This window comes from Hylobates moloch, unplaced genomic scaffold (genome assembly GCF_009828535.3).
Source record: "Hylobates moloch isolate HMO894 unplaced genomic scaffold, HMol_V3 SCAFFOLD_5, whole genome shotgun sequence".
Taxonomy (NCBI): Eukaryota; Metazoa; Chordata; class Mammalia; order Primates; family Hylobatidae; genus Hylobates; species Hylobates moloch.
In genome coordinates, this window is record NW_026652280.1 from 95,779,202 (window position 1) to 96,063,049 (window position 283,848).

The 283,848-nt window shown below is 37.6% G+C and overlaps 5 protein-coding genes and 1 pseudogene across 5 annotated transcripts; 2 read left to right on the top strand and 4 right to left on the bottom strand.

Annotated features, from left to right (window-relative positions):
• Nucleotides 1-28,666: 28,666 nt before the first annotated feature.
• On the bottom strand, nt 28,667-175,178 carry LOC116469229 (putative olfactory receptor 10J6). Its single transcript, XM_032154038.1, has 3 exons — nt 174,685-175,178; nt 107,641-107,646; nt 28,667-29,498 (listed from the first exon to the last, which is right to left on the bottom strand). The coding sequence occupies exons 1-3, from the start codon at nt 175,176-175,178 to the stop codon at nt 28,667-28,669; spliced, it is 1,332 nt and encodes a 443-aa protein (XP_032009929.1).
• Nucleotides 38,882-39,921, bottom strand: APCS (amyloid P component, serum). The gene is made up of 2 exons (XM_032154042.2): nt 39,762-39,921; nt 38,882-39,646 (listed from the first exon to the last, which is right to left on the bottom strand). The coding sequence occupies exons 1-2, from the start codon at nt 39,823-39,825 to the stop codon at nt 39,039-39,041; spliced, it is 672 nt and encodes a 223-aa protein (XP_032009933.1). The 5' UTR covers nt 39,826-39,921; the 3' UTR covers nt 38,882-39,038.
• Nucleotides 85,689-86,618, top strand: LOC116469231 (olfactory receptor 10J5). The gene has a single exon (XM_032154040.2). It carries the CDS (start codon nt 85,689-85,691, stop codon nt 86,616-86,618), a length of 930 nt encoding a protein of 309 aa, XP_032009931.1.
• Nucleotides 175,179-181,818: 6,640 nt separating the features above from the next.
• On the bottom strand, nt 181,819-182,745 carry LOC116469233 (olfactory receptor 10J4). The gene is given in 3 exon segments (XM_032154041.1): nt 181,819-181,857; nt 181,859-182,082; nt 182,085-182,745. Coding segments are annotated over 3 exon segments (924 nt in total).
• Nucleotides 182,746-201,878: 19,133 nt separating this feature from the next.
• Nucleotides 201,879-205,417, top strand: LOC116467909 (olfactory receptor 10J3-like; annotated as a pseudogene).
• Nucleotides 205,418-241,997: 36,580 nt separating this feature from the next.
• On the bottom strand, nt 241,998-242,927 carry LOC116469230 (olfactory receptor 10J1). The gene has a single exon (XM_032154039.1). The coding sequence runs from the start codon at nt 242,925-242,927 to the stop codon at nt 241,998-242,000; it is 930 nt and encodes a 309-aa protein (XP_032009930.1).
• Nucleotides 242,928-283,848: the final 40,921 nt, after the last annotated feature.

Sequence of the window (283,848 nt, forward strand, 5' to 3'; positions counted from 1 at the left end):
TGCCAAAGTGCTAAACAGCTGTGCATTATTAGGGGACAAGAAGAATAATTACTGCTGAACTGTTCTATAGGAAGCCTTTTAGTTAATTCATCTGGAGGCTTCTATGTATTTTCATTGCCTGATTACACTATTTAGGGCCAGAGATCCTTTCCTAATTCTTGACCTTAAGATAGTGAAAACTGTAGGAGCCTGGGTTTAATATCCCTATAGGTGAAGGAAAAGATGCTTTGGGAAATGAAGAGGTAGGGCTGAGGCTCCTGCGAAAGCAAGGACTTAGGATCTTCAGGGAAAGGAGAACTAGGAAAAAAATTAATGACCCAAATAAGGAAACTACAAGGACATGGGTATATAATTAAGGTCTAAGTGAAAAAAATGCATCCCTAAAAATGGAAACCCCAGACCTGAACATTATAGTAGTTTGCAGTCTGAATTTATGTCATCCACATGATCTAATAAGTCTTGAGCAAAGACACTAACATAAGCAAAAAATTGCCTTCTTGTGATGCTTTGGCGTTTTGAAAATGCTTTTGCTATTTTAATTCTTTTTTGACTGGATGCTGAGCCAGTCCTTCACAATATATTTGGAATCCTTAAAGAGATTCTCAGTTTGAAGATGGTAGCATGATGTTGATATTTTCCTTCTCTTCTTGGAAATGATGTAAAAGCAAGGAGAGGAATAAGAATTAAAATATAAATTCTGCATATGAAAAAATTAGAAAACAGCTGAACTGTTGATTGCAAAATGGGTGAAATGGCTTCTAAAAGCAGGGAAAGTTGAGCAGGGGTAGTTATGTCCAGAAGGAACCAGGGAGTTTGCCAGCAAAATGTACTTCTTAAAGTTCAGAGTACACACCGAAGTACAAAGTAAATTATTCATTTTCAATAATGGTAAATATAGAACACAGACTGTCAGAAAGAATTTTCCTGGACTCAGTTTGTTTCCAGAACCAGAGAAAGTGGGACTAAGTGAGAAATCATGCAGCAAGCCATATGTGTCAGTCTTGTAGCATGTGAATCAGGGAAGGGGGGTATTTCTCACTGTGAAGTATTCTACAGATGCTTATCTTAATAGGTTGAGAGAAGCAATGGGTAAACAGTATGAAACAAAACCAAGAATTGTAAAGAAAACTCCAGGTAACCTGGAACACAGTCCAGAAAAAAAGCCTGAGTCAAGCTGAGTAGCCAGAAAAGAAACCATCACAAGGTCTTTACTATACAACAGTATTATGAGAAAATGGGAGTAGGAATAGGTAAGACAGTTGGATTCTGAAGAACAAACCCTCAGCAAAACATGTATATCGAGGGTATTTTGAAAGACACCCAAAAAATGTCAAATCATTTATGACAGAAAAAAAGCCAACCTCAGATTTCTCTAGAGCCTTACTATACCATGATGAGAGATGGTAGAGTAGTCCCTACAAAATTCTTAATAAAAAATGTGCTCCAAAAATTACCTTCATTGAATTTTTTTTAATATAAAGGCAAAAGAAAAATATTTTGTCTTTTGCTTTTATATTTTTAATGGGCAAAAATTCAAAAAATATTATTTCCATGAACCCTTCTTCAAGGATCTCTTGGTGAATGAACTTTAGCCAACTAAAAATGACAAGAAAATGTACAAGCAAGAAAATGGCAAGAATAATTTACTGAACTGTATAGTTAGAATTTAACAATTGTGGTAGCTGAGGGATGAGGAGAGACCACAAATGTTATGTGCTCTGACAATATAAAAGTGATATGATTACGTATACATATACATATTATAATAGGAGAAAAAGCTAGAAAGAAGGTAGGAGGTAGGATAGGTATACTGGTTTCCTCACTTTTTGTAGCTGGAGATCAAAACGTAATATAAAACAAAACAGAAGTATTAAGTATTGCAGCTGTAACTATACTTAAGAATACAAATATCTTGCCTAAGTAAACATAATAAATACATAATGCAACAAAAATCGGATGGTTTTAGGGAGAGGAAAGTAAACAGATGGAGAAGAAAAACACTATTTTCATAATTGCTCATGATAGATAACTAGTAGGTGCTCTCTAAGAAAATGGAGTTTTAAGGGTATTATGTAAAGGAGTTATTATACAAAAAACTACTAGAACAAAAATGACACTTCAAATTATCACAGGAAAGATACACCCAAAACAAAGAAATGGAAACAAAAATTCTATATGGGAGAAAACCCCAGATTTTAATATATAATATAATGTCAGAATCAAAACTCAAATTATTATATTAATAAATGTCAATAGGCCAAACATTCATGTAAAGGAAAAGAGTCAGATTAAATTACTAGGCAACACTCAATTCTAAAGCAAAGTGATTCAGAAAGGTTAAAAATGAAAATAAAGGCAGTTATGCTAGGCAAATTCAAGTAGAAAGAATATCAGACATGGTTGAATTTAGGGCTAAAGGTATTTTAAGGATGAAAAAAGTACACTTTGTAATATTTAATGGTGAAATTCACAATGAAGGAAAATGCAAATATATTTTCATTAACTACATAGCATTAATAGCCACAAATAAAAAGTTATAGAACATATGAGAAGAAATAGATATTAATATCTATGGAGCTTTCATTAATACATATTAATATCTATATGAACATTTCTCAGTTCACACTCAAGTGGACAAAAGATAGCTAGCTAAGTATATAGAAGCCCTCAATCTCAAAAATAAGATCAAATTGATATATAACAAACTGTAGCCTGAAAACAGAGTCCATTTTTCATTCAAGTCCTCATGGAATATTCACAAAATTTGACCATACATTTCCCTACACACAAAATAACACATTTCAGAAAAATGGAAATAAAACAAAAAACATTTTCTTAGAAGATATAAAGTAATAAAAACTGAAGGAAATAAGAATCCTAAAATTTCAGGGGAACAACCGAAACAATATTCCCCACTCTACTGAATAACTCAGAGAAAAAATCCAAACTACATTGCAGAATATGTAGAAATTTAATAACAACACTAGAACAGCATTAGAACTTATAGAATACTTTGCAGTGTTCAGAGAAATATTTATAATCTCAAAATACATATTAATAAAAAGAATAAATGTGTTACTTCTATGTCTCAAGAAGTTATTAAAAATTCAATAAAATAATGTTATGGATAACAACGAAGGAATTAGGAAGGATGAAAGCAAAACTTAATGATTTAGAGAAAAGGGAAATGATAGATAAAGCTAATAAATAAATGAAAGATGTCCTTTTGAAAAACTAGTAAAACAGAAAAACTAATAGCAAATTTGCATCAGTCAGGGTTCTACTAGAGAAACATAATGGCTTATGTGATTATAAGGCTCCTTAGGTAATTCTGAAATCCACAGGGCAGACTATTAGGAAGGGCAGGCTGGAACGCTAGCATTAGTTAAAGCTGCAGTTAATAGAAGAATTTCTTCTTCTGAGAAGTCTCTGTTTCTCTTAAGGCCTTTTGGTTGATTGAGTCACACTCACTCTACATTATCTAGGAAAATCTTCTTTACTTCAAGTACACTGATGATAGACTTTATTCACATCCACAAGATATCTTCATGACAATACCTAGATTAGTGTTTGGTTGAACAACTGGGTACTCTAGGTGACTGCCACATAATCTAATCAAGACAACAGAAAGGTGGCACAAATTTCTCAAACAATAAAAAGATTATTGAGGAAGTAACTACAGATGAAAAAAACTAAATAGAATTAAAAGAAACATAATAGACATTTTTTCAACTCTATTTAAATAAAGGTAAAAACATTAAAGATATGGATAATTTTCTAGGAATATATAAACCTTCAAAACAAATTCCAGAAAAAGTGGAAAAATCTGAACATCAATTTCCATCAAGGACCTAAACATTTTTCTAGACACTGTTCTTTCAAAGCGTCATATTAAAGAACAGACGATTTATTCCCTTTTAAGTTCTCCTATAGCATTGCTGTAAATTAGAACATTCTGTGATGATAGACATGTTCTTATTTACTGACCAGTGTGGTAGTCAGGGACATGTGGCTATTGAGCATTTGAATGCAGCTAGTTCTATTGAGAAACCGAATGTTTATTTTATTAATTTGTATTAATTTAAACAGCCGCATGTTGCTGTTTGGTACTATATTGGACAGTGCAGTTCTAGAGCATATAAAAGAAGGAGAGTTTTCAAATTCTTTCATCAAGAATGAATAAAGTTGTAAGTCTAATAAAAATTGAACACGAAACAACCACAGACCAATGTCATTTATAAAAATGGATGCAAACACCCTAAATAAAATTAGCTGAAAGAAGCTAGTACCATAATGTATAAAGATATAAAAGCATAATATATAAAGATCAAGTGTGGTTTATTATAGGTATTAAAAAGGCTCAGAAAGGATACATATGTAACAAACCTGCACATTGTGCACATGTACCCTAAAACCTAAAGTATAATAATAATAAAAAAAAGACATTCAACTAGAGCCCAATTTTTCTGATGAGCTCCCAGGTAAAAAAAAAAAAAAAAGGCTCAGAAAGGTAAGAATTGTTGATATAATTTATCATATTAAGAGATTGTCTTAGTTAGTTTGAGCTGCTATCACAGAAAACCATAAATTGGATGACTTAAATAACAAACATTAATTTCTCCCAGTTCTGGAAACTGGAAGTTCAAGATCAGGGTGCCAGCATGGCTAGGTTCCAGTGAAGGCTCTATTTGCAGATGGCCATCTTCTCATTGTGTTCTCAGGTCTCAGAAATAGAGAGGGCTAGCTCTCTTTCTTTTCTTATAAGGACACTAATCTCACAGAGGGGACTCCATCCTCTTGAACCTCAAAGACGCCACATCCTAATACCATCCTATTGGGGGTTAGGGTTTCAGGATATGAATTTTGGGAGGATATATATATGAAATTTATAAAAGAGATCAACAACAAAAATATGACTAGAGGATTTCTACCATCATAAAAATGTTTAAACATTGTTGTAGAGATACTAGCCAAAATTAGGAGAGCAAAGAGAGGGGGAGGGAAAGAGAGGGAGAGTGAAAGAGAGAGGAAAAGAGGGAGGGAAAGAGAGAAGGAGGGAGAATTGAAATTGCTTTTTGGGAAAATCCAAAGAATCAAGTGAAAGTTTATTCCCATGATAAGAAAATTTGGAAGAGTGACTGTGTATAAAATTAATGTAAAGAAAGCAATAACCTTCACTTATACAAACAACCATTAGAGGATTTGATGAGAAGGAATCCAATTATTATGGCAACAGCAACAACAGGTAAAATTTCTGAGAAAAATCTAAAGAAATGTGCAAGATCTAGTTGAAGGAAACTCTATAACCTCCTGGAAAACATAGAGGGAAACGTGAAGGAATTAGGAAGGATGTATTTTTCCTGGACAGGATTATATAAGTCAATCCATAAATTTAGTGTCATCTTATTAAATCACCAACAGGACTTTCTTTTTGCAGTAAAGCAAACTGTTTCTAAAATTCATAGAGAAAAGTTAAAAAGCAAGAATTGCCAAGGAAATTTCTACTATTAAACATAAAGTCAGACAAATTAAAATAGTATTATGATAGCACATAAACAGACCAATGGATCAGAATAGAGTCCAGATATGGACCTAAATGCATATGGGAATTTAGGGTCTGATGAATGCATCATTTTAAAACAGTAGTGGAAAGGAAGAATAGTCAGACATCTGGGTAGCCATCTGGAATCAAAAAGGTTGCATCATATACACTGAACATCATAGACCAAAATGGTTTCCAAGTGGATTAAAAATGTAAATGTAAAAATCTTGTTATCAATGATTAGGAAGATTAAAGAAGTGTTTAAGAGTAATTCTGGTTAGAAGAAGGCCTATCTAAACATGCCACAAAATGCAACAGTCATAGTCATGAAAATATTGATAAATTCAACCATATTAAACATTGTTTATTATAAAACCAAAGTCAAAAGACAAATGAGGTAGGAAAAAGTATTTACAGGTCATGTTAAAAAGGACTGAGTTTTGTACAATATGAGTGATTTTTACAGATTCTTTGGAAAGAGACCAATAGCCCAATAGAAATATAGGCAAAAGGCATAAATAAGTAGTTCAGAGGAAAAGACATATCAGCAGCTCATTAAACTCATTAAAAGATGGGCAACTTTCTTTATAATTAGGAAAATGCAAATAAAAACTTCACTGCAATGCTAATTTTCATCAATCAGACTGACAAAGATCAAAAAGTTCGAAAACACAGTGGGTTGGCAAGCAGGGGGGAAAGAGACACTCATTTATTGCTGTAGGAGAGCAAACTGCTACACTCTCTGTGGCCACTGGGTTTGCATTTAGCCAGATTTTAAGACTGCAATTTCAGGAGAATGTTTGGAGAGGAATCCTGATTTCAGGATATAAAGGAGATAGATTTTTGCGACCAGACTTCATAGCACAATATGACCTTTATGCTAACATTGTACTATAATGGTAACATTGTGCTACATGGTATAATAGTCTGTATCACATAATAGTGATCTACAGTTACCTACTCTAAATTGGGTCCTTGGCTTTTAATTTCCTTAGTTCCCATGAAGGCCCTATTTTAATTAATTAATTAATCTATTCATTCACGTGATCAATATTTACTCTGTGCTAAGCCCTAGGAACTCTTCAGCTCTGCACCGGTATTGTTAATTCTCTCCTGAGGCATAGCTAGCTTTGACCTGTCTATTGTAGGCACAAGTGGCTTGGTCTCACACTGTTCAATATTGATTTGCGATGCCACTTCTGGCCTTATGAAGCAGAGTACTAGGTTAATTTCCATCTTTCCTCTTGTTCTATCCCTGTGGGACTTACCAGCTGGGCTTATTGTCCAGTGTGTTTCCAGTGAAGTGAAACAGTGCAATGACATTATGCCTAAGACAGTATGAGACATCTGTTGTTTCAACCACAGGGTGTTAATTCAAAAACAAATATGAATTGATTGCCTACTAAGGCACAGAGATAGAGATATAGCAGTTAACAAAAGAGGGAACTTTCCTATTCTGATGGAATGAGAGTGTAAATATTTAAGTCCAGACCTACTGCCCAGAGAGTATAGAGGCTGCTGTCTGTCAGGAGTCTTTCATTTAGGACTGAAAGGGACGGACCAGTTAGAAATGGGACTCAAGTGCATTGGTGAAGTGAAGCAGGCACACAGGGCTGGATTGTAGAATCTCACTAGGTAAGGCAGGAAGGAAGCATAACTAGGGAGGCAAACCTGTGCTCATTGTCCAAGAAGCTGTAATGAAATAGGAATAGATTAAGCTGACTATAGATGATGGCCCAGTTGAGAGAAAAGAACTCTGTAACAGAGAGAAATTCTTCCCAGAAGTCTGCAGAGTAACTTCAGATAACCCCAAAGCTGAAATCAGGTGAGAGTTGTAACTTCAGATTTCTGAAATTGGGAGGGCCAAAACTTAATGAAAGCAGGATATAGAGGGATAGTGTGTGAAAATAATTTTATTTGTCAAAAAGTAATAGAGGCATGTTCATGGGAGCAAAGTTCCTTTTGACATTTATAATTGACTAGGTTTCCATTATGCATAGGATCATAAGTGTTAATTGATATGAATTGGAAAAAAGAAAAAAGTGTCTTTGCAAGGATATGTGTGTCCCCAAAGACTAAAAATTAAACAACAACATGAGAGTACAATTTTCTTTCTACACGCAATGAGGGAGTGGCAGAAGGGTTGCTTCAGCTTCAGGAAAGGAGATTATGCGAATAGGTAAATCCCCCACTATTCTAAATGGCAAGGTCACTGTAAGAGTCTTTACCCTGCGTCCCTGTCACTACACATTTTTGCAACTTTAGCCTTAGCTACACGGTATTGATAAAGGCATCAAAGATCTAAACTACTACAGCTTCACATTGTAAAGCTTCCAGAATTTAATTCACTATGGCTAATGTTTACTAAATACTAAGTGCTTAACATGTGTCAATCACTGTAACTAGCGCTTTACATACATTATCTTATTCTAAATAAGATTTTAAAATGGAAGTATTATATATATTGTCAATCTAACAAACAGAAAAAGACTTTCTTAAAAAAATCGTGTTTATTTGGAAATAGGCATTGCAAGAGGAACACACACACCATAGTAAACTATGCTCATATTCAGGGAGGTAAAGGAAGACAATGTCTAGACCAAAATGGTTTCTAAAAGGATTAAAAATGTAAATGTAAAAAACTTGCTATAAATGATTAGGAAAACCAAGGAAGTCTTTAAGAATAATTCTGGTTAGGAGAAGACTTATATAACATGCACAAAGTACACCAGTCATGAAAATATTGATAAATTCAACTATGCTAAACATCATTTATTATAAAAGCAAAGTCAAAAGACAAAAGATATAGAAAAAATGTATTTTTTAAAGAAAGAATGAGAAGGGTTACATATTGTTTTGAGATAATTCGCCTTGTCTACAAGGTTCAGTAACAAGGGTGGCACTAATCTGAGGGCGGACAGGCAGTTGCTGAGTGATGTTCTCACAGAAGTGTGTGTGTGTGTGTGTGTGCGATGAAAGCCTTTGTGCAAGGTTGTGGTTTTGCAGTCTTTTGTGATAGTTCTTGTCATCAGGCATTTGTGCATAAGAACTCTCTCTTTATGACCTTCCATAGCTCTGTTTGGGCAGGGTTTTTAACACAAGTAATTCCTTTTTGATTCTTGCAACTTTCACAACATACAGCAGTGTACACAAACTAGAAACGCATAGCTGGACGCATTATCATAAAGTGAAACACCCATAAGCCTACCACCAGGTCAAGAAATAGAACATTCTCAGGACTCCTGAAGTATTCCTCATGCCTCCTCCCAATGACTACTTTCTCCCTTCTCTCTAAAAATTATAATTATCCTGACTTCTAACATCATAGCTTGACCATGTCTGTTTTTGAACTTTGTATAAAATAGAATAAAATAGTTTGCATTGTTTTGTGTTTGGCTTCTTTTCCTCAAAATTATGTTTGTGAGATTTATTCATATTGTTCAATTTAGCAGTAATTTATTTATTCTTATTGCAACATTCTAATGTATGAATACAGCACAATTTATCCATTGTACTATTAATGAACATGTGGAAAGTTTCCACTATTTTGTTATAATTATTTTTAATGAACATTGTTGCATACATCTCTTGGTGAAAATATGTATGTACTTTAAGTTATAATTAGAAATGAAATTGCTAGCTCATAGGGTATATACATATTTAGGGTTGGTAAAATTTACCGCATAATTTCCCAAGTGGGTATATACCATTTTACTCTTTCAGTTATCATTGCATGAGAGTTCAAGGTGCTCCTCATCTCTCCAACACAGCATTGTCAGCTTTTAAAGTTTGAACTCTTTTGGCAAGTGTGTGGTGATATTTCATTGTGGCTTTAAATTTGATTTCCCTATCACTATGAAGGTTGAACACTTTTCACATGTTTATTTGCCATTTGGATATCCTCTTCTCTAAAATGCCTATTTAGGTCTACTGTGTTTCTTCTTTCAGATTCTTTAAAGTTTTCTTATATACTTTTAGAAGTTTTTACATATACTACGTGTAAAATTTAAGAAAAATCTCTTCCCAAGTTAATTTACAGGTTTAATGGAATATCAATAAAAATCCAAATAGTTTATTTTGTGGAAATTAAAAAGTCAATTCTAAAATTTACATGGGAATGCAAAAGAACAAGAATAGCTAAGAAAATTTTGAAGAAGAATTAAGTTGGAGGATTACTCTACCAAATTTTAAGACTTGTTTTAAATGGAAAGTAATATATTATGGTTTTGACTCATAGATAGAAGATCAATAAAACAGAGTAGAGACCAGAAAGAGACCCCCAATGTATAGGCACATGACTTATGACAATGTGACATTGAAAAGCAGTGGGAAAATATTTTCCCTCATAAATTATCCTGAATCAACTAAGTATCTAAATGGAAAAAAAGGAAACCTATCCTGGCCTCACGTCATACTTAAAAATAAAGTCCAGGTGGATTGTAGATGTAAACATATAAGACAAAATAATAAAGCTTCTAGAAGATCACATAGAGGAATGTCTTCATGACCTTGGGGAAAGTGAAAGATTTCTTAGACAGGACATCCAAAGCACTAACCATGAAGGAAAAGATTGATAAATTGGATGACATTAAAATAAAGAATGTTCATCAAAAGACACCATTGGGAGAGTGAAAAGGCCAGCCACAGGAGTGGAAAATATATTTGCTGGTTGTTTGATAGGGTCCTGTGTCAGCTGGCTTCTGGCTGGCTTTGGACAGTGGGGGACGGGAGGACAGAAGTTAATGGAAAAATGAGAGTGTTTATTGCTCATTCTGCCTTGGGTAGCATCTCCAGCAGCAGCAACATCTCTTCCATGGCTCCCACTCTAATCCCAACATTTACTGCGTGATCCTGATACTGGGTTCTGAGAACATTTCTTCTATCAGGCCCCATTAGTGCCCTAATTCACACCCTTTCAGCTTCATTTCAGCACAACTGCAGTAAACGACTGGACAGTTTCAAGTCGTCTCAAGCTTACAGGTCTCACATCAATGCTAGCCATCTTTCACTTTCTCTCATGCGATTTCTACTACACTGTAGAAGTTTCTGAAAGTCTGTATGGCAAGCAACCATGCACAAACAGAAACTGTAGGATATCAATACCCTGAAGGTGACTGATATGGTTTGGCTCTGTGTCCCTACCCAAATCTCATGTCCAATTGTAATCCCTGCATGTTGAAGGAGGGGTCACATGGGAAGTGATTTAATCTAGGGGCGGACTTCTCCCATGCTGTTCTTGTGAGAGGATTCTCATGAGATCTGGTTGTTAAAAAGTGTGTAGCACCTCCCGCTTTGCTCTCTCTTCCCTGCCACCATGTGAAGATGTGCTTGCTTCCCCTTTGCCCTTCCGCCATTATTGTAAGTTTCCTGAAGCCTCCCCAACCGTGATGCCTGTACAGCCTGTGGAACTGTGAGTCAATTAAACCTTTCTTATCATAAATTATCCAGTCTCACATAGTTCTTTATAGCAGTGTGAGAACAAATACAGTGACTCTCCACCAAAGAGAGATGGAAGCTGATGAACAAATACTTCTCCCACGCAATCCTTATGTGGAAAAAAATCTGAGTCTTCTACATGATCCTCAAAAGACCCTATGTGGGAATGAGCTTCAGTTGCCCAAAGCAGTTATCTAAACAATGCATCCTTATCTTGAATTTTTCTCCTCTTCTCATTCTGGTACCTCACTCCAGCTTCTTGAAATCACCTCCTAAATAAACTACTTACACATAAGCTCTGATTTCAGGCTCTGATTTGCAGTGGGAGGCATGGAAAAGAGCAAAGAACCCAAGCTAAGATGCTGCTTTCTTTGTCCTTCTTATTTAGGGTGGTACCAGATTCTTGATGTTGCTAATCCTTGGGTTACCTCATTGTATCCCGTTGGTATTCTCAGCTCTTTTATTGCCTGTGTAACCAATTTCCTGTATTAATTTTTTTCTGTTTTACACATGTAGAGTGGACTCAGTTGGTACTGGAAAGTTTTCTAATGGCATCTTCCTTGTAAAGAATTACCTCTAGACCTAGAGAAAAAAGGGGCTCAACATTTAGAGTGTGAATTTCTCACCTTTTCTCTGGGTGAGAAAAATGATGTGACATAGTTAACTGATGCTATAATAAGGCTGAAAATCATAAGACACACACAAATAAATTACCTCTCAAGCCACCCCAACCCAAATATTGCAGCTACCACTAAGTACAAAATGGCAAGAGAGGCTTGCCTAGTTGGAATCTGACTGATAAACCATTCTAGTTTTTATCCCTCCACTCTATCACCTTGTAATATTTCTCTATCCTGGCCCTAGTCCCTCCATATAGCCATGAATATGCATGGGCTTCTGCATTTTTCTCCACATTTTTTCGCTCTAAGAAGTCATCCGATCTTAGTCATTTATTATTTCTTTGTTTCAGGAACAGGAAAGCACAACATAGTATAGTAGTTAAGCTCTTGAACTTAGGATTAAATGTGTTTATTTATGTAAAGCACTTAGAACAATCTTGATAGGTAAAAAGCACTAAATAAATGTAACTTTTCACTGTGGCTCCCAAATCTACATTTTTAATTCTGTTTTCTTCCTCAAGCTGCAGCTCTGCATATCCTGATTCATCATGAATATTTTCCTAAACAATTTGATACATTATTTTTTATTCATTCACATAAAATATACTTGCTGTCATTATGTTCCATATTTTCAGTTGTAGTTCTCTGTCACTTCTAGCTTAACATTTTGGAAACCAAATTTTTCATCTATTCTTTCTACTGGCAACTCTCCCCTATTCCTCAAGGTAAGTTTTTTATTCCTACCATTTTTGATAGTGTCAATTGCTTCACCATTTTCTTAGCAATAATTGTAATGATAATAATTATAATAATTTGTATGGTGGCTTAGATTTGATAAATTAACACACTATTTAAATGACTGAGGCAGGACTTCCACTAGTTTGGAAAATTTGGAGTCACTTTTAATTCATTTCTGGGCTTATCCTTGCTTATGAATTATTCCTTTGAACTGTGTCTCTACCCTGAATTTTGACACACCACTTTTACCCTAGACTCTTCATTCCATGCTGGAGACTTTTAATGCTCTAAATTACTGTTCATGAGGAGTTCGGTTCAACCTGAAGAGTGTGGTGGAGTAGACAGTAGTCAGACACTGGCATGCCAGTCTGGACCTTGCTACTAATGGCAAGCTTTCTGACATGGACCAAGTCACTTAACTGCTCTGGTCTCAGTTTCCTTATATACGGGGTAAAATTAAGGTAGAGTTATAGGATCTGTATGATCATTTGATGTGGAAACATTCTGATTGTGTGACATCCCTCAGCTTCTGTCCCTGTCTTTCTGCCTCATCTTAATGCTCCTCATAGCCTAGCTTTACCTGTGAGACCAACTTCATATTGTCTTGATTCTTTCTTTTCCCATCAGACAAGTCTCTACCCAGGTGTATGAGCATAACAGGATCATTACCTACTCCTGTGTCTTTGTAGCATTTCTGTATAAGAAAGTAGATGCAAGGACTAAGTGAGATTACCAAGCTCTCCTCTGAACAATCAGAACCATACTTCTCAGCCACTTAATTCTGACTAACACTTAGTACTTGGTACTACCTTGTATGCACTTCTTTGTTTCGTGGGTCAGGGCATGTATTAGTCAATTTTCATGCTGCTGATAAAGACACACCCAAGAGTGGGCAATTTACAAAAGAAAGAGATTCATCGGACTATGGTTTCATGTAGCTGGGGAGGCCTCACAATCATGGAAGAAGGTGAAAGGCACCTCTCACATGGCGGCAGACAAAGAGAATGAGGAAGATGCAAAAGCAGAAACCCCTGATAAAACCATCAGATCTTGTGAGACTTATTCACTACCATGGAAACAGCATGGGGGAAACCACCCCCATGATTCAGTTATCTCCCACCAGGTCCCTCCCACAACACACAGGAATTATGGGAGTACAATTTAAGATGAGATTTGGGTGGGAACACAGAGCCAAACCATATCAGAGCACTACGCGCCTGTATTTTTATTCACATAAAGTTACAACATGGTCAATATTAAGGTTAGCCTTCAAATGAAAAATGGCAAATCTCATCAAAGCCTAAAGTGTTTACAATAGCAAAAAGCCTCTCTTGCCATTTTGTACGTAGTGGTAGCTGCAATATTTGGGTTGGGGTGGCTTGAGAGGTAATTTATTTGTGTGTGTCTTATGACTTTCAGCCTTATTATAGCATCAGTTAACTATGTCACATCATTTTTCTCACCCAGAGAAAAGGTGAGAAATTCACACTATAAATGTTGGGCCCCTTTTTTCTCTGAGGTCTAGAAGTAATTCTTTACAAGGAAGATGCCATTAGAAAACTTTCCAATACCATATTGAGAAAGAATCTCAAACAGTTAAGCAGAAACAATATGATGGTACTCACTGAAAGTACCACAGGGAAGAAAACTCAGTAGGAGTGAAAGATGACGGAAATACTCCTGTTTGTCAAATAATTAAGATAGCAAATGATGTGTATGCAAAGGCAATGAACTTACAGAAATAAAGGACACTAAAAGGTGGTGGTGGGGGGGAATACTGACAGTCTGAGGCTGCAAAGGAACAAGATATTTATACATAAGCTCCATGCCTGGAGGGAATCTTGTTTTGTGTAGAAACAAATTCAAATAGGTGATACAGGATAACTCTCTGTAAATATGATTCATCTGTAAATGACTCTGTGGTAAAAAATAACCTGTGGCCACTTCTCCTGAGGCCTTTAAAAACAAATAAGTTCTAAGGTATCAGTAATGGATTAAGTAATATTTTAAGCAATATATGATAATCAGACGTAAAAATGTATGTGATGGGAAAAAAAACCAACTCTAGAACAAAGCCACCTGCTACTCCAACCCAACTTGCCTACAGGACAGAGTTTTCAAGGGAGGAATATGGACGTCTGTGCTTCTGTGTTTTTATCTGGTGAGGTACATCTGCGCTGTTTCAGGCACCAGAGCTCTGTCTCAGATGCAGGCTGGGTTCAAAGGTATAACCCTGCTTGACCTGTTGCATGACATGCTCACATGACTGTCAGTCTACACTGACCCTTTAACATGTGTTAAACACCTGAAGTGTTAATATGTGTTAGCACTTTAACATGTGTTAAAACAAAGTAAGCAGAAGGTGATTGGTCTGAGGTTGTTTCTCTACCTGGAAGCCTTACACAAGTTTTACAAGCCTTACACAAGTTTTAGAGGCATTCCTTGTACCTGATTAATTCTGAATTGAGTTTCAGCCAATCACAGACAACTAACTAGCTGATTGTTTATATATCTAGGGACCGCCCATCAAACCATACCCAATTAAGGCAAATGCCTAGCTGTAGCCAATCAAGTAATGTCTTTCCTTTGCTTCCATGCTCAGCCTATAAAAGCCAACTGCTTACATTGCTGAAGTGGAGCTCTCTGAACCTCTTCCAGTTTTAAGTGTTGCCTGATTCATGAATTCTTCTTTGCTCAAATAAACCCAGTTAAATTTATTTTGTCTAAAGTTTTTTTTTTTTTTAACACATGTGAGGAGGAAAATCTAAAAAAGTTGAAAGAAAACAATTTCAGCCTTCCCTCCCTGTTCAGATTTACTTCTCTATGGAAGTCTTACTTTGCTTTCCTGAGGTGGGCTTTCTGCTTTCCCACCTAGAATTTTGGCCCCATATTGGTTCCCAAGCCCATCTGAGCTTGAGGCAAGAAGGATTGATTCTGCTTAGCAACAGGATTTCTTTGACTATCTTTCTCCACATTCAGGTTCCATGGGGCTGCTGGCCTGTATAATATCCCTTATTTGGTGACCTATTTTTATGGTGCCCCTGCTCTGGCCTTCTGTCTGTGATATCCCACCTTAGAGACCATCCAGAGTACTGAGCTTTTCCTTGCTCTCCTAATTCAACATCCTCTTTCATTTTTATGCTTTTTATTTAGCTGCAATTTTTCATTCTACCCTTTTCTGCTCTCTAACTCCTACTCTTTCATTGAGAGACCCCTTCTTTTCTGTCTTCCCCATCCTATTTTCTTTTGCTGTACTCTTGCTCTGCTTCTAGGGTGTATCATAGGTATGACTTTATTATAACATTTACCAATATGAATTTATTTAAGTCACTCATTGTATTGTTAACTCCTTGGAGAAGGACTGTCTATCAAAAACCTCAGGAAATAGTAGTTGAGTTAATTAATGCATATTCCCTGTTCTGACTTTCTGTTCTAGTTACCTGTTTTGTCCTGTTCTAAACATAAGAATTGGGATCCTTTCTTACCCTTGACAGCAAGTTTCCCTCTTTAACAACCAAAGCTGATGTAACAAACCTCAGTCCAGGACTGAGTGGAGGCTGCAGAACAGCAAAGATTACTACCTGTTCCTTCCTCTGGAAGCTTTGTCCCAGAGTGACACCTGCCAGATGCCAGCCAGAGCTCTCCTGCATGAGGTGTCTGTCAACCTCTGCTGGGAGGTGTTTCCCAGTCAGGAGGCATCCGGGTCAGGGACCCACTTGAGTAGGTTGTCTGTCCCTTAGCAGAGCTTGATCGCCCTGCTGTGAGATCTGCTGCTCTTTTCCAAGCCAGCAGGCAGGGACGTTTAAGTCTGATGGAGGTGTGCCCACAGTTGCCCCTTCCTTCAGGTGCTCTGTCCCAGGGAGATGGGGGTTTTATCTATAAGCCCCTGACTGGGGCTGTTGTCTTTATTTCATAGATGCCCTGCCTAGAGAGGAGGAATCTAGAGAGGCAGTCTGGCTACAGCGGCTTTGCCAGGCTGCAATAGGCTCTGCCCAGTCTGAGCTTGCCGTCTATCTCAACACTGTGAGGGGAAAACTGCTTACTCAAGTCTCAGTAATGGTAGATGCCCCTCCCCCCACCAAGCTCAAGCTTTCCAGGTTGACTTCAGACTGCCCTGCTGGCAGCGAGAATTTCCAACCAGTTTTTCTCAGCTTGCTGGGCTCCATGGGGGTAGGATATGCTGAGCAAGACCTCTTGGCCCCCTGGCTTCAGCCCCCTTTCCAGGAGAGTGAACGGTTCTCTCTCTCTGGGGTTCCAGGCACCATGGGGATATGAAAAAAACGTCCTGCATCTAGATTGCTGTCTGCTTAAACGTCCACCCAGTTTTGTGCTTGAAACCCAGGGCCTTGGTGGTGTAGGCACCCAAGGGAATCTCCTGGTCTGCAGGTTGCCAAAACCATAAGAAAAGCATAGTATCTGGGCCAGATAGCACTGTCCCTCACGGCACAGTCCCTCATGGCTTCCCTCGGCTAGGGGAGGGAGTTCCCCTACCCCTTGCACTTCACGTATGAGGCGATGCCCCACCCTACTTCTGCTCGCTGTTCGTGGGCTGCACCCACTGTCTAACCAGTCCCAATGAGATGAACTGGATACCTCAGTTGGAAATGCAGAAATCTCTTGCCTTCTGCATTGGTCTCGCTGGGAGCTGCAGACCAGGCCTGTTCCTATTCGGCCATCTTGCCTGGAACCATGTTTTCAGTTCTTATAGGTCAGTCCTTCCATTACAGAAAATAATAAATAAGACTAAATATATGTATGTGTAGATAAGTAATTGTATATTGTCATATTTTATGTATCTTTACGTTCTTCTTTTCTTTACTATACTCCTCTTCTCCTAGGGGAAGGAGGCTTGAAAAGGAATGATTAAAGAACCAGGCCCACGGAACATTAACCCACCCATAAATCAGTAATAACATGGATCTTCAAGTAAAGACTGGTCAGATAGTAATTTGACATGAATCAGAAGTTAATACCTTCCCTGGGTTTGAGGCCTGTAGATCTCACTACTTCAGCTACATAAGGACTATCCTGTGATGCCTATGAATTAAATTTAGAAATCCGAGTTTTTGCTTCTTACTGTGAATGTTAATTAAACCTCAAAGAAAGCTGTCAAACCACTCTCTCACTGCCTTTTTTTTTTTTGAGACGGAGTCTCGCTCTGTCACCCAGGCTGGAGTGCAGACTGCCTTTATTATTATTATTATTATTTTTTTAATGTTATGTATATATGATGTAATTCTTTTTTATTATTATACTTTAAGTTCTGAGATAATGTGCAGAACGTACAGGTTTGTTACATAGGTATACATGTGCCATAAAAGCCCCATGGGGCAGCCTCTAAACTGGGGGCCGGGAAGGTGTGGGCTTCAGTGAAGACAGAGGAAAGCTGTGTCTTGCTCCTGGTGTGACAGGCCCAATGCTTACATCAGGCCCTCTGCCTTGGTGGGTGCTTCATTCTTTGCCTGCTGGCTTTTGGCATTAGGTTCTCAAAGGTTTTTCAGAGGTACGAGGGTTGTGGTTGTTACTAGATATCTCAAGGTACCTGAGAGGGCTTGGGGATGGATGAAGGGCACAATTAAGAGAATGGGAAGGGTATGCCAGAAAATAAACGTTTGTAAGTGATTTATTTCTCTCCTAGGCACATAGATATCTGAAAAGAAACACGACTAAATAATCAGAGGAATCTAATGTTTCCTCCTTGCACCCTTTTTCCTATAAACGTGGTTGAGGAAGTTTTTTCTGCCTAAATTAGAGCAAAGTCTTCTTGCATACATAGCAAAGCTTTGTTTTAGGCCAGTTGAAACCCAGGCCTCATTCATAGCATGCCCCTATTCTTTGTAGCCAAGGCCTAACCTCATCCTTACAGTTCTGCTAATTCCACAAACGTTTATCAAATGCCTGTTAAATGGCAAGTATACTTCCCTGCATACACGCCTAATACAATTTTTAAAATGTGTACAGAGGTCTTACTTCTGAAGGTTTAATAAAATTCTTACATGTTAGTAGATGGGCTCCATTGAGATCTAAACAATTTTACAAAATCCTATTTATATGTAAGCAGTTTATTGATCACTTACACAGTTGGATTAATATAAACGGTTTGATTTTTTTTTTGTTCAGCTTCTGTTTCCAACCATGCTCTGTAAAATTTCTATTTTCTGCCTCTTACTGCCATTTTGGGCAGATCCCATAATGTTTCCTTCCCTTTCAATTATTACAAGTTGACATTTCCCTCTCCTCTCTCTGCTGGCCTTGTCAATGGCTAGATTCATAGCTTGCAGGAGAGGAAAACCAGTGGGAATAATGGCTTGTTCTTTTGATTTTCTTCCTATGCCAGCTATTTGTACTACGGGCAGGGATGAGAAAGGTGGGGTCTACTATTTATCTATCTTCCTCTCCTACTTAAGCAGCTTTTGAAAGTGTGATTGAGGGAAGTGCTAGACTGGCTTTGAAATTTCTCCGCTGCATCGTGACGTACTTCCTGGAGGTGTTGAGGTGAGTAAGGAGATGGACAGAGAAAACTGTTGATTCAATTAACGACCTTGTTTGCAGTCTCCTGGGAGTGGTTATCATGGCTTCTCTGGCTGTCATTGACAGGTTTCTGTGTGGGGCAGACCTAAATGTCAGCTCTGGCACATGCATGGGTTTTGTGGAGGGCCCCACAAAGGCCTCCCAGAGAGCCCCTTGACATGGGCATGAAGAGTTGCCTGCCCCTGTCCCCTTCTACTACCCCACCTCCAGAAGACACATACAATCTCTTGCTGCTAGACCCCCTTGCAGGCTGCCCTTGGGTGGACAACCTGCAATTTATCTCAAGCCAACACACTTAGCAGAGTTCATTTGATCCCAAGAAACTCCTATGTTCTTGTGATAACCTCTACCCTTTATTCTGATCACCACCTCTTCACCTTGTTGGTGAAAGAAAGATCCTAACCCTTGATAGTACAAGATGGCCAAACACAACATTTGGCACTGGGCAGATTGTAGTTTATTAGTCATACAGATTCACAGCCTGGGGAAGAAGAAGATCACATGCCCTGCAGGACCACATGGAATTGTACCCAGGAACAGAGTGAACCAGAAGGGGCTATGGGAGGAATGCTTTGTATTTGCAAGGGGGTGAGGTGAACGTTGGTTCCCGTAGGAAGATAGACTGCCCTGTTTGAGTAATTTTAAACCTGGCAGAAGATTTAAGTTGGGGACTGTGGGGGGTGCAGCCAGTCCAGCTAATAGAGGAATAAACTGGATGGGGAACCTTTCCTGTTGGATGGGAGATGTACCTGGCAAGAGCCAGGGGACTCAGGGTTGAGCCTTTGGAGCTTGTGAGGCTCAAAGACATCAAGACATCACGTGGAATTTCAGGCCCTAAAGTACACCCGGATGTCTTTTCCTGACTCCCTTTCTACTTGCCTTTTGGGTCCAGGATAAGATCATTGAGTTTGCTGCCCTGGAAGACATCTAACAAGGGAGATGCCAGTAAGCTTTTTGCAGCATTGCCCCCTTTTTGTAAATAATGTTTCTTTTTAGGGAAATGAAAGGATAGGGTGGGTAGAAATCTCCTATGACCACAAAATTGTACTCCAAGGCTGCTTCCAGCATCCTCTAATTTCACCTCTTATTTCACTGGGGGGAGGGACTAGAAGGAAGATGATATGGTTTGGTTGTGTCACCACCCAAATCTCACCTTGAATTATAGCTCCCATAATTCCCATGTATTGTGGGAGGGACTGGTGGGAGGTAATTGAATCAAAGTGGCAGTTTCCCTCATACTGTTCTCGTGGTAGTGAATAAGTCTCACGAGATCTGATGGTTTTATAAGGGGTTTCCCCTTTTGCTTGGCTCTCATTCTCTCCTACCTGCTGCCATGTGTACGACGTGCCTTTTGCCTTCCACCATGATTGTGAGGTCTCCCCAGCCATGTGGAACTGTGAGTCCATTAAATCTCTTTTTCTTTATAAATTACCCAGTCTCAGGTATGTCTTTATCAGCAGTGTGAAAATGGACTAATACAGAAAACAAGGCTGTGGTTTTGATTGAGAGTAGTAATAAAGCTGGCTCTGGTGTCCTTTAACAAAGTCTGAAGGTGGTGTCAGGCTCTAAATGTTAGCGACCATCTTTAAAGTGTGTCTTCTTTTCAGATAGGGCTTTAATTCTAAGACAACAAGAAGAACCCAACTGAGCATTCTGTCACACGTGTTCCTTGAAGGTCTGGCCTCCTTCTGGCAAGACACCTCCAAAGGCAACTGGGCCCAGGATGGGAGGGTCCCCTGGTCCTGAGGAGCCTCCAAGCTTCCTTTGTCATCTTAAGGATTAAGGTATCACTGCTTTTTCATACCCTCTTAACCACATTTCAGCCTATTCACAGGGATGGGAATAGAAGTTTAGAAAGATTCATGTTTAAATTTCTGTGCTGAAACATCCAAGGTACTTTGACAGGACTGCGAGGATAGTATTTTAATTTCCTGGCCACAGCATAATGGAATGAATAGGGTCTGCCATCTGCTCCTGCCCCACGAATGTTGACATGAGGCTTTCTGCCTGGCAGCTTACCTAGAACATCCTGCTGTTCTTCTGTTCCCTTTCATTTGTATCTTCCACTTTGGAGGGAACAAGCACCGTGAGGATAGTGGTGGTGGTGGTGGTGGTGTGAGATGAGGCTGGACTCCCACTTATGCACTTGGACAGTACAAGTGTGATGGACAGAGACCTCTAGCTACATTGACCTGACTTCTGTGTGGCCCCATGGTATGAAAAAGATGGAGGAAGAGGGTTGGAAGAAGAGTGGACTATTTTTGTCTTCTGCACAATAGTTGCTGGATCTCAGATCCAACTCAAGGTAAATCTGAGTGTCTTAATTGTCCCCTGCCCCCACTCCTATATTCCAATGGACATTAGAGATTATCAGTCATTGAAGACCTTGGAACCTGGTGCAGAGAATTCTCCTTCTCCCCACACTTTGCTTTCCTGACAGTTTTTTTCATTGTCAGGGCTACCCTCACATTCCTGTGCAGTATTCCATCCCATCAGCCGCTCCTCAGCGTTAACCCTAGGTGGACTTCTCTCCTTCTCCACATCCTCCCTGGGGGAACCCATTCATTCTCATTTCAAAAATGACCATCTGTATACTTCTGATTCCTACAGCTACGTCTCTAGCTCAGACCACTCTCCTAAATTCTAGGTCCATGTATCTAGCTGCTTCCTGGATATCTCCACTTGAATTCCTCACAGATATGTCAGCTTCAAAAGTCCAAAAATTAAATTCATTGTCTTTTTTTTACACTCTGACTTGCTTCTCTTCCAGTGTTCCTTGTATTAGTTGAGGACACTGCCGTTCACCCCATTGCCTAAGCCAGAAATAATCAGGATCATCTTTGGCTCCATTACCTCTCACACTGAATCCATCACCAGGAAATGTCAGTCTTGCTGCCCACAGATTTCTTAAATCTGTCAATTTCTCTTCATCAGCACAGCTTCCACCTGGCCCAGCCTACCAACACCTATCTTTGTATTCCTACTGTAGATTCCCAATCAATCTTCCTGCCGGTCTTGCCCCTTTATAATCCATTTCTCCCCTCTGTGAGCAGGGTGAGATTTCTGAATTACACATTAAATCATACCATTGCTTTACTTAAAGTCACATAAATGTTCTTCATTATCTTTAGGGTACACACTCTGTAGTGTGGGTTTGAAGTTCTTTATCATGCGACTACTACTGTCTTTCTTTGCTCTTCTGTCAATACCCCATGAATGTTATACCCCAGCTCTATTAAACTTTTTGTAATTGGCCAGGCACGGTGGCTCACACTTGTAATCCCAGCACTTTGGGAGGCCGAGGCGGGCGGATCACGAGGTCAGGATATCGAGACCACGGTGAAACCCCGTCTCTACTAAAAATACAAAAAATTAGCCGAGCGTGGTGGCGGGTGCCTGTAGTCCCAGCTACTCGGAGAGGCTGAGGCAGGAGAATGGCGTGAACCCGGGAGGCGGAGCTTGCAGTGAGCCGAGACTGCGCCACTGCACTCCAGCCTGGGCGACAGAGCGAGACTCCGTCTCCAAAAAAAAAAACTTTTTGTAATTAATTTGTTTACATGTCTTTGCATTGCTAATTCTTCTGACTGGAATATACTTTTGATCTTTCTTTCCCAGACCCTTCTGCCAAGACTTCATCCAGCTGATTCCTACTGAATCTTCAGATTTTAAGCTTAAACTCTTACTTCTTCTGGTAGCTCTTCCTTGACCTCTTTATTTGGTTAGAACCCACCAATGTGTGTTCCCATAGCATTTCATATTTTTCCTGTCATAGGATTTATCATACTTTATCATAACTACTTGCTTAATTTTTGGCCTCCCCTGTTTCTCTATTAGCACATGAAGGCATGGGTTGTGGTATCTTAAGCATTACTCTAGCCCCAGTGTCTAGCACGGTGTCTGCATGCAGTATAACTTTGATAAATGGGCTTATGATAGTATGTAGATTTTTGTATAGACCCAAATATTCATGTGGAGATTTATTATCTGTTTTCGACGAATCCTGTGAAATAGTGGGAGGGTGGAGTACAGAATTTGACATCAGGCAGACAGCTTTGCTACTTCAAACTACCTGGCAGTTTACTTAACCCTGCCAAACTCAATGTATAAGAATGGGAATAATGATACCTACCTTTCTAGGTGCTATCACTACCCCATTAAAAAATCTGGAAATAGATGCATAAAGAGGTTAGAACATCTAGTGAGTGGCAGAGGCAAAATTAGAAAATCTGATGGGAAATCCTTCATCTCTAGGCAGTGCTATTCCCAAGGGTGCTACTTTACAGGTAATTGTATATACTATTCATCTGCTTTTCTCCTCTCCCACAATTTGGAAATAGCAGATAAGAAAGGATACCGTGAGCTCTTCAAAGCAAGGGAAAGCCCCATCATCCTGAGAACCTGGATGCTTCACAGCACTGGAGAACAATGGATGGTCATTTTTGGTACACTCAACCATCAAGAAGAAGCTACAGATGTGTACATTTCAATTTTGTGCTTAAGTAACTTATGGAGGTGTATCTTATGCCAAGAACTGTCCTAGCACTGAGGATACAGAAAGTAGTTCTGCTGAGGGGTTGACTGTGTGGTAAGGGAGGCAGACTAGGAAATGAGCAATTTTGATACATGGCCAGGGAAGAGACAATCTTAGAATGGTGTGGGTGCTTATGAAAGGAACATCTAATAAATTATTTAGGGAAGACTTTTTGGTGGAAGTGATGTCCATGATGAGACCAGAGTGACTAAAAGTTGGGAAGCATATTCTATCTTTCAAAAAGATTAAAGATGAGAGATGGCGGTAACGTAGTGGAAAACACATACCTTTTGAAGTTGGTTGGTGAATGTTGGTATCAATTCTATTTCTGTCAATTACCAACTGTGTGACTTGAAGCAAGTCAGGTAATGTTTCTACCATGAACCTAAAAAGTTAATGGTAGAAACAATGCATATTTTATAACAATGAAACAATAAAACAATGAAACAATGCATATTTCATAAGGTTACTATAAGGATCAAATAGGACATTATATTTGAAGACTCTTGTGAAGTGCCAAGTACTAAAAAATTGAAGTTTTAAGTGAAATAACTTACACAACTACCATTTCACATGATATCTGCTTTGCAGTAAACCCTCAATAAGTGGTAATTGTCTTCTGCTTTACGTCACATTGCTTTGCTGCTTTGGAATTCCTGTTTCCTTCAGAAATGAGTTTCTGAAAAATGATATTCATCTGGTGTCTACCCTCAGAGTCATCTCCTTGTTTCCTTCTCTCTTCTGTCATTTTCCAGAGCTAGTTGCTTCCCTCAATAAAGCTTTTTATTGCGGGTGGTTGGTATTTTCAGGTCTATTATCTCATCTAGTCACTGTCTTCATTGCAGAAGAAATAGGAGTTGAGAAATTAGGAGGTGAGAAACTTGAGGATTTGGTCTCCAGCAACAAAGGAAGCTAAGCTTTTGTTCCATTATAATTCAAAATGTAAAATTGTGGGATGATATTCTAGCATCATAATAAATTTGTTTGTCGTGTGCCAAAAGTATAATTAGAAGATGTCCTGATTCTTAATTGTATGTGGCACATCACTCTCTATTTAGAAACTTGTTTCTCTTTAAATACATTTCAAAGGTTACATCCTCATATGAGTAAGAATGATTTTCTTGGTAACTCTATGCCCTTTTGTGAAAATCTTGACTGTTTCTGCTTCTGTGTTGCTAAGCGATTAATCAGTGCAAATAACTAAGTTAACACTGGGGCTGAGAGAGGTCTTAAAGCAACTGAGAATTGGCTCATAGAAAGGCCAGGGAAAGAGAAAGAACAGGCAGACCCAAGTGACTCTGCCACAGTGGAGGAGCTTATGACTCTATGTTTGTATTTAGGGGAGGGCCCACTGCAAAGGACACAGAAAAAGGATAGCGGGTGCTTTGGTTTGAATGTTTGTGTCCCCTCGAAAATTCATGTTGAAACTTAAACCCCAACGTGATATCATTAAGAAGTAGGACACTTAGGAGGTGATTAAGTCATGAAGGCAGAGCCCTTATGTATTAGTCTGTTCTTGAATTGCTATAAAGAAACACCGGAGACTGAGTAATTTATAAAGAAAAGACGTTTAATTAGCTCATGGTTCTGCACACTGTACAGGAAGCATAACATGGGCATCTATTTCTGGGTAGGCCTCAGGAAGCTTACAATCATGGTGGGAGGTCACGGGGGAGCAGGTGTCTCACATGATGGGAGCAGGAGCAAGACAGTGAGGTGGGAGGTGCCATACGCTTTTAAAGGACCAGATCTTGTGAGAACTCACTATCTCAAGGACAGTACCAAGAGGATGGTACTAAACCATTTATGAGAAACCCATCCCCATTATCCAGTCACCATCCACCAGGCCCCACCTCCAACACTGGGGATTACATTTCAATATGAGATTTGGGTGGGACTTCCAAACCATATAACCTTATAAATTGGTTAGTGACCTTATAAAAGGGCTGGGAGTAACTAGATAGGTCCATTTTTGCCCTTCCATCTCTTCCCATGTGAGAGGCAGTGTTCATCCCCTCTGGAAAACGCAGCAACAAGGTGCCATCTTGGAAGTAGAGACTAGGCCCTCACCAAACACTGAACCTGTTAGTGCCTTGGTCATTAACCTCCCAGACCCCAGGACTGTGAGCTCGAAATTTCTGTTGTTTATAAATTACCCACTCTTTTGTCTTTTGTTAAAGCAGCTTGAACAAACAAAGACAGCAGATGTGTCTAGTTCAGCAAGACATGCCAAAAAGTCCAAGCATGGTGCTTGTACATAGTAGGTACTCAACCTCTAAGTGAGGATTTGTTGAACACCTACTCTCCAGGTGCTGTCCCATGCAGGGGTATCATAATGAGGAAAGCAGTTCCTGATCCCAATATGCCTGTGATCCAGTGATAGAAACAAGCAAGCAAAGCACAATGAAAAAAATGTTAGACTAATGTAATTTCCCACAAATAACTTTAGGAACACTCAAGAGAGAACAACTAACTGCTGGGTGGGAGTGAGGTAAATGATACTGCAGAAAACAATGTGAAGTAGTTTGTCACTGGATACCAGCCTGTGCAAAACAAATGGGTAAGGGTATTAAAAAATGCTTTTGATGACAAGTGAGGCAGAATTAAAAACATATTCATAAAAAGGTTCTGATGGGAGCTGAGTAAGGAAGTGAACTCAGCACCCATCTGACTCTGGGACCTCTATTCTATCCACCATGTAAGACAACATCTTATTATCAAGAAGAAATTAGAAGCACACGTGTTTATTTAAAAAAATTGGACATATGGTTGAACCACTGTGGGTAACAGAGTTAGAGACAAAGATATTTTGCCTTCAAGGTTTATGACTCATATTTTCTGCCAGCTCTTTGTGGGCCCCGCTGTGACATTTAACTTTTGATTGTACGAGTGGTCTGTGGTATGTCTGCTGTTGCAGCATTTAGATGTAGAGAGAATACTGGAGAAACCTTTGTCTTTGATTCCTGAACTAATGAAGGAGAGTGGCTGTGTGCAAAAGTAGAAAGGAGAGTAATGGGCAGTGTGAGGTGGCCACTGCCACTGGAACAGGATAGAGCAGGTTTGATCACCACCCACCTTCCATCATTGTACTTTCCTGCTCAGAACAGCCCTCTCTGTCTCATCTCTTCCCTTCTACACACAAAAAGACAGGTCTGAGGATGTACAAGTAGTTGCTAGTCCAGAGGGAATTGAGAAGAGCCGGTTATAATTAAGAGTTGGTAGTATAGGTGGCCTTGATCGCAGTGGGAGGGGTTCTTTCATACTGTCAGGAGAGACACTCTCATTCTGGAGGGAAGCTGCCTCACTCTTGTTGGGTGTAGAGGTTTAGATCTATAGTGGGCTGACCCTGAGAGCACTGTCAAGAAAGACCTCACAGCATGTCCAAGACTCCTGGACCCAACTTTTGAGCCCCCAACAGCTTCTGTGGGAAGCCTTGTTTCTATGATGTAGAAATTGCAAAGATACAGGACAGGAATTAGAAAGAACTGGTCAGACCTTGAAAGAACTATGGTCTCCCCAGTCTAGAATTCAGAAATCTGTAAAGATATTCTTTACCCGAGATGAGCACCTTAGGATGTTATCGATTCTTTCTCAGTGGAGGGAAAAGAAAAAAATGACTCTCTTGAAAAAAAGAAAAATGGCATTAGGGGATGAGCAGAGAAGTATTCTTGACAAAAAATATTTTAGTAGAAGGACGCACTCAACGAAAGTCTTAAACCCTCCCTACCATCACCCATCACCCAAGATAACCATATAGAAGGTATGTATAGGCATGAAACCAAACAAGTTCCCACAAAGCCCTGGGAAAAAGGATATTTTTCTCAAAGGAGTCTATTAAGGAAAAAGATTTTTTTTTCTTGTTAGCCTTGTTTGGTGAATTGAGTGATTTAACAATTATACTTCCGAACTACTCCTGACTGCCGGGACTGTTTGTTTTGTTCTATTTTTGTTTCTTTATGCTACCAGGAGGTGCCATGGTATGTGCAAATGAGGAATGCTTTTATGGTTCTCATTCTAACAGGGCACAGATCTTCTTGACCAACTCTATTTTTCTTCATAATGATTAGAGAGAAGTTGATCCCATGGAGAGAACCAGCAGCCAGAGAGAATTGAATTAGGGAATTTAGATTAGAAAGGTGAGAGTTAAGTATGATCTGTGGCCATGGCCAGCATCTGACGACTACAGTGGATAAAAGCAAAGGCTTTAGCATAAATTGAATAATAAAGACTAAATTTTCAAGGACTAAACCAGTGTTTTCCAACTTTCCTATTTTTTTTAAAATTTAATACACTCATCTCACTTTTCCCTGACAATTCTGATACTATTTTCTTTCAGGGGAATCCATCATTATTGACTATCCTTACCTTGCTGAGATGATTTTGTAGTTTTATTTTCTGTAGATTGCATTACAAAAATGATACACATTGCTTTTTATTTTTTAAACACAATATAATCACATTTAATATACTTTTAAGAAGTCCCTTTCTTCATCCTAGAAATTTGGATATTCTTTCCTAAAAATCATGCCCATTCTCCTTGACCTCTCACATCGCTAGTTGAAAATGCCTGGACAATCACACTCCAGGGACTGTTGTGGGGTGGGGGAAGGGGTGAGGGACAGCATTAGGAGATATACCTAATGCTAAATGACGAGTTAATGGGTGCAGCACACCAACATGGCACATGGATACATATGTAACAAACCTGCACATTGTGCATGTGTACCCTAAAACTTAAAGTATAATAATAATTAAAAAAGTGAAAATTATCTGGGCATGGTGGTGTGCACCTTGTGGTCCCAGCTACTCAGGAGGCTGAGGTGGGAGGATTGCTTGAGCCCAGGAGGTTGAGGCTGCAGTGAGCCGTGATTGTGCCCTGCACTCCAGCCTGGACAACAGAATGAGACCCTGTCTCAGAAAAAATAAATAAATGAATAAATAAATAAATGTTTGTTGTTTTAAGATGCTAAAAAAAAAAAGAAAATGCCTGGACAAAACTTTGAAATATATGGAAACAAAGACTAAGATTTTGTAATAAATATACCAAAGCAAGACATGCACATCCCATTGCAGCATAGACTGCATGGGACAGAGTCGTAAGGTTGTTTAATGTAAGTAAGGACACACATTTCTATGAATAAATGTCTATTTATATAGAGGAATAGTGCATTAAGAAATGTTTCTGCCCATGGCCCTGCATAGGATATCCTTGACTTCCTTGTTCCTTGGGCTGTAAACAACAGGGTTCAGCAGGGGAGTGATGATGGTTTAGGTCACTGAGAGAAGGAGGTCTTGTTCTATAGAGTTTTCTGACTTGGGCTTGAGGTAGGCAATGGAGGCACAGCCATAATGGACAATGACCACAGTGAGGTGGGAGGCACAAGTGGCAAAGGTCTTCTTCCGACCCTCAGCTGAGGCAATCTTGAGGACAGTGGGGATGATGAGGACATAGGAGATGAAGACCAGACCCATGGGGACCAGGATGACAAATAAACTGACAACAAAATTGATTACCTCATTGATAGTGGTATTAATACAAGAGAGTTTCATGACAAGGAGGATGTCACAGAAGAAATGACCAACCACCCTGTGACAAAAAGGTAAGGTAAATATGGATGTTACCTGGACAGCTGCCATGGCCAGGCCAATGCTAAAGGCTCCACACACCAGCTGGACACACACCCTCTTGCTCATAATGAGCATGTATCTCAAGGGATTACAGATGGCCACATAGCGGTCATAGCCCATCACTGTGAGCAAGAAGCAATTGTTGATGGCCAAGATAACAAAGAAGAACATTTGGGTAGTACAACCTGCTAGGGAGATTGGCTGGGTCTGGGCTATGAGGCTGGAGAGCATCTGTGGAATGATGACCAGTGTGTACACTGTCTCTGAGCTAGCCAGCATGCTCAGGAAGAAGTACATGGGGGTGTGGAGGTGATGGTCAATGCGGATGATGGTCATGATGATGGCATTGCCAGCCACAGTTAATATGTACAGGATGAGAAAAACCACAAAGAGAGTGATCTGATGTTTGTGGAATCTGGAGAATCCCAGGAAAACAAACTCTGTTACCTCTGTGAGGTTCTTTCTTTGCATTCTTTAATTGCAATGTCTGAAAGCAATGCAATAAGTCATTGTGAAGAAATTCTTATCATGACATGAATTCTAGAACAGGGATAGAGCAATGACTATAGAAAACACTAAGAAAAAAAGTCAATTTCTCTGCTTTGTGATCAGGAGCATTCTCGCTCATGTTATATAGCTACCTCACCATCTTCTCCCTTTTCTGTTTTTGCTGTCTTCTTAATGTTCTGGCACTGCTGGCACTGTTAAGCCTCTGGCCAAGGAATTGTCAATACGTGACACCACAGCCCATATCTTTTCAAAGTGCCATCATAAATATGCTGTTTTGTAGTGCATGGAGGGAGGCATTTTCCTTTACAATGTGCATGGCACAGGAGTCCCATCCCATGCCATCCTGGGAAAGCCCACACAGCTGAGACAACAAAATGGGGGTGAGAGAGTTGGACTTACTGAATTAGAACCATTGGTGGATAGCTTCTGGTGACAGTGTAGGGGAGCAGAATCAAGGTCAGTGAGAGATGACCTTCAGGAGCACTTCAGTGGGAGTGAAGATGAGGTGTTCTGGGCCCAGCCTAGATGGTCTAGGGGAGGCAAACTGTTGGCAAAATTGATTTATTGTGAAAGTATTAACAGAGGCTTAAGGTTTGAAGACACGTAAACTAGAGAGAGAAGTGGAAGTCGTTGGAAAAAGAGAGAAGAGAATCAGCAACACAACAGAAAGTTGGACCTTGAATTTTAAAAAAAATAGCTGATTTCTTTTTTGGCAGAAGGAATTCTAAGAATAAAGAGGTGTACTATTTGATTTAAAATTGTTTGCTGAACTATACTGTAATGTAAACTCCCTTGAGAGCCTCAAGAGCCTTTGTTTAAAGCTTTTATATGTATAATTTTCAGTTAGTGGTAGTTAGGAAGTAAAGAGAAGTGGATGATGGCACAGTGCAGAAAAAGGTATTATGTGCAAGGAGTAAAATCCAGACTGAGGAAGAAAAACCAGTAGCTTGTAATGACTAGAAGAAATACAAGGCCCTCTCCTGCCCTCCCATCCCCCTTACAAACACACACAATATTTGCTAGAAATTTGGTGAGTGAGTCTGGGATTCCCATCATATACCAAATGATGATTTGAATCATTTTGCTTAAATAACAAGTAACACTAACAGGCTGGGGGATTTTGGCACACTTAGGGAACTTTCACTAGGAATCTAGGAAACATTGTGGGTGTTTTAGAAAATAGTCCATCATGGAAAATGAGGCAAATGTTTCGAGTAGAAATGAGTGTGTCACTAAAATTAAAGGAATTTGCCTTAAAAGACCACTGAGATACCAGTTGGATAGGCAAAGATTAAAGAGAGTCACAGTGGAACTCCAAGCAGCTTTTTAGAAAGGATAGGATGGAGCTATGGCTATGTACATTTAAATTAACTAAAATAAAAGAGAATTAAAAATTCAGTTAGTCAGTCATACTAGCCACATTTCAAGTGACAAAAAGCTACATGTGACTAGTGGCTATCATATTGGATAGCTCAGCTATCAAACATTTTCTTTTGTTGGTAAAAGTTATGCTGGACTGTGCTGTTATGGTGTCCTACCATGAACAGATGTGTGGAATACATTAAATAACAACCACAAAACGAGCTATTTAGAGAACAATACTATGATATGCTGCCATATGGTTAGGAATATTTGTGTGTGTGTGTGTGCGTGTGTGTGTGTGTTTGTGGATGTTCATAAATATTTGCATATGTGGGGGAAAAAAACCTGAAAGAATATAAACTAGATATTATCATGAATTAACTGTTATATTGTGCTGGGGGTGCTATAGGGAACTTTGACTTTTATCATTTTTACAGTGATGATAATGGCTCATTTTAAAATATTTTAAGCATAAAATTATAACTCATAAATAACTTGGAGAAGTCAAGGAGGATTACAACTGAAAACATATATTCAATTGATTAAGAAGGAGGCTACCAATGACCTTATTGCCACAGCTCTAGTAGAGGCTTGGGCTAGAAAGCCTGATTATGTGGAGTAAATAAAGAAGAATTTTGTTATGTTAGATGAGAACAACAGATCTCATGTGCCTTTTCCCTTTCCTGATGAGCCTATTGCAATGAGTGACAAAATATAGTTAAGGCTATGTTGAGCCAGAAAAACTATAAACATATTTGGAGTAGGGAAGGAGGGAAAGTACAAAACTGAATTAAATCTGGAGGAGGAAAAATCTTCTGGTATCTTTAATTTAGGAGCTGAAAAGTGCTGCTTTCACCCCAAATCAGCCACCAATTTGTTGTAAATATGTTTCATGTAAATATAAATTTACTTTCTTGGAATAAATTGTGAAGCTATAGACAAGATGGCTAAGGACCCACTAGATGCAGGGAAACTGGGTCAGGTACGTAAGCCAGGAAAAGAAGTTTATTACCTATGGTATACATTTGAATTGGATTGAATGGGCAACAAAATAATATCTTAAGACAAGATATTCATAAAACTTGGGGAAACAAATGCAAAAATGAAAGGTCAGAGTAAGATGTGGGAGCAAGAGTAGCCCCTTCAAACCAATGTTCTTTCCATATTGTTTAGTATTTATTTGGAGGAAAGGTGTGTGATGTGTGAGGGAAAGGTAAAGCCCTGCCATAGGGGAAGCTATCAATTCTCCTGCATGTGGAGCTCAACTGCAAGGGAGCCTACAACACTAGGCTTAGCCCAAACAAACAAACGAACAAACAAGCCCTACAGTGACTGGGCTTTGTGCTGCACAGAGTGCATTTAGTGGCCATCCATACCTCCTAGAGCAGGTGCCATTGCTTGCCCTGATTTTTCCAAGTGTTCTTCCCAGCCACATCACTCTCCCTGAAAGGAGTTCTGTGTTTCACTTCATTTTGCTACCCATCCAGCGATGTTTTAGAGTCCCTTCGAGATTAAGGGCAATTGCCTGGTTGTCTCATTTTTTAACCTGTCACTTTCTGAGGTGCAGAAGCAATCTAAAATTATTACTGTGAGAAATTAAGGCTCAAATGTCAAATACACAGCTATTACTGTCCCTGGAAGTAAGGAAGGCCCTGGTGAGAGAGATAAGGAAGTCTGGGACACAGGAGGAAATCACATTGTTAGTTCTCCTTGGTCTTCTTAGAGCCTTACACACACAAAATCAGGCAGCAATGAGCACCAACGTTTAGCTTGGGAAGGGAGAAGAGGTCCCAGAGGGTACCATGGAGCCAAAGAAATGTATGGAATGGGTGGGTTGGTCTCACCTGCGGAGGTTTGCCAGGGTGAGTTCTCAGTGGTTAGAATGTGTCTCAGTGAACTTAAGGGCTATGTTAGCACCAGATGGCTATCTCTGTCTCTCTCTCTCTCTTTTTCTACTGGTTTCTTTTTTTGAGTCTCCACCCAGCCAGAAGCAAGTGCAGCTGAGCATAGTAGCAGCAGTCCTTCTACCACCCAAATCTGGACCTTCTCTGGCTGAACCCTAAGGGTGTTTCTGTAGAGGGAACACGCCGGTGGATAATCTCAAAAGCACAGTATAGAACAGAAAGAAGCTTTCAAAATGATTTATACATTCCAGAAGGATAAAAACCCTGTGGGAGAGTAAAAATACTGAAATGTGCTCATGCATCAAAATGTTAGTCATGAAGTCAATATTCCTACCAGAGGAAAAAGAAAAATAAAGTGGAGGGGAAAACACAATTTGAAAGTGTAAAGGAAATGCCATTTGCAAGGGGAAGAAATTATTACAACAGCCATGGATGCCCCCAAATATTTTGATCTTTATAAGCAAAATTTGTTGCTGGAAACAGAATCTGTGTTAAAAAAAATTAAAATATGCAGGTAGGCCAACACTTCTATAAATATATTTTGTGTGTAATGGAATTGCACAGTTAAAAAAAATAGTGACCTGCCTTTTTGGTAGAGTTTCCATCCCCTCCCTTCCTTTCCCTTATTTTCCTTCCCTTTCCTTTCTTTTTTAAACAAAATAGATCTAAGGAGCCAGGGAAGGAGGAGTCAACAACTTAAGAAACTGATGATTACGAGAACTATTTGAATAAATTAGAGAATAATAACTTTTCTTTTGTACAGAAGCCTTCTCAGACCCAAAAGTGTCCATACACCTTCTGCAGTTTGTGGAATCTGTCTGTGTTCAGTTTTAGAATAATTGTGACTAATTTACAAAAGATCATGACAATTCTAGGAAATCTGATTATCATTTGTCTGGAAAAATAATTGACAGACTCTTGATGTCTTTAAAAGTTTAGCCTTATTTGATTCTCAGCCTTATTAGATTATTGGGTGACTTACATTTCACTGGACTCTGGCTAAAGCACAGGGTGACATTCACAGAGTCCCTTTGGCCCTTTTTGCTTTGGCTCTAGAAGAGCTGCCCCCTGAAACTCTATGATTAGGAAGAGATTCTCAGAGGAGAAGTTCTTCTGTCTAGCTCTGGTCTCCTGCGTCGATTTGTCAAGAGACTTACCATGTCTCCCATGGGTCTGCACAGTCAGAATCCAGAAATGAGCTGAGGGATCTCATTACACACAGATCACACTAGGAATATTGAGCAACCTTTGGTCTCACATGGCCTGCTACTTATTTTTCTTCAGGGAAAAAATTAGCTCAACTCAGTTGAAGACATGTTGTCACATGGCACTATCTTTTCTTCTTTTGAATCCCTGTTAGTGTTTGGTCCTTGGTTAGTTACTGTCAGTGAGAATACACTCATGTAAAAGTCAGATATGGTGTCTCTCTTTGCATATAGAAAGTGCTTACATCATTTCTCCTGCTGGCAGAGGCCATGCATTGGTTTGGTTAGGTAAGAATTAGTTTTGGGGGTAGGAACTGAAAATGGAGCACGAGTGCTCATTTTGACTTGTCAGAATATAAAAAGAAGTTAGGGCAGTTGATTAAATTTTAGATCATCATCCTCCTCATCATTACAGCTAACAATCACTGAGCACTTGCACTGTGTCAGAACAGGGACTGAGTAGGTGTTTTTGTATGCATTGTCATACCGAATCCTCATAGGATCCCCATAAGGATACTGAGAGAAGCTGTTGCAACAGCTGGAGCTCTAGATGAAGTATTTGTCTTTGACATCTCACCCCAGGCACAGCTGTGTGAACCCCTCATAGATTATGGGCTTCGGTGAAATATGTCAATAACATTAGATTAGCTTTGCTTCTGCATCCGTGGTTGAATGTGACATGATGCAGATGCCTTTACGAGTGCCTGAACTCAATGGTGGTCTCTCGAGGTATCTGCCATGTTAAACTCAGAAAAGTGGCCACAGCCAGACAAAAACGAGATAGAAAATTCTGGAATACAAATGGAGTTTAGTTTATATGATAATCAGCTATTTAGTCTTGACGAGATAAGGATTAAAGACAATTCAGGTCATGTTTCACTTTTTCTTCTGTCATTCGAATGGTCTTGGACACCTATTCTTTCTAAACAATGCAAAGTCTCATGAATACCTAAAAAGTCTCCACATTGCATTCCAAATGTGACTATACATTGATCCTATCCAGTGCAGATAAAATATTTTTTTAAAAATTTCCACTGCAACTCAAGTCTTAGCTAAGGCATATCCCAAACTAAGAGGCCTCATTGCTTTAATCTCGGAGCTCCACCCAGAGTCTCCCACACAAAACTCACAGAAAACTACCTGCAAGCCTTCTCAGCCAGCAAAATTACTTATGGACTTCTGTTAAAACCAGTCCTGAAGCTATGTGGCTAAATGCTCTTACCTGTTTTTCTGTAGTCAAAAATAAGAATCAGATCATTACTTGTATAAGATAGAGACTCAAAAATTGCTTTTCTTATTAGAGATGCCTCTTGGTTTTAGCAACTCATTGTACATCTTGTGTACTACTTGTTCCCTAGTATCTAACAGCCTTAGTGGCAAGTATGGGAAAGGGGGTGATTATTTTGGTAATTATTAAATCACTACAGAACTATGTTCCTGGGTTATTGCACCTCCAAATCCTTCCATTTTCTTTATAGATTCTGAATTATTCAAGTAGTTTCCTCTGTGACTTTTGCTGCTTTCTTTGTTGTGACAACAATTGTATCTGAGAAAAATGCTGAGATGACGTTACCAGAAATTCCATCCTTATTAGTCTGTTCTCATGCTGCTATAAAGAACTGCCCAAGACAGCGTAATGTATAAAGGAAAGAAATTTAATTGACTCACAGTTCCACAGTGCTGGGGAGCCTTCAGGAAACTTACAATTATGGCAGAAAGGGAAGCAAATATGTCCTTCTTCACATGGTGGCAGGAAGGAGGATCGTGGACCAAGGGAGGAGAAGTCCCATATAAAACCATCAGATCTTGTGAGAACTCACTCACTATCATGAGAACGGCATGAGGGTAACTGCCCCCATGATTCAATCACCTCCCACTGGGTCCCTCCCATGACACATGGGGAATATGGGAACTGTAATTTAAGATGAGCTTTGGGTCAAGACACAGCCAAACCATATCACCATCTCTATTATAAATGATGTTAAAATGGACTCTCTTCAGTTCTGAATGAGCCATCAATATGATAGATATTGATGATAAAAATAATATACACAGATTCACTCAAATAAAGAATTCATGAAGGAAATGATTAAGAACCATCTCTATAACTCTTCTATCTTTTGGCTAGAACAAGGTGCCCTGAGAAGACAGAATGTGGGGATAGGCAGGAACTTCTCCAAAGAACTTCTTTGCAGAGAGCTGCTGTTTTGCTGTTGTTGCTGCTTTGAGGGAGTATTAGGTTATGTTATTTGCATCTTGAGAAGATTATTATTTTTTACTTCTTTACACAACCTCAAGCCTAGTGTGGGGGCTTCTGTGGAATCACTGAGGAAGCTTGAAATATCCCTCTTGCTATTGGGAGACTCAAAGGACTTGAGAAAGCTGCAACCACTGTGTAAATAGGAAAGTGTTGTCTATATTAAGACCATCTGAGACTTCTAGAATTTATAGGGATAAGAGATGTATAAGTGTTTCTTTTGGCCGAATTACAGACAACATAGAAGAAAGCGCTTACACATAGTGATTTTGTATTCTGTTCAAAAGAGCCATTTTAAGAGGCAGAGGGTTCACAAGAACAAGAAACCTGTCACAAACACTCTATCCTGAGATCTATGCAAGTAGTTGCAAATGATCACCAAGAATAAATAATACCTTTAACTTAGGGGATAAGTGAGAGGAGGACTATGGTATCAACCTGAGATAGAAGAAAGCGTAAACATGTGAGAGATGGATTACAACACAGGCTGATTATTGTTAGGAGAAACCCACATGTAGTTAACACAGACTTATTATAATGTAAATTCTAAAATAGCAAGCACCATGATTGTTTTATTCAATATTATATTTTCAGTACCTGGCATTGCCTGGCGTATTTTTGAGAAGTTGCTCAATAAATAGTTGAATGAATTGATTATATCACTTGGAAGTACACTGGTTTCATTTCTAAAACTTGTTTTGGGTTCCTAGGCAAAGGGGTTGTTAAACCAAAACACAACGATAGAAATATCTGTTATGCAAGAATATATAGACCTTTCTAGTACTCACAGTACAAGTTTATGGAAAGGTGGTTAATATGAAGAAAGCATAAAGCAAGCCTTAACTCATGAGCTGTCAATCAGAAATTAATAATTTCTCATATTGCTAAAATCCCTACCTAACCAACTCAATGTTCTAAGTAAGTTCTACTTGTCTTAGTTCATTTTGTGTTGCTATAAAAGAATACCTGAGACTCAGTGATTTATAAAGAAAAGAGGTTTATCTAGCTCATCGTTCTGCAGGCTGAGAAGTTAAAGATCAAGCCTCTGCCTTCTGGTGAGGGCTTTTGTGTTGTGTCAAAACATGGTGGAGAAAGTCAAAGGGAAAGTGAACATGTGCGAAGAGAACAAAATCTAAGGGACATCCTGGCTTTATAACAGCTACATCTGGCAAGAACTAATCTGATCCCACATGAGTTAATGCACTCTCATAAGAATGAGAACTCACTAATTACCGTGAGAACAGCACCAAAACATTCATGACAGACCCACCCCCATAGCCCAAACGACTTTCACTAGGACTCACCTTCCAACAACACCATATTGGGAATAAAATTTCAAGATGAGGTTTGGTGGCGGCAAACAAACCATATCCGAACCATCATACCACCTCACCAGAAATGAGGTTGAAATGTTCTTATGAAGCCCCTGCTACTCCATTTAAGTACTTCCGCAAATCTTCCCAGGTTTCTGTCTGCTCCTCTCTGCTTCCACCCCATTGCCCCATTACGGAGTTTCCAGATTCTATCCCACTTCTTCATATCTGGTGACTGCCTCTGTTCATTCTGGCCAAATGGCCTCATGAGTTTGAAATCATGACATTGGTTACCATCCTGAAGCTTCTGGATGCTATCTTTCTGATTCCATTGACTTCATGCTGTACTTATTATCAGTGAGAAAAGCCTGTCTTATTTCCCATATATGTAGCTCAAACTCCCTCTGGGATCCTTTCTTCTCTGGGAATGCAACTCATATCTGTTGACGATGGGCCAGGCACTATGTTCCATGCTTTTCATAACCATAAAAATAACTACTAGTAATAGCATCTGAAAATTATTTTGCAGTGTGATAGTTAGGATGTCACTTGCTCTGCTAAGAGTTGTGTCTGAAATGTACATGGAAAGTCCATTTCGGAGAGTATTCTGTGTGTACTCCCTGTGTACACTTCAGAGAGAGTAAGTGGGACCAGGTTATGGAGGGCAATGTCATATTTAGAGGTTTAAATCATGTCCTGTAAGAAGTGGGAATCCATGGAAGAATTTTAGACGGCATATTCATGTGAGCAATATTCAGAGTATAATATTTTTTGGTGACATCAAGAGAACATTATGAAAATCAAGCATTGTACAGTCCTACTGAGGTTTTTGGGACATAAATTTATGTTTGTCTTCATACAAAATGATCTTAGTCTCATACTTTTTTGGTTTTCATTCTGACTTCTTCTAGTTTTGTTATTCGTGTCTTATTACTTGCTGTCAGGTTCTCAACTATTGCTTACTTATATCATTATAGTTGTCTCCCTGATGCAACCTCAGACCTCTTTTTGATCGATTTGTAGCTGGAAAAACAAATAGGAGAATTGTGATTGCAATTCCACACGTATTTTGAATCGTTATTAAAATGATTGTTAGTAGCTTTTAAGTATTGCCACTGTCCTGCTCATTGAGTGCTCTGGCTTTGTGATATATCTTTCTAGTTACTTATATGTTTTCCTCCCCATACTTGGCAATTTGATTTTTTGGGATAATGAAACACCAATTACCAAATAAGTAGTAGATAGATAAGTAGTAGATATAAGATAAAGATATGGGACTGTGACAAACACTAAACAAATGCAGGTAGCATAATACAATATATATATTTTTAATTAGGCAGACATACAGACAGGAAATTCAAAGAAGAAAGAGCTGCAGGTGTAAAATCTAGTATCCAGTTGCTTTGAGCAGACCTCTTAGACGGTCCTTTCATTTTCAAGTGCTCTTGTTGAGTCAAGACCTCAGACCCACACCAAGGGTTTGATGATGACATATCCTCTGATTTCATAGTTCAGAGCCCGCCAGTCCAGGATATTGGCAGGGAGAGGGGTACCCTGATAGGCAGCCAGGATCTCTTCTGGGGGCAGCACAGAGTCCCACATGTACAAATCCCCAATCTCTCCCACAAAGGACTGGCTCTTATCAAACCTGCCCCCATAGGAATCCTGCTCCTGCCCCAGGACAATCTTGGGCTGAGCTTCCACAGAGTAACCCTGTCGCAGACCCTTTTTCACCAAAGGTGTCCCATTGATCCAAAATTCAGCAATACCTGATGAGGACTCCCAGCTAGCACAGATGTGCAGTGGAGCCGGGAACTTTTCAATAGCTTTGAATGTAACTTTTTGTCTTCCAATGTATAGACTATACTCTCCAACTCTTTCTTTATAAACTAGTAGCTCATTATCCTTGCCCTGGGTATTGTAGGAGAAGAGGCTGTAGGCACGAGAGAGATCACTATAGGCTCGAAAACACAAGGTAAAGTTCTGTAGAGGCTTCTCCAGCGGTGCGATCAAGTTTACATGATCAGTAACAGATTCTCTAGGAAATACAAACACCTTCCCACTGAGGTCTGCGGGATAAAGAAAGAAAGATAATGACCTTCAGCATAAATGCAGGGAAAAGATATCTCAGCTTCAACCTATTTTCTCACTTTATGATTCTTGACCATTCCTTGACCTCCTTACCTGTGTGAGCAAAGGCTTCCAGGAGGCTGGTGAGGACAGAGACCCAAAGCAGCAGCTTGTTCATATTCCTGGCCTAGGGCTGTTATAGCAGCAGCAGTGACCAGGATGAGGGTAGCAGACAACACAGTGGTTGTCCCCCTAGCGTCTGATATTCATGCCCTTAGACTTCAGGCTATTCAGGGTTTATATGCACCTTGGTGAGGATGGGGGAGGAAGAGCACCAATAATGTGTGAGTGATTTTCCAGGTCTGCCCCCTGGCGCTTACGGTGAAGGAGTGGTGAGGCCCTGAGCTGTAAAATCAATGGGAGTTATTTATTAGAGACAAGTGATGGCTAGAGCTCCAGCTCCTGTGACCCAGATTTTATTGCTGGGAAGAGAGTCATTGAAGGGCAGCAGGGTTATGGATGGGATGAGGAGCTGGGCTGGCCATGTCAACAGAGCCTCTCTCTGCTCTCTGGGCCCCTCTCTCTGATGGCTCTGTGCTCTGCCAGAAGCTCCTGAGCCACATGGAGTGTATCGCTGAGCTCAGCCCTCTTGTGGGCTATGGGAACAAGGCCTTTTCTTTCTTTTATAGTTCTCAAGTTGTCTCGTATTTGTAGGATATTCTAGGATTCTGCTTTCTGCTGAAGACCCTAAAAAGTGCCTTCAACTTTTACTAATTCAACGTCGAGTAATACATCCAGGCAAAGCTAAGGGGAAAGAGGGACTTGGAGAATAAACTTTCTGTCCCCATGAAGCTTAGTATTTTTCTGCTATTTCTACTCAGCGCTTTTTTTCTTTTGCATATCATGGTGCTTCCTTATCCTAGATCTTTCCATTTTTTCATCACAACTTGTTTTCTGGTTACTTCATACTACCTGCAGAGATGTCAGCATCTCCCCAAGTTTTTCTCTCCTCTTCTTTGATTCCTTGGTCATTGAGTGTATATCTAATCCATCTTTGGTGATGACCCCACTAATACATTTATTCACTAGTTCTCAGGTACTACACTAGGTGCTGGGGATTCAGTGGTCACTGACTCTCACACAGCCCCAGAGATCTCCACCTTCATTCTTTCTATGTCTCCTTCATTCTCTCTCTGTACAGTTTATTAACCACCACTCAAACCTTCTCTTCCTCTGAGATATCAAACTGATGTTCTTCTTTCTAGCCACATTATTTCTTTCTCTCTCATTCCTAAATTATATGGCATCTTGTTTCTCATCCTATTTAGCCTCTTGTTCACTCCGTCTTCTGTTAGCTCACCCCAGACCTAATCAGCCTTTTCAATGACACAATCACTGCCACCAAGAATACACTTTCTTTATCATTGTTCAAAGTATCCTTCCTATTCTCATCCCTGGGGAGTTTCCATTCTCTACTTTTTTTCTCTAAATGGAATCCCAGGTTGTGAAGCCTCATCTGGCTTGTTGCACAGTATGGGTTAGTGATAAAGTTGGGATTATACATCTGTTGACTCCTGAATTAAATACAGATCATTTGCTTGAAAGCCAATGCCATTTGCAATCTGGCTCTAACCTGGCTATTATCTCAGAATCTAATCCTATTCTCCAGTCGAACACCTCTAATTGTTGTTCTCTATACATTCCTGGCTTACTTGATTTCATTACTTCTGTTCATTGCCTTCATACTGTCTTGAATTTCTCTCATTTCTTTTTCCTGTTTCTTGGAATTCCAGCCATTCTTCAACATTAATCTCAAGCTTATTAGGTGATAGTTATACTAAAAGCCCAGACTTCACCACTATGTTATTGCTGTCTATGTAATAAAACTAAACTTGGTTGCCTTGAATGTATACAAAAATATAAAAAATAAAAAACCATCTGCTTCATGAAGACTTTTCTAATGTCCCAACTACACATTATTTCCCCTCTTTCGTACTTCCCATAAGGTTAAGATCAAAGACTTTGGGATAGAATTCCAATGTTGCCATTTACTAGTGGCTGACTATTCTGCAAGTCACTAAACCCCTCTGAACCTTAGTTTCCTGTTCTGCGAAACAAAGATAAAACTATCTACCTCACAGTGTTTCTCTAAAGATAAATGAGATACTATGATATACATAAAGTACACGGAACAGTATCTGGATGGTTATTATTACCATCACTTTAGAGCCTTTATGGCTGTTACCACCATCTGTCTCATATTATAGATATTATTGTATTTGTCTTGGATCCCTTCTAGACTGAATCTGCATATTAGGACTTATTTATATTTAGATTATTGATTTTATCTAACAATTTTTCTTACACATGAAAAGAAACTGTTATATATTGTGGAATCAAAAGACTCAACTTTGAGTGAGGATTTTTTTTTACAAGAAACAGTTTATTAGCAACAAAAAGTAGAATACAATTGAATGATATGATCAGGTAATGCTGGAAGTAGGAGCAGGAAGGTTACCTTTCTTGAGAACCCAGGGACTATGCAATTCCCTAACATTTCCAGATGTTAATTAATAAGTGCCATAAAACTCAGAAAACACAGGGCTCACCAGATGCTTCTAGTTTTCTTCATAAATAAATAATCATTCTCTTAACAAAAAATGTTTTGCAAATTAATGTAGAAGAGACTCTTCTCTAATGGGAGATGAGCCTAGGGAACAGGTCTTGGGGATAAGTGACACAGCCCTAGACTCATGGTGGGAGAGCTTGAAGATAACAGCTTTAGATAGCTGTTGGGGCCAAGTGCAAGGGTTTGTAGTTGAATATGAAAATGCTGCATTATGCACTGTGAAGAGGAAAGTTTGGTTGGAAGGTAGGGTCTATAGTATAATTGGAAAAGGGAGAAAAAGTGGAGTCTGATTCTGTCGTCTAGTTTCCTTCGCTGGAATATGCTTCTCAGGCCTTGGAAGAGAACAGCCTGCACTTCAAGGGTTGTCAAAGAGGAAACTGAGAAATTATTTCTATTGCAGAAAGGAAAAGCTCTGATGTCAGGATGTAGGAAAATGAATCCTGGGTCTTAAAAACTGGGTGCAATCCTCACAGTGAGCCAATCCTCACTGTTGCTGGATCCTCCTGGGTGCTTTCCTGCCAGTGAAAGTTCAGGTCAAGGTGGTGGCTCCTGTCTGGATGGCTATGGAAGAGTTGAGGGTGGGGAAGAAAAGATACAGTATGTCGAAGAGAAGCAGGTCCACCTGTGTGCCCCAAACGAGTTGTCTTGGCTACATTAATTGGCATGCAACAAAGTTTACCCTCAGAGAGCATAGTGGAAGAAGGCATCAGCAGTAGCAGAAAGAGGATCTGACTCGGAGCTTCAAAAAGGCAGAAATATGAGATACAAATGAAGATCACCTGAGGGATTAAAGAATACCGTAAAGATGCTTTCTGAGACCTCAGGTGTTTGTAGAAGACATTAAGTCACAGTAACCAATGGGAAAGACTGGATAGGAAGAGACTGAGTAGAACACAGGGTAGAACAAGATTCGTGTTCAGTAAAGAATTATTTGCTGTGTGTTCTGTTAGCTGTAAGGGAATTTGAGAGCATTTAGATGGAAAGAGGCAATGGAGGCATGCATCAAGAGTAACTGATTATCACTCTGATATGTGGTTGGATAAAACCGAAGATACACAACTTAGACTGATGGCAGGGTCTTATTGTAAAGGCAAAAAAGGACAAAGATAAGAATTAAAAAATATATATAGAATATGGAACCATATTTCTTACTGCAAATCATGTGGAAAAATATGGTGCTGCCAGTACAGATAGGAAAATTGAGAGGATGTTCACTTGGAGGAGGCGGAGGGTAGGTGGTAAACTTGGTTCCTCAAATGCTAAATTTGAAATGATAGTTTGACTTACGTATAGGAAAGGTCTTGGAGAATTTGAAATATGTGACTGCCACTTGGAATTAGAAATACAGGTTTCAGAGGAATCAACATATAAATGATAATGAAACAAAAATGAATTTTGTCTTTCAGTGGAAGAGAGAAGAGAGGAAAGGTCAGGGAGCCAAGCACTGACTTGAGGAAACTTTCACATTCATGGTGTTAGAGGCAAGATAAGAATGGCAGGTGGGGAGGGAGGTGGGAGACAAAAAATTATGTTTGGCAGAGAGGATAGCATGTGGTGTCATGGAAACCAAGTCAGTGTAAGTGTCCAGGAAGCAGTATCCAGTGGTATTAAATGCATCAGAGAGATCTAAGTTGAATGCATGCTGGATTTAGCAATAAAAACTTCATTGGTAACCTTTGAAAGAGCAATTTTCATAAAGTGAGCATGTCAGAAGCCAAGTTTCAGGGAATGATGGAGGGAGAAAGAGGAAGGGAGTTTGTTTCCTAAGGTTCAGTAATTCTGACAAAGAATAAAAGGAGAGAAACAAGATTCTCCACAGGAGACTTGAGATTCAATGTACATTTCCCACACAGTTTATAGATTGTCTCTTCTTGACAGAGTGGCTATCATGTCTTTGTTGCCCACCTCATAACATTTCAGCCAACAACAGAGAAAAATCAGTGTCCACCTGAGATTATGACTGACCTTTCTACCAAAGTAGCTCTTTCAGACTCTAAATGCCAGGCTCAGGTTGCTGTGAACTCCTACCTCCCCTTCGCAATTCTGGCAGCTTCACAAATTGGTCAGTCACTTTCCAGGTCATGCTGATACACCAGAGTCTTTTCTTGATCTCATTTCTCTGTTCCTAATTTCAGGGTTCGTTTATAAAAGAAAATCTCTGCTAAGTTTTTTTTATCTTCTACTTTTAGGTTTAGTGAGACACCTCGACCATATTACCTCACTGAAATCTCACTTTTAAGTTCAGAATTCACCTGAAACTGCTCTCTGGAATGTCACCATATCTCTATCTTAGTCTTTATCTTTCTTGACATCCCTTCACTCTTACACTTTTTTTTGAACAACCCATCTTTATAGTTTTATAAAATATAGATTTCATTGCTGAGATTAGTGTTTATTCATTTTTTAAATATAAATTTTTAAATAAAATTTAACATTCACTGGCTCCCACTGGCCACAACCGTCTTCATGCTGCTCACAATCCCTTCATAATACCTGGGTCTTCTGGGAGGAGATGTGCAAAGAAGAAAAATATAACAGCAGGGACTCAGTGTAACTCTATATCTTGAGTACGTTTAAAAGTTCCCTTCTCTATGTCTAGGAATATATTTTCCAATCCACAATGATAGACAATACATGCACTGAAGATGCAGAAGCAGATTCCTTGCTTGTGCAGCTACAAGAGGTCTTGGCTAGAGCTGTCTTGCTCTACTCTTGTCATCTTGTCAACTATGCCATGTTTCTGCTCATGACAGAAACATGGCAGCACAAGAGTTTTCTTATGCTGATCTATTTTATTGTTATCCCTAAAACTTCAAAATACAAAGAAAGAACCTCACAGAAGCTGACAAAGTTCGCCTTGCTGGTTGTCTCCAGCTTCTGTGAGTGATGTCATCCACATCTTAACTTCAGCAGGGAATGCCATCATCTTGACTCTCACCCACATTGGTCATGTATGTTTTCCTGAGAGTGTTGGTTAGTTCAGTGACTTTATACACTAGTTCCTATTCTACAATACTTTCTAGTATCATAGCTCAGAACCAGGAGGTTTTCTTGGTCTTTGTCATCTTTTTTTAATTTCTGGATTCTTTCTTTCTTTTTTAAAAAATTTTATTTAAGATTTAAAACAATTTTTATGAGTACGTAGTAGGTGTATATATTTATGGGCATGCACTGTGAAATAAGCATATAATAGAGAATGGGGTATTTATCCCCTCAAGCATTTATCTTTTGAATTACAAATAATGATCTTTGCCATCTTGACCACCATTGACTACTGTGTATTTGTCTGGGAATTCCTGGAGTGCACAGTCTTTGTGAATAAGAGGGCATGTGCCCAGCTCGTGTGTGGTGCCTTTTGCATTGGCCTGATCATGACAGTGGTCTAAATAACCACAGTGTCACAGAGGTACAAAAGGAGCACATATGCTATTTAGACCGCTTCTTGTTTGACACCCTTCTTGTCATGAAACTCTCCTGCATTGACAGTACTATCTATGAAATAAACAGTATTTTATTCACCACACATGTGTGCAGGTGTCCATGGGTTTGGTTTGCATTTCCTATATTGACATCCTTGTTACCTCCATCATGCTTAGAATTTCCTAATCTGAGGTCTTTGCCACCTGTGTCCCCCAACCCCCACCTCATCAGGGTCATTGTCTATATGTCTGTGCTTGTACTGCCTACCTCAAGCACAAGCTAATGAACTCAATAGAAAACAGATCTTCTATAAGAGACCTACATTATCATCATTCATTCTGCCTCTGGACACTGTTGTTTACACTCTGAGGTACGTGGAGGCCAAGGATACCATGTACAGAGCTGTGGACAGAAATATTTCTTAACAGATTGATTAATTTTATCAGGAGAACTTTAGTCCAGGGCAATGTTTTTCCTGCTCATAAACATTTTACATCTCACAAGAGGACCAAATAGAAACTTCTGTTGTGAATTGGTTCAAACACTTAGACTGCTTTTCTACTTCTAGAAAGAAGGCAGAATCTAGGATTTTTGCTCAGGGTGGACATTACTGCATCGGCGAGTGGCACTCCAGGAGCATTTTGATGACTTAATCTTATGTGTGAGCGAGTTGATTGAAAATCCTCCTACCTCCCACTTCACCTGGCCATTTGGTGCTTGACTTTTGTCTTTGAGTGGAGCAGAACTACTGATGATAATGGCAGCAGTGACTTCAGTTAAAGAATCCCAGGGACCACCTGAGACTTTCTGCAGCTCCATGATTTCAGCTTTATGACCCTTAATTGACATTTCAAAAAGGCTTTCCTTACCATGTGCTGATTGAAAAATAAATAGTTGAGCAAAGAGAGGTCCTTCTTTCCATGAATTTGTCCCCACTTATATAGTGTGTGTTTAGGTGAAGTACTCTTTACTTCTGTAGGAGGAAACAAAGACTTTTTAAAACCACATTATTGCTGCAGCCCCAGAAGCTGAGAAGAAAGAGAACAGATGGGTGGCTCTTCTCAAAGAATGGTGCCTTCATCTGGATTTCCTCTTCTTAAACACTTATCTTCTTGTTCCTTGAAAGCTTTTGGGAATTGTTAATTCCACAGTGGCTGCATGGTAACTGTTGATTGGTGGTGGCTTATTTTGGGTAAGTGGATTTGGTTGCTCTTCTCTAAACATGGACCACAATTTTCAATCGCTTAAAACCCCAAGTACTAATTTTCCCTTCTTTTGGGTGGGTGAGAGGTAGTGGGATAAGGGGCTTAAAGTTTATTTTTGTGTTTCCCAGTAGAATTTTTCTTCTGAATCGCTCTTCTCTGCTCATATCTTACGCTTTTTCCTTGGTGAGTAGTTACGTGTGTAATTAAGAAAATTATCATGTATATCCACTGTGAGACAGAGCTACAAGGTACGTTCCCAAAGCCCAGGTATAGTGATATCTATTTCATACACTACTATATTTTGGGAATAAATGACTCATTGTTACTTCAGCCCAAGGTAAGCGCTTTCCATTTTCTGTCTTATACTTTTGCTGTATATATTTTTGTAATCACAGAAGCAGGCCTGAGGCACATTTTTGGTCACTTGTGATCTTCTTTCCCTCCAACAGACTGCTGGAGGTCGAGGGTCCCAGGTATAGTGGGTGCCCTCTTCTCTCATTTGGCGGAACTGTGTATGTTAATAGGTGAAATCAATGCCTCAGTGATAATCAGCACATTTTGTGCCTTCAGGGGTGATTCTGAAGCTGAAGTTCCTAGGTCCCTAGGGGGTTCTTGAATGAGTTTCAGTGGGTTTGTAAACTCTCTGAAATTGTGTGCAAAATATTGCAAATGTATTTTTTCACCAGATTTTCAAAGAAGTCTCTGATCTACCAAAGACAAGAATCTATTGTTCTAGAATAGAGTTTTGCAAAACTGTTTTGACAAAAAATTACAGTGAGAGGTTTTGTATTGCAACAGTATATGTCTACATGAATACACATGTAAATATATCTTAATCAAAATTATCATAAAACACACAAAAGCTTATGTCAAATTCTGAACAGTTTGAGAAATGATAAGCTTATGTCAAATCCTGAACTGTTTGAGAAATGATAAGGAGTGCTGTGAGATAGAGAGGTTGGACTAGAGGAGAGAATGAGAGAAAATGTATTTGAAGAGGCTGGGCTCCATCAGTGGTGATAATGGTAGGGGCCACCACCATCATCATAATCATCATCATTGGCTACTCTACTCTCTTCTCTTCTACTCCATCCAAACAAGATTGATTGCTTTTTCATCTCTTCTTTCATAGAACTTTGCAAATACTTTCAACATTTTAGTTTGTATTATGGTGTTATTTCCTGTTTTAAAAACGCATCTTTTTCAACAGAAAATGTTGTCATATTTTCACTCAAAATATAAATGCTGAGTATTGATAATGTACCAGTCACTTGCCTAAGCCAGATAAGGCCTTTACCTTTAAGAAGCTCAGCGTCTCAGCAGAGCAAATAACATGTAAAAAAAAAATGCAGATATTGGGGTAGGTGCACAACTAGGTAGGTGATGGTGGTAGAGTGGTAGGTGTTACAAGCTTTTCAGTCAATCTCCAGAAACTTTAAATGATTGCTTTGATAATTCCGACGAGTTGAAAAGATGTCTATTCAAAAGAAGGTTTTTGCTGAGCTCCTCATGTTACTATTCCCTGAGTTTTTGTGTTTTCATTTTGTGATTTCGCTAATATCCTTTTTACCATTATAATTTCTTTCAATAAATACATCTAGCCACTCTTGAAGTATCAAGTACAGGATCCAGCACTCAGGATGCAGAGATAAATCCTACGTAGTCGGTTTTGGGACGGTAACATTGTAATTACTCTCCCTCACATGGCAGCAAAATAGGATCAGTAAAGGTTACATTACAGGGAGCTGCAAACACAGTTAATGAAGGATCCTAACTGTCACTATGGAGGTGGAGAGCTGGCTACAGGTGGGCTTTGTGCAGGAGGCAATATTTGATTGGGATCTGAAAAGATGAGTAAAAGTCTGCTTTGCAACAAGGAAAAAAGGAGCATTGCAGACAGTTGGAGAGTTCAGGAAGCCAATGTGCAAGCCAGTTGTGTTCAGGGCTGTTTAGAAAATGTGCAGAAATTATAGAATATTTTAAAGTATATGAATGCTTTGGATTTTATTCTTGTTGCTGTGAGCGTATTTTTGAAGGGTTTTAGACAGAGGAGATAAGTGATGAGAAGTACCCATAAAATAAGCAACTGTGACAGGAATAAGACAAGTCAAATGCACTAAATAAGAGGCTGTATTACAACTTACAAGATTTCAATCCACCCCAAATTATCTCATACATTCTTTGCTCAAGTGCTTGTTTCTAGGACATACCATGACCACTTACACCTTTGTACCCTTCACATTCCACTTTCTTTGTCAAAACCTGTAAGTGAAGGACAGGGATGGTAAATCTCAGGTTTCTGTTTTGGGCAACCAGGTGATGAATGGGTGGTAAGAAACAGCCTCTCTGAAAAAGTGAAACTTAAGTTGAAATGTTTGTTAATAAAAATAGCAAGACATTTTAGATGATTTAAGAAGCAGAAGTTTCCTTAGGAGATAACCACCATGACTTTCTCAAAGGCAGAGTCTCATGGCAGAAGCTTAAGGAGATCTGGTAGTATGGGAAGAGGAAGAAAGGAAGAAGAGCAGTGCTTTTCAAAGTACATGGCTTTTTTTTTTTTGTAATGAGCACTTGTCATAGGTTTGTCCTACATTTCCATATGTTTCAGTTGAATATATCTTTAAATTAAAACAAAGGTTTTAAAGAAGCAATAGGATTCAGAACTCCAAAAAAATCAATGTTATCTTAACACATTTATTGATCACCCACTTTGGGCAAAAAGTCTCTGTTTTAGGCCTTTTTTTTTTTTTTTTTTGAGATGGGTCTTGCTCTGTTGCCCAGGCTGGAGTGCAGTGGTGCAATCTCCGCTCACTGCAAGCTCTGCCTCCCGGGTTCACGCCATTCTCCTGTCTCAGCCTCCCGAGTAGCTGGGACTATAGGTGCCTGCCACCATGCCCAGCTAATTTTTTGTATTTTTAGTAGAGATGGGGTTTCACCGTGTTAGCCAGGATGGTCTCAACCTCCTGACCTCGTGATCCACCCGCCTCAGCCTCCCAAAGTGCTGGGATTACAGGTGTGAGCCACCGCACCCGGCCTGTTTAAGATATCTTTGAGTTTTGCTTTGCAAGAAGTAAAGAAAGAAGCAAGACTTAAAAAGTTGAGAACAGACAACACCCATATTAGGTAAGGGTAATACTTGCTGTGGTAACAGACTTACTACAAAATCTTATGGCTTAATATTAATTCTTAATATTAAGAATTAATTAAGAAATAATATTTAATAATTAAGAAATAATATTTAAATAATTAAATATTAATTCTGGCTCATGTAAAATATAACTACACGCTCCTGATTGGCAAGCAGTTCTCCTCTAATTCTCAATTCAAGGACACTATATCATATGGCTCTGCTTTTCTTAGGGCTTCTAAGAAAAGAAGTCCTGTGATGGATGTTCTACCTCCAGGGGACAACAGAAGTACAATGAAAAAGCCTCACCTGCTTCTTTACCATGATGGTCTGGAAGTGGTACATGCCACTTCTGCATGCATTCCTTGGCAAGAACTTCTGCCATAGAATCCTATCGTTTTTAGGGTACAGCTAAGTGAGTTTTCTGTACTGAGTTTTAAGTAGGTCCATAATGATTTGATTCTTAAAATTAATGTTTAGAGAAATTTTATTAAATACATCTACCATATGAAGTAAAATTTTCTTCCTTAGTTTTATTTTTTAAAACTTCTGTGGTTGTTACTGTCTCATTTGGAAGCACTTCTGGAAGCTAAAAATCATCTTGTTCCTAAATGTTTCTGCTGGCCCTATGGGCAGATTAGTGTTTTTGTCAGGAGGAGGGACAGTTGTTCTTAGAAACTAGTGAGGTAGAGAGGGAGAGACAGAGATTTTTCAGCAGAAGGAGAGAAGAGACATTGGAAACCCAACTTAGACAAATTGACCTTCTGGAAACTCAAAAGTAGATTGTCTGCCAAGATTGCTGAGTGAGATGGAAGCTTGAAGATAAAGGAAATAGAACGATTGAAGCAGATCTTTGGGTAATGTGATGGAGGCTGGAGATGGGATAAATAGATAAAGGGATTGCTGCACAACCACACTTAAAATTAAACTGGCGTTTGGCACTGCTGTGGTCCACCCAGCTTGTGCCTCCCTCCTTTGGACATCCATTTGCATGGGCCCAGAATTGTAGGAGTAAACATCCTAAGAATGTTGTTCCATGTTTACAGTTTGAGGATCCCATGTACTCTGTGTCCTCAGGACCATGTCTTACATGTGTTTCAGTGAGTGCGTCCAACAGAGGTATACATAAGGAAGATTCTAACCCCAAGATGATGTAGCTCTTGAAGAAAGCAGGAGAGACTTCTGGGACTTATGATGATAAAGGTGGGTGTTGGGGGGAGGAAAAAATGGCATGGAACGAGTTTCAAGAGAGAAGAGTTTGTTTAGTAATGAGGCAAAAAAATTGTTTCTGGACACAAGAGATTAAGTTTCATATTTGCAGTCTAGGAAGTGTAGTGTAGAGAGAAAGATCATGGGCTCCTACCCCAGACGCTGGCTCCCTCCCAATCCTGTGTCTGCCTCTTTCTGAGAGAACTCTACAAGTTACCTCCCAGTGTCTTAGGTGCCCATCTGTGATAACAGGAATAATGACAGTACCTACCTCACTGGGTTTCTGTGGTGTTTAAATATATTAATTTTGCATGAAGGATCTAGTACAGTGGCTAGCACATAGTAAATACTTTTATAATGTTAGTTATCTTTATTATTTATATTCCTCTCCTTTACCTATCAGTTTTGTTAAAAAAAAAAAAAGGCTGCTAAAAAAAGTATAGAGAACAAATTTAAAAATTAATGGAAGGAAGAACTCTTCTCTTAGTCTGTGAGTTTTAAAACATGAATGAATGCTATTATTAAATGCCTTTAAAATCAATTATATGATCATACATATTTTTTAAATGAATAGAATTTACTTCTTAGAACAGTTTTAGGTTTGCAGATAAATTGAGTAGATAGTACAGAGTTCTCCTGTACAGTTTCTTTTTCTTTTTTTTTTTTTTTGAGATGGAGTCTCACTCTGTCACTAGGTTGGAGTGCAGTGGCCCGATCTCAGCTTACTGCAACCTCTGCCTCCCAAGTTCAAGTGATTCTCCTGCGTCAGCCTCCCGAGTAGCTGGGACTACAGGTGCGCACCACCACGACCAGCTAATTTTTGTATTTTTAGTAGAGACAGGGTTTCACCATGTTGGCCAGGATGGTCTCAGTCTCTTGACTTTGTGACCTGCCCACCTAGGCCTCCAAAAATGCTGGGATTACAGGTGTGAGCCACCACACCCGGCCACAGTTTCCCTTATTAATATCTTGCATTCATGTGGTGCATTTATTACAACTGATAAACCAATACTGATACATCATTATTCACTAACGTGCATAACATTAGAGTTCACCCTTTGTGTTGTACATTTCTTTGGGTTTTGACAAATGCGTTTTATGTGTCTACCATTACAATGGCATACAAAATAGCTTCCCTACTTAAAAATCCCCTCTGCTTTACCTATTTATACTGCCTTCCCCTAGCAACCACTGATCTTTCTGTCTCTATAGTTTTGCCTTATCTACAATGTCATGTAGCTGGAATTATACAGTATGTAGTCTTCTAAGACTGGTTTCTTTTACATAGAAATATGGATTTGAGGTTTCTTTATGTCTCTTTATGGCTTGATAGCTTATTTTCTTTTTATTACTGAGTAATATTCCATTCTATAGACGTACCACAGTTTGTTTATCCATTTACCTATTGAGATATCTTGGCTGCTTCTAGTTTTTGGAATTATAGATAGAGCTGCTGTAAACATTTGTGTGCAGATATTTGTATAGATATAAATTTTCAATTCATTTGGGTAAACACCTGGTGTGATTGCTGGGTCCTATGGTAAGACTATGTTGTATTTTTTAATAAGCTATAAAAACGTATCCTAAAGTGGCTATACCACTTTGCATTTCCACTTGCAATGACTGATCATTCCTGTTGCTTCTTCAACCCTGCCAGCATTTGGTATTGTCAGGTTTTTTTATTTTAGCAATTTTAATAGGTGTGTAGTAGTATCTCATTGTTTTAATTTTCAATTCTCTAAGGAGACACATTGTTGAGTATCTTTTTTATATGCTTATTTGCCATGTGAATACTTCTTTGGTGAAGTGTTTATTCAGATTTTCTGCCCATTTTTAATTGGGTTGTTTATTTTTTATTGTTGAATTTTAAGAGTTCTTTGTATATGTTTAATAGAAGTCCTTTATGAGATATGTGTTTTGTAAATATTCTCTACCAGTCTGTGGCTTGTCTTTTCACTTTCTCAACAAAGTATTTTACAGAGCAAATGTTTATAATTTTAATAAAGTCTAACATCAATTTTTTCTTGCATTATACTTTTGGTGTTTTATCTAAAAAGTCATTCTCAAACCTAAAGTCACCTAAACTTCTCCTTTATTATCGTCTATAAATTTTATGGTTTTGTGTTTTACATTTAGGTTTATAACTCATTTTAGTTAATTTTTTTGTGAAAGGTATGTGTTTTGTGTCTAGATCCTTGTAGTCTTATGTAGTTAACAAGTTGTTTTAGCTCCATATTTTGATGATCCTTTCTCCATTGACTTACCTGTGTCCCTTGTTAAAGATCAGTTTATTTGTGTAGGTCTATTTCTGGACTCTTATTCCATTCCATTGATCCACTTGTCTGTTCTTTTTCTAGTACCACGTCATTTTTTGTTAAAGTCTTGAATAGTGTTAACTCTAGGATTTTCTTGTTCCCCTTCAGGATTGGGTTGGCTATTCAGGGTCTTCTTCTTTCTATATAAACTTCAAAATCAGCTTGTTAATATACACAAATAATTTGCTAAAAATTTGATTGTGATTGCCTTAAATCTATAGATCAAGTTGGGAAAATCAATACATCTCCATTTATTAAGATCTTTGATTTTTAAAATCAATTTTATAGTTTTCCTCATATAAATCTTGCATATATTTTGTTAATTTATACCTAAGTATTTCATTTTTTTTGGTGCTAATGTAAATGATGTGTTTCTAATTTCAAATTCCAATTGTTCGTTGCTGGTTTGCAGGAAAGCAACTGACTTTTGTAGACTAACCAACAGCACACTTTTGTTTATTATCTTGCAGACTTGCTATAATCGCTTATTAGTTCCAGGAGGGCTTTTTATTTTTTCCCAGTCAACAATAGATAATCATGTCATCTGCTAACAAGTACAGTTTTGGTTCTTCTTTTACAATGTATATACCTTTAACTTCCTTGTTTTATTGCATTAAGACTTTTTCGATACAATGTTAAATAGGAATGATGAGAGGGGACATCTTCTCAATCTTAGGAGAAAAGCATCTAGTTCCTTATCAAGTATGGTCATATCTGTGGATTTGGCAAAAGATGCTGTTTTTCAAGTTGGGTGTTCCCACCCGTATTTTCTGAAAGAGATCATGGATAATTAATATACTTTCTTCTTAAATATTTGTTTCTTAAATTCACCAGTGAAACCATCTGGCCCTGGTGTTTTTATTTTTGGAGGATTATTAATTATCAATTTAGTTTCTTTAATAGATATTGAGCTATTCAGATGACATATTTCTCCATGTGTGATTTTTGGTAAATTATGTCTTTCAAATAATTTTTCCATTTCTTCTAAATAAGTAAGCAAATTTGAGAGCATAGAGACATTTATATTATATTCATTTATTATCCTTTTAATATCCATAGGATTGATAGTAATTTCTGATATTAGCAGTTTGTGACTTCTTTCTTTTTTTTTTTTTCTTGGTTAGCCTGGCTAAAGGCTTATCAATTTTATTAATTTTTTTCAAAGAACTGGCTTTTAATTTCAATGATTTTCTCTTTCAATTTTTTCCTGCTTTTAATTTCATTGATATCTGTTTTAATTTTTATTAGTTCTTTTCTTCTGTTTGCTTTAGGTGTGTACAGCTGTTTTTTCTCTAGCTTACAGAGGTGAAATTTTAGGGTATTGATTTTAAATGTTTCTTCTTTGCTAATATATGCATTCAATACTACAAATTTCCCTCTGAACACTGCTTTTTCTGCATTTCACAAATTTTGATAAGTTGTATTTCATTTAGTTCAAACATTTTAAAATGTCTTTTGAAATGTCTTCTATGACCTACATTTTATTTAGAAATGTGTTGTTTAATCTGCATATTTTGGAACATTCCAGCTATTTTCTGTTTTTTTTTTTTTCTAGTTTAATAGTATTTATTGGGGTCTGACAGCATGCTTTGGGTGATGTTTATTATTTTGTTAAGTTGTGTTTCATGGCCCAGAATGTGATCTATCTTGGTAAAAGTTCCATGTGAGCATGAGAAGAATGTGTATTCCACTGTTGTTGAACAATGGATTCCATAACTGTCAATTAAATTCTGTTGCTATTCAGTTCAACTACATCTTCTCTAATTTTCTGCTGGCTGGATCTGTCAATTACTGATAGTGTGGCGTGGTGTTGAAGACTGTGATTATAACAGTGAGTTCGTCAATTTCTCCTATTTCTATCGGTTTTTGCCTCATGTATTTTGGCCCTCTCTTGTTAGGCAATTCCCTCAAAACCAACTACAAAATATGCTAGATGTTGTCATGGGAAAAATGGACAATATGCAGGAACAGATGAATAATGTAAGCAGAGCAAAGGAAACTAGAAAAGAACCAAAAGTAAATGTTAGAAATAAAAAAATTTGTAACAGAAATTAAGAATACCTTTTGATGGATTTGTCGGTAGACTGGATATGGTCAAGGAAAGAATCCACATGCTTTTTTCATTAGAACTCTTAGCATATTAATCATAGTTATTTTAAATTCCCAGGCTTCTAATCATTCCAAGATCTATGCACTATCTCTATGTGGTTCTGATGCTTACTTATCTCTTCCGACTTTTCCTCCTGCTTTTCGGGATGTCTTGTAATTTTTAATAATTTATACCTGATGTATTAGGCAATAAGAACTGAAGTAAACAGGCTTTAGTGTGAGGTTTTAGATACATTTATCTGGCTAAGAAGAGTGAGGCTGTGTTTACTGTTTACTGTGGCTGTAATTGTCAGGTTCCTCTAGTGTGCTCATTTTTGTCTGCCTGTTTTCCTTGGGTGTTTCTAGAGACTCCTTCTTAAGTAGAATCCGTGTCTTGCTACTCTATCACTTGTAATCCACTGTTATGCTAGAGCTCTGTAGATGCAGTGGTAAGGTATTGGAGAGGATAAGTGTCCAATCATCTTATGATTAAATCTCTGTTTTGCTTTTTTTTCTTCTTTGAGATGATGTCTCGCTCTGCTGCCCAGGCTGGAGTGCAGTGGTGCATTCACAGCTCACTGCAACCTCTGCCTCCTGGGTTCAAGCAATTCTCCTGCTTTAGCCTCCTGAGCAGCTGGGATTACAGGTACACACCAAAATGCCCAGTTTACTTTTAGTGGAGACAGGGTTTTGCCATGTTGGCCAGGCTGGAGCTTTTATTTTTTATTTTTGGTCATTTCAAGTGGGCCAGAGTCCTTGGGCTGTGACCTTCAGAAGAGTTTCTTAGTTTTTTTTTTCTCCTCCCCTTATATAAGGCAGGAAGGCCAGAGGGGGCTTAAACTGTCAAATTGCCGTATCCTTCATTCTTTATATGCATTCTTTCACAATCTGGGAAGTATTCTTTAAATAGGTGCCAAATATTTATTTAGAAGAAAACTTAGGTACTGTTGGGGAGGACAGAAGAGGGAACACCTTTCAATACTCTGAGTATTTCATCCTAAAATTGCATAGTGAATTTAGCAAACACCATGTACTTAACCAGATCCACCTTCCTTCAGAGACCACAGTGGTTTTAAATGTCCACAAATTCTTTGATACTCTTCCCTTCAGGACATGGAGCTTCCCCTTCTATTGGAGTGTGAACTGGACTTAGTGAGTCACTTCTGATAAGTAGAAAGAAAAATGAAAATGTGATTTCAGAAATGGGGTCATAAAAAGCACTGCAGCTTCTTGCTTGCAATCTCACCTGCTCTTGGATTACTCAGATGAGGACACCCAGAAACTAGTGAGAAACTGAAGCTTTCTGCCAAGACCCAGTAGGAAATGTAGCTGTCTGTCATTAGCTGTCAGTGGGCTATCTTCAAGTGGATCCACTAGTGCTGGCCTTGAGATGACTGCGTGCTGGCTGACATGTTTGCAACCTCATGAGATACCCTGGGCAGAACCACATAGCTATGCTGCTCCTGGATTCCTGACTCTCAGACTCTCAGACACTATGTGAGATAATAAATGTTTGTGTTTTAAACTACTATCTAATCCAGCTATTTAAAATATATCCATGATGGCTTAAATATATTCCTTGGCAGTCTTACTGTACTAGACATCACACCATCACATCACACACACAAACACACACACACACACACGCACACACACACACACACACGCACACACACACACACACATCGCTCTGTTGATTTCCAAATTATTTACTCAAATTTAATTTCTTAAATATTATAATTTTGCCCATCTCATTACATCTTAGTACTACTTACCTGGTAGAGTTGGCAATCAGATCTATTTGACTGGGTAATCCATCCCTTAATGTGCCTCTCTTTGGGATAGAAGAGTGATACAATACTATTTTAGCAGTGGGATTTAAGGCTTTTTCACCAAGGCTAGTGACTAGCCTTGGGAGTAGTGAACACTAGAGCCAGCAAATGAGTCCCTAAGAGCCCTGGGGTAGGCCTCATGTTTTCTTTCTTCATTCCTTGTATTATTATTCAGAGAGAACCCAGGGAATCTAGTACTTGATATACATTAAGTAAGAGGATGAAGAAAGGCAGCATAGAGACAGGGAAGTGAGGATAGCATCCTGTCCAATGACTTTGCCTTGGTGACTAAATGATGTTGGAGGCTTAGTGAAGTGTGGACTCTGAGGTACCACTATATATCCTTTCATTCAACAGATATTTATTGAGTACCCACTATGTGTCAGGCACTGTTCTAGGTGCTGAGCACATAGTCGTAAGTACACACATTCCCTCATTCTGGACAAGTTATATTCTGGTGGTTTTGAGGTTCATTCAGGTCAGGTCCTTGTCATGTCCCAGCCACAAATGATCCCAGTCAACTCACAGTTGCAGCAAAGATCTTTGTACAACTCTCCATCTCCACAAGCTGTATTTGCTAAAGGTGACTCTGTGAGAGAAGAAATTCATTAATAAATTTCAAACAAGTTGTTCTTTAGAGAAAGAGCTTCCAAAAATGATTATACATTCTGGAGGGTGAATATCCCATGATGTATTCGTGTATCAGTATGTTAGTCCTAAGGTCATTTTTTACAATAGAAAAAAAAAGAAAACTAAAGGGAACCGGAAACCAAAATCTGAGGATGCAAACGAAGTGTCATTTGTTCAAGAAATAATGTCAGAACCATGGACATTTACAAAGATTCAGGTCTTTATGATTAAGACTGTGCCTGAAAGGTAAATATGTGTTCTCTTAGGGAGACTCTGGGAGGCTGAGGAAATTAGTTCTTGTTAGTTTCTTCTTGACAGGCCTGGGCAGAGGCTGAGGCCCTGCGGAGCCTGCTTTTCACTTCACTACCTTTGGCAAAACAGTAAGTAGGCTGGTGCATCAGAGTCCTGTTGCAGGAAGCAGAAACCATGCAAGCTATTATAAACAGAAAGATGGTGAAACGACGTAATTGTTTACAAAATCACGAAGGACTGTAGAAGCAGGATCTAGGCTGTGTCTTTAGGAATGACTCTCAGAACAAGATTATTGAGCTAGCCCACCAGGGGTGCTTCAGTCTTTGCAAAAGTCAGGAAGGTGAGGGATCAGGAGGTCACTCCCAGGCCTGCAGCATTCACAAACTCCCCACTGCAATAGTGATCCAGGGTTCAGAAAGCCACTGATGCTGAGGCCGATGCATGTCGGCAGCAAGGTAGCTAGTGGCCAGACACTGGATCACAGATTTGCTTTGTTTTGTTTTTCCCACCACTACTACCACAACTGCCTCTTGAAAGCCATGAAGCTAGTCTGTAGATGCTGGAATGCTGCTTCAGAAAAACAATATTGCCACAACCTTGCTGGCACTAAATACCCAGTAATTCAGCATCTTGTATGTAACATAGTTTCAGCCAATTAGACATAGCAGATTTCTGCATGGAGTGGGATGGGGCAGAGGGCTTCCAGAAAACTTTGGCTTTTCTAAAAAATAGGATGGATATTTCTGGTTCTTGCCTCTTTCTCTTTCTTCTTACCTTGAATGCGAATGTGATATCTGGAACTGCTGAAGCCATTTTGTGACCTACATTGCTAGAATCAACATTATCTGGAAGGAGACATTAAAAATGCACCACTCTGGACCACTTGCTTTGAACCTCTTGGTATGAGACACAGAAAAAGTATGTATCTTTGTTCGTTTAAGCCACTGTTAGTCCAGAAGGAGTTGGAGTATTGGCAGTTGAAAGCATTCCAAATGGCTCCAATATCTCTTCTCTATCTAATCCTTCCTTTTCTTTCTTTTCTTTCTTCTGTTCCTTCTCCCTCTCTTTCTCTAACAACTCTTTCATCTGTCTGTCCATGCTTGTGAGGTGGGGAGATGGTACCCAAGAGGTTGCACGGAAGGAATACATCACTGCAGCACATTTTTGTTTCCATTGGCGATCATTTATCTCCTAGAGACATAGCTGAGTGGGCCCTTTGGAGCCACCAGGCCTCATGCAATATATCAGCTGCAATACTCCAGTCAACCCTGACTCCTACAGTTGTATTATTCCAGATGTAAACACCATACTATCTCAACTCTGAGGTTGTTTCTCTGGGTATCTATTAGGTTGAAATACAGCAATGAAATTGCTGATATTTGACCATTTTGACTGCTAAAATAGTATTAAATTTATGTGGTGCAACTTAAGATGATGCTTAGTCATGGAGGATAATGGAAAACTCTGAAGCCCAAATGAAGTTAATTTATAACCCAAAGAGGTATTATCTATATCAGGTCAAAGTGATCCATGTCTGGTTCCTCTTTTCTTGTCAGCATTGGGACATCTCTTTGGGTCATCTGAAAAGTTCAGTCTCACATTTCAAAAGGAACTAGCAATGAACACTTCTAGGTCAAATCTTTCACTTTTTGTCATCTCAACTCAATCTGAAGCTAAATTTTATTATAGTCTTAAGTAGACTATTATTTACTGTAATCTCAAGGATCTACACTGAATTGCCCTAAGTAAATTGTGGGGTTTAATGGTATGGAGCAGAGTATTACCACATGTGCTGTATTAGCCAAACCATATCATGCGCTTTTTTTCCTGGAAAATTCCTTAGTAAATTGCATGGGAAGAGCTTACTGTAGACTCCTTGCCTCATCCCCACCATAGGTAATAGACTCACCCATGAATATGGTAGAGGATCAAAAAGGGGACATTGATGTTAGTGACTGCTCTGCCCACTGGTCATTTATCCTAGGACACCAATATATCCATTGTTCTCCAGGGCTTCATTGGCTCTATGACAACTGGAATGATCATGATCTCTGACTCTGGTTTCTTTCTTCAGTTATGTTTCTGGGCTTCCGTGCTGTGCAGATAATTTTTTTCCCTGTTGGGTTATGAATGGCACAAGTGCTTCCTAAGGTGGGATTTTTTTTCTCCTTTGCTACCACTGCCAATGTATCTGACAGTTACAAAAGGTACCAAGGGAGTGTTACCAGAGTTCCAATTCAATTAACACAACTAACTGACTGTTGTAACTTGTAGACATTACCAATGGGAATTAACACTTCGAAAAAGGTTTATTTCTTCTCTTGAAGAAGAGATTGGGAGGAAAGGTATAGCATTAACTAGAGGTTGGAGAAATGTCAATATTCAGGAGCCAATGTTTACAACATTAGTTAATTGTTGATTTGGAGAAATTTGTTCCAGTAACAAAACTCCTTGGGCAGAGATTCCATCTGTTTTGCTCTGTCCTGTATCTCCTGTGCTTAGCACAGGGCCTGGCACATAGTAGATGTGAAATAAATATTAGCTTATTAGACAAGTGAATGAAGGAATAAAGTGGTTATGTGATATCAAAGTTCCATAAGCCAGTCCTCAGAACGTCGCCATGTTTCACAGAAGAGCAGTCTCATTTCCACAAGTTCCCAGTGGGTCTATCTATGTAGTGGGGCTGAGTATTTTATTCATATGGTAACTCTCTGGTCTTCTTCATGAACCACTACTCAGTAGACAATGTGGTGGTGGTGGGGTGCCTGGACTGATAATTTAAGTCATCCCTTTAGATGGTAGTCTTCTGGAGTAATTGATCAATGTCTCCCATTTCCATGGTCTTCCCTGCACTTCCCAAAGATGGTGACTGGCTATAGAAAAGGGAATGTTCTTTCTCCCATGTGGGTCTCATAGAAGCCCTACTGACTTTCATACCACCTGCTTTCTGAACTTCTCTCAGGGTCTGAGGAAACATATTCCCCATTTGGAAACAGAGATCACAAGTTAAGCTAGATTTCTAGGCCCCTCTCCCAAACTGAGCTGAACCACCACATTCACTTTGATGGGATGATTCCTGGATTAGCATAGGCATCCCAGAGAGGAGGGATGAGGACACACAAATCTAATTGACTCCCTTTCTCTTCAGTCTGCCTTTTCCTTCACACAACCCTTAAGGGACAGAAGGAGCACATTTTCCTAATTTATTTCCTTCTTTTTCCGTTATCTATCATTCAGTAGGTATCTTAGATTGGACAAGGCTATGTTTCAGCAACAAATAGAAGCCGGACTGTCAGTGGCTTGATATAATGTAGTACGTATCCACTGTACACTGTGCACTGTGAGATGCTCTGCTATATACTATCACTCAGGGATCTTGGCTGACAGAGGCACCACCAGCTTGCAGCTGCACCAGAATGGGTTTTGTGGACTTTCCCACGTGTGGACTTTTACACACTTCCCCACATGTGGAGATCTTACACTCACACTTAAATACTTTTTTGTCTTACTAAATTATGCCTACTTGGGAACAATGTATCACATACCTTAGTCCTAGGGATGAAAGGCTGCCTGGGAGAGATATTGCAAAGGAAAAACTAAAATGCATTAAATTAATGCTGACAAAAGATTATTGCCATTATATTCATCAAATAGAAAAGGTAGGATTTTGTTTGTTCTTTCTAGTATGAAAAATACAAAATTATGAAAAAATGTATTGATATGATTTGGCTCTGTGTCCCCACCCAAATGTCACCTCAAATTGTAATTCCCAATTGAGGGAGGGTCCTTGTGGGAAGTGATTGGATCAGGGGGCCATTTCCACCATGCTGTTTTGTGACAGCGAGTGAGTTCTTATGAGAGCTGATGGTTTTACAGTGTAGCACTTCCCCTTTGCTCGCTTACTCTTTCTCACCACCATGTAAGATGTGCCTTGCTTCCCCTTCACCTTCTGCCGTGATTGTAAGTTTCCTGAGGCCTCCCTAGCCATGTGGAGCTGTGAACCAATTAAACCTCTTTTCTTTATAAATTACCCAGTCTCAGGTAGTATCTTTATAGCAGTGTGAAAACAGATTAATACATGTATTATAAACAGAAAATATGTGGTTAAGTCAGGAGACGGCAGAGGAAAGTAAAACATTTCTCATATCAACAAAACACCTGCCTATCCTGGTCTACTTACCATTCTCTTACCAGTTAATGGGACTTGTAAGAAATACATGTAGCAGCTCTTCCTTAGCGTTTAGGAAACCTTTGCAGGCTCAAATGACAATTGTATTATGTAAGCGTCTGGGAATCTTATAGGGGATTTTAAGCAAAGGTGACATGAGTACTGTTCAGAACATATTTTCTTGATGACTGTGGGACACTGTATGATCTTTAATTATATACAGTGCTTCTGGGGCTATTGGCTATGAGGAAGATTCACCTTGGCCCATATGGTCCCAATAGTCCTGCTGCCCTGGTTTACATGCAGTGTTTTACTGGAACGGGTCTAGGGATGTGCCATAAAGAAAGGAGCAAGAGCTCTTCATGGGTAGAGCAACCCCAGAACTGTTCTAACTTTCTATTTCTATTAGCTGTGACCTGGAAATCCAATCTGGCATCCTTCAATTGAATTCCACATAAACAATTGTGATTAATTAAGTAATTGTCAGTTGCGAGTAAAATAAGAATAAACTTCATTAAATGAAAAGTCTAAAAATTTCTAGTACTAATGAAGTGTTAAACCTTTTACTTTTTCCTTCTTATTCCAAGTTTTTTTTTTTCGTTGTATCCTGGTTGTTCCCCATTTTTGGAATAATGGCAACAGTTAAAAACGTGACTTCCAAATGAGAGATGTTTTGGGCTATGAAAAAATCCTGAACAAATGCTAGGAGACATTGTACTTCTATTGTAAATTAAGCAGTTCAATAGATAGGAAATTCAGAGAAAACAGAGAAATAGCCACAAGGCATGAAGTAGAATTGTCTTCAGAGCTGGTGTTTCATGTTGGGGATTTCCTTCCCAGTAACTTTGTCCTGTTGAAGCAGAACTTCAACTCTATTTACGGGGCTGGGTGACCACATAACCTTGCACTGTATAGTTCAATGCCCGCCAGTCCAGAGTATTTGGTTTGATGTAGATACCTTGATACACAAACCAGATTTCTTCTGGGGACAGCACAGAGTCCCACATGTACACATCTCCAATCTCTCCCACAACGGACTGGCTCTTACCAAACTTACCTCCATAGGAATACTGCTGCTACCCAGGGCAATCTTGGGGTAAGCTCCCACAGAGAAACCCTGCCTTAGCCCCATCCTCACCTAAGGCTTCTCACTGACCCAGAACTCAGCAATGCCTGAGGAGGACTCCCAGCTGGGATAAATGTGCACCAGGGTGGGGAAATTGTCACAGACCTTGAAGAAAACCTTGTCACCCCCAATGATAAGATTGTACTCTCCAATTTGAGACTTAAAAATGACCATCTCATTGCTCTTGGTCTGGATGCTGTAGGAGAAGAGGCTATAGTCACGGAAGAGGTCAGTATAAGCATGAAGACATGCAGCGAAGTTCTGTAGAGGTTTCTCCAGCTGTGTGATCAAGCTCACGTGAGCACTATTAGATTCTTTAGGAAAAATAAACACCTTCCCAATCATGTCTGTGAGAGAAAAAAAAAGATATCATAATCTTCACCTGAAATATGAACAGGAAAAAAATCACAAATTCAATTTTATATTCGGTAACCTCTTGTCTTTTCTTCCTACCATCTCTCCCTGACATCCCCACCTACCCGACTCCACATAGTCATATACCTTTGACCTCCCTACTTGTCTGAGCAATGGCTTCCAGGAGGCTGGTGAGGACAGAAACCCAAACAGTAGCTTGTCTATGTTCTTAGCTTGGGCTCTTAACAGCAGCAGCAGTGACTGGGATGAGGGTATCAGATAGCACAATTGTTGTGCCCACCCAGCTTCTAAATTAATTATGTAGAGATTCACATTCTTAGGCCGCAGGCTAGTCAGGGTTTATATCACCTTGGGTGACGATGGGGGAAGAAGAGCACCAATAATGTGTAAGTAATTTTCCAGCCCTGCCCCCTGGGTGTCAGCAATCAGAGCTGCTGATGGGGAAGGAAGGGTGAGACTCTGGGCTGGAAAATCAATGGGAGTTATTTATTAGACACAAGTGACTGCTAGAGTTCCGAGTCCTGTGACCCAGATTTTGCTGCTAGAAAGACGGTGGTTACAGAGCTGCAGTGTTATGGATGAGATGAGGGGCTGGGCTGGCCATGTCAAGAGGGCATCATGCTACTCTCCACTTTGTCTGAGGACACTGTGTTCTTCCATGAGCTCCTGAGCCACGTGGAGGGTCTCTTTGAGCTTGGGCCTCTCACGGGCTGTGGAAACAAGGCCTCTTCTTTCTTTTTTGTTCTGTGAAGTAGTCGTCTGTTTGTAGAACATTCTGGGATTCTGCTTTCTGATATAAACACTGAAAATCTATCCCCTCCACCCATTAATTTAGTATAATATGCCAGCATTTTGTTAACGAGATTCAGAAAATTGGAGGCTATCCCCTCCAGTTTCTGAGGAATTGTTCTGACCATCTCTTACCTGCCTCTCTCCCTTTCCCTTTTCATGTTATGACTTGCCTTCCCAGATACTTAGTAACCATTCTCCGAGAGGTCAGCGGTTGACTAACAGTTTTGTTATCTTCTGATCCCGGCCATGAAATAACATTTTATTAAATTCAGTATGTTGCTCCCGGTGCTTAAGTTTTTTTTGAGATTGATTTTTGCCACCCACCATACTTATTATTACTTCCAGCTTCATTGCATTAGGTAATATGAAAACCTGTCCTCTATATCTTCTTATTTATTTATTTATTTATTTATTTATTTATTTTTATTATACTTTAAGTTCTGGGGTACATGTGCAGAACGTGTAGTTTTGTTACATAGTTGTATATGTGTCACGGTGGTTTGCTGCACCCATCAACCCATCATCTACATTAGGTATGTCTCCTAATGCTGTCCCTCCCCCAGCCCCCCAGCCCCTGACAGGCCCCAGTTTGTGAAGTTCCCCTCCCTGTGTCCATGTGTTCTCATTGTTCAACTTCCATTTATGGGTGAGAACATGTGGTGTTTGATTTTCTGTTCTTGTGTTAGTTTGCTGATAATGATGGTTTCCAGCTTCATCCGTGTTCCTGAAAAGGACATGAACTCATCCTTTTCTATGGCTGCATAGTATTCCATGGTTTATATGTGCTACACTTTCTTTATCCAGTCTATAACTGATGGGCATTTGGGTTGGTTCCAAGTCTTTGCTATTGTGAATAGTGCTGTAATAAACATACGTGTGTATGTGTCTTTGTAGTAGAATGATTTATAATCCTTGATACTCTCTTAACATGCATGCATGCATTCATTAAACACACTTTTGGTGAATGTCTATTGTGTGCCATGCATTATGTAGATTTTATTTTCTTGACTTTCTTGCTGGGCTTTAACAGTGACCCCCATGTCTCTTGCGGTTAAATGGTCATGAATGGAGTTATAATAACTCAACCTTGCTTTTTTTCCCCAAATATCAAACTGAAATTTCTTAACCCCAGATATTTATTATTCCATTTAGTCTACATTTTAAATTCTATTAATCGGCTCTACACCTTATTGTGATTACTCCTGAACACTCCTCTTTTTCTTTTCCTCTTTTTTTTTTTCCCAGCAGTTCATCCACTCTGCTTCATCTTTCCTCCCAACATTCTTGGATGGATTTTCCTGATTCAGTAACTCCCATCCATAACCTTTTTTTCTCCTGTTCTAATCTTCGGAGTGGGTCACAGCTTGTCACTTTCTCAAAGCAGTTCCCCATTTTGTCATTTCCCCAAAAGTCTGAGTGAGGTTTACAGTTGGCTTTTGCTTAAGCTGTCACTTGTGTCTTGAATGAAATGCAGAATCATTATCCTGGGATCTGGAGTGATTCACAATTCTTTCCCAATCTATTAGTCTGACCTTGCTTCCTCCACAAGTCCTGTTGTGTGGTCAAACTCATCTACTTATAATCCTATTACATGCCCTGGGTCTCTCCTTTTAAATACTTTGATCCATTCTCTTCTTTGTAACTGAAGTAGCTTTCAGACATATCTCTCTGCTTCTAAAACTCCAGTGCTTCTTAAAATTCTATTTCATATGCCATCTCCATGAAGTCTCTCCTGATTGAATAAATTAGGATGTTTTCATCTTCTGAATACCATAGTGATGAAGTGCAAAGGTTTTGGAATTAGACAAACCTGGATTTCAAATCTAGCTTTCTCATTTTATAAATGTGGACACTTAGGGAAGCATTCAAACGTTTTGAACCTATAGTTCCTCATGTGTGAAACAGGAATACCCCCACATTCATGGGGTTTGAGTGGCTAGTAATGCACACTAAGTACTCAGTGCAGTGCTTTGAAGCATAGGAAGTGCTTCAACATCATTGTTGTTATAATGAAATTTCTCTGGTAATTACAATATTCTGCTTCATATTATAGGATTTATATATGTAACGGTGCCATCTAAACACCCTTAGAGATGGGAAGATCCTTAAAGTAGTTTGTCCTCTTCATTCCATCCACCAGCTAGCCCTTTGTTTTATACTTAGTAGGGACTTAGTAAATATTTTGTTGAATTAAATAAGCAGTAATACAAATCTGTATAGATTTTTTTAAGTGACAAGATAATTAAGGGAAAAGAAAGGAAAATACTCCCTCTGAGTCAAGACCTTTACAATACACATTCCCATGGATTAAAGATTTTTTTTTTAAATAATTTTGGTGAGAACACAACGTAATATCTACTCTTCTGACAAAATTTTAAGTGCACAATATGGTATTGTTAACTATAGGCACATCGATATACAGCAGATATCTAGAACTTGCTCATATCATATAACTGGAACTATGCACCTGTGAAAGAGCATCTCTCCATTTCTCTCTCTCCCCAGTCACTGGCAACCACCATTTTACTCTGTTTCTATGACTTTAACTATTTTGGATTCCTCATGTAGGTGAGATCATGACAGCCTTACTTTATTTAGCATAATGTCCTACAGGTTTTAAATTGTTTCCATGTCTTGGTTATTGTGAATAATGCTGCAATGAACATTGAGTGCAGATATCTCTTCGAGATGCTGATCTAGATTCTTTGGATATATACCCAGAAGTGGGATTGCTGGATCATGTGGTAGTTCCATTTTAATTTTCTGAAAATCTTCCATTTAACAAAGCACATATACACCATGGAATACTATGCAGCCATAAAAAATGATGAGTTCATGTCTTTGTAGGGACATGGATGAAGCTGGAAACCATCATTCTCAGCAAACTATTGCAAGGACGAAAAACCAAACACCACATGTTCTCACTCATAGGTGGGAATTGAACAATGAGAACTCATGGACACAGGAAGGGGAACATCACACTCCGGGGACTGTTGTGAAGTGGGGGGAGGGGGGAGGGATAGCATTAGGAGATATACCTAATGTTAAATGACGAGTTAATGGGTGCAGCACACCAACATGGCACATGTATACATATGTAACAAACCTGCACATTGTGCACATGTACCCTAAAACTTAAAGTATAATAATAATAAAATAAAATAATTAAACAATAAAAAAACCTATATTTTTCAAAACAACTGCACCATTTTACATTTCCACCAACAGCGTGTAAGGGTTTTAACTTTCTCACATCCTTGATAATACTTTTTATCTTTTTTATTTTAAATAGTCATTCTAACAGATGTGAGGTGATAGCTGATTTTGGTTTTGATTTGCACCTTCCTGATGATTAATGATAATGGAGACCAGTCGAAAGGACAGCAAAGCTAGCTTAAAGGAGATCCCACTGACCACACTGGCAATAATTTGAACACTAATATAAGTAATTAAGGTAATTATAAATCATTAAATAAAATAGTAAGCCATGAATCCAAAATGATATAGATAAAAAATTATTTAAAAGTTTGACGAACAAGATATTTAGTTTCAAACTACCTCCCTGAAAAATATTTACTAATTTAAAAGAGAAAGAAAGTGACTTCAAAAGAAATAATCTTGATTTATATAACCTTAATCAAGTTATTAAGCAAATATCATTAGAAATAGGATAATTCAGAATCACATGCCTCTTGATAGCATGCAATGAAAAAAAAAACAGCATTCCTTCTGTCATGCCAAAAACTCATAACATAAATCTAGTCATAAGAAAATATCTGAACAATAAAAATTTAGGAACATATAACACAGTAACCAGCCTATAATCTTTGGAAGTGTCCAGATAACGGAAGGTAGAGAAACACTGAAGAACTTTTCTAGTTTTAAGGAAGCTAATAACAATAAATGAAAGCTTTGAATTTTGAGCTTGACATTTTTATTATAAAGAAAGTGTTTGACACACCTGGAAAAACATTGACTGGGAATCTGAGGATTACATAGTAATAATTCATGAATGTTAATTTTCTGATTTGATGATTGCTTTGTGGTTACAAAGGAGAATGTCCTTGTTTGTTGGAAATACTGAAATATTTGAATGATGACCTTTGTGTCAGCAACTTACTCTCTAATGTTTAAAAACGGAGTTACTGTATTTCAGGTTGTCTTTAAGTTTGAGAAAAATAAAAAAGGAAAATCTGAAGAGAAAAAATAGCACTCAATCTTGCCTGGGAAGATACATGAGCCATGGTCAAGGAGAAAGTAAGAGAAACTATTTAGGTCATGGAAAATAATGAGGATGAGCATTTTCACAGTTTCTAAATGAACACTCCTGTTGGGTGATCAGTCACTCTGAGGAGACTACCCTTCTCAGAAACAATGTTCTTGATCAGGTAGGAGAAGGAGAGGTAATAAGAGGTAAGAAAAGGTGAGGTGACGGGACTTTAACTGTTCTACTCTTTCTTTTCTGGAATAAGTCATTGTTTCCCTCAATGCCTTGGGGGAAAGCAATAAAGGGTAAGCAGAAATCAGAAGGGGATGTATTGGAATTGTGAGGTGGAAAACTGAACTTTATGTCTTAATTTATGTTTTTTGACACTAAATGTTTAGGCATGACAGTGGTTCTTGATTTAGTGTCTTTGTAATTTGATCACCTTCTATAAGAGAATTTCCTTTTTCCTAGGAAACACTCACTAATGTATTTAAGAGTAAAGGGGCATGATGTCTCCAATTTACTCTCATATAATTTAGAGATAGAAAGGATGAAGCAAATGAGGCAAAAAGTGAACAATTGGTGTATCTAGGAACAGGGTATGCAGGAGTTACTTGTATTATACTTGCAACTTTTTCATAAGTTTGAAATTAAAAAAATACACATGTAAAAACAATGTTGGGGGAGGAAGAATTAGTGATGACATTGCTTCTGTCAGAAGAGCTGAAACAAACATAGGACAGGTGAAAGGCAGAGATCATGGAGATAACTGAAGATTAACTAAGGGATTTATGAATGTGCTTCAGATAACTTCTAAGGTCCTAAGGGTTATGCAAATATCAAGGTCACTATAAACTTGAGGAAAGACTGAGTTAAGGGGTTACTGGATTGAAAACATGAGGTAGAACAGGATTTGGGGACAACTCAAGAATTCATTATTCTGACTTTTGTTGAAATGCTGTAGAGCTTTAAGGACATTTAACTGTACTGGATGGAAGCAGGTGCCACAGTTGATATGACTACTTGATTGCGACCCTGGTGTGTACGTGCACTAAATCAAAAATGCACAATTCTAAGCTGAGGGAATGGTCTTATGGAATAAAAAGCAATTACAAGTCTTCACACCATTCCATAACTTCCGTGTAGTAAAGAGAAAAATAAACAGAAGTCAAATGAAAAAATTAAAACATCACTTGCAACTGTCTCAGAAGAACTTTGAGTGACATGCAGGAGACAGGAACTTGCATCAGGCAAGAGGAGTTGGCATTGTGCAAATATAGGGAACCTTGGATGCCAGGAACTTGACATGCCCAATGAAAAGTCCCCCAGAAAGAGTCCAACTGCCAATACTCAGGCTATGAGTTTCTCAGAAAATCTATACTGCTGAAATGGAATTAGTTAACAAATTGATGTCTTTGGAAAATACCAAACTTTACCTACTCTCATAGAGCCCTCTGCCTTGGAAACACTACAGAGGCTAATCCACAATCTTCTAAAACATTTAATTAAATTTTAATTTCCAGGATACATGTGCAGGATGTCCAGGTTTGTTATATAGGTAAATGTGTGCCATGGTGGTTTGCAGCACCTATCAACCCATCACCTAGGTATTAAACCCACATGCATTAGCTATTTATCCCGATGCTCTTCCTCCCCTCCATCCCCCAACAGGCCCTAGTGTGTGATGTTCCCCTCCCTGTGTGCATGTGTTCCCATTGTTCAGCTCCCACTTATAAGTGAGAACATGGAGTGTTTGGTTTTCTGTTCCTGTGTTACTTTGCTGAACATAATGGTTTCCAGCTCCATCCATGCCCCTGCAAAGGACATGATCTTATTCCTTTTTATGGCTGCCTAGTATTCCATGGTGTATATGTACCACATTTTCTTTATCCAGTCTATCATTAATGGGCATTTGGGCTGATTTAATGTCTTTACTATTGTGAATAGTGCTGCAATGGACATACCTGCAATGAACATCTCTTTCATTTGACTTATATTCCTTCAGTATGAGGTATATTCCTTTGGGTATATACCCAGTAATGGGATTGCTGGGTCAAATGGTATTTCTGGTTCTAGGTCTTTGAGGAATCACTACATCGTTTTCCATAATGGTTGAACTAATTCACATTCCCACCATCAGTGTAAAAGCATTTCTAATTCTCCACAGCCTCACCAGCTTCTGTTGTTTCTTGGCTTTGTAATAATCACCATTCTGACTGGCATGAGAGGGTAGGTCATTGTGGTTTTGATTTGCATTTCTCTAGTGATCAGTGATGTTGAGCTTTTTTTCGTATGTTTGCTGGCTGCATAAATGTCTTCTTTTGAGAAGTGTCTGTTCATATCCTTTGTCCCCTTTTTAATGGGGTTGTTTGTTTTTCTTTTTTTTTCTTGTAAATTTGTTTAAGTTCCCGGTAGATTCTGGATATTAGACCTTTGTCATATGGATAGATTTCAAAATTTTTCTCCCATTCTGTAGGTTGTCTGTTCACTCTGATGATAGTTTCTTTTGCTGTGCAGAAGCTCTTTAGTTTAATTAGATCCCATTTGTCAATTTTTGCTTTTGTTGCAATTGCTTTTGGCGTTTTTGTCATAAAATCTTCGCCTGTGCCTATGTCTTGAATGGTATCACCTAACTTTTCTTCTAGGGTTTTTATAGTTTTGGGTTTTACATTTAAGTCTTTAATCTATCTTGAGTTAATTTTTGTATAAGGTGTAAGGAAGGAGTCATTTCAATTTTCTGCATATGGCTAGCCAGTTTTCCCAGCACCATTTATTAAATAGGGAACTCTTTCCCCATTGCTTGTTTTTGTCAGGTTTGTCAAAGATCAGATGGTTGTAGATGTTCAGTCTCATTTCTGAAATCCCTGTTCTGTTCCATTGGTCTATGTGTCTGTTTTTGTACCAGTACCATGCTGTTTTTGTTACTGTAGCCTTGTAGTGTAGTTTGAAGCCAAGTAGTGTGATGCCTCCAGCTTTGTTCTTTTGCTTAGGATTGTCTTGGCTATACAAGCTCTTTTTTTGGTTCCATATGAATTTTTGTTTGTTTGAGATGGAGTCTCACTCTGTTTCCCAGGCTGCAGTGAAGTGGCGTGATCTCAGCTCACTGCAAGCTCCGCCTCCCGGGTTCACGCCATTCTTCTGCCTCAGTCTCCCGAGTAGCTGAGACTACAGGTGCCCACCACATGCCTGGCTAATTTATTTTTTTTTTTGTATTTTTAGTAGAGGTGGGGTTTCACTGTGTTAGCTAGGATAGTCTTGATCTCCTGACCTTGTGATCCGCCCGCCTTGGCCTCTCAAAGTGCTGAGATTACAGGTGTGAGCCACCGCTCCCAGCCTCCATGTGAATTTTAAAGTAGTTTTTTCTAGTTCTGTGAAGAACGTCAATGGTAGTTTAATGGGGATAGTATTGAATCTATAAATTACTTTGGGCAGTATGGCCATTTTTACGATATTTATTCTTCCTATTCAGGAGCATGGAATGTTTTTCCATTTGTTTGTGTCCTCTCTGATTTCATTGAACAGTGGTTTGTAGTTCTCCTTGAAGAGGTCCTTCACTTCCCTTGTTAGCTGTATTCCTAGGTATTTTGTTCTCTTTCTAGTAATTGTGAATGGGAGTTCATTCATTATTTGGCTTTATGCTTGTCTATTTTTGGTGTATAGGAATGCTTGTGATTTTTGCACATTGATTTTGTATCCTGAAACTTCGTTGAAGTTGCTTATCAGCTTAAGTAGCTTTTGGGCTGAGATAAAGGGTTTTCTAGATACAGGATCATGTCATCTGCAAACAGAGGCAGTTTGACTTCCTCTTTTCCTATTTGAATACCTTTATTTCTTGCTTTTGCCTGATTGCTCTGGCCAGAACTTCCAATGCTCTGTCGAATAGGAGTCCATCATTTTTTAAAGACAAAAATTCTTGCACCATATATATAAAATCTCCCCCAATGTAGTCAAAAATAGGGGAAGATAAACCGTCTAAGAGAATTGCTCCAGAAATCTCAAAGTACCAACTACTGGGAAAATTAAAAATTCCCATTTTTAATAAGTCTCCTTGGTATCTGTCTGGAGTCTTATTCTATTGCTTCCCTTGAGATACTCAGAAAGTATTGAGAAAAAGAGACCCAGGAGAGGAGGTGTAGAAAACATGGCTTTTCCTCTGAGATTTTCCTCCTGATCTCTGAGTTTATAGGAACTTCTTTTTCTCCTCCTATAGACATAGCTTTCAGAGCCTGGGAGATCCATGAAATGTCACATGCCATTCTTTCTCTAAGCTACAATCTATTTGGAGCAGTAAGTAATTGTAAGAGTATATATCTCTGAAGAGGAACCAGGTTTTTGCTTTATTGTTTGTTTAGTTTTTATAGACACTGTCAGACCAGATTTGAGAGGTGATGGGGATACCTTTGTGTCCTTCTTAGCTCGAGCAGGTTCCAGTCATACTTTTTCCTGTACTTATCCTGGGCTAGGATCTAGAATTCTGGGTGGAAAACATCACATATATGCCAACTGGACTCAAGTTCTAAAAGCAGAGCCTTACAGAGTCTTTCTCACATTCATCTTATAAACAAGGATTTTTATTCCTTTGGATTCTTCAAATAGCTATTATAATCACAGATGTTTAAAGAGTTCACTTTATCCATGCCTGGCATCTTATAATTTGCTTGTGTTTCAAGGTGTCTGGAGAAGAAACCATAGGGTTTTGTTTATTTGTTTGTTTTCTTTAGTAGTTATTTACATGAAACATCAATTTTCAGGAAATAAATTGAAGATTTTATATTCTTTTCTCTCATGGGTTCATTCAGATTTAAATAAAAGACACATACCTTTTTATAGGTACCAATAAATTCTATAACAGCTTCTTTCTATCTTATCACATCTTCAGAATTTTCTAGTCCCTCTTTTCTTTTTTATTTGGCATATAATCTTCATGACTAAAACATTTGCTGTGCTATTTTATCAGTCTGTTGCGGTGCTCTTATTTTCCCAAGAGGATCATCTACACATCAATCTCTCTCTCTCTTTCTTGTGCTCTCATCTTTTATTGTCTCATACTGTTTTGTTCTCTTTGTTTTTGTTGATTTTAAAAAAATTCTTGAATACGTTCTTCCTATTACAGAGCAATACCAAGGATAATTTTAAGAGATATCAACTGTTGAGCATCTACTTTGTGCTAAGGGCTTTGAATGAATTATATAATTTAATCTTCACAATATTATTCTGAGGTCAGTACTTTTGTTACCCTGTTTACAGATGAGAATGAGGGTTGGTGAGGCTAACAAGTTGCTCTAGTCTTCGTAGTTAGGTGGTAGAGCTGAGGATTGATTCAAGAATTAATGAACTTTAAATTTACACAATAATAAGAAAAAGAAAGGATCCAGGAATGGTGGTAATGTTGGTGCCTAGGGATACTTTGTTAACACTATTCCTTACTCTAATCTCTCAATGTGGATGGTGGACACATTCACCAACTAGCAGAGATAAGGAGGTGGCAAGGTCAACTAATAAAGACCTGACACCTATTGATAACTCAGAAACTCATCCCTCCTAGGCTCTAACATCACTTGCCACTAAGTCAAAACTGACCCTTCTGTTTCCCATGCAACATTTTTTTGTCTCTTCCCATGATTGCTCTAGTTTTTCATTATCATCTGATTCCATGTGGGAAAATGTGAAGAAGGATTAGAAGAAAAACACTGAGATTTATGCCAGGATTCTACACAAAAGCATCCCTTATTGTTTGAGTCCCACTGTTTTCATGGGTAGCTAATGCTGTCTCCTTGGCAAATTGAGCTCCAATTATAATGCAATAATAATTCTAGATTCTTCATACTCTTCAATCACCTAGTACGTATTGAAGGATTCTCTGAGTGAATTGTGTGAAGGACTGAGAAGGTTTAACAGCCCTGGCACATTCTTTCAAAGTGTTTACAATCTAATTTGGGAAATAAGACTGACACATGGGAGAAAACAGACAATAATGCAAGATAACATGGACTGGGCCACAGCATATGGTGCAAGGATGAAGGCAGTGGTGTGTTGGTAGATGTTTAACAATCAGCTCTCCAGGAAAGAAAATAGTCCTGATACTGATTGTCCATTTCTGAGTTAACACTATTTCTCCATAGCAGATCTTAATCTAACCAGATGATACTACAGAATATGGAGCTGGGAAAGAATGTTAGCAATCTTCTCTGGTGAGCTGGTGCAAGCTGCCTCCAGCACACCATTGGGTACAGGCTTTATGAAAGAAAGAGAAGTGAGAAACAGGGTTGTTGTGAGATGATTTCAAGAAGATGCTAGGCAATGAGCTGAGTCTTGAAATACTCCTAAGAAACAATTTTTAAACATGAAAAACAGATCTAATTTGGTGGTTTAAACATTCTGTATTTAACCGAAGAATAAGAATATAATTTCATTTGGGGGTTTTATGTTAAGAATGTACTGGGAGTGATGAGGATGTGCTTCCAAGCACAGAGGACTTGGAATCTGGGTGGGCAACAGGGATTGGAGGTCAGCCCAGGCAAGAAGAAAAATATGAACACAGGCACAGCTTTGACAATGGGTATTGGAATGTTCCTAGACCCTGGGAAGGTTGGCTTTTTTTGCAGTGGAGGAGATAGTGAAGATGGCAGATTGGCTGTGTAAGAATAGTCTGATAGTGCAGGGCCTTATCAGCCCAGCAGAGGTGTACTTACCAGACCAGAGAAGTGACATATGATTAGTATATTAGAACTTAGAGACAATCTTGTTTAAGCTCCTTATTTTGCATTTGAGGCCATGGAGACATATTTGCCCCAGACCACATGTTTTGATAATGACAGACTCCAGATCAGGTTCCAGATTTCCCAAGTCCCAGTCAATTCCAATGTTTCTTCCATCATAATAAGCCCACCTAAAGGATGGTAAGTCTAGTAGCAACAGATTCCTAGGGATAAAATCTTACTCATGCCCAGATGAATTAACTATGATGAAGTATAATGCAGTATGATACAATATAATATTACATGGCATAATATAATACAATACAATACAATTAAAACATAACATAACAAAGTTTATCAATTTTTTTGGTATACATTTTTGTGAGTTTTGACAAATTTATGCACCTGTATTACCACCTTCACAATCAATAACATTTCTTTTACCCCAATAAGTTCCCTTGTGTTCTTTTTTAGTCAATTCCCCAGCAATTCTGGCAACCACTTTTTTTGTCAGTATAAATTAGATTTGTATTTCTAGAGTATCATATAAATAGAATCATACAGTATTAACTCTTTTGTTTCTGACTTGATTCAGCATACTGTTTTAAAGATTCAGCCATGTTGCTGTTAGTATTAGAAATTTGTTCCTCTTATTGCTGAGCAGTGTTTCATTATATGGATGCCTTATTTCTTGGACATTTAGGTTATTTGCAGCTTTTTGACATTTAGGAAGAAAGCTGATAGGGCCATTTACACATACCTGTCTCTGTGTGGACACATGTTTTTATTCCTATTGTGTCAACATGCAGAAAAAATTACTGAGTCATGGAGTAAGTACATATTTAACTTTATAAAAAACTGCCAAATTGTTCTCCAACTTGTGATTCTATTTTACATTTCCACCAGCAATGTTTAAGCTTCAATTTCTTTACTTACTTGCCAAAATTCTTTGTTGTTAGGCTTTTAAATGTCAGCCATTCAAATGGGCATGCAGTGGTATCTCACTGTAGTTTTATTTTACAAGTTTTTAATGGTTAATGATGTTGAGAATTCTTTCCTGTGCTTACTGAACATTTCTATATCTTATTTTTGTGAAATGTCTCTTCAAATATTTTGTCCATGAAAAATGTGTCTTACTATTGAATTATAAGAATTCTTTATATATGCTGGTTACAATTTTAGACATATGTATTGTAAATATTTACTCCTACTTGTGGTTTTCCTTTTCATTTATCTTTTATTTCTTTCTTTTCTTTTTTTCTTTTTGATATGGTCTCACTCTGTCACCCAGGCTGGAGTGCAGTGGCACAATCTTGGCTCACTGCAACCTCCACCTCCCAGGTTCAAGTGATTCTCATGCCTCAGCCTCCTGAGCAGCTGGGATTACCAGTGTGTGCCACAAAATGAGCTAATTTTTGTATTTTTAGTAGAGATGAGGTTTTGCCATGTTGCCCAGGCTGGTGTCGAACTCATGGCCTCAAGTGATTAGCTTGTCTCAGCCTCCCAAAGTGCTGGGATTACAGGTATGAGCCACCGCACCTGCCCAAGCCTTTTAATTTTTCTAAATATGTCTTTTGAAGGTTAGAAGCTTTTGATTTGTGATTTTGTTCTTTTATGGATTATGCTTCTTTTTATTATATTTTAAGTTTTAGGGTACATGTGCACAACATGCAGGTTTGTTACATATGTATACATGTGCCATGTTGGTGTGCTGCACCCATTAACTCGTCATTTAACATTAGGTATATCTCCTAATGCTATCCCTCAACCCTCCCTGCACCCCACAACAGGCCCCGGTGTGTGATGTTCTCCTTCCTGTGTCCATGTGTTCTCAATGTTCAATTCCCATCTATGAGTGAGAACATGCGGTGTTTGGTTTTTTGTCCTTGTGATAGTTTGCTGAGAATGATGGTTTCCAGTTTCATCCATGTCCCTACAAAGGACATGAACTCATCATTTTTTATGGCTGCATAGTATTCCATGGTGTATATGTGCCACATTTTCTTAAACCAGTCTATGATTGTTGGACATTTGGCTTGGTTCCAAGTCTTTGCTATTGTGAATAGTGCCGCAATAAACATACGTGTGCATGTGTCTTTATAGCAGCATGATTTATAATCCTTTGGGTATATACCTAGTAATGGGATGGCTGGGTCAAATGATATTTCTAGTTCTAGATCCCTGAGGAATTGCCACACTGACTTCCACAATGGTTGAACTAGTTTACAGTCCCACCAATGGTATAAAAGTGTTCCTATTTCTCCACATCCTCTCCAGCACCTGTTGTTTCCTGACTTTTTAATGATGGTCATTCTAACTGGTGTGAGATGGTATCTCGCTGTGGTTTTGATTTGCATTTCTCTGATGGCCAGTGATGATGAGCATTTATTTTTTCATGTGTTTTTTGGCTGCATAAATGTCTTCTTTTGAGAAGTGTCTGTTCATATCTTTTGTCCACTTTTTGATGGGGTTGTTTGTTTTTTTCTTGTAAATTTGTTGGAGTTCATTGTAGATTCTGGATATTAGCACTTTGTCAGATGTGTAGGTTGCGAAAATTTTCTCCCATTCTGTGGGTTGCCTGTTCACTCTGATGGTAGTTTCTTTTGCTGTGCAGAAGCTCTTTAGTTTAATTAGATCTCATTTGTCAATTTTGGCTTTTGTTGCCATTGCTTTTGGTGTTTTAGACATGAAGTCCTTGCCCATGCCTATGTCCTGAATGGTATTGCCTAGGTTTTCTTCTAGGGTTTTTATGGTTTTAGGTCTAACGTGTAAGTCTTTAATGAATCTTGAATTAATTTTTGTATAAGGTGTAAGGAAGGGATCCAGTTTCAGCTTTCTACATATGGCTAGCCAGTTTTCCCAGCACCATGTATTAAATAGGGAATCCTTTCCCCATTGCTTTTGTCAGGTTTGTCAAAGATCAGATAGTTGTAGATATGTGGCATTATTTCTGAGGGCTCTGTTCTGTTCCATTGGTCTATATCTCTGTTTTGGTGCCAGTACCATGCTGTTTTGGTTACTGTAGCCTTGTAGTATAGTTTGAAGTCAGGGAGAGTGATGCCTCCAGCTTTGTTCTTTTGGCTTAGGATTGATTTGGTGATGTGGGCTCTTTTTTGGTTGCATATGAACTTTAAAGTAGTTTTTTCCAATTATGTGAAGAAAGTCATTGGTAGCTTGATGGGGATGGCATTGAATCTATAAATTACCTTGGGCAGTATGGCCATTTTCACGATATTGATTCTTCCTACCCATGAGCATGGAATGTTCTTCCATTTGTTTGTATTCTCTTTTATTTCATTGAGCAGTGGTTTGTAGTTCTTCTTGAAGAGGTCCTTCACATCCCTTGTAAGTTGGATTTCTAGGTATTTTTCTCTTTGAAGCAATTGTGAATGGGAGTTCACTCATGATTTGGCTCTCTATTTGTCTGTTATTGGTGTATAAGAATGCTTGTGATTTTTGTACATTGATTTTGTATCCTGAGACTTTGCTGAAGTTGCTTATCAGCTTGAGGAGATTTTGGGCTGAGACAATGGGGTTTTCTAGATATACAATCATGTCATCTGCAAACAGGGACAATTTGACTTTCTCTTTTCCTAATTGAATACCCTTTATTTCCTTCTCCTGCCTGATTGCCCTGGCCAGAACTTCCAACACTATGTTGAATAGGAGTGGTGAGAGAGGGCATCCCTGTCTTGTGCCAGTTTTCAAAGGGAATGCTTCCAGTTTTTGCCCATTCAGTATGATATTGGCTGTGGGTTTGTCATAGATAGCTCTTATTATTTTGAGATTCGTCCCATCAATACCTAATTTATTGAGAGTTTTTAGCATGAAGGGTTGTTGAATTTTGTCCAAAGCCTTTTCTGCATCTATTGAGATAATCATGTGGGTTTTGTCTTTGGTTCTGTTTATATGCTGGATTAAGTTTATTGATTTGCATATGTTGAAACAGCCTTGCATCCCAGGGATGAAGCCCACTTGATCATGGTGGATAAGCTTTTTGATGTGCTGCTGGATCCAGTTTCCCAGTATTTTATTGAGGATTTTTGCATCGATGTTCATCAGGGATATTGGTCTAAAATTCTCTTTTTTTTGTTGTGTCTCTGCCAGGCTTCGGTATCAGGATGATGCTGGCCTCATAAAATGAGTTAGGGAGGATTCCCTCTTTTTCTATTGGTTGGAATAGTTTCAGATGAATGGTACCAGCTCCTCCTTGTGCCTCTGGTAGAAGTCAGCTGTGAATCCATCTGGTCCTTGACTTTTTTTGGTTGGTAAGCTACTGCTTATTGCCTCAATTTCAGAGCCTGTTATTGGTCTATTCAGAGATTCAACTTCTTCTTGGTTTAGTCTTGGGAGGATATATGTGTCGAGGAATTTATCCATTTCTTCCAGATTTTCTAGTGTATTTGCGTAGAGGTGTTTATAGTATTCTCTGATGGTAGTTTGTATTTCTGTGGGATCAGTGGTGATATCCCCTTTATCATTTTTTATTGCATCTATTTGATTCTTCTCTCTTTTCTTCTTTATTAGTCTTGCTAGCAGTCTATCAATTTCGTTGATTTTTTCAAAAAACCAGATCCTGGATTTGTTGATTTTTTTGAAGGTTTTTTGTGTCTGTATTTCCTTCAGTTCTGCTCTGATCTTAGTTATTTCTTGCCCTCTGCTAGCTTTTGAATGTGTTTGCTCTTGCTTCTCTAGTTCTTTTAATTGTGATGTTAGGGTGTCAATTTTAGATCTTTCCTTCTTTCTCTTATGGGCATTTAGTGCTGTAAATTTCCCTCTACACACTGCTTTAAATGTGTCCCAGAGATTCTGGTACGTCGTGTCTTTGTTCTCGTTGGTTTCAAAGAACATCTTTATTTCTGCCTTCATTTCATTATGTACCCAGTAATCATTCAGGAGCAGGTTGTTCAGTTTCCATGTCGTTGAGCGGTTTTGAGTGAGCTTCTTAATCCTGAATTCTAGTCTGATTGCACTGTGGTCTGAGAGAGAGTTTGTTAGAATTTCTGTTCTTTTACATTTGCTGAGGAGTGCTTTACTTCCAACTATGTGGTCAGTTTTGGAATAGGTGTGGTGTGGTGCTGAGAAGAATGTACATTCTGTTGATTTGGGGTGGAGAGTTCTGTAGATGTCTATTAGGTCCGCTTGGTGCAGAGCTGAGTTCAATTCCTGGATATCCCTCTTAACTTTCTGTCTCATTGTTCTGTCTAATGTTGACAGTGGGGTGTTAAATTCTCCCATTATTATTGTGTGGGAGTCTTAAGTCTCTTTGTAGGTCTCTAAGGACTTGCTTTATGAATCTGGGTGCTCCTGTATTGGGTGCATATATATTTAGGAGAGTTAGCTCTTCTTGTTGAATTGATCCCTTTACCATTATGTAATGGCCTTCTTTGTCTCTTTTGATCTTTGTTGGTTTAATGTCTGTTTTATCAGAGACTAGGATTGCAACTTCTGCCTTTTTTTGTTTTCCATTTGCTTGGTAGATCTTCCTCCATCCCTTTATTTTGAGCCTATGTGTGTCTCTGCACGTGAGATGGGTTTCCTGAATACAGCACACTGATGGGTCTTGACTCTTTATCCAATTTGCCAGTCTGTGTCTTTTAATTGGAGCATTTAGCCCATTTACATTTAAGGTTACTATTGTTATGTGTGAATTTGATCCTGTCATTATGATGTTAGCTGGTTATTTTGCTCATTAGTTGATGCAGTTTCTTCCTAGCCTTGATGGTCTTTACAATTTGGCATGTTTTTGCAGTGACTTGTACCGGTTTTTCCTTTCCATGTTGAGTGCTTCCTTCAGGAGCTCTTTTAGGACAGGCCTGGTGGTGACAAAATCTCTCAGTATTTGCTTGTCTTGTAAAGTATTTTATTTCTCCTTCACTTATGAAGCTTAGTTTGGCTGGATATGAAATTCTGGGTTCAAAATTATTTTCTTTATGAATGTTGAATATTGGCCCCCACTCTTTTCTGGCTTGCAGAGTTTCTGCCAAGAGATCAGCTGTTATTCTGATGGGCTTCTCTTTGTGGGTAACCCAACCTTTCTCTCTGGCTGCCCTTAATATTTTTTCCTTCATTTCAACTTTGGTGAATCTGACAATTATGTGTCTTGGAGTTGCTCTTCTCGAGGAGTATCTTTGTGGCATTCTCTGTATTTCCTGAATTTGAATATTGGCCTGCCTTGCTAGATTGGGGAAGTTCTCCTGGATAGTATCCTGCAGAGTGTTTTCCACCTTGGTTCCATTCTCCCCGTCACTTTCAGATACACCAATCAGACATAGATTTGGTCTTTTCACATAGTCCCATATTTCTTGGAGGCTTTGTTCATTTCTTTTTATTCTTTTTTCTCTAAACTTCTCTTCTTGCTTCATTTCATTCCTTTGATCTTCTATCACTGATACCCTTTCTTCCAGTTGATTGAATCGGCTACTGAGGCTTGTGCATTCATCACGTAGTTCTCAAGCCATGATTTTCAGCTCCATCAGGTCCTTTAAGGACTTCTCTCCATTGGTTATTCTAGTTACCCATTCATCTAATCTTTTTTCAACCTTTTTAACTTCTTTGCCATTGGTTCGAACTTCTTCCTTTAGCTCAGAGAAGTTTGATCATCTGAGGCCTTCTTCTCTCAACTCGTCAAAGTCATTCTCTGTCCAGCTTTGTTCCATTGCTGGTGAGGAGCTGCATTCCTTTGGAGGAGAAGAGGTGCTCTGATTTTTAGAATTTTCAGTTTTTCTTCTCTGTTTTTTCCCCATCTTTGTGGTTTTATCTACCTTTGGTCTTTGATGATGGTGATGTACAGGTGGGGTTTTGGTGTGGATGTCTTTTCTGTTTGTTAGTTTTTCTTCTAACATTCAGGACCCTCAGCTGCAGGTCTGTTGGAGTTTGCCAGAGGTCCACTCCAGACGCTGTTTTCCTGGGTATCAGCAGTGGAGGCTGCAGAACAGCGAAAACTGGTGAACAGCAAAAGTTGCTGCCTGATTGTTCCTCTGGAAGTTTTGTCTCAGAGGGGTACCCGGCCCTGTGAGGTGTCAGTTTGTCCCTACTGGGGGGTGCCTCCCAGTTAGGCTACTCAAGGGTCAGGGACCCACTTGAGGAGGCAGTCTGTCCATTCTCAGATGTCCAGCTGTGTGCTGGGAGAACCACTACTCTCTTCAAAGCTGTCAGACAGGGACATTTAAGTCTGTAGAGGTTTCTGCTGCCTTTTGTTTGGCTATGCCCTGCCCCCAGAGGTGGAGTCTACAGGGGAAGGCAGGCCTCCTTGAGCTGTGGTGGGCTCCACCCAGTTCCAGGCCACTTTGTTTACCTACTCAAGCCTCAGCAATGGCAGGCGACCCTCCCCCAGCCTCGCTGCCACCTTGCAGTTTGATCTCAGACTGCTGTGCTAGCAATGAGCAAGGCTCCATGGGCGTAGGACCCTCTGAGCCAGGCGCAGGATATAATCTCCTGGTGTGCCATTTGCTAAGACAGTCAGAAAAGCACGGTGTTAGGGTGGGAGACACCCGATTTTCCCGGTGCCATCTGTCACCCATTTCCTTGGCTAGGAAAAGGAATTCCCTGACCCCTTGCACTTCTTGGGTGAGATGATGCCTCACCCTGCTTTGGCTCATGCTCGGTGCACTGCACCCACTGTCCTGCACCCACTGTCCGACAATCCCCAGTGAGATGAACCCGGTACCTCAGTCAGAAATGCAGAAATCATTTGTCTTCTGCATCGCTCATGCTTGGAGCTGTAGACTGGAGCTGTTCCTATTTGGCCATCTTGGCTCCGACCACCGCTTTTTGTTTTGTATCTAGGAAATCTTTGCTCATTTCAAGGTATTGAAGATTTTATTTCTTATTTTTGTCTGGAATTTGTATAGCTTTATCTTCTATATACATATCTGTGATTCATTCTGAATTTGTGTGTGTGTGTGTGTGTGTGTGACATGAGATAAGGTTTGAGGTTTATTTTTCCCATATGGACATTCATTTTTTCTAGCAACATTTGTTGAAAATACTGTCACTGAGATACCTTAGCACTTTATCAAAAATCAGTGGCTATATATTTGTGGGTCTACTTTTGGACTCTCTGTTTTTTTCTATTGCCTGCACTTGCATCAATACCATACTATGTTGATTACTATAGTCTTCAAATGAAGTAGTGTAAGTTGTTTAACTTTGCACTTGTTTCCTAAAATTGTTTTAGCATTCTTGGTCTTCCACGTATTCATATAAATTTTAGAATGGGAATATGTTTTATTATTCTGGCTAGAAGATTTGGTACCCTAGTCTTAAGTAGGTCATTGTGAATTCAGAAATTGTACAGACAGGAGACATAACTTTAAAGAAAAAGCCTACTGAATGTGATGTCAAAATAGATATGGCTCCAAAATGTTGACCCATTAATGTACAGGTATAATGACAAGGTCATTAAAGAAGACAGAAAAATTGAAATAGAGAGCTTTTTATCAGTATAAGAAAGGTTAATGTTTAGTTTACTTTCAAAAATATGAAATTTATTATGATTGCAAGAAACACTAATAGAGAAGCCAAGAGGGAGGTAAGTTGGAGACTTGGGAAAAAGATTGGTGATGAAAATAGAGGTTTGAGAACAATCATCATAAAAATCGCACACACAAGGGCCAAGATTGACCAGAGAAGAGCATACATAATTATGGTAGAGGGAGAATGAGCAGATTCATGGAAGGTAACGAAATGAGTGCTGGGAAGAGAGAAAAACAGTGTGGCTTCATGGAAACCAAGGTCAAAGAATGTTTCCATGAGGCACGAGTTCGAAGTGTTAAAACAGAGAAAGATGAGAAAAAGGAGATAAAGCAAAGTCCAGTGGCCTTAGCAATGGAGAATTCTTTGGTGACATTTGAGCAAACAATCTCATGGGCATGAACATGCCAAAGCCAACTTGCAGGGAATTATGGAGAGTGGGAAAGAAAGTCTGTTTTAATACTTCTGAAAATAAAGGGAGAACAATAAGATGGTCACTAGAGAGAACCATAGGATCAGATGTATGCTCTCCGTAGAGTTTATATGTGCTTGCTTTTTGACAAAGGGGATTAGTGTCTCTGCTTCTCAAAATTGTATGTTCACCATATTTTTAAAAATAGTTAAGCCAGTTGGGCTACAGGTAGCTGCAGATTCCTCTCTCAACCCCGGAGTCTCTTCTACACCTCAAGTTGTCCCAATCCTTTATAATGACAGTGGCAACTACACAATGTTTTCTGTCACAGCTCTCTCTTCCTGACTTCACTCAAAATGCCTACTGGAATCAGCAAAAAAAAAAAAAAAAGATTTCTTTGATGGGACTTGAGTGATCAATTTTAGTAGAGAGATAATGGCAGAATTTGTGTTGTAGTTGTTCTGTTTTGAGAGTACAATAACATATTTGGACCACATTACCTCTCCAAAATCAAGTTCCTACATTCATAATTCAACTGAAACACTGTGTAAAAGCTCCTTGGTGACCCTGTTATGAAATCCAGCGACCGTGTCTCAAAGTTTTCCGTCTTCAAATATTTCAAACTGCTATATCTTTTTTTTTTTTTTTTGCAAAACTTTCGTCTTTATGGTTTTTTTGACATGTCACTTCGCTGCACTGGAGTCCTCCTTGTTAAGAGGGTTTAAAGAGTGGATATTATTATTGGTTGAAATATAGAGCATGGCTTTCTCCTTGCTGTCTTTTTCCCTTCCTAACATCACTATAATGTCTGTGAGGTGAGCAGGCATGCAGAAACCCTCTCCATGCACAGAAAGTAGTTTGCTCTACAGTGACAATGTTCATATGTATAAAGCCCCAAAGAGGCACAAGTAGGCTTCTCTCTTCATGTGCAAGGACCCTGCATGAGCATCATGATCAAAAAGAAGGAAATTGGATTCAGTCTCGGTACAGTTATCATTTTTCTTTGTTTTAAAGTCCAATTGCTGTTGAGAATTTACTCCTTGTTGACTCCATTTATTGCTTTCAGACACTGAATAGCAGAATGCAGAGAAAGAACTTCACAGAAGTGACAGAATTCATCTTCTTGGGATTTTCTAGCTTTGGAAATCATCAGATAACCCTCTTTGTGGTTTTCCTAACTGTCTACATTTTAACTCTGGTTGCTAACATCATCATTGTGACTATCATCTGCATTGACCATCATCTCCACACTCCCATGTATTTCTTTCTAAGCATGCTGGCTAGTTCAGAGACAGTGTACACACTGGTCATTGTGCCACAAATGCTTTCCAGCCTCATTTTTCATGACCAACCTATCTCCTTGGCAGGCTGTGCTACCCAAATGTTCTTTTTTGTTATCTTGGCCACTAATAATTGCTTCCTGCTTACTGCAATGGGCTATGACCGCTATGTGGCCATCTGCAGGCCCCTGAGGTACACTGTCATCATGAGCAAGGGACTATGTGCCCAGCTAGTGTGTGGGTCCTTTGGCATTGGTCTGACTATGGCAGTTCTCCATGTGACGGCCATGTTCAATTTGCCCTTCTGTGGCACAGTGGTTGACCACTTCTTTTGTGACATTTACCCAGTCATGAAACTTTCTTGCATTGATACCACTATCAATGAGATAATAAATTATGGTGTAAGTTCATTTGTGATTTTTGTGCCCATAGGCCTGATATTTATCTCCTATGTCCTTGTCATCTCTTCCATCCTTCAAATTGCCTCAGCTGAGGGCCGGAAGAAGACCTTTGCCACCTGTGCCTCCCACCTCACTGTGGTCATTGTCCACTATGGCTGTGCCTCCATTGCTTACCTCAAGCCGAAGTCAGAAAGTTCAATAAAAAAAGACCTTCTTCTCTCAGTGACGTACACCATCATCACTCCCCTGCTGAACCCTGTTGTTTACAGTCTGAGAAACAAGGACGTCAAGGATGCCCTATGCAGAGTTGTGGGCAGAAATAGTTCTTAATGGATTGGATTATTTCATTAAGAGACCATTAGCCCAGTGTAGTGTGTCTACTCACAAACATGCCACAATACACAAGCTCATCAAATATAATATTTGTTGAGAATACCGTCAGAGAATAGAAATGCTTGTCTGTTTAGCGTTCTAGGCATGGCAGAAAGCAGGATTTCTGCTCTGGTGAATTTTGTTACCAGATACAAGAATCACTCCAAGCTGGATTAAGACTACTTGTTTCTGTGCTTGAAGATTTCAGTTTTGAAAGCTTTTTGGCTCTCATTTTACCTGAACTCTCTGACAGTCAAATCTTTGAGCTTGTCTGGTTAGGGGATGTGGAGTAGAGGTAGTGGGAACATAGGTGGCAGCAGTGTTAGGGAAATAAGCCACAGAGACACCAACCTTTATTTCTCTCTGCTTACATAAAAAAGAAAGATTTCATTCTCAGGAGTCAAATAATATTCCATGTGACAGTTATTTTGTAATTATATCTTAATTCTTGCTGATTGAAAAATGAACAGCTTTGAAAAAAAGTCTCTTCTTTTATTATCCAGCTGTATTCACTCCTCAAATAGTGTTCATTTCTATGTGTATTCCTTCCTTCTGTGCAATCAAGGCAGAAATCTCTGCTGTTCCCTAGGGGATAAGCAGAAAGAACACATACTGGTGGCTTTTCTCTGAAACTACATTTTTATCCAGATGCACTTTTCATAAAGACTCGTCTCTTTTCAACTTATGGTAGCTTTTTAGATTTTTAATTTATATGTAGTAGCTTCGGTGACATTGAAGTTGTTGTCTCAGATATTGGTTGTACTAATTCTAGGGTTCAAGGTAAATGCCATTAACGTCCATTCTCTCAGCAAACTGTGCAAACTTCATGTTTCTCCAGATATTTATTTGTAAAATAAGCAAAACTATGCTACATTATTGTATACCCTCAATGGGAAACATTGTGGGAATATTTTGTTTTATGAATCTTCCCACCAGAGTTTATCTCTACTCTGAAACAGAGCTGGAAGGTACTTTCTAAGAGACACAGGTATGGAAACATCTGTTTTCACACACTCCTGACATCTACTGTTGTTCCATCCTCCAGTCAGTTCCTGTCTCTTACTCTCCAGTTTTATTTTTCTGTTCCTAACCACAGAAATAGGGTTAAGTGTCTTCTAGGTGACCTGTGATCTTCTCTATCTTCTATGGATCCCTTTGTGAGGAGGTCACAAACTGGAGGTGAAGGGTCTCTGCACAGAGTCCCCTTGATCCCCAACTGGCTGTCCCAGTTGGATAACATCACAGCTGAAAGCAGGGTCTCCCTACTGACCAGCCTGATATCCTTTCCAAAAGATGTCTTAACCTGAGGTTCATAGTTTTCTAGGGGGTGCCTGGGCAGGTGTCAGAGGATTTTTAAACTTTTTAAAAATTATTCACTACATTTCTAATGTAAGTGTTAATGTGACCTTTTCATCGTATTCTTAGAGAATTAACTCTGGCATAAGTATTTCTTCCCTCAAATCCAAACAGAAATATGAGACAAGATCCAACTTTCTTCCTTCAGAGACTATTGACTTCCACAATATCCTTACACCCTCTTAAATAAGGATCCCTTGACCTGGTCCAGTTTTGCCTATATAGGCATTGCTGTTCTCACACTAGTTAGAGAATATGGAAGGTATGGGTGGTTCTCAGCTTTGAGGTTGAGGAATAATGGGTTATGGGGGAATATCAGAGGCCAAGTGTTGTCTTACTGAAAATTTTTCTGTCTTCTTCCATCCCTTCCTGTATTCCCTCCTGTATTCCTTAAGTGTTTCAATACCATTCCTGCTCCTCTAACACTTTGTGGATGAGTGAATACCCCACTAGTGTTAGTTGTTTTACATACTTTGCATGGATTTAGACTCACTAGAGAAAGCAGCATCTACAGGCAAAGTGCAATAGCATAAGAGTGGGTAGGTCTATGCGGTCACAGGTCCCTCCTGGAGGATGAATTAAGAAAAGTGAGTCATTTTGTTGCTGCTTCCTATTGTCTATGCAAAATGCTTACATTGATAGTTAATGTGGTGGTTATTTTCACTATCTCAATTGTTTTTGTTGTCTTTATCATCATCATGTTTATTCCCCAATGTCTCACTCTATCCATGCTCCTTTATTTTTCTTCTTTTGTACATTTCAAATACTTTTATTATTTAATATGTTTTTTGTTAAGCTCTTTTATTCACCAGAAACAGTCATAATATCACGTATTTATTAAATCTATGTACCTTTTTCAAGCACTATGTGTCAAGCAGTTAACTATCTCTGGGGTTACAATAATGACTAATGCAGAGATTCTGTTTCATGTTATTCACAGTCCAGTGGGAAGGCAGACAAAATAACAAGAAGTACAAAAACTTGCTAAAGGCACATGCACAGGATTGTTGTTTGGGGTCAGAGGCGTTGTTCAGAAAAGGAATCTATTTAGAAGGTCAGAGAACATTCATAGAGAGGTGATATTTAATTAACTTTTTGTGGCATTGGGTCAACTGGTGTCTGCAAAGGATGAGGGAAGATGATAAGGGAAAGAGAAGAGTCTGACAGAGACACACAAACCTGAAAAAGGCAAAAGTGTTAGTTGGGCAGGTGTTTTATTCACCTGTATGCCCATTGCCCTGTTGAATACTAGTCTGGCAAAAAGTAAGTGCTTAATAGACCTTTGCATAAATGAACGTGTGAACATCTATTGAGTAAAAAGTCTTGTCCAAGGGTTTCCTCAGGTGTATTTTTTGATAGATACATCTTGTTATATTCTTTCTGTTTGTCTGATAGACTCCTTTTACCTAAAATCAAGTAACAGAGAAAATAACAGAGTACAGGTGACAATCCTGAGTGCATACTTGAAATTATTTTCCTTCATTGCAAGATTGCCTAACAAACTCAGCTATTTATCATATATTTACATTAGTTAGTCATTTAAAATTGCACACTGGATTAATATGTTTTAGCTATAAGCAGGACCATTATTTTGACAATCTTTAAAATAATTGCTTGATAGCTTGACATATAAAATCAAGGGTTAAGACATTTAAACATTTATCTTTAGGAAAATTATGAAAAGACTATTATGGATCTTATAACTTCTGTAAATGATTTTTACGGTGTTGATTTTGTAACTTCTTTAGAGAAAACTAGTTTTACCTGGTATCCTTTTACATTCATCAGTTGTAACCTATAATGGATTAGAGGAGATGATGGCTCCATCACTCCCAGCAACGAGTGAAATAAAACATTTTATTGATGGGTGCAAATGTTTCTGGGAGAAGAGAAAGGATGGAAGTGGGCAGGATAGATAAACTTAAGCCAAAGATAAGCAGTTAGTATGTGTCACAGAGAGCTTAACTTTTAAAAAGACATATTTAAAGGGTACAAGAACCTAAGTTAGTTCTGTTGTGCCGCTAAGGTGTAAACACAAGTGTGAGTGTATGTGGTGTGTGTGTATATGTATACATGCATGCACATGTATATTTTTGTGGGAGGGTGCTAACATTTAAAAGCTTTAGGTATAATGGGCATTGCGATAAAATGCTTTATTTGCATTTTTTCATTTAATAACCATCTTTAATGTTTATATAGCTCTTTAGAGTTTACAAAGGTCTTTTGTGTTCATCATCCCATTTGATTCTTATAGCACTCCTATAAGGTATTAGTCCCACAGTTTTCAGATATATCCATTGCAAATGGTAGTTTAAATTACTTTTCCAAGGTCATATTCATTGTTAGAACTAGCAGTAGGACTAAAATAGAAGTGAGCCTTAACTACAAATCTAGTAATTCTGAATTCCATGCTTTTTATTCTTTGTCCATTTTTATTACTTCATCCATTCATTCAAACACACGTGTGCACGCACGCACACACACACACTGTATTAATTCTCATCAGAGAATAAAGTACAATGAATAAACTTTATTTTTGAGATCCTAAAACTTCATTTCACTTAGAATTGATGAACTTTTTCTAAAATGTTCTAATTCCTTCCCTGACTCTGTAAATAAAATATATATTGATGATCATGAATATATTTTTAAAAACGTTTACCATGGGCACTTAACTGTATCTCGTGTTGTGGTTCAGTGATATTGTCAGTTAGAACTGAGCTTATATCATCTTTGCTTCTGAATTAAAAGACTCTCATATTCCAGTATTTTATAAACTTTGTGTTAGAATTGTATAGTTTCGATTCTTTAATTATTTAGTTTGTTACTTCAACAAATATGAAATGCCTGTTCACTCTGAGTGTCAGACACTGGGTTAGGCACTAGGAATGTAGAGATAAATAAGACCCGAGTCTTGCATTGAGTAGCTAACAATCTACTTGCAACCCATTTCAGTGTAGTGTGATTAATGCAATACACAGAGTACTGTGAAGACCCAGAGAAAAAAATTCCTAAATCAATTGGTGAATTTCATCCTTGCATGTATTCATAGCAGGTCAAGGTGAATGAGTTTGACAAGTTCAAGAACTTTGTTCTAGTAAAACTTCATGAGATTAAGCCCACTCAGAGATAGCAAGTGCCTCCAGGTTAATGAATCCAGAACCTCTATAATTTATCATCCACAATTTTCAGAATGTAATTACAAAATACTCAACACTGGGAAAAAAACAACATTGTGACCCCTATCAAGAGAAAATGAGTCAACACATCAACCCTAAGATGACTCCATTCAGTAGTCAGGGACTTTGAAGTAGCTAGTTCAAGAACTTACAGAAAAATATTCTTATAATAAATAAAGATATGTAGAATCTCAGTCAAGAAATCTAGAACTGAAAATTAAAATATGTGAAATAAAAATTTACTGTTTAACAGTAGACTGGTGTTGGTAGAAATAAAGGGTCAATGAACTTGAGAGTGATTAATAAAAATTATTGAATCTGAAAAACAGAGAAAAAATGAATAACAATTAACAGAGTCTCAATGACGTGTGCTACAATACATCTAATGTACATGTGCTTGAAGTCTCAGAAAGAGAGAATAGTATGTGTCACAAAAATATTTGAAAAAACATTGGTTAAAATGTTCATATTATTAAAAAATATAAGATACAGATCCAAGAATCTGAGTGAATTCCAGATAGGGTTAATAGAAAAACGTCAAATATATGTAAGCAGAGTCAAGTATTTAAAACCAGAAATGAAAAAAAATCTTGAAATTCACCAGGTTAAAATAACATACTTTTTTCCAAGATGGCAGATTAGAAGCTTGTTAGCACATCTCACCCACTTGGAAATAACAAAATACTGTGTATAAATTTACACTGCGAAATTTTATCAAAAAAAAACCAACAACACCAGGAGTGCCCAAGAAACTGCCAGCCAGCACAGGAGGCAGTTATTGGTTTGGAGAATTTTGGTAGGGAAATTTGTGATCTGGCCTTGAGTAGGAGAGGAGTCTTCATGGCTAGAACAGAGGTGAATGTGATGTGGGCTTTAGCCACAGGCATGGGAGTTGATCACCCTGTCTTTGCAAGACTGGACCTGAAGAGATTTGGCCTGGAAGCCATGGTTTTCACACAGGCAGTGAGTTTATGGCCTGCAGCAGTTTTGCCATCTGAAGACAAACTACCTGTGACTTGGCTGGTTGTCTCAGCTCTCTGCCAGCCGCAAGCTGTGGCAAGGACCCTTGTCAGGTTGAAAGCATTAAAGCAAGGTGGGTTCCACTACTGCCTGCTCGGCTGTGGTCCATGAGTTGCCTCTCCACCCATGCCGGCTCTATGGCATGTTAACAGGTGCTTTGCTCCTCCTTGAAGTATTGCTCCATGGGCCTAAGAACTGCCTTCTGACTCCTGTCAGGGCAAGCACATATGCCCGCTATTGAGGGCCCAAGTGCAGGCTTCACCATCCCAGCCCTCCCCAGCTTGTCTACTCACCCCTGCCTCAGAGGCAGAGCATGAGATTAGAACCACTGAGAGCTCCACAGTCCAACCCATCACCTGGGACATCTGAGCATTTCTCCTGGTTAACAAAGGTCAAGCATAAACTTACTGCTACCACCATAGCTGGCTCTCACCTGCAAGCACCACTTAATGGCCAGGAGGTGAACCCACACAGTCCAATACAAAATTTGCTAACATAATTGCAGCCTAGAAGCAAATAGCAATGTCTAACCTAACTGAACATCCCGAATGCCCAGACAGAGATGTGAAGGAGAAACTGATCCCATTTTTACCTGTTGAGGTTGTGGTACTGGGATTACCATAAAGAGACCTCAGCAACTTCCTCCAGGGGCCCGAGGACTCCCCCACCACCCTGTCAGGGCTGGTGCTTGCACTTGCTATTGGAGGGCCTGTGTGTAGGCTTCCCCTACCTAGCTCCACCATCCCCTCCTAGAGGGACAGTGGGACTGAAGCTCTTGAGTGCTCCAGAGCCCAACCCACCACATGAAACTCTAGAGCACTTCTCCAGCTGTTAACACAGTTCAAGCATAAACCCTATAGGTACCACCTCCGCTGGCTTTTACCTGAAAATGTCACCTACTGGCTAGGAAGTTGACTGGCACAACTCAATACAAAATCTGATACAAGAGTGCAGCACTTGGGAAGGAGACAAAATTCTCCCAACTTCTACTAACACCATTGCCCATGCCACCTTAGCTTGTCAGAGGGCAGTGAGCCTGCTCACCCACCTGGTACACCACTACAACAACCAGCATTTTAGAAAGCTGGCACACTATGGCTATTTATAACCAAGAAAGTAATAGAGTCTTTACTACTGAATGCACCCAGAGGCACAGTCAAATGACACTACCCAACATAAATCATAGTGACACCCCCAAGAAAAGAAGGTCCTGCCTGCATTAATGAAAGTGAATTCAAAATTAAGAAGTGACTGTTTGCCCAGATGTAAAGAAATCAGCATAATTATTCTGGAAGTATTAAAAAACAAGGGTTTATGATGCCCCAAAGGAAAACAGTAATTTTCTAGCAATGGATCCTAACCAAAAGAAAATATTTCAAAAGCCAGAAAAATTCAAAATATTGATTTTAAATAAGCTCAATGAAATACAAGATAAATCTAAAAATGAATACAAAGAAATCCAAAAATCAATTCAGGATATAAAATAGAAATTTACTAAGGAGATATCTTAATTTTTTTTTTTTTTTTGAGACGGAGTCTCGCTCTGTCACCCAGGCTGGAATGCAGTGGCACAATCTCGGCTCACTGCAAGCTCTGCCTCCCGGGTTCACGCCATTCTCCTGCCTCAGCCTCTCCGAGTAGCTGGGACTACAGGTGCCCGCCACCACGCCCAGCTAATTTTTTGTATTTTTAGTAGAGACAGAGTTTCACCGTGGTCTCAATCTCCTGACCTCGTGATCCGCCCGCCTCGGCCTCCCAAAGTGCTGGGATTACAAGCGTGAGCCACTGCACCCGGCCAGGAGATATCTTAATTTTTTTTCTGGAAATGAAAAAAATATTTGAAGGAGTTACAAAATACAGTTGAAACCTTCAACAATAGATTATACCATGCAGAATAGAGATGCTCAGACTCTGAAGACAGGTGTTTTGAATTAATCCAGTCAGACAAGAATAAAGTAAAAAGAATAAAAAGAAGGAACAAAGCCTTCAAGAAGTATGAGACTACAGAAAATGACCAAGCTTATGAATCACTGTTGTTCTTGAGGGAGAAGAAAAACCAAGAAGTTTAGGAGATCTGTTTAAAAAAAAATTGATGAAACCATCCCTTATCTTACAACACATTTAGACATCCAGATACAAAAGGCCTGGCAAACACCTGGAAAATACATAGCAAGATGGACTTCACCACAATGAAGTAGTAATGAAATGTAGTAGTAATGAATTATCTCAGCATTTGTTTCTCTGGGAAATATATTTTTTTCTCTTTCATATAAAAAGCTTATTCTTGCAGCATATAAAACTCATGGTTAATAGTTTTTTCTTTAACAACTCTAAAAATAGGATCCTAATCCCTTCTGGCTTGCAAGGTTTCTGCTGAGAAATCCACTGCTAATATGATGAGGTTTCCTTTATGGGTGGCTAGACAATTTTATCTTGATAATTTTAGAATTTTTTATTTTCACATTGACTTTAGACAGTAGGTGCTGGACAGTGGGTGCCGCACACCGTGCATGAGCCGAAGCATGGCGAGGCATCACCTCACCCACGAAGCACAAGGGGTCAAGGAACTCCCTTTCCTAGTCAAAGAAAGTGGTGACAGACGGCACCTGGAAAATCAGGTCACTCCCACCCTAATACTGTGCTTTTCCAACGGGGTTAAAAAATGGCACACCAGGAGATTATATCCTGCACCTGGCTCAGAGGGTCCTAGGCCCACAGAGTCTCGCTCATTGCTAGCACAGCAGTCTGAGATCAAACTGCAAGGTGGCAGAGAGGGTGGGGGAGGGGTGCCTGCCATTGCTGAGTTAGTTGTTTGATTAGGTAAACAAAGCAGCTGGGAAGCTCGAACTGGGTGGAGCCCACCACAGCTCAAGGAGGCCTGCCTGCCTCTGTAGGCTCCAACTCTGGGGGCAGGGCACAGACAAACAAAAAGACAGCAGTAACCTCTGCAGATTTAAATGTCCCTCTCTGACAGCTTTGAAGAGAGTAGTGGTTCTCCCAGCATGCAGCTTGAGATCTGAGAATGGGCAGACTGCCTCCTCAAGTGGGTCCCTGACCCCCGAGTAGCTTAACTGGGAGGCAACCCCAAGTAGGGGCAGACTGACACCTCACATGGCTGGGTACTCCTCTGAGACAAAACTTCCAGAGGAACAATCAGGCAGCAGCATCTGCAGTACACCAATATCCACTGTTCTGCAGCCACCGCTGCTGATACCCAGGAAAAGAGGGTCTGGAGTGGACCTCTAGCAAACTCCAACAGACCTGCAGCTGAGGGTCCTGTCTGTTAGAAGGAAAACCAACAAACAGAAAGGACATCCACACCAAAAACCCATCTGTACATCACCATCATCAAAGACCAAAAGTAGATAAAAACACAAAGATGGGAAAAAAATAGAGCAGAAAAACTGGAAACTCTAAAAAATCAGAGTGCCTCTCCTGCTCCAAAGGAAGGCAGCTCCTCACCAGCAACGAAACAAAGCTGGATGGAGAATGACTTTGACGAGTTGAGAGAAGAAGGCTTCAGATGACCAAACTACTCCGAGCTACAGGAGGAAATTTGAACCAATGGCAAAGAAGTTAAAAGCTTTGAAAAAAAATTAGACGAATGGATAACCAGAATAACCAATGCAGAGAAGTCCTTAAAGGACCTGATGGAGCTGAAAACCAAGGCACGAGAGCTATTTGATGAAGGCAGAAGCCTCAGTAGCAGATGCGATCAACAGGAAGAAAGGGTATCAGTGATGGAAGATGAAATAAATGAAATGAAGCAAGAAGAGAAGTTTAGAGAAAAAAGAATAAAAAGAAATGAACAAATCCTCCAAGAAATATGGGACTATGTGAAAAGACCAAATCTATGTCTGATTTGTGTACCTGAAAGTGATGGGGAGAATGGAACCAAGGTGGAAAACACTCTGCAGGATATTATCCAGGAGAACTTCCCCAATCTAGCAAGGCAGGCCAACATTCAAATTCAGGAAATATAGAGAATGCCACAAAGATACTCCTCGAGAAGAGCAACTCCAAGATACATAATTGTCAGATTCACCAAAGTTGAAATGAAGGAAAAAATGTTAAGGGCAGCCAGAGAGAAAGGTCGGGTTACCCACAAAGGGAAGCCCATCAGACTAACAGCTGATCTCTCGGCAGAAACTCTACAAGCCAGAAGAGAGTGGGGACCAATATTCAACATTCTTAAAGAAAAGAATTTTCAACCCAGAATCTCATATCCAGCCAAACCAAGCTTCATAAGTGAAGGAGAAATAAAATACAGACAAGCAAATACTGAGAGATTTTGTCACCACCAGGTCTGCCCTAAAAGAGCTCCTGAAGGACGCACTAAACATGGAAAGGAACAACCGGTACCAGCCACTGCAAAAACATGCCAAATTGTAAAGACCATCAAGGCTAGGAAGAAACTGCATCAACTAATGAGCAAAATAACCAGTTAACATCATAATGACAGGATCAAATTCACACATAACAATATTAACTTTAAATGTAAATGGGGTAAATGCTCCAATTAAAAGACACAGACTGGCAAATTGGATAAAGAGTCAAGACCCATCAGTGTGCTGTATTCAGGAAACCCATCTCATGTGCAGAGACACACACAGGCTCAAAATGAAGGGATGGAGGAAGATCTACCAAGCAAATGGCAAACAAAAAAAGGCAGGGGTTGCAATCCTAGTCTCTGAGAAAACAGACTTTAAACCAACAAAGAACAAAAGAGACAAGGCCATTACATAATGGTAAAAGGATCAATTCAATAAGAAGAACCAACTATCCTAAATATATATGCACCCAATACAGGAGCACCCAGATTCATAAAGCAAGTCCTTAGTGACTTACAAAGAGACTTAGACTCCCACACAATAATAGTGGGAGACTTTAACACCCCACTGTCAACATTAGATCAACGAGACAGAAAGTTAACAAGGATACCCAGGAATTGAATCTCTGAATAGACCAATAACCGGCTCTGAAATTGAGGCAATAAGCAGTAGCTTGCCAACCAAAAAAAGTCCAGGACCAGATGGATTCACAGCTGAATTCTACCAGAGGTACAAAGAGGAGCTGGTACCATTCCTTCTGAAATTATTCCAATCAATAGAAAAAGAGGGAATCCTCCCTAACTCATTTTATGAGGCCAGCATCATCCTGATACCAAAGCCGGGCAGAGACACTACCAAAAAAGAGAATTTTAGACCAATATCCTTGATGAACATTGATGCAAAAATCCTCAATAAAATACTGGCAAACCGAATCCAGCAGCACATCAAAAAGCTTATCCACCATGATCAAGTGGGCTTCATCCCTGGGATGCAAGGCTGGTTCAACATACACAAATCAATAAATGTAATCCAGCATATAAACAGAACCAAAGACAAAAACCACATGATTATCTCAATAGATGCAGAAAAGGCCTTTGACAAAATTCAACAACCTTCATGCTAAAAACTCTCAATAAACTAAGTATTGATGGGATGTATCTTAAAACAATAAGAGCTATCTATGACAAACCCACAGCCAATATCATACTGAATGGGCAAAAACTGGAAGCATTCCCTCTGAAAACTGGCACAAGACAGGGATGCCCTCTCTCACCACTCCTATTCAACATAGTGTTGGAAGTTCTGGCCAGGGCAATCAGGCAGGAGAAGGAAATAAAGGGTATTCAATTAGGAAAAGAGAAAGCCAAATTGTCCCTGTTTGCAGATGACATGATTGTATATCTAGAAAACCTCGTTGTCTCAGCCCAAAATCTCCTCAAGCTGATAAGCAACTTCAGCAAAGTCTCAGGATACAAAATCAATGTACAAAAATGACAAGCATTCCTATACACCAATAAAAGACAAACAGAGAGCCAAATCATGAGTGAACTCCCATTCACAATTGCTTCAAAGAGAAAAATACCTAGGAATCCAACTTACAAGGGATGTGAAGGACCTCTTCAAGGAGAACTACAAACCACTGCTCAATGAAATCAAAGAGGATACAAACAAATGGAAGAACATTCCATGCTCATGGGTTGGAAGAATCAATATCGTGAAAATGGCCATACTGCCCAAGGTCATTTATAGATTCAATGCCATCCCCATCAAGCTACCAATGACTTTCTTCACAGAATTGGAAAAAACTACTTTAAAGTTCACACGGAACCAAAAAAGAGCCCACATCACCAAGTAAATCTTAAGCCAAAAGAACAAAGCTGGAGGCATCACGCTACCTGACTTCAAACTATACTACAAGGCTACAGTAACCAAAACAGCGTAGTACTGGTACCAAAACAGAGATATAGATCAATGGAACAGAACAGAGCCCTCAGAAATAATGCCACATATCTACAACTATCTGATCTTTGACAAACCTGACAAAAATAAGCAATGGGGAAAGGATTCCCTATTTAATAAATGGTGCTGGGAAACCTGGCTAGCCATATGTAGAAAGCTGAAACTGGATCCCTTCCTTACACCTTATATAAAAATTAATTCAAGATTCATTAAAGACTTACACGTTAGACCTAAAACCATAAAAGCCCTAGAAGGAAACCTAGGCAATACCATTCAGGACATAGGCATGGGCAAGGACTTCATGTCTAAAACACCAAAAGCAATGGCAACAAAAGCCAAAATTGACAAATGGGATCTAATTAAACTAAAGAGCTTCTGCACAGCAAAAGAAACTACCGTCAGAGTGAACAGGCAACCCACAGAATGGGAGAAAATTTTCGCAACCTACACATCTGACAAAGGGCTAATATCCACAATCTACAATGAACTCCAACAAATTTACAAGAAAAAAAACAAACAACCCCATCAAAAAGTGGGCAAAAGATATGAACAGACACTTCTCAAAAGAAGACATTTATGCAGCCAAAAAACACATGAAAAAATGCTCATCATCACTGGCCATCAGAGAAATGCAAATCAAAACCACAGTGAGATACCATCTCACACCAGTTAGAATAACCGTCATTAAAAAGTCAGGAAACAACAGGTGCTGGAGAGGATGTGGAGAAATAGGAACACTTTTATACCATTGGTGGGACTGTAAACTAGTTCAACCATTGTGGAAGTCAGTGTGGCGATTCCTCAGGGATCTAGAACTAGAAATACCATTTGACCCAGCCATCCCATTACTAGGTATATACCCAAAGGATTATAAATCATGCTGCTATAAAGACACATGCACACGTATGTTTATTGCGGCACTATTCACAATAGCAAAGACTTGGAACCAAGCCAAATGTCCAACAATGATAGACTGGATTAAGAAAATGTGGCACATATACACCATGGAATAATATGCAGCCATAAAAAATGATGAGTTCATGTCCTTTGTAGGGACATGGATGAAGCTGGAAACCATCATTCTCAGCAAACTATCGCAAGGACAGAAAACCAAACACCGCATGTTCTCACTCATAGGTGGGAACTGAGCAATGAGAACAGATGGACACAGGAAGTGGAAGATCAGACACCAGGGACTGTTGTGGGGTGGGGGGAGGGGGAAGAATAGCATTAGGAGATATACCTAATGCTAAATGACGAGTTAATGGGTGCAGCACACCAACATGGCACATGTATACATATGTAACAAATGTGCACGTTGTGCACATGTACCCTAAAACTTAAAGTATAATAATAATAAAATTAAAAAAAAAGAAAATGGCAAATATGTGGGTAAATATAGAGGAATATCTTTTTTTCTCAATTGTTTTAAATAATGTATTATTTAAAGAAAAATATTATGAAATATTATTGTAAGATTTATAATGTTTATAATGTGTGCTGACATCATACTTATGAGAACTATAACACAAAGGAAAAGACAAATGTAAATATACTTTTATGAAATGCTTTTGTTTAATAAAAGTGGTACAATTTAGCTCTAAGAAAAATTGTTATGATTCATGAACACATGTTATTCCTCAGAGCAGCAATTAGAATAATGCAAAGAAGTATGGCTAAGAAGACAATAGAGAAATAAAATAGAATACTAAAAAATTTGTTTGATCCAAAAGAGGAAAGCAGTGAGAAATAGAGGAACAAGTGAAGGATAGGACAAATAGAAAAATTAGCAAAAGCTGGGTGTGGAGACTGGTGCCTGTAATCCCAACTACTCAGGAGGCCGAGACAGGAGGATCACTTGAGGCCAGGAGTTTATGATCAGCCTGGGCAATATAGTGAGACCCCTATCTCTAAGAACATTTTTTAAAAAAATGTCAGGGCATGGTGGTGTGTGCTTGTAGTTCCAGCTTATTGGGAGGCTGAAGTGGGAGGATTGCTTGAGTTTGGGAATTTAGGGCTGCAGTGAGCTGTGATGATGCCATTGATCTCCAGCCTGGGCAACAGAGTGAGATCTCATCTCCTAAATATTAGAAAAATGGTAGACTTAAATCCAACAATATATGTAATTATGTTTAACCTAAGTATATTGAACATGTCTGTGAAAAGGCAGTCATTGTATTTTACCAGAATAGATAAAAACAAGCAAACCCCAAGTATACTCTATTTTAGAAGACAAACATAAAAATATATAGATATATTGAAAAAAGTATGGAGAAAGATATAGTATGCAAACTCTATACTAGAGTGGTTATACATTCCAGAACTTTCTATAGCATTTTTGGTAGTGTAGAAATTATTTGAATTTCCACCTACCTAAAAATGTTTTTCAGCTTCATTTCTAAACCATTAGCAGACAAAGTAGACATAAAGACAATAAATATAATCATAGATGAGAAAATGATTTCATTATGATAAAGGTCTAATTCATCAGTAAGACATACCAAACTTAAATGCTCCTGCTCCTAATAACAGAACTTCAAAATAAATAAAGCAAAAGCTAGAAGAAATCAAAAGAGAAACAGACAAACTCACAATTCTAATTGGGATTTTAGCCCTCTTATCAATTGATTTAACAAGTAGACATAAAATAAGAATATACAACATCTGTTTCACAGTTGCTATCAATTTGACCTATTGATATCTAAGGACATTCTAACCAAAAACAGAACATACTGTCATTTGAAGTGCTTATGGAATCAAGAGAGAACATGTGATGAATCATACAATGACTCAATAAACTTACAAAAATTAAAATAATACAGACTTTCTCTGATCATAATGAAATTCAATTAGCAATAAAACAAAAAATATAAAAAATTCTTAAACATTTAGAAGTTAAACAACACACAGCTAAATAACTGACGGATTAAAGAAGAAATCATAAGGGACATCAGACAATGTTATAAGTTGAATAGAAATGAAGACAAAAGTATTAAATCTTGTGAAATTCAGCTAAACCAGTACATAGAAATTATAGTTTGAATGCTTATAGTTAAGAAAACCAGTATATCAGCCATAGTCCATTCTTGAGACAGAAATCACATAGTAATTTGAACAATGAAAATTTAATATAATGAATTAATTGTAACAGGAGATTGCCTGTAGGTTCAGTGACATATGGAGCCACTAATGGCCAGATGGCAGTCTCATCTTCCAATTAAATGGACTATTGTATATGTTTTCTGGTAGAAGTATTTTCCCCGGGGGTGCTAAAACCAGCAGAGTTCAAGGTTGCTAAGACAGGATAAAAAACTCTGTAAGTGAATTATTAGGCGTAGTAATAGGAATAAAAGAAATCCTTCCCACTTCCACCGTTTAACTCCTGACCCCTTTAATTTTAGCTGTGATGGGGGAACAGTACTATATAACAGTATGATTCAAAACATACACTACATTCTATAAAACAGAACTCTATAATTTCAAGATATTTCCCAACTAGTGTTCTAACTAAGTCTTTAGTATGTCATTCATTTTTCAAGTACATAAGCTATTTTTGGACAATAAAGCACGTGGTAAGACAAGTTTATTCCATGGACATGAACCCATTGCTGTACCTCCTTTATTGTTGAATTAGTTCCTTGAGCAGATGCAATGCTGTGGGGAATGCCATGAAGGTGTTTAAGGCATTCTGTGCACCCACAGATAGTGGTGCTGCCAGAAGCATTACAGGCAGGGAAAGCAAATCCATGTCTAGTATACAAGACTATTCCAGCGAAGGCAAATTTCTTCCCCCTCCATTATAAAAGATGTTCAAATAATCAACCTGCTATGAGGCCATTTTTCACAGGCATGGTGTTATAGTTAGGGTTTACTCTTTGCCTCTGTTCTCAACAAATTATGTGCTCAACAGCAGTGTTAGCTGGGTCAGCCTTGGTAAGGGGAAGCCCATATTGTTAAATCCATGTGTAGTCTCTGTCCCTGCTAACATGGCCACTTTGTTCATCAGACCTTTGTATAAGCACTGAAGTATCTGGGGAAAGAAGCTAACTGGCATCTACAGAACATGCCATTTTGCTCATGTGACCATTGTAAGCCTTCATTTTGCTTGGTGGGCCACAGTAACATTTTGGGTTTTGAGATATTAGCATTAATTCAGGGACAAGGTCAAGTTATTCTGAAATGTCTGAGTATTTTCTACTTCTCAATGGAGTATATGTATATACCTCTAGTATACGGCCACAGATCCTTTTGGGGGAAGTTTTGGTGGAAGATTTACAGTGTGTGCTTGCATCAGTGATACTTCCCCAAGAAGACTTGAACTCCCTTTCAATTGAGGGCCATGGTTCTGTGAATTATGATAGGTCTAGAAACTGGTTGAGAGACCATGATGCTCTGTTGTATTAACTTAAGTCACATGATAGAAGTAGTGTTAGCTCTGGTCTGACATACTTTCTGGTAAGTTGGTTCAAGGACCTACCCTGTGGCTACTTCTTCAATTCCTGGATGTATAATTAGAATAGACATACATAGCAACTGGCAGAATACTCAAAGTGGTTGCCTGACCCATGGCATGAGGGCCATTATAATAGGAAGTATTAAGTAGAAGCCCCTAGAACTTCCTTGTCCTACTAACATAGTACATATGAAGCAATTCTGCATTACTATGGGAATTGTAGAGATTAATGGCATCTTAAAAGACCTAAAAGAAGCAGGGGTGGTTATACCCATCATGTCCCTCTTTAATCCTCACAGTTTGGTCTGTGAAAAAGTTAGATGTAAATTAGAGAAAGACTCTGGACTACTGTACACTTAATCAGCTTGTCACACTAATTGCAGTTGCTCCTCCAGATATAGTATCTCTATTGCAGCAAACGAACATAGCACCTGGCACTTGGTATGTAGCTATTGAAATAGTGACTATTTCTCCACGTTAACTTTAAGGAGAACCAGAAGCAGTTGCTTTTACCTGGCAGGACCAATAGTATACTTTCACAGTTTTGCCTTAGGGCTATGATAATTCTGCTGCCCTCCATCATAATATAGATCACAAAAATGTTGTTTGTCATAAAATTTCATAGAACATCACACTTATTAACTTATATTGATAAAGTTAAACACATTGGATCAGTCAAAGGGAAGGTAACACATACTTTAGAGGCCTTAGTAATAAAGATGCATGAATAAGAGGGCAAGTTCTCACACTGTATAAGTCAGGGTCCAATTAGGAGAAAAAACACACAGTGATTTGAATAGGGAGTTTAATGAATTATTAACTACAAGAGGGAACTTGAGTAATGGGTTATTTGATAGTAATTAGCAAAAATAATTCTAAAGAATATAGGAATAGCAGATATAAGTAACAGTCACTACCCCTAGGGTTAAGATAGAGTATAACAGTCACTACCCCTAGGGTTAAGATAGAGTAGTGTGAGAAAACAAATTTTCCATGGATTTTTTAGCATTCTTACAAAAACCTCAGTCTTCAGAGACACGGGAATATATACATTATAAGAATAGAGAATGTTTGCTTTCATTTCCTCTAGAAACATTTTGTTTTTTAGATACACTGAGTATTAAATCTGTAAACATTGGTTTCCCTAATGGTGGAGCTAATTGCTTCCATACTGTAAACCTTATCATCTCAAGAGGCAAACAGTAATTTTGGGCTAGGCACAAAAATTAAAGCATTATCTCCCTAGTTGTTTACATCCCAAACGGGGAGAACCCCAGCGCCACGAAGAAACATCTAGGTTGTAAAAGACATAGACACTGGGTTTATCTTCCTCTTGGAGAAATTGATATACAAACCAAAGAGTTAGAGTAAGGACTTTTCCTATTCAGTTCCAAGGAGATTCAGAAAGGGGGGATAAAAATGATTTTTCCCCTTTATAAATGGAGGACACTCATGTTTCTTCATCTCTTACATAGAGAGTAATTCTGTCACTTGTGTATCAATTTTTTTTCTATTTGGGTCTTATTATGCAGGATTTTGGGTGTGGAGAGGCTAATACTGAAATGTCATTTTGGCTATTGATTGTACATTGAACATGGTAAGAAATCAACTTTTATCGAGAAATCATCTTTTATCCAGAAACTTCATGTGTGCATTAAGGAAAATTTAATAAAGATAAACATTAAAAAGCTGACATGCACCCAGAGGCAACCCTTTCTGCATCAGGGCTTACACCCAGACTTTATTAGAGAGGGCACAGTCTGGCATAGTGGTTCATGTCTGTAATCCCAGCACTTTGGGAAGCCCAAGTGGGTGGATCTCTTGAGCCCAGGAGTTTGAGACCAGCCTGGGCAACATGGTGAAACCCTACCTTTACAAAGAATACAAAAACTAGCTAGGCATGGTGGCATGTGCCTGTCAGCTACTCAGGAGGCTGATATGGGAGGATCACTTGAAACCCAGGATGTTGAGGCTGCACTGAGTCTGTAATTGTGCCACTGCACTCCAGCCTGGGTGACAGAGTGAGACCCTGTCTCAGCATTGATCCACTGTATGGCTGCAATGTTGCAATTAAGATGCTGCAATGTGCCATTCAGAGAGAACTCGATGGGATCTATACTTTTGAAATTTTGCAAAAAAAAAAAAAATGCTCTCTAATGTACTGGGGAAAGTTATTCAGAAGAATATGTCTTACTAGAGGCACTCCACCATGCAAAGAGGGATGTTGAGGGAAACTTGGTGCTATTAATTACTGTGTACTTCAAAAGCTGGATATTGGTGAAGCTGACCATGTTGCAGGAATTTGGTGTTGGTGAAGTCAGCCTATACTAAAGAAACCTGCCAGGTGGATCACACTGGCATTATAAGTGGAAATTATGAGGCAGAGCATGAGAAAATAGGAAGCTGCACAAAATAAGAGTTACAGAAATTTGCATAAGCATCCCTCGTGTCTGTAACAGAATACTAAACTATGTGTACACTGGGCCAGATACCATAAGGCTGGCAGAGAAGAATTATGGGAAGACATGGGCTAAACAGAGATTATTAAGTTTACACTGGGCTGGGGGATGTTGTAAACAGCTAGAGTAGAGATGCTTAACTGAATACTGTGGGGCCTCAACTGAGATCTCAATAAGGCCACACCTTAGCAGTAGGGCTACTGTAACACTGAAGTAATCGGTAATGCGAAATGCCATATCAAACTTAGGAAGAAAGTTCAATAAGGTCAAGCTTATTTACAAGTAACTCAAATACCTAACAGAACACAGTTCAATACTCTTTTAAAATACACAAGAAAAAAATGCAGCTGTCCACACATAAAATTAAAAATCTCCAACATTCACTAAAAAACTACTAGATATATGACGAAGCAGAAGTACATCACCTATAATCAGAAGAAAAGTCAGTTAAAAAAAAGAGAAAGAAAAATGAAAAAGATGATGGGGTTAGCAGACAGGGATGCTAAAACAATTACAAATATTACAAATTTGTTTAAGGTTAAGAGGAAATATGGGTGTAATAAGGAGAGGAATGAGTGATATAAAAGAACCAAATGTAACTTCTAGAAATCAAAGAAAATATCTGCAATAAAAATTTCACTGGATAAGATTAGTAGCAGACTAGAACCTGCAGAAGAAAACGTCATTTAAATTGAAGACAAAGCAATAGAAATTATCAAAACAAGGAGCACACAGAGAGAAAAGATTGGAAAACAATAAACTGTGCTTTAGTGATTTGTAGAAAAAACATCAAGCAGTTCTTAGACAGAAATTTGTAGTTTCTAAGGCTTATATTGGTAAATAAGAAATGTCCAAATTCAATGATTAAGCATTTTAAGAGGCTAAAAGAAAGAGAAAATTGAAGCCAAATTGGATAGAATAAGATAACAGAGAGGAGAACTGAAATCAATGAAATGAAAAGCAAACAAAAATAAAAAAACCCAAAAGTTTAAAAAAAAGTACCCTGAAACTTAAAGTATAACAAAAATAAATAAAATAAATAAATAAATAAATGTGATAAATTTATAGTTAGATGAGCCAAGACAGAGAGGAAGACATAATTAATGAGGGACTCTAACTATAAATTCTGTACATATAAGAAGATTAAAACAGGAATATTATGAAGAACTTGTGCCAATAAATTCCACCACTTTTAAGAAGTGGATGATTCTTCAAAAGTCACAGGTGATCAAATTTTACTCAAGAAAATATAAGAAATGGAAAATCTGAATGGCCATATATCTATTAAATTAATTAAATTAAATTAAATTTTCCCACAAAGAATGTGCCAGGCTCAATGACATCACTAGTAAATTCTATAAAAGATTTAAGGAAGAACATGTACTAAGTCATCACAACTTTCTGACTAGAGAGGAAGTGAAAATCCTTTCCATTTAGTGTTATAAGGCCAGCTTTATTCTGATATCAAAATCAGACAAAGTCTTCATGCACAACATAAAAAAAGAAAAACTAAAGAAAAACCTCCCTCATAAATACAGATGCAAAGCTCTTTAACAAAATGCCAGTAAATAAAACCCAACAATAATTAAAATGGGTCATATAAACAAGTAAAATTTACCCCAGGAATAAAAGGTTGGTTTAACATTTAAAAATCAGTTAATACAATTTGCTGTATATAGGAAAAGTCATGTGAATAACTGAAAATTGATTCAGGAAAAAAAATTGGCAAAATTTAGCCTTCATTCACAAAAAACTTCTGGCAACCTAGAAATAGGAAAGAATCTTCTCAACTGCTAGCTATTATCATAAGCACAATGAGTGAGTTGTTTTAGATTTGTGCAATTTGTTGTCCTTTAAAATAAGCCATAATTATACTTAACGGTGAACTCCAGGGTTTATGACATATGTAGAAATAAAATGAATTACAAACAGCACAAAGAAAAGGAATGAGTAAGTGGCATCAAACTGTTTAATTTTCTTGTATTATGTTTAAATGATATAATGTGAATTAAGGATAGACTTTGGAAACTTAAATGCCCATAATATAAATCATAGATCAATGATGAAGAAAAATAGGGAGGAGGAAGAGGGGATGGAGGAGCTGAAAAAGCCAATCTAACAGGTACAATGTAACACTAAAAATACATGATTAATGCAAAACAAAGCAGGAAAGGAGGACTACAGGAAAAACAAATAAATAAAATAGAAAATAAATAGCCACACGGGAGACTTAAACCCAACCATATTAGCAATTCAACCTAGTAGACTAAACATCTCAATTAGAAGTCAAAGTTTGCCAAACTGAATTAGAAAAGCAGTACCTCTTGTATGATGTTAAGTGTACTTTAAATATAAATACCAAATAGATAAAAGTAAATGGATGGAAAATGTATGCCATGCAAAACAGTAAGCATCATAAGTTTCATATGATATATCAGACAAAGTAGACTCCAGAATAAAGAACATTATCATGGATAAATAGGAGTAGTATGACAAGAATATTATCATAGATATTATCAGTCCAAAATGATAAAAGACATCAAGAATGAAGAAGACATAACAATATAACATATCTATGCACTTAATATCAGAGTTTCAAAATAAATAAAACAGAAACTGATAAAATTGAAAGGAAAAATTGACAAGCTCACAATTATATTGTGCTATATTGATAGTTTAATACTTCTCCCTCAATAATTGTTGTAACAAGTAGACATAAAATCAATAAAATTAAAGAAAAAAATAAAAAGAATTGAAAAGGAAGGAAAATGTTGAAGAATAAAAAAAGGAGACCTACAGTTTTAGCTAACTTGAGCTCTTTGTTGTTTATAAAGCACTTCATTTTAAAGTGGCAGAATATACATTCCTTTCAAGTGTTCATGGGACAATCGTCAAGAGAAACCATTTGCTGGAATTTAAAATAAGTCTAAAAACCTTTAAAATACATTAAAAAGGAGTATAATAATACAGAGTATCTTCTACTATAACATAAATATATGTATAAAATACCTGAGTGTTTAAAAATTAAACACCACACTTTTAAATAACCCATGAATCAGAGAAGAAATCAAAAGAAAGTTTAGAGAGTATTTTAAATTAAATGAAAATTTAAAAAATTGTCATGATGCTGTTAAAGTAGAGCTTAGGGAGAAATCATAGCATTGCATTTTTATATAAGATTAGAGGAATGGGATAAAATCAGTGATGTATCTTTCTATCTTAAAAAGCTAGATGAAGAAAAACAAATTCAATGTAAGTGCCATCCAAGTTTTGCATATATCTATAGTTCATTCATTTATATTGCTGATCAGTATTCCATAGTATTAATGTATTTTTTGCCTATTTTCAATTAGATTGTTTGCTTTCTTGCTGTTGAATTTTGAGAGTTATAAAATATTTTTCTAGGAATCTACTGCGATTGACCTCCAAATTTTTACTACAATTCCAAATTCTCATGACAATAGTGGAAGGAATTCTGATGTATTGAGAAGAGGAGGAAACAATAATCTCTAACTAAGAACCACTGTGACTTTAGTCACAGGATTACAGCAATAATGATAGATATATATTTTTTATTTTTAAATGTAAAAAATTTTTATTAGAAAATAAAATATGGTTGCACTGAGGAGATATCTGTTTCTCTAAGAAATATGCTGCATACCTATCAAATGTAAATTGTGCTAGGTAGACATTGATAAACCTTTATTGGTTTAGGTAGACACTGATAAACCTTTATTAGTTTATAATAGCAAGGTTTTAAACTTGAGAATAGAAAGGAACCAGGTTAAACTTAAATGATTAAAGTTAAGATTATAGAGAATAATATTTCCAAAATCAGCAGTTGAGTGATTGTTTTTCCCTAAATGACACGGACACCATGGCATTAACTATCAGCACTTTCCACATCCTCTTCAGACTGTATCATGTGAAACAGGAATTATTTGTGATGGTGTTTGTCCTTAGCTCCAGAATTTGTGCAGCAATAGGGACACATTTTTTTCCAGAGGATATTAGGCCAGAGAGAGAGGGTTACACTATGGGGTTTTGGGTTCTGAGTGGAAAGACTCCTTAGATCTCTATAAAAGAGAAGGTGATGCAATCTGCTGAAAGTGAGGGTGCTGAATAAGGTTGGGCCTGTGCAATGCTCATAGTGAGTATTCAAAAAGCACAAGGAAGGAAGGAAGGAAGGAAGGAAGGAAGGAAGGAAGGAAGGAAGGAAGGAAGGAAGAAAGGAAGGAAGGAAGGGGGAAAGAAGGAAGGAAGGAAGGAAGAAAGGAAGGAAGGAAGGGGGAAAGAAGGAAGGAAGGAAGGGAAGGAAGGGAAGGGAGGAAGGGAGGCAGGGAGGGAGGCAGGGAGAGAGGGAGGAAGATGGAGCACATTGTCATTGTTCTGGGAACTACTATTCTAATCAATATGAGAAAAGTGAACATACATACTCTAAGGATTTGTCCTTCAGACCACAAGGCCAGAGTTAATGGAGACCTTACCATGGCTAAAGAGAACTTGGCAGTGATCATTGGAAGGATAAGTAGAGCTGTCCTTTGAGAATGAAACAAAGATCTCCAAACTTGGGCTCCTGGGGCATGAAGATGTTGGCTGTATACATCTTTTCTCTACTTTGGCTGTTCATTGACATGAATACTTTCAGATGCTTCTGGATCTTCTCATTACTGGAATCTGGGCCACAAAGGTTGGGAGGCAAACAGTAACTGGTAGTTTTAATAATTAACTATCACTGATTTCTCAGCCAAAGGTCATTCTCTTTCTACCTTTCTGAAGCTCAGACTCAGACACATAGATATGTGAAGAAGTGAAAAATCATTCACAAATTATTGATTCTCTTCAACACCCTCCACCTCCTACCCTATATAGGTAAACTGTAAATGGTCTGAGCTGTGTGGCAGAAGCTCCCCTAACTAGTGAGACACTTAGCACTTTGTGAGGGTGTTGTGTAGCCTGCTCACACTTGCTGCTGGCATTGGACTTTGCTCGGACATATAGGAGAGGTAGTGGGGTGGGCTGGAGGGCATGTGGGAAAAGTGGGAAAATAAAACTGCTAATAAAAGGGTTCAATCTGCTTTTTTCTTACCTAACATTTTGTTGGGTAAATATTTTTCTTCTTTTCTCTTTCTTGGGCATACATAAGAATGAGTTCTTGTTTCTTAGAGAATATATTACTTACTATGTGAGCTTCGTTCTACAGCTAGAGAAACTTCTGCAGACATTTACTTTGTTCTTGAGCCTTCTTTAGCTTCATGCTTACCTGCAGGCTCCATTTCTGTAAAACCTAGTACAAACAGTGAATTAGTTCTAGTTAAGTTGAGAATTAAAGAATACAGTTTGTACAGTGGGGTTAAAATGTTGCTCTCCAAATCACTGAAGATTTAACCACCCTAGCGCTCACTGTTACTAGCTTTAGGAGTCCTCCTGAGGCATTGCTGGACTGTGGGTCAATAGAAAGACATGGTGAGGCAAGGTCTATAGCAGGGATATTTTGTGGGCTCATTCCAAGACAGTCCTGGGACACGAGTAGGATTTCTATGGAAATGGGTTCCACAAGGACCAGTTCTCTGTGGAAGTAATCTGGCTATTGGAGATTCTTTTGTGTGTGTGTGTATATGTGATATACATCTGCCATCCTAATATTCTAAGCAGTGGAAAAGAGTTCACTTCTGAACTCCAGAGTAAAATGTTTTTTATCACCAAGCCCCATCCAAGAACTCAGAAATAAATATGACTGGCATTTGAATTGGATCATTATTAGCTTACTTTCCTTATGTTTCTGCTACTTCTTTTGCATTGCTTATGTTTCAAGTTGCCTGCAAAATTTAATTTTTAAATGCTTTGTTGAGCTTGTAAAATGATTTTTTTTCCTAAACAGAGGGCTTTGTGTATAGTTATTAAGATCTTCATTGATCAGTTCTTTATTACCCTGAGGAGCAGAGAATTAAAGAGTAACCGAAAATATATTTTGAATAGCCAGAATGATGTGACTAAACAAATCTATGCTCTAAAATGTATTGGCAGCATTTTTTCTGGGATTAGTTTGCTAAGAGTTTCACTATGAATGGATGCTGAATTTCATGAAAGTCTTTTTCCACATTGATTGAGATGATGACATGCCTTTCTTATTTTTGTAGTTGTGGTGAAATAAACGTATTGATTTTAAAATGTTAACCCCAGCTTTAATCCTTGGAGTAAATCCAACACAATTGTGATGAATAACCAGGTTTAAATACTACTATGGTCCTTGTCAGATTTTGCTATCAGGCTATGCTTTTACTAAATAAATTGGGGAAAGTTCCCTCATTTTTATTCTCTGGAGCAATTTTTGTAAGATTGGTGCTTAACAGCGATCATCTGATCTGATCTAGGTGTTGTCTTTATACAAAGATTTAAAAGTATAAATTCAATTCCTTTAATATGTTTATTTAGATTCTCAGTTTTTTTGTGTTTGATTTTATGAGTTATATTTTTAGGTTTATTTTATCTAAAACTTTTCAAATATTTGATATAAAGTTATCTGTAATATCTTCTTATGATTTCACATGCCCATGGGTTAATGATATTTGTTTTTTGTGTTTGCTTTCTTTATCTCTTGATCTGTCTAGGTAGGGGAATATTAACTTCATTGGTTTCTCCAAATTACAAACTTTTTGCTTTATTGATCTTCTCTAGTTTATTCTTCTTTTCTATTTGACAAATTCTTGCCTTAATTTACTGAATTATAGATCCTTAGTTTGATTTAAGTTACAAATGCTATATTGATTGATGTTTATATTCTTTTCTAAGATGTGCATTTAAAGCTGTATACTTCTCTATAATCACTGCTGTAGCAATATTTGACAAGTTTTTACATGGCTTATCTTTATTATCATTCAGATAAATTATTTTTTAATTTCCACTGAGATTTATTTCTCACCTGCTAGTTGTTAAAAATATATTTTAAATTTCAAAAATAATTTTTTAACAGATTTGGGTTTGTGGCTTAATTATAAGTCAGAAAATACACACTACATGATTTTAATTCTTTGAAATTTTTTGAGAATTGCTTTATGACCTAGCACATAGTCAAGTTTAAGAAATGTTTTGTATGCACTTGAAAAGAGTGTGTATTCTGCAGTTGGTGAGTAGCGACATCTATATCTATATACCTGTATATATAAATTCAATCGTTCGTTAATGAGTTGTTTAAACTTTTTGTCTCCATACAAGTTTGGATTTGCCTATTCTATCAGCTTCTAATAATTGTGTCAAATACTTCCACTATAATTTCATGTCCCAGGTGTGGCATGAAAGCAGCAGAGAGAACTACTGGATCTGAAAAGGAAGCTGATAGAGATAATGGACATCTTTTAGTTGATTACCTGTGTGGACAGATGACCCAGTTCCTATAGGGCCACTCCTATAGGAGTGTTGTGCTGTTGAATATTCACGAGACTGAAAAACTGGTACAACTTAGGGAACAGAAGGGGAATCCCTAGTAAAGTGAGGCTATATTTTTTCAAAGCTCAATGGGATAGAGGCTCAAAAAAAACAGATCAGGTTTGGAGAAGGGGGTTGGAGAAGATGGTTGAGTAGAATCCTTGAGCAGTTGTCCTCCCTTAGTGAAATCATCTGAACAACTATTCACACAAGAAAGCACCTTTGTAAGAACTAGAACAATAGGCACTGATGAATGTTCACCTGCATCAAGAACATTCAGGGAAATATAACCTCAACAAATGTTCTAAGGAAGTCACCAGTGACATCCTGGAGTGAAGACAATGTGATAATGTGTGATCTCTCAGAAAGTGAATTCAAAATCGTGGTTTTGAGGAAGCTCAATAAACTTTAAGAAAACAGGAAAACAATTTAGAAATTTATGAGATAAATTTAAAAATCTCTTGATTGAAATAATAATTTAAAAAAACACCCAGATATCCTGGAGCTGAAAAATACAGTTGGCAAACTAAAAAATGCATCAGAGTATCCCAACAACGGAATTGATCAAGGAGAAAAAAGAGTTCAAAGACAGGCTATTTGAAAGCATACAATCAGAGGAGAAGAAAGAAAAAAATAAAAAATGCTTGTGAGATCTAAAAAATAGCCTCAAAAATAATCTAAGTGTCATTGGCCTTAAAAAGGGAGTGGAGAAAGAGATAGTGGTAGAATGTTCAATCAAAGAAATAATAATGGAGAAACTCCAAGCCTAGAGAAACATATAGAGATCCAAGCACAAGGATGTCAAAGATCACCAGGCAGCTTAAACTCAAAAATGATACTCCAAGGCATATAACACTCGAACTCTCAAAGGTCAAGGACAAAGAGAGGGTCCTAAAAGCAGCAAGAGAAAAGAAACAAGAGACTCAAACACCTCAATTGCAAAAATAATCCCAAATAATCTGATTTAAAAGGGGGAGGAAGACCTGAATATACATTTATCAAAAGAAAACATGCAAATGACTAAAATATATATTTTAAATGCTCAATATCACTAATCATCAGGAAAATGCAATCAAAACCACAATGAAATGACCAGTTAAAATGATATAACCAGTTAAAATGGCTATTATAAAAAAGACCGAAAATAATGATACCAGTGAGGATGTGTAGAAAGCGGAATGTTCATACGCTGTTGGTAGAAAAGTAAATTAGTACTGCAAGTATGAAAAGCAATATAGAAGTTCCTCATAAAACTAAAAATAGAAACTACCATATGATCTAGCAATTTTGCTGCTGAGTATATACTCAGCTGAGTATTAAAAAAAGGAAATCAGTATATTGAAGAAATATCTGCACTTCCATGTTAATTGCAGCACTATTCACAATACTCAAGATGTGGAATTAACCTACATGTTCATCTATGGATGAATGGATAAAGAAAATGTAGGATATATACATAATGGACTACAGTTTAGCCATAAAAATGAAATACTGTCATTTGTGACAACATAGATGAATCTGGAAGATATTATGTTAGAGGAAGTAAGCCAGGCACAGAAAGACAAATATCACATGTTCTCACTCATACGTGGGAACTAAAAATATATGATATCATGGAGATAGTAAGTAGAATGGTGATTATCAGCGGCTGGAAAGGCTTGGAGAGAGGGGAGAATGAAGAGAGATTGGTGAATGGATACAAAAATACCATTAGAAGGAATAAATTCTAGTGTTTGTTAACTCATCAGGGTGACAAGAATTTATTGTATATTTTTAAATAGCTAGCAAAGAAACTTCGAATGTTCCCAACACAAAGAAATGATAAATGTTTGAGGTGATAAATATCCCAATTACCCTAATTTGATCATTACACATAGTAGTTATCAAAATATCCCATGTACTCCCATAAATATGTATTACTATGTGTATCGATAAAAAAGGAAAAATATAGGCCAAAATACAGAAAAAGTACATTTTAGGCTGGGCGTGGTGGCTCACGCCTGTAATCTCAGCACTTTGGGAGGCTGAGACGGGTGGATCACGAGGTCAGGGGTTCGAGACCAGCCTGACCAACATGGTGAAATCCCATCTCTACTAAAGATACAAAAATTAGCTGGGTGTGGTGGCAGACGCCTGTAATCCCAGCTACTCAGGAGGCTGAGGCAGGAGAATTCCTTGAATCCGGGAGGTGGAGGTTGCAGTGAGCCGAGTTCGAGCCACTACACTACAGCCTGGGTGACAGAGCGAGACTCTGTCTCAAAAAAAAAAAAAAAGAAAGAAAGAAAAAGTAAATTTTATTATACCCGTATATTCATAGACTGAGGTTTATATCTGCTACCCAACTATATAAAAAATAAAGTTATCGATTTTTAGGGGCTTAATTTTTAGTTAAAGTACACAAGATTGCACAACAGAAGAAAAATAAGTGTGCAAATAAATGTATGTTAAGTATTGAATAAGTGAGACAAATTGTAAAAATCAATTAAAGCAAGCAATACCTAATAAAATAAAAACATTATTACGTTTGTACTGCCCACACTTTCTTTGACACCATGGGAATCTGAAGAATTGCAAGACATAGTCTCATCTTCAAAATGGCACATGTATACCTATGTATCAAACCTGCACGTTGTGCACATGTACCCTAGAACTAAAGTATAATAAAAAAAAGTTTACATCTTATGGGTTAAAAGCCTGTAAAAATGTGTCCTTGGAGCCCAGAATGATCATGTCAGCTTCTTTTCCCTGTCTTTCACCTTCAACACGTAACAGAATAAACTTCTCCTGGAAGCTGCTTGCTCTCTGCTACTCTCCTCTAGCCCAGTGGTTAGCACAAAGACTTGTATTTGTCAAATTTCCACTATTTTTCCCTAGCTTGAGGGAAAAAAACAAAACAAAACAAAAAAGGGCAATATGGTAAATTTTTGAAAAATAATGATAAACCTATTTAAATAAAACACTAAATTAAAGAAATGTCCCTACAATTATGCCTTGGCAGTTTGGTGATATAAAATATTGTTAATTTAATAAGGCAGTAATAATGACAGATTTTTAAAAAATTACTTGGCGAAATTTTAAAAATGGGAAATTTTACCGATCAATGAAATTTTAAAGTTACTTTTCACTGCTCTAGAATCTCTTTTAGGGGTAGAGCATTTGGCCCTTATAAGGCTTAATTCTGTATGTGGATGTGGTTGATTTGCTCAAATGCTTGTTCTGAGGGTCTCTAACAAGGAAGAATTAACTTTCTATCCCAGAAAGGGAGGTTTCCCCTGGGGGTTGAAGTAGAACTGTCCTTGGAGAAGTGTGGGCAGGAGATAGAAATAGAGAATTTCTATAAAAAGACATTCCTCTTAACTGCACGAAGTTGACTGCATTATTGGAGAAATAATTCTATCCATCAGTGATATTTTGGAAAGAATAATGTCAGCCCGGACATTCCAGCTCCTATTTCATTTTTTAATACTAGGTTTTATTTGATAAAAGCCCCTTCAGAGCCTAAAATGACTGAACAGAGGAGTCAGGTAGCTTGAATTTGTAAAATGTAAGAAAGAACTTAAAGGGTGAAACTGCATGTGGTGAGCAATGGAATTTTTAAGATACAGGATGAGATTATCTTTGAATACGTGGCTGCATGCAAGGGAGGGGAAGAGGCCAGAGAATAGGATAGTGGTCTTAGATTTCATTCTCTTTTTTCTAATTCACTGCAATTCTTTTCTAACATTTGTCTGATTTGGGGAGAAGGAACATTATGCCTCATATGTCAGTGCATGGTGTTTGTCTTGCTGAAGGCTGAGAATATGGAGTGGACTGAGAAGAAACTGTTCTTATTGACATCATTTTATCATAGAAATGATGTAAGAGAAGCATTGGTCTTTTAGATGAACTAGGACCTGACTTTGCATTGTCTTTGTTTTTCAGCAGCACAGAGAGTTCAGAAACTAGGAGGTATGGAGAAAGCCCCAGCTACTAACATCATTAGGAATAAAGTTTTTGCTTTCTTTCATAGCTGGAAATCTCGCTCCTCTGGCTCAGAAAAACAAAGGGCTCTACCTCTCTTGAGAACCCTCAGCACCTAAGACAAGGAGAAACTTAGTGCTTCCAGCGGAGGGGGCTGGTGACATGAAGTCTACAAAGTTCCCAAGAGAGGACAAAACCTGAGAGCATCAGTATGTCTCATGCAAACTTCCCCTGCCCCTGGAAAAAACTCTGGAGGATCCAGGCAGGAGAAGAGATAAGCTGTGGCCCACGTGGCTCCCTGGAGAGAAAGACAGCTCTCTGGTTTACTGGGCTAACTGGAAGACAGCATTCCCAGAAAGGATAATATGGAGCAGGATTGTAGCAAAGGTGTTCTTTCCCCCAGCTAGTGGAGCTGAGCTTATAATGCAGCTCAGCCTTCAGCACATGCAGGGATCCATCAACAGGAAAAGAAGGGCCCTTCTAATGTTTGTACAGTCCGTAAGTCAGTTCTCTGGTGCAGACAGCCTCACCCTTGTTCTTTTGGTGGTCTTTTCTTTTTCACCCAGTATATTAACCAGGAACTGACTTGTCTTTGCTCATTTACCTTAACTTGAAATATAATCTTATATGTTCTTCCTGTGGTGAAAGATTGATTTTTTTTCCATCACTCTCTTCTCTAATACCTCTTCTTCTTTATTTTCTATTGAATGCCAGCTCCTTTCCCTCTTCTCAAGAAGAGGGAAAAGACACATGTCATAACCATTTTCCCTATTGAAGGAAGCTGGCAATTTGATAACATAACTCTCATTACATTCCTAAGACAGAGGCTGGGGTGGGTGTAGTGCAGTGGTCTTCAAACTTTTTTTAACATTCACAATTCTTTACAATTTTTTGAATTCATCTCTTAGTTACAAATTCATTTATTTGTAAGTTATACATAGTTTATTATACTAATCTGTGCATTTAAAAATACAAAAATAGAGCTTTAAATAGTTGAGTTAAATTTTGAATATATAATATTAATTTTTTATCAATTTTGGCTAGTCTCTTACATTGCTATATATCATCAAGGCAAAGTTCATCATTAATAATAACGGAAGTAAATGTGTAATTGTTTCAGCTCATAGTGTAGCCAATAAAGAGATTGTTCCAGCAGGAAAAGTAATAGGACTTCCACTTTTTGGTTGTTTGCTTGTGCTTGCTTTATGAAGATTCTCTTCAATTTGCAATTTCTCACAGGAATCTTTTTAAGCCCCTCATTCCTTTTATGATAGTTAATGTAATAAAAACTAGATAAGATCATCTGTAAACTTATGTAGACAGATACATGTACATTATTTTTGTTTTAATATTCAATATGCTGAAAGTGCATAATGTGTGAGTGTCCCTACTGTTAATGGTCCTGGGCCATAGATTGACACTCAAGAAAGCTTGTGTACTGTATGTGAAATGAATCCATCTCAAATAGGCACTGAGTGTATCATTGCCAATATGCACATTACGTATCTGTAAACCTTATTTTTATTATAGGTACAAATAAATAAAATGTTAAGTATTTTCTTCCCAGTCCAATGAATCATTTTGCACATTCATCAATGTGTGGACAGCCTACATTAAGAACCATCACTGGTTTAGTGAATGTGTAAGAGACTTTTAGTGATCCACCAATATCTCACTTGGAAACCCTAAAAACAACAGTTCCCGTAATTAGATATAGCCATATGATCACATTTTGTCCAATAGGTCAGTGTAAATGGAAGAGATGTGGATCTACTAGGTTGTACAGTTAAAGGGAAGAGGCTTGTTTTTTGTTTTTGCCCTTTGTGTTGATTGAGAAATTCTTAAGCTGGATAGAGGTAAAGTCTTCACAAAAGGCCTTGTAATGAAATCCTCACAATGAGAATTTCTAGGGAAGGAATATAGAAGGGAGTGACATCAGCAGGATGGCTGGTTAGTGCTGCCTAATGCTTGTCTCTGCACAAAAAAGGACTAAAACAATAAACAATCACATTTCAACTAGAGTATCTGAAGGAGAGTGCTTGAGTAAAACAGGAGAGTAACAGAGACCCTGTGGAGCATGGAGATTTGGTATGGCTACATTAAAAAGGCAATAAAATACCCTGTCTTTGCCACCCCATCTACCCAATTAGGATCAGCTTAGAATCAGGATGGACTCTTCCTACTGGGAAAAAGTGAATGGGAGACCCCCAGCTGCTCCAATTAAAGCCATGGACACTTGCTGCAGTCTTTGCTGCTGGAGAACTCTGCAGTCTGCAAAGACCCCCAGACCAGTCAAGGAAACTGCCTGGAGTTCACATGGCTGTATTACCTCAAAGAAGAAGACAACAGTATGCTCCCTCCTCCATGATCTCAGCTGCTACCCTAAAGTGCCATCCTAAGACTGAAGTCACTTCTCTAGTACATCATGTTCCAGGACCAGTAGCCACTGCATCTCCCCATCCCCAAGGTTCCACCAGCACTACACCATGCCCATACATGGTAGTGCACTATTCCTAGTCAGGTAGCCATAGCTCCCTACCCCTTAAGAATAAAGTGCCTAGGAGGCACTTCATCTTTTCCATCCTAGTGACTGTAGCATGCCAACCTCAGCTACTTGGAGTGTAGGTCCAGCAGTACAGCTGTAACTGTGGAACCCAGGCCCAGATGATGCCCCACTGTCCAAAAAACAGATAGTCATGCCTAGGAAAGAGACATTGACTGACCCTGGTGAAGCAGCCTCATATCCCTTTCCCCAGTAAATAGGACATGCCCAACCCTGGTCCAGCTGACCTCAAGCACTGATAAAACAGACTGCTGTTTTTGCCTCCAGTGGGGAGGCTGGGCGTGACCCCAGCAGAGCCGCCTCTATGCACCCATGCAGAATGGCCTGGTACCCCCCCCACCCTCTAGTGGGGTGGCTATACCCAATCTAGTGGAACAGCTGCACAAACTCCTGCAGCCTAGGCTACTAAGATATTTGAAGGCATGATGACATTGACTACAGCTAAAGGAACTGCATGGAGACTATACTACTGAGCCCACATGGAGCCAAAGCCAATGCACCCTATTCAAACAATACCCTAGGACACATCTGCAGGCAAAAATCTTTCCCTATGATAGCCACTGTATAAAATTGAAAGAAGTGACCATTCCACAAGATGCACAGATATCAACACAGGGACACAAAAAATATAAAAAGGCAAAGAAACATGACATCACCAAGGGAACAGAAATCTCCAGTAACTGACCTCAAGCAATGGAAATTTACAAATTACCTGAAAAAAATGCAAAATAATGATCTTAAGAAAACTCAGGAAGATGTAAGAGAATACAGATAGAACATACAATAAAATCAAGAAAATAAATCATGATTTGAAGGAGAAACTCAACAAAGAGATAGATATCATTAAAAAAAAATCTTAGAAATCTTGGAGTTGAGGTCTTCAGTAAATGAAATAAAAATACCCTTAAAAGCTTCAACAGCAGTCTAAGATCAAGCAGAAGAAAGAATTTTTGAACTTGAAGACCAGTCTCTTGAATAACCCAGTCAGGGGAAAAAAAGAAAAAAGAATGAAAAATAGCAAAAAAATCCAATGAGGCCTTTTGGACACCAACCATTAAATGAACAAATGTTTGCATTATGTGATTTTCATAGGAAGAAGAGATGGAGAGAGGCATAGAAAGCTTATCAAATGAAATAATAGCTGAAAATGTCTCATGTCTTGGGAGAGATATGAATATGCAGATCCATGTAGCTTAAAGGATCCTAATTAGATTCAACTCAAAGAGATCCTCTCCAAGGTACATTATAATTAAACTATCAAAAGTCAAAGACAAAAAGAATTCTAAATGCATCAAGTCAATATGTAAGTGAACCACCATTAGACTATAAGCAGATTTTTCAGAAGAAACCTTGCAGGCCAGGAGAGAATAGGATGATGAATAGGATGACCTACTCAAAGTGCTAAAAGAAAAAAAATCATCAGCTAAAAATACTATACTCAGCAAAGCTATCTTTCAAAAATGAAGACACAAAATTCCAGACAAGTAAAAACTATGGAAATGTATCACTGCTTGTATTAGTCAGTTCTCATGCTGCTGATAAAGACATTACCTGAGACTGGGCAATTTCCAGAAGAAAGATGTTCAATGGACTTACAGTTCCACGTGTCTGAAGAGGCCTCACAATCATGGTGGAAGGCAAGGAGGAGCAAGTCACATCTTACATGGATGGTATCAGGCAAAGAGAGAGATCTTGTGCAGGGAAACTCCCGCTTATAGTACCATCAGATCTTGTGAGACATATTCACTATCATGAATAAGTGATACTGCTGAAAAACCTGCCCCCATGATTCAATTACATCCCACTGTGTCCCTCCCATGACACATGGGAATTTAAGATGATAGTTGGGTGGGGACACAGGCAAACCATATCACTGCTATACTGACCTTACAACAAATGATTAAGGGAATGCTTTAACTGGAAGTGAAAGGACTTTAATTATTACCATTAAATCACAGAAAATAAAACTCACTGAGAGAAAAGCTCATAATCAAATTCAGAATACTGCATTACTGTGATAGTGGTATATAAATCTTTCAAATGTCTAGTATGAAGGTTAAAAATCATCTATGATCACCAAAACTAAATACACTGTTAAGAAATACACAACATAAAAAGATTTAAATTAAGGCAACAAAACGAAAAATTGTGGCAAAGAGGGTAAAAGTCTAGAATATTTGTATGTGACCAAAGCTAAGTTGTTATCAACTTATAATGGTATTTTATAGCTGTGATGTTTTATGTAAACCCAGAGTAATTTAAAAAATTACAGCAGATACACATATGAAAAAGAGAAAGGAAACAAAACTTATCACTAAAGAAACTACTAAACCACAAAGGTAAACAACAAGAGAGGGAGAAGAACAAAAGATCTATAAAATAACCAGAAAATAACTAGCAGAATGACAGTAGTAAGTTCTTACCTATCAGTAATAACCTTGAATGTAAATTGATTGTTATCCAATTAAATGCTATAGAGTGAGTGAATTGATAAAAAAGAAAAAAAGACCCATTTAGATGCTGTGTACAAATGAGTCATTTTACCTGTAGGACACACATACACTGAAAGTAAAGGGATGAAAAAGGATATTCTATGGAAATGGGATGAGAAGTGATATTTCATGCAAATGAAAGCCAAAAGAGAGAAAAAGTAGCTATACTTAGATAAACTAGACATTAAGTCAAAAAAGTAAAAAGATGCAAAGATGGTTATAAAGGTGTCAATTCAACTAGAGGACATAACAACTATAAATACATATGCATCTGACACTTTGATACTCAAATATATAATGCACATGTTGTAAATCTAATTAGAGAGATAAACTGTAACATTTAATAATAGTAGGGGATTTAAGCACCCCATGCTTAGCAATGGACAGATCATTTAGAAAGAAAATCAATAAGGAAACACTGGATTTCAAATGGACTGTATATAAAATGAATCTAAGAAACTTTTACAGAATATTCCACCCAACAGCTATAAAATCCATTCTTCATCAACACATGGAATGTCCTCCAGGACAGATTACATGTTAGGCCACAAAACAAGTCTCAAAAAAATGTAAAAATATCATAATCATATCAAGTATCTTTTCTGACCACAGTGGGATAAAATCTGAAATTAATAACAGGAGGAATCTTGAAAACAATAAATGTACATAAAAATTAAGCAATATAGTCCTGAATACAAATGGGTCAATTAAGAAATCAAAAAGAAAATTAAAACTTTCTTCAAACAGTGAAAATGAAAATACAACATACCAAAATCTATTAGATACAGCAAAGGCAGTTATTCGAGGAAAACTTATAGCAATAAATGCATATGCCAAAAATTTGAATGATATCAAATAAACCATGTAATGTTGCACCTGAGGAATTAGAAAAACAAGAACAAACTAAACCCAAAAATATTAAAAGAAATAATAAATTACACTATAAAATTACAAAAGATCAATAAAACAAACAGTTTTTAAATGATAAACAAAACAGACATACCTTTAGCTAGACCAAGTAAGAAAAAGAGAGATTACAATAAATAAAGTTAAAGATGAAAAAGCAGACATCACAACTGATATCAAAGAAATACAAAGGATTGCTAGCGATTATTATAAACAACTATATGCCTATAAATTGGAAAACCATTAACAGAAATTGATAAATTCCTAGACACATACAACCTACTAAAATTGAATCATGAAGAAATAAAAATTCTGAACAGACAATAATGAGTAAGAAGATTGATTCAGAAATAAAAGGTTTCCCACCAAAGAAAAGTCCAGGACCTGATGATTTCAGTGCTAAATTCTACCAAACAGTTAAAGAAGAACCAATACAAACAGTTTTCAAACTATTCTAAAATATTAAAGAAAATACAAAATTTATTGTATAAGACCAGCATCCCTTGGTACCAAAACCAGACAAAGACACAACAGCAACAAAAAAGGAAAACTACAGGCAAATGTCTCTGATGAACATACATACAAAAATTCTCCACAAAATACTAGCAGATTGAATTCAACAACACATTAAAAAGATCATTCACTATACTCAAGTGGAACCCATTTCAGGCATGCAAGGATGGTTCAACACACGCAAATCAATAAACATGATGCATGATATTAACAGAATCAAGGACAAAAACTGTCACTTTAGTGGATACAGAAAAAGCATTTGATAAAATTCAACATCTTTTCATGATAAAAACTCTCAGAAACTTAGATATAAAAGGAACATATCTCAACACAATAAAGGCTATATATGACAAATCCACATTAACACCATACTAAATTAGGAAAAGTTGAGAGCTTTCCCCCTAAAATCTAGAATAGGAAATAATACCAGCTTTTGCTACTCCTATTCACCTTAGTACTGGAAGTCTTAGCCAGAGCAATTAGGGAAAAGAAAGGAAAAAAAAAGGCATACAAATTGGAAAGGAGGAAGTCAAATTATTCCTGTTTCCAGTGGACGATTTTACATGTAGAAAACACTAGAGACTCTACCAAAAAACTGCTAGAACTAATACACAAATTCAATACAGTTTCAGAATAAAAAATCAGTATACAAAAGTCAGTAGCATTTCTGTACACCAATAATGAATAATCTAAAAAAGAAATCAAGAAAGCAATCCCATTTACAATAGCTGCAAAAAATAAAATACCTTGGAATAAATTTAATCAAGATGGTGAAAGAATGCCACAATGAAAACTATAAAATAGAGATGAAAGAAATTGAAGAGATAACAACTAAGTGGAAAGATATTGTGTGTTTATGGATTGGAAAAATTAATATTGTTAAAACGTCCATAGTATTCCAAGTGATTTACAGAGTCAATGCAATTCTTATCAAAATACCAATGACATTCTTTGCAGCCATGAAAAAGAAACTTATTTAAAATTTGTATGGGGGGACAGGCCAAGATGGCTGAATAGAAACAGCTCCTGTCTGCAGCTTCCAGCAAGACCAACCCAGAAGACAGGTGATTTCTGCATTTCCAACTGAGGTACCCAGTTCATCTCACTGGGACTGGTTAGGCAGTGGGTGCAACCCACAGAGAGCAAGCAGAAACAGGATGGGGTGTTGCTTCACCTGGGAAGTGCAAGGAGCCAGGGGACCTCCCTCCCTCCAGCCAAGGGAAGCAGTAAGGGACTGTGCTACACACTCCAGGTACTGCTATGCTTTTCCCACAGATTTTTGCAATTTACAGAGTAGGAGAGTCTCTCCTGAGCCTACACTACCAGGGTCCTGGGTTTTAAGCACAAAACTGGGTGGGTGTTTGGGCAGGCACCAAGCTAGCTGCAGGAGTTTCTCCTCCTCCAGCAGTGCCTGGAACTCCAGTGAGATGGGAGAACCGTCCATTCCCCTGGAAAGGGGGCTGAAGCCAGGGAGCCAAACGGTCTCGTTTAGCTGGTCCCACTCCCAGAGAGCCCAGCAAGCTAAGAACCACTGGCTTGAAATTCTCACTGCCAGCACAGTAGTCTGGAGTCGACTTGGGACAGTCGAGCTTGGTTGGGGGAGGGACATCCACCATTGCTGTCCGCCATTACTAAGGCTTTAGTAGACCGTTTTCCCCTGACAGTGCTGAGGAGACTGGGAAGTTGGGACTGCGCAGAATTCACCACAGTGCGGCAAAGTGCTGTGGCAAGAGTGCTTCTCTGGATCCCTCCTCACTGAGCAGGGCATCTCTATAGGAAATGCAGCAGCTTCAATCAGGGGCTTACAGATAAAACTCTCATCTCCCTAGGACAGAGCACCTAGGTAGAGGGGTAGCTGCGGTAGCAGCTTCAGTGGACTTAATCTTTCCTGTCTGCCGGCTCTGAAGAGAGGGGCAGATCCTGTAACCTCAAAATTAAAACCTAAGGTGTGGTTATCTTTACTCATATAATAGTGCAATTTTTGGTGGTATAACAAAATTGCTTTGTTCTCTATGTTTTGCTCTATTTTACCTTGTAAATGATTTACAAATTCTTTTTTTTTTTTTTTTTGAGACAGAGTCTGGCTCTGCTGCCCAGGCTGGAGTGCAGTGGCACGACCTCGGCTCACTGCAACCTTCACTTCCCAGGCTCAAGCAGTTCTCCTGCCTCAGCCTCCTGAGGAGCTGGGATTACAGGCGCACAGCACAGCACCAGGCTATTTTTTGTATTTTTAGTAAAGACAGGGTTCCACCATGTTGACCAGGCTGGTCTTGAACCCCTGACCTCAAGTGATCCACCTGCCTTGGCCTCCCAAAGTGCTGGGATTACAGGCATTAGCCACTGTGCCTGGCCAAGGAATGTTTTAAAATGCTCATTCAAAGTTCTTCTGAATATAATTATATCATTTACATGGGAGAGCACTATTAAAAAGTTTATATCTCAGAATTCCTTCATTTGTTGTCAAAAAGTGCTGGGGCTCTGGAGATAAAGCATGCTTTTAAAATGAAAATTCCAGTTGAGACAAATATTTGATGATTGTTTCTTTCTTATCATTTTCAGCGTGTGTATCTGATCATACCCACATCTCAAGTTTTACCCAGAAAACTACTGACTCCCTACTAAGTTGCTGTAGGATATATTGTATTAGTCATTATCTACCCATTTGTTTAGTGTCATCTAAATCAGTCACACTCAAATTTTCCAGATTGTTCATGTATCACAACTGTAAATGCATTAAAACTTTGAGACTCAAATATGTCATTAAGAGATACTTAATATTGTCTGTTGCATCATTTATGCTTGACCTAGTACTCTACCTTGAGTGTTCCTTAAAACATGGATATGCTCTGTGCTGTTTCATTTTCATTCAGCTCATGTAAGAATACTAAAATCTCTTTGTTTGAAGATTCTTCCTTAATTATGTTTGAATTTCTTATGCACTGGGAAATCACTAAATACAAAGATGCCTACCTTCATTTTCAGCATCCCACCCCATCTCCCAAAACACACATTCTCTCTCTCTCTCTTCCTGAGCTTGTCAGGTAGGGTAATAAAAGTTGCCTCCCTGCATCACCTGCCTTACAGCAGACCATGGACATTAGCTCATAGATTAATTATGGGGTAGATGGCCAAATGTGCTCTCTACTTCTCTGGTGAGCAGAAACTGGAGCTGGTGGCAGCTAGAGTGTCCATGTTAGCCATGCCCAGAGTCCAGAGCAGTTCATAGCATCAGAGGCCTTACTCTCCTCTATCCGCAGCTATATTCTCCAGAAATTCCTAGTTCACTACCATATACCTTAAGCTTAGGTAGTCCTTGGCACTTGGGTGACAAAAGCCTAATCTATCAGGTCATTTTAGGGAAGTGGCTTAGATGCCTTTCATACAGTGCATGGAAGATAAAAGTGACTTGTGACCTTCTGCTTGGGACTTGGCATGGAATTTCACCTGTTTGTGCTAATACCTTCCCTGACAGCCTCACCAGTGTGAAGCTGAGAGAAAAATCATTCCAGGGACTTGGACCCACAATGGCCACACAGAGATGAACTCAGGGCTTAGGATAGAATTGATCACTCTCAATTGGCGTTCCAATAGGATTGCTGTGTGGCACAAAAATTCCAGGAGCATGATTCACAGTGAATATAATAGCAGCTATAGTAGTGATTAATATCAAAGATGTTGGAGCCAGACTGTCTGGGTTTGTGTCCTGGCTCAGCTTCTTATAACCATGTGATTTTGGGCAAGCTTTTAAGCTTTCTGTACCCCAGTTTCCTCAAGTGCAGGAGTGGTATTAGTGTCCACTTCATAGAGCCGTTTTGATGACTAAAATTAATATAAATAACTGTTTAGAAGAGTACACTGTGAGCATAATATAAGTGTTTCTCTTTTGACATGCTGAAGCTGTGTCCTTCACCTAGTTGGCCTGTGGCTCCATCTGGGATAGAGTGGGGGTGAGGAAAATGCTAATAAATGTTATAGAAGAGATGAAAGAAGGAAGACCCAGACAATACTTGGCTTCTGACACAATCAGATGATGCAATAGGTAAATAACTTTACAAGCTAGATTACTGTGCTATGAAATAATTTGCTAAATTATTTTAGAAGCACTCCATTCCTCCCATACATAGCTTACCTATCAACAATTAGCCCCGAGGAAAAGTAAATTCTAAAGATTTCCTGTAGTGTAGAGATGAAGGTATTTCTACCTTTAGTAGCTATTCCATGAGAATTGATTCCTTATATACAAAACAGATAAAAATAAGAGAAGTCTAAGAAGACCCTGCTCCCTTTCCACTGAGGGACAAGAAGATCAGTGTGAAGGAGGAGAGCCTTATATTCAAAATGTGGGTCTTCAGCTCGGACTGGGTGAAGGGAACATTTGAGAAGTAAAGGCAACGTTAAGGACAGAGAGCTCCTGACTCAGATCTGATTTTTTTTTTTTACTTATTTTATTTTATTTTATTATGATTATACTTTAAGTTTTAGGGCATATGTGCACAATGTGCAGGTTTGTTACATATGTATACATGTGCCGTGTTGGTTTGCTGCACCCATTAACTCGTCATTTAGCATTAGGTATATCTCCTAATGCTATCCCTCCCCCCTTCCCCCACCCCACAACAGTCCCCGGTGTGTGATCTTCCACTTCCTGTGCCCATGTGTTCTCATTGTTCAATTCCCACCTATGAGTGAGAACATGCAGTGTTTGGTTTTTTGTCCTTGCAATAGTTTACTGAGAATGATGTTTTCCAGTTTCATCCATGTCCCTACAAAGGACATGAACTCATCATTTTTTATGGCTGCATAGTATTCCATGGTGTATATGTGCCACATTTTCTTAATCCAGTCTATCTTTGTTGGACATTTGGGTTGGTTCCAAGTCTTTGCTACTGTGAATAGTGCCGCTGTAAACATACGTGTGCATGATTTATAGTCCTTTGGGTATATACCCAGTAATGGGATGGCTGGGTCAAATGGTATTTCTAGTTCTAGATCCCTGAGGAATCGCCACACTGACTTCCACAATGGTTGAACTAGTTTACAGTCCCACCAACAGTGTAAAAGTGTTCCTATTTCTCCACATCCTCTCCAGCACCTGTTGTTTCCTGACTTTTTAATGATTGCCATTCTAACTGGTGTGAGATGGTATCTCATTGTGGTTTTGATTTGCATTTCTCTGATGGCCAGTGATGATGAGCATTTTTTCATGTGTTTTTTGGCTGCATAAATGTCTTCTTTTGAGAAGTGTCTGTTCATGTCCTTTGCCCACTTTTTGATGGGGTTGTTTGTTTTTTTCTTGTAAATTTGTTTGAGTTCATTGTAGATTCTGGATATTAACCCTTTGTCAGATGAGTAGGTTGCAAAAATTTTCTCCCATTCTGTAGGTTGCTTGTTCACTCTGATGGTAGTTTATTTTGCTGTGCAGAAGCTCTTTAGTTTAATTAGATCCCATTTGTCAATTTTGGCTTTTGTTGCCATTGCTTTTGGTGTTTTAGACATGAAGTCCTTGCCCATGCCTATGTCCTGATCAGATCTGATTATGAATTCCAGATATCTGATGTGCAGGAGCCTGCAGTCCAAAACAAGGCAGCTCAACCTAGATAAGAGAGAAGGCATACAGGACATTTCCAAGACACTCTCAGCAGTTTTAGGTATGGACAATAGATCAAGAGATATGGGACTTCTGGGAAACTTGTGGCAAGGAAAGTAAACAACACAACTGAGGCTGGAGAAGAGGAGAGAATTGCCAAGCCAAGGGTTCTGCAGGAAGATGTGGTAAACACCCAAAGATGGGAGTCCACCTTGGCTCAGGAATATATGGGTGATGTCATGGAAGAATAACCCAAGCCAGGAGAGTGAATCATCTGTTTACCAGCCACAGACTACAGTGTGTGTGTGTGTGTGTGCATGCACATATACATACACACTTACATGTATATACATATGTATATACATGTAAGTGTGTATGTATATGTGTGTATCTTTTTGTCCAGATAAACCAGAAAACAGGTGGTCCAAAGAAGCAGCTATCACCCTGTCTTTATCTATCTATGTATGTATCTATCAAGAAAGAGAGATTTATTTTAGGAATTGGGCTCATATGATTGGGGAGGCTGGAAAGTTCAAAATCTGCAGGGTAAGGCAGCAGGCTGGAGACCCAGGGAGGAGTTGCAGTTTGAGTCGAAAGGTGGATTGCTGGCAGAATCCCTTCCTCTTCAGGGAGGTCAGTCTCTTTTTATTAAGGCTTTCAACTTATTGGATGAGGCCAAGCACATTATAAAGGATAATCTGCTTTACTCAAAGTCTACTGATTTAAATGTTAGTCTGATCTTAAAAATACCTTAATGAAGGGCCAGGCGCGGTGGCTCATGCCTGTAATTCCAGCACTTTGAGCTGCCGAGGTGGGCGGATCAGCTGAGGTCAGGAGTTCAAGACCAGTCTAGCCAACATGCTGAAACCCTGTCTCTACTAAATATATAAAAATTAGTTCGGCATGGTGGTGGGCACCTGTAGTCCCAGACACTCAGCAGGCTGAGGCAGGAGAATTGCTTGAATCCGGGAGGTGGACGTAGCAGTGAGCCGAGGTTGCGCCACTGCACTCCAGCCTGGGTGATAGAGTGAGACTCCATCTCAAAAAAAAAAAAAGAAAGAAAACCTTCATGAAAATATCTAGACTAGAATAATATTTGATGAAATATCTGAGTATCATGGCCTAGTTAAGTTGACATATCAAATTAATCATTACAGAATTACAGCCAGCAGGAGGACAATAGTAGAGATCTGGAGACCAGTGGGTACACACAGAGACAGGGAGACCTTTTCCTCTTTTCTCCAGCTATGAAGCGTCACCCACACACCTTTCTCACTACTACCCAGATATTGATACAAAACCAAGCTCATTATGCCCATCATAGAGACAGCAAATTACTGAAATGATGAGTTTTGTAGTAGAGAAAGATTTATTCATAGGGAAGCCCAGAGAGGAGACAGGAGAACAGCTCTCAAATTGGCTTCCCTGAAGATAAGGCTGGCTCATGGATATTCATGGGGTAAAGAAGCAAGATGGTCTAAAGCGTGAAGAAAAGTGATTAGCAGTAGGGATAAATGAGGTAACTGGTGATGTGTACAAGTGTAGTTGGTGTTCATGGCTCCTTATAGGATGCATGTTCAGAAAATGGTGGTGTTAGCACGATTTGAGAGAAGAATTTTTGGCCCTTTTACATCAAAAGCTTGCCTCTTGAGCATTTGTGCAGGCCCAGTTGAAAGGTCAGTGGTCTTAACTGGTTTAAGTTAGACAAAAGCTGACCCTCGAGTTCCTGAAAACAAACAATTGTTACCATGGTGACATATATATCAGAGGCATTATCTCTAAGGGAGCTTATGAAGGCTAAGTTATAGTGTTTAGCAGTGTGGCTTTCAGCTACATGGGTTAAAAAAATCAACAAAAAGCAAGTGACTAAAAAGATTAGCCCTTGGTTTCAACAAGATCTTGGGAAGAGAGACAAGGGTGGGGAAGATTACCTGAGAGACGGTGTTTTTCTCCAAATGAGAGGCTACTATCTAAATGAACTGAAGAAATTACTGCATAGGACTAAGACTAAACTATGTAATACACTTGTTTATTCCTGTTAACCAATTACTAGAGACCTGGCAGGAAGGCAAATTAGCTATAGACAACAAAGAATTTGTATTTTCTCCGTGCATCTGAACTTGTAGTATGAGTGAATTTAGTGACCACTCAATAGGACTTGAATCAACAGTTCAAGCTTCTCTCTTCTTTTCTGTATCCCTAAAAATTATCAGGTTTTGATATCCGGTAGCATTCAACATTGCCTGCATCATTCATCTTGTCTTCAGCAGAAGTGTTGCTGACAAAGCTGGTCCCCCAAAAGATAGAGTCTTTCCTTGTTTCCTGTCATGAAGCAATACACAAAACGAAAAGTGAGCATCAAGCAGAGCAAACTTTATTCGATGGCCATAGAATTCAGATGTGGGGGCATGGCTCACAAATCAATTTCTCCACTAGTGAAGGATGAGAGGGCTAAAATATAGTATTTCTTTAATGAATGTTTCTTTAATGACATTACAAGTGAGGGGAGAAATATTCATGTGTTTTCCAAAAATGGGCTGTGAACTCCCTGGAACCAGAGCTCTCCCTTCCTTTTTGTTCTTTTATGGCTTCTAGTCATTGCCATGGCGATTGTCAACAGTCACAGCACTGATGGGAGTGTCATTTAGCATGGAAATGAGATTATAATAAAACCTGAGGTTTTTTTGAAGTTGATCTCTCTTGGTTATAACCAGTTTCAGCTGGTCTGGCTATAAAGGAAACTTTTTATTGCAGGTATTCTTTTTCTTAAAGATCAGCAGAGTTAGGGCAGAGTAGAAATTCAGCTATGTCACACAGGCATTACACTGGGTAACAGAAGGATATCAGTCCAGAGTTCCACTGTAGCCATTGGGAGCCATCTCTACCATATCTATCTTCCCATTTCAGAAAGAATCTAACTTTCTCTTAACAGGTTGTGTTAGATGACTTAGGTATATAAACAACATCCCCAGGGGCTATGGGAGACAGAAAGATGAATGAGTGGTACAGAGGTGATTTTTTTCAGTGCTTTGAAACTATTTTGAATGATTATATAATGGTGGATATATGTCTCTGTAAACTTGTCAAAACCCATAGTCTGTACAACACAAAAAGAGGATGCTAATGAGAATTTTACACTTTGGTTGATAATGACGTATCAATGTTGGTTCATGGATTGTAACTGGTGCTGGATATTGATGGTTGGGGAGGTTGTATGTGGGAGTGGGGAGAGGGTATGTGAGAACTTTCTGTACTTTCTGCTCAACTTTGTTGTGAACCTACAACTGTTCTAAAAAATAAAGTCTATTCAACTCAATTTTAAAATTCAAAAAACAAAATAAAATAAAATATCCATCCTCTCTTGTCTTCTTCAGCAAATCTTGTGGATACTGAAAGAACAGCCAGTGTCCCAAAACATGAGAAGATGCTCAGCGTCTAATCAGAGAAGTGCAAGTCAAACAGTATTGGGATATCATTTTTGCCTCAAGTTACAGTTATAGCATATTCTACATGAAAAATGCATATTGCAGAGTAATGCATGTGGTTTAGTCTTGGTAAAAATAAAGAAACAAAGGGGAAAAGGGATCTTTATATTTGTTAATGCAGAAAGATAAGGGGTAAAATGATAGAGAATAAACTGTTAACACTGATTACTTTGGGAATGAGGAAAAGTGAAGAGACTGTTGACTTTCTTTATATGCTGACAGTTGTTTTATTGCTCAAACAAGTAGGTACTGCTTTTGTAGCTTGAAAGCAAAACTCAATAAATTTTAGAGGGAATAAAACAAATACAACAAAAGAGATGCTGTGGATGATATGGCCTCAGGGTCAAACATCTATAGTCCACCAGACTTTTTACATTGCCAAGAGTGACTGCCTCTTAGTACAGCTCCTGTGCATTACTATACTAAGAAATTCGTCTCTTTTCTGTGCGTTGAGGGATGTTATAAAAATATAAACCTTCTGCACTCTGTGCAAGGTACATGACTTGCTGCAGGATGAGAAGTCTATTAGTCAAGGCTCCGTAAGTAGGTGAAGAGAAAGATCTCTTCTCCCACCCCATCCCATCTCCGTCCTGTTCCTAAATTGGTATGCATCCAGCTTAAGAAGAATGTAGGGGGTAATGGGTCATGCCCCAAAAAAGGAGTTAAAGGGATGAGAAAATTTTCCTACTTAAAAAGGTTCTAGCATTCTATAGCACTGTAGGATGACTGAAGTTAGCAATAATATATTATGTAGTTTCAAATAGCTAGAAGAAGGATATTGAATGTACCCAACACAAGGAAATGATAAATGTTTGAGATGATGCATATGCTAATTACCCTCTATATATGTATCACAACATCACTATATACTCCACATTGTGTACAATTATTACATGCCAATTATGGTTATTTTAAAAAAATAAAAAAGTGTGTCCAGTCTAACATCAAAGCTCAAACATAATGTATTAACCATCTACTGATGCATAACAAATTACTTCAAAACTTACCAGCTCATCTTCCTGTGACCGTGTGTTCTCATTGTTCAATTCCCACCTATGAGTGAGAACATGCGGTGTTTGGATTTTTGTCCTTGTGAAAGTTTGCTGAGAATGATGACCTGCACGTTGTGCACATGTACCTTAAAACTTAAAGTATAATAATAAAAAAAAACAACTTACCAGCTCATACAGTTTCTGTGGGTCAGGACACTGGGAGTGACTTTGCTGGGTGGTTCTGGTCAGAGCCTCTCATGGGTCAAAGTATTGTCTTGGGGTCATCAGAAGACTCAACTGGGGCTGGAGGACCAGCACTCAAGGGGGTCACTTATATGGCTAGTGAGTTAGAGCTGGTTGTTGTCGAAAGACCTTAAGTTCTCCCATGTGTGTACTCTTTCAGGGCTGCTTAGTGTCCATAGAGACAGGACAGTTGGAGTCTCCCAGAGCTAGTGATCCTAGGAAGAAAGCAAGGATAATGCCACAGTGCCTTTTATGACCTAGCCTCAGAAGTCACATGCAGTCCCTATTGTACATTCTACTCCATTAGTGGCAAGTCACTAAGCACAGGTCACACTCAAGGAGAGAGGAATTAGGCTCCATTATTTGAAGGGAAGAGTATGTGAGAGTGTGTAAACATTAAGCTACAACCACCACACGATACTCATTGGTGCCCTGCTGTTTTCTAGTTTTCAGGAATTCCTAAAAATTTCAGGTCCACTGAAGACATTCTTTTTCTCCAGAGGTTTGTGAAGTATTTTCTTAATAGCTTTTCTTTAACTTCATTGAGCTGTGGTGATCTAGGTTCTCCATTCCTTTTCTTAGGTCCTGTACTTACTTCCATTTATACAAGACCAGAACTCCACAAATTTTTGTAAAGACTTGTACTCATAGTTTTCCCCCCAAATCATGTATTTATCAATACAACCATCCCAAGAGTCCATTGGAACTAATTCCATCATGACCTACATCCCTGTACTCATCAGTCACCATACAACCAATAGTGGCTGACTATAGAGCACTTACTCTATACCTGACACTGTCTGAATGGCTTGACACATATTCACATCAAATACACCAAGTCACCCCTCTCGACTGAGGTCTTCATTCACAGTCTAAATTGCTCTTGCTCCACTTCCAGTTGCCAAATCCTTTCCCTAGGGGATCCATGGCCCATCACTGGCAAGGTCCCTAATATCTTTGTCTCTTCTCTTGAATGTTTCCTTCACCTCTGTGTTCACACTGAAACCTGGCACTCCCTTGAAGCTCTTCTGTATTGTGGCCCCTCATAGAGTAGATATTTTCTGTCCTGGGGATAGGGTAGCTCTTTGCTCCTCACTGCTGCTTCCAATCCATTTCTGTCCATCCTCCTTAAAAACTTTTCAGCTTTGAAACTCCTGCTATCAGACTCCACTACTGGAATTGTCTCTCCTTTTTTTTTTTTTTTTTTTTTTTTGAGGCAGAGTCTTGCTCCGTCCCCCAGGCTGGAGTTCAGTAGAGTGATCTCAGCTTACTGCAAGCTCCGCCTCCCAGGTTCGCGCCATTCTCCTGCCTCAGCCTCCCGAGCAGCTGGGACTACAGGCACCCCCCCACCAGGCCTGGCTAAGTTTTTTTTGTATTTTTAGTAGAGACGGGGTTTCACCTTGTTAGCCAGGATGGTCTCGATCTCCTGACCTCGTGATCTGCCCGCCTTGGCCTCCCAAAGTGCTGGGATTACAGGCATGAGCCACTGCGCCCAGCCCTTTTTTTTTTCTTTTTCTTTTTTTTTATCATTTAAAGACACTTCTGGTTACTCCCTTTACTTCCTTGAATATTTTAATTCCTACATTACGATCACTCTCTGTAACACTATTATCACAATTCTTAGTGATTTTAATAACCATGTAGACTATCCTGTCAAAACCTTGGTGCTTTTGTTTTCTTATCCTCTGATAATTTTTGTTCTCACTCTAGCTCAGCCACATATTTCTACGTCATATGCTAGATCTGTCTGTTATCAACAACTGTATCCCCTCTGTTAATCACTATGTCCATCATTGCCTATATTTCGAGCTTTCTCCTTTAAGTATCACAGGGAACAAATCTTTGACCTAAATAGCACTTTGTTGATCCTAACACTGTTTCTTACTCTTCTCCTGTCCTAGCTTCTCTTCTTACCCAGCTTAGATTCCATGGTCCCTTTTTATAATCACTCTCTGGCAGAGTATCAGCTAATTTCTCTTTCCTTTGCATTTACCTGAAAAATCTCCAACCCTAGTTAAATCCAGCTTTCAACCTACTTTGCCACTGAAACAAACAGTAGACAGTTGGAGAACAACACACAGACCCTTTGATTCCACTCTGTGTTAAAGACACTGTGGGTTCAAGTATTGCTAGGCAACCTTATCATGTTTTTCTAGTCCAAATTTGTTGCACATTAGAATATCTTGGGGAAGCTTTCAAAATAATCCTAATGTCCTGGTTATGCCCCAGACCATTTGAATCACAATATCTGGCTGGTAGATCAAGGCATCATTTAAAAAAAATATATCCCCAGGTGATTTCAATGTGTAGCCACATTTGAGAACCACTGCCCTTCCAGATGACTCAGTTTCATACATACTGGCTTTTTTTTTTTTTTTTTTTTCTGTTCCTCCTGCATGCGCAGCACAGTACTGCCACAAGGTCTTTGAAATGATTCTCTGCTTCTTCTGGAATGCTTATTGACCATGAAGTTGCATGATTGACTCCTTCATTTCTTCAAGTTTCTGCTGCAAAGTCATTCATTAGTAATGTCTTCCTGAACTATCCCATATAAAATAGAAACCCTTCTCTTAGACCTCCTTACCTCCTTTGCCTGACTTTTCCTCTTTAGCATTTCTTGCCGTCTGAAATATTATGTATTTATTTGTTAAATATTTATTTTCTCTCCATAACTACTAGAATAATAGCAGAGAACTTGTCCATTTTGTTTCTTGAATATAACAAATATGCACAGTAAATTTATTTAGTAATGGATCAATAGGTGCTTAATAATTTTTTGTATTTTTGTAGAGACGGGGTTTCACTATGCTGCCCAGGCTGATCTCGAACTCCTGAGCTCAAGCAATCCGCCCGCCTGGACATCCCAAAGTGCTGGGATTATAGGTGTGAGCCACGGTGCCCTGGCCAAGATGAGTCTTTAGTCAACATTTTTCAACTTTGCTTAAATTACCCTGATTTTTTGAGTAATAAACACAGGTAGTCCTTCCTAAGCACGGATTCTCCACATGTAGTAATGATAAGTTTGAATCAATTTATAAATCTCTAGGGATAATAAATGTCATGTTTCTTTATTTTTCTAAATCAAATTAATTCTATTACCAAGTTTCTGCTCATCAAAGCCCAAGAGAATTTCAGCATCAGTTTCTTTTTCTCTACTGGATTATATTGGGATGCTGGGCTTATGCAGCACAAGAAAATGTGGACGGGCTAAATTTCAGAAAGTGATAAAGACTGTTCCATACTTAGGCCTGGGAATCAACTTGATGTTTCCCAACTTCTGTGCCAGGTGAGTCACGGGGACTCTTGTTGGTTAGAAACTGTGGATAGAAATCGTATCCTTGTGGACAGAAATTATAATTTAAATATTTTTTATTTAACCATGATCAAAATCAAAAGCATGTACTCACAATGAAAAAGGCCGGAAAGAAACATTCCTGTAGGGTCAGGCTATTTGTATTTTCAACACGTAAAGCTTGTCATGTCTCCCCCTAGTAAAGTAAGTGAGAAGCGGTTGAAGAACTTTCACAATCTAGTGACATTGGAAGCACAAGGTACTAAGAGAACGTGAAATGTAAATGCATGAGGCTCTGTTTCTTGTTCCATTTGTTAAGAAGAAGCAAGAAACTTTCTGAGATAGTCACAGGGTTTTCTGGAGCTATTTTTCACAAGTTCCTCCTAGAAAAATTATTTCATTAAGTATACTCAAGTGTTATGTAATCACCCTGAGATGTAACCATCACTTGAAGAGTTATAAAACATATACTGATCATTTAATGTATAAAATATACATTATAGGAAACTGAATTTTTCATTAAAATTGCAAATGAACTAATCAGCTGTATGTTAGTCTGATTCATTACTCTGTAAATCATATAAGTTCTTCTTTTTCAGTGAAAGAAAAAGTGTGTGTGAGAGAACTCACATCTCATGGTCTACTTCTTCTCCTTGATGCCACCACAAATAAAAGATGCCCTCACAGGTTCTAGTTTCATTATATCTGCAAATGATTATTTTCACAGAGTTTAATCTCCATGGGCATTCATACGCTGTTTTCCTCTGGGATCTTTCTGCTTGTGGAGTGCTGTGTTTGAAGAATGTGCAGATATTCATGAATCCATGACATGGAGCTCTTTCAAGTGACCCGTCTTCTCCTGTTCCTCCTCTAGGAGAATGAACTCCCTTGAAACTGTGCCACCCACTTCCCCCCCAAAGCTACAGTCTCCAACCATTCCCATTCGGTGGCCTTTCTTGTTTTGAAGTGTATGGAAAAAATACTGTTTACTACTATCCTGCAGTCAAAGAGCTTCCAAAGTAAGAAATGGTAGAGAAGCATATAGCATATTTGTTGGTGTTAATGAGGAAGGAAAAAAAAAGACATGTATTCTCTAATGAGGCCATAACAGAAAAAATAAAACAGTTAATTTCTCAATAATTTTTTCCAAAGAAATAAAATTTAGCAGTAAACTTAAGAATAATAATTATTCTTTAGCAGCATGGGTGTCAACAACTCAACCTCAACACAGGCTTACAGACTGGGAGCTCCTTGAAGTCAAATGTTTTCTTCTCCTCCCTGTATCCTCAGCAGTATGTCTCCCCAGCACTTACAAAGTGTCAAATAAAAGCTAGATGACCATACCTGAATCAAGTGACTACTGACCCTAGCCTTCTCGTACGGACTTTATAGCTTAAATATCCCAGGTTATAGTAATGTATTCTTTAGTTCTTATTCTCTAATTTCTTTTCATTCTCCATATTTATTTATATTGTTAAGCATTGCATTAGTTTCCTGTGGCTGTTATAAAAAATGACCACAAACTTGGTGACTTGAAACAACAGAAATTTATTCTCTCACAGTTCTGGAGGTTAGAAGTCTAAAATCAAGGCCTCTACAGAGCTGGTCAAGTCCATGGCTCTCTCCCATTTTTCTGTGTTTCCAGCAATCCTTGGTGTTTGTTGGCTTGCAGATGCATCACTCCAATCTCTGCCTCTGTTTTCACATTGACTTCTTTTCTGTGAAAATTCTTTCATTAAGTATACTCAATTGTTCTCTCATGTTCTCCTCTTATGAGGACAACACTTGTCTTTGGATTTAAGATCCACCCAATCCAGGATGATCTCATTTCAAGATCTTTAACTTAATTGTATTTGCAAAGACACTTTCAAAATAAGGTCACCTCCACAGATTCCCAGTAGACATATCTTTTCAAGGCCAACATTCAACCTTACAATCATCTTCACTTTTTAAAATTATGGGACCGTCTTCCTCCTTTTGACTTTGATGCACAAATCTTTCTATCTTTGCTCCATCTAGATCTACACAGATGTCTCTAAGATAAAATAACTCATCATAATTAATTCACTAGAAGTCAGGGGACCTGGGCTTTGATTTTGAATTTTTCAGTTTTCATTATCAGATAATGTGATCTTTGGTACTGTTAATCACTTTGAATCTTATTTTTCATGTTGGTTGCAAATGTAGAAATCAATTAGACCTAGCTTAAGAAAAAGAAAAATTCATTGTAAATTGTAGCAGCTTCCCATAAAACTTAAGTGCAAGAATGTAGCCATACCTTAAGAAGACATTAGATGATGAAGTTGGGAAGTTTTAGCACTCTCTCTCACTTTTTTGTCTCCATTTCTGTCTGTAATCTATTTAATTCCTTTTTTTCTGTTCAGATGTCTATTTTCCTCACAAAAACTACCAATTTAATGTTATAGTTTAATCTACATGGACAGTTTCTTTTCATCTTTCCCCACCACTTCCTGACTCTCCTGTTTCATTTTCTTCTCTACGTTTTTACTTCCCAATTTCTACTTCTTTCCTAGTTCCAAATTCCTAAATGAGGGAATCACAGTGATCCAACTGGGATTTGATAAACTTTCCTGATTCAACCAACTCTGACCAAAGATAGGGTCACATTATAAAGAGAAAAATTTTGAGAATTAAACAATATGGATTCAGCGTAAAGGCAGTTACAGTGAAGAAAACATTTGGAGTTTGACAGGTTCACGAAAAATGTGTACCACATTTCTCTCCTATAAAATGGAGCTAACACTTTCTGTGTGCTCACTTTACAATTAAAAATTTTTTTTTGAGGGTCATAGCAGACATCGTGTTTAAGAACACATTGAATATTATTACACACTTGGAATAATTGTTTTGAAGTTTTATAGTGCTAGATTTGGGTTCTGAACAAGTGGCAGACTTGATCATGATGAAAGAAAGAGGATAATTCATCCAGTTGTGAAGTAGATAAAGATTTTCTAAGAGCTCATCACCATGACTCCCAAAGTTTTGACTGTCTTCACAATGATGAGAAATCACAATTTCAGGAATAAGAACAAAGTTTCTGTGAGAGTTAGGAAGAATCCAGAGGTGCAAGGTGTAAGTGGTGATGTTTGTGTGTGGAGGCAATCCTTCCAAGTTTATCCAGACAACAATGGCAAGAGTACGAACTGAACTTAAATTCTGATGCACTTAGACATGGAAAATGCTGAGCTTTATGTGTAATGATTTGTCAGTTATTTATTATATGATTATTTATTTTCTGACAGGTCATAAAAGCAGGATACATCATTGACAACAGAAGTAATTATCAGCTTTAGAATAAAAGCAAAAAGATTCTTGGGTTTCTTGGGGCACTATAATACAGTGTTGATGTTGGGAGGAGTAAAAGAAACAGGTATATCTTTTAACAGGTTGGTCAAAGAGGTTACATGTTTTTTTCAAGAAGGTTGTCAGTTGGAATTATTGTTGCTTCTGCCCTTATTCCAATGGGGCTGGTACAGCAATAGTGCCTACTTTCGCAAGCTTTGAAGCATGTCTGCATCAGGACAGGCCGACAGTACTGGAAAGGGCACAGAGAGAAGCCTGGAGTGAGCTCCTGGAGTGAGGGAAGCCTGGACTGTACTCTGGGCCTTAGGGAGATTTGAGTTCTTATTCTCAGGATCTTCTTTCTGTCCCTCCTTTTACTGTTTCATTAAAACAAACAAACAAATGAGCAAACAAACAAAAAACTCCAGCTAGCCAAATTCCTGTAGTAGACCTGGTGGGAAAAGCCAAAAAGGATGTTATCCTAAGACTTTACATCTGCACCAGCTGAAGAAAATCTCAGACGGCACATGTGAACCAGGCCTGATCATCAGACACTGGACTTTATTTGGGGACAAATGTATGCAATTTCCTGGAATGTAATCTGTGCCAAACATGCCCTATTAAGAATTTATAGCAGGAGACAGCTGGCCAAAGATTTGGGGTCTTGGCTATCTTTCTATTATCACTGCTAATATGAGGCACAGAAGCAGGTGCTCACTAAATGATAAATTAATGAACAGTCTACTGAACATGTCCTTTTGCAATATGGCACTGAGAGTCATCTGTCTTATTTTATGAAGCATCAGCAGTTTCTGATTCATAATCTGTGAAAATGGCAGTGTTCCCCGGAGGCAGATATGCATAATTTTTTCTTGGCAGTTGAGAACACCACTACATTGCTTGTCTTCAGTTACAAATGGAAAGATTAGTGTTGGCCGTGAGAGCAGCCTCTTCTTCCCCAAAGAGGGTCACAGGACAACAGAGGTAGAATAAAGATACAGAGAGACATTTGGTGAAGAGGAGAGATTTGAAGGAACATGTCAAAATGCCTTAATATTCCTGGTAAGGTAGGATACCAAGTCACTAAGAATGGAATGAGTAGGGCTATAGTTGGTGATTTGGAAAAGCCACTGTGTTGAATGTGATATAACGCAAAAACATACTCACTTTCTTCAGATATCTGTATATCTCATATTTTTGTGCTTTATTCAGGTCTCTACTCACATGTCACCTTTTTACAGAAGCCTTAAAAGCCCAGCCCATTAATAAAAATGCCTCTATATTACCCTTGCTCTGTATTATTTTATTAAAAATAATGTGTGACATTATATTTGTATATTTATGTATTTGTTTATGATACTTCTCCCTACCAAGAAGAAACCTTCATGAACAAAGGTAACACTTTGTTTCATCTGAGTCCTTCAGGAAACAGAATCTGAGTTGGAGATAGGAGTGTGAAAGGTCTATTGTGGAGTGACCTATGAAAGCAAAAGGGAGGAAGCGAGGATAGGGAGTGTGAGTGATCAGGCTGTGCTGTAGATTTGACAAAGTCCCTCCCAACCCATTGGGGAACACTGGAGAGATGACTACTTAGTAAAGGAATCCCATACTAGTAGAAATGGCCACCGTACCACAGTCTTGTTTAGTCACTGGCTGGGAGACCCCCAAAAGAATATGACCTTGAATCAAAAGCCCCTGTGGACTTGGAGGTGTTAACATCGTGAGACTCTTATCTGTCCATACTCTTTGTGTATAGGTAATAAATTATTTCTTGAAGAGGGAATCTGAACAGGATATCTCCACACCTTTAATAGTCTATCTTTTATATGGCATGGATACATTTTCAATATACCTTCTGGCAGTACCTCTTTAAGGCTTCTAGAAAGCCTTTCTTTCTGAAGAGAAACCTAGACGATGGAGATTAATGGGAAAAACTGTCACCTTCATCTTTGCAGTCTGTCTTGGAGCCACAACTGATACTATTATTTTCTTCTTCATCTGTTAATTTTAACTTCCCCCTCACTTTCAGCTCTCACTTCTAACGTTCTCAGTGGCTTACTTGTGGTTTCGCCGCAACCCTTGTTCCTGAGATGTCTGAGTCTAGTAATCACATCCTTCACAGGTAGAGGTTATTGCACTTGAATATTCACAATCATCACAGTTGTCAAGGAATTACCAAGAAGTATCTAATCTAAATGAATCACTGAGTTCCACAATTATTTATTGGTGTCCCTATTGTTTAAAAACATCCCTACCTCTTCCTGCTGTCACAATGATGATTCCTTTTCTTACCTGCTAGTCCTTGAATATAAAAAGTCCAAAACGCCCAGGTGGCAGTCATAGGTTGTAGTTCAATGGCACCCTTGATGTGTCCTGTGTAGGGTGGGCCTTTTGGGGGCACCAGGACCTTTAACATTGCAAGGCTCGGAATAAACAGACAGAAGACACAAATTCTCCCAAGGGGACACAGAAATGATGGTAAGTGGGGATACTTCTGTTTCTACTTCTTGGACTTGGACCTATGCATTATTCCCACTGGTGACACAGCATCATATAGACAGATATCTCTGATCCAGTGTACATACTGTGTTTTGGAAGAAAGCATCTTATCTTTGCAAATGGTTTATTCCAAGCTGGTACTTCAGCTATGTCTTTAGCAGGTCATTCCAATATCCTCTCAGGCAGGCTGCTTCTAAATTATTCAGTTTGTGGTACAGTTAGTGGATCCCATGGTCATGGGCCCACTCCTGCACCTCCTTTGCTGCAAGGTGGGTCCAATGGTTGGATGCTTTATGGAGCAGGATTTCATGCTTGAGGATCTAGTAGTCTGTAAATCCCCTTATAGAGGTGCAGATAGAGGCTCTCCAGGCAGGAAAAGCAAACCATTACCTAGAGTTAAGTTTCTGTTCTGTGAGAATAAACTGCTAACCCTTCCAGGAAGAAAGGAGCCCAATGTAGTCAACTTGCCAATAAATAGCTGGTTCGTCTCCTTGATAAATAGTGCCATACTTGGAGTCCATTATTGGTCTCTGTTACTGGCAGTCGGATAATCAGAGGTGCTAGTAGTTATCAAAAGCTTAGTGACTGGCAATACATGCATAGCCTCTACCTCTGCCACTGTTGAAGATGTTCCTGTCAAATCAGGACTAAGTTGTTCACTGACAAAAGCTGGCTAATATCAAGTGTCTGAGTCACTCCATCTACTTGATTGTTTAGTGATTCTTCTATGTTGATGCTTCCTGGTAGTAACAAATGTGTGATACAAGGATCACACTTCATGTCCACTCTCACATATATATCCACATGCCTCTATTTCAGACTTTCTTATCTGCAATCTTCCAATCCTTTTCCTTTTAGGTTCCTGACAAACAAGTCGGGCTATTTGTTATGCTTATGAGTTTACCCATATTCTAATGTAGGGGCACTTCTCATTTAGCAAAAAGTAAATAATCAGGTGTACCATCCAAAGCCCCACCAGTTAGGAAAACTTTCCTACTGCACCATCTTTGAAGGCTATAATGCATCTATTTTTGACTTTGTACCCACGTACTGAGTTGATGCATCCACAAACCAAGCTAGTACATTTTCTTTATGCAGAATCTTCATAGTGAACTAAGGAAGGGTGATGCAGATACCACCCTAGCTGGTGACATGGAGATTTAGTTTACATGTTTATGCAACTTGCTTTTATGTTTTTGCCTTCTGGTCCTGCTTGTGCTGTCTCTGATGTACAATGTGGATCTTTTGAATAACTGTTACTGGGCCTATCTCACTTTACGATTTTGAAGGTCAAGCAAGATATACTTCATGAAGAAAAATTCTAAATGCATGATCACTGGTGTCCATTGTTGCCAAACATTCTGTCTCTATTAGGGCCTCGTAGCTTGCCAGTGGCTGATTTTCCAAAAGTGTGTGATTCTCTGCTCTAGAAGGCATAACCTTGCTACAGAACCTCAAAGACTCATGTTGTGATTCTTCCTCTAGAGCTTGCCATATGTTCTACACTACGTATTTTTCTACCATTGACAGCTACAACAAAATAAGGTCTGCTAAATCATATAGCCCAAGTGACAGGTCTAATTGCACTACAACCTGTATCTGCTGCAGAGCTCCTTCTATTCCAGGTCCTACTCAAAGTTGCAGGTCTATCATGTAATATAAAAGCTAGAGCATTACACCTAGTTTGTGGACTTACTGCCTCCAGAATGAAAAGGGGCTTACCAAGTATTGTGCTTCCTTTTTTTGTGGTAGGGGATGTGAGATGCACCAACTTGTGTTATTTGGAGGGAGTGTCATGGCATACCTCTGACCGCGGGATTTCTGAAACCAAAATGACAAATTTCTGAGTGTTCAGAGTTTTTTTTTTCTCTCTCTCTGTAGTACATGTATCTTACCAAACCCTCTAGTATGCTAGCCACATTGCACTCACCCTGTCTGATCAACATGATGTGACTGATATGGTGGATCAGTGTGATGTTCTGTGGCAATGGCTTTCAGAACCATTGGATGAAAGGAACAGAATCTAGCATGAGCATTGAGGAGAAGCCTCTGCATCCATACTGCAGAATTGAGTCAAAGGAACGCCTGCTTCTTTTACAATTAGGATGCAGATTGCTCCACAACGTACACCGTTACAACCAGCATCAGAAATCCACAAAATTCAAAAGTTCACATATTTAGAGAGATGCTTCCTCTAGAGTCGCACTGCATTTGCTCTAATCTACTCCAGCAACATTGCCTAGGGCCCTGCTTCTCAATACCCATAAGGAAAGGCTGGAAGATGGCACCTTGGTTCAATTCTGCTGCTGAAAAATCAGTCCCTGTGCTTGTCAGTAAAAATGGCAAAAAAAAAATAAAAATAAAAAAAAAGAGGAAGATATGTAGTCTCTGTCTTACTACCAGCCTCTAAATCTTACATATATGTATCTGATGGGCTGAACCAAAATCACCTTGAGAACTGTAGTTTCAAGGGAGTCCAGGAAATATACCTTTTAGCCTTTCACTCTCTGCCATTTGGAAAGGCAAACTAGAAGAGTGAAGTAGATGTTGAACATGAGTCCACCATTTTCATCTCAATAATGATCCCTCATCAGATGGTTTTTGAAAGGATTAAATGTGATAACATATGGAATTGCTTATTACAGCAGCTAAATATAGTAATATTCAATAACTGTTGGGTCTTCTTTCTTAAACCATTTATTCATAATCAAGAGTATTAATTTTCAACCCCAAATCATGTCAATAATATTCAAAAGATGGATTTACTGTCAATTTGTCCATCTGTGATATAACTATATATAGGATTGACAATTTAAGTCAGTGCTGTCCAGTATGGTAGGACTGAGCACTTGAAACTTGCTGAGTCTGAATTGAACTGTTCTATAAGAATAAAATGCACACTGAATTTCAAAGACTTAGTATAAAGTAAATGTAAAATGTCTCACTAATAATTTTTTACTAATTAAATAGTGAAATGATATTTTAAAGAAATATTGCATTAATAAAATATATTATTCAAATTAATTTTATTTATTTCTGCATTTAAAAACTTTCACCACTAGAAACATTAAAATTACATATGTAATTTAATTATATTTCTTTTGGACATTAATGCCAGAACTAGTCCCTGAACTCTACCTTCTAAGTTTGCGTCTCCCTCTTGTGAGGGTCTTTCTCTCGCATTTCGAGTTCTCCTGCTTCTCTGGTTTTAATTATCCATATTACAGTTTAGATGAAGTATTTTTAAAAAATTCATTAAAAACATTATGAGAAACCATAAAGAAATATGACTACATCTGACTCTGATATTGGCTCTCCCACCCTGTCCCCTAAGTTATGAAACTCTGGAACATTCTGTTTTCTCCCTGTACTAACCTGAACGCAGAACTTGGCACCTCTTCAAGTCTGAAAATAATCTCCAAAAGCCTGGGTAAGCAATGATAATGGTATTCTTGAAGAGCTGTAAAAGAAAATAGATGAAGGACTTTACATTGCATCCTTAAGGCAAATCTAACACCCCCTCCAATTACTCATTTCTAATGTTTTCCTAAATCCCTTCTCTGTTACTCAATGAATAGGGCTTCTGGCTCCCTCCTACTATTTCCTCCCTCTCTCCACTATCTTCCTGCCTCACTGGCCCCTTCCTCTGTCTCTAAGATTCACTCCTGTTAAAATTCCTCATCCCTTTAGTAAGCGGAACAATTTAATTGCTGTATTGTGTTCCTTCGGCATTTCCTTAGGGTCTCATACTCCAAAAAAAGTAATTTCTTTTGAATAAATACAAAGTCTCCCTAAGAGGAATTTTGGGAAATATGATTTTCTTCATTTCATTACACAGAATAAATTGGATAACTTTAGAAAGTAAAGATTTCAATGCTAAGAAATTTGGTAAATACAATAAGGAGCTTTACCAAGTCTCAAGTCTCCTTAGTGTAAGACAGTCATTCCTAATCACATTTGGGTTGATACAGTCTACCTGCAGTTTGCACCTTCCGTTTAATAACAAGGCAGGTTCCATCTTGTTTTACACTAGAAGAGCAGTTCATCAGTCTGAAGACAAGGCCAACACATATTTTTCTCATTTATGTCCCTTCCTACCATGTGTCCTTAATAATCTCCCTTTGATAACAAGTTTCTTAATTTAAGGTCAAAAATAGGTCATAGTTCATCTGTGTAGCTGTGTTAATTAACCCTCCAAATTCCAAGACAACAGCTCATCCTTGTTGGCTCACTTTATCAACTCTTCCATATTCTTCCAGTTCTTTGAAATTTATCTCTAGTATGTCCCATTTCCTAAGATGATGATTTTATCAGAATATAACCAATGTAATATTCAGTATCATACTACCATAAATATATTGAGAGTTGAGAACACTAGAAAAATAATAATAAAGCTAGGTTTCATTTATCAGCTAGCTACAGCTCTAAGTTGCTTTATATGCAATTAGCGCATTGTAATTATAATAACTATAAAAGAGGCAGGCATTATTATGTCTATATTGTACCTAGGAAACTATGGCTTAACAAGATTACGGCATTTCCCCCCAAAAAAACCGACATTCTATTTCCCATCAATGTGATGTTTCATTCAGGGTCCATACTCCATATACTTCCCCACTGCTCTGAAGTCCATAAAGTTCATTATAAAAGCATAGGGTTTTGGAATTGAAGGGACTTAGAGATTCTCTAATCCTATATACTCACTTTACAGTTATTATAGATGTCCCAACTAATTAGAACCATTCTTACCCCAAGACTTGGTTGATAGAATATTATACATTTAGGGACATGCAGGAGGTAATGTTAGTAACTTGGCTTGCAGAAAGGTTTAAAATATCTTTTTCCTTAATGACCCTAAATGAAGGCAAATGGCTTTCCAAGAACAGCTCTTTCAAGTAGGGAGCAACATATCAGCTGACTTGTTACCAGCTTTTTATTTGCATGATCAGTGTATTACCATCAACTTTTAGTAGCAGATAAAGGTATTTAAGGAATCAGCCTCAAGATGAGTAAACTTTTTCAGAAAAGGCTGTCACAAGCTTGGGTAGCTGTCTTATGGGCTTATTTCTTAGTCGTTTTGGGCTGTTGTAACAAAATATCTTAGATTGGGTAATTTATAAAACAGCAGAAATTTATTGCTTATAGCTCTGGAGGCTGAGAAGTCTAAGATCAAAGTGCTAGCAGATTTGGTTCTGATGAGGGCCTGTTTCACATAGATGGCACTTGCTGTGTCCTCACTTGGCAGAAGGGGTAAGGAAGCTTGCTTAAGCCTCCTTTATAAGGGTACAAATTGCATTTATGAGGGTGCAGCACTCATGACTTAATCACTTCTTGAAGGCCCCACCGTATCATATTGGGTATTAGCTTCCAACATACGAATTTTTGGGACCACAACATTCAGACCATAGCAGCTTTGATACTGTTTGGGTATATCACGATTAATCAGCAGGAGGGTAGTGATTGCATCAGTGGAAAGAGGGAATGCTATGAAGACAAAAGTCAAGTTATTGAGCTCAAAAGATACACTGCTTACTTTGAAGTGTTTTCCAGGACTAACCCAGAACGAACTCCTCCCCATGTGGAAACCTTCCAGATGCTTTTGCCTGGTTTTTATAAATTGATCTCATATGGCACTGCCCATTAAGTTGGAGAGTATGCTACAAATATGTATTCTACATATGTGTACTCTGTGTTTCATAGACTTTATGGTTTTCTTGAGGATGGTATGATGCCTATCTCTACTGAATATCAAATAGATCTTCAGAACTGAACAAAAATTGCTTAATTATACATTATTCTTTCCTATGGCAGACATTCTTTTGTTGTTAGAGAGAGTCATTATGTAATAAAAAATCTTGAATTTTGGAGTAATAAAAACAAAGTGTTCCATCATACATTCATTTACTAAAAATATTTATCAAGAGATAATTCTATGTTAGTAACTGGCAAATGTTATAAATAAGACTTGTAAGGTTACTACTCTCATAGAACACAGATTCTAGAGAGAGGAGTTAGATAATTAATACATCAATAAATGATTAAAATAAATCTTAGAAGGACAATAGGATGATAAGATTTGTGGCAAGGAGGTATTTCAGACTGGGTAGTCAGAGAAGGCCTCTCTTTGGAAGCAGCAACTGAGAAGGAAACATTATATAAGTGAACAGATAGAGGCAGATAGGTCATAATTTAGGGCAGCTATAGGTAATATATAAAGGAATGGGTGTGGGCATGTACTAATAAGTCTTTTTCTTTCTTTTTTTTTTTTTTTGAGACGGAGTCTCGCTCTGTCGCCCAGGCTGGGGTACAGTGGCGCAATCTTGGCTCACTGCAACCTCCGCCTTCCAGGTTCAAGTGATTCTCCTGCCGCAGCCTCCCAAGTAGCTCGGATTACAGGTGTGCGCCCTCACACCAGGCTAATTTTTGTATTTTTAGTAGAGATGGGGTTTCACCATGTTGGTCATGCTGGTCTTGAACTCCTGACCTCTTGATCTGCCTGCCTCAGCCTCCCAAAGTGCTGGAATTGAGCCATTGCTCCCGTGTAAGTCTTTATTTAGAAAAACAGGCAGGGGTGGGGGAGTCAGATTTGGCCTGCACGGGAAAACATTTCAGGCAGGAGGAATCTGGGAAGTTGAAAGGCCAAGGCTGGGTGTAGGCTTTGTATTCTTGTATTCTTGGAAAGTAGTATGGCTGGAGGCTAGTGAGAGCGAGAGTGATAGGGTGTTGGAGACAGAGGTACAGGCCAGGTCAGGTAGGGCTTTTTAGACTTATGAAGAAATTTACATTTTATTCTAAATGCAGAAAGAAGCCACCAGAATGATTCACGCAGGGAACAGTGACACAATCTGATTTATATTTTAAAGAGGCTCTGGTTGCTGAGCAGTTACTATTTTTAGGGAAGCTAAAGTGGAAGCAAGGAGAGTCAGGAAGCTGTTACAGTAATCCTAGGAAAATACCATAGTGAAGACAGGGAGAGCTGGAAGTGTAGCAGTTTGAATCTCTCTCTTCATGGCTCCTTAACTATACATGAACCTTGAACTTCATTTCCTTCATCAGCTAAGAATAGATAAAATTCCTATGTTCCTTGTTAGGATAAAATAAGACTATAAGCCAAATGTCCAACAAATGGTTAGATGTCGGTTATGTTAGTTCTTTCTTTTTCTTCTTTGTCTAAAGCTCATACATTTTTTTTTCTTCCTTCTCCCCTTTCCTTCTTTTTCTCCTTTCCATGGATATTTATCTCCTTCCATAGATATTTAATGGTGAACTGGTTTGTGCAAAACACAGTACTTGGTACTGGAAGATATAGAGAGATCTTGTTTTCAAACATTTATTGAGGTATATAGTTGGGTGCTCAAAAAAGCAGAACCTTTAGTTTTCGCTTTAGTTTTTCTTTTCTTTACTTTTTTGGTAAGGCAAACTGCCATTCTAAAGTCCTAGCTAGTTATATAAATAATAATGAAGAAAAAGTCATCTTGGAGATCTCCTTAGTTTTGGGCAGAATCAACTAAGGGTGATATACAAAAAAACTCCTTACATTAAAGCAAAAAATTAATTTAACATTGGTTCTGAGAATATACCGGAAGTTTTATCCTGGGAAACAAGTTTTTTTTTTTTTTTTTCGTGACATATATGCCCCAACCCACAACCCTTGTATATATGCAGCACAAGATTACTGGGGACGATGAGGTTATTAAAATAGCCACTGTAATTAAAGTGGTCTTGATATGGTTTGGGTGTATCCCCACCCAAAATTTCATCTTGAATTGTAATCCCCACAATCACCATAATCCCCAAGTGTCAAGGAAGAGACAAGAGGGAGGCAACTGAATCATGGAGGCGGCTTCCTCCAAGCTGTTCTCATGATAGTGAGTCAGTTTTCACGAGATCTGATGGTTTTATAAGTGTTTGGTAGTTCCACCTGTGTTCATTCTCCTTCCTGACACCCTGTGAAGAAGGTGCCTTGCTTCCCCTCTGCCTTCCACCATGATGGTAAGTTTCTTGAGGCCTCACATGCTGAACTGTGAGTCAGTCAACTAAGCCTCTTTCCTTTATAAATTACCCAGTCTCAGGCAATTCTTTATAGCAAAGTGAAAATGGACTAATATACAACTGAAGTCATTTGGTAAAATAAACTTCAAGATCCCTCTTTCCATCTCTCACTGAAGGTAAGATCACCATGGCTGAAGTGGGGTGGATTTATCCTGAGTCAGATTTATGCTCTTGCTCTGTATGGTTCATACCTTTACAAACAGTGTTTAAACTAAAGCCTAAGTCATCCCAATTTTTCTCTCTGAATGATTTACCGTCCCAGAAGAAATGTTTTCAGTTAACTTGTAATTATCCATCTTTATGATGCAGCATAGTATTTTGGAAAATACACTAATTTCAAATCAGCCATGTACCAGCTAGCTGCAGGATGTAGGACAGATTCCTTAAAATTTGTAAGATCCAGTTACCTCACTTATAAAATGAAGCCTTTGTGCTAGATCATTCCAATGTCTCGTGCTCAGTGATTCAACAGAAGGACCAAACTGCATATCTGCCCCACAACTTTGGAGGCAAAGAGTAAGACAGTCAAAAGTAGAACTCTAGCAAGGTATAGTAAGAGAAGCAGGAGAAGTTGTTTGTAGAGAAAACACCACACAGCTTAATTTTGAAACCACATTATTCTCAGATTACATTTTTTAAAAATTGCTTTAGTTGAAAAATTTTATAAACTGTTAACAAATTTTTAAACCACAATAATAACTCTCTGCCTAGTATTCTATGTACCCCAGCCCCAGTGTGAACATTTCATTGCAATCAAGTCCTTACAGAAAACATCAGAAAGGCTTTAAGATAATACCTTATAAGAGCAGGCTCATTTATCTGGGTACTTGAACATAATGAAGATACACATTCTTCTCTCATTGTATAGGATACCTATAGATAACCAAAGCCTAGTGAACTTTATGGCAGAAAGTAATTTAAAGTAATTAGGATTTTTTAAAAAGGAAAAGGAAATAGAATTATGAGAAGAGAGATTGGGATTAATACAGCAAAGGAGAAGGATTAACTCTAGTTTTGTATTCACTAGCCAGAAAGAAGTCTTTGGACCATTTTTGTGCACCATGGGAATTTCACATGCAGAGAGGACCTGAGGAATTTCATATGCAGTGAAACATCACCTTTTTGCATTTAACTGAAATTGATGTTCATATTAAATCTATTTTATGTGGGAATGAGTAAAAAATTGATGATTTTAAAAACTAAAAACTACAATTTTCTACAATATTTTTGTACTAAAAAATTAGATTGCAATTCAAATGCTAAAAACTGGCTAATGACTAATAAATATTGGACACACCTATGATGAATTATTTTGCATGCTTTAAATATTATGCTTATGAAGAGTCTGTAATACCATAGAGAAAATCTTTTACTTTATTAAGTGAAAAAGTAAAATGTGACTTTTATATAAAATATTATCTCAACATAAAAAACTATAAGAAATGTTCTTTCTATAATGTCCAGTTAGTTGGATTTTGAATCAATCATTCATTCATTCTTCTTTATGTATTTTTTATAATATCCTATTTTTTCCAAATGGGTCCACAGTGTTTTTATTTGTAATTGGAAAACGAAATACTTAATTTGAAAACCTCCTTGTGTATAATCTGATTAAGTCTTGGAATATATAAAGAACCTCTTAGATTGTTTTGGAAAGAACAGTTATTCGTAAAGGCAAATAATTAATCAGAAGATATCTGGTAGCAATAAAACTGCTGAAAGCAGAAATGCTCTCTTTTTTTTTTTGAAAGCGTAAAATCAGAAAATTATTATTACAAGATATTATATTGTTGGTGATAGTGTGAAAGTTTAGTCTCCTGGCTTTCCCACCCCTCAGAGAGCAGAAGAAGATAAAGCAGGGCCAAGTAGAGAGTGATATTCCTGAGCATCAGCTGGTACAGCAAACACACAATAACAACAGCAAGCAAAACAAAACAAATATACAACAAACTCTTTACATTAAAGCAAAAATTGATTTAGTGCCTGCAGCAAAGGAAAGCTCTTTGCCCCTTTTCAACTACCTCTTTTCTGTTTGCATTTGGCAGCTCTCTTTGCCCGGTCTTTGGTGACCACTTGAATGCTACTCATTAATTTCAAGGCTAAATCCTCACCATTTTGCTTTTCTTTCTCTATAATCTCTCTCTCAGATATATTGTTCACTCTCATAGCTTAACTTTTTCACCTTATATTGATAGCTCCCTATTTTATATTCTAAGAACTTCTTACCTATCTTTCCAACTTTCTGCTGAGTATTTCCACTTAATGTCTTTAAAGTCATCTCTAACTAAATGTGTTTACAACTGAACTCACTCAAACTTCATATTTTTAGGAACCACCTCCTGCTTTCGGCACTCAGAATGGTAAGAGTGTTCTTTCATCCTATCTTCTTCATCATGATCCATATTAGATCTGGGACAAATTTCTCATTTAGCCTTTGTAACAACATTTACTTTCCATCTCTACTCTCATCCTTTTGGTTCAGGTTCCTGTCATCTCATTTTTGGTGACATTTTGGAAACATGAAAACATATTCTGAATGTAGTATGAGGTTCTCAGTTTGAGGCTAACTTGTGTTTCCGCTGGGATTCAGACTTGTCAGACTTGAAGTCCACAGGAATCCATTTGCATAAAATAATTTTTATGTGAAAGAACTTCTGTGAAGGAACTTGTACAAGGGGAGGGGAGATGGAGGCAGAGGTTGGAGAGGGACAGCATATTTCCTGTTTCACATTGTGATGTCTGGAAGAGGTGCTGCAGGGCAGCTGTTGTCATGACGGGCTCTGTAGGAATAAAAATGTTTGTTTCTGGCAGGGCGCAGTGGCTCACGCCTGTAATCCCAGCACTTTGGGAGGCTGAGGTGGGCGGATCACGAGGTCAGGAGATTGAGACCATCCTGGCTAACAAGGTGAAACCCCGTCTCCACTAAAAATACAAAAAAATTAGCCGGGCATGGCGGTCGCCTGTAGTCCCAGCTACTCGGGAGGCTGACGCAGGAGAATGGCGTGAACCCGGGAGGCGGAGCTTGCAGATGGCGCCACTGCACTCCAGCCTGGGCGACAGTGCGAGACTCTGTCTCAAAAAAAAAAAAAAGAATGTCTATTTCTGTTTCTATGTAATGAAGAGCAATGCCACTTGGAGAAGTTTTTCTACTCTTTTGAGAAGACTGAAAAGACACAGTGTCAGTCAGCATGTGGTGATTGCAAGTTGTCTAGGTTCTTGGTGTTTTGAACAGAGTTGGACAAAACGCCCAGCAAAGCAAAGAAAGAATGAAGCAAAAAAAGAATGAAAGAATGAAAGCAGGGATTTATTGAAAACGAAAGTACACTCCACAGTGTGGGAGTGGGCTCAGCAGTAGCTCTGGGGCCAGGATACAGAATCTTCTTGGGTCCAAATGCTCCCTAGAAGTTTCCCATTGGCCACTTCATGCTCACCTCATGTCAATGAAGTGGTAGCCTGCAATCAGTCTGATTGATTGCAGAAAGCAGCCAACCAGAGGCTGAAGTGAAGTTACAAAGGTCACAATCCTGTGCAAACATCTGATTGGTTGCCAGAGGCTAGGGTGAATTACAAAGTTATACTTCTATACAAACAAAGACTCTGCCCACAATCAATCTTATTGGTTGAGGACAGCAACCATTCAAAAGCTGTAGAGAAGTTACAAACTTGCAAAGGAAGACTGGACCTGCAATCAGTCTGATTTGTTGCGGACAGACAATTTCCCATCTGCCTGCAGAAAAGGTCAAAAGGAGTAGCCTCTGGTCCTTTTGTTATTTAGGTGTGGAAAGTTAGTGTTTTCCTTTCAATTTAGTTCTAGGAAGTCGGCATGAAACAGCCTTAGGTTCCCTCTCTCCAGACCCTATTCTCCTGCCTCAAGCATACAACCTTTATTTCCAGCTAAAATTCCTAGCTAAAAATGTCTAGCAAAATTCCTAGAAATAAGTGAATTAATGAAGACAAAATGAAGCAATACAAAGATATGTGATGGGAAGAGGGCAGATCTTACGAAAGACATATTATATTCCAGAATGACAACGGTAAATATTACACAAATATGTACAATTGACAAAAATACAATAACAATTTAGTGGAGAAAGGATAATCTTTTCAATAGGAAAATGAAACCTGACCTAACTTTCACCTTATGCAAAAATAAACTTAAATATGTTATAGATATATATGTAAATCTAAAACTATGAAACTTTTTGGAGAAAATCTTCCTGAACTGGAATTGGGCAAAGAGTTTTCAGACATGGTGCCAAAAAATGACAGAACTGATAAATCAAACTTCATCAAAATAAAAAACTTTTGCTTTGTGGAAGTAATTGTAAAGAGAATGAAAATACCAGCAATAGCCCAGGATAAGATGTTTGCAAAAAATTTATCTGACAATAGACTTGTATCCAGAATATATAAAGAACTCTCAAAATCCCAGACTTGGAATATAAACAATCCAGTTAAATATGTCAAAATATTTGAACAGACGCTTCACCGTAAGATGTAATGATGACAAGCACATGGAAAGCTATTCAGTATTATAACCCATTAAAGAAATAGAAAGTAAAACCTCTGTAATACAACTACACATGTAAAAGAATGGCTAAAAGATAAAAAAAACCACATTACCAACTGCTGGTAAGGATGCAGAACAACTGGAATTATCACATTGGGAAAGAAAAAACGTACAGCCACTCGAAAACAGTTTGGCAGTTTCTTATAAAATTAAACATATGCTCACTATATGACATGGATACCTCATTCTTTGCTATTTATCCAAATAGAATGGAAATTTATGTTCACACAAAACCCAATAGGCTAATGTTTCTAGCAGCTCTATTCATAATTACCAAAAACTGTAGCGAACCCAAATCTCCTTCAGTGAACAAACAACAAGAGATACATCCATACAATGAAATACCATTCATCATTATAAAGGAACAAACTGTTGATTGACTCAGCAGCTTGGATGCATCTCAATAGTATTAAGCTAAGTGTAAGAAGACAATTTCAAAAGGTCACATACTGTATGATTCCATTTACCTTACAGTCTTGAAAAGAGAAGACTACAGTAACAGAGAATAGATCAGTAATTGTTAGGATTGGGGTGAATGAGAGTTGTGACTGAAGGGATAGAATGAGAGAGTTTTTTAGATGATCAAATGGTTCTGTATCCTAATTGTGGTGCTGGTTACAGAAATGAATACTTGCTAAATTTATAGAATTGCACACACACACAAGTCAACTTTCCTATGTGATAATTTTAAAAAACTTAATTAAAAATTTAAAAAATTATTTTCTGGTGGATTTCAGCAGTTCACAATCTTAATAAGGAAGCTATGGGTATTACAACTCTATTGTAATGTTACCAATATGCATATATCCTCATAAATGATGTCTTTGCTTTTTTTTTTTTAAATGCTGAGAGGCTAAGATTAATTTTGGTGAAAACTCAGCAAGAAAATTGGAATAAAATCAGAAAACCCATTACAGAGGAAGTAACCCAAATATGTAATTTAAAGCAAAATATTATTGAGAGGTATAATTCCAACTGTTCTTTCAAGAGATTGGACTATGCTAAAGTAAAGCACTCATCTGTCATCCAAGTTAAGGTGAATTTGGATATTTTGGTTGGAAGAGAGATTTGGAGTGCTTAAATGTTCTGCATCACACAAAAAAGAATGTTTTAAAATGTTGAGGAGAGACAACATAGAGAGCCTGAACTTCTATGTCTTCTTCACTCAGCAGTAATGAGGTGTGCTGCTCCTTCCCTGCTGGGGTGGTGTCAGAGGAGGCCAAGTTGAGTGTCAGGACTTATACTACCTGCCAGTAACAATAAGACCATCCCCCTCATGGTGTCAGTGGAAGTCAGTGGAGGTCACACAGGAGTGGTAACAAGGCACACCTAACTCTCCGAGCCAGGATGGTTTAAGGGGAAGCCTAGTGAGAAACTTTAATTCCCATCCTCACCCATCAGTAATAAGGAGATTGACCTCCCTTTAAGTGTCAGTGGAAGCCAAGTGGTGAACCTGGATTTTTGTCCCTACTTGGCATTAATGAGGTGGCACATCTTCTGCAACAGCAGTGTCAGAGAAAGCCAGCTAAGGCAGAATATTTTTAAAAGGATCCAAAGTCTCATAACATAATACAAAATATCTATGTTTCAATAGATAATCATGAATCTTATCAAGAACCAGGAATATCTCAAACTGAATGATAAAAGGCAATCAATAGATGCCAATATCAAGATGATACAAATGTTAGAATTAGCTGAGAGATTTTAAAGCAGCCATCCATAAAAATGCTTCATGAGCAATTATGAACATGCTTAAAACAGAGTAGAAGATCTTAGCAGATAAATAGAAAGTTTCAGCAAAAAAAAATATATAAATTAGAACTAGATGAAAATTTTAGAATTGAAAAAAAAGTCAATGTATGTACTCAACACTAGACAGGAGGGGACAGAGGAAAGAATCAGTGAATTGGATGATTAAAAAATAGAAACTATCCAGTCTGAAAAACAGATGAAATAGACGGAAAAGAATTGACAGAGCTTCAAGGACCTGGGAGAATATGACAAAGGAGCTATCATTTGTGTAATTGATTTCCTGGAACCAAAGGAGAAAGAGGACAGAGCTGAAAGAATTCAAATAATTCTTTCAAAGTATTCAAAGAATTAAAGGCTGAGAACTTCCCAAATTTGGCGAGAGACATAAAGCTACATATTCAAGGACATGAGAGAACCTGAAACAAGATAAATTAAAACTAATTCACACCAAGACGCATCATAGTCCAACTTCTGAAAGCTGTAGAAAAAGGAACATTTTTAAAAGCAGTTAGAGAAACAACAAATTACCTATACCAAAAAAACAAAACAAAACAAAAACAACCAACCAAACAAAAAGAGTCAAATGGAGAGAATTTCTGATCAGAAACCACAAAGTTACAAGGAAACAATACAACATTTTTAAAGTACTGAACAAAACAACTCAGAATTCTATATCCAGCAAAAATACCCCTCAGGAATAAAAGGGAAAACAAGACATTCTCAGATAAAAGAAAATTAAGAATTTGTTGCCAGCAGACTTACCCTAAAAGAATGGCCAATAGAAGTTCTTTCTTTTTTTTTTTTTTTTATTATACTTTAGGTTTTAGGGTACATGTGCACAATGTGCAGGTTTGTTACATATGTATCCATGTGCCATGTTGATTTCCTGCACCCATTAGCTCGTCATTTAGCATTAGGTATATCTCCTAATGCTGTCCCCGCCCCCCCCACCCCCCACCCCACAACAGTACCCGGAATGTGATGTTCCCCTTCCTGTGTCCATGAGTTCTCATTGTTCAATTCCCACCTATGAGTGAGAACATGGATGAAACTGGAAAACATCATTCTCAGTAAACTATCGCAAGAAGTTCTTTCTGAACGTCTATGTCCACTCTACCCAGCAGTAATGAGGGGCCCAGCTCCTCCCCTGCTGGGATGGAGTCAGAAGAGGCTGAATTGCATGTCAGGACTTATATTGCCAGCCAGTAGTAATAAGACCACCCCACTCATAGGGTCAGTGGAAGTCACATAGGAGTGGCAGTGAGACATACCTCTCCCTCCCAGACAGGAATGGTCTCTCAGAAAGGAAACAGTACCAGAAAAAAGCTTGAAATATCAGGGAGGAAGAAAGAAAACTGAATGTGAAAATAGAGGTAAATAAAATAGATTTTCCTTCTCTGGAGTTTTAAAAATTATGTTTGGTTAAAATGAAAATTATAACTGTTAGTGCTATAAGGGTTGATGTGGTTTTAAATTTGTGTAGAGGAAATATTTAAGACAATTATGTTATAAAAGAAGGAGGATAAAGGGATATAAGTGGAGGTAAAATTTCTACTCTTTACTCAAACTGGTAAATTGATGACAACTATAGACTATGATAAATTTTGGATATATAATATAATACTTAGTACAACCACCAAAAATCTATACCAAAATCTACATCTAAAACGAAACAGAAAAATCAAAATGGAATTTGAAAATATATCTATGTTACCCATAGGAAGGCATAAAAAAGAGAAACAAAAAAAAGATAAAATAGAAAAGAAATAAAGTAGCAGATTTAAGTCCTAGCATATTAATAATTACATAAAATATAAATGGTCTAGATATACCAAATCAAAACAGATTGCAGAGTGGATGTCATAACATGACCTAAATATATGCTGTCTAGTAGAAATTAACTTTAAATATAGGCAGGTAGAAAATAAACTAATGGGAAAGAATAATCATGCAAGTATTAATTAAAAGAAACCAGGAGTGAGTATATTAATATCAGGTAAGGTAGGCTTCTGAGAAAAGAAAATGACCAGAGAAAGAGAGAGACATAATATGATGATAATCCTACAGCTAACTTTATACTTAATGGTGAAAGACTGACTGCTTTATCTGTAGGTTTGAAAATAAGGTAAATATGTCCACTTCCTTTTATTAACACAATGCTGTAACTAGCCAGCACAATAAGGCAAAAAGAGGAAATAAAAAGCATCCAGATTGGAAAAAAAAGAAATAAAATGTCTTTCTTTGCAGAAGACATAATTGTCTATGTAGAAATTCCAAGGAGTCTACAAAAATCTCTTAGAACTAATAAGTGAGTTCAGTCAGATCATGAAATACAAGATATACCTACAAAAATCAATTGTATTTCTATATACTAGTAATGAACACGCAGGCACTGAAATTAGTAGCAAAAAGCCATTTACAACTGGAAAAAAAGTGAAATAGCAGTAGGTATAACAAAATATGTATAAGACTTGTATACTCAAAGCTACAAATGCTGATAAAAAAATCAAAGATCAAAGTAAGTGAAGAGATATATGTGTTTATGGATTGGAAGACTCACATAGTGAATACATTACTTCTTCCTAAACTGATATATAGAAATAATGTAATTTCTATCAATATCTCAGAATTTTTTTGTAGATATAGAAAAGATTATTCTAAAATTTATATGGAAAAGCTAAGGAACTAGAATAGTTAAAATAATATAGGAAAGAAGGAATAAAGTGAAGAAATAAGTCTACAAAATTTTAAGGCTTATTATATATTTATAATAATAAAGACTGTTAAGTATTGGTAGAAAGATAAACAGATCAATAGGACAGAATAGAGAAACTAAAATAGTCACAAATATGTCCTACCTATATTTTAGAGAGATTACGAAGTAATTTGATGGAGAAAGATAGCCTGTTCAACAATTAATGATGCTGGAGCACTTAGAGATTCACAGGCAAAAATAATAATAATAACAAACTTCAACCTAAGTCTCATATCTTACATAAAAATTAAGTCAAAGTAGACTATACACATAAATATAGGCAGAGTTCTTTATATTAAAATTATGATCCATGAAAAATATGATAAATTGGGTTTCATTAAAATTTAAAATTTCATCAAAATTTAAAATGTTTGACAGCTTATTACTTATAATACCGAATAGGATTCCATTGTGTGGATGTTCAACAGCTTATTTACCTTCTCACTTATTGAATGACTTCTTGGTTGACTCCAATTTTTACAGACTATGAAGGAAGCTGCTATACACTTTTGTATGTAGGTTTCTTTGTGGACAAAAGTTTTTCATCATTTAGATAAACACCTAGCAGTGTGGTTGCTGGATCATAGGGCAAGAATATGTTTATCTTTGTGTAAAACTGTCCAACTCTCTTCCAAAGTAGCTATACCATGTTGATCCCAACCCTTAATGATTGAGAGTTCCTACTGTACCACATCTTCACCAGCAATTGGAGTTGTCAGTGTTTTAAATTTTAGCCATTCTAATAAGTACGTGGTTGTATTTCATTGTTATTTTAATTTTCATTTTCCTAATAAGAAATGATGGACCTTTATTCATGTGCTTATTTGCTATCTATAGATTTTTGATGAGGTTGCTATTCAGTTATTTGGCTCATTTTAAAATTGGGTTACTTGTTTTGTTATTGTTGAGTTGTAAGAGTTCTTTGTACATTTTGGATACAAGTTCAATTTCAGTAGCTTTCAGTTCTCTAACTTTGTTCTGTCCAGTATTGTGTTGGCTATTCTAGATCCTTTATCTTTCCATAAAAGCTTTAGAAGCAGTTTGTCCATATTTACAAAACACCTTGCTGAGATTTTGATTAGCATTGTGTGAATCTGTAAATCTGTTGAGAAAAGATGCTATCTTAACAATATTGACTCTTTCAATCCAGGAACATGAAATATCTCAATTTGTTTAGATAATCTGATTTTTCTATTCAGTGTTATGTAGTTTTCTATATTAAAATTCTACACTTTTGTTTAGATTTATGTTTATTTTATTATTTGTAGTATTTATTTCTAATTTCGTTTTTTCATTACTGGTGCATAGAAAAAAAATTGACTTTTGTATAGTGACCTTGTATTCTATTACATTACCGTACTCATTAGTCCTGGAAGCTTTGTTTGTAGGTTCTTTGGGGTTTATTCAATAATGTCAATTGTTAATAAAGAAAACACTAATTCTTTCTTCCAATCTATATACCTTTTATTTCTTTTACTTGTCTTATTGCAGAAACTAGGACTTCTGGTAGGATGTTGAATAGAAGTGCTGAGAGGGAACATCCTTGTCTTGCTTTTGATCTTAGGGGGAAAGAATTCAGTTTCTCACCTTAAGTGTAATGTTAGTTGTGGGTTTAAACAATATTCTTTATCAAGTTGAAAAAGTTCTTCTTTATTCCTAATTTGCTGAGAATTTTACTTTTTCTAAATCAGAAGCCAGCATTGACTTTTGTCAGATGCTTTTCCTGCATCAACTGACATAAACATATGATTTTTCTTCTTTATCATGTTGATTTGGTGGATTACATTGATTGGCTTTTGAATCTTGAACTAGCCTTGAATACATGAAATAAACAACATTTAGTCATGGTGTATACTTTATCTTATATATTGTTGCATTTGATTTGCTCATATTTTGTCAAATTTTTTGCCTTAACATTCATTAGAGATATTGTCTATGTTTTTAAAAAATGTGTCTATTTGATTTTGGTATGAAGGTAATAGTGACTTCATGGAATTACTCAAAAAACATTCTCTCTACTTCCACTTTCTAGAAGAGACTGTGGAAAATTGGTATTATTTATTACTTAATTATTTGATAGAATTCACCAGTAAAACCATCTGGGCCTGTCACTTTAATTTCTTGAAAGGCTAATTATTATTAAATTATTTCTTTAATATGTATAAGGCTATTCAGTTTCTTTATTTCTCCTTGTGTGAGTTGTGGTACATTGTATCTTTCAAGGAATTGACCTATTTCATTTAAGTTTTCAAATTTCTGGGCATAGAGTTTTTCATATTCCCTTATAATCTTCTTAATGTCAGTGGGTCAGTAGTTATGGCCCCTTTTTCATTTAGGGTATTGCTAATTTGTGTGTTCTTTTATTTTTCTTCTTTCCCTTTCAAGAGATTTATAAATTTTACTGATCTTTCCAAAGAATCAGCTTTAAACTTTGCTGACAGTCTCAATATCAAATGTTTTTCTACTTTCAATTTTATTGATTTCTGCTGATATTTATTTTTCTTCTGCTTGCTTTGTTTTTCTTTCCCTAGTTTCTTATGACAAGGCTTATGTTATCGATGCCAAATATTTCTTCTTTTCTATTGTATGCATTTAAGGATTTAAATTTGCCTTCAAACGTTACTATTTCTGCATGTCAAAAATGATAAGTTGTATTTCCATTTTCTTTCAGCTCAAAATATATTTTAAAAATTTCTCTTCAGACTTCTTCTTTGACCCATGTGTTATATAGAAATTTTCACATATGCTGGGATTTTCCAGCTATCCTCTGTTCTTAATTTCTGGTTTTAACTTCACTGTGGTCTGATAACATACACTGTATAATTTCTATTTTTAAAAATTGGTAAATGTGTGGTTTATGCTCCACAATGTCTATCTTGGTATGAATGTTTCATGTGAGCTTCAGAAGAATGTGTATTCCACTGTCATTGGGTGGAGTATTCTATAAACATCAATTAGAGAAAGTGGTTGATAGTTCTGTTTAGTTCCTCTATATTCTTTCTGATATTCTGTGTTCTTAAACAATTACTGATGAAAGGGCATTTAAGTATTCACCTATAATAGATTTGGCGCTTTACCTTTTCAGTTCTAAAAGTTTTTGACCCATGTATTTTGATGTCTTTTTGCTCCAAACATAGACATTTATATATCTTTTCATCTTGTAGAATCAATATTTTTATCATTATGTTTTACCCCTTTTTATATTTCATAATCTTCCTAGTTCAGAATTCAGCTTTGTCTGAAATTAATATAATTGCTGCAACTTTCTTTGGATTAGTGTTAGCATGGTATACTTTTCTCCATTTCTTTATTTTTAAGCTGTGTACATGGGTTTTTATTCAGATAGAAACTATAAACAACCTATGAATGAATCCTGTGTGCCTCAAGTCTTTTAATTAAATGTATTTAGAGCATTCATATTTAAACAACCTTTAAATGAGTCTTGTTTTTTATTCATTTGACAGTCTTTTAATTGAAGCAACTGTTTTCTATTTATTGCATTTGTTTTTTGTTTGTTTTCTTCTTTTTTGTGTTCTGTGCTTTTTTAAAATTTTATTATTATTATACTTTAAGTTTTAGGGTACATGTGCACAATGTGCAGGTTTGTTACATATGTATACATGTGCCATGTTGGTGTGCTGCACCCATTAACTCATCATTTAGCATTAGGTATATCTCCTAATGCTATCCTTCCCCCCGCCCCCCACCCCACAACAGTCCCCGGTGTGTGATGTTCCCCTTCCTGTGTCCATGTGTTCTCATTGCTCAATTCCCATCTATGAGTGAGATCATGCAGTGTTTGGTTTTTTGTCCTTGCGATAGTTTGCTGAGAATGCTGGTTTCCAGTTTCATCCATGTCCTTACAAAGGACACGAACTCATCATTTTTTATGGCTGCATAGTATTCCATGGTATATATGTGCCACATTTTCTTAATCCAGTCTATCGTTGTTGGACATTTAGGTTGGTTCCAAGTCTTTCCTATCGTGAATAGTGCCGCTGTAAACATATGTGTGCATGTGTCTTTATAGCAGCCTGATTTATAATCCTTTGGGTATATACCCAGTAATGGGATGGCTGGGTCAAATGGTATTTCTAGTTCTAGATCCCTGAGGAATCGCCAAACTGACTTCCACAATGGATGAACTAGTTTACAGTCCCACCAACAGTGTAAAAGTGTTCCTATTTCTCCACATCCTCTCCAGCACCTGTTGTTTCCTGACTTTTTAATGATCGCCGTTCTAACTGGTGTGAGATGGTATCTCGCTGTGGTTTTGATTTGCATTTCTCTGATGGCCAGTGATGATGAGCGTTTTTTCATGTGTTTTTTGGCTGCATAAATATCTTCTTTTGAGAAGTGTCTGTTCATATCCTTTGCCCACTTTTTGATGGGGTTGTTTGTTTTTTTCTTGTAAATTTGTTTGAGTTCATTGTAGATTCTGGATATTAGCCCTTTGTCAGATGAGTAGGTTGCAAAAATTTTCCCCATTCTGTAGGTTACCTGTTCATTCTGATGGTAGTTTCTTTTGCTGTGCAGCAGCTCTTTGGTTTAATTAGATCCCATTTGTCAATTTTGGCTTTTGTTGCCATTGCTTTTGGTGTTTTAGACATGAAGTCCTTGCCCATGCCTATGTCCTGAATGATATTGCCTAGGTTTTCTTCTAGGGTTTTTTATGGTTTTAGGTCTAGCATTTAAGTCTTTAATACATCTTGACTTAATTTTTGTATAAGGTGTAAGGAAGGGATCCAGTTTCAGCTTTCTACATATGGCTAGCCAGTTTTCCCAGCACCATTTATTAAATAGGGAATCCTTTCCCCATTTCTTGTTTTTGTCAGGTTTTTCAAAGATTAGATAGTTGTAGATATGCAGCATTATTTCTGAGGGCTCTATTCTGTTCCATTGGTCTATATCTCTGTTTTGGTACCAGTACCATGCTGTTTTGGTTACTGTAGCCTTGTAGTATAGTTTGAAGTCAGATAGCATGATGCCTCCAGCTTTGTTCTTTTGGCTTAGGATTGACTTGGTGATGCGGGCTCTTTTTTGGTTCCATATGAACTTTAAAGTAGTTTTTTCCAATTCTGTGAAGAAAGTCATTGGTAGCTTGATGGGGATGGCATTGAATCCATAAATTACCTTGGGCAGTATGGCCATTTTCACAATATTGATTCTTCCTACCCATGAGCATAGAATGTTCTTCCATTTGTTTGTATCCTCTTTTATTTCACTGAGCAGTGGTTTGTAGTTCTCCTTGAAGAGGTCCTTCACATCCCTTGTAAGTTGGATTCCTAGGTATTTGATTCTCTTTGAAGCAATTGTGAATGGGAATTCACTCGTGATTTGGCTCTCTGTTTGTCTGTTATTGGTGTATAAGAATGCTTGTGATTTTTGTACATCGATTTTGTATCCTGAGACTTTGCTGAAGTTGCTTATCAGCTTGAGGAGATTTTGGGCTGAGACGATGGGGTTTTCTAGATATACAATCGTGTCATCTGCAAACAGGGACAATTTGACTTCCTCTTTTCCTAATTGAATACCCTTTATTTCCTTCTCCTGCCTGATTGCCCTGGCCAGAACTTCCAACACTATGTTGAATAGGAGTGGTGAGAGAGGGCATCCCTGTCTTGTGCAAAGGGAATGCTTCCAGTTTTTGCCCATTCAGTATGATATTGGCTGTGGGTTTGTCATAGAAAGCTCTTATTATTTTGAGATACGTCCCATCAATACCTAATTTATTGAGAGTTTTTAGCACGAAGCGTTGTTGAATTTTGTCAAAGGCCTTTTCTGCATCTATTGAGATAATCATGTGGTTTTTGTCTTTGGTTCTGTTTATATGCTGGATTACATTTATTGATTTGTGTATGTTGAAGCAGCCTTGCCTCCCAGGGATGAAGCCCACTTGATCATGGTGGATAAGCTTTTTGATGTGCTGCTGGATTCGGTTTGCCAGTATTTTATTGAGGATTTTTGCATGGATGTTCATCAAGGATATTGGTCTAAAATTCTCTTTTTTGGTTGTGTCTCTGCCAGACTTTGGAATCAGGATGATGCTGGCCTCATAGAATGAGTTAGGGAGGATTCCCTCTTTTTCTATTGATTGGAATAGTTTCAGAAGGAATGGTACCAGCTCCTCTTTGTACCTCTGGTAGAATTCAGCTGTGAATCCACCTGGTCCTGGGTGTTCTGTGGTTTTAATCAGGCATTTTATATAACTCCATATGGTCTCAGCATACCAGTTTTTGTTCTTTAAAAAATATAATAGTTATCCTGGAGTATACAATATACATTTTAAGCTAATCTAAGTTCACTTTCAAAAAACACTCTGCTGCTTCACATGTAGTGTAGATATCTTATAATAATGATTATTCCCAATTCTTCCCAGCTACGTTTTGTTTATTTTATTTATTTATTTATTTATTTATTTATTTATTTATTTATTCATTCATTCTATTAACCAAGTACATTGCTACTATTATTGCTTTAAAGAAGCACACATACCACTTAACCTAAAATAAAAGTTCTAAAAAAACTAGTTTTTTTAGTTCAATTAAGAATAATCTACTCTCTTCCTTTTTTATGTTGATTCAAGTTTCTGACCTATATAATTTTTTTCCTCATAAATATGTTATTTTAGCATTTCTTGAATGGCAAGTCTTTTGACCTTAAGTTCATTTAGTTTTGCTTGTCTGATAAAGTCTTTGTTTCTCTTTTATTTTTGAAGAATAATTTTGCTCTCCAAAGAATTCTAGGTGGCTGTGTTTTTTATTTTAACACTTTAAACATGTTACCCCACTTTTTCTTGTTTGCAGGGGTTTCTGATAAGGAGTCTGCATTAATTCTTATTCTCACTCCTCTATAGTTAAGATGATTATTTCCCTCTGGCTTATTTAAAGATTTTCTCTGTCCTTGGTTTTCTGAACCTGGAAAATAATATGACTCATTTGCTTAAGTGGAGTTTTTGTTTGTTTGCTTATTTTTTCATAGGAGCATTTGGTTTACCTTGCTTGGTGTTGTCTAAGATTTCTGGATATGTGGTGTCATTCCTGTCATTAATTTTGGAAGGTTCTTAGTCATTATTATTTCAATTTTTTTATTACATTCTTTTGTTCTTCTCTTCCTGTTATTCTAATTCCATATGTATACTTTTTGATACTTTCCCCCAGTTATTTGATGTTCTGTTTTGTTTTATTTTATTTTTTTTCTTCTTGCATTTTAGTTTGTGAAGTTTCTATTGACAAATTTCCAAGCTCATTTACTCTCTCCTTGGTCATGTTGAATGTAATAATGAGTCCATGGAAGGCATTCTTTATTTCTGTCACTTTGTTTTTGATTTCTAGCATTTCTTTATTATTCTTTCTTAGGTTTTCTCTCTACTTACATTGCCCATCTTTCTTGCATGTTGTCTACTTTTTCCTTTAGAGCCCTTATCATGTATTTTAGATCTTCATAGTTATTAAAATTCTCTGACTGATAATTCGAATATCTGTGACATATCTGAATCTGGTTTGATGCTTGACTTTTGTTTTCAGATTGTTTTTTTCTTTTCAGCATACCTTATAATTTTTGTTGTTGTTGAAAGCCATACATGTTGTATTAGGTAATAGAAAGTAACATAAACAGGCCTTTAATGCAAGAATTTATGTTATTCTGGTCAGAGACTTCAAATTCCTTTACTGTCCTTATTTTGTCTCTCCTTTTGACTTTGGGTTCCCATAAGTACTCTTCCTCAAAAAGTCTGCATCTGACACTCTCTCAGCTGTAATCCACTGTTATTATACTGGAACCCTGTTGGTATGGTGGTAATTTAGGGTGGAGGAAGTTTTCTATTATCTACTAATTAGTTCTCAGTATTTTAGTTGGCCCATGTCTCAAAGCTGTGACCATCACATGATCTTCTCCTTTAGTATATTTTCCCCAGGTCATCTCCTTTCTCTGCCTGCAGAATTGCCCATCTGTTCATTTGAAGTCCTGACCCGTGTTGAGTATTTTTCCTTCTTAGTTGAGATGGAAAGGGTAAAGGTGACTGGATAGAAAGGATTCCCTTCCCCTGACCTAAGACTCTAGCAAAGTTAGTTTTCTATGAAGTACAGGCCTTTGTTATGGAGAAGGATGTGAGTGTGTTTCACAATGATTAATTTTCCCTTCCCCCTGCCAGAGCCAGAAGGAGATCCTTTTTGAATCTTCACCATGAGAATCTGGTGAGGTTCTTGTATGCAAAATCCATGAACGTGTGGGAGCTCCTATAAGACTGTGACCCCCAGGAATTTCTCACTGTCGAGCTAGTCCATACTCAGCTCCCAGCAGTTCTTCAGAATTGCCATTCAAGTACTCTAGTTTATGGGTCCAGTGCCTCCTGAAAGGAGGCAGATCTCAGCTGTGTCTTAGCTGTAATATCTCTTCAGATATCCAGGTGGCAACTTGACTTGCAACCTCAGTTCTCTAATGGGTCCAAAAAAGTTATTGGCTTTTAGTTTGTCCAGCTTTTTCTGATTCTAAGGATGGAATGATAACTTCTAAACTCCTTTTCCTCTGATTAAACCTTAAAAAGACATTGTACAGATTGAACACTAACAGTAGCATCCATTCATTCCTAGTTTGGTTAGAAATAAGAAACTTAGCTAAAATTGCTCAGTAACAGAAAGCCTAGAGTCTAAATTGTTCTGTGGATAAACATTCTAAATCAAGAAATCAACAAATCCAATGAAAGACTAGAGAAATAAATTTGAAAAATATTTCCATTGTTTTCCTTCCTTCCCCCATTTCATCTTATATTTTACTTTCATCCTAAAAGCCTTTCCTCTCCCCACCTCCTATCTCCAGTCCACAGAATTAAACTCTGGTCACTCAGCTCCTCAATTCCTTTGAAAAAAGTGAGATAATTAAAAAGCTCGAGAAACAAAAGTGAAAAGTTCTTGACTTTTAAGTTCCAAAAGGTATACAATAGAAATATTTGCATGCACACTTGGAGAGCAGATTTTTTAATTTCTTAAACTAGATATAGCTTTGGGCTGGTCAAATTCAAAGGAAGGAACCACACAGGAGTGAAATTAGCAGTGAAACACTGACCAGTCTTGTCTGAACAATGCAGGAAACTTTCTGAGAGTTTAGAACCAAGATGCAATGTCCATCTCTTTGCAGTTTAGTGAGGTTTGTTGACAGCAATCAGCTAGAAGCTTACTGATCATCCAGAAGTGGCTTAGCAATTCTCCCACCCAAAATACCTTTGTAGATAGTCCTTCATGAAAGATCAAAGAAAAAAGATAAAAGCCTCTAGAATACAAGAAGAAGAAGAGGTAGAAATAGTACAAGAGAAGAAGAGGAACATTAGAGAGAAATTGGGGGGAGAGTGAGGGGCTAAAAAAGTAAGCCCTTATATTTAGGCAAGCTGAGACAATATGGAACCAGCTAGAAAACTCTCCTCTGAGCCACAATAATGGAACAACATAGCATTCCTGAGGGCATGCTTTGCTGTCATTTCCAAAGAAGGCAGAAAATGTTTAAATACAGATGTGTTCAGTTATCAGGATGGAGGAATGCTGGAGCTAAACTTCAGTTGCTACACAGTAAATGAAAGGAACTTCTCTTAAGCAAAGAACAGTGCAATAAGGAGGACTGGGGCAACTACCTGGGTTTAAGTCATTCTGACAATCACCAGCTATATGACTTTGACTACCTATCAGAGTTACCCATGTCTCCTCTGAGCCTTAGTTTCCTAACAGATAAAATGCCGATGAGATTATCTCTACCAATATCACAGACATGTGGTGAGGGTCAAATGAAAATGCTTTATAAACTATATGCTGATGCTGCTAACACATTACATTAAGGGTCCACAGGCCATAAGAAGCTAGAGTAAGCTCATTTCCAGGGCAAGAGTGAAGGAGCTATTGAGGCTAGGGCTCCAGAAGCCAAATGGGGAAAAAATGAGATGGCTTATAGATGGGAGCACAGCCTATTCTGAAGCTATTTTGAGGATCCTTGAAAGCCTCAAGATTGACATCTAGAAACTGCAACATCCATTTCTAGTCTTTGATAAGAAAATTCTATCGCCAAAGAAAAATGCATACTCTTTCTGCATACTCTTTTTCTGTTTTCCCAACCCTGTTGAATAGATCTTCCTATTTACTTAATCTAATCTACTTTGTTTAGAGTATGAAAGTTTTCTTTTAGTGAATACTGGGATCCCATGGTGGACTTTGCTTAAGAGCCCATTTTTACCAATCACTTCTCACAGCTACAACATAAGGAATGGGAAGGCTTGAAGTCAGTAGACTGAATTCAAGCCTTAGCTCTCTCATTCATTAACTCTCTATTCCTGGTTGAGTTGCTTAAATGTTGTGACTCTCAATTTCAAGAGGTCTTTGTGGGTGAATCATTAACCTCTATCTCAGTTCAGTGGCCTTCAGCCTTATATTGTGTCTTCCTACCCCCACCCAGTACAAGTGCATAGGCTTTCCTTTGGGCTTACAGATGTCTCAGAGATATATGTCTGTAGATTGCTGGGGAGGAGGGAGTGTGTGTCCAACAGAAATATTGCAAAGGCATTTAACATATCCTAGCCTCAGTTCTACTAGGCAGTGAGTCAGTGAGGTACTCATGCTTTCTAAAGTCTTCGGTGGCATCCACAGAAATAAGAGTTTAAAGTTTGAGTTGCTGGAAGTTTCCTTACAAAAAAGAGTCCTGCACTACCATAAAGATCTCAAATCCCTCTATTGCATGATCTGTCCCTTTATTGCTAATGGTGTTTAGTATGTGCTTGAAGAGAAGTGAGCCAGGTGACTGGCCAAGAACCTGTGTTTATTATCCTTTATTTATAATTTAAAAACATCAATTGGAACTAAAGCTTTCTTCCTTCTGTGCTCTAGTTTAGCATTCATTAGTCTACCAAACATGTATATATATATATAGGTAGACTATATATATAGTCTACCTAAATATATAATATATATATATATTTGTTAAAAATATGATATATAATATATTATATATATAATTATATATATACTTAAACAGATTCAAGAATTCAGTAGATATAGCAGTCTCTCTGTCCACAAGCCAGACACTTGGCATAATTGACCACTTATTCCCAGCAACTGGCTCCAGATCTAACGCAACACAGTGTCTACTGAATTCTTGAATCTGTTTAAGTAAGGGTTAGGTTTGCTTGTGGAGCTCTAAATGCCTTTCTATGATTTGTTTTAATATTGCAGAAAATGGATACTCATGTTCCCTAAATTCTTAGCTGGTTCTGCATGAATAAGACTTTACAGCTTGTGCTGTGCTGGAGATGGTCTTCCTCGTGAGTCCCCACTGGCTAGAGTAAGGGTCCCAGGTGGGCCTTTTATATAGGACCTCTCTTGGAAAAGCCTCGGGGATGAGGTTTTGATTTATTTGGAATGTTTGAGGCCCCGGAGAATGTAAATTTTGCCTAGTTTGATTTCTCTAGTACATCACTATTTCCATTGTGAGTCGCCCTTGGGTGAGGACTTATTCTAGGAAAACAGAAAATGCCAGCCAACTGGTGCAAGTTCAAGTTCTGCCTTCACTCCTTTTTCTGTCTCAGTCTTATTATCGTATAATGAGAGCCTTATCCTTGTCTCCCTTGAGATTGTTCTGAGGACCTAGTGAGATAATGGTTGGGAAATTGTCTTGTGGCAAGGGGCTACAGTATGAAAGCAGTGATACCGAGCATGAATGATGACTAAAATAATTCCAAAAAAAGGGAATGTTGAAAACATTTGATTCCATAATGTCTGACTGTTAAGCTATTCTGTTCAAACAAGATTTCTGAAAAACCTGGGTGACAAATGTTCCAAAATTCTATGGTGATGAAATGTTCTGAGTGAAGCCCAGCAGGAGCTGCATAGCCTTTGGCCCCAGGAGATAGCACTACACACAGATCAAGGCAACCTTACTGTCCAGGTAACAGGCATTTATTTCACTGAACTTCAACATGCAAGATCCATTCTTAGCTTGATGAGATTTAGCTTTATATAGATCAGGAAAAAATATCCCGAGGCTTACATTTTTGTCATTAAATATTAAGCATACTTTGTTCATTTCTCCATCACATTGAATTATGGTGAGTTCTGCATAAGCCCATCTCCCTTTCAAGACTGGAAACTGTTTAAGGGATAGTGCAGGGCTTATTTCAAGATTTTTTTATGTCTAGCATAGTATCTGGCACATAGTAAAGACTTTATGAATGTTTATTGAATGACTGGTAAACATTTCATGAATGTTTACTTAATGCCTGTCAAAATCTTTACCAGCAATGTTTTGCTTTTAATTTTTCATTTTTTTTCTTGTCAGTTAACAACTTTTCTTCGTTACTTTTAGCCACCTTATAATGTTCTTAGAGAACTTTAGATATGGTTTTATTTTTGCCATTGACCTTGTTAATCCTGAAAAATGCCCTAGTAGTTCTATTACGGTCTGGAATGCAGATACATGTGTCCTTTGGATCTCTGCTGTTTTTGTTTGTTTGTTTGTTCGTTTGTTTGTTTGTTTGTTCGAAGGCTTTTCTGATTAAAGAGTCCACCCTTTCAGCCTAGTAGAAAGTGTGCCCTGAGATCATACTGCCACCAGGTCTGAGGCCCAGTCTAGTCACTGATTTAACAGCAAATCCTTATTCTTCCCTTGGTGCTCATCTGTATCTCAAACCCCAAATCTACATGACAGTTCTTGGACAGCTTCCTCTCCATGTTCTCTATGACTGTCTGATTCAGCTTCATCTTAAGTACATAATTATTTCTGTGTATTCTCCCCAATACCTTAGTCACATTTTCTTTTTACTCATGAGTTTTTTTGGCCTGGAGTCCAAAGTCCCCCTCCCCCCATAAGGCTTTTTAGATATCTCAGGGGAGCTAAGTATGATAAAGATGTTAAGAATTCATATAGATGCTTCACAAACTGAATCCTAGTTCTCCTAAGTCCTGGGTAGTTCCCATGCTTAAAAGTAAAAACTGGCCAGGTGCAGTGGTTCATGCCTGTAATCCCAGCACTTTGGGAGGCCGAGGTGGGTGGATCACCTGAGGTCAGGAGTTTGAGACCAGCCTGGCCAACATGGAGAAACCCTGTCTCTACTAAAAATACAAAAATTAGCCGGATTTGATGATGCATGCCTGTAATTCCAGCTACTCGGGAGGCTGAGACAGGAGAATCACTTGAACCCAGGAGGCGGAGGTTGCAGAGAGCTGAGATTGTGCCACTGCACTAAGCCTGGGCAGCAGAGCAAGACTCCGTTTTAGAAAAAAAAGTTAAAGCTGAAATTCCTTAATTTGGCATATGAGGCCTTAGAATACGACCCCAACCTACCCTTCTGGTTTTATCTCCTTCAATCCCCACCTCCTCCATGTCCTGGAGTCAGCACAACTGAATCATTTTTCGTTCCCTGATCGGTCCTTTTGCTTTCATACCTGTAGCTACATTGTTTCTTCTCTTTGGAATTCTTTCTCATCATTCAGACAATCTCTTGTGTTTTAAAAACAGTTTACATCACAGGTCCCCTCCTCTTTAAAGACTTCCCTAACAATCTCCAACAGTTTCTCTCTCTTCCCCTTTCCCTTTCTTTATTTTGCTGAGTTCTTCTTTAATTGTTTGTAAATGCCACTCATCATAAAGAACTGAAACCATACTGTCAAATGCTTGTTTTTACCACTAGGCTTGTAGCTTCCTGAAGCCAGACAAGAAAGCTTTTTTAACCTTTATTTCTCCAGGACCTAGCACAGAGGCTAGTTCATAGCTCTTGCCCATTATGTGTTTTCTGATTTAACCAAATTTGAAAGGATCCAGGAGTATCTCAGATTGTGCCCTCAAAACACTGTCATGATGACTATAGAAGTGCCAGCATCTCTAATTAAACTGTGTATGCTCACCATATTTAATAAGCAGTTTTGCTAGAATCTGGGATAAATTAACACATCCAGGAGAGAACATCTATTTCTCCTGGGCTATCTAATCCTGAGGCCTCTCTCCTTCCCCACACAGTAACTTATTACTTGACATGTCATAAACATACTCCAATAGGGAATCCAGTTTTAGAAGCCCTGGTGCTCTAGTATAGGAAGAAAGGGATTGTAGGAAACAGATTTTAAGTGTGTCTTGGATTCTATTTTCTCAAGGGGCTTTCTATTGCCTTCATTAGGTGGAGATTCACAAAGAAACCAAAAGGTCAGTAAAAAATTTCTTAGCCCACACTACTTTCTGACCTTTTATTTAGGCATATCTTATCTTTGTTTTTCTATTTATCCCCCAAAACAGGGATAAAACTCCATCCAGTAACTTTATTTAAAGCTTCAGACTCCCAGTTGTATGAAACTGCTATTCCTCTTTTGCCTCTTATTTAAGGGGCAGGTCTCTAGGAGCCAAGGGTTTGTGAGTTTACACCTCATATTCCTGACTAGTGTGGGTGTTGACAGCCTCAGGAGAACTCTTCCTAAATGGTCAGGAAAACTTCCCACCAACAGCCCTGCACAGAGCATCTTTGACCTCTTTGTTTCTCAGGGTGTATACCACAGGGTTCAGTAGGGGAGTGGTGACAGTGTAGGTCACTGAGATCAGCTGGTCATGATCTCTGGTGTTCTCTGACTTGGGCTTGAGGTAGGCAATGGAGGCACAGCCATAGTGGACAATGACCACAGTGAGGTGGGAGGCACAGGTGGCAAAAGCTTTTTTCTGGCCCTCAACTGAAGCAATCTTGAGGATTGTAGAGATAATGAGAACATAAGAAATGAAAACCAGACCCATAGGTACAACAAGCACCAGCACACTGATAATCAAAGTTAGGATTTCATTGACAGTGGTGTCAATGCAGGAGAGCTTCATCACAGGTCGGATGTCACAGAAGAAGTGGGGCACCTTTCTAGCACAGAAGGGTAACCTGAATACAGATGTCACTTGTGTTATTGCTACAATCAGCCCAATGTTGCAGGCCCCCAGGACAAGCTGGATACGCAGCTTCTTGTTCATAATAACCATGTATCTCAGGGGGTTGCAGATGGCCACATAGCGGTCATATCCCATTGCTGTGAGCAGGAAGCAGTTAGTGATGCCAAAGGTTACAAAAAAAAACATCTGTGTGGCACACCCTGCCAATGATATGGGCTGGCTCATACCTACGAGGCTGGAGAGCATCCTTGGGAGAAAGATCAATGTATATACAGTCTCTGAAGTGGACAGCATGCTCAGGAAGAAGTACATGGGTGTGTGAAGATGATGATCAATTCGGATGATGGTCACAATGATGATATTGCCTGCTAGGGTTAAGATGTATAGTGCAAGGAACACGCCAAAAAGGGTGATCTGCTGCTCACAGAAGCTGGAGAAACCTTGGAAAACAAAGTCAGTGATGAGAGTAAAGTTCTCTCTTTTCATTGATTGCTTCCCAAATCTGAAACATAAAAGCATAAAAGTCACATAGTCTCAGTAAAGCAGTAGAAGCACATTTCTGAAATTGATTGAAGTTCAATAGTTCTCAGTTACAAATCTGGTGATATATTTCCTAGTGGATTAAGTTAATCCCTGGGTTTACTTATCTTTACTTAAAATATTTTTACTCTGTGACCATCTGTTATAATTTTCCATGCATCACAGAATCATATAGTCTCACTTTTTCACTGCATAACCATACGTGCTCCTACTTCATTTCTACTCTTCCTCCCTGACATCTGGAACGGCTCCTCTTTTCTCCTCTTATTTCTTTCCTACTCTTCAGAGATGAGTGCACATTTTCAAGCCTTCATAAAACCATATTACACTCGGAGGTTCTCATGTTTATTTGGATTATTTTTACCCCATTATTGCTGCTTCACCTCACACAAACACTTAGCAACTTTATAATACCTTTTATATCTTTTCATATTTCACTAGCTCCAAATTGTGCATGGATTGTGTGCTTGAAAATAATTAGTTTAGGGATGGACTAGTGATGTCTTTTCTTTCAAGACTATGAATCATCCCCCTTGCACATCCTTTAAGAAGTAGAAGCAAAATAGAAAGGTTCATCTTGTCTTCAAGAAGAAAAAGGAAAATCTTAGCCAACCACCAGCCTCTCCCCACTTCTGTCTGAGTGATGGAAGTCTGCTGACAGTTCAGAGCACTGATTCACGTATGTTGTAAACTATGCTACATCTTTACCTTCCCTAAACTAGAAGGCAAATTTATAGCCAATACAACTTTGTGAGTAAGCCTACACCCACTCTGCAGAGATAAACAATTGTATCAGGAAAGATACAGCAAATTTAAGTGTCCCTCACTTAAAGCAAAAGCAGACCCTGAATATAAAAAAACAGCTACACCAAAGATACATCATTTTGTTGAAGGAAGGGGATCAGTTCAATTTATGTAATATTTCACATTTTTATCTCTTTAAACAGTAAGCTTCTGTAGGGTATTTAAATTATATTCTGATTTGCTTATGCATATTCAGAAAGAGAAGTTTTGCATAAAGTAAATCACATCAATGATGAAGGTTAGTATGCATGGAGACTTTCTTCAAGTTCATAAAATTCTATTTAAAAGAAGTTGATGACCAGCTGTTAATCATTTACACTAAGAATGCTAAAAAGAAAGTAAACCTGCAATAGAGAATATTTTCCAATAAAGAAAATCATTTGATACTAAAATATATGTCTAAAGACATTTGTCTTCTGTGAGGCTTCTGAGCAAAAACTATGTAGTAGTCCAGCCACGGAATGGTATGGTGCCACTATGGTGAAATCAGAAATGCTTGGCTGAGCTTTTAACTGTTAAAATAATGAGCACAGAAGCTCTTGGCCATTCACGATGTGAAATGTCCTGCAAAACTTGTGGTAATTCTGCCCAAGGAAGAATTGTCTTATTCCAAATACCAATAGAATTCCTATTGAGAAACACATGGCTAAAATATCATCTTATCTGGCTGAAACTTGTCTGTCTTGAGGTAGAAGAACGGCTATGATGATTTGGTTAGCATCCTCCCCACTCTTGGAAGTCTATAATTCTTCAAAGGAAATGGAAGGAAGAGCAAATATAGCTTATGAAGACCTGTCCAGCTGTGATAGGAGCTGAAATACTACAATAAATTAAAGTCAGCTCATATGTAATGAGCCCCATTTCAGTCCTTCTTCTAAAGACCACTCACATGACTCTGCTTAGCACTGAGGCACAACAGGAAAGCTGGGCTGGAGGAGGCTGAGGAGTAAAGATTGAAATATCAGGCTCCCTTGGCCACAATGGACAGTCACAGGGTGACCAAGGTGAGCAAGGTGACCAAGAGTGCCTACGGCAGGACCTGAGGCTGAGCAGGCAGGGCATAAACACACACTAGTAGGAATATAGTCAGGTTTGAGAGGCATAGGCATTCTTGATAACCCCTCTGTGTGGAAAAGTCTTTGAAGCCAGAGGAGATGCTCTCCCAGGATCAGGCAGCTGGGCTTCTGGGGGTCACTCCCTGAAGACATTCTGAGAGCCACCCTCCTGGGGCTGGGAGGATGCAGGTATCAGGTTCCTGGAGGTCTCATTATGTGTGAGGCTCATTTACTCAATTCCAAGCTAGCGTTTGGGGAGTCTGGGAAAAGTTTTTGCTTCAAGTTGAAATAATATTTGAGGAAGCTGGTTTATTTAGTTGATTTTTAATTGTTTGAATAAGCACATTGTGAGTGTGTATATATGCATGTGGTTTATTTTTTATTTTTTATTTTTTTTACAGATGTGTCTTAGAAATCCATATTGACAAATCTAGGCAGCTCAAGCTTAGAGCCATACCACCTTGGATTTCAGGAAATTTAGGGCCTTTTGCTTATAGGCAGGAACTCTATCTAGTATAAGAATCTGGTTTTCTTTTTGGAATAGAAGTATTTAAATATGGCCATCATTCTGCAGAGGGCAGTTCATGCTGCCTGTCCTTGCCCTGTGGCATTAAGGATTGGAAGTACACCATCTTTAGATCCAAAGATTCTCTCCTGGAGGCTAGGAAACAAATTAGCTTTTGAACACTGTTCTCTTTACCCAGATTTTTCTTCCCTTTATTTGGTAAGCTTCTAATTGTCTGTCAAGACCCAACTCCAAACTTACTTCTCACTGAATACTTTCCATGAGTTTTTTACCACTTCTTAAAAAATTTCTGAGTCTTTCATGTGATATTTATCTGTATCCATTCATTCTTTAAGCACTTAGCATATGTCAGGCCCTGTGCTAGTTGCTGGAAATACAGAAATGGATGAGGTGCTGCACCAACCCTTCAGGAGCTCAGGGTTTAGTTGCAGGTGATAGACAATCATAATAACTGAAATACAACTGTAAGTGAGACAGGGGGGAGACAGTCCTTGATTAGACTCAGGTTGATTATGAAAAATTACATTGTGTAGGTAAAGTGAGAACACATTACAAAACAGTATTTGAATGTATCACTTTTAAGAGCCTCTCAAGTGATTCTCACTTATCTCTCCTGTTCTTAGACTCTAAAGTTCCTTAGCAACTGGCCTCTTAAGGAAGTGATTCTTTTTTTTTTTAAACCACTAACCATTTTTTTCCCTTTTCAGGTCTTTCTGGTGACTTTGCTTCCTTGTTGAAAAAAAAAAAAATACCCTGCACTGGGATTTGGTATATTGACCTGTGAGTGGTGTGAAGATGGATTTGAATTTGGCAAAAAAGAGGAAGAAAAACCAGCTAGGCTGCTGATGTAACAGAGATAATTGGGATTGATCTAGAGGGGTGGCAATTGGCCCAGAGGGGAGGGACACATGTGAGAAACATTTGAGGGAAATCAATAGGGCTTGTAACTGAATCAATGTGTGGCTCAAAGGACAGGAAAGAACCAATAATTTCATAAACTGCTCTCATCAGGTTCATTCATGCCAACTCTCTGATTATTTATAAATATACATAGCTTCTTCTTGTAACAGATGAAGCAAAGAAAATGATCTCCATATTAACGGTTCATGATCAGATATCATTGCTGGCTATGAGATCTCAACAGGAAAGGAGTGGAATTGGGCAAAAGAGCTCAAGGCTTTATGATACTATTGCTTTGGGACAAATTAGGAAAACTGTAGAAATGGGGAACTGGGTTGATGATATAAAAATGTGGTATCTGGCAAAAAGGACAGGTATGCCACTTCAGTAGCAATTAATATTTATCAAACACTTTCACAGATTTTTGTCTCACATAAGCCTCCAAATAACCCTCCGAAGTCAGTAGCAGTATCTAATTTTACAGATTAGGGATGTACAGAAAGTCCAATCTGCCACCAATAGCAAATATATTGGGATTTTATGCTAGAAAAAAATGAACACATGTGGAGTGACTATAGAAACAAAGTTGGCAAAACAGCCAAAAGAACCTAATGCAAAATCTTCTAGTTCTGCAGACTGCTTTATTTGGGGAACAGATTCCAGTAGTTCTTATAGTTTGTTTATGGCATTCAATTTAGTTTAGGATCCTGGGTCTAGACCTCTTAAGAAGGCTTTGGAATTGTCAATGGGAGTCTTTTAGGGCCCCGGATAGGGCTCAAAACAGATTTAACTGAGGTTCCTAAAGTTAGGTCTACTCTCACACCGTCTTCCACACTATTTCTGTCACCTAGAGCTGGCGTGTCCAAATTGTCTGTGTATGAAAACCCTTTTTACATTCAAATATTTCTTGGATCTCCAAATTGATAATATTTGGATAATAATAGTCATGCTATTTGTCCCTATTGAAAGGAAAAATAAGTTCTGAAAAGGAGAACTATGAATTAGTAATTGGCACTTTCAAGTGAATTATGGTACTTTAAAAAATATTTGCAGATGCTTTTGTCAGTATTTATTCAGACTGCATGTGAGAATTGTTGCACACAGGAACCCTGGGACTTCTTGCAGTGACTCTGAGGCAACTAGGAGAGAAGAGGGAATGATGTTATGAGAGGTATTTGGCAGGTCAGTAAGGAGGGCTTAAATAAAGGGAATCTGGAGGAGAAATGCAGACAGGTGCTCTTAGTGGTTTATTAACCACAAAAAGAACACTCGGAGTGAAGTCTGAGTGATTGCCCCATAGACATAGATACCACTTTGCTTAGGTCTAGTTCCACATAAGCAGAGCCTGAAATAAGGTCCTGGGTATGTCCAGGAAGTAATACTTGGCAGACCCTGGGAGAATAGTTAGTTTCCTTTTACTGGAACATAGGATCAGGGACTATAAGAGAAGCCCAATTACAAAGTCAAGACCTCCTGGGTAAAAGGGAATTCTATTGACAAAGAACAAATGAGAATCCTATTGTTAAAGCTAGGGCTCTGTGTCCATATCAAGAGTGACTTGACGTTGACCTCAGAATGACCCAGGGAGCAATGTCTGTGGAGGGTGCTGGTGGAGAAGGCACTGAGAGCTTTCCATGTGCCAGGGAATGGTATGTCCATAACATTGTTGACTTCTCACAGCAACCCTGGGAGTTGATATTGTCAGCTTCATCATGCAGATAGGAAATAAAAACCAGGGAGGTTAAGTATCATAACAGGACACATGCTTGTAGTGGCGGATCTATGATTGGGAATGCATGCCTCTCCATTCAAAGCCTGTACTCTATCTACAATATCATACTGTTTTAGCATCTCCTACTCAAGGTCATTGGTTCTTAAAGTTGGGGTTCAGGGTAAACAATAACTGTTCTTCAGTACTTGTTGGCCCACTTTAGACTTCCTTTCCTATTTTCCTCTTTGGGGTTGTGCTGAGTGAAAAAGGGATGCACCAAAGTATTTTAGGAAAAGGAGTGTATTATAATACACTATTTCTAAACTTCCAGACTGATTCCAAAGTCCAAGATATCACGAATAGGATCTGAGATATGTGTAAATCCACAATTTGGGATGGGGTGGAGGCTCCTCATTTTCCTAGGCGTATGGAGCAGTATAAGTTAGTTATTATGGAGGATAAAGCTGGTTAAAATGAACATCATGAGCTTACAATGCAACTACAGACTTCAGGGCTGGGTTGCACGTGTTTAAATCATGATTCTGCCTTAAGGAATTCACTTATTTGAGGTCTCAGTTTCCTCATCCATAAAAAAGAATAATAAAATATCTATCTCATAGATTTATAGTGAAGATTAAATTAATAACATACTTAAAATAATGACTACTATCTAGGATACATTCAATAAATGTACCAAAAGGAGATGTCACAAAGAGGGACAAACAGCCTGAAAGTGTTAAAATAATAGAAGGAAAACAAGAGAGAAGAGCTACCGTCTAATGTATTTTAGCTGCTCACAGCAGTATTCCTTGCTTTTTCTTTCCTTCCTTCCTTCTTTCTTCCTTTTAATAAATATCTAACATCTACTATGCACCAGGCACTGTCCTAAGTGCAACAGATGCAAAAAGAGCACTCGCAGTGAAGTCTGAATAATTGCCCCATAGACATAGGTACCACCTTGCTTAGGTCAGGTTCCACAGAAGCAGAGCCTGAAATAAGGTCTTGGGTACAGTGATTGACTAAGGAGTGCCCTCAGAGGAAAGGGAATGAGAGAAGCGAGATGGGGCAGGGGAATCACTATGCAAGAACACAGTCTTAGTTGGAGCATAACTTAAGCCTGATCTAATGGAGGGATCTAGAATTGTGCCCTAGAGTTGGTCCCATCTTCAGACAAGGGGTGGTGGTGGCCTTTTGTACTCTTTGTGTCATTCGTGAAGTCAAGTTCAGCTTACATAAACTCCTATGATATGATAGTATATATTCTTCCTATGTTCCCTGCTGGTTTACGATACCTTATGATATGAGTAACAGGAATAATGTCTAACATTATAGTGCAGTGCATGAATATCCTTTATCTTATTTGATTTTCATTAAGCTTGGTAAACCCATATATCTGACTTGGCAAATCCATGTATTTCTTTTTTTCATTAATATTTTTCTTCCTTGTTTCAATCTATGAGGGGAATAGATTCCTAGATGCGCCTAGATCAGCCACCTGGTGCTTTCACAGTATCTCTCATCTGATTGTCCCCCTCACTGTGACACCTCATCAAACTCTTTTTCTTTGATTGTTATTGAACTGACCAGCACCTAAGAGAGAGGTTTTCTGCCCAAAGCTCTGAGCAAAGACATCCTTGACCTCTTTTTTCCTCAGGCTGTATACAACAGGGTGCAGCAGAGGAGTAATAACAGTGTATGTCACAGAGATAAGTCTGTCCTGCAGGGAATTTTGGGATTTGGGTTTTAGGTAGATGAAAGAGGTACAGCCATAGTGGACAATGACCACTGTGAGGTGTGAGGCACAAGTAGCAAAGGCCTTTCTCCGGCCCTCAGCTGATGCAATCTTGAGGATGGGGTGACAATTAGGACATAGGAGATAAAGATCAAGATCATGGGCAGAACAAGGACACAGAGACTGATGAGCAAAGTAATAAACTCCTTGATAGTAGTGTCTGCACAAGTGAGCTTCATTATGGGCCGGATATCACAAAAGAAGTGGGAGATGAGATTAGCATCACAGAAGGGAAGGCTGAATACAGAAGAAACCTGAATGATAGCTGTGCTCAGGCCAGTGCTCCAGGATCCACTGGCCAGTTGTATACAAGCCTTTTTGCCCATGATGACTGAATACCATAGGGGGTTGAAGATGGCCACATAGCGGTCATACCCCATGGCTGTGAGCAGGAAGCATTTATTGACAGAAAAAGTGAGATAGAAAAAGAGCTGAGTGGCACAGCCTGGGATGGAGATGGCTTGCTGAGGACTGAGGAGACTGGACAGCATTTGGGGGATGATGGCCACGGTAAAACAGGTCTCAGAAATAGACAGCACACTCAGGAAGAAACACATGGGCATGTGAAGTTGATGGTTAAGGCGGATAACTGTCAAGATGATAGCATTGCTGGCAAGGGTCAAAAGGTACAAGACCAAAAAGAGGGTGAGTCTGTGATGCCACTCAAAACTGGAGAAACCCTCAAATGTAAACTCTGTCACAGCTGTGAAATTGGGCCTTGGCATTGAGGAGAATCTGAGTCTGAAAGAGATGAAGTGGGAATGTTGAGCATCCAGGCTGGAAACAGTAGGCTGGTCCAGGATCATCATCAGCCATATGCAGGCACTGAAATGGAGTGTAGCTCTGGGTTTCAGATGCTCTCAACATTCAGACACAGGCAAGTACTGAAGGACCCATCAAGGTTCTCTGGGCCCTGAGACTGGGGAACAGATGTAGTATGTGTCTGTTGACAGGAAGTAAATGTGTAAAGGGAGTACAGATGCCCTTCAATGTATGACGAGGCTACATCCTGATAAACCCATCATACGTTGAAAATATCATGTTAAAAATGCATTTAATACACCTGACTGAACATCATAGCTTATCCTAGCCTACCTTAAGTGTATTCAGAACATTAGCCTACAACTGGGCAAATCACTAAAACAAAGTCTATTTTATGATGAAGTGTTGAATATCATAGGTAATTTTTGAATATTGTACTGAAAGTGAAAAACCAAACGGTTGTATAGGTACTTGAAGTATAAATTCTTCTGTATGCATATCACTCTCACACTATTATAAAGTTAGGGACGGTATGTATTGGAAACCCCTAACTGGTTTGACTAGAAGTAGATGTAGACCAGAGAAAGCACCAAATACGTGTGCCCAGGCCTGAAACTCTACTCAGACTCACCTGGTTTAAATCAGCAATGGCACATTGCTCATCAGAGGCCAGTGCAAAGCGACGTACCTAAAGAGTGAATGAGTTCAAGCCAAGGACAGATGGCTGTGTGAGGCACACTCCTGGGAAGTCAAGAGAGGACCATTCTCCTGTGTCCCAGGACTCTGGAGTCCCTCTCCTCAAAACTTGCTCCATCTCTGTTCAGAAGGGCTTCCACTTGGTAAGTCAAGGTAGAAAGCACTGCTTTCTCTCAAGGTTCAAATTCACAGTGGCTGGTGTCTGGAATAAGGAAGTGAGAGGAGACACTCCTTTTCTCCCGTGTGGATAGTCCAGTGTGCTGACTTAGAACATTCTGTGGTGCGTAGCCACTTCTCTTTTCAGTCCTGCTTTCTTCCAGTAGCCTCAAATATCACGTGTTTAATACCCGAGTCTCCCTGTTCCATGTGGAGGGTAGTTTCTGCTTCTATTTTTTAGTCTCTAAACACAATGAAGGCTTGGAAGGTTTTTTATAGATTTAAAGCACTAGTAACTATAAGACAACAGCAATAGAAACAACAAAATAAGTTCATAATAAACTCTGGCTTTAACCCCAGTGTAAATGGAGGGATGCCTGATTTTCTTTGCTCGTTTCATTTGTCTCCATTTGCTCATCTATAAAATAGAATAATAATATCTACTTCATAGTGTTGCTATGGAGATCATATGAATTACTGTATGTAAATTGCCAAGTGCAGTTCCTGATACATAGCAGGCAAATACTACATTAAATTTCTGCTTTCCTCCCTTCTTTTGTCCTTCCCATCCCCACTCCCCATAACTCTGGATTCTATTTGTATGCTTGGCCACCCAAACATGCACACACACACACACACACACACACACACACACACACACACACCCCCCCCATAATTTTTTTGCTCTCCTTCTTTTTTTCATGTTCATGGATGGTTGTTGTCATTAATTTCTTCAATCCCTGTTGGAAGGTCTGGTCTTTACTTTCTATACTCACTTCTCTTCCAACTCTAGATTTTGAAATGTGTGGGAATTGGGGGCAGGGTAGTCTGGAGTTAAATACCTCTGTGATCAAACCTAAGCACCACTTACTCATACATGACTTTGGAAACAGTTCTCACCTCTCTAGGCCTCAATTTCTTCTCTTGTAAGATGAAGACTGTGCTAATATCTATCTCAGAGACTGCTATGAAGAAATGGCACAATCTGGGATGGAGATGGTTTGTTGAGGGCTGTGGAGACTGGACAGCATTTCAATGAGAATATGCTGGATAAGGCATTTAGGCTTTGGAAGCTTTGCCTTCCTTAAGGCTGGTACCCAGATTATCCTTTCTCGGTGATTTTTTTTCACTATTTATGCTTTTTGATTCCTAAGTTTTGTGACACAGCTGTGTATTCATTTTTTCCACTTGATAATTATCTCAGGAGATAAAAGAAAGAGACGAGGGTCATGAGGTTATGAGATGAGGGCCATGAGGTCATGAGATGAGGGCCATGAGGTCACATTTAGTTACAGAACAAGAATCCCTGCATCAAGTCCTGAAATGTGACTTACATATCACTGGGCAGGATGGAGGCTTATTCAGGATTCAGGAGAGTGAGGCTTGAAACTAGAACGTCCAGGACTCCCATTGTACTGTGGCAGACACAGCACACAGAGAATCTTCCGAACCGGAGGACTAGAAGTAAAACAGAACCTACCAGGACATTTCAGTTAATTTATCTCCCTGATCAGTCAGATCTGGGAGTAACAAACATACAGAAAGCAGCACCAGGCGCTCCTGCACCTCCCCATTGCCCTGTCCTGTCAATTTCAGTCTGAATTGCTGGCTTCCCAAGAGGACCATTCTCCTGTGCCCTAGGACTCTGGGGTCCCTCTCCCCAAAACCACAGTGACTGTCTGCAAGGCAGCAACAGCACAATCCAAACACTCTGATGTCTGGGGATCTCATTATAAAAGTGGCTCATCAACAGTCATACAGCTAGTACTTAGACAATATTGGTTTTTCCCATAGGAATGAAGTCTTTGCATCAGCATAAGGTCCTGGACCGCTCCGTGGTTGAAGAGGACTCATGCCTCATGATCGCATTATGGGGAGGGCCTCAGAACCAATCATGTTTAAGGATGCAGTGTCGTGAGACAAACCACTCACACTCCAGGGTTTCTCTGTCTTAACTGCTGAAGGACCTACCTCTGAGGTCTCTTCAGTTTGAATGTTGTGGGAACCATGACTCATTCATTTACTGATTTCTTCAGCAAATACTCATAGAATGTCTCTCGCATGCTAGGAACATGGAATACAGCAGAAACTGGGAACACTACACCTGTAGTGTAAGCCAGTTTTGCCTGCTTTGCAGTACCTGGCCACCCCTGTGTGTTACCCACAAAAAGCTGAGCACCTTCTCCTTGAGGAGATCGGAAGGAAGAGCTTTACTGAAGTAATTTCTGTAGCCCCCTCTTTCTCTCTCCAGCACTTAGTCCATCAACTGACCCATCCTTGCTTTCCTTTTAGAAGGTGAGCCCAAGATGGGCCTTTCTGAAGGTTGGAAGAGAACTGGATATCAAATTCCCCAGGATACCCTAAGACTTGGGCTCTTCAGTAATTCCTAGTTCTGGTGCCCAGTTTGTACCTTTCTCTTAGAGATTCTCTAAGTAACAGCATACTGAGAAATAAATATTTGAAAGCAGGACAGTTTATTGTGGTGTCTTTGACAAGCCAAGTAAGCTGGGAGAGACTGACAAGCATGGAAGAGTTGCCAGGCATTCAGTTCAATTCCACATAATCTCTCTTAAGGCCCTGAAACATTTACCCAACAGAAACTGGAAATACTTGAGCTCATAAGCTATTAAGATCCAAAGTCCCACAGGCAAGAGATGAATTTACGGCATATTTATCACTGCTTGAGAATGGCCAGTGCGTAACTTCGCTAGGACTGTTTGAAATCCTTTAGGGAGCAGCTAAGGGAAGGCTTAAAGTTGGGCAGCAAGTCTTATCAAGACCTTGAAATAATCAGTTAATCTTGGGCCTTTTTTGTCAATGTCTCTTCTTTATAGTTCTCCTGGTAGCTATTTAAATATGTAGCTCTTTGAAATTAGATATAGAATGGAATTGAAACCTACGAGAAAGAAAAGGAAACCCCGATACTGAAATTGTGAACAGGAAAGTGACTGACTTTTTTAAATATAAGTTTTATTGTGTGTTTATCTGAAGAAAGATGGGTTTAGGGGAAAAAGGCTAAGAAAATCTAGGATGAATGTAGGTTTTTTTCTGACAAAGGAGAAAAATATATTGACGACTACATCATCTGCACATTTTGACAGTTTTGTCTTTTCTGTTCTGATTTTTATGTCTCTTATTTATTTCTCTTCACATTGCATTTGGTTATGAAATATAATATTCAACACTAACAGTTATAGATACATTTTTGTCTTTTATTCAGACTTTAAATGTTTTTCATGTTTTATTAACCGTTAAACATGATGCTTGCTATAGATCTCTGGCAGATATAAGGAAGTTCCCTTCTATTCCTGGTTTGTTTCCAAGTTTATCATAAATGGTCTGTTAAATTTTCAGCTAGTTTCTTTTCTGCATCCATTGACACAATCATACGCTTTCTATTCTCTAAGTTGTTGGGGTGAATTACATTAATAGATTTTTAAAATATTGGCTCATTCATACTTTTTTTTTTTGGGGGGGGGGACAGAGTCTCGCGCTCTCACCCCGGCTGGAGTGCAGTGGCGCCATCTCGGCTCACTGCAAGCTCCGCCTCCCGAGTTCACGCCATTCTCCTGCCTCAGCCTCTCCAAGTAGCTGGGACTACAGGCGCCCGCCACCACGCCCGGCTAATTTTTTTTTTTTTTTTTTTTGTATTTTTAGTAGAGACGGGGTTTCACCGTGTTCTCGATCTCCTGACCTTGTGATCCGCCCGCCTCGGCCTCCCAAAGTGCTGGGATTACAAGCCTGAGCCACCGCTCCGGCCTCATTCATACGTTTTAATGGAAACCGCTACTTGATCTTTTTATATACTGCTGAATTCAGTTTACTATTTTTTCATCTATCCATTATTGGCTGATAATTATCTTTTCCTACTTGGCTGTTTTTGGTATGAAAGGTTTGCATTTAGCAGCCTCTTTAAATGCTGGCTAAATCTCACACCTTTCTATCCTCTGAGCATGATGTTGTTTTTTGTGTCTTTGTTTTTTGGAAAGAGTAGGTTTTTCACTACTAGTGTTTCCTTTTTATGGGGTTTTTATTCTAGTACATTTTCTATTTCTTGTCTAATTATGGTAATATATCCTTTTCTCCAAATCTACCCATTTTATATACCTTTTAAAAATAAATTAATATAAAGTTGTTCAAAATATGCTTTTATAAGTATTTTGTTCCTCTATATCTGTCCTTGTATCCTACTTGATAATGTTTCTTGTGTCTCTTTGATTTTTGTTGATCATGGCTGTTAGGGGTTTCATTTCTAATTAATCTCTTCAACTATCCAAACTTAAAAAATAAAATATCTATTGTTTTAGTTTTCTTTATTTTTGCATTTAAATTCATCATAATTATTTGTTTTTACCTTCTCTAAATTTGCTACTCTTTTGGAAACTTTTTGAATTTAAATATTCATTTATTATTTTCCAGTAAATATATAAAGCAGTTCTGAGAACTGCTTTGGATGTACATCATTAGTTTTGTAGTCTTTTTGTGAAGCTGTAGTAGTATATATTTTAAAATTTTATTTTTGTTTCTTCTTTAACTCATAGTTTATTTAGATGCTTATGTTAAGAGAATAAGCTTAATACAGGAGTCAAGAGCACTTGTGTCTCTCTCTGCCACTCACTAACTACATAACCTTGGACATATTGCTCAATCTCTCTGTGCTTCAATTTTATTTGTATACTGAGAGGAATAATACTTCCTATCTCAAGCAATATTAAAGACTGAATGAGTAAATATTTCAAAGTGCTTAGAATAATGGCTAACATATAGTAAGTGCTATATACATGTTTATTAAATATCTATGATGTATATAGATCTTTGAAGGTTAATGGAGAAGAGTTTGTCTACTTCTTTTTTGGTTGATTTCTTATTTTATTGCATTGTGGTCCATGAAAAAAAATTTACATAATATCAATACTGAGACATCCTTTGGGATCAAAAGAGTGAACATTCTCTTTATGAAGATTTGAGCTTTAGATTAGGCTTGTTAATTATTGCTACAACTCTTTTAAGTCCTACTAAACCATTGAATGTTTTGTTAGTTTCAAAAAAAAATATGTTGTCTCCAGCTATGATTGTGTGTTTGTCAATTTATCCTAGTATTTTTATCAGTTTTTGCATAGTACATTTTAAAACTAAGTTGTTAGGGCCTTATACATTCACAAATGGAATATCTTCCTGGTGAATTATTTTATCAACATCGTAAGTTCCTTAGTTGTTTTCACTTTAAATAATATTTTGTTTTTTATGAGCAATATTACATCAATTTTCTTTTTGTTTTCATTTGCTCAAATACCATTTTCAGCCTCTTTATTTTCCAACTTGTTGTCATTTTAATATACATTTAAAAAAATTGAAGTGGTAGATTATTAAAATTCAGTCTGAGAGCCTCTGTGTTTCCATTAATTAGCTTAATCCATTCACATTTATTGTAATTAAATAAATTTTTGAATATTACTTACACCATATTTTATATATTTTATTTACTAGGTTTTCCTAATTTCTGCTTGTTTCTTAGCCAGCCTTTTGGTGAATTGTTTTTTAAAATTTGTTTCCATTGTTTACTATGCACACTATGCAGTTAGATATCCACCATTTCTATTTCTCCCGCAGTCATCGTTAATTTTTTAAACAGTTTAATTTTATTTTTGCAAAATAATCCAAATATAGAATTTAAGATGTGAAATAGCACTATATTATTTTAAGAGTTAGTTATTATCCAGACATAATTCTTGCCTTTCGGAGGCAGCCACTTTCAGTTCTTTTACCTGTTTCTTATGTTATCCATCTTTATGTTTCTGTTATATTGTATAAAATATGCACATAATGATATTTCTTGATTTCTAAATGTTAGGCATTCTCTCTTGACTTCCTAGCTCATTTACAACACCATCTCTGTGTACATGAACACAAACACACCCACATACTTCTCCTGTCATCCTTTCAGTAAAAATTAAATCTATTTTCAGAACATACAGTATTATGATATGAACATATTTTTCACAACTGAACTATGCAGCTTACTATAAGTTCATATCTCTCTTTGCAATTTTTTTCTTGCTAATATTTTGTAATTGAACTCTGTTATTAAGTTTTCAAGTATCTTGAAACAATTCTCAAACTCTCCATCAGAACTATAAAGCCTTTTCTCTATAGATACAGTTAGATGCAGTCAAATACATGAGATAATCTCCCCAGGTCATATTTATTTAGTTATTTATTTAGGCTTCTAGTTATTTTGTTTCTTTTTGGCCTAATACCACCATTCTGAAGTTCTTTACTCTCTTGCAATCTGGATTTGATTGTTCATTAGGACTGCTGCGTGATTACAGTGCTGGAGCTTTTCCTCACCAACATGCTGAGATTTTCTTGTCTCTTGCCTATGTTAGTTTCCCTGCTTCTTAGATCCCTCACTCTGATGGAGAACCTCTTCAATAACTATCTGAGAATAAGAACATGGGATGTAAATTTTTTGAAACGTCCGCTTCTCTAAAAATATGTTTATTGGATCCACATGTTGTATTTTGTTGGATGTATTAATCTATTTTAGAAATAATTTTATATCACGATTTTGAAGGCATTGTTTCATTGTTTACCAAATTCTAGTGTAATTGTTGAAAAGTCTAATTTCGTTTAAAGTCTCAGTCTTTTAATACGATGTGTTTTTCTCGCTTTCTTTGTCTGGAAACTCTTAGCATTTTTCTTTATCCCTAGAATTTTGATGTGACATGATGGTAGTCTTCATTGTGTGTTCCTTTCTTATTTTCTTTCTTGCTATGTTAGTTACTCAATCTGGAAATTTATATTTTTCAAGTATTTTGAAATACTGTTTTCCTTGTGCTGTTCTTCCTCTATTTGCTTGTTTGGAACTCATATTTATTGGACATTCTACCTCTTCTATCCATCTTCACATTGTTTTGTCTCTTATTTCCCAACTTTTTAATCTTTTTATTACATTTTCTAGAAGGCTTCCTCAAAATTATCTTCCAATTTGTTAATGTATTATTGAAAGAAATTGTCTTATTTTCCAAGGTTTTCTTTTTGTAGAAGCCTGTTTTTATTTCACGGACACACTCAGTTCTTTCATCTCATTGAGGATATTAAACGTATGCATACACACATCATATGTATATATACACACACATACATGTATTTCAATATACATATATGTATACTTACATATTTATGTTATATATTTACCTATTTATATATAATACATAATTTGAATATATATATATTTGGGTACATATATACACATATATGCACATATACATATATGCATATTTACATACATTTAAATCATGTATGTACATATGTGTATATGCACATATATTTACATATGTGCATATTAACACATATGTAAATATTAAATTATTTCCTCTTTAATGCATTATCTCTATTTTTTTTCTAATTTTTTAATTTTTTCTGTTTGCTTGTTCCAGTGTGGCTTTTTTTTTTTTTTTTTGGAGATGGAGTCTTGCTCTGTCACCCATGCTAGAGTGCAGTGGCATGATCTCTGCTCACTGCACCCCCCGTCTCCTGGGTTCAAGAGACTCTCCTGCCTCAGCCTCCTGAGTAGCTGGGATTATGGGCACCTGCCACCTCGCCCGGCTAATTTTTTGTATTTTTATTAGAGACAGGGTTTCACCATCTTGGCCAGGCTGGTCTTGAACTCCTGACCTAATGATCCACTCGCCTCAGCCTCCCAAAGTGCTGGGATTATGGATGTAGTGTGGCTTTTAATGTTAGAAACCACCTTGGCTGTCTGTTCATATCTATTAAAAAAGCTCTAATAAGCCAATTGAAAGTTCTGAGTGTGTTTCTTGTATTGACAGCAATACAATGGCAAGTAGTTTTCATTGGAAAGCACCCAGATGTCAGTATCTATAAGTTCATTCTCTCAGGATTCTTCATTTCCCTAGGAAGAATTCCTTTAATGTTCTTTCTGGTGGTTGTAAACCTTGTTGCCAGAATTGTGGGAGTCAAAGAAGGAAAAGGAGACTGGAGGAAAGTCTCTCTGCATGGTTTGTAGAATTTTCTTAATCTCCTCATTGTCTACACTGCACTTCCTCTCCAACTTTCAAACCCTTCTGGAAAATGTAAATCTGCAGTATTTTACTTGAATATGGGAAGTATAGTGAGTTATATTAGAAATGTGCAACCCTGGGCTTAGGGAGACTAAATCTGCTATAATATGCAGTATGCCTGCCTGCTCTTTGCTCCAGAGGGAGACACTGTCTCTGTGTTTCAAGGCTGTTCCTTATACAAATATCTTTGAAATCATAGGATCAACGGATCATCAATGCCTGTCTTCACAAGATGTACTGAAATGTAAGAAGCCCACAGAGAATTTTCACAGTCAATTCAAGCATGTAAATCAAAAGCTAAATGGGAAAGAAGATATATTGTGTGGGGCAGTGGGTGGGGTAAATATTGGCCTCTATAATAAAGTGTAGAAGCATTGGCATCACCTGTAGGAGAAAAGCAGCATGGCTTTATAAGGGAGATATGTTCTTTAAGAGGCTATATGAACCATCTGCTGTGTAAAGAAAAAAATGTAATTTTGGTTTCGAAAAATTGGAAAGGATTGAAATAGAAGAGGGGCTTCAAGGTGGCTGACTAGATGCATTCGGTATTCACCTCTTCCATGGAGAGGAACCAAATTAGTGAGTATATAATTACTTTGAATAGCTCATTTGAGAACACTAGAGTTCAACAGAACAGTTATGGGAAGCACCAGAAGCAAGGAAGGAGAGGGAAGCAATGTAGCCTGTTCAGCTGGGATCTGCTGGCAGCCTGAAGAAGTTCCCTAATGTGGGGAAAGGGTAAGCGAGAAGCCCGCCAGTGGTCCTCATTTCCACCCAAGACTCCTACAACTCTAGCCACAGGAAAGCAGCTCAACTCTAGTAAGGTTCGAAACTTACATAGGGAACTGCCTGGGGACTACACAAAGGCACTGCTCCAGAGGGAGCTCACACTGGGTCCCACAACCCCCGGAGTCTTGTGCAGCTGCAACACAGCATCATTTTGAAAGCCAAGCCTCCACCAGTCTCTGTCCTGCCCTAGGGCTTAACAGCCTCTGCATCTCCACATCCCTGAAGCCCCACTGACATTCTGTACCTACTGCTGCTACTCCTGGGATCAAGGTGGGAACCATGGGCAGAGACCCCTGCATCTCACCTGTGGAGGGTTGGCTGCACATTTTTAAGTGCCCCAGGGAAAAATTCCACAGCTCACAGCTGCCTCCATTGCAGGCTGGTGCAGGGTTGAGGCACAAGAAACATGCACAGTCCCCAGCAACATGCCTAAGGTTACTTCCACTGAAAGCACTCCACCCTCCTCAGTAGTAGGGCCACAGTGCAGTCACTGCTGCCCCACCTAAGCATTCTGCTGGGGGCCTAGGGATCACCCTATCTCTCCCTACAAAAGCCAATACCTGAATGCACCACTGGGGAGACTGCCCAGCCCAGCTCCACCAACTCCAGTACTCAGCACACTGTTTGAGGCCTGGAAATCACCCAGCTCAGCCTAACAGTGTTTGGCACCTGAGCACACTACTGTTGGGGTCTGAGGTCAAGCCCACTCAACCTGCAGCTACAACAGATAGCATTACATGGATGTGCCACCTGCAGGCCTGTACAGTGCATTGCAGCAACTGCCAACATCACTGTGGACTGCTTGGGTACCAGAGGGTTGTCCTGCCACTATTACTGTCATTGCCCATGCCATGCCTGATGCCCAGGTGCTTAAAAACCTGCCCACCCTCTCTGCCACTGCTGGTACCCAAGCAAGTCACCTGGAGCCCCAAGAATCAGCCTGCTTGCACAAGTTAAAATCAATGCCAGCGTACATCACCATGGGGTCATGAACAGGCATGATCATCCCACTGCCATCACCACCCAGGCCCAAAGACTAGCTCACCTGGCATTCCAGTTCCTACCCAAACTTCACCACAGCCTCTACTAACTACTACACCGTAAGCCACTGAGGAAATCAAAGACACCACTGACATTGTACAGCTAAATAAATCATAGAGACACTACACCACTGTATGCACCCACGATCCAAGCCACAGTGCCCTAACCAACCAATGCCATAGATATATCTTCAGGAAAAATTCCACCCCCATGAGAACAAATTCAAAAAATTGGAAAAAGCAAACTATTCCACCAGATGTGCAGATATCAATGGAAGAACACAGGAAACATGAAATTAATACAACACCTCTGAAGGAACATAAAAATTCTCCAGCAAGAGATCCCAATCAAAAAGAAATTTGCCAAATCCCCAAAAAAGAATTTAAAATATTGATACTCAAGAATCTCAGTGAGATAAAAGAGATTACTGAAAACAATATAAAAAATCAGAAAAAAATCAGGATGTGAATTTTAAAATTACTGAAGTCATAGATAACATAAAAAAGAACCTAACAGAAATTCTAAAATTGAAGAATTCATTGAATAAAATACAAAATACACTTGAAATCTTCAGCAATAGACTAGATCAAGCAGACAAAAAATCTCAAAACTTAAAAATGGGCCTTTTGAAATAACTCAGGCAAAAATTTTTAAAAGAATAAAAAAGAATTACAAAGCATATCTGACATATGGGGCACCAGAAAGTGATCAAGTACACAAATCTGTGGTATCTCAGAAGACAAGAAGAAAACAAGAGGTTTAGAAAACCTATTTAATGAAATAACAGATTAAAAACTTCCCACGTCTAGCAAGATTTGGGAACATCAAGATACAGGAATCTCAAAGATTCACAAATAGATACAATTTAAGAAGGTTTCCATGGCATGTTATACCCAAAATGTCAAAAGTCAAAGAAAAAGACAAAATTCTAAGAACAGCAAGAGAAAAGCATCTAGTCACTTATAAAGGAACTTTGATCAGACTAACAGCATATTTCTCAGGAGAAACCATACAGACCATGAGATAATAGTATGATGTATTCAAAGTGCTGAAAAAAAAACCTACTAACCAAGGATTTTATGCCTAACAAAGTTATCCTTCAAATATAAAGGAGAAATAAAGTCCTCTCCAAATAAGCAAATTTATCACCTTTAGACTGATCCTACAAGAAATGCTTAAGGGAGTCCTATGCCTGGTAGCAAAAGAAAGATAACTACTATCACTAAAATACATGAAAATGTAAAAACCACTGGTTTAGCAAACAAAAAAGGAAGAGAAAATATTCAAATGTTACCACTACAAAATTCCAGCAAACCACAATAATAAACAATAAAAGAGAAAGAAATAAACAAAGAATATACAAAACAACCAGAAATCAATTAATGAAATTACAGGAATATGCCCTCATCTATCCATAATAAACTTAAAAGTAAATACATTGAACTTCCCACTTAAAAGATATAGACTAGCTGAGTAGAATAAACAATATGACCCAACGATATGCTGCCTATGAAAATTATCTTACCAGGAAAGAAGCATATAGACTGAAAGTAAGGGAATAGAAAAATACCCTCTATGGCAAATGGAAACCAAAGTGAGCAGGAAAAAAACTATACTTATATCAGATAAAACAGACTTTAAGTCAAAAACAGTAAAAAGAGACCAAGAAGGTCATTATATAATAACAAAAGATAAATTCAGCAATGGGATATAAAAGTTATAAACATATATGCACCCAACATCAGAGCATCCATATATAAAAAATATTATTACATCTAAAGAGAGAGAGAGACTCCAATACAATAGTAGTTGGAGACTTGAACACCCTACTTTCATCATTAGATAGATCATCCAGAAGGAAAAATAAAAACAAAAAATGAATTTTAGTTGCATATTTAACCAAATGAACCTAAAAGGCATTTACAAAACATTTCATCCAACAGCTACAGAATACACGTTCCATTCATCAGCACAAGAAACATTCTCCAAAATAGATCATATGTTAGGACACAAAACAAGTCTCAACAAATTGAAAAATACTGAAATCATATCAAATGTCTTCTAAGACTACAGTGGAATAAAACTAGAAATCAAGAGAAACTTTGGAAACTGTACAGATACATGTAATTTAAACAACATGCTCCTTGTGTTAGTCTCTTCTCACACTGCTAATAAGGGCATACCTGAGACTGGGTAATTTATAAAGAAAAAGAGGTTTAATGGACTCACAGTTCCATGTGGCTGGGGAGGCCTCACAATCATGGCAGAAAATGAAAGGCATGTCTTACATGGCAGCAAGCAAGAGAGAAAACTTGTGCAGGCAAACTCCCATTTATAAAACCATCAGATCTCATGAGACTTATTCACTATCACAAGAACAGCATGGGAAAGACCCACCCCCATGATTCAATTACCTCCCACTGGGTTTCTCCCACGACACATGGGAATTATGGGAGCTTTAATTTAAGCTAAGATTTGGGTGGGGTCACAGTCAAACCATATCATTCTGCCCCTGGACCCTCTCAAATCTCAGGTTCTCACATTTCAAAACCAATCATGCCTTCCCAACAGCTCCACAAAGTCTTTTACTCAAACTTTAACTCAAAAGTCCAGCATTAACTCAAAAGTCCACAGCTTAAAATCTCATCTGAGACAAGCCAAGTCCCTTTCACCTGTGAGCCTGTATAATCAAAAGCAAGTTAGTTACTTCCTAGGTACAATGGGGTTGCAAGCATTGGGTAAATACACTCATTCTAAGTAGAAGAAATTGGCCAAAATGAAGGGGCTACAGGCCCCATGCAAGTCTGAAATCCCATGGGGCAGTCAAATCTTAAAGCTCCAAAATGATTTCCTTTGACTCTATGTCTCACATCCAGGTCACACTGATGCAAGAGGTGGGTTCCCATGATCTTGGGCAGCTCCACCCCTGTGGCATTGCAGGGTACAGCCTCCATTCTAGCTGCTTTCATGTGCTGATGTTCAAGGTCTATGGCTTTTCCAGGTGCTCAGTGCAAGCTGTTGGTAGATCTACCATTCTGAGGTCTGGAGGACAGTGTCCCTCTTCTCATAGCTCCACTAGGCAGTGCCCCAGTGAGGACTTTGTGTGGGGGCTTCAACCACACATTTTCCTTCCACACTACCCTAGCAGAGGTTCTTTGTGAAGGCCCCACCACTGCAGCAAACTTCTGCCTCGATATCCAGGGGTTTCCATACATCCTGTGAAATCTAGGCAGAGGTTCCCAAGCCCAATTCTTGACTTCTGTTCACCTGCAGGCTCAACACCACATGGCAGCTGCCAAAGTATGGGGATTACACCATCTGAAGCTATGACCTGAGCTGTACCTTGGTCCCTTTTAGCCATGGCTAGGGTGGCTGTGACTCAGGGCACCAAGAGACTGTGCATAACAGGGGGGCCCTGGACCTGGCCCAGGAAACCCCTTTTTCCTCCTAGGCCTCCTGGCCTGTGGTGGGAGGGGCTGCTGCAAAGGTCTCTAACATGCCCTGGAGACATCTTCCCCATTGTCTTGGCAATTAACATTTGGCTCCTTGTTACTTATGAAAACTTCTCCAGCTGGCTTGAATTTCTCCTCAGAAAATGGGAGTTCTTTTCTATTGCATTGTCAGGCTGCAAATTTTCTGAACTTTTACGCTGCTTCTCTTTTAAAACTAAACGCTTTTAACAGCACCCAAGTCACTGCTTGAATGCTTTGCTGCTTAGCAATTTCTTCCACCAGATACCCTAAATCATCTCCCTCAAGTTCAAAGTTCCACAAATCTCTAGGGCAGGGGCATAATGATGCAAAAACATAACAAGAATCACCTTTACTCCAGTTCCCAACTGGTTTCTCATCTGCATTTGAGACCACCACAGCCTGGATTTCATTGTCCATATCATTATAAGAATTTTGGTAAAAGCCAGTCAATAAGTTTCTAGGTAGTTCCAAACTTTCCCACATTTTCCTGTCTTCTTCTGAGCCCTCCAAACTGTTTCAACCTCTGCCTGTTACCCAATTCCAAAGTTGCTTTTACATTTTTGGGTATCTATACAGCAGCACCCTACTCCTGGTACCAATTTACTGTTAGTCTTTTCTCACACTGCTAATAAAGACTACCTGAGACTGGTTAATTATAAAGAAAAAGAGTTTAGTGGACTCACAGTTCCACGTGGCTGAGGAGGCAGAAAGTGAAAGGCATGTCTTACATGACGGCAGACAAGAGAGAAAACTTGTGCAGGACAACTCCCACTTTTAAAAACGTCAGATCTCATAAGACTTATTCACTAATATGAGAACAGTATGGGAAAGACCTGCTCCCATGATTCAAATACCTCCCACCGTGTTTCTCCCATGACGTGTGGGAATTATGGGAACTACAATTAAAGATGAGATTTGGGTGTGGTCAGAGTCAAACCATATCACTCCTCAAAGGCCATTTGATCAAGAAAGGAATTATGGAGTAAATAAAATTTATTGAAACAAATAAAATGGAAACACAACATACCAAGAATTGTGGGAGACAGCAAAATCTGTGCTAAGAGGGAATTTTAAAGAACTAAACATGTATAGAAAAAAGTAGATTTTAAATAAACAATCTAATGATTTACTTCAATGAACTAGAAAAGCAAGAACAAAACAAATTCAAGATTAGTAGAAGAAATAATAAAGATCAAAGCAGAATTAAATGAAATACAGACTTAAAAAACAAAAAATCAGTGAAATGAAAAGTTTTTTAATAGATAAACAAAATCAGTAAACTGCTAGGCAGAATAACCAAGAGAAAAAGAGAGAAGTCCCAAATAAATAAAATCAGAAATGAAAAAGGAGACATTACAACTGATACCACAGAATTAGAAAAGATTATTGGAGACTATTATGAGCAATACACACTAACAAAATAGAAAACCTAGAGGAAACAAATAAATTTCTAGACTCGTATCACCTACCAAGACTTGAATCAGGAAGAAATAAAAAACTTGAAAACACTAATAATGAGTAATGAGATTGGATCAATAATAACAGGCCTCCCAACAAAGAAAATCCCAGAATTGGATAGCTTTACTGAAAAATGCCACCAAACTTTCAAAAAAGAACTAACATCAATATCCTCAAATTATTTCAAAAAAATTAAAGGAGAAAATTTTCTCTAACTCATTGTATGAGGCAGCATTACCCTAATACTAAAACCAGACAAGGATGCAACAAAAAAGAAAACTACAGTAAAATGCTGCTGATGAACACAGACACAAAAATTCTAAACAAAATACTAGCAAACCAAAACCAACAGCACATCAAAAAAAATAATAATGCACCAGGATTAAGTGGGATTTATACCAGAGATGCAAGAATTGTTCAACACATACAAATCAATAAACACAATACATCACATCAACATAATGGACAAAAACCATATGATCATTTCAATAGATGAGGAAAAATTATTTTGCAATATTCCCTCATGATAAAAAAGTCTCAAGAAACTAGGCAAAGAAAGATCATACCTGAACATAATATAGGCCACTTAGGACAAACCCACAGCTAACATTGTACTGAATGGGGAAAACCTGAAAGCCTTTTATCTAAGAACTGGAACAAGACAAGGATTCTGCCTTTCACCATTCTTATTTGATGTAGTACTAGAAGTCGTAGCCAGAGCAATCAAACAAGAGAAAACTAAGATGCTCAAATTGGATAAGAATAAGTCCAATTGTCCCTCTTTGCTGATGATATAATCTTACATCTAGAAAAACCTAAAGACTCTACCAAAAAAAAAACCTCTTAAATCTATAGATACATTTAGTAAAGTTGTAAGATACAGCATCAACACACAAAAATCAATGGCATTTTTATACATGAATAGTGACCTAGTGAATTCTTTATTTCTTTAATAAAGAAGGCAATCCCATTTACAATAACTGAAAAAAAAACTAGGAATAAATTTAACAAAGGAGGTGAAAGAGCTGTGCAAGAAAAACTATAAAACATTGATGAAAGAAATTTAAGAGGACACAACAAATGAAAAGATGTCTCATGTTCATAAATTAAACAATTATCATTAAATAATTAATCACATTAATATTTTCACATTCTTAAAATAATTAATATCATTAACATAAAATTGAATATTAGTCATATCATTTAAAATTAATTACCATATTCATATCATTAAATTACCATATTGCCCAAAGCGATCTATAGATTCAATGCAATCTCCATTCAGATATCAATGTCATATTTCACAGAATTAGGAAAAGCAATCCAAAAATTTGTATGGAACCGAAAAAGAGCTTGAATAGCCAAAGCAATCTTGAGCAAAAATAACAAAGCTCGAGGCATCACCTGACCTGACTTCAAAATGTGTTACAAGGCTATCATAACCAAAATAGCATGGTATTAGTGTAAAAACAGACACACAGACCAGAGAAACAGAATGGAGAATTCAGAAATACATTCATTTATTCACGGTCAACTGATTTTAGACAAAGGCACTAAGAACATACATTGGGGAAAGGATACTTTTTTCAATAAGTGGTAATGGGAAAACAGGATGCCCATATGCAGAAGAATACAAGTGGGCCTCTATCTCTCACCATATAAAAAAATCAACTCAAGATGGATCAAAGACTTGAATGTAAGACCCAAAACTATGAAATAACTAGAAGAAAACACAGGGAAAACACTTCAGAATACTGATGCAGGCAAAGATTTATGTATGGTGAAGATCTCAAAAGCATAGATAAAAACAAACAGATAAATTGAACTCTATTTAACTAAATAGCTTCTTCACAGCAAAGGAAACAATCCAGAGTTGAGAAACAACACACTGAATGGGAGTATATATTTGCAAACTATTCATCCCACAAGGGACTAATGTCCAGAATATACAAGGAACTTACCACAACAGTAAAAATAAAAATCCAATTAAAAAGTGGGCAAAGGACAAGAATAGATATTTTTCAAAAGAATATATACAAACGACCAACCGTATATGAAAAAATGCTTAATATCACTAATCATCAGGGAAATTCAAATCAAAACCACAATGAGATATATCATCTTACCCTAGTTAGAATGGCTATTACTAAAATTAATAAATAACAGAAGATGCAAACAAAAGGGAACACATATACAATATTGGTGGGAATGTAAATTAGTACAGTTGCTATAGAAAACAGTATGACATTTCTCAAAAGCTAAAAATAGAGCTACCATATGATCCAGCAATTCTGCTATTGGATATGTGTTCAAAAGAAAGGAAATCAATATATTGAAGAGATATCTGCACTTTCATGTTTATTGCAACACTCTTCAAAATAGCTAAGATACGGAATTCACCTAAGTGTCCATCAACTGGCAAATGTACAAAGTAAATATATGGTATATAAACACAGTGGGATACTGTTTGACCATAAAAAGAATGAAATCCCATCATTTGAAGCAACATGGATGGAACTGGAGGTCATTAAGTGAAATAAACCAGACACAAAAAGAAAAATTTTACATGTTCTCACTCATATGTGGGAGCTACAAAAGTTGATTTCATCGAGGTAGAGAAAAGAACGGTATTTACTAAAGCCTAGGAAGGGTGTGTGGGTAGGAGGGGGGTGATGAAGAGAGGTTGGTCAATGGGTACAAACATACAGTTAGAAGTTATAAATTCTCACGGTCCACAGCAGGTTAGGGTGACTGCAGCTAGTAACAACGTATTGTAAATTTCAAAGTAGCTAGAAGAGAGGACTTGAAATGCTTCCAACACATAGAAATGATAAATACTGAAGGTGATAGATACTCTAAATACCCTGATTTGATCATTATATGTTCTCTGCATGTAACAAATACTCACATGTACCCCATAAATATGTAAAATATTATGTGCCAACTTAAAAACCTAAAAAACTCATTGAAATAAGTGTGAGCTATACATACATTTAAGAAAGATGAATAAAAACAATATAATTTTTTAAAAATTGGAAAAGCTGTCTTCAACATTTGAGCCATTAAAATAATGGAGAGACTTTATCGTTATGGATAGATTAGAGATAGATAATACATGTAAAGTTAAGTGGTTAATTATCTTGATGGAAATGTATAGGTAGACTCCTCAAAGTTTGTGAAGATATAAAAGCAATGGAAATGAATGACCAAAATCTCTTTGCAGTTGGTAGGAAGAGGCAGGTAAGTCTCAGTGAGAAATTGCAAAATAATGTATTAGAAAAAGAGAGTATGGAGTACGCTTAAAGCACAATGTTCTGACTTACTAAGTAAAAAGAAAGTGGAATTTGATGCCACAATAGGCTATTCCTAAGTATACAGGCCTAAAAAGTTAAAAACGAAATGGAGATGGGTTTAATCGGTGAGCAGTCAAAAGAAAAGTATCCTTATGCAAATCCTTGGTCAGCTTCATGCAGTGCAGGTAAATTTCTCACTCACACTACTGCAGAAGATTCAGAGAATAGCTGGGGAAATGCCCTGGTGAGAGTCTCAAGATCTCCAGTGTGCAAGTTATGTGATAAGAAGAGACTCTGAAGTCTGCAGTAAAAGAAGCAGAGGAGGGATGTGATTCATTTAAATACAGTTATGAATGGAGTGCACAGAGCTAATATAGGCTCAGTCAACTCACACAATACTAGGAAGTACATGGTGACGTATCAAATTCATCATTTGTGTTTTGGAAAATCCCACACACCATGGTGCTTTTCAATCCCAGGTTCACAGCTTGGTTTCTCTTTCTTCCTTATAGCAGTTCCCAAGGACTCAGCCTCTTTAATATTGCTATGAAGCACAAAGTCCTAGACCCATTCAGAACCACTCTTTTATTCCCTAAACATGACATAATCTTCTCTAATCATGATAATAATAATGGCCAAAATTTTTCGGGATGTTACTATTTGTCAGTCACCTTGCTCAATGATTTATGTATTGACTCATTTGAGCCTCACAATATTCTTATGAGTTAAGTACTAACATTACCCATTTTATAGATGAGGAACTTGTGTTAGAGACAGGTTCAGACTTTGCCCAAGGTGGAATGAGAATTCATCGTCGGCCTTCTGTTTCCGGGTCCTCCGTATGTAACCACTGAGCTACAGCGATTCTCATGCTGGTTCATCTGGATCTTAGAAATGCTGGGCCCTCTTACTTGATGCTGCCTGCAACATAAGCCTTATTCATTTTTCCTTTACTATTTTGGACAATACCTCCTTTATAGTATTCTTTGACCCTAAGACTGAGTTAGGAACCCTTCTTCATGTTTCCATATCATCCTACACTAAGCTCTATCATAGCACCCCTTACTTTCTACATTGTTACTCCCATTTGCCTTTCTTTTGTATTGATGTTGTGAGTTATTTAACATCAGGGACTCTTTCCCATTCTTTATTCACTCAGTAAATAATCACCGAGAAACTAAAATGTACTAGCCATTGAATTCATAGACCTTGACACATAGTATGGGAATAAGAAATATTTGATGAATAAATAAATTAATTAATGCTCTTCTTTGGGATTCTTCTCCCTTTAAGATCAGTTGTGAATTTTATCACTGATTTCACAGAGAAATAAAAGAATTAACTGCATAACCACATTGAATAAGTTATAAAATTGATTGTATTCATGCACAGTTTCTGTAATTATTGCCCTTTGTCTTTGGCTTCCAATTCTTTTTAAAATCATCATTGGAAGTCTTCCTGGTTAAACACACCTCCTTTAATATCTCTGCTGATGGAATGCTTCAGACTTTATGTACACTTAGAGTACCATATAGCATTCACTAGGTGCCAGACATTTTTCTAAGCACTTTGAGATATGAATGGATTTAATCCTCACAATAACTCTGTAAAGAAGGTGCTATCATTAAGCTCATTTTAGAGATAAAGCAATTGAGACACAGACAAGTTAAATAACTTGCCCCCAGTTACATAGTTATAACCTGGTGGAACCAAAATTAAATTCTGGGCAGTGTGGCTTCAGAGTACATACTGCTTCCCATTACACTCTATTTCCTCTTTGAGGCATAACAATGGAAAATTGCATTTTGATACATTCTTTGTGAGAGATCACTTGGTAAAAATTTTATAGAGAAAAACATGGCACTCTATCAGATTTGAAGATGCTCATAACCTTTGACTCTGCATTTTTTCACTACCTGTTATTCACTTATGTGTGAAATGACATCCTGACAAAGTTTTCCATTGCAGAAATGTTTGTTATGGTAACTGGAAAAAAAGACCAAAACATTGACCTCTATTTCCGAAAACATGTCCACTATTGTAGTTTGAATGGCTCACCCACAGCCTGGCCTTGCACTAGTCATCTAAAGGAGCAGAGCTAAGGAAAGTAATGCCCAGGACTCCAGATATTTGGGAAGAATGCTTGATCTGGGATCCTCCCAGGGCAGTCTTTGCTGGCAATTCATACTGATGGAAATGAATGGATTAACCCCAGATATTTATCAACCTTCACTATCTCTGCCTCCTCATTGTGTCATCAAAGGCTCAGATTAAGGGTAAGTATAGAGGAAGCTGAAGTGCCTGGCCCATTCAACATTTTCTTCCTCTCTGACCTGGACCCACCTCTTTAATGGTCAAGTAGGGTAGCTGTTTTCATAATTTCGTTGTTCACATTATGTTGAAATTTCCTTCCCTTTGATCTCTGCCCTTAATCCAGTAGGTCATTAGAAGTTTCTTAGTTTATTTCCAAGAGTGCTGAGCTCTTGATCAGTAGAAGAAGAAAGATAACCGCTGTGTCTGGAACATTATCCAACGAATCCAAAAAACTGATGCTGTTCAGATCACTGTGTAATGTGTTACATAGTTGGAGCCTCACCTCTGTCTTTCCTTTGTCCATTTCCTTCAGATTTAGACATTCTTTAGTGCCAAGGTCAAAGTCCACTGCTGTGACTGAGCTCTTCTTTGAAGGTTTCTCCAGCTTCAGGTGACAGCACAGACTTGTCTTCTTTGTTGTCTTTCTAACTTTGTATCTGCTGACTCTCTCTGGCAATGTGATTATTGTGGCCATTATTCGCCTGGACATTCACCTCCACACCCCCATGTACTTCTTCCTGAGCATTGCTGTCTATCTCTGAGACCTGCTACATGGTAGCCATTATTCCCCATATGCTTTCTCGCCTCTTGAATCCTCACTAGCTTATTGTCATGCAAGGCTGTGTCACTCAGCTATTCTATCTGACTTTTGGCATCAATAACTGCTTTCTGCTCATAGCAATGGGATATTATTGCTATGTGGCCATCTGCAACCCTTTACGGTATTCATAGGTAAGAGGGCTTGTGTCTGGCTGGGATCTGGATCACTGAGGATTGGCGTTGGTATGGCCATTGTCCAAATATCATCTATGTTTGGCCTGCCCTTTTGTGATGGCTTTGTCATCTCCCACTTCTTCTGTGATGTGAGACCCCTGCTGAAGCTGGCCTGCACAGACACCACTGTCAATGAGATAATCAACTTTGTTGTCAGTGTGTGTCCTTGTCCTACCTATGGGCCTGATCTTTATCTCCTATGACTTCATCATCTGCACCATCCTTAAGATTGCTTCAACTGAGGGTAGGAAGAAGGCCTGTGCCACCTGCACCTCCCGCCTCATAGTGGTCATCAGCCACTATGGCTGTATTTCCATCATCTACCTGAAGCTTAAGTCCCAGAGTTTCCTGGGGCAGAACAGATTCATCTCAGTGACCTACACCATTATCACTCCCCTGCTGAACTCTGTCATTTACAGCCTGAGGAACAAGGAGCTCAGAGATGCTCTGTGCAGAGCCTTGAAGAAGAAACTGTTCAACCCCCAGTGTGTCAAGATTGTGATGGCCTCCCTTCATGTGCTTACTTCTCCAAAGTTTTGGCAGTCAGGAATATTGTGATTCTCCACAGTCCAGGGAGCATCCTATGGGGCCTGCTCCTGGAATGTTATCACAGGACATGCCTTCTCTCAGGTTAGCAGTCATATTCCCATGAAACCAGCTAAAAGGGCCCATGAGTTTCACCAGTTCTTACTCCTGTCAAATAACACAAAAATGGAAGATTCATGTTGGAAACCTTGTAAAAAGCTTCAGATATGTTATTCTATTTTAAGGCTGGGGAACCTTCAGAGGGGAAAATGGAATGTGTTAATTTAGTTGTTCCTCATACAATTTCCCCTTTAGATCCACCTTTTTTCCTCATGTCTTTATTTGTTCACAAACTTTGGTATAAGTTTACTGGTTCCTCTTTCACTGGTGTAGGCATCACCCTCACCCCATGAAGCCCATGGTGAGGCATGAGTATATGCTGTTTCTCCTAGATAGCACTACCTCACGTCTTGCACCACCATTATCATGGGGTATAAAGACTGGGAATTACCCTTTATCACACTGACAACAAAGTTCTATATGTTTGTACATCGCTTTATAGTTTATAAGGAACTTTCACATGTAGGATTTCACCTGATCCTTAATGAACCCTATAAAGTAAGCTGGGAAACAATTATGTTATCATCCCTATCTTACACCTGAAAATACTAAAGCACATATAGATAGAATTTATCTGCCCAGGCACACGAAACTAGACAGTTGTAGTGATAGGATTTGGATCTAGTTCTCTTATCATTGTCACTTGCTCTTTGTAATGAATGGAGTAACATGAAGCAGAAACTTCTTGAGAAAAATCATGGTCTTCATTGGCTAGTACAGGCAAGGCTGTCACTATTCTATGAAGCATGTCTATGCATTTTAGGGGAAAAAAGCATCTTCTCTAAACATTTCTGTTGAAAACTGCCATAATAATTTTACTGCCCTCTCCTAATAAATTATCACAAATCTATGATGTTTGAGCTGTAACTGATACTCCTGTATCATTTACAAATGTGGCACTGTCGCACACTGCACAACCTGCAGAATCCTATTCTGCAATTCTGACGATGGGTGTGAAAAAGGATACTGGAAACAATAGGTGCCTAGTTCCTTTCCCGGAGTCTACATTCATTCCTGGATTGTCTAAAAGGTGGAAGACATTAAATGCTATTATGCCTTTTCAAGAGAAGGTTCAAGTTATTTCAAAAGGTACAGTTATTTTTGACTATAGTCATCCTGTTGTGCTATCAAATAGTAGGTCTTATTTATTTTTTCTATATTTTTTGACACCCATTTACAATCCCCACCTCCCCCTCAAGCCCGCAGCTATACTTTTCAGCCTCTGGTCACTCTCTATGTCCATGAGTTCAATTGTTTTGATTTTTAGATCCCACAAGTAAGTGAGAACATGCAATGTTTGTCTTTCTGTGCCTGGCTTATTTCACTTAACATAATGATCTCCAGTTCCATTCATGTTGTTGCAAATGACAGGGTTGCATTCTTTTTTTTATGGCCGAACAGTACTACATTGTGTATATGTGCCACATTTTCTTTATCCATTCATCTATTGATGGACACTTAGGTTGCTTCCAAATCTTACCTATTACAAACAGTGCTGCCACAAACATAGGAGTACAATCTCTTTGGTATACTGATTTCCTTTCTTTTGTGTATATATCCAGCAGTTGGATTGCTGGATCATATGGTAGCTCAATTATTAGTTTTTTGAGGAACCTCCAAAAAGTTCTCCATAATGGTTGTGCTAATTTACATTCACACCAGCTGTGTGCAAGTGTTCCCTTTGCTCCACATCCACGCCAGCATTTGCTATTGTCTTGTCTTTTGGATATAAACCATTTAACGGGGTGAGATGATATCTCACTGTAGTTTTGATCTGCATTTCTCTGATGATCAATGACGTTGAGCACCTTTTCATATGCCTGCATGCCATTTGTATGTCTTCTTTTGAGAAATGCCTATTCAAATCTTTTGCCTATTTTTGATCAGATTATTATGATTTTTTCCCATAGAGTTGTTTGAGTTCCTTATATATTTTGTTTATTAATCCCTTGTCACGTGAGTGGTTTGAGAATATTGTCTTCCATTCTGTGGGTTGTCTCTTCACTATGTCAAATGTATACTTTACTATGAAGAAGCTTTTTAACTTGATGTGATCCCATTTGTCCACTTTCGATTTGGTTGCCTGTGCTTGTGGGTTATTTCTCAAGAAATTTTTGCCCAGGTTAATAATGTCCTAGAGATTTTCCCCAATGTTTTCTTGTAGTAGTTTCATGGTTTGGGGTCCTAGATTTAAGTCTTTAATCCATTTTGATTTGATTTTTGTGCATGGTGAGAGATAGGGGTCTTGTTTAATCCTTCTGCATATGTATACCCAGTTTTCCCAGCACCATTTATTGAAGAGACAGTCTTTCCCCCTAGTTTGTGTTCTTGGTAACTTTGTTTAAAATGAGTTCATTGTGGGTGTGTGGATTTGTTTCTGGGTTCTCTATTCTGTTCAATTCGTCTATGTGTTTGTTTTTATGACACTAGTATGCTGTTTTGGTTACTATAGCTCTGCAGTATAATTTGAAGTCAGGTAATGTGCTTCCTCCAGTTTTATTCTTTTTGCTTAGGCTAGCTTTGGCTATTCTGAGTCTTTTGTGAGTCCATATAAATTTTATGATTGGTTTTTTTATTTCTGTGGAGAATATCATTGATATTTTCATAGGGATTGCATTGAATCTGTAGATGGCTTTGGGTACTATAAATAGTTTAACAATATTGATTCTTCCACCCATGAACATGGAATCTTTTTCCTTTCTTTGGTGTCCTCTTCAATTACTTTCATGAGTGTTTTATAGTTTTCATTATAGAGATATTTCACTTCTTTGGTTAAGTTCATTCCTAGATAATTCATTTTATGTGTTGCCGTTGTAAATGGGATTTTTAAAAAAATTTGTTCTTCACATTTTTGACTGTTGGCATATGGAAATGCTACTGATTTTTGTATGTTCATTTTTTATCCTGCAAGTTTACTGAATTTGTTTATTAGTTCTAATAGTTGTCTTGTGGAGTCTTTAGGTTTCCCCAAATATAAGATCATAGCATCTGCAAAGAGGGGTACTTTGGCTTTTCCCTTTCCAATTTGGATGCCCTTTATTTCTTTCTCTTGTCTGATTGCTCTAGCTAGGACTTCTAGTACTATACTGAATAACAGTGATGAAAGTGGGCATTCTTGTTGTGTTCCAGATCTTACAGGAAAGGCTTTCAGTTTTTCCCCATTCAGCTAGTATCATTCAGTATGGTACTAGCTGTAGGTCTGTCATATATGGCTTTTATTTCGTTGTGGTATGTTCCTTCTATCCCCTGATTTTTCGGGATTTTATCATGAAGGGATGTTGGATTTTATCAAATGGCTTTTTTAAGCATCAGTTAAAATGATCATATGGTTTTTGTCCTGTATTCTTTTGATGTAATGTATCACATTGATTGATTTGCAAATGTTGAACCATTCCTGCATCCCAGGATTAAATCCCACTTGGTCATGATAAATGATCTTTCCAATGTATTGTTGGATTCGGTTTGCTAGTATTTTGTTGAGAATTTATGCATCAATATTCATAAAAAATATTGGCTTGTAGTTTTCTTTTTCTGATGTGTCTTTGTCTGGTTTTGGTATCAGGATAATGCTGGCCTTGTAGAAGGAGTTTGAAGTATTCCTTCCTCTTCTATGTTTTGGAATAATTTGAGTGTGATTGGTATTAGTTTTTTAAATGTTCGGTAGAATTCAGCAGTGAAGCCATCAGGTCCTGGGTTTTCTTTCCTGGAGACTTTTTATTATGGCTTCAATCTCATTACTTGTTATTTCTCTGTTCAGGTTTTTTATTTCTCCTTGGTTCAATCTTGGTAGGTTGTATGTATCTAAGTATTTGTTCATTTCTTCTAGGTTTTCCAATTTATTGGCATATAATTGCTCATAGTAGCCACTAATCATCCTTTGAATTTCTGCAGTATCAGTTGTAATGCCACCTTCTTCATTTCTGATTTTATTTATTTAGAGCTTCTCTATTTTTTTCTTTGTTAGTCTGGCTAAAGGTTTGTCAATTTTGTTTAACTTTTCAAAAACCCAACTTTTTACTTCATTGATCTTTTGTGTTTTGTAAATTTTAATTTTATTTATTTCTGCTCTAATCTTTATTATTTATCTTCTGCTAATTTGGGGTTTGGTTTGCTCTTGCTTTTCTAGTTCTATAAGATGCATTGTTAGATTGTTTTTTGAAGTTTTTTCTCTTTTTGGGGGGGGCAGGCACTTATAGCTAAAAACTTCCCTCTTAGTACTGCTTTTGCTATATCCCATAGGTTTTGGTATATTGTGTTTCCATTATTCTTTGTTTCAGGAAGCTTTTCAATATTTCATTGACCCACTGGTCATTCAGGAACATATTGTTTAATTTTTATGTATTTGTATATTTTCCAAAATTTCTGATTATTCATTTCTAGTTTCATCCCCTTTTGGCTAGAGAAGATGCTTGATATTTTTTAAATTTTTTGAATGTTTTAAGACTTGTTTTGTCACCTAATATATGGTCTATCCATGAGAATGATCCATGTGCTGAGGAAAAGGATGTGTATTCTGCAGCTCTTGGATGAAATGTTGTGTAAATATCTATTAGGTCTATTTGGTCTACAGTGCAGAATAAGTCTGAGGTCTCTTTATGGATTTTCTGACTAGAAGATCTGTCCAATGCTGAAAGTGGGGTACTGAAGTCTCCAGCTCTTATTGTATTGGGGCCTGTGTTTTTCTTTAGCTCTAATAATATTTTCTTTATATATCTTTTATATATTGGGTACTTTATATTTATATTTAAATTTTATATAATATATATTTAAACATTATAAAATATTTATATTTAAAATTGTTATATCCCCTTGCTGAATTGACCACTTTATCATTATATAGTGATACTCTTTGTCTTTTCTTATAGTTTTCATCTTGAAATTTATTTTGTCTTATATAAGTATAGTGACTCCTACTCTTTTTAGTTTTCCATTCGGATAGAATATCTTTTTCCATCCCTTTATTTTCATTTTATATGTGTCTATAGGTGAAGTGTTTTTTGTAGGCAAAGATCAATGGATCTTGTTTTTTCATCCATTCAGCCAGTCAATATATTTTCACTGGAGAGTTTAGTCCATTTGCATTCAATGTTATTGTTGATAAGTAAGAACTCACTCTTTTATTATATTATTATTATACTTTGAGTTTTAGGGTACATGTGCACACTTGCTCTTGCCAGTTTGTTGTTTCCTGGTTGTCTTGTGATCTTCTCTTCCTTCTTTCTTTCATGACTATCTTCCTTTAGTAAAGATGATTTTCTCTGTTGATATAATTTGGTTTCTTCCTTTTTTATTTTTTGTGTATCTATTGCATATTTTTTGGTTTGAGGTTACATGAGGCTTACAAATGCTATCTTATAATCCATTATTTTAACTTGATAACAACTTAACACTATTTGCATAAACAAACAAACAAGCAAAAAGAAAACTAACAAAAACTTGCTTTAACTTTGTCCTCCCACTTTTTAACTTTTCGTTGTTTCTATTTATATCTTGATTATGTCTTGAAAAGTTGTTGTAGTTATTATTTTTTATTGGTTCATCATTTAGTTCTTCTATTTAGCGTAAGATTAGTTTACTTACACACAAGAGTTACAGTGTTATAATGTTCTGTGTTTTTCTGTTTACTTGCTATTACCAGTAAATTTTCTATTTTCAGGTGATTATTTATTGCTCATTAATGTTCTTTTCTTTCTGATTGAAATACTCCCCTCAGCATTTCTTTTGTTTGTTTTTTTTTCTTTTTTTTGAGATGGAGTCTCACTCTGTCGCCCAGGCTGGAGTGCAGTGGCGTGACCTCGGCTCACTGCGAGCTCCACCTCCCAGGTTCACACCATTCTCCTGCCTCAGCCTCCCGAGTGGCTGGGACTACAGGCGCCCACCACGATGCCCGGCTAATTTTTTGTATTTTTTAATAGAGACGGGGTTTCACCGTGTTAGCCAGGATTTCACCGTGTTAGCCAGGATGGTCTCAATCTCCTGACCTTGTGATCTGCCCGCCTCAGCCTCCCAAAGTGCTGGGATTACAGGCATGAGCCACTGCACCTGGCCAGAATTTCTTACAGGACAGATCTGGTATTAATAAAACCTCTCAGCTTTGGCTTGTCTGGAAAAGTCTTCATTTTACCTTCATATTTCAAGGATATTTTTGCTGGATATACTATTCTAGACTAAAAGCTTTTTTGTTTCTTCAACACTTAAAATATGTCATGTTATTCTCTCCTGGCCTGTAATGTTTCCACTGAGAAGTCCACTGCCAGATGTATTGAAGCTTCATTGTATGTTATTTGTTTTTTTTCTCTGACTGCTTTTAGTATCTTTTCTTTATTATTGACCTTTGGAAGTTTGATTATTAAATGCCTCGAGGTAGTCTTTGGGTTAAATCTACTTCATGCTCTATGACCCTCTTGCATTTGCTATTGATATCTTTCTCTAGGTTTGGGAAGTTCTCTGTTATAATCCTTTTGAATAAACATTCTACCCCTATCTCTTTCTTTACCTCCTCTTAAAGGCCAATAATTCTTACCAGTTCTCAATAATAATTCTCTAAAATAGCCTTTTTGAGACTATTTTCTAGATTCTGTAGGCATACTTTATTGTTTTTCATTCTTTTTTCTTTTTTCTCCTCTGACAGTATATTTTCAAATAGCTTTACTTCAAGCTCACTAATTCTCTCTTCTTCTTGATCAGTTCTGCTACTAAAGGACTCTTATGCATTCCTCAGTATACCAATTGCATTTTTCAGCACTGGAATTTCTGCTTGGTTTCTTAAAATTATTTCAATCTCTTTGTTAAATATATCTGATTGAATTCTGAATTCCTTCCCTGTATTATCTTGAATTTCCGTGAGTTTCCTCAACACATCTATTTTGAATTCCCTTTCTGAGAGGTCACATATCTCTGTTTTTTCAGGATTGGTCCCTAGTGCCTTATTTAGTTAATTTGGTAAGGTCATGTTTTCCTGGACAATGTTGATAGTTGATGCTAGTAGATATTCTTCAGTGTCTGGGAATCAAAGAGTTATGTATTTATTGTAATCTTCACTGTCTTGGCCTATTTGCAGCCATCCTTCTTGAGAAGGCTTTCCAGATATTTGAAAGGACTTGGGTGTTGTGATTTAAGCTGTTTCTGCTTTAGGGGTCACCCTAAGTCCAATAATGCTCAGGTTCTTGCAGACTCTTGCTGTGGTATTGCCTTGATGGTCTTGGATAAGATTACCAGAATTCTCTGTATTACCAGGCAGAGATTCTTACTCTCTTCCCTTACTTTCTCCCAAACATACAGAGTTTCTTTCTCTTTTCTGAGCCACCTACAGCTGGGGGTGTAGTGACACAGGCACTCCTGTGGCCACCATCCCTATGACTGCACAGACCTGAAGCCAGCATAGTGCTGGGGCTTGCCCAAGGCCTGCTGTAGCCAGTCCCTGGCTACTGCCTATGTTCACTCAAGGCCCTGGGGCTTTATAATCAGCAGGCAGCAAAGGCAGCCAGGCCTGTGTCCTTTGCTTTAGGGTGGCAAGGTCCCCCAAGCCCCAGGTGGGTCCAGAAGTGCCATCCAGGAGTCAGGGACTAGAGTCAAAAACCTTAGGAGACTATCTGATATTCTATTATATTGCAGCTGAGCTGGCACTCAAACCACAAGACACAGTTCTTCCCACTCTTCCTTTATTTTTCCAAAGGCAGAAGAACCTCATCCCCATAGCCACCACCGCCCATGGCCACGAGGAGTACTGCCAGACTACCATCAATATTCCTTTAAGGCCCAAGATCTCTTAAGTTAGCTTGTGATGAATGTTGTCTAGCCTGAGACTCACCCTTCAGGGCAGTGGGCTCCCCTCTGGCCCAGGGCAGGTCCAGAAATGCCATCCAAAAGTCCAGTTCTGGAATCAAGGACCCCCAAGATTCCACTTGGTGCTTTACCCCTTGTGGCTGTGTTCTTACCTAAGGTGCAAGAAAAAGTCCCCTTTACTTTTCCCTCTGCTTTTCTCAAGTGGAATGAGTTTTGCCCCATAGCCACCACAGCTAGTAACGTGCTGAGTTTTACCTCAAGCCAGCAAGTCTCAGAGGCTCTCTAAGGCCCTCAATGTAGTACGTGGGTATCACTGCTGGTTATTCAGGGCCCAAGGGCTCTTTGTTTAGCAGTCAATGAATGCTAGCAGGACAGGGTCCTTTTCGTTAAGGCAACAGATTCCCTTCTCGACTAGGGTGTGTCTAGAAATGTTGGCTGGCGGCTAGGGTCTGAAACAGGGGCCTCCTGACTGACTGGTGCCCTATCCTGCTGTGGCTGAGCTGGTGTCCAAGACACAAGACAAAGTCCTCCTCACTCTTTCCTCCCTTCTCCTTAAGTGGAAGAAAGGAGTGTCTTTTGGAGCCATGAACTGTGCAGCCTTGTGTTAGGGGAGGGATGATGCCAGCATTCGTTTGGCTTCCTTAGCTAGTGTCTCAGTCTATTCCATGCCCACCCCTCACAACAAGCCCACTATCTCTGGGCCTAGTTCAGCCCTGGGACTCACCTAAGTGTTGCAGTCCTTATGATCTAGACTGCCTTTCAAGTTTACTTAGTGACTGAGAGCACTTTGGCCCTTGGTGATGAAGTTTGCAGGCACTCATAGTTCGGACCACTGGGATTGGCAATTCCCTTCTGACTAGGGCTAGTTTTTTTTTTTTTTTTTTTTTTTTTAGACAGAGTCTCGCTCTGTCACCCAGGCTGGAGTGCAGTGGCACGATCTCGGCTCACTGCAAGCTCCGCCTCAGCACTGCAAGCTCCTGCCTCAGCCCCTCCGAGTAGCTGGGACTACAGGCGCCCGCCACCACGCCCGGCTAATTTTTTTTTGTATTTTTAGTATAGATGGGGTTTCACCGTGGTCTCGATCTCCTGACCTCGTGATCCGCCCACCTTGGCCTCCCAAAGTGCTGGGATTACAAGCGTGAGCCACCGCTCCTGGCAGACTAGGGCTAGTTTAAATGCTCCCTCTGTGTATGGGTGTCAGCTGAGTTTGTTGGTTTTCCCTTCTGCTCTAACAGAACAGCACTGAGTTCAATGCCTCACAATTGTGTTCTCCTTCCTCCAGCACCTAGAGATGCTTGCGAGGGTTGGGGGGGTGGCATAGGTGATTCAGGGCTGTTTTTCTATCTCTTCAGTGCTTTTTTTCAGCAATATGAAGTTTAAACCAGGTGTTATGAGTGTTCACCTTGTTTTTGGTGTTGTTTTCCTGTGTAGGTAGTTGTTAACTTGGTATCCTTGCTATGGGGATGATTGGTGCAGCTTCCTATTCTGCCATCTTGTTCCACCTCTCTCCCTGAGCCTGGTGGTTCTTATTCCAAAGTCAGAGAAGAAAGCACTTATTCATTAATTATTGTCTATGCATTAAGTGCTTTGCTAGAAATTTTATACACAGTATCTAATTTAAACTATTATTCTCCACAATCTAATATATTAATCATTTTATTCACTCAGTTTTCCAAGCGATGTCTATTGAGGGCTTTATTACCTGTTTATGCTACTCTGCCATGGCTGGCTTTTAGAAGGTTGGTGACCTTCAAGTCTACCAACTTTTTGATCATGGGAACTCTTTCAACTCTTAAAAATTATTGGGGACCCTATGAGCTTTTGTCCATATTATTTCACTGTAGTAGAAATTAAAATGGATAATTTTAAAACTGTTAATATATTTGAAAATAATAATGAACCTATTATGTGTTAACATAAATAACATTTTTATGAAAAATAACCAAAACAACAAAATATTTAGAAGAGTGGCACTACTTTACATGTTTGCAACTCTCTTTAATGTCTGGTTTAATAGAAGATAGCTGGATTATTATGTGTGCTTCTATATCCAATCTGTTGCCGTATCACATGTTATGTAGCCTCTGGAAAACTCCTGTCTCATGAGAGAATGAATGTAAGAGGTAAATAATGTCAGTATTATCATGAAAACAGTTTGATCTCATAGACCCCCTGGAAGATACCTTCCCACTACTCTTTGAGCACACTTAGACTAGTGTTTAAGTGTATTGCTTGCTATAAGCTGTATTTACTAATGCTCCCACTCTTCACACTGACCACACTCAGTTTTAGAATAAAAAAAAAGAAAAGAAAAATAAAATGCAAAAAACTTGAAGTAGGGATGAGGAAGCATCACTTCTTGGGAGTTGTGAGCAAACAAAACTAATGAGAAGGTCACAGACCTCTATTGTCTTTGAGCATTTCTTGGGCCATTAAAAGAAGCATCAGAAAGAAGAATGCCTGAGTGGAAGATGGGGAAGAAATGGGATTTGGAGCCAGGGTCAGGAGATTCTAAGGGGGATTTCTTACCCATTAGTGCTCAGTATATGAGTGAGAGCTGGGCTTTCCAAAACTTGTTTTCCTGCTGATTTTCTCTTGTTCCTTGACCCCAACCAGCAAACTAGAGTCTATGTTTTGCTTCATAGCATCAGGTGATAATCAATTGAGACCCTTTCTTTGGACTGCTAATATTGAGCAAGGAGATAAACAACTGGATGGATTTTTTTTTTTTTTATAGTTAGTTGCTTGCTGTAAGCACACTGGAGTTCAGAGCCAAAAGGTTCATTTAAAAAAAATCTATTCAAAGAGATCATGTTTGCACTTATCAAAGCGGTGTCTATTTAATCACATTCCTTTTCTCTTTCTCATATGCCAAATTAGTGTATGTGTACACGTCTGTTTTTGAGTTATATTGTGTTGTATAAATCTATTTTGTTATTTTTGTGCCAGTTTTATGCTTCTTTAATTAATATTGATTGATTATATATATCTTGATATCTGCTAGATCAAGAAACTCATTGTAATTTTTTTCTAAAAGTCTTGTCTATTTTAGTGCATTACTAAATATAAGTTCCATGAAAGCTTATTATTTCAATTATTGTACTCTTAACAACTTTAATAATGCTTAACATAGTATAAGTACTCGGTAAATACTTGTTAAAGGAATGGGTTTACACTTCTGAACTAATTTTAGAGTTAGTATTCATGCAACATCTCACATGGTTTATTTTTTAGGATTGCACTGAATTTGTAGATTGATTCAGAAAGAGTTGACGTCTTTGTCTACTTTAAAGAAAAGCCATCAATGGATATGGCTCTTCATTCATCTCCTTCATTAAAGTTACACAATATTTTACATAAGGATATAGTGTATTTTTATTATGTTTTTATAAGAGGCTCAGGTGTTCTGTTGTTGTTTAAATGGGATATTTTAAAATAATAGCCTTATTGAGTTGTAATTCACTTAACATAACATTTACCTTTTTAAAGTGCAAAATTTAGTGTTTTTTAGTACATTCACAAAGTTCTACAACTATTACTACTATCTAATTTTGGAACATTTTCACCACCTCCAAAACACCCTGTATCTATTAGCAGCCATCCTCTATTTCTCTCCTGCCCTCGGCCAGTTGACAAACACTAAACTATTTTCTGTTTCTGTAGATTTGCCTGTCTGGACATTTCATATAAATGGAATCATACCATACGTGGATCTTAGTGACTAATTTCTTTCACTTAGCATAATATTTTCAAGGTTCATCCATGTTGCAGCATGAATCAATATTTCATTCCTTTTTATTGCAGAACAATTTTTCATACGTCACATTTGCTTATCCATTGATCGGTTGTCAGAAATTTGTATTGTTTACATTTTTTGGCTATTACGAATATAATGGTGCTATGAACATTTGTCTGCAAGTTTCTGTGTGGATGTATGTTTTTATTTCTTTTGGATATATGCCTAAATGTGGAATTGTTACTGGATTAAGTTTGCTAGTATTTTATTGAAGATTTTTATATCTATATTCTGAAAAAATATGGATTTACAGTTTTTTTTTCTTGTGATGTCATTGGTTTTGGCATCAAGAAATAATAATGGCCTCATAGGATGTGTTAGGATGTATTTTCTATTTTTTTTTCAAAAGTGTATGAAGGATTGATATGAATTATTTAATGTTGCTACACTTTGCAAGTGAAGCCATCTGGGCCTGACCTATCTTTATGGGAAGTTTATTCATTACTGATGCAATGTCTTTACTTGTTAGAGGACTATTCAGATTTTCTATTCCTTCTTAAATCTATTTCTATAGTTTGCATTTTTTAAAGGTGATGTCCACTTTTTAGTATTTGTTTATTTACTTACTTGTTTTTAGTAACCACACAGGAAACCTAAGATGTCCTCTTTTTAATTCCTTTTTTTAGTGATTTAGTGATTTGCATCTTCTCTCTTTTCTTCTTTATTAGTCTAGATAAGTGTTTGTCTTTTTTTTTTTGTGGCAGAGTCTCTGTCACCTAGGCTGGAGTGCAGTGATGCAATCTCAGCTCACTGCAGCCTCTGCCTCCTGAGTCCAAGTGCTTCTCCTGCCTTAGCCTCCCGAGTAGCTGGGATTACAAGTGCATGCCACCACCCCCAGTTAATTTTTGTATTTTTGGTAGAGACGGGGTTTCGCCATGTTAGCCACGCTGGTCTTGAACTCCCGACCTCAAGTGATCTGCCCGCCTCAGCCTCCCAAAGTGCTGGGATCACAGGTGTGAGCCATCCCGCCCAGCCCAAATCTGTCAGTTTTTGTTTCATGTATTTTGATGCTCTATTTTTAGGTGTATATTTAATTTATAAGTGTTAAGTCTTCCTGATGAATTGAACTTTTACAACTATAAAGTATCTTTCTTTTCTCTTATAACATTTTGGCCTTGAAATCTATTTTGTATGATATTAACATATAGCCATAGATCTTTTTAAGTGACTGTTTACATGACATATTTTATTCCACCCTTTTACTTATAACCTGTTTATGTCTTTGAATCTGTAGTCTGTCTCTTGTAGACAGACATACAGTTGAGTCATATTTTTAAATCTATTCTGTCAATGTCCACCTATTAATTGGATGATTTAACTTATTTCTCTTTAATGTAGTTACTGAACAGGTAGAATTTACATTTACCATTTTATCATTTGTTTTCTATATGTCATGCCTTTTTGTTCGTCTAGTCTTCCATTATTGCCTTTTTTTACATTTAAATAGATATTTTCTAGTTTCACATTTTAAGTAAATTTTTTACTAGATTTAAATATTTAAATATTTTCTTAGTGGTTGCTCCAAGGATTATAATTAACTTTTTACCTTGCAATAATCTATTTCCTATTCCTATTCCTATTAATTTGCTTAGTGTACAAAAACTGCTCAAATATGACTCCATTCTCTCACCTTTCTTTGCACAATTATTGTCATACATATGACATCTTTATACAAATTTATCAACACATCTTTGTAGTTATTTCTTTATGCAGTTGTATTTTCAATCAAACAGAAGAAAAGAGTAGCAAAAAAAATTATACTGTCTTTTTTTATCCATGTATATATATATATTTTGTCTTTTTCTGACTTTAGTTGGAATGCTCAAAATGTTTTGTCATGAAGTATGATATTTGGCCTAGATTTCTGATAGCTACTCATAGGTAAAGAAAATCCCTTTCTAGTCTCTGTTTGGTAAAAATGTTTAAAATCAATTATGTGTTGAGTCTATAATATTTTTATGTTTCTTCATCCTTTGAGATAATCGTGTTTTATTCTTTAATTTTTGATATAGTAAATTATGTTAATGTATTTTTAAATGTTGAGTCACCCTTGTCGTTCTAGCTTAAACACATTTGGACATGCTTAATTTAACTATAGGTTACTTTAGTTAAAATTTTATTTAGAATATTTGCTCCAATCTATAGGTGACATAGGATTTAATTTCTTATTTTTAACTGCCTATTTCTGGTAAAATATAAGGTTTTTTGAGGCTAGTGGCCTTATGATTTGAGTTGGGGAGATTCTCTTTTTGTGTAACCTGAAATAATTTGCATATCTTTCTCTTGAAAGGTTTGATAAACTAGCCTGAAAAACCATCTGTTCTTATGTCTTTCTCTTGAGTGGGTATGCAAAGTATGTTTTAACTATTATTTTTATTTGTTTTGGCTTATTGGTGTGTTCATTTTCTAATTATTCTCAGATCAATGTAGTAAATTTATATTTTAAATAAATTGTACATTTAATCTACATTTTCTTTTTTTATTATACTTTAAGTTTTAGGGTACATGTGCACAACGTGCAGGTTTGTTACATATGTATACATGTGCTATGTTGGTGTGCCGCACCCAGTAACTCATCATTTAGCATTAGGTATATCTCCTAATGCTATCCCTCCCTGCTTCCCCCCACCCCACAACAGTCCCCGGAGTGTGATGTTCCCCTTCCTGTGTCCATGTGTTCTCATTGTTCAATTCTCACCTATGAGTGAGAACATGCAGTGTTTGGTTTTTTATCCTTGCGATAGTTTGCTGAGAATGATGGTTTCCAGCTTCATCCATGTCCCTACAAAAGACATTAACTCATCATTTTTTATGGCTGCATAGTATTCCATGCTGTATATGTGCCACATTTTCTTAATCCAGTCTATCATCGATGCACATTTGGGTTGGTTCTAAGTCTTTGCTATTGTGAATAGTGCCGCAATAAACATACGTGTGCATGTGTCTTTATAGCAGCATGATTTATAATCCTTTGGGCATATGCCCAGTAATGGGATGGCTGGGTCAAATGGTACTTCTAGTTCTAGATCCCTGAGGAATCGCCACACCTACTTCCACAGTGGTTGAACTAGTTTACAGTCCCAGCAACAGTGTAAAAGTGTTCCTATTTCTCCACATCCTCTCCAGCACCTGTTGTTTCCTGACTTTTTAAAGGTCGCCATTCTAACTGGTGTGTGATGGTATCTCATTGTTGTTTTGATTTGCATTTCTCTGATGGCCAGTGATGATGAGCATTTTTTCGTGTGTTTTTTGGCTGCATAAATGTCTTCTTTTGAGAAGTGTCTGTTCATATCCTTTGCCCACTTGTTGATGACATGATTGTATATCTAGAAAACCCCATTGTCTCAGCCCAAAATCTCCTTAACCTGATAGGCAACTTTAGCAAAGTCTCAGGATACAAAATCAACGTACAAAAATCACAAGCATTCTTACACATCAATAACAGACAAACAGAGAGCCAAATCATGAGTGAACTCCCATTCACAATTGCTTCAAAGAGAATAAAATACCTAGGAATCCAACTTACAAGGGATGTGAAGAACCTCTTCAAGGAGAACTACAAACCACTGCTCAACGAAATGAAATAGGATACAAACAAATGGAAGAACATTCCATACTCATGGGTAGGAAGAATTAATATCATGAAAATGGCCGTACTGCCCAAGGTAATTTATAGATTCAATGCCATCCCCATCAAGCTACCAGTGACTTTCTTCATAGGACTGGAAAAAACTACTTTATATTTCATATGGAACCAAAAAAGAGCCTGCATAGCCAAGACAATCCTAAGCAAAAAACAAAGCTGGAGGCATTAAGTTACCTGATTTCAAACTATACTACAAGGCTACAGTAACCAAAACAGCATAGTACTGTTACCAAAACAGAGATATAAACCAATGGAACAGAAGAGAGCCCTCAGAAATAATGCCACATATCTACAACTATCTGATTTTTGACAAATCTGACAAAAACAAGAAATGAGGAAAGGATTCCCTATTTAATAAATGGTGCTGGGAAAACTGGCTAGCCATATGTAGAAAGCTGAAACTTGATCCCTTCTTTACACCTTATACAAAAATTAATTCAAGATGGATTAAAGACTTACATGTTAGACCTAAAACCATAAAAACCCAAAGTCTTCACTCATTCCAGCATTAACTCAAAAGTCCAAGTCCAAAGTCTCATCTGAGTCAAGGAAGGTCCCTTCTGCCTATGAGCATGTAAAATCAAAAAGCAAGTTAGTTACTTCCTAGACACAATGGGGGTACATGCATGGGGTAAATACACTCATTCCAAATTGGAGAAATTGGCTAAAATGAAGGGACTACAGGCCTCATGCAAGTCCAGAATCCAATAGGGCCATCATTAAACCATAAAGTTCCAAAGTGATTTCCTTTGACTTCATGTCTCACATCCAAAGTGTGCTGATGCAAGCAGTGGGCTCCCATAGCTTTGGGCAGCTCCTCTCCTGTGGCTTTGAGGGTGTAGCTTCCTTTCTGGCTGCTTTCATGGCCTGGCCTTGAGTGTCTGCACTTTTCCAGACACCTGGTAAAAGCTGTTTGTGGATCTACCATTCTGGGGTCTGGAGGACGGTGGCCTTTTCTCACAGATCTGCTAGGCAGTGCCCCAGTGGGGATTCTGTGTGGGGGCTCCAACCCCACATTTCTTTTTCACACTGTCCTAGCAGAGGTTCTCTATGAGGTCTCCAACCCTGCAGCAAACTTTTGCCTGAACATTTACTTGTTTCCACACATCCTTTGAAATCTAGGCAGAGGTTTCCAAGCCTCAATTCTTGACTTCTGTGTACTTACAGGCTCAACACCACATGGAAGCTGCCAGGGCTTGGGGCTTGCACCTCTGAAGCCATGGTCTGTGCTGTACTTTGGCCTCTTTTAGCCACTGCTGGAGCAGCTGGGATCCAGGGCCACCAAATCCCTGGGCTCCACACAGCTGAGGGGTCCTGGGCCCAGCCCACAAAACCATTTTTCCTCCTAGGCCTCTAGGCCTGTGATGGAGGGGGCTTCCATGGAGCTCTCTGACATGGCCTGGAGAATTTTCCCCATTGTCTTGGTGATTAACATTTGGCTCCTTGTTACTTATGCAAATTTTATGTAAATTTCTGCAGGAGGCTTGAATTTCTCCCCAGAAAATGGTTTCTTATTTTTTGTTGCATTGTCAGGTTGCAAATTTTTCAAACTTTTGCTTTCTTTTGAATGTCCTGCTGCTTAGAATTTTTTTTTCTGCCAGATACCTTATATCATCTGTCTCATGCTCAAAGTTCTACAGATCTCTAGAGCAAGGAAAAAATGCCATCAGTCTCTTTGCATAGCAAGAGTGACCTTTACTGCAGTTCTCAACAAGTTCCTCATCTCCATCTGAGACTATCTCAGCCTGGATATTATTGTCCATATCAGTATCAGCATTTTGGTCAAAGCCATTCAACAAGTCTTTAGGAAGTTCCAAACTTTTCCACATTTTTCTATCTTCTCCTGAGACTTCCAAACTGTCCCAACCTCTGCCTGTTACCCAGTTTCAAAGTTGCTTCCACATTTTTGGGTATCTTTACAGCAGCACCCCAATCTAGTGGCACCAATTTACTGTATTAGTCTGTTCTCACACTGCTAATAAAGACATGCCTGAGACTGGGTAATTTATAAAGGAAAATAGGTTTAATGAATTCACAATTCCACATGGCTGGGGAGGCCACACAATCATGGTTGAAGGTGAAGGAGAAGCAAAGGCACATCTTACATGTAGCAGGCAAAAAAGAAGTGCCAGGCAAAAGGGAGAAATCCCCTTATAAAACCATCAGATCTCAAGAGAACTCACTCACTATCATGAGAACAGCAGCATGAGGGTGACCTCCACTGTGATTCAATTACCTCCTACTGGGTCCCTCCCATGGGATGTGGAGATTATGGGAACTACATTTCAAGATGAGATTTGGGTGGAGACATAGCCAAACCATATGACTCCATTTCTTCCTTTCCCTAGTTCCTAGGAACCACCACTCTACTTCTGTTTCAATGATTTGGACTACTCTAAGTACCTCACATAAGTGGAGTTGTACAATATTTGCCATTTTGTGGCTTACTTATTTTACTAAGCATTAATGTCCTCAAGGTTCATCTTTGTTATTAATATTTTAATAATGATAGAAAATAATTTAATAATAAAAGGAAATGATAATTTCCTTTTAAAGGAATCCCTTTAAGAGGAATTCCTTCCTTTTAAAGGCTGAATGATATTCCATCATATGCCTATAACACATTTTGTTTATCCATTCATGCACCAATGGACACTTTATTGCTTCAGTGTTTTAGTTATTGTGAATAATGCTGCTATAAACATGGATGCACATTTGTCTTTTTGGGATTCTACTTTCAATTCTTTTGGTTATATAATTAGAAGTGGAATTGCTGTATCATATGGTAACTCTATCTTTAAATTTTGAGGAACTTTAATACTGCTTTATACAACAGGTGTCTCATATCACATTCCCACCAGCTATGCTAAATTGTCCTATTTCTCTATATCTTTGCTAATATTTGTTATTTTCTGGGTTTTTTTCGGTAACAGTCATTTTAATGGTGTGACATAGTATCCCATTGAAGTTTTTATTTGCATTTCCATAAACTTTAGTGACGTTGAGTGTATTAGGCTGTTCTCATATTGCTATAAAGAAATACCTGAGACTCAGTATTTTATAAAGAAAAGAGCATTAATTGACTTATGGTTCCACAGGCTGTACAGGAAGCATAACACAGACATCTGCTTCTAGGGAGGCCTCAGGAAACTTAAAATCATGGAAGAAGACAAAGGGGAAGCAGGTGTCCCATGTGGCAGGAGCAAGAGAGAGAGATACACATACACACACACACACACACACACAGAGAGAGAGAGAGAGAGAAAGAGAGAGAAGGCACTACACACTTTTAAACAATGAGATCTTGTGAGAACTTATTCACTATCACAATGAGAGCACCAAGAAGATGGTACTAAACCATTCATGAGAAATCCACCCGTCCATGATCCAATTATTTCCTATCCAGCCCCACCTTCAACATTAGGGATTACAATCCAACATGAGATTTGACCATTGACAAATATCCAGACTATATCATACCACCCCTGGCCCCTCCCAAATCTCATGTCCTCCTTACATTTCAGAATACAGTCATTGCCTGATATGGTTGGCTGTGTACCCACCCAAAATCTCATCTTGAATTGTAATACTCCCCACATATCAAGGGTGGGATGAGGTGGAAATAATTGAATCATGGGATCGTGTTCCCTCATACTGTTCTTGTGACAGTGAATGAGTTCTCAAAAGATCTGATGGTTTTATAAGGGGCTTCCCTCTTTGCTCAGTTCTCATTCTCCTTCCTGCTGGCATGTGAAAAAGAACGTGTTTGCTTCCACTTCCACCATAATTGTAAGTTTCCTGAGGCTTCCCAAGCTATGATAAACCGTGAGCCAATTAAGCCTCTTTTCTTTATAAATTACCCAGTCTCAGGTATGTCTTTATTAGCAGTGTGAGAATAGACTAATACATTGCTTTACCAATAGCCCCTCAAAATCTTAACTCATTTCAGCATTAACTCAAAAATCAAAAATTCAAAGTGTCATTTTAGACAAGGCAAGTTCCTTCTACCTATGAGCTTGCAAAATAAAAAATAAGTTAGTTACTTCCAAGGTATAATGGGAGTATAAGCATTAGGTAAATATTCCCATTCCAAAAGGGAGAAATGAGAAAAAAGAAAGGGGCTACAGGCCCTATGTATGTTCAAAACCCATCAGCGCAGTCATTAAATCTTAAAGCTCCAAAATAATCTTCTTTGACCCTATGTTCCACATCCAGGGCACACTGGTGCAAAAGATGGGCTCCTAAGGCATTGGACAACTTTGTCCCTGTGTCTTTGCAAGGTTCAGCCCTCACTGCTGCTCTCATGAGCTGGAGTTGAGCACCTGTCATTAAATCTTAAAGCTCCAAAATAATCTTCTTTGACCCTATGTTCCACATCCAGGGCACACTGGTACAAAAGATGGGCTCCTAAGGCATTGGACAACTTTGTCCCTGTGTCTTTGCAAGGTTCAGCCCTCACTGCTGCTGTCATTAGCTGGAGTTGAGCACCTGTGGCTTTTCCAGGTGAAGGGTGCGAGCTGTGAGTGTATCCACCATTCTCGGATTTGGAGGATGATGGCCCTCTTCTCACACCTCCACTAGGCAGTGCCCCAGTGGGAACTCTATGTGGGAGCTTCAACCCCACATTTCTCCTCTGCACTGTTTTGGTAAAGGCTCTGCATGAGGGCTCCCTGCAGAAGATTTCTGCCTGGACACCCAGGCTTTTCCATACATACTCTAAAACCTAGGCAGAGACTCCCAAGCCTCAACTCTTGCACTCTGTACACCCAAAGGCTTAACATTACATAGAAACTGCCAAGGCTTATGGCTTTCATGCTCTGAAGCAGCAGCTGGGCCTGTATCCTTTGAGTCAATGCTGAAGACCGTGCAACTGGGATTCAGAGAGCAGTTTCTTGAGGCTGCACAGAGCAGCAGGGCTCTGGGTCTGGTGTATGAAACCATTTTCCCCTTCTAGGCCTCTAAATCTTTCATGGCAGGAGTTGTTCTGAAGGTTTCAAAAATCCTTTCAAGTCCTTTATCCCATTGTCTTGGCTATCAGCACTTGGCTTCTTCTTATTTATGCAAATATCTCTAAAATGTCATTTCTCTAGAGCCTGTTTGAACTCCTTTCCTGAAAAAGCTTTTTATTTCTCTGCCACATGGCTAGGCTGCAAATTTTTCTAACTTTTACTCTCTGCTTCCCTTTACATATAATTTCCAAATTACTTTTTTGCTCCCACACCTGAGCATAGGCTGTTAGAAGCAGCCATGCTACTTCCTGAATACTTTGCTGTTTAGAAATTTCTTCCACCAAGCCTTTAAGTCTTTGATCCATTTTGAGTTAATTTTTGTATATAATGCTATATAAGGGTTCAGCTTCATTGTTTTGCTTGTGGAAATTCAGTTTTCCCAGCACTGTTGGAAAGATTGTCCTTTTTCCAATGAATGGTCTTGGCATCCTTATAAAAATTCAACTACACATGCTGGAGCTGTTTTCTGAATTCTCTATTCTCTTCCATTTGCCTGTATGCCTATAATTATGTCAATATCACAGTGCTTTATTATAGCTTTGTAGTATAGTTTCCAAATCAGTATGTGTAAATCCTCCAGCTTTGTTCTTCTGTTTCAAGATTGTTAGGTTATTTGGGGTTCCTTAATATTTCATATAAATTTTAGAATGAATTTTTGTTACTTTTTCAAAAAATGTCATTGAAATTTTGGTAGGAAATGCATTTAATCTGTAGATGGCATTGGGTATACTGACATCTTAACAATCATAAGTCTCCCAATTCATGAATATGGAATATGTTTCCATTTACTTATGCTGTCCTTAATTTCTTTCAGGAAAGTTATGTAGTTTAATTGTGCAAGTCTTTCACTTCCATGGTTAAATTAATTTCTAAGTATTTTTTCCTTTTTGAGGTATTGCAAATGAAATCATTTTTATAATTGTCTTTTCAGATTATTCATTGTTACTTTATAGAAATGTAACTGATTTATTTGTGTTGACTTTGTATCCTGCTACTTTGAGAATTTATTTAATAGTGCTGACAGCTTTCTGTGGAATCTACAGTATTTTATGCACATACAATTACATAGTCTGTGAATAGAGATAATTTTACTTCTCTCTTTCCAATTTGGATGCCTTGTGTTTCTGTTTGTTGCTTAATTTCTCTGACTAGGGCTTCTAGTACTATGTTAAACTGATATGTCAAAAGTGGGTATTCTTGCATTGTTTCTGGTCTTAGAGAAAAAGTTTTCACTCTTTTACCATTGATAATGTTTACAGTGGAATTTTTACATACAAATTTTATTAAGTTGAGGTAGTTTCCTTCTGTTAATAGTTTGTTACGTTTTTATTATGAAAGAGTGTTGAATTTTACTAAATGCTTTTTCTTCATCAATTGAGGTGTTTGTTTCCTCCCATTCATTTGTTATTGTATTATATTATATTGATCAATTTTTACATATTAAACCATTTATACATTCCAGGAACAAATCTCACATGGTCATATTGTATAATCTTTATAATATGGTGCTGATTTCAGTCTGTAAGCGCTTTATTGAGGATTTTTGCATCAATGTTAATAAAGGATATTGATTTGTAGTTTTCTTTTATTCTACTGTCTTTGTCTGGCTTTGGTATCAGGGTAAAATTGGACTTTTCAAATTCTTGAAAAAGCTTGAGAAGAATTTGTTTTAGTTCTTCTTTAAAAAGTTGCCAATGAAGTGAAGCCATCAAGTCCAGAGCTTTTCTGTGTTGGGTGATCTTTGATTACTGCTTCAATATCCTTATTTTAATAAGATTTTCTGTTTCCTTTTAATTTAGTTGTGATAGATTTTGTGTTCACAAACCATTTCATTTAAGTTATCCAGTTTGTTGATGTACAATTGTTTATAGTACCTCTAATCCTTTTTATTTCTATAGAATGAGTAATAATGTCTCCACTTTCATTTGATTTTTAGTAACTTGAGTCTTCTTCCTTTTTTCTTAGTCCATCTAGCTAAAGGTGTGTCAATTTTGTTAAACTTCCAAAAAGCCAACTTTTAATTTTATTGATTTTCTCTATTGTTTTTCTATTGTCTGTTTCACTGATCTCTGCTCTAATCTTTATTATTTTCTTCCTCTCCTCACTTGGAGTTTTGTTTGTTTTTCTTTTTCTAATTCCTTAAGTTGTAAAGTTAGATAGTTGAGTGAGATTTTTCTTGTTTTTTAATGTGTTTATAGGTAGAAGTTTTCTCCTTAACACTGCTTTAGCTCCATTCCATAAACTTTGGTATGTTTTGTTTCCATTTGCAATTGTTGCTAAGTAATTTCAAATTTTCTTTGCAATTTCTTCTTTAATTCATTGATTGTTTAAGAGCATATTTTTTAATATCCACAAATTTATGCACTTTCCAATTTTACTTTTGTTATTGACATCTAATTTCATCCTGTTGTGGTCAGAGCAGATACATTGTATGATATCTATATTTTTAAATCTACTGAGACTTAATTTGTGGTCTAATCTGGAAAATGTCCCACTTGCACTTGAGAAGAATGTGTATGCTGTTATTGTTGAGTATAGTGTTACGTAAATGTCTGATAGATCTAGTTGGTTCATTGTGTTGTTCAAGTATTCTATTTTCTGACTTATCTTTGGTCTCGTTTTTCTATCTATTTTTGAGACTGGGATAGCAAAGTCTCCAACTATTATTGTATAACTGCCTATTTCTCCCTTCAATTCCATCAGCTTTTCATGCACACACACACACACACACACACACACACATATATATATATATTAGGTGCTTAAATGTCATTAGGTGCTTAAATGTTTATAATTGTTACATCCTCTTGCTGCATTAAATCTTTTGTTAATATATGATATCCTTCTTTGTCTCTTGTAATTTTTTTTTACTTAGAGCCTATTTCATCTGAAATTAGTACAACCATATTTGCTCTCTGCTGGTTACTATTTGCATAAAATATTTTTTCTCTCATTTTAGTTTTAATGTATATTTACCTTTGGATCTAAAGAGAGTGTTTTGTAGACAGCATACAATTGGAGCATATTTTCTTAATCCATTTTACCAATCTGATCTTTTGATTAGCGAGTTTAATTCATTTACATTTAAAGTAATTGCTGATAAAGAGGAACTTATTCCTGTCATTTCTTATTTGTTTATTATATGCCTTATAGTTTTTTTGTCCCTCATTTCCTGCATTGCAGTCTTCTTTTGTGTTTAGATAAATTTTTATAGTGAAATGATTAAACTCTTTTCTCATTTATTTGTTATATATTCTATACTACAGGCATAATTTATTTTACTGCGCTTTGCTTTATGGCACTTCACAGATATTGTGTTTTTTATAAATTGAAAGTTTGTGGCAATCTTGTATTGAGCAAGGCTATTAGCACCATCTTTTTCAACAGCGTGTGCTCACTTCATGTCTCTGTATCACATTTGGGTAATTCTGACAATATTTTATACTTTTTCATCATTATTATATCTGCTATGGTGATCTTTGATAAGTGATCTTTGGTGTTATTATTATAATTGCTTTGTTTGAACCTATATAAGACAGCAAACTTAATTGATAGATGTGTGTGTTCTGACTCCTCCACTGACTGGCCATTTTCCCATCTTTCTGCTTCTCCTCAGGCTTCCCTATTCACTAAGACATAACAATATTGAAAATTGATGAATTAGTAACCCTACAATCAACTTTAAGTGTTTAAGTGAAAGAGCTGAGTGTGTTTCACTTTAAATCAAAAGCTAGAAATAATTAAGCTCAGTGAGAAAGGCTGGTCAAAAGCTGAGATAGGCCACAATCTAGGCCTCTTGTGCTAAATGGTTGGCCAAGATGTGCACGCAAAGAAAAAAATTCTTGAGGGAAATTAAATTTGCTACTTCAGTTAACACACAAATAAGAAAGTGAAAATGCCTTATTACTGATATGAAGAAACTTTTAGAAGTCAGTATAGGAGAGCAAACCAGTCACAATATTCCCTTAAGCTAAAGCCTAATTAAGAACAAGACCCTAAGTCTGTTTAATTCTATGAAGGCTAAGAGAGGTGAAGAGACTGCAGAAGAAGATTTTAAGCTAGCAGAATTTGGTTTATAAAATTTAAGGAAATAAGTTGTCTCCATAACATAAAAGTTCACGGTAATTCAGCAAGTGCTGATGCAAAAATTAGAGCAAATAATCCAGAAAATATAGCTAAGATAATTGATGAAGATGGCTACATTAAAGAACATATTTTTAAACTAGTCTTCCATTGGAAGACTGCTATCTAGGACTTCCATAGCTACAGAGGAGAAGCCAATGCTTGGCTTCAAAGCTTCAAGGGACAACTGACTCTCTCATTAGGGGATGAGTGCAGCTGTTGACTTTAAGTTGAAGCCAATGGTTATTTACCACTCTGAAAATTCTAACACCCTTAAGAATTATGCTAAATCTACTCTGCCTATGCTGTATAAATGGGAGAAGAAGCCTGAATTACAACACATCTGTTTAAACCACGGTTTGCCAGATATGGTAAGTCTGTCTTAAGATCTACTGCTCAGGAAAAAAAAAAAAAAACATATCTTTCAAAATATTGACAATGTACCTAGTCACCCAAGAGTTCTGGTGTAGTTGTGGTAGGACAGTAATGTTTTCATGCCTGTTAACACAATATTCATTCTTCAGCCCATCTATCAAGAAGTGATTTTGACTTTCAAGCTTTATTATTCAAAAATACATTTCATAAGGTAATAGCTGCCACAGATAATGATTCCTCTGATGGATCTGGGTAAGGCAAATTGAAAACCTTCTGAAAAGAAATTGCCATTCTATATGTTATTATGAACGTTCATGATTTATGAGAAAAGGTCACAATATTAGCATTAACAGGAGTTCAGAGAAAGTTTATTTCAATTCTCATGGTGTAGATGTGGTGGAAACAGGAAGAAAACTAGAATTAGAAGTGGAGCTCGAATATATAACTGAATTGCTGGCTTCTCATAATCAAACTTTAACAAATGAGGAGTTGCTTCTTATGGATAAGCAAATAAAGTAGTTTCTTGAGATAGAATCTCCTCCTAGTAAAGAGGTTGTGAACATTATTAAAATGACAACAAATGATTTAAAATATTCCCTAAACTTAGTTGTTAAAGAAATGGCAGGGTTTGAGGAATTAACTTCCAGATTGAAAGAAATTCTATTGTGGGTCAAGTAATATCAAACAGCATTGCATGCTACAGAGAAATCTTTTGTGAGTCAATTAAGCCTGGACGTGGTGATTCACACCTGTAATCCCAGCACTTTGGGAGGTGGAGGCAGGAAGATAGCTTACAGCCAGAAGTTCAAGACCAGCCAGGGCAATGTAATGACACCCCATTTCTACAAATAAATAAATAAAACTGGCCAGGTGTGGTGTCTCACACCAGTAGTCCCAGTTTTTTAAGAGGCTGAGGTGGGAGGATCTCTTGAGCTCAGGACTTTAAAGCTATAGTGATCTATGATCACAGCACTGTACTCCAGCTTGGATGACAGAGCAAGACCTTGTCTCTGAAAAAAAATCAATTGATGAGGTAATCTTTATTGTTATCTCATTTTAATAAATTCGCACAGCAAACCCAATCTTCAGCAACCACCACTCTGCTCAGTAACAGCCACCAACATTGAGGCAAAATCTTCTACTAGCACAAAGATTCGCTGAAGTTTCAGATGACTGTTAGCATTTTTTAAAACAGTAGTGTATTTTAAAATTGAGCTCTGTACATTGTCTATAAGACATAATTCTATTACACACTTAATAAACTACAGTATAGTTTAACATAACTTTTATATTCATTGAGAAGCCAAAAATTTGTGTGACTCACTTTATTGTGATATTTACTTTACTTCAGTGATCTGAAAGCAAACCCACGATATCTCTGAGATACGTGGCTACCATGGGGATTACATTTAATGTCCTAAAGTTATAACACTCTAATTTAAATCTATGTCAGCTTAATTTCAATAACATACAAAAACTCTGCTCCTTTAACAGTTCCGTCTTCAAATCTTTTGTCTGTTGGTGTCATGAAATTTTATCTTTATACACTGTGTATCCAAAACAATAAATTAATAATCATTTAAAATGCATTAGTCTCTTAAATTATGTGGAAAACAAATTGTGAAGTTATTAACCAAAGATACAATAATACTTTTAGATAAATATTTTTTAATGTATTGTTTAGTTAAATCATGTAGAAAGCAAAAAGTAGAGTCACAAACCATTGTTAAAATAATAGTTTTTATAATTGTCCATGTATTTACCTTCATTGAGATTTTTAATTATTTTGCTTTGAGTGACTATCTAGTTTCCTTTCATTTTACTCTGTAGGACTACCTTGAGCATTTCTCACAGGTTAGTCTAGTGACAACCACCTCTCTCAGCTTTGTTACTTTGGGAATCTTTGACAAAGCAAACAAAAACATCAAGTGGGGAAAGGACACCCTACTCAACAAGTGGTGCTGGGATAATTGGCAAGCACCATGTAGAAGAATGAAACTGGATCCTCATCTCTCACTTTACAAAAAAATCAGCTCAAGATGGATAAAAGACTGAAATTTAAGACGTGAAACCATAAAGATTCTAGAAGATAACATCACAAAAACCCTTCTAGACATTGACTTAGGCAAAGACTTCATGACCAAGAGCTCCAAAGCAAATTCAAAAAAACAAAGATAAATAGATGAGACTTAATTAAACTAAAAAGCTTCTACACAGCGAAAGAAATAATAAGCAGAGTTAAAAGGCAACCCACAGAGTGGGAGAAAATTTTGACAATGTATACATCAGCCAAGGGGCTAATATCCAGAATCTACAAAGAACTCAAACAAATCATCAAGAATAAAACGAACAATCCTGTCAAAAAGTGTGCTAAGGACATAAACAGACATTTCTCAAAACAAGATATACAAATGGAAAACAAGCATATGGAAAAATGCTCAACATCACTAATTATCAGGGAAATACAAATCAAAACCACAATGCAATACCACTTCACTCCTGAAATAATGGCCATAATCAAAAATTCAAAAAATAATAGATGTTGACATGGATGCTATGAAAAGGTAACACTTCTACACTGTGGGTGGGAATGTAAACTAGTACTACCACTATGGAAAACTGTGTGGAGATTCCTTAAAAAACTAAAAGTAGATTTTTCATTCGATTCAGCAATCCTACTACTAGGTATTTACCCAGAGGAAAAGAAGTCATTATACAGAAAAGATACTCGCACACACATGTTTCTAGCAGCATAATTTGCAATTGCAAAAATATGGAACCAGCCCCAATGCCATCAATCAACAAGTGAATAAAGAAAATGTGGTAAACTCTATTTTATATATATATATATTTTGTGTACACACACACACACACCGTGGAATACTAAACAGCCATAAAAAGGAACAAAATAGTTGCATTTGCAGCAACTGCGATGGAATTGGAGACTATTATTCTAAGTGAAGTAACTCAGGAATGGAAAACTAAACATCATATGTTCTCACTCATATGTAGGAGCTAAGCTGTGAGGATGCAAAGGCATAAGAATAAATTGGACTTTGGGGACTCAGAGGAAAGGGTTGGAGGTGGTGAGGTATAAAAGACCACCCACTGGGTACAGTGTACACTGCTCAGGTGATGGGTGAACCAAAACATCATAAATCACCACTAAATAACATACTCATGTAACCAAACACACCTGTCCCCCCAAAACGTACTGAAATAAAAAATAAAAAGTTTAAAAAAATTTTTATTTTACTTTTGAAGGAAAGTTTCACTGGATATAGAATTATATGTTGACGTTCTTTTCATTTAGCCCTTTGAATATATTGGCCCACTACCTTCTGACCTCCAAAGTTTCTAATGAAAAGTCTGATGACAATTTTATTGAGGATAGTCTGCATGTGATGAGTAGCTTTTTTCGTGCTGCTTTAAAGATAGTCTTGTCTGGCTTTTGAAAGTTTGATTATAATGTATATTGGTATGAGTCTATACTAAGCTTCTTGGATATTTATATTAATGTCTTTCACCAAATTTGGAAAGTTTTCTGTCATTATTTCTGAGATAGTCTCCCAACCTCTTTATCTGTTTTCCTTCTGGAACTCACAGCATATATACTGGTCCACTTAATGGTGTTTCATAGGACTCTGAGGCCCTGTTTACCTTTCTTCAAGTTTTTTTTCCAGACTCAGTGATTTTCATTGTCCTATCTTCAAGTTTCTGATTCTTTCTTTTGCCTGCTCAAAACTTTTACTTCCTCGAATGGATTTTCATTTTACTTATTGTAATTTTCAGCTCTAATATTTCTTTTTCCTTTTAGGTTTTCTCTTAATATTTCTAATTTTTCATATGGCATTTTTTGACTTTCCCTAAATCTTTCTTTAGCTCTTTGAGCATCTTTAAGACAATTGTTTTAAAGTTTTTTTCTAGTAGACCTGCCATTATGTCTTTTTCAGAGAAAGTTTCCATAGATTTACTTTTTTTCCTTTGAATGGGACATACTTTCCTGTTTTTTATGCCTTTTCATTGTTTATTGATTATTGGACATGAATCTAATAATGTGGTAACTCTAGAAATTAGATTATTTTCTTTCCCAGAGTTTGCTGTTTTTTGTTATTTTTATTATTGTTGTTGTTATTGTAAGCTTTGTCCCAAAGATCAGCCTGGGGTATAAACTTAAGGTCTTCTGAAGTCTTTTCTGAGCCTGCACCCTTCCCTGAGCATGGAGGATTACTTTCTAATTTTCCCTGTAAATGCAGTTGATTTTGAATACCCTAGTCTTTAATGTCTGACTCTCCAAAGGAAAAGCAGAGAAAAATGAAAGGGAAGGAGAGGTGCTGACCCTTTAAATCCCCTGGAAGTCACATCAGCTGAAGGAGGAGCTTGCAATAACACAGGGGAGATGGAACAACTCTTACTTCTTTGTTTGTATGTCTATGATCAGAAGTAACTTACAATCAGTGATCAGAGCACAGATCCCTGATATTTGCAAGACAGGGTAACCCTGGCTCCTGCAAGCTGCGTGCAGGTTGCTCCTGGCAAAGGTGCAAGGTTGTCTTCCAGGTGGCTGCTTGTGGGCAGGTGGGTAGCTGCTACTGTGCTTAAAGCTGAAATTGACCAGAATTAACTGTAGTTCCTACCTTCCTCTGGATGTTGCAAGCCTTTAATAGACTCCATAGTTCCCAAATATTTACATCAGACAGATTCTGCCAGCATAGTTGTTTTCTAGGTGGAAAAACAGATTCCCAGTACTCCCTACTCAGCCATCTTCCCCTCACACTGTCTCTGCTAATGTATTTTTTTAATTTGTAAAATTTCTTTCTGCATCTCAGAACTTGGCTTTTATGTAATATTCTACTTTATTTCACCATTATCTTGTCTTATCCTTCTAAAAATGTTAAATACTTATCTTTCAAAAGACTTTATACCCTGCACTATAGCTTATTCTCCCATGTTTCTTTGTTATTTATTATACTGATTTTTTTATGTTAATGGCTTTCTTCAAATCGTGGTGATCCTTTCAAGTCCATTGATAACTAAGAGTGACGTACTAACAAACTGTTAGAAAGCTCTGTGTGCACGTAGATGTGTGTGTGTGGTGGGGTGGGATATGCAGACTGCTGGGCTTTATTTACTAGCGTGATAAAACTGAGTAATGTGATGAAGCTACTTTTATTAGGGTAAGGTTCCTTTTCCAAAATAGGACATCAAAGTGTCTAGATTTGTAAGTCTTTGCCCCTGAAATGCTAATTTCCACAGGGCAAAATTCTTTTTTTTTTTTTTGTCTGCAGATTTATTTTTTATTCTTTTTTTTCACACAACCCACAGATTGAGAATTTAATGTTTACCATGTTGCTAGTGACATTGCTTTTTTGGGATGATGTATTCTGAATTTTTGTTTTTCTTTTCTGAGACAGAATCTCCCTCTGTTGCTCAGGCTGGAGTGCAGCGGCACCATCTTGGCAAACTGCAACCTCTGCCTCCTGGGTTCAAGAGATCCTCCCATCTCAGCCTCCCTAGTAGCTGGGACTACAGGCACGTGCCACCATGCACAGCTAATTTTTGTATTTTTAGTAGAGACGGGGTTTCACCATGTTGGCCAGGCTGATCTCAAACTCCTGACCTCATGTGATCTGCCTGCCTCAGCCTCTCAAAGTGCTGGGATTACAGGTGTGAGCCACTGTGCCCGGCTGTGTTCTGAGTTTTATTTATTTTTATTTATTTATTTTTTAATACTTTAAGTTCTAGGGTACATGTGCACAACGTGCAGGTTTGTTACATATGTATACATGTGCCATGTTGGTGTGCGACACCCATTAACTAGTCATTTACATTAGGTATATCTCCTAATGTTATCCCTCCCCCCTCCCCCTACCCCCACAACAGGCCCCCGTGTGTGATGTTCCCCTTCCTGTGTCCAAGTGTTCTTATTGTTCAATTCCCACCTGCGACTGAGAACATGCAGTGTTTGGTTTTTTGTCCTTGCGATAGTTTGCTGAGAATGATGGTTTCTAGCTTCATCCATATCCCTAACAAAGGACATGAACTCATCCTTTTTTATGGCTGCATAGTATTCCATGCTGTATATGTGCCACATTTTCTTAATCCAGTCTATCATTGATGGATATTTGGGTTGGTTTCCACAGGGCAAAATTCTTCACTTTCCTAATTGATAGCTATAACCCTTATTGTCAGTATCTTGTGAGGTTTGCTGATGTTCTTTTACTTCTCCTCCACCTTTTTAAAAATTATTATTACATAGCACCTGCTGCTTCACTTCATCTCTGCAAGTCTTTCCGGAAAGTAACTCTCCAGCCTTCTGGTGAGGTTGGGGTGAGGTTCTGATTGTGCGACATGTCTTAAAAACTTTCAAGCAACTCTAGTTTGTTATACCAGTTGCACAGTCTTATGTTCAGAGATACTACTTTCGGATTTTGAATACTTCTGGCATTCTGGGTGATAAGTTGGCATTTTTGTTGTTTTCTCTGCCTCAGGCTTTAATCAGCATTCTCCTATGTGCTGAGTCAATAACAGTTTATTAATGGGCTTTCCAGATTCCAAAATTTTGTTGAGCTCCATTTGCATTCATTTTCTATTCTCTTTTGCTGTGGAGGTGAGTCTATCTTCCTTCTTAACTCAAATTTAATAGGGTTCTTAAGAAAAAGAAGCAAATAATGGGCATGTAACATCTGTATTTAATCAGAATTCTCTCTACCTTTAAATTATTTTGAACATAATTCCCATAATTTTGTTTGTTCTAAATAATGGTGAGTATTATCCAGTATGTGTACCTTTATGATGGATGAGAGATTTGAGTCTACCTTTCTTATAACAAATACTTTTATAAAAAAAAAAATTAATACTTTTTAGCTCAATACTTCTAGTATCTAGTTGTTTTCTCCTGTATTTTTGTCCTGTTCTTTATCCCCTACATCTTTGTTGTTGCCAAACTCTTGTGCCCTGCCATGCCCCTCTTTCCAAGCATAGTTCTCAACTGGAAACCACCAACACTGTCTATTTCTGCTTGTCTGGGAGCAAGAAGTGATGGGGAGGACTACTTTCTCTGGGCTAATATCCCCTGTTAATTTCCCCTGGAGTCCTAAATTATTTTTTACTTTTCTTCACCTCAGAATATGAAGAAACTTTTGTGTTGCCCTCAACTTTTGTTACTGGACTCCACTTTTAACTCTCATGTATTTCTGAGATGGCTCATCAATCTAACTGCATTGTTTTGAGTCTTCATTTCATACCTCATAGTTGCTGGTTCATTAGGAATTCCATTTTTGTTTTTAAGCACTGGCCAAAATACTGCTTAAATCTTTCCTATCACTTCTAGGGTTTGGTGGGGGCAGGGTTGGAGAGTATAGAGAGAAGAAATTGTATCTGTACTCAGTGTGCCATAGTAAACATTCAAAGCCCAGAGGTTCCATTTTCTTCCTTACAGTTGTCTGAATTATTTCACAGAGAATGTATGGCTTTTGAATCAGAAATATACTGATTAATGTACCATCATTTCAGAATAAAAAGAAGAGGAGGCCTACTTCTCAGATGCTTGCCTACCATTTCAGCCAACTCAGTGAATCGCTCACTTGGAACATTCCCTTATGGCGTCCATATTCTTTGTTTTTCTTGAATGCAGTGGGTCATGCTAAGGATACATCAGTATAATTTGCTTTTGGTATTTAGAAAAAATCTGCTATTTGTTTGCTACATTGGCTTCACCCTTTAAACTCAATGGCTGAAAACCTTCTTCTGTGGCATTTTTTGGGCATCCCTAAATATTTAGATGAAAAAATGATCACGTGATACCATAGGTTATTAGCTCTAATTAGTCTAACAGCATCAGTAATCTGAATAAAGAGAGTCATTTGGATTTTTAGAAATTTGAACATGCGTTGTCAAATATAGTTAGTCATTCTCTCACTTAGAGTTAGCTTTATATGCTTTATTTGTTGAAATTCTATCAGTCAATTAAAATATACATTATATTTATTATTGAAAGAGCAAAATGCAATAATAAATTCATGATAATTGTAAGAGTTGTTAATCTTCTGGACAAACTTAAGAGTTTTATGTAGTAAAATAAATGGGAAAAGAAATGACTACTTCACTTAAATATAAGAGATAGTGTGTTGGTTATTAGATAGCTTTAGAAAGCATATTATATCCTTGTAGAGTCAATAAATATTTATAAAATTAAAATTGTTTGGCAATATTGAACTAGTTTTAAGCACTGTATTAATTTTTAGCTTCTTAAATCCACTTAAGCCATGAATCTTTACAACTTTTCTAGATGAATTTACAGCAGGATTCTAATTTTGCCACCAAAATCATAAAAGATAATATCCAGGATAAATTATTTTTAATCCATATTTACAAAAAAAATGAAGAAAAGAAGCTACAGAAAAATAAGGTATTCCCCCCCCAAGATATTTTGCTGCTCCACCAATCTCCGTTTCTCAGTTGAAAAGTGAACATGTACCTGGTATCATGAATATGTGTTTTAATGACTGCTAGAAGACTCTAGCATCTGACAATGAAGACTAAATGTTCTTCCTCAAATAATTCAAATGTTTAAACTCAATTACTAAATGTTTAATAATTAAATTTCATTGTTTTAAAATAAGATTTCAATTTTATTTTAGTAACACAGGAAAACAGTCTGCTGATATTGGGCTTCAGCTCTGACTTCAGCTGAACACAGATTTTTAACTCTCACCTATTGAGCATTTGGTCAAAATGTATATTAGATGCACTTCTATTCATTAACATTATTACAGAAATAAAAAGAATTGAACAGAATAGACTAGAATGAGAAACATCAGAATGCTTTGCATGCAATAAGTCTACTGTTTTGTGAATGTTGCATTTTAGTTTGTATATGTGTGTATAAAACACATACCGGGTTATGCGATAACATGCAGTTTTGTATTGGGGGCCATGGATCATGGTAAAGAGATTAACATTCACTTATCTAGCAGGAAAAAAAAAAGATGCTCAATTTGGAGCAGGAGGATAGGCATTAACTTCTGGAATTGCTAACAAAATATAATAATGCAAAGTTCTGGAAATGTTATTTTGTAAGGAACCAAAATAATATGACCTGCAGACTTCATGAAAGATGCGATAGCAATTAGAACTTAAAGGTATGTGGGAGGAAGGTAGGAGTCAAAAATTAATTAGTAAAATAATATAAAATGGCCAAGAAAAATCAGAGAGGCAAACATATATGGACTATGTTAGCTAATAACAGTGATGATAATGATTATCATACATAATATTTCTTAACACTTTTTGCAGTTATCACAGCAATTTCTATTGTGGTTAATTCTAGTGTAGTTGATTCTTACAAGAACCTGACAGAAAAAAGCAGAGTAAAGATTAGTAACTCTATTTTGCAGATAAGGAAAGATTCACTATATGGGGAGTGTAGCTGTTTTACTCTAACAAGAATAAAGAATATCTGACCCTGCTTCATAATATTTTTATACTTATTATTTCATGTGTTTGACAACAAACTTTGAATATAAGTTTTATAGGTGAGAAAACTGAGGCTCAAATAAATTAAATAGTTCATTCAAATATATATGGTGTATAAAAAATAGAGCAAGGCCTGAAAATAGAGTATTTTTCTTCAAATGGTTATGTTTTTCTGCTTCATTCTGCTGATCTCTCAAAACTTCTGCCTAATATTTTAAGTAGCTAAGTTTGCAAATACAGATTATCTATTACTGAGAAGGCTGACAGTATAGGGCAGCATTTTGAAGATACAATTTGGAGCAAAAATAAGATATTTTTATTTACTGAGTAAAAGTAAAAGTGACCATTGGCAATTACAGGGTAACTTCATTTTGGATTCTCTTGGATTTCACCATAAATTTCCTCAAAAATGTAGTTGAATCTTTGTAAGACTAAACCATAATGGGCTATTTGATAAATCAAGATATTTGAACATAGCCCTAACTTTTGAAATTAACATAAAGGAGAATGTGTCCCATGAAAAACTCATCACTTGGTACAAGTAAGACACTAAACAGCGGGTGTAACTGTCCACTTAGGTAAGACTTCACCCAGTTACAACATCACACACTACCCATTTCATGCTTTCATCCGTTAAGACATGATGGGAAATGTTCACTATGGTCATTTATATCAATATGTGTTTGGAGGTTGTGATGTGAAGGAGTGGAAGGAGTTGCTTTTGTTTCTTTGAGGGTATCTCATTAGAGGGTTCATAAAAACAGTGTTCAGGTTGTTATTTCAAAGTGAGCCAGAGAACACTCTGATGAGTGGGCAGTGAGGGCATCAGTAATGAGATTTTCATTACCAACAAGCTGTATTAAGGCATAAGAATAAAATGGGAAACCATTAGTCACTAGGTATTGTTGAATTGTGCGTTATGTGGATGTGGATGACAGACTGTAGGGAAAGGAGTTGCTGGAAGTGGAGATGACTGGTGAAGCATGGTGTATTAGTTCACATCCTAGAGGATTTTAAATGGTAGGATTGATGGTTTGATGAGTCTTTTTCTTTTGTTGAATTACTGAGTTACCAGATGGCTACATTTTCCTTACCCATTTAATCCTCCCAATCCTTTCATTCCATTAATCCATGCTCTAGATTCCCTGTTTGACTCTCATCCACTAGTTGCTTCTTTCTGTTCTGCAAGGATTTCTAAAGGCAAATTTTAATTTCTTTACCCTGAGTTTAGACACTCACAATATCACCAACAACTTTTGTATATTCTCATAAAATAAATGCCAATATTATTACTTGGTGCTACCTCTTTTACTCTATCACCAAGGGGTTTTAGTTACTTTACAAAAATATTTCTAAAACAGGATCCTGAAAACTTAGATATCCATTTTCTCATATGGTCAACTTGGAACTTATATAAAAAAGACCTAGATTTCAAGGGCTGCTGAATTTTATAGATTGCTATTATCTCGCATACTCATTTTATTTATAGTGTCTAGTCGATTTAAAAAATTTTAAATTTCCCATAAAGAAATTAATTCAATTAGGTGTTAAATCTACTTAGAGCTAAATGTGTAAGGGGAAACACCACATCCAAAAAACAGTGTTATAGAATATATTTAAAACTTGAACCGGCCAGGCGCTCTAGCTCACGCCTGTAATCCCAGCACTTTGGGAGGCCAAGGCGGGTGGATCACGAGGTCAGGAGATCCAGACCATCCTGGCTAATACGGTGAAACCCCATCTCTACTAAAAATAAAAAAAAAAATTAGCCAGGCATGGTGGCGGGCACCTGTAGTACCAGCTACTTGGGAGGCCAAGACAGGAGAATAGCATGAACCTGGGAGGCAGAGCTTGCAGTGAGCCGAGATCACACCACTGCACTTCAGCCTGGGCGACAGAGCAAGACTCTGTCTCAAAAAAAAGAAAAAAAAAAAAAACTTGCACCTTGCCCTAAAGCAGCCTCCCGTCATTAACTCTGTCTGCTCTCCTGATTTCATTCTGTCCCAGGCTGCCCATACAACCCTTCTACTTTCCAACACCACTGAGTTCTTTCTTCCACATTTGTACCCTATAAAATCCCTGTTCTCTTATGAGATGGAGGCCTGCTGTGCTTTGGAGAACCTTCCCCCTTCTCAAGTGGCTGAATCCTTTTGTTTTCTCTTCCTCTCACCCAACCACTGCTTGATAGGCTTGAAATTTTTAACTCTATTGACCGTGCACACTGTTCCACTGTTTCTTCTCTAGAAAATCTTCTAAGACACTATTTGAAATGGTCCCATTCTGTTAGGAGAATTTTTGACCTATCACTCTGCACAGAGCGTCTTTGACCTCTTTGTTCCTCAGAGCGTACACCACAGGGTTCAGTAGGGGGGTAATGACAGTGTAGGTCACTGAAATCAGCTGATCCTGATCTCTGGGGTTCTCTGACTTGGGCTTGAAGTAAGCAATGGAGGCACAGCCATAGTGGACAATAACCACAGTAATATGAGAAGCACAGGTGGCAAAGGCCTTTTTCCTGCCCTTGGCAGAGGCAATCTTGAGGATGGTAGAAATGATGAGGATGTAGGAGATGAAAACCAAGCCCACGGGAATCAGGATCACCAGCACACTGATGATCATAGTCAGGATTTCATTGACTGTGGTGTCAGTGCAGGAGAGCTTCATCACAAGTCGGATGTCACAGAAGAAGTGGGGCACCTTTGGAATACAGAAAGGCAGCCTGAATACAGCTGACACCTGTGTCATCGCTACAATTAGGCCAATGCTGCAGGCCCCCCACACCAGCTGCATACACACTCTCTTGCTCATGACGACTGAGTACCTCAAGGGGTTGCAGATGGCCACATAGCGGTCATACCCCATTGCTGTGAGCAGGAAGCAGTTGTTGATAGCCAAAGTAATGAAGAAAAACATCTGAGTGGCACAACCTGCCAAGGAAATGGGCTGACTCAGGCCTATGAGGTTAAACAGCATCCTTGGTATAATGACAAGGGTGTAGATAGTCTCTGAACCTGACAGCATGCTGAGGAAGAAGTACATGGGGGTGTGGAGGTGACGATCAATAGTAATGATACTCACAATGATAACATTGCCTGCCAGAGTGAATATGTACAATGTAAGAAACACAACAAAGAGGGTGAGCTTGTGCTCACGGAAGCTGGAGAAACCTTGAAAAATAAACACATTCACCAAAGAGTGATTCTCTTTCTTCATTAAATCACACATGATATCTGAGAAAGAAAAAAATAATGTAAGGAACCTAGATGGATGATTTCTGTCAAATAGGCTGGGAAAATTCCTGTGATTAATACACCTTCGGTCTCTGCTTTTTTACATTCATACTTATTTCTTTTAGGAGTAGAGAGTGGAGAAACGTTCTTTCCTCATTCAGAAGAAAGTACATGGCTTTTAAAGTCAAATGTTGTAAACTAATTTCCTAGTTCTTGCATATGCTAACTTATCTTGGGCAAGGGCTTATCATTTATAAGACCAGTTTTCTCATCTTTATGGATGTAGTAGTGATAACATCATAGAATTGTTGATGGAAAAATTGTATACTAATTATAATACTCGTATTTGAATTTTAAAAACAACATTGAATAAATGCGAGTTCAGTGGTATCATGCAGAACTCCAGGCTCCATAGCTACCTGATTATTTTTGAGCTTCTAAAGTTTGAATAGAGTCTGTGTTACTGTAATTTCCACACTGCATTTTCATTCCATTATTTTGACTCTGATGATATTGCTCCTCTCAACTCTGTTCTACACTACTCTTTCCCAGACACCACTCATTTTTCAAAGCCAAATAAAACCCATGTCCTTTAGAAAATCTTTTTCTCCTCGTTGGAACCCAGGAGGTGGAGGTAGCAGTGAGCCAAGTTCGCACCACTGCACTCGAGCCCGGGCAACACAGCGAGACTCCCACTTAAAAAAAAAAAAAAATCTTTTTCTCCTTACTCTCTCTCTGGGGCCTATATGTCTCATGTCTCTGCAAATGTAGATGGCATAGAACTGTTTACTTTTTTTTTATTTTTATATTGTAAGCCCCTTACAGTGAAATTGTGATTACAAAATATATTTTTGCATACATTATTTAATCTTATTACCATCCAACAGAGCAGAGAGGACAAAGACGAACTGTTTCTCTCTAGATGCAAAAACTGAAGAACAGCTCTGATTAGGCAATTATTTTTGGACAGACAGGTGTCAAAGGACTAAACCAAGACTAGAATTCATATCTTTTGACCCTATGTCCATTGTTTCTTCCAGTACACAAAACTGCATTATAAAACTGTCCCCTCTATAGCTAAACAGGGACCATGTATTCCCTCTTTTTATGATTCCAGGTTGGCCACTCCACTATAGGGGACAAATATCTGCTGGTAGAATCATTATGAGTCATTGCTCCTTCACACAAATTGTCCATTAGAAAGTAGAATACCAGAGCATTACAATGATATTTTCTTCAAAAGGAAGGCATAAATGTTTTTAATCTTTGACTTTTTATGATGTCTAGGTCTGTGATAGCAACAAACAACTAAATAATTGGGCTAAATTTTAACACTGGAATTATAACACTAGAAGAAAGTATGACATTATTAACAAGTAATTGAAAAATACACTGGTAATAAAACTTTTCTAGTAGCTTATATAATAACATAATAGGTTCGTTGTAAAAAGATAAATTTAGAAATATAATGATGGAATTGCTTCAAAAGTACAATTTGTTGGAAGTAAAGCAAATGAATCCACATCACAAAATGATTTACTGTTGCGTGAATTTCAAAGGTAAGCTTCTTCAGTGCTTTTAAAATTAAATTCAATTTATCTATTTTTCAGAAATATACCCCTTTTCATAAGAAAATCTACAAAGAGTATTTATAAGAAATTGGTGCATGGTTGTGCTTCAACTCCTCAGTGCATGATATGAAAGAAAATCAGATGAGGTTGCAAAAAATAAATTTTGTGTTAGACATCAGAGACCATTTCTTGACAGGAAAAGTTGTTTGTGATGTGTGCAGCATGGTAAGTAACTGTAAACATTCTTTATGAAGCTTTCTAAACTGTGTCTCTGTGGACTATAGATTGTCTGAAGATAAGAATATAGATAAGAGAGCATGCATAGCTGATAATTGGCAGAGCCACATTCCTTATTATCATGCTAATCAAGGCACCCTTTAATCCTGAGAAATTTTAGTTCCTTAGGATTAACAGGAGATCCTTGAAAGTAATAAATCAAGGAAAACCCAAATATTCATAGACATCAGGATTCTTTCCAGCTTAATATAGTTTGCCCTTTAACAACGATTTAAAAAAACTTCCTGCATGTATTTTATTCCTTATAAGGCTCCCTCTGTTAACCATTGAAGTCTCTTTCCAAATCACTTACTTCTCTTTCTGCAAATCTGTGGCTCAACCGAAAAATTGAGGTAGAGGTCAGAGATGTGACCCCTTGATCACAAGTATTCACAAATCAAGATCATGAAGAAAAGGCATCTGAAAGTGGTCCTTCCATCTGCCGTAGGACCAGTCTAGGGATGGAGGTTGAAGAAAAGTTACAGGGGCCTCTTTGGATACCGGGTATTTCCTCCAACTTGAGGAGGACCTTTTGATACCAAAGAAAGGCTCTCTGATGACAGCTTTCAGGGTTTCTCAGTGTCATTCGCTGAGCACTCTTGAGAGTCGCCCTGTGACTAAGAGGAAGCAGACAGCCAGTACCAGGGGACCTCGTTATGTGTGCGGCACATTTACCAGAGTATACGGACTTATGCTTTGGCAGACTTGAGGCAGTTTTCACTGCAAGTAGAAACAGCAGTGGCTTATTTGTCATGTTTTTTTTTTAAATAAATATCCTATTTTTATACAGTTGAGCCTTGGAAAACCATGGTTACGAAGCCCAAGCGAGCTTTAGCTAAGCGCACTGTCTTGGATTCCAGGAAACCCTGCAGCTCTTTCTATCGTTAAAAACCTCGTTCAATATTATAAGCTGTGCTTTTTTTTCTGTTCTCTGAACTAAAAAAAGCTCAATTTTGGCCAGTTTTTGTCCTATAGGATTCAGAAATGGAAGATCAAAACTCATTAGACAATAGAAACCTCTCTAGAAGGCCAGGAGGCCACTTTAGAGCTCCAAAAACATGAACCAGGACTTCATCCCAAGGGACCATTAGGCAGTTAAATACACTGGGTTTCATGAGCCCAATCTGGGGTTATCCTCCCACTGGTTTTCCTGCCACAACCCTTGGCACTTTATTCTATTTTTTAAAATTTTATGTCTATCTCATCACGAATTCTGCCAATTCTCCTCCAAGTTAATTTTTCCGTACTTGGCCAAAAATAAGGTACCTGCATTAATATCTTAATAAACTTGAAAAATGCTCCTTAAACTGATTTTTTTTCATTTGTGCTTTATATTTCGTATTTATCATAACTTAAAAGAAATAATTTTTAGGGACAAAGTCTTGCTCTGTTGCCCAGGCTGGAGTGCAGTGGAGCAATCATAGCTCGCTGCAGTCTCAATCTTCTGGGCTCAAGCTATCCTCCTGTCTTGGCCTTCTGAGTAGCTAGGACTACAGGTGTGTGCCACCATACTCAGCTAATCTGAAAGAAAATTAGAAAGGGGGCCTCATTATACCGCAGTCTGGTCTCAAATTCCTGGCCTCAAGTGATTCTTCTGCCTCAACCTCTCAAAGCACTGGGATTACAGGCATGAGACACCACACTCAGCCTGTGGTAACTTTTAGATCTAAAAAATTATAAAATCAAAAACTTTATAGCAAGTATAAGAATGTTAACATTTGCTTTTATTCCTATTAGTTCATAGACATAAGAAAATATTGGCCAAACTGGAGAAAACTCCAATATTTGTAATTAAATTATCATTGATAAAGTTAACATACCAACTTTTATCCTTATTGTTTGCAGCTGAGTAGTACCTTCATATGCACTACAACCTGCACTGTCTTGGGGGTCGAATTATGATTGGATCATTCATTTTTGTGCCATTCTGTTGATTAAACATGCAGTTTTCTTTATCTGCTCTAGTGAGAGAGGGGCCAAACTATTACCCTAGTTATTATTAAAGACACAAATCTGCACTGAGGCATAAAGAGACTCCCTCCCCTAGACGGGAAGTAGATATAAAGCCCCTTTCAGCAGAGAAAATTAGGACAGCTTTATCAACACAGAAAAAGGATAGAGAGAACTTTGTTTTGTAGCAATCTGAACTTCCTGTCAATAGATTAGGAGGCCATCTTGGGGGTGAATGTACTAATAACCTTATTTGCCAGTAAAGGGGTGTCCTTTCATGGGGTGTCCTTTCATGTTTCAAGAGTTAAATATGAAATCTAGCCGAATTCTGTGTTTATGAATAACCAGGAAAATGAAGAACAGTAGGCTAGGGTCTGTTAGGAGTTTGATGGTCAAATAACTTCTAACTCCTGATTGGCAGGTTTCTCAAGATCTGGCTGTATAAACAAGGGACAGGGCTGAGAACCAGGAAGTGCAATGTCTCTGGGATTTATGCTTGATGCCTCTAACTCTGCTTAGCACTGAGTATGTAGGATAGTCCCCATGCATAAGTGTAGCTGCCTATGTCCATAATTGCTTGTACTGAAATCCAGATGTTCTAGTCTATTGTTGCATAACACGGTACCCCAAACTTAGAAGCATAAAGCAACAACAGTCGTTTGTAATTACCTCTCTATGAGTGATTGATTTCAGCTGGGCTGTTCTCACTTAGAGTCTGTCATGCAATTTTGGTCAGGAGGTAGATGGAGCTTGCTCACTCAGGCGCCAGTCAGTTGATATTGCCTATTGACTGAAATACCTACACATCATCTTTCCATGTGGCCTGGGCTTCCCCACTGCTTTAGTCAAGAAGCAACAAAGGTCCACTCAGTTTCAAGGAGTGACAGTACAGACTTCACCTCTTAACGAGGGAATGGCACACTCTAAGAAGAGCATGAGGAATAAAAGAGATATGTCCATTTTTTGAAAATATAGTCTGCCACAGTAAATTATCAGATGGCCAGTATCTTCTCTTGGACAATTTAGATTAGATGCCCTCAAAGGGAAATAGGAAAAAAAAATAGACAAATCAAACTCTAGACTCTCCCTGCTTAAGTGTTTATGTAAACTTCATCAGTCTATTGTAATACTTAAGTTACGGGGATTAGAAAAATAAAGGGAAAATGTAAGACACCAAAAAGGGAGGTTCTAGATCACCTGCTAACCTATTAGAAACTCAAGGTGATATCAATTTGAGTTGGTAAATTTAAGAGATATACATTTAGTGGACTAGATGATAACTGTAAAAGGCAAGACTAACGTTTCTAAACAACTTTTAAAGTTAACAAAGCTCTGGCTAGGCAGACAAGAAGCCACCAGTTATGATTTGCCTAAGTGTTCTGTGTCCACGTATAGGTTTGGCATATGTTATATATTTTTTAATGTAAAAAAATATATATTTTTGTTATTTTTGATATAACACTTGATGTTTACAAAACACTATGTTTAAGTTGTGGAGCATAACAATAAGATAAACATTTAGGAATCTATCACTCAACTCAACTCAAGAGCTACACTTATGTATTTTTCATTTTTCCGTCCTCCCTATTTCTTCACACTGTACCCCTCACCCCCACCAGTGGTTACTATTATTCTAATTTTTATATTTATTTTATCTTACTTATTGTTATATGTTTATGACATATGTATGTATGTTTAAAAATACATTACTTAGCTATATCTACTTGTGAGCTTTATAAAATGTAATACTGTATACACTTTTCTAAGACTTGCTTCTTTTTATAATTCAGTTACACTAATAATATCCAGAAAGAGCTGTAGTTCACTAGCTGCCTTATACTATTCCATTATGTGAATACATCTCAATTTTTTAAATCCATTCTACTGTTGAGGAATAATAGAATTGTTCATATATATTTGTGTACTTCTGGCAGCTCATCTATAGAATGCATTCCTGAAAGTAAAATTCCTTGATCAGTAATATGTGCCTTTAAAATCTTAATAACTATTGCCAAACTGAAACCAAAATAGGATACATTCATTTACACACTCAGCAACACTGAGAATGCTTCCTCACCCACACTTTCATCAATGACGGGTATTACCAACTCCTTAAAAATTGGGCAAACTTAAAGGTAAAAAGGTTTATTATTTTTTCCTTTGAATTTTAATTTCTTTAATTACAAATAAGGTTGAGTATCTTTTCATATGCTTATTAGCAATTTCTACTTTATACGCTGCGAATGTCCATTTACGTATCTTGCTCATTTTTTATAGTGTTAGTTGTCCTTTTCTTGTGAGTGCTAAGATAAGAAAATATGCCTTTTATCATATATATTGCAAATATTTTTCTTCCATTTATCATTTTTACTGGATTTGTGTGTCTGTATATATATTTTTTCTATATATACATATTTTTTCCTAAACGGAAGCTTTTTAGTTTGTTGTAGTCCCACTTATTTATTTTTGCTTTTGTTACCTGTGCTTTTTGTGTTATATGAAAAAAATCATTGCCAAGACTAATGTTAAGCATCTTTTTCCTATGTTTTCTTTTAGGAATTTTTATGATTTCAGGTCTTAGGTTTAAGTCTTCAATCTGTTCTGAATTAATTTTTGTGTATACTGTAAAATAATAACCTGTAGTTTTCTTTTCTTCTGCATGTGGATATCACATTTTACCAACGCAACAAGAGATTATCTTTTCCCCATTTTATATCCTTGGTGCCTTTATTGAAGATTGGTTGATTTTGTACATGTGGTTTTATTTCTGGGCTCTTCATTCTGTTCCATTGGTCTATGTTGCCGTTTTTATGCCAGTATTATACTGTATGATTACTATAATTTTGTAATACATTTAAATCAGGATGTGTGATGCCTTCAGCTTTTCTCTTGTTTCTCAAGATTACTTTGGCAATTTGGGATCTTTTGTGGTTCCATACAAATTTTTAGAATTTTTCCTTTTATTTCTGTAAATTCTAATAAATATAGGTTACATTCAATCTATAAATCACTTTAGGTATTATAGACATTTTAATAATATAAATTCTTCCTATCCATGAACATGGGATATCTTTCCATTTATTGGTTTCTTCTTTAATTTCTTTCATCAATATTTTTTGGTTTTCAGTATACAAATCTTTCACCTCCCTGGTTAAATTTGTTAAGTAATTTATTCTTTTTTATGTTATTGTAAATGAGATTTTTAAAAATTTTCTTCATGGATAGTTTATTTTTGATGCAAAGTAATGCTATTGATCTTTGTGCGTTGAATGTGTATCATGTACCTTTAGTGAATTTATTTATTCTAACAGTTTTTTTTTCTTTCATGGAGTTTTTAGGGTTTTCTACATAGAGGATCATGTCATCTGCAAATGGAGATAATTTAATCTTTCCCTTTCTAATTTCAATGCCTTTTCTTTCTTTCTCTTTTCTAATTGTCTTTCTAGGACTTCCAGTACTATGTTGAATAGAGTGGCATTCTTGCCTTATATTGGATTCTAGAGAAAAAGTTGTTTTTCCCTATTGATTATGATATTATCTGTGGGTTTTTCATAAATAGCCCTTATCATGTTTATGTTACTTCTTTCTTTACCTATTTTGCTGAGAGTTGTTATCATGAATGAATGTCAAACTTTGTAAAATGCTTTTTTCTACATCTATTGAGATTATCATGTGACTTATTTTCATTCCATTAATATGATGTATCATAATGATTAATTTGCTTATGTTGATTTCATCCTGCATTCCAGAGATAAATCCCATTTGGCCATGGTGTATAATCTTTGCGGTGTACTATTGGATTTAGATAGCTGGTATTTTATTCAGGATTTTTGCATCTATATTCATCAGAGATTTTGACTTGTAATTTTCTTTTCTTGTGGTGTCTTTGGCTTTGGCCTTATCAAATGAGTATAGAACTGTTTTCTCTTCTATTCTTTAGAAGCGTTTAAGAAGGACTTGTATTAAATCTTCTTTGACTGTTTGCTAGGATTCATTCATAAAGCCATCTGGTCCTGGGCTTTTCTTTGTTGGAAGGATTCTAATACTGAGTCAATCTACTGATTATTATCATCTGGTCAAGTTTTCTATTTCTTCTTGATTAGTTTTGGTAGGCTGTATAATTCTAGAAATTTATCCATTTCTTCCAGGCTATACAAATATAATTTGTTGCCATTTAATTGTTCATAGAAATCTCTATGATCTTTTTTATTTCTTAGGTAACTGTTGTAATGTCTCTTTCTTCATTTCTAAATTTATATGAGTCTTCTGTCTCTTATTTTCTTTTATTCTAGCTAAGGGTTGTCCATTTTATTTATCTTTTTTATAGAAACAACTTTTAGGTTTGTTAATTTTTCTATTGTTTTTCGATTCTCTGTTTATTTCTGCTCTAATCTTTATTATTTTATTTTTCTGTTAACTTTGGGTGTAGTTTGTTCCTCTTTTTTCTTGTCCCTTGAGGTGTATAGTTAGGTTTCTGCATCTGAGACCTGTCTTTCTTTAAATGTAGGCATTTATGATCATAAACTTTTAGGACTACTGCTTTTGTTGCATCCTATACTGTTTGCACATTTTAATTTTGTTTTCATTTGTTTCAACATATTTTTTAGATTCCTTTTTGATTTTCTCTCTGACCCAGTAGTTATAGTGTGTTGTTTAATTTCCATGTAATTGTAAATTTTTCCATTTTATTGCTGTTATTGATTTCTAATTTTGTTCCATTGTGGTATTAAAAAATACTTGATATGTTTCCATTTTTTTCAAATTTGTTAAGACTTGTTTTGTGATATGACATATGATCTATTCTAAATAATTTTCCATGTTCATTTGAGAAAAATGAGTATTCTGCTGAAGAAAGTTCTTTAAACCCAAAGGAAAGAATGCTAACACGATTGTTAATGTTAATATTGTGATTTTGGTGTTTGACCCTCTTCTATCTTTATTAAGAAGACTTAAGGGCTGGGTGCAGTGGCTCACACCTGTAATCCCAGCACTTTGGGAGGCCGAGGCGGGCAGATCACGAGGTCAGGAGATCGAGACCACGGTGAAACCCCGTCTCTACTAAAAATACAAAAAATTAGCCGGGAGAGGTGGCGGGCGCCTGTAGTCCCAGCTACTCGGGAGGTTGAGGCAGGAGAATGGCGTGAACCCAGGAGGCGGAGCTTGCAGTGAGCCGAGATTGCGCCACTGCACTCCAGCCTGGGAGACAGAGCGAGACTCCATCTCAAAAAAAAAAAAAGAAGACTTAAGGAGAAAATAAGACAAATTAAGAACAATAACTACAGCAATTTAAGGTATAAGCAATATAAAAATTTTAAATTGTGACATCAGAAATTCAAAATGTGTGAGGGAGAAGGTAGTCTGTACACATTTTTGTTTTATTTTGTTTTTGCTTTGTTACTGTTATTTTCTTGTGATTAAAGCTAAGTTTAAATAAAAGTTTTTAATTATGTGTTATAACTATAGGATGTTTGTGTAAGCTTCATGCTAATCACAAAGTAAAAGCATATAATAGATACACTAAAAAAGCTATAAATTAAAATACGCTACCAGAGAAGATAACTTCAATATAAAGAAAGACAGAAAAGAAGAGAGGAGTTACACCACAACTAGTAAAGAAGTAACAAAATGGCAGTAGCAAGGCTTTACCTATCAATAATTACCTTGAATGTAAATGGATTAAATTCTCCAATTAAAGACACAGAGTGGCTGAATGGATAAATAAGCAAGACCAGACTATATCCTGCCTACAAGACTCAGTTCTCCTATAGAGACATGCATTTATTGAAAGGGAAGAGATGGAGAAAGATACTCTATGCAAATGGAAATCAAGAAAGAGCAGGAGTAGCTATACTTGTATCAGATAAAGTAGACTTTAAGTCAAAAACTGTATAAAGAGACAAAGAAGATCACTATATAATAATAAGAAAGTCAATTCAGCAAGAAGATATAACAATAATAAATATACAGTACCCAATACTGGAGCACCCAAATATATAAAGCAATTATTAATAAATCTAAAAGATAGACTATAATACGATAATAGTAGGGAACTCCAACACTCCACTTTCAGCACTTGAAAGATTATCCAGGCAGAAAATCAACAAATGGACATCAGAATTAAACTGCACTCTAGACTAAGTGGGTCTGACAGACATTTACAGAACATTTTATCCAACTGCTGCAGAATGTACATTTTTTTCTCATCAGCACATGTAACATTATCCAGGAGACACCACATATTAGAGCATAAAGCAAGTCTTGAAAAATTCGAAAAAATCAAAATCAAATCAAATATATTTTCTGATCACAACAGTGTAAGATTAGAAATCAATAACAAGAACTTTTAAAACCGTACAAATACGTGGAAATGAAAGAACACTTTCCTGAATTACCAATGAGTTGGCAAATACATTAAGAAGGAATTTTTATTTATTTATTTATTTGAGACGGTGTCGCCCAGGCTGGAGTGCAGTGGCGCGATCTCGGCTCACTGCAAGCTCTGCCTCCCAGGTTCACGCCATTCTCCTGCCTCAGCCTCCCGAGTAGCTGGGACTACAGGCGCCCGCCACCAAGCCCGGCTAATTTTTTGTATTTTTAGTAGAGACGGGGTTTCACCGTGTTAGCCAGGATGGTCTGGATCTCCCGACCTCTTGATTCACCCGCTTCGGCCTCCCAAAGTACTGGGATTACAGGCGTGAGCCACAGCCCCCGGCCAAGAAGGAAATTTAAAAATTTATTCAAATAAATGAAAATGGAAGCACAACATACCCAATCTTTTGGGATACAGCAAAAGCATAACTAAGAGGGAATTTTATGGCAATAAATGCCTACATCCCCCAAACAGAAAGACTCCAAGTCAACAATTTAATGATGCACTTTAAGGAACCAGAAAAGCAAAAATTAAAAGAGCCCAAAATAGATAGAAGGAAAAAAAAATAAAGATCTTAACAGAAATAACGGAAATTCAGACTAGGAAATAATCCAAAAGTGCAACAAAACAAAAAGTTGGTTTGTGGAAAAGATAAAATTGACAAACCTTTAGCTAGAATAACCAAGAAAAGAAGAGAGAAGACCCAAATAAATAACATCAGAAATGAAAAAAGAAATATCACAACTGATATCACAGAAATTCAAAGGATCAATAAAGAGCATTGTGAACTACTATACACCATCAATTGGAGAAACTAGGGGAAATGCATAAATTCCTGAACACATAGAACCTACCGAGATTGAATTGTGAAGAAATAGAAAACCTGAACAGACTAATAATGTGTAATGATTTTGAAGCAGTAATAAATCTCCTATCAAAGAAAAGCCCAGGACTTGATAACTTCACAATGGTTGTATTGGACACTCTGAGGAGCTGGCCCTGTGCAAAAAGAAGAATGTTCCCCTAGGAGGAGGTGAAAACTTTACCCACTATGTAGTAGGTAGATACTGCTGGTAAACATAAGTATCTTCCAGTCTAGGAAGGTAAGAACCCCACCCCTTATGGCTAAAGACTTACCTATTACTGGAGAGTCATATTTTTAAATAGAATTTTATATTCTGGGGAAGCAAATGTTTTATGAATCTCCACAAAAAATACTCTTGGAAGAAATATTATGGAATAATGTTATATGATAATAATCTAATGTTTCCCTTCTTTTTAAAATTCTTAATTATTCCAGGGGACATTTATTTGCCCCAGTGAAGGATAAACCCAAAAGAATGCAGGAAAAAGTCAACTGAATTTCAAAAATACTTTTATAAAGCTCATAACTGAAACATTTGTATTGAAAGCTGAAATAGTTTTTAAGTTTAGCAAACTTTTCTAGAGTGGAAGACCTCTTTTAACTTACAAAGAATGGTTTTGAATATCAAAAGCCTAAGTACTAAAGTACTTTGTATATGAAATGTAAACTGTGCATTATGGAGTTGGAAAGAATTAAGGTTTTTTTTGTTGTTGTTGTTTGTTTGTTTGTTTGTTTTTGCCAAAATAAAACAAAGCCATCCAGCCTTTGGAGAAGATGGCACCACAGTTAGATATTGTGGAAAGCCCACTCTTGGTCCTACCCCAAATAAATCCTGATGTAAGGAAGGAAGGAAAAAATCTGATTGAAGCAGAGAAGATATGCCCCTGACTTTTCAGAGAAGCCTCTTAGATAAGGGTTGAATACTGGTGGAGTAGAAATGGGTGAGTAAGGCAGCAGGTGATGGCTCGATGACACCTCACTGAGTTTCATCCATGCCTCTACAGGATCAAGGGTGCAGTTAAATGTCCAGGTGCCCTCAAGAAGTGGCAGAGAGAAGGACAAAGAACCTAGAGTAGCCTCAAAATGGTCATAAGGAAGATATGAAGTGCAGGGACTATACTGATAAAGACCATGGCAAGACTGGAATCATCTCAATTAATGGCAACAGATAACATGAGCCATTGGGGCTCATGTATCTCCAGAGAATCCAATCTGAGGAGGTGGAAATGAACCTGGATAAAGTTCTTCTTCTTCCAGAAAGCTAGAAATCTTGACCTGAACTTGATTCACCCCAAGGATAATGGGGAAGTAGAAAGGGGAGAAGCAGAACTTTTAATTTTATTGTTTTTACTCATAAAATGACTTATTAATCATTAGTCACTTGAGTTTACATGAAAAGTTTAGATTACTTTTTTTTCATCAAGCAGATTGGGAGCTGAGAATTACAAAGTAGAATGAATTGCAGAACTTTCTAAAAGTAACCTTTGTATGCACTTGCATAGATAGCCTATATAATTCACAATTGGTTTACACATTTTATTTGACATTTCTGCATTTTAAAAATATTTTACAATGAGAATCCTGTGTACTCATATATTTCTTGTATGTCTTTTAATATATTTTGTCCCACAAATTGAGTCTAAAATTCACCCTAATTTTTTTAACTTTTTTTTGAAGTGAGGAACAGTAAATAGTCTTTTATTAATCTACTTTTAACTCAGTTGCTTTAATTTTATGGAAATTTTCATGTCAAAAGCCCTTACTGTTGACTTTGTTCAGTTTTTTGGGATCAATGAAATTACCTACTTTTTCAGGAAGGTGTTATGTTGACTCTTTCACGTTTCCATTTAATTGTCTTTCTTTGCATTTGTGACTTGGCCTACAAAGAGAAAGGGAGGACCCAATCTGAAATGATTTTTAAAATGATTTTTGGTCATTTTGACCCTCACCTTGTCCTTCCCTTCTCATCTATAGCTCCCATCTGCATCTGCTTCTGAAGTGTCTTTCTTCTTAACCAATTTCATAACATTTTGTAGCATTCTGCTTCCTGAGCTGTCTCCTCTTCTGATTCTGCTTACCTTATTCATGAGGAAGGCATTTCTGTCAGCCCCACAAGGCCTTCTCCATGTGGCTTATCTTCAGCCAGAAGAAGCAAAGAATCAGACCAAGTTACGTGAGCTCTGTTCACAAGCCCTAAGTCTCGTAGCTGTCCTGTGCTGACTAGCAGTCTTCTCCAATCAGACTCCCCACTACTCCCCACTTTCACCACCTAGTTCCCCTTCATTTGGAGTCCCACATTTGGGTGGCAGGAAATGTGCAGGGGATTGCCTGAAAATGTTCTTTCTAAAACGTTTTTAGCTCATTCCAAACCCATCTCTTAAAAGATAGCTATGTTCTTGCTTTGCTTATCTTATTAAAACACAAGGCAATTAGATTTCTGCACATAGCCATTTCAGTAATAGCCACTTGTTCAAGCATACAATTTATGACAGAAGATTCAGTTGAGTAATTTCATATGGTTTGCACTTCAGCAAGATGGACAGGTATCTTTAAATTTAAGCTTGAGATGAACACTAGATCATACATTGGCCTTGTGATGATCTCCTTGAGTAGGGCCAATGAGTGTCTGTCTACAGGTGTTTCAAGTGACCTGTGTTTTTTTTTGTTTGTTTTTTTTTGTTGTTGTTGTTTTTTCTCTTACTTTCCCTTTTGCCTTGGCTCTGACTGTGATGTATGAGGCTTCACTGATCACATAAAATTCTGGCTCTATGACTTTACCAATAGGCTTCCATCTGGAAGGCACACACAACTATTTAAGAAAAGATTATCATCTTAGGAGAAGAATTTCCTAACCAGCACTCTCAGCAGAGCATCCTGGACTTCTTTATTTCTCAGACTATACACAACAGGGTTTAGTAAAGGTGTTATGACAGTGTAGGTCACTGAGATTAACTGATCCTGATCTTTGGTATTGTCCAACTTGGGCTTGAAGTAGGCAATGGAGGCACAGCCATAGTGGATAATGACCACAGTGAAGTGGGATGCACAGGTGGCGAAGGTCTTCTTCCAGCCTTCAGCTGAGGCAATCTTGAGAATGGTGGACATAATAAGGACATAAGAGATGAAGAGGAAGGTGGCTGGGGCTGTCATGGAAGGAGGCTCATAATTAAGGTCAGAATATCATTGATCATTGGGGTAGCACAGCCAGGTCCAACACAGGCCAAACATCACAGAAGAGATGCTCAATCAGTGGGGTGCAAAAGGGCATCCTGAAAATGGCCACAGTCTGAACCAGTGAGAGTGAGAACCCTGTGGCACAGACTGAGGATGCCAGTATAGCACACGCCCTCCAATTCATGATGACTGAGTAGCGAAGTGGGTTGCAGATGGCCACATAGTGATCATATTCCATTACTGCTAGCAGGAGGCAGTTGGTGATGGCAAAGCCAAGAAAGAAAAAGATCTGAGTCCCACTGCCCTCCAGGGAAATGGATTGGCTCAGGCCTACAAGGCTGGAAAGCATGCGTGGGATAATGACCAGGGAACAGAAAGTCTCTGAAGTGGATAGCACACTTAAAAAGCAGTATATAGGAGTATGGAGGTGATTGTCAACATAGATTATGGCCAGAATGATGAAATTGCTAGCCAGAGTTAGGATGTAGAGGGCGAGAAAGACCACAAAATGTGTGAGCTGATGTTCTTGAAAACTGGAGAAACCTTGGAAAACAAACTCTCTTAACTCTGTGTGATTGGCTCTCTTCATTGAGAATCTCAGGTCTGAAAGAATAAGAGAAAGTCCACACCATCTTTTAACAAAAAATAACTGTGCTCTGGAGTACACTACAGAGAGCAAAAATGCAACACAGCAGAGACTCAGTTCAAAACTCAGTGAATCAACTTTCTTCTTTAGGGAGATGGCAGACTAAGTCCTCCGACTGAAAATAAAGGTACACAAGACTTGAGCATTATTATTTAAAATTTTAATATAAAGCATTCTTCTTAAGTACACCTGGGTCATTTTAAAAAATGATCATCAATGGCCCATGAAATTGGTCTCAAAATTTTTTTAAGAACTGGATCTTCTTAAAAGGTAATCACATTCCCAGACTATAGTATAATTAAGATAGAAAATTTCATCTGGGCGCAGTGGCTCACACCTGTAATCCCAGCACTCTGGGAGGCAATGTTGGGCTGATCGCTTGAGTCCAGGTGTTCAAGACCAGCCCGGACAACATGGTGAAACCCCATCTCCTCAAAAGATACAAAAAATTAGCTAGGCATGGTGGCGCATGCCTGTAGTTTTAGCAACTTGGGAGGTTGAGGCAGGGGGATCACTTGAGCCTGGGAGGCAGAGGTAGCAGTGAGCTAAAATTGTGGCAGTGTACTCTAGCCTGGGTGACAGTGAGAGAAAGAAAGAAGAAAGAAAGAGAAAGAAGAAAGAAAGGAAGAAGAAAGAAAGAGAAAGAAGAAAGAAAGAAAGAAGAAAGAAAGAAAGAAAGGAAAGAAAGAGAGAGAGAAGAGAGAGAGAGAGGGAGAAAGAGAGAGAGAGAGAGGGAGAAAGAGAGAGAGGGAAAGAAAGAAAGAGAACTTCATAAAAATGCAAATGTTTGATAATGTAACCCATGGTTTAAAGAGGAACTCATAATGATAATTTTAAAAAAATTTAATTAAACAATGATTAAAGAGACACATACCAAGATATGTTCAATCCATTTAGAACATACTAGAAGGAAAATTCTAGTACAAAATGCTTGTTAGAGAGGAAGAGGCCAAAAGTAAGCTGAGCAGTCATACTAAGAAGTTATAAAAGCAAGACCATGAAGGAAGTAGAAGGAAAAAAATAGTGATGACAGAGATGTTAATAATATAAAAGAAGGATAAAATAGAGAAGATCCACAAAGATATAGATTAATAAACTTTAGTAAACTGCTAGTGAAACTGGGCAAGAAAAAAGGAGAGAAGACATAAATAAACTCTATTATAAATAAAAGCCTATAATTATGGACGTTTTAGGAACAAAAAGATGAAAAGTAACATTATAAACAGCTTTATCAATGAAATGGATACATTGTGTTGAATTTTCTAGCCAGCCCAGTAAGGCAAGAAAAGAGCATTAAAGATAGAAGAATTGAGAAGGAAGAATTAAAACTGACATTTTTTTACAGTAGATGTGACTGTGTACATAGAAAGTTAATACATTTATAGAAAAAAATTAATATTGAATCAAGAATGAGAAAACCTGAAAAGTACTGTAGCTATTTTAAGAAATAGTTAAAAACTATAAATAAATAAACCTCCAGGCCAAGACAATATACTGTTACAAAACATTCAAAGATAAATTAATTTCAGTATTATACAAACTATTTTAGAAAATGGAAGAGAAGGAAGTATTTCCCACCTCATTTTACAAAGTTGGCATTATCTTGACACCAAACTTAACAGGCTAATCATACTTACACATATAGATGTAAAATTCTTCAACAAAATACAGTGGGCCATTGCTATCTGTGGGTTCTGCATCCTTGGATTCAAACCAATCACAGATCAAAAATATTGGGAAAAATGCATTTGTACTGAACGTGTACAGACATTTCCCCCACTATTTCCTAAACAATACAGTGTAATAACAATTTATATAGCATTTACATTGTATCAGGTACTATAAGTAAGCTAGAGATGATTTGAAGTATAAGGAGGATGTGCATAGGTTACATGCAAATACTTCACTATTTTGTATCATGGACTTGAACATCTGTGAATTTTGATATCCATGAGAAGTCCTGGAACCAGTCCCTCCTGGATACTGAGAGACAGCTATGTTATCAAACCAAATCCAGCAATGTATAATAAAATGGATACATGACCAAGTTGGTTTTATTTCAGAACGTAAAGTTTGTTTAACATTTAAACAGTCCAATTATATATTTCCTCAAATAAAGTATCTCAAAAAAGTCATACGATTATTTTAATAGCTGCCACAAAAGCATTCTTAAAATTCAGTGTCTATTTTGAGAAGAACCCTTAGTAAACTAGGACTAAAATATTTTCTTTAAGTTAATAAAGCATATGTATTCAATTCTACGTTCAACATCTAACTTAATGGTAAGATATTGAATGATTATCTTTAAGATTAAGAAGAAAACAAGGGTGACGGCTTTATCCACTTCTCTTTAACATTGTATTGAATGTCATACTAGCCAGCCTAATAAAGCAATAAAAAGACATTAAAGGTATAAAGATTGAAAAGAAAGGAATAAAACTTAACTTTCTTTTTATTTTAGTGATTCCAGGACATTTTATTCTTTTACACTTTCTTTCTTTTTTCTTTTTTTGGTGCTTTATTTTATTTTATTTCTTATTATACTGTAAGTTCTGGGGTACGTGTGCAAACATGCAGTTTTGTTACATAGGTATACATGTGCCATGGTGGTTTGCTGCACCTATCAACCTGTCATCTACATTAGGTATTTCTCCCAGTGCTATCCCTTACCTAGCCTCCCACCCCCTGATAGGCCCTGGTGTGTGATGTTCCCCTCCCTGTGTCCATGTATACTCATCGTTCAACTCCCACTTGTGAGTGAGAATGGTTTTCTGTTCTTGTGTTAGTTTGCTGAGAATGATGGTTTCCAGCTTCATTCACATCCCTGCAAAGGACATGAACTCATCCTTTTTACGGCTGCATAGTATTCCATGGTGTATATGTGCCACATTTTCTTTATCCAGTCTATCATTGATGAGCATTTGGGTTGGTTCCAAGTCTTTGCTATTGTGAACAGTGATGCAATAAACATACATGTGCATGTGTCTTTATAGTAGAATGATTTATAATCCTTTGGGTATATACCCAGTAATGGGATTGCTGGGTCAAATAGTATTTCTAGTTCTAGATCCTTGAGAAATTGCCACACTGTCTTCCACAGTGGTTGAACTAATTTACACACCCACCAACAGTGTAAAAGCGTTCCTGTTTCTCCACATCCTCTCCAGCATCTGTTTCCTGACTTTTTCACCATTCTAACTGACATGAGATGGTATCTCATTGTAGTTTTGATTTGCATTTCTCTAATGACCAGGGATGATGAGCATTTTTTCGTATGTTTCTTGGCCGCATAAATGTCTTCTTTTGAGAAGTATCTGTTCATGTCATTTACCCACTTTTTGATGGGGTTGTTTTTTCTTGTAAAATTGTTTAAATTCTTTGTAGATACTAGATATTAGCTCTGTTTCAGATGCATAGATTGCAAAAATTTTCTCCCATTCTGTAGGTTGCCCGTTCACTCTGATGATAGTTTCTTTTGCCTTCAGAAGCTCTTTAGTTTAATTAGATCCAATTTGTCTATTTTGGCTTTTGTGGCCATTGCTTTTGGTGTTTTAGTCATGAAGCTTTTGCCCATGCCTATGTCCTCAATGGTATTGCCTACGTTTTCTTTTAGGGTTTTTATGGATTTAGGTCTTACATTTAAGTCTTTAATCCATCTTGAGTTAATTTTTGTAAAAGGTGTAAGGAAAGGATCCAGTTTTAGCTTTCTGCATATAGCTAGCCAGTTTGCCAACGCCATTTATTAAATAGGGAATCCTTTCCCCATTTCTTGTTTTTGTCAGGTTTGTCAAAGATCCAATTGTTGTAGACATGTAGTGTTATTTCTGAAGCCTCTGTTCTGCTCCATTCGTCTATATATCTGTTTTGGTACGAGTACCATGCTGTTTTGGTTACTGTAGCCTTGTAGTATAGTTTGAAATCAGGTAACTTAATGCCTCCAGCTTTGTTTTTTGCTTAGGATTGTCTTGGCTATGCAGGCTCTTTTTTTGTTCCATATAAAATTTAAAGTAGTTTTTTCCAGTTCTGTGAAGAAAGTCAATAGTAGTTTGATGGGGATAGCATTGAATCTATAAATTACTTTGGGCAGTATGGCCATTTTCATAATACTGATTCTTCCTATCCATGAGCATGGAATGTTTTTCCATTTTTTGTGTCCTCTCTTATTTCCTTGAGCAGTGCTTCGTAGCTCTCCTTGAAGAGGTCCTTCACATCCCTTTTAAGTTGTGTTCCTAGGTATTTTATTCTCTTTGTAGCAATAGTGAATGGGAGTTCACTCATGATTTGGCTCTCTCTTTGTCTATTATTGGTGTATAGGAATGCTTGTGGTTTTTGCACATTGAGTTTGTATCCTGAGACTTTGCTGAAGTTGCTTATCAGCTTAAGGAGATTTGGGGCTGATACTGTGGGGTTTTCTGAATATACAATCATGTCATCTGCAAAAAGAGACAATTTTACTTCATCTTTTCTTAATTGAATACCCTTTATTTCTTTCTCTTGCCTTATTGCCCTGGCCAGAACTTCCAACACTATGTTGAATAAGAGTGGTGAGAGAGGGCATCCTTATCTTGTGCCGGTTTTCGAAGGGAATGCTTCCAGTTTTTGCCCATTCAGTATGATATTGGCTGTGAGTTTGTCATAAATAACTCTTATTATTTTGAGATACATTCTGTCAATACCTAGTTTATTGACAGTCTTTAGCATGAAGGGCTGCTGAATTTTGTTGAAGGCCTTTTCTGTATCTACCGAAATAATCATGTGGTTTTTGTCATTGGTTCTGTTTATGTGATGGATTATGTTTATTGATTTGCATATGTCAAACCAGCCTTGCATCCCAGGGATGAAGCCAACTTGATCGTGGTGGATAAGCTTTTTGATGTGCTGCTGGATTTGGTTTGCCAGTATTTTATTGAGGATTTTCGCATCGATGTTCATCAGGGATATTGGCCTGAAATTTTCTTTTTTTGTTGTGTCTCTGACAGGTTTTGGTATCAATAGTTTCAGAAGGAATGGTATCAGCTCCTCTTTGTATCTCTTGTAGAATTCAGCTGTGAATCTGTCTAGTCCTGGACTTTTTTTGGTTGGTAGGCTATTAATTAATGCCTCAATTTCAGAACCTGTTACTGGTCTATTCAGGGATTCGACATCTTCCTAGTTTAGTCTTGGGAGGGTGTATGTGTCCAGGAATTTATCCATTTCTTCTAGATTTTCTAGTTTGTTTGCTTAGAGGTGTTTATAGTATTCTCAGGCAATACAGAGAACACCACTTTTTTTATAGATGATGTGACTGTATACACAGAAAATCTGAAATAAATTTCTGATAAATTATTAGAATTATTAAGAAAGTTTAACAAACTTTTTGGTACAAAATTTATATGTACCCTAAAACTTAAACTATAATAAAAAAATTTATATGTAAAAATCCACTGTATTTCAGTATTTCAACAAATGATAGCAAAGTATAAAGCCACTATTATTTACAATAGCTTCAAAAAAATAAAGTATCCATAAATAAAGACCTTTATACCAAGAATTACAATATCTTAGTGAAGACTAAAAAAGACAGAAATAAATGGTTATGCTTATGAATTGGAAGATATAATATTATGATATTATGATTAGTGCACAATTGACTGATGAGTTCAATGCAATTCAATCAGAATCCTAAATAGATTGTTTTGGATTATTTGTTTTTTAGATTGACAACTCATATTAAACTGTATATGGAAGCAAAAACATCCAAGAATAGCCAAACATTCTTGAAGAAGAGAAACAAATGGAGAGAATTTGTCCTTCAAATATCATTTCCTATAATAAAGCTGTAGTAATTAAGAAGGCATGGTTTTGGCACAGGGATAAGCACTCGAACCAATGAGAGAAAATGGAGTTATAAAATATGAAAATTATTCAAACGGGCCTGGCATTCCTGATTGATGGAAAGCACAGACTAGCCAATTAATGCAATAGTTGGTCATTCATATGAGGAAAAAATGAAATTAGCTTAGCTTACACCACACAAAATTCAATCACAAATGGATTAAAAACCTATAAACAAACAAAAAACCCTATTAAATATTTAGAAGACACTATGTGAGAATATTTTTAAAACTTGAGATAAATGATTTCTTAAACAAGGTACAAAACAGCAAAAAAAATGACAACCTTTATTATATAAAAATTAATTTGTGTTTTCCAGAATCAAAAAAAAAAAAAGAAAAAAAGCAAGGTAAAAATAGAGAAAAGATATTTGCAATAAAAAATAGATAAAATACTAGTATTTGGAGTATCTAATGGATTCTGAGGATCAAAGAGAAAAAAATCATTTTAATATAATGATAGATAAGAGGAATAAATAGGAACTTCATATGAGAGGAAGCACAAATGTCATACAAACATGTGAACAAGTCTTTAACATCATTAGTAGCCAGGGAAAAATAAGACAACACCCCAAAAATTAAGACCATAGACCATTTCATTCTCATAAGATGGTCAATAGTCAAAATTGTGCCAAATATAGACAAGGGAAGCTCCAGTCTCCTACTGGTGGGAGAGTAAATTGATACAATCATTTCAGAAAATGGTTTGACATTACCTGCTACAGTTGAAAACAAACATGTATAAATCAGGAATTCTACCGTTAGATATTTAATCCAGAAAAACTCAAAAGACAAATGCACAAAGTTTACAGTTTTGTTTGTTTAAACAAAAAGAAAAAAAGGAAAACTGAAGCAAGTCAAATGTTCTTCAGAAGTAGAAAGAACATTTAAATTGAAACAAAATTTCACGATGAACTGTGATAGAGCACTGAATGAATTACTATAGAGGAGGGGTGGGTAAACCAAAGCCTACAGAGCAGTCAAATGTTTTTATAAATAAAGTTTTACTGGAGCACAATCACATCAATTTGTTTATGTATTGTGTATGGCTGCTTTCGTACTATAATAGAGTTGAGTAGGTGCAACAGAGACTGCATGGCCTGCGAAGACTAAAATAATTACTAACTAGTCCTTTACAGAAAAAGTTTGCTGACTCATATTAAAGATAATTAAAGGGACTAATAACATTTTTTCAAATCAACATGAATGAATCTCAGAGTTATTATGACTATGTTGAATAATGGAAGCACATCATTTATATATTATATAGAGAGATTATGATTGAGCAATTATATATAAATTCAATATATTATATATGGTGCATGTGTGTGCATGCATCATGTGTGTGTATCCCATTTATTTAACATTCAAAGGAAGGCAGGATTAGATAATGTATTATTTAGGGACACTCTCTTTTTTAAAAATATGGAAATGCTTTAACCTAAAGTTCATGACAGTGACTAGTTGGCATATATTTAAAGTTTTTGAAAGGAGCATTTATGAGGCTTCTAGATTCATGATGATATTCTAATTCTCAGCCTGGGTAGCGGGGACCTAAGTGTTTGTTTTGTTATTCCTCTTAACATGTATGTTTTTGCATACATTTTTAAATGCATTCCATATTTTACAATAAAACTTATAATGTTACACATCTAGAAAACTGTTCACGATATTGTTAAATGGAAGAAATATTATAAAACAGTAAATGTCATATGATCCTAATATTGTAAACAAAAGAAAGATATATATCCATGTATATGTAAATATGTGCACAGAGAAAAAACACTCAGAGGATTCATAAACGAATATATGTAACATTTGTAAACAAAGAGTAATGCAACATTATTTTAAAAATATGTATTATGCAGCTTTAAACATAATGCATATGATAATTTTATAATTAAGTGGAAAATAGTAAGTGAAGAAGCAGGATATGATATAGTATATACAGAATAATCTCAATTATATGAATATCTGCATAGAGAAAGACTGAATGGAAATCATCTAAATGTTAGTAGAACATGGTTCTGCATGGTGTAATTATGGGTAAGATTCTACTGTCTCCTAATTTTTCCCTAGTGTCCATGATAAGTATGTATTACTTATGCAGTGGGGTTGAGGATATGTTCAACTTTTTAAGCCTTTCTTGAGGCCATTCTCTCAACCATCTTTCCATCTAGATATCCCTCCCTCTTTGGTTCTCTTTGCATTTCATTCCTGCTATGATAGCACTTGTCACATTCAATTGAAATTATTATCTGACATTTCAACTAGATTTTAAGCTTCCTTATTATAGAGATCATTCTCAATTCCATATCGCTAAAGCTATCCTAATTTTTGCCATATTTTAAGTTTTTGATAAGTATGTGTTAAATGAACTAATGAATAAGGGAATGCTCTTGAGATAATTCTAGTATGAAGGAGACCCTCACCTCTGCCAGATATACACAGAAACACTTCTTCGGGCACAGAAACCAAGAAATGTATTTTAGTGAGAATCTAGAGTATAGAGCTATAGGGTAGTGAGAGGTAGAGAACATGGTCTCTTCCTTTAGGGAAATTGCAGGCATGTGGAGCATATGAAGCACCCAAGCAAAAGAAAGACAGAAAAACTGGCATACAGATAGATAGGAAAGGATAAAATCCACAGAGCTCATTAAGTTGCAGAAGCTGAGAAGCTGCTAGAGCTAAAAGACATGAAAGGGCAATATAGGAAAAGATGGAGAGATAAATTAAATGCTGACAAACCATTATCATTAAGAAGGGACATGAATAATTATTCTGAGTTAGTTTTCCAATACTTAAGTTTTAGTGAATAGCTCTTTTCTCTAAAAAGATGGTAAAAACGTATATGAATGTTTTTTGCATTTTACAGTTTTCTTTATTCTTCAAAGTCATAATAAATCTATCAGAAATAACTATGTGGTAGAAAAGTGAGAAAACTGAATTCCAAAAAGGAAAAAGGAATATCACATATTTAGTTCATGGCAGAGCTAACTTGGAAACTCAGCTCTCTTGACCCTGAACACTGAGTCTTTTGCTATTAGAAAAATTTCATTACTGAAAGAAAAAATTATTTTTATCTCAGCTGAGATACTGATACATGAAACACTGATATACAGAAGTGAATGAACCTTCTTTAGGAAGACATTTTTTTTAAAAGGGAATCATTGTATCTTATTCTGAGTTGCTTTTGATGTCTCTGTGAAGAGGCAGGAACATGGACCGTGTAAGTGTTACCCAATTTCCTCATAGTTCCTGACGTAGCTACTATCATCTGATAGGAGGGTGAGGCTCAGAGGAAAATGGTGTTCCTTTTATTTGTTCTCTGCTATGGCAAGTCTATTATCTATCTGTCTAGAATCCTTAGCCTCATTCTAATTCACACCCACCTATCTCTCTCTCTCTTTCTCTCTCTCTCTCTTTCTCTCTCTCTCTCACACCCCTCCCCCCCCCGCCCCACACACACATTATGCTGAGTACATTTTTCTGCAAGTAGTGATCCTGATGCCCCCATGCATTATTGCTGAAAAGGGACAGGAACAGTAATCTGACCAAGACTGTGAATGATAGATAAGGGGTGTCAACATAGCATATAGACTCTCAAAGCTGATGGAAAAATGAAGGTGGCCCTTATACCCTAAATGGCTGAGGAGTTAGAAAATAAAATGCAGAAACTAACATTTGGTTAACATACACCAGCGTAAAAGCTAGTGATTACTCTGCGAGGAAATAAAATACTCCCATTTAATAGGTGGAGAATTTGAGGCTCAGTGGGATAAGCTACTTCAGTGGGATAAGCTACTTAAGTCCGACTCACAAATCTAGTAATTGGCAGTTGCAGGTGTGAAACAAAGATATTTCTGACTCCAAATCCCATGCATTTCCACCAAATCAATGCCCTATTGAATGAATTTTCAGGCAAGGTGTTCAGGTAAGAGAAGAAGGAGACAATAGCTGTTATGAAAACTGCCTCTCAGCCTTATTGACTCAAAAGATGCCAGAGACGTCAGGAACAGATGACAATTCTGGGAGTTATGAAAGTTGTCTTATTCACTCTTCCCTCCATGATTTTCTGCAGCCGATTTTATTATTTAAACATAAAGCTTGTAAGAATACTATATTTCACTTTATAAGTCATCAGCTCTCAATCAGCCATCATGCAAGATACAGGGAAATTATGAAACTCTAATATCACAAAAATAATCAGAAAACTGAAGAGAAAAGGGAAGTATATCAGAAAATTTAAAATCAAGTTTCCTCTCCTTTTTTTTCTATCAATAACCACTTACTTTTTGCAAACTTGGCAGAGGAAATGAGACAAATTCTCCTTTTAGCTGTTGTATTTGAACATGAAAAGAAAATAAATAAATAAAATAAACAACAACAACAACAAAAATCCTGAGATTAGACCCTCTCCAAAAGGTCTAGTAGGAGAAATTGAAAGTTTCAAGCTTGGATGATCAGCGCTTCCTGAGTGTCCGAAGGAAGAATCGAGTATGGTGATTAATTCAAGGTCCAGAGCATTGACTCCTCTGGCTTGGGAAAGTCTTCCTGCAGAGTTGAAATCTCTTGTAACCCCAAATCCAGGAACTCTGTTTACTCCTGAAAGAGAAGGAACTTCATCTGCTCTAGAACTCTGGGGACTTCCCCTTGAGAATCATTCCAGGGCACAGAGGGAAGCAGAGTTTATGACTCTATCCCAGGGATCTGATTAGGGATTTGGGCAATTAGTAAAACAAAACTCATTGCCTTTGGTTATTGACTCACCAAAGCAGCTTGCATCTTAGAACATAAAGTCTATTTTGTTAACAAACCAATGAACCTAGAAGAAACCTGCAAAATAAAATGGCCTATTTATTATATGTTTGAGGATCATTTCTTTATTTATTAAACCAATAAATATTAATGGAGATCTACTTATGTGTGATGATTTATGCTGAGTATTGAGGATGCAAGCATGACAAAACAGTCATGGGGTTTGCTCTCATAGAGCTTATCAAGGAGGGCGGCATATAAAACTGTAGCTAATCCATTGTTATCTTTGTGCAAATTAGCAAAAGGAGACTCTTCGTGTAGATGCAGCCAATGTACACACTCCTTGGTGAGCAGAGACTGTATTTATACAATTAGTAAAATGGCACTCCTGCTTATAGACAGAGGGAGATCTATAACAGAATGCATGGCTTGTCAAGTGGACTGTCAGCTAGATTTTATCCCTCATTCTCTTCCTGATTAGGTGTCCTTGTCCTTGTCCAGTGAATAGCCTTCCCACCTAGGCATATTTCAAATAAATCATCTCACAAGTAAATACATTATTATGAACAAAAATAAATGCTAAAAGGAAAGGTGTGAGCCATTATGAGAGCATATAACAAAGAAGGCAGGTTGTCCTAGTCTGGGAAGACTTTGAATACTTTTCTGAGGCATGATGTTCAAACAGGAATATTTAAGATAGATATACGTCAACCAAGAAAGAAGTTTTAAGATAGAGAGAAAAACATGAGTGAAGTACTTGAGAGATTAATAATAATAACTCATTCTGAGAAGTGAAAGAAGGCAAAATTGTACACACAGTCTGAGGGAGAGATGATGTTAGAAGGTAATAGGGGATGAGATCATACAGAGTCTTGTGCCACTTTGTAAGGCCAATGTGGAGCCAGCAAAGCTTTTAAAACCATGAATAGCACAATCAGATGTGCATTTCAAAAAGTCTAGTTGAAATGAGAAAAATGAATTGGAGAAGCAAATTTGGAAGCAGAAAATTTAATTAGGAAGATACTGCAGTTCTCCAGTGGAAATATGATGAGAGCTAGAACTAGAGTGGTAGACATGAAGATGATTTTGGCTTGTTGGGACACATAGAACCAGCTCACAATAGGCATCCTAGGATACATGATCAATAGACCTGCCTTTACCATCCCTAGCAGTGATTTGAGTCATTTCTCAGAAGATATTTGTCTAGAGAAAGTGCAGCTTTTTAAAGAAGTCTGAAGGGCTTGCATTGTAATCCTCCTATTGTAGCTTCACAGAATACCAACTTAATTCTCCACATGGAGAATCATTATAGCCTCTCACCCAATTTCAGACTAGAACCCTTGAATGAAGAGGTGGCCGTATACCTTTAAGAACAGATCTTGTGATATTGCCACAAATATATATTATAAACACACATATCAGTCACTATAAAAAATAAACTCTCGTCGAACACATGGGATCTACTGAGTTGTAAGGCTTTAGTGGTAGAGCTGCTTACACTGTATTCTTGACTAACTTCAGAGCCTTCTCTTGTTTTGGGCCCTACTCAAAACTGATGGTATCATGAATTACTTAGGAAATGGGTTGAAGTAGCTGATGTGTAATATGTTGCCAAATGTGTCTATTTCAAATAATACATTTAGAAATAGGGAAATAAATAGAATACATTTGGGAATCACTGGACATGTTATGAAATAAATTCAGACCAAAATTTTCTAATTTTAGTTGACCTTCCTGAGCCTCTATGCTACGTTGTTGCTATGGTTTGAATGTTTCTGCCAAAACTCAGGTTGAAATTTAATTGTAATTGTAACAATGTTGAGAGGTAGGACTTTTAACAGGTGATAAGTCATGAGGACTCTGCTCCCATGAATGGGCTAATACTGCTATCAGCAAAGTGCATTAGTTATCATGGGAATGGGTTCTTGATAAAAACGATGAGTGTGGCCCAGTTTTCTCTCTGCCTCACATGCATGCCTGCTTCCTCATTCTACCATGGGCTGACCCTTGTCAGATGCCAGTGCCATTCTCATGGGCCTCCCAGCTCCAGAACAGTGAGTCAAATTTCTGTTATTTATAAATTACCCAGTCTGTGGTATTCTGTTATGGCAACAGAAAATGGACTAGACAATTGTGTTTGGTATCCGTAGGTAAGTGTCAGTTCAGAGGCAGTGTCCAGTAATCTCTCCGGCATATATTCCTTATAATCACTTACCTTGGTGAATGGATGCAGGTTCCTTCAGACAAGACCACAAAAAGAATTTATATTATGTATGTACAACAATGTCGTAGGGTGCATCCTTAAGAGGATATCACCATTCAAGAGGTTCTGGGAATATAAACTTGAGCTAGTCTGGAAATTAGATGAGAGATATAATTCTCCATTATGGTGACTCAAGTCAGGATTATGCTCATGAGTCCTAGAGATTTTAAAAACATATTTTTACTATTATATGGATCCATTTTTCATTCTATTTCAGTCTCAGGAATGCCATGGTCAATTACATAGCACCAAAGAGTTCTGCAAGCAAACAATTCTAAAGACTACTGCTACCCATTTTATTAACCACATACACTCTTTACTATCTGATAGGCACATGATGCCACTTGGTTCTTAATTGGATTTCATTCTCCCTGTTGAAATCAGTGAACCATTCAATGGCAACATCTCACATATTCAATTACAGTCAGTAGAAAATAATCACTGTTAAGATTTCCCCCGGTTGAGTCCATATTTCAGCAACTGAGCAAACAGCTAGAGCTACTCTAATCACCTTGATCAGATATATTGGACCTGGAATCTCTGGCTAAGTACACCATCCATATATGTTGCCTATCTCAATATTGTGTTTCTTCCTCTTCTGTCTAACAAATTTAGAATCAATTCTTACACACATTTCCCAGGTTCCTGATACTATGAATTAGGGGTCTTCTGAGACTTAACCCTAGTTTTGGCTTAGGAGGCAATGGAGCCATAGAGAGAGTGAAGTGGACAGAATTTCCAGTAATGGTGGCCAGAAAAGGTCATCAACTTCCTTTTGCAAAACAAGTATAAAACTGAATGAAATTATCATAAACAACCATTTCAGGACACTGAAAATTGACAAAAGGCAGATAAGAAATTAAGAAACATTTATGCTCAAAAAATAACTAGAGCCTCAGATAAGAATAGCAAGAGTCTGTTTTTTTTGTTTTTTTTTTTGTTGTTGTTGTCTTTGGTTTTGTTTTTTTGGTCTGGGGATGCTCCCAACTTCTTCCTCATGCCCCCAGGTCAGTGGGTAGAAACTTTAGTTTTATATGCTTGAAGTTGATTGTAAAAAAACAGCAGCTTTAGTGCCAGAAAAGTCAATCCATATTTGCGGTGGAGGTTGGGTGAGAAACTCCAATTTGCAGTGGAGGTTGGGTGAGAAACTCCAGCTTTAAACAAAAGAGACCTGAGAAAGCCTCATTAAAAGTGAAAGCCAGGTGAGACCTGAGAACTGGCTGGAACTTTGACTACATTCACAGCTTGGACACAAGTTGATCAACAGGGGGTGTAACCCCATGGGCTCTAGGTGTTTGTTTACAATCTCTGCCCAATAGCTAACCATTAAGCAATATAGTCAGGGAAAATCCTTGAATTCTAGGCTGAAAAATAATTAAAAACCAAGAATACACTAGCATCCACATTCAGCAGATTCTGCATTTAAGTTGGAGAAAGTAACTAAAAAAAGCAAACAACAAGAATGACATTTGAAAACATAAAACAAAATCCAGAGTTGCTACAAACTGTTCTGTTATTAACCACATATTATAAATCATGTAAAGACACAGAAAAGTGAGCGTCAAACTCAGGGGACAAAAGCAGTCAATAGAAGTTGTTCTGAATGACCCCATATGTTGATTTAGCAGGCAGAGACATGGGAAATAGATTTTATAAAATATTTAGAGAATTAAATGAAACTGTGTTCAACAAATTAAAAGAAAATTATCATGACAATGATCCAGAATATTTGGACTTTTAAAAAAGAAATAGAAGCTACAAAAGGAAACAAATACAAATTCTACACTTAAAAAAATAAATTAACTGAAATGAAAATTTTATTTGATGATATCAACAGCAAATATGGCATGACAGAAGAAAGAATAATGAACTTGAAGATTAATCAATATAAATTATTTAGTCCAAAAACACAGAGAAACACAAGAATGAAGAAAAATGAAGTGTCTCAGAGATTTGTAAGCCAAACTAAAACATACCAACATAGATGTAGAAGGATTCCCAGAAAATGAATACAGGGGTAGAAAAATATTTGAAAATAATGTCTGAAAACTCCCTAATTTGATGAAAAAAAAAACATAGATTCAAGAAGCTCCAAAAATCCTGATGCAAAGAGAATCACATATAGACACATCACAGTCAAACCACAGAAAGCTAAATACAAAGATAAAATCTTGAAAACAACCTGAGAAACTGACCCATCATGTACAGAGAAAAAGCAATATAATTAACAGCTGATGTTTGAACACACAAAAAATTAACAGCAGAAGATAAGAAAATGGCATTCAGGTTGTTGAAGGAAAAAATAAAACATCTTAACAAATAATTCTACATTTAGCAACAATATCCTTCAAAAATGAAGGCAAAATACAGATGTTCCCAGATAAAGATTGAGAGCGTTTGTTGTTAGCAGACCTACCTTACAATAAATACTAAAGGAATTCTTCAGGCTGAAAGGAAGTGAAAACTGGCAGTAATTCATATCTACAAGAAAGAATGAAAAACAACAAAAACAAACAGAAATTCGAACTATATTAGTAAGTTTTCTTCAGCGAAGTGGAAGCAATAGAATATATATGTGTGTGTATTTTTGTGTGTATGTACTTTATGTATTTACAAGTATAAAGTAAGAGGACATATATTGCAATAATTGGCACACACATTATGGAGGCAGAGAAGTCCCATGATCTGCTGTCTACAAGCTGGAGAACCAGGAAAGCTGGTGGTGTAATGCAGTCCAAGTCCTAAGGCCTGTGATCTGAGGAGCCAAAATGTAAGTCCTGGTCTGAGTCTGAGAACAAGGATCACTTATGCCTAAGGGCAGGAGAAGATGGATGTCCCAGCTCAAGCAAAGGGGAATTTTGGACTTCCTACACATTTTTGTTGTTTTCAGGCCTTCAATGGGTTGGATGATGCCTACTCACATTGGTGAGGGTGGTCTTCTTTATTTAGTCGGCTGATTCCAGTGCTAATCTCTTCCAGAAACACTCTCACAGACACACCCAGAAATAATGTTTTACCAGCTATCTGGGCATCCCTTACCTCAGCCAAGTTGACACATAAAATTTACCACCACACTATCTATGTAACATAAGTAGGTAATTATAAAGGAATGTGTGTGTGTGTATTGCATTCTGTCATTTTTTCTTTAATTTCATCTGAAAATCATAAGCTTAACAGAAAAGAAAGCAGCAAAAGGGGAACAGAGGAATAGAAAATATATGAAACATGGAAAACAAACAACAGAATGGAAGATATTGATTCAATCATATCAGAAATTACATTAAAAGTGAGTGGACTAAATGGTCTGATTAAAAGAGAGAGATTACCAGATTGGATTAAAAAAACAACAAGATCTGGCTATATTTTATCTATAGGAGATATACTTTAGAATCAAAGACATAAATACTTTTACAGTGAAAGGTTGTAAATAAATAAATCATACAAACAGTAAGCATAAGAGAGCTGAGTGGCTATTCAGTTTACACTTGAACAAAATGGGTTTAAACACTGTGGGTCCGCTTATACATGGATTTTTTTTCTGTATTCCAATAAAAATATTGTAAAATTATTTGGAGATTTGTGGCAACTTGATAAGGCAGACCAACCATGTGGCCTACGAATATCAAAATAATTAAGAAAAAGTTAATTATGTCATCAATGCATACAACACATGTAAATGCTAGTTTATTTTATCATTTACTACCATAAAATATACATGAATCTATTATAAAAAGTTAAAATGCATCAAAACTTATGCACACAAACTGCCATTTGCAGTTGGAAGAAATATAAACAAATGAAAATATGCAGTATTAAATCATAACTGTATAAAATTAACCATAGTACATACTGTACTACTGCAATAATTTCATAGCCACCTCCTGTTGCTTTTGTGGTGAGCTCCAGTGTTGCAAGTATCTGCTTAAACTGCCCTTTGACACTGATCATCTCCACGTGAGCAGTTCATTTCTCCAGTAAACTGTATAACACAGTAAAGAGTAAACTCTCATGGTTCTTATGTATTTTTCATCATATTTAGGGTAATATAGTTAATCATGGGACCCATACAAAGTGACACTAGTAACGCTAAATGTGCTCTCAAGAAACAGAGAAAAGCCATAGCACTACAAGAAAAAGTTGAACTGTTTGCTGTGTACCATAGATTGAGGTCTGCAGCTATGGTTGTCCACCATTTTGAGATAAATGAATCCAGTGTAAGGACCGCTGTAAGAAAAAGAAATTAGTGAAACCATCACTACAGCTGCACCAGCAGGTGTGAAAATCTTGCACATTTCATAAAATATTTTTTAATCTCATATTGAAAATGCAGCTTTTATGAAATGGCAGGATTTGCTATTATATAATCAAGGCATACCTATGAACTCTAATACGATTTGAGAAAAAGCAAAGTCATTATATGACAACTTAAAGTAAAAGGAAGATGAAGATCTAAAGCTGGAGAATTTAATGCCAGCAAAGGATGGTATGATACTTTTAGAAAGAAATCTGGGGCTGGGCGCAGTGGCTCATGTAATCCCAGCACTTTGGGAGGACGAGGCAGGCGGATCACAAGACCAGGAGATTGAGACTCTCCTGGCCAACATGTTGAAACCCCGTCTCTACTAAAAATACAAAAATTGGCTGGGTGTGGTGGTGAGTGCCTGTAATCCCAGGTACTCGGGAGGCTGAGGCACAAGAATCACTTGAACCCAGGAGGCAGAGGTTACAGGGAGCCGAGATCACGCCACTGTACTCCTGCCTGGCAACAGAGCGAGACTCCTTCTGAAAAAAAGAAGTTTTGCTTAAAAAATGTCAAGACAATAGAAAAAGCAGCTTCTGCCAACAAAGAGGCAGCAATTTCCCAGATGCTGTTAAGGAAATTATTGAGTAGAAAGGATATATTCCTGAAGATGTTTTTAATATAGACAAAAGTACCCTATTCTGAAAAAAGGTCACAAATTCTATTTATTAGTAAGAAAGAGAAGTGAACACCAGGTTTTATGGCAGGAAGAAATGGGCATACTCTAATTTTTTGTGCAGATGCAGTCGAGTTTATAATCAAGACTGCCCTTATCTATAAAGCTTGCTAGCTTCTGAGACTTGGGGAAAAAATAAATACCAGCTGCCCGTCATTGGCTTGTATAACAAGAAGGTCTGGACGAGAACCCTTTTTCTGGATTGCTTCCATTGATGCTTTGTCTCTGAAGTCAGTAGGTACCTTGCCAGTAAGGAACTGCCTTTTGAAATTCTTTGATATTGGACAATTTCCATCGCCACCCAGAATGCCATGAGTTCAACACAAAAGGCATAGAAGTGGTCAACTTGCACCCAAACACAGCATCTCTAATTCAGCCTCTAGCCTGTAGATCAGGGGATCATAAGAACATTTAAGGCTCACTACATACGGTGCTCTATGAAAAAGATTTTCAATGCTGTGGGAGAGAACCACAATGCAGAGTACATCATGAAAGTCTAGAAGGCTTATACCATCGAAGATACCATCATTGTTATAGAAAAAGCCATGAAAGCCCATCAAGACTGAAACAATAAATTTCTGCGGGAGAAAATTGTGTCCAGATGATGTGCATGACTTCACATGATTTATGACAGAGCCAATCAAGAAAATCATGAAAGGGATTGTGGATATGGAAAAACTAAAAAGGCAGAGGGTGAAGGGTTTAAAGATACGGAGAAATTCAAGAAATAATAGACATTATATGAGAGGAATTGATGGAATTAATGTCTTCCATTAAGAAGATGACTTAATGGAGATGAGTGTTTCTGAACCAGTGCCAGTGAGGAAGAAGACGTGGAAGAAGATGTAGAGGAATTAGTGCCAGAAAACATATTGACATTAGACAATCTGGCAGAAGGGTTCTGATGATTCAAGATTGCTTTTTTTTTCAACATGGATAGTAGGAGCCTTGAAATTAAAGCAAAGGTGGAAGAAGAATTGATACCATATAAAAACATTTTTAGAGAAATAAAGTGGAAGATTCAGAGAGAAATTACAATGTATTTCTGTTAAGTTACAGTGTGTGCCTGTCTCTCTTGCCTTTCCTTCTACTTTATGCACCCCTTTTGACTCTGCCACCCCGAGACAGCAAGACCAATCCCTCCTCTCTTCCTCAGCCTAATCAACATGAAGACAAACGTGAAGACCTTAATGATGATCCACTTCCACTTAATAAATAATAAATATATTTTCTCTTCCTTATGATTTTCTTAATATTGTCTTTTTTCTAGCTTACTCTCTTGTGAAAATATAGTATGTAATACATATAACATCCAAAATATGTGTTAATCAACTGTTTATGTTATTGGGTAAAGCTTCCGGTCCACACTAGGCTATTAGCAGTTAAGTTTTGGGTGAGTCAAAAGTTATACTCAAATCTTTGACTGTGCGGGGGTTGATGCCCCTACCCCTCTCATTGTTCAAGAGTCAACTGTATTAATATCGAACAAAAATAGACTTTTCAGACAGGGAATATTACAAAACAAAGAAATAAGGCCAGGTGCAGTGGCTGATGCCTATAATCTCAGCACTTTGGGAGGCTGAGGTGGGCGGATCACTTGAGGTCAGGAGTTTGAGACCAGCTTGGCCAACATGGTGAAACCCAATCTCTGCTAAAAATATATAAATTAGCTGGGGGTAGTGGCAGGCACCTGTAGTCCCAGCTATTCGGGAAGCTGAGGCAGGAGAATCCCTTGAACCTAGGAAGTAGAGGTTGAAGTGAGGGGAGATCACGCCACTGCACTCCAGCCTGGGCAACAGAGAGACACTCCATTTGAAAAAAAAAAAAAAAAAAATCAAAGCCACAATGGGATACCGTCTCACACCAGTTAGAATGGCGATCATTAAAAAGTCAGGAAACAACAGGTGCTGGAGAGGATGTGGAGAAATAGGAACACTTTTACACTGCTGGTGGGACTGTAAACTAGCTCAACCACTGTGGAAGACAGTGTGGGGATTCCTCAAGGATCTGGAACTAGAAATACCATTTGACCCAGCCATCCCATTACTGGGTATATACCCAAAGGATTATAAATCATGCTACTATAAAGACACATGCACACGTATGTTTATTGTGGCACTATTCACAATAGCAAAGACTTGGAACCAACCCAAATGTCCATCAATGATAGACTGGATTAAGAAAATGTGACACATATACACCATGGAATACTATGCAGCCATAAAAAATGATGAGTTCATGTCCTTTGTAAGGACATGGATGAAGCTGGAAACCATCATTCTGAGCAAACTATCACAAGGACAGAAAACCAAACACCACATGTTCTCACTTATAGGTGGGAATTGAAGAATGAGAACACTTGGACACAGGGTGCGGAACACCACACACTGGGGCTTGTCATGGGGTGAGGGGAGGGGGGAGGGATAGCATTAGGAGATATACCTAATGTACATGATGAGTGTGCAGTACATGTGTGATGTGCAGCACATCAACGTGGCACATATGTACATATGTAACAAACCTGCACGCTGTGCACATGTACCCTAGAACTTAAAGTATAATAATAATAAGAAAGAAAAACAAAAGTGTGGTTAAGTACTAGCCAAGGGCAATTACCATTGTGACAATGCTTAATAATTTTAGCAGAGATTTATGTTTTTTGAGAAAAAAAGACAAAGAAATATATTTTGATGTGATAAAAAAAGTCAATATGTTGGAAAAATATACAATTATATGTGTATATACACCTGAGAACAGAGCCTCAAATTCCTGAAGCAAAAAAATATAGATTAGGAAAGAGAAATAGACAAGTCAACAATTAAAGCTTTCAGTGATTCTATTTCAGTAATTTGTAGAACAAAAAAAAAATCTGTAAGGATATAGAAAACTTGAACAAACACTATGAACCATCCAAATCTGATATTTATGAAAGACTCCATTAAAAAAAAGAGAGAATACATTCTCTTTTCAAGTATTTTTTGAATATTCTCCAAGCAATACCATATGTCAGGCCACAAAATAAGCCTAAATACATTTTCATCTTTTTGCCTTATTTTAACATAAAACATCAGCCTGCTTTTCGTTAGTATTCACATGATATATTTTTTCATTCTTTGGTATTTTTAAATTTTATTTTATTTTATTTAAATTCCAGGATACATGTGTAGGATGTGCAGGTCTGTTACATAGGTAAACAGGTGCCATGGTGATTTGCTGCACTATCAACCCATCACCTAGGTATTAAGTCTAACATGCGTTAGCTATTCTTCCTGATGCTCTCCCTCCCCTGACACCCTACCTCCCGACAGACCCCAGTGTGTGTTTTTCCCCTCCCTGTGCCCATGTGTTCTCATTGTTCAGCTGCCACTTATAAGTGAGAACATGCAGTGTTTGGTTTTCTGTTCTTGTATTAGTTTGCTGAAGAGAGTGGCTTTCAGCTCCATCCATGTCCCTGCAAAAGACATGATCTCATTCCTTTTTATGGCTGTATAGTATTCCATGGTGTATATGTACCACATTTTCTTTGTCCAGTCTATCACTGATGGACATTTGGGTTAATTTCATGTGTTTGCTATTGTGAATAGTGCTGCAATAAACATATGTGTGCATGACTGATTATATAATAGAATGCTTTATATTCTTTGGGGTATATATTCAGTAATGGGATTGCTGGGTCAAACAGTATTTCTGGTTCTAGGTCTTTGAAGAATTGCCACACTGTCTTCCACAATATTTGAACTAATTTACATTCCCACCAGCAGTGTAAAAGCATTCTTATTTCTCCACACCCTTGCCAGCATCTATTGTTGTTTCTTGACTTTTTGCGGGGGAGATTGGGGGGATGGAGTTTCTTTCTTGTTGCCCAGGCTGGAGTGCAATGGCATGGTCTTGGCTCACTGCAACCTCCACTTCCTGGGTTCAAGTGATTGTCCTGCCTCAGCCTCCCAAGTGGCTGGGATTACAGGCACCCACCACCACACCTGGCTAATTTTTTTGTAGTTTTAGTAGAGAGAGGGTTTCGCCATGTTGGCCAGGCTGGTCTCAAACTCCTGACCTTAGGTGATCCACCTGCCTCAGCCTCCCAAAGTGCTGGGATTACAGGTGTGAGCCACCGTGTCCAGCCTGTTTTAACTTTTTAATAATTGCCATTCTGACTGATGTGAGATGGCATCTCATTGTGGTTTTGATTTGCATTTCTCTAATGATCAGTGATGTTGAGCTTTTTTTCATATGTTTATTGGCCTCATAAATGTCTTCTTTTGAGAAGTGTCTGTTCATGTCCTTTGCCCACTTTTTAATGGGGTTGTTTGGTTTCTTTCTTGTAAATTTGTTGAAGTTCCTTGTAGATTCTGAATATTAGAACTTCGTCAGTGGATAGATTGCAAAAACTTTCCCCCCATTCTGTAGGTTGTCTGTTCACTCTGATGATAGTTTCTTTTGTTGTGCAGAAGCTCTTTAGTTTAATCAGATCCCATTTGTCAATTTTTGCTTTTATTGCAGTTGCTTTTGATGTTTTCATCATGAAATTATTGCCCATGCCTATGTCCTGAATGGTATTGCTTAGCTTTTCTTCTAGGGTTTTTATACTTTTGGGATTTACATTTAAGTCTTTAAGCCATATTGAGTTAATTTTTGTACAAGGTGTAAGGAAGGAGTCCAGTTTCAGTTTTCTGCATATGGCTAGCCAGTTCTCCCAGACCCATTTATTAAACAGGGAATCCTTTCACCATTGTTTGTTTTTGTCAGGTTTGTGGAAGATCAGATGGTTGTAGATGTGTGGTCTAATTTCTGAGTTCTCTATTCTGTTCCATTGGTCCATGTGTCTGTTTTTGTAATGATACCAAGCTGTTTTGGTTACTGTAGCCTTGTAGTATGATTTGAAGTCAGGTAGTGTGATGCCTCCAGGTTTGTTCTTCTTGCTTAGGACTGTCTTGGCTATACGCACTCTTTTTTTGTTTCATATGGATTTTAAAGTAGTTTTTTTAAATTTTGTGAAGAATTGCAATGGTAATTTAATGGGAATAGGACTGAATCTATAAATCACCTTGGGCAGTGTGGCCATTTTTATAATATTGATTCTTCCTATCCATGAGCATGGAATGTTTTGTCATTTGTTTGTGTCCTCTCTGATTTCATTGAACAGTGGTTTGTAGTTCTCCTTGAAGAGATCCTCCACTTCATCCTGGCCAGAACTTCCAATACTATGTTAAATAGGAGTGATGAAAGAGGGCATCCTCATCTTGTGCTGGCTTTCAAGGGGAATGCTTCCAGCTTGTGCCTCTTCAGTATGATATTGGCTGTGGGTTTTTCATAAATGTGTCCGATTATTTTGAGGTATGTTCCATCAATACCTAGTTTATTGAGAGTTTTTAACATGAAGGGATGTTGAATTTTATTGAAGCCTTTTTCTGCAGCTATTGAGATAATTGTGTGGTTTTTGTCCTTAGTCCTGTTTCGTATAAACAAATTACAATTATTGATTTGCATATGCTGAACAAGCCTGGCATCCTAGAGATGAGGCCAACCTTATGGTGAATAAGCTTTTTGATGTGCTGCTGATTCAGTTTTCCAGTATTTGATTAAGGATTTTTGCCTCAATGTTCATCAGGGATATTGGCCTGAAGTTTTATTTTTTTGTAGTATTTCTGCCAGGTTTTGGTATCAGGATGACCCTGGCCTCATAAAATGAGTTCAGGGGGAGTCCCTCCTTTTCAATTGTTTGGAATAGTTGCAGAGAAAGTGGTACCAACTTCTCTTTGTACCTCTGGTAGAATTCAGCTGTAAATCGCCTGGTCCTGGACTTTTTTTGGTTGGTGGGCTATTTACTACTGCCTCAATTTCAGAACTTGTTATTGGTTTCTTCAGGGATTCAACTTTTTTCCTGTTTCAAGCTTGGGATAGTGTATGTGTCCGGGAATTTATCCACTTCTTCTAGATTTACCAGTGTATGTGCATAAAGGTGTGTATAGTATACTCTGATGGTTGTTTGTATTCCTGTGGGATCAATGGTGATATTCCCTTTATCTCTTTTTTTAATTGTGTCTATTTGACTCTTCTCTCTTCTTTATTAGTTTAGTTAGTGGTCTATCTATTTTATTATTCTTTTTCAAAAAACTAACTTCCATTCTTCTTTTAACCTTTTCTGTATGTTGATAATTAATGTGTCTCTTGTAAACAATTTTTTTCCTATTAAATCTGAAACTCTCTGTTTAGTAATTGGATTATTATTTCTTTTACATTCATTACATTTAATGAAATTACTGATATATTTGAGTTTAAATATATTGTTAGAATTTTTTCTTTTTTTCCCATTTTTTTGTATACCTCCCTTCTCATCTTTTTGCTTTATTTTGGATTGTTTTTATTTTTCATTTCTCTTTTGTCAATTTGTTATGTATACATTATCTTAATGATTATTTCAGAGGTTACAGTTCAAGGAAAATGTAAAGACTGTATAAAATTTTAATTTATCTTCATTTTAATGTTTTTATTGTTATGTATTTTGATTTATAAATATTTTTAAGTACACAAGACATTATGGTTGTTAGTGTGTACAATATAAATTATTAATTTACTCGCTCATGTTTTTATCTTTTCTGAGTTTTTAAAATTCATTTTTGTTTTTTTAAATTTCTGTTTCCATCTAGGATGAATTTCCCTTCTACCTAACTCCTTTTCATGTTTCTTTTAATTCAGGTTTGCTGGTGACAAATTCTCTCTTTTTTTTGCATATCTAAAACTGTTATTGTTTTTGTCTCCCTTTTGAAATGATACTTTCCCTGATGATAGAATTCTAGCTTGGCAGTTGTTTTCTTTCGGTATGTTGAAAATGTCATTCCATTAATTTCTGTTTTCCTGCCGTTAAGGGGTCAATTATTAGCCTTACTGTTAGTCCTTGAAAATAATGTGTCTTTTTACTCTAACTCCTTTTAAGGCTTTTTCTTTCTATCTTTCTTTTTACTGTTGTTTTATTTGATATGCCTACATGAATTTTATGTATCGGTGAATATGTATTTATCCTGTTGGTAGGCAACTCAGGATGATTCTTGAATTTGTGTCTTAATGTTTTCCTCAAGTTTGAAAAATTCATGGCCGCTATTTCTTCGTATACTGCTTCTGATACATTCTATCTCTCCTATTAATCTGTAGTCTAATTACACATATGCTAGACCTTTTCCTGGGGTTCTATATGCTTCTTATGCTCTTTTATATATATTGCACTACTTTGTTTTTCTCTGTGCTTCAATCTAGATATTTTTTACTGACACATCTTCCAATTCACTGATTTTATCTACAGTTATTTCTAATGTGGTGTTAAAACATCTATTAAGTTCTTAGTTTCTCTTATTACATTTTATACTTCTAGTGTTTTCACTTTATTTTTAAATAATATTTCTCATTCTCTGCTGTGATTTGAAAATTTGTCATATATTATTTTTTCAGCATAATAATTATTATAGTAGTTTTTATTGCAGCATAACAAATTAACATGTTTAGTAGCTTAAAATGCCACAAAATTTCTGTTGGACAGGTGTTCTAGGCATGACTTAGCTGGGTTCTCTGCTCAGGATCTCACACACCTGCAATCAGCATCAGCAGAGCTGTATTCCTTCTTGGAGTTTGGCATCCACTTCCAAACTCATGTGGTTGTTAGCAGAATTAAGTCACTTGTGGTTGTAGGACTGAGGTTGTGTTTTCTCTCTGGCTTTCAGCTGAAATGGTAAGTTCCTAGATGTTGCATATATTCCTTGCTACACTACCCTGTTACAAATTCTCTTAAAACATGGCCACTTAATTCTTTAAAGTCAGCAAGTTAGTATTCTTGCTCCATTCTGTTATGATAAATTCTTTTTTTTTTTTGTTTTTTTTTGTTTTGTTTTTGTTTTTTTTTTTTTTTTTTTTTTGGGGGGTGGCTCTCTCCCCCAGGCTGGAGTGCAGTGGCGCGATCTCGGCTCACTGCAAGCTCCGCCTCCCGGGTTCACGCCATTCTCCTGCCTCAGCCTCTCCGAGTAGCTGGGACTACAGGCGCCCGCCACCACGCCCGGCTAATTTTCTGTATTTTTAGCAGAGACGGGGTTTCACCGTGGTCTCGATGTTATGATAAATTCTTATACAATGTTATATAAGCATGGGAGTGAGACATATCATCGTCTTTGGCATATTCTATTGAACAGAGGCAAGT

Bases quoted from the DNA above. Each gene is read 5' to 3' on its own strand.
- APCS (XM_032154042.2), bottom strand. From the start codon at position 39,825: ATGAACAAGCTGCTGCTTTGGGTCTCTGTCCTCACCAGCCTCCTGGAA. The intron at 39,647-39,761 runs GTAAGGAGGTCA...TTTATCCCGCAG, and splicing joins GGAAGCCTTTGCTCACACAG to ACCTCAGTGGGAAGGTGTTT.
- LOC116469231 (XM_032154040.2), top strand. From the start codon at position 85,689: ATGCAGAGAAAGAACTTCACAGAAGTGACAGAATTCATCTTCTTGGGA.
- LOC116469229 (XM_032154038.1), bottom strand. From the start codon at position 175,178: ATGAAAAGAGAGAACTTTACTCTCATCACTGACTTTGTTTTCCAAGGT.
- LOC116469230 (XM_032154039.1), bottom strand. From the start codon at position 242,927: ATGAAGAAAGAGAATCACTCTTTGGTGAATGTGTTTATTTTTCAAGGT.